The sequence below is a fragment of the Artibeus jamaicensis genome, unplaced genomic scaffold (genome assembly GCF_021234435.1).
Source record: "Artibeus jamaicensis isolate MK-2021 breed Jamaican fruit bat unplaced genomic scaffold, CSHL_Jam_final contig_402, whole genome shotgun sequence".
NCBI classification, from domain to species: domain Eukaryota; kingdom Metazoa; phylum Chordata; class Mammalia; order Chiroptera; family Phyllostomidae; genus Artibeus; species Artibeus jamaicensis.
The window spans coordinates 9,060,384-9,304,912 of record NW_026521818.1 but is presented as its reverse complement, the minus strand read 5'-3'; the positions used below and the strand labels follow the sequence as shown (position 1 = coordinate 9,304,912).

The window sequence follows — 244,529 nt, the reverse complement described above, 5'->3', positions numbered from 1 at the left end:
GGTTGATCCCTGATCAGGGCACATATGGGAAGTGACCAATTGATGTTTGTCACTCACATCTCCACCTTTCTCTCTCTCTCTCTGAAGTCATTAAACATATCCTTGGGTGAGGATTAAAAAAATAAAAAATAATATCCAGAAGAAAGGGAGAGTAAAGCAATGGAAAAGCAAACGTTTCCTCCATAAAAGCAATGTGAACACTGGAAAAATTGTCAAATTAACTATGCCAGAACTCTGGAAAGTGACCAAGTGTTTACAGCAATCCAAGGAGTGCTTGTTCAAGAATAAGAGCCAAATCTCAGTAAAACAAACAAACAAAACCACATGGAGCTTTATGGTGTTTTAAAAAATCCTCACTGAAGATATTTGTAAATTGATTTTAGAGAGAGAAGGGGAGAAAGAGGGAGAGAGAGAGAGAGAGAGAGACGTCAGTTGGTTGCATCATTTGCCTCCAATATGCACCCTGAGGGGGGAATGAAACCCACAACCTTTTGGTGTACAGGACAATGCTCCAACCAACCGAGACACCCAGCCAGTGCTGAGCTTTATGGCATTTTAATGTGCTTTATTCTCTTTGTTCTCTTTTTAGCTCTGCGATGGCCCTAAAAATCAAGAGCTTGCTAGCATGGTGAAAACCAGCAACATGGCGGCCACTGGAAAAAGCATAAAAGTGTTAAAGTCCCTTTAAAAACTCTTTCTCAGATTATTGTCATATTTTGAACCATTTGGTGATTCCCAAGAACTCCACTCTCAAGGCTCTCTTTCTATGACCTGACTGAGTTCACCAAGTGTGAATAGCCTTTCTCCAGGAGCATAGGTTGAAAACAATCATAGGCAATTGTTTAATATTGCAACTGCCTGAGGTAAACAAACAATTGAGGCAATTTCTAAGCTCATCGCAAAGCTTAACATGAAAAACTCAGGAATTACATGTCTATAGCAGGCTTTGAAAAGCTCCAACATATTCCTGAAAATCTAGAAGGACACATACATGCATAAGGTAATGCACATGATTAAGGCTATACATACCCCAGAAAAGACCCGAGAAGGCCCTAAGCTCTCACATCTAGTATTGCTCAAACCAAAAGATCTTGATAGGGGAATTCAAGAGTTAAAGATTTTACTCTCCAGTTCCATCCATGTTGTCATGAAAGGTAGGAGTTCCTTCTTTCTTTCTGCTACATAGTATTCCATTGTGTAAATGTGCCACAGTTTGTGATTTACTCATTTATTGATGGGCACTCAAGTTGTTTCCAGCCCTTGGTTATTGTGAATAATGCTGCTGTGAACATTGGGGTGCATAGGTGCTTCAGGATTCTTAGGGTATAATCCCAGCAGTGGAATCACTGAATCAAAAACAATTCCATTTTTAGTTTTTTGAGGAAATTCCATACTGTTTTCCACAGTGGTGCACCAGTCTGCATACCTACCAACAATGTACTAGGGTTCCCTTTTCTCCACTACTTCTCCAGCACCTGTTTCTTGATTTGTTAATGATGCCCATTCCGATTGGTATGAAGTGGTATCTCATTGTGGTGGAGAAAATGAGTGTGATGCTGAGCATCCTGTCAAATGCCTATGGGCCTTCTGTATGTCCTCTATGGAGAAGTGTCTGTTCAGGTCTTTTGCCCATTTTTTAAATGGGTTGTTTGTCTTCCGGGAGTGGAGTTGTATGAGTTCTTTACATATTTTGGAGCTCAAACCTTTGTCCAAGGTATCACTGGCAAATATACTTTCCCATAGAGTTATTTCCCTTTTCATTTTGCTGATGTTGTCTTTAGCTGTGCGGAAGATTTTAATTTGATGTGGTCCCATTTGTTTATTCTTTCCTTTATGTCCCTTGCCCCAGAGGACATATCAGTGAAAAATATTGCTGTGTGGAATATCTGAGATTTTCCTGCCTATGTTTTTATGTTGGACTTTAATGGTGTCATGGCTATGTTTAAGTCTTTTATCCATTTTGAGTTTATCTGGTGTATGGTATAAGTTGGTGGTCTAGTTTCATTTTTTTTGCATATACCATTCCAGTTCTCCAAACACCATTTGTTGAAGAGGCTATTTTTACTACATTTTATGCTCCTGCCCACTTTGTCAAATATTAATTGGCCACAGAGACATGGGTTTATTTCTGGGCTCTCTATTCTTTTCCATTGATCTATGCATCTGTTCTTATGCCAGTACCAGACTATTTTAATTACTGTGGCCTTATAATATAGTGTGATACCTGGCATTGTGATCCCTCCTACTTTGTTCTTCTCAAGATTGTTGAGGCTATTTGCGGTCTTTTTGTTTCTATATAATTTTTTTGAAATATTTGTTCTAAATCTGTAAAACGCCATTGGTATTTTAATAGGGATTGCATTGAATCTATAGATTGCTTTGGGTATTACGGACATTTTGATTATGTTATTCTTTTGATCCATGAACATGGTATGTGCTTTCATTTATTTGTATCTTCCTTGATTTCTTTCTTCAGTGTCCTATACTTTCTGAGTACAGGTCTTTCAATTCCTTGGTTAAGTTTATTCCTAGGTTCTTTATTTGCCATATTGCTATAGCAAGTGGGATTTTTTCCTAGTTACTGTTTCTGATATTTCATTGGTGTACAAAAATGCCTTCTATTTCTGAAATAAGCCAGTCATGAAAGACAAATACCATATGATCTCACCTATAACAGGAACCTAAACAACAAAACAAACAAGCAAGCAGAAAAAAAAAACCCAAAAAACAAAGACACTGAAATAGAGAACAAGGGGATAGTGACCAGAGAGGAGAAAGAAGGGAAGTTAAGGGGAAAATGGGGGGAGGGGAATTTGGAGGAACAAATAGGAAGGACACAGGGACGAGAACTAAGGGGGGGGAAATGGGGGGGAGGTGGGGAGCAGGGGGGGGGGGAGGCTGGGATGGGAAAAATAGACAAAAAACTGTACTTGAAAAATAACTAAATAAAATTTAAAAAAATATTTAAAAAAACAGACATATAGATCAATGGAACAGAATAGAGCCAAGAAATAAATACATATGCTTATGATCAAGTAATATTTGACAGGAGAGGCAAGAACATACAATAGGGTAAAGAGAGTCTATTCAATAAATGTTGATGGGAAAATTGGACAGACACATACAGAAAAATGAAACTAGACTACCTTCTTTCACCATGTACAAGAATAAATTCAAAATGCATTAAAAACTTAAATGTAAGATTTGAAACCCTAACATTCCTAGGAGAAAACATAGACAGTAAAATGTCAGACATTTGTCATAGCAATATTTTTTTTCTGATATATCTCCTTGGGCAAGTGAAACAAAAGAAAAAATGAAGAAATGGACTACATCAAACTGAAAATTTTTGTACAGCAAAGGAAGTCATCAACAAAATGAAGAGACAAACCACTGAACAGGAGAACATATTCACTAATGATACATCTGGCAAAAAGATAGTATCCAAAATTTATTAAGCAATTATACAGCTTGCTCTGGCTAATGTGGCTCAGTGGATTGAGCACCAAATTGCAAAAGAAAAGGTGGCTTGTTTGATTCCCAGTTAGGGCCCATGCCTGGGTTGCAGGCCAGGTCTCAGTGCAGGCATGTGAGAGACAACCAGTCAATGTGTCTCTCATGCATCGATGTTTCTCTCCCTCTTTTTCTCCTCATCCCCTCTCTCCAAAAATAAATAAATAAAATCTTAAAAAAAAAAAAACACTTCTAAGACTTCCGCCAAGATGGAGGCATAGGTGGAAGCACTGCGTCTTCTCACACAATCAAGTTTAAAAACAACAAAGTTTTAGCAACAAAACTGCAGCCAAACACAGAAAATTGAACTACATGGAAGTCTGACAACAATGAACCTTTCAGCCAAACCGGTAAGAGGGGCAGAGCAAGCAGCAGGTGGGTCGGGCAGGAAAGATCCGCTAGACCTACCCAGGTGTGAGACTTGGACCCAATGAGGGCGGACCGTGGTCACACATTCCTGTGCAGATAAACCGGTGAAGGGGCTAGTGGTGGTGAGACGGACCCCACAGGCCCCAGCGGTGGGAAGTGGCAGAGGGAACCGCCATTGTCCCTCTCTGACCCCACCCCCACAGACAGCGTCACAAACCAGCAACCTGGGTGGCCCCGCCCTGGTGAACAACTAAGGCTCCGCTCCTCATACATAACAGGTGCAAACAGATCAAAACATGGCTCAAGAACAACTCAGAGCCCCAGAGCCCATAAATCTAAGCAATGAAGAAATAGCCAAACTTTCAGATGCACAGTTCAAAACACTGGTGATCAGGATGCTCACAGAACTGGTTGATTTTAGTCACAAATTAGAGGAACATATGAAGGTTAAACTAATTGAAATGAATGGAAATGCACAGGAAACCAATAGTAATGGAAAGGAAACTGGGACTCAAATCAAAGGAGTGGAGCAGGAAGAGGAAAAAAATGACCAAACAGAAAAGGATGAAGAAACAAGAATTCAAAAAAATTAGGAGAGGCTTAGGAACCTTCAGGACATCCTTTAACATTCCCACATCCGAATTATAGGGGTACCAGAAGGGGAAGAGGAACAGCCACGAGTGGAAAACTTATTTGAACAAATAATACAGGAGAACTTCCACAATCTGGCAAAGGAAATAGACTTCCAGGAAATCCAGGAAGCTCAGACAGTCCCAAAGAAGTTGGACCCAAGGAGGAACACACCAAGGCACATCATAATTATATTAGCCAAGATTAAAATGAAGGAGAAAATCCTAGAAGCAGCAAGAGCTAAGGGGACAGTCACCTACAAAGGAGTCCCCATCAGACTGTCAGTGGATTTCTCAAAAGAGACCTTACAGGCAAGAAGGGGTTGGAAAGAAGTATTTCAAGTCATGAAATCCAAAGACCTACACCCAAGATTGCTCTATCCAGCAAAACTTTCATTTAGAATGGAAGGACAGATAAAGTGCTTCTCAGATAAGATCAAATTCAAGGAGTTCATCATCACCAAGCTCTTATTATATGAAATGTTAAAGGGAGTTACCTAAGAAAAAGAAGATAACAAAGATGAACAGTGAAAGGACAGCAAACTCACAGTTATTAACAACCACACCTAAAACAAAAGCAAACTAAGAGGACGGCTAGATCAGGAGCAGAACCATAGAAATGAAGATCACATGGAGGGTTAGCAACAGGGGAGTGGGAGAAGGGGGAGAAGGTACAGAAAATAAGTAGCATAGATGATAGATAGAAAATAGATGGGGGAGGGCAAGAATAGTATGGGAAATATAGAATCTAAAGAACTTGAGACACATGGTCATAAACTAAAGGAGGGGGGAATGGTGGGGGAAGGGGTGTACAGGATGGAGGGGAATGAAGGGGGGAAATAGAAAAACTGTAATGGCACAATTAATACAATATATTTTTAAAAAGAATAAATTCAAACATAAAAAAATTAGGCATTAAAAAACACTTATAAAACTCAACACCAAAAAGACAAAACAATCCAATTAAAAAATGGACAAAGAACTTGAATAGAGAGTTCTCCAAACAAGACATACAGCTGGCCAATAGACATGTGAAAAGATGCTCAGTGTCACTAATCATCAGAGAAATGTAAGTTAAAACCACAAAATTGGCCATTGGGAGGCCAATGCCTGTCAGAATGGTTCATACCTACCAGAATGGCTATCATTAATTAGTCAATAAAGAAGAAGTAGTAGTGAGGATGTGGAATTCCCTTTTGAACTGCTTGTGGGATTTTACCATACAAATCTCAACATAAGATTTGATAGAGATTTGTTGTTCTACTCACTCGGTCATTTTGAATATGACAGCCACACAGTACACACGTTCACTTTTTGGCATCTACCACCCCCACTGATTAGCACAGTGAAGTCACCATTGTTCACACATGTGCATTCCAGAGCACTCTCCTTGGCTGGCAGGTTACATTGATGTCATACAAACCATTCTCATTATAGCTGGACTTCTCCCAGACAGACCTTGTATTATAGAATTGTACATCTGAAAGCTATATAATTTTATTAACCATTGTCACTCCCATAAATTAAGTAAAAATGAAAAATTAAAAAGGGTTTTAAAAGATTTAACTGATTCAGATACAAAAAGTGTTACTATAAATACTCTTATGTATGTGTCTTCTGGTATACATTTTTGTTGAATAATCTAGGAATTTTGTTAAAAATTTAGGAGTTAAATTATTAAGGAATAGGATGTTTGTGCTCCTTTAAATTAAGTAGATGATGCAAAGCTGTCAGCAGTACCAATTTGCACTCCTACAAGCTCTGTATGAGTTCCCACTGCTCCATAACTCTGCCAATACTCAATATTAGCAATATGTTAAATTTTAGCCATTTTGGTATGCTCATGGTTTTAATGTTCACTTCCTTGATTTACAGAGAGGCTAAGGGCTTTTGCACATAATCACTAGATCTTTGGATTTCTTAATTTGTGAAGTGTTTATTCCGGGTTTTGTACATTTTTCCACTGGTTGTCTGTCTTTTTATTTTTAGTCTTGTATATTTTCTAGATATGAGTCCTTTGTTGGATATATATGTTGGAAATATCATTATTTTGCTGTGTATGATGTGTACTTTTTTTGCCACATTTTTGAGGGAGAAATGAGGATGCCCATTATACATGGATGTAATGATTACATACCATGGGTGTGATAATGGGGCATAATAATCTCATGTATAATGCACACAAAAACTTGATGCACATTATACATAGCAAAATATGATAGCTTTTCTGATATTAAAGCAGGATAGAGACAGCTTAAAAGGGAGTGGTAGTAGCCTTCCAGGAAGAGAAAGTTTTCCTTCAAATATTTTATTTTGAAATTCCAAAATGTAGTCTTCCCTTCTAGACCTTGGTTAGAAAAGCAGTCTCCTGACAACCTTTTTAGTTTTTTTGTTTTTTTTTTTGCTTTCCTCTACTAATCATTTATTAGAGTTGATACTTATCTTTTATGGAACTCAAGTGTATGGGTTTGGCTGATTGCATGTGGTGCCCATGAAAATGTATCATTCAGATCTCCTGCTGGAGTGAATACCACTGAGAGCCTGTATGAGTTCTACTCTGAGTGCCCCACCCTGTTCACGCGGACGCCCTGCCCTCCGTGCGCTGCTTCAGCCAATGAATGACTGAGTGTGGCAGAAGTCTTAATCCAGGCCCTGGGAAAGGATTCCGCTGATAGACAACTTTGGCTGGAAGACTTTGCACTGGTCTGCCAGAAACTTTCTTAATACTGGACCGCAGGCGGACTCTTCTAGTTCAGCTCCCCTCTCTACCCTCCCTCCTACGTAAGGGCCAGACCAGCATCACAGTGTGATGGTGTTCCCCACCTCGTCCAGGTCCCTGCCCTTTTCCTCCCAGTCATTACCTCACAGTACATCCTTTCCACATCTAATCCCATCTTGGAGTTGCTTCCTGGAAGACCCAAACTATCATGCTACAGAAAAAGTACTGTTTTAAAGTTACACTTCAGTCAGGATACATAAATAAGTTTTTCTTTACCTCATAATTCAAAAACTATTGCTAGGATATATTTACAAGCAAGCCTCATTCACTGATTTTTTAAATTAGAACATATGTTGTTTTGAGATTTGTAATCAGTTTTTTTCCAATTTAAGAATTTTTTTAGACTTATGTTTTTAATTATTGCTTCTGTTTCAATTGTTCTTGTTCCTTCATTAGATATAGCCATAATTCTTAGACTGAATCTCTGTCATTTGTCTTCATTATCATGCTCATTCTCTTTCAATTTTTAATTGAATTTATTGGGGTGACATTGGTTAATCAAATTATATAGGTTTCAGGTATACAATTCTATAATACATGATCTGTATATTGTGTTGTGTGTTCACCACCCCAAGTCAGGTCTCCTTCCATCACCATGTATCTCCTCTTTGCCCTCTTCTACCTCCTCCAACCCTTCCCCTCTAGTAATCTGTGTCTGTGGGTTTTTTTCTTGCTTAATCCATTCACCTTTTTACCTAGCTCCCAGCCCCCTTCCCCTCGACGGCTGCCAGTCTGTTCTCTGTATCTATGAATTTTATTTTTTTAAATTGGATTCTTAATTAATTTTATTTTTTTACTTTTTATTTATTGATGAGAGAGAAAACTCGGTTTGTTTTTCCACTTTTTTATGCATTCCTTGTTTGTTTGCCTGTATGAGCCCTGACCAAGGAGCAAACCCGTAATCTTGGCATATGTGGGATGATGCTCTGATGCTCTAACCAACTGAGTTACTCAGCCAGGGCTCTTCGTTTTTTATCTTAAGTCATTTTTCTCTGTAGTTCTTGAAGAATTTATCAAGTGTTTTTTTCCTCACAATATAGCTGCGCAAAAGGAAAAATGTATTCAGTATTGTGACTTGGGCAAGGACAGTAACCAGGTTGAGTACTGACAAAAATATTTGACCAAGTGGGTAGAGAATGAAATCAAGAGTCCAGCAGAGCTGTGGATGGTGAGCGTGGGTCTAATATAAGGCTGTATTGCATGAGTCCAAAATGATGTCTCTACCCACTGAGCGCACCACCACCAGCATCTGACACTGAGTAGACAGATTATAAGGAAACTCTAACGCCCAGAGGCTCTGCTGTCTTTTGTTTCCATCCCCACTTAAAATAATTTATTTGGAGAAATAATACAACCTTGGGTGCAACATATCATTCCCTGATACGCTCCCTCCTAACCATCTCAGAGTTGTAATTATTTATTGGGTATAATGCAAGAGGGGAAGGAAAGAAGTGAGGTGCAAAGCCATAGCACTATGGCTGCACCCAAAAGCCATACTTGTAAAGCAAGTGACACTAGTCATCTCTAGTCAGTACAATGCTCCTGTTTCTAATCTAGGGAGTGGACAGTTGGAGTTCCACGCTGAGGAAGGGTGCGTCAAGAGCTCTCATGAGATGCTGTTTTACAGAAACCTCTACCCCATCATTTACCCCATGTAAGATATATGCGAATTGCTCTCTTCCCTTCTGTATATTGAAGGTATTTGTCACAGAAATCGTGGCTTCGGTGTTAATGAAGCACTGAGCACAGCACACTCACAGCATATTATATTCAATAAATGTTTGCAGAATGAATAATGGGATTCAAATGATTAGTTCCCAAAGATTTTATTTCTTCAACTCTGTCATATTACATATAATATTTTAGTCACTTTCACTAAGTGAATGTGTTTAAAATGAAGATCAACTGTGTATTAATCGGCCCTCTTTCCTAAATTAGAAAGCACACTGCCTGACTTTGGCAGTTCACATTTAGTAATTGAAAACAAACCTTAGAGAGAGGAGGATAGTCTTGGTTTCTTCTCCACAGTATCTTGCAACAATCTGATGTGGGAACCATAAGTATGAAAAACAGTATTGAAAAAAGGAGAGGAATAAAACCTTGTAGAGGAGAAACCCATCCTAGATATAATGCTAAAAAATATAGTAAGATATATCCTTATTTCTTTTTTCAGGTCTTCATTTAATTACATAAAGTTGAATTTAAAAACCTGATGTTCAACAAAATATGTTGTTTGGTCAGTTGTTTGGTAGGAAGTTTGGAATTATAGGATAACCTCAGACAAATTTGAACAAAATGGTCAGTTGGCATGTTACTTCCAAATGAGCCTTGATGTAGTAGTTAGAGTTTAGGCTTAACTGTTGTAACAGAGGGATCTAAAAAAAGCAGTGGCTCCAGCAAGACAGACGTTCATTTTTTTTTTTTTACACGATAGTCCACAGGCAAATGGAGGATCCAAGATGCGCAGGTGACTTTTCAGTGACATCATCCATACTCCAAGGGGGGTGTTCTTGTCCATATGCTCAACACTCACTCCCACCACATCCACATCACTTTTTCCAACTCATGGGAAGGTTGTTGAAGGCAACAACCAGAGGGGAGGGACATAAGAGATAAGGGGAAAAGAAAGGGAAGGGTCTAATCAAGAAACGGCTATAAGTGAGCCATGGACAAGGACAACAGGGTGGGAATTGACTGTGGGAGCTGGGGTAGGAGGGGTGGAGAGAGCAATGGGGGAATTGGGACAACTGTAGTAGAACAACAATTTTTAAAAACCGATGCATATGTGTTGCACATGTCTTTTTTTGTCCATATTCCAATGGTAAGGAAATCACATAGCCATATCTAGATCTAAGGAAAACATGATTTGTCTCTAAATTTCTTTTTTTAATTATTTTTTTTAAAATTTCATTGTTGTTCAAGTACAGTCATCTGCCTTTTTCCCTCACCAGTCCTCCCCACCCCAGCCATCCCCGCCTCCCTCCCCTGATCCCACTGCTCCTTGGTTTTGTCCATGTGTCCTTTATAGATGTTCCTGAAAAGCCTTCCCCCATGTCCCCCATTATCACCTCCCACCTCCCCTCTGGTTACTGTCAGTTTGTTCTTAATTTCAATGTCTCTGGTTATATTTTGTTTGCTTGTTTTGTTTTGTTGATTAGGTTCCACTTAAAGGTGAGATCATATAGTATTTGTCTTTTACCAATTGGCATATTTCACTTAGCATAATGTTCTCCAGGTCCATCCATGCTGTCACAAATATAGAGGGATTTCTATTACTGAAAGTAGGAGAGAATGAAAAGACCTCGGAAAATAATTAGCAGTCAGTCTTTGCTACCCTTGGGGGAAAAATGTTTGGTACAGTCATTCTTGCCTCAGGATGTAAATAAAACACATACAAATGAGGAAGCTCAAAGCTAAACCTCAGGGAAAATGGGTAGTGCCAAATATTATTTTAATCTAAGAATGTAGAGAAAGCATTCTCAGTGTGGTATCATTTGTCACACAGTTTATGAGCCACAGAAAATAAATGAAGTATACCCCAAAATGGAGCTCAGACCTCCCAACTGCACCTTCACTTCTCTGGTGTTTTCTCTAAAATTACCACTCTACCCCATTTCCTATAGCTTCAGGAGGTGGGAGTTTCACTGAGCACTTCCCTATAATTGGCATCTCACTCAGCCTGTTCAGAGGCCAAAAGGCCTTCAGTGGGTATCACGTGAGGCATCGGCACTTGTGTAAATCGGGATCACTACACAAAGGCAAGACAGAAACTTCTGGAGTTCAGGCAGGGGACTGAACAGCAAACTAAGAGTTGCAGAATTTCATTTCCCTTCAGGGTTCTCATACTGCCTCACTAAAAAGCTTTTCCCATGGACTGACAGTATCAAAATGTGGTCAAGAATAATATATTAAAAAAAATTCCCATTTCCTGGGAGCATCCATCAGTGGCCAAAGATAACTTCATAGGGAGCAAATGCCAAGATCAACAGAGATTTCATAAGGATCCCTGCTGCTCCTGTAGCAGCTTTTGAAAAAGAGATTGATATCTTGGGCTAATTATTCTCAGTTCCCCATCCCCTAATTCAGTCTTTGCTCTTTTCAATGGTCTGAGAGGCTGACCCCTATTAACTCCATCAACCAGCCCTCTCTTGACCTCTGAGTCCAGGTAGGTTTGATCAATGGAAGGCATGGGCAAGAGATCACAAGGCAGAGATAGGGAAAAGTTGAGGTATTTCTCCTTCCTGGCTTCATCTGTACTTCAGACCTCGGAAAATAATTAGCAGTCAGTCTTTGCTACCCTTGGGGGAAAAAAATGTTTGGTACAGTCATTCTTGCCTCAGGATGTAAATAAAACACATACAAATGAGGAAGCTCAAAGCTGGAACTATGGTTCCAGCAAGGGCTGAGCTTGTTTATGCCACAGCTCCTGCTGATGGCTCTCTTTCACAGTCCCACTTTCTCCAGGTTTTGCTAAAACCATTTCCTCTTGCCCCATACAGGTCTAAGTGTGGTAAGGATTTCCCACTGTTGCTAGTCTCCGGGTATATAACAATTCCTTGCTGCCTCCCTTAATCCTACTATCAGAAACACCCTCTTTGTTGAATTCTCTCCAGTTAAACACATGTATTGTGTGAGCTAGTTTTTGTTAGGACCTGATTCAATAATTTTATTAGGAATTGTCATAGGAAATAGATGCTCAAAATGTGACCATGGTTTGGGCAGCTCACGTATCTGAAGAGCACACGGATATCACCTTGCTGGAGCAGTTCTCACCCATTTTTTAATTGGGTTGTTTTTGCTTTGGTGTAGAGCTGTGTAAGTTCTTTATAGATCTTGTATATTAGCCCCTTATCAGATGTACCATTGGCAAATATGTCCTCCCATTTAGCAGGTTGTCTTTTCATTTTGTTGACAGTTTCCTTTGCTGTGCAAAAGGTTTTTAATTTGATGTAGTCCCATTTATTTCTTTTTTCTTTTGTTTCCTTTACCCAAGGACATATATCAGAAAAAAATATTATTACAACAAATGTTCAAGATGCTACTGACTGTGCTTTCTTCTATGATTTTATGGCTTTGAGTCATATATTTAAGTCTTTTATGCATTTTGAGTTTATCTTGTATATGGTGTAAGAAGGTAGTCTAGTTTCATTTTTCTGCATATATTTGTCCAATTTTCCCACAAACATTTGAATAGATTCTCTTTAACCCATTGTGTGTTCTTGCCTCCTTTCTCAAATATTGAGTACAAAGGTGCGGTTTTATTTGGGGGCTCCCTTTTCTGTTCCATTGATCTGTGTGTCTGTTTTTAAGCCAGTACCATGCTATCTTGATTACTGTGACCTTGTAGTGTAGTGTAGTTTGATGTCAGGTAGCATGATTCCTTCACCTTTGTTTTCCTTTCTCTAGATTGCTGTGGCAATTCTGAATCTTTAGAAGTTTCCTATAAATTTTTGTATTATTTATTCTAGTTCTGTGAAATACATTATTGGTATTTTGATAAGAATTACATTGAATATGTAGATTGCTTTGGGTGGTATGGATATTTTAACAATGTTAATTCCTCCTCTTCCTAAGCACGGTGTGTGCTTTCATTGATTTGTACTTTCTCTAATTCCCTGCTTCAGTGTCTTGTAATTTTCCACTTAGGGATGGAGATTTTGGACACAAATAGACAAAGTTGAGAATTTCACACTATCAGCTCCCTCTGACCCTTTTTTTTTTTAACTTTGGCAGGAGCTTGCTATTCTGTTTACATCTCTTCTTGCAGAAAAAAACCTTTCTACCTCTTCTGGAGAAGTTGCTTTGAAAAAGGGATTCTTATTCTCAGGTCTCACCCACCCACTACTCATTGCCTCCAGGCTCAAAATGAGATCCCCAAATAGATCTCCTCCAGGACTAAAGCCTACACACCTACACTCTTTGGATGTTGTAGCAGCAGAAGTCTGGAAAGCATAGAGAGGAATAGATTCGAGGATGTTAGACTACATATAAGATCAAGCCATGCCAATTTTTTTTTATTTTGATGCTCTAATCAAGCCTCCATATTTAATATGTTAGCTTGAAGACCTGGATTGAAATTCATCAGAACCTAAACTCGGTAGTATCCTATAGTCAATAAGCCTGATATACCAGAATGAGAACCGTGGTTTCAACTTGGGCTGCACATTAGAATCACCTCCGTTTTCAACATGATGATGCAGCTTCCTCTCTCCACCACATGCATCACAGTTAACCACTCTGGGACCCACCTCTTCTTGGTTTTTTCCTCTCTGGCTCATCTTTTCAGACACCTTTGCTCAGTGTTCTCTGCTACCTGAATATTAAGTGTAGATTTCCTCAAGCATGGTTTTGAGCCCTGTTCTATTCTGATTCTGTGCTCCCTCTCTTCTGTGATGTTGCCCCGTCCCATAGGTCCAAATATCACACATGTGCTGACGAATCCTACATGTGTGTTCCCAATCTCTACCCAGGTGCTCACCTGGTCCTTGATATGCTTGTTGACTGTCTTACAGTTCCTGGGCGTGAACTGGACTCACTCTTTGTCCTGCCACCACATCTGCTCCTCTTCTAGTGCCTTCTGTCCTAGGAAATGGCATCACTACTCCCACCCCCAGCCGCTCAAACCAGAAAATTGGGGGTTAGCCACGCTTCCTCCCTCTTCCTCATTCCTCACATTCAATCAATCACTCAGTTTGGGGAGTTACCCAGGCTTCCCCTTCTCTGCATTCCTCACATCCAATCAGTTGCCAAGTTTGATCAGTTTTGCCTCCAAAATATCTCTGTGTTTTTTCTCTCCTCAGTGCCTGTCTCTGCCCCCAGGCCAGACTGAGGTCATCCCCGACCTGCAGCATTGCGAAAGCCTCCTAACTGGCCTTCCGGCCTGCTGTTGCCTGTTTGAAGCCTGTTTTATCACCAAACTGTTTACTCCTTGACAGCAGAGATAAGGGCTGTTTTAGTCACCTCTTTTTTATAGTTTCTGGTAGGCTGCTTGGCATAGCATATACCCAATAAATCTTCTATAAAATTAATGAATGTAAGATTCCTGAATTCCAATCAACTACTATATCACTTCAAGTAAACAAATCTTTCACTCATCCCAAAATCTGAAAGTAAGGGAAAAAAACCCCTTCCCAGTAGTGAGAAACGTAGGTGTCACAAATGTACTCTGCTCTCCATCAGCTGTGTGAGGCATCTTCAGGTCAGAGGAGAGGATGGGAAGTATTGTGACTCTGCCAGAACACACGGCTGGTTGGTTAAAAAGTAATAACCAGAAATCCAAGCTTCTGGCTCCCATTCAGGCCTCTTCTTTCGACAAACAGAAATTATTAGTGCAGCATTAGACATAAAATTAATCTCACTGTCCTGACAAGTTTATTTGCCTAGCCCTTGGAAACACTGGAATTTTTTGTAGGTTATAACCACAGTTCAGGAACAGATTGTAAAAAGGTGGGAGTAGGAGTAGAAGCTAGCACAATGAGAAGTAAGGAGATTGTCAAACATTATGCTCACAAGCATTCTGGGACAAAATAAGTTAGATGCGAACAGTTCAATACCTTCCTAATGCATTTAACAAACGTACATGGAGCTCCTACTTAACAGCAGGCAATGTGAAAGTGCTGGAGATATAGTAGTGAACAAAACAGCCAAGTCCCTGCCCTCATGAAGATGACACTCTAGTCAGGAGAAACAGACAGTATACCCACAAGCGGGTCAATAGTACTGGGTAGAAATAAATGTTTTAAAGAAATAAAAAGTCAGCAAAGAAAGAGAATGGTGCAACTGCATCAGCTGCAACTTTAGACAGAATGGCTAGAGATCTCTCTGAAGAAGTGCCATTTAAACAAGTGAGGAAGCAAACCATGCAAAGATCTAGAGAGAAAGGCAGAAGGAAGAACAAGGAGTATGCTTACTCAATTAAAGAAGCAGCAAAGAAGTGAGTGTGGCTGGAGAGGAGTGAGAGATGAGGGAAGGTGGAGCCAAGTGCTGAATCATCTTGGGCCAGGCAAAGATTTAGGATGCTCCTCTTTGTTGCAGGGAGCTATTGGAAGGTTGTGAGCAGGGAAAGATATAATGAGGTTTTTATTTTGAAAGGCTCACTCTTGTGGATGGAGACTAGTTAGGAGACCATCTCAAGGAAAAAGATGATGATATCTTGGGCTAGGGTCATGTCACTTAAAACTGTTGAGAAGTGATTGGATTTTGGATATGCAATATTTTGAAAGTGGAGTCAAGAGGATCTGCTAATGGGGGACTTGTAGAATGTGAATGAAGGAGAGGAGCTGACACTGACTCCAAATCTCTCACCTGAGAAACAGGATAAAAGAAAGTGCCATTTACTGACATCTAGAATTCCTGGTAAGAATTAGGTATGTGAAGGAAAATCACAAGTTCTATTTAGATCATTAGTTTTGATATGCCTAGTATGGGGCCGACCAAAAAAATCCGTTTAGTTTTTTTCCATAAAATAAAAGACATTTTTCATTTTTACCAATAACTTTATTGATTTGAATATTTTGAGTATGTTGGCTATCTCCTGCATGGTGTAACATTGATTGTTCTCTATTAATGTCTTGATTTGATCACTATCAACTTCAACAGGTCTACCCAACTGTGGAGCATGATCCAGTGAGAAATCTCCAGCCTGAAACTTTGCAAACCACTTTTGACATGTTTAATCAGTCATAGCACCTTCTTCATACACTGCACAAATCTTTTTTTGTGTTTCAGTTGTGTTTTTACCTTTCTTGGAATAATAAACCATAATATAATGTCTATATGGAAAAAGTCCAACCATTGTTAACAAGATTGATTTGTGAAAAATCTATATAACCTGGGAGCCAAGGAGAGTGGACTGGAATGGACATGCATGAACAATGACAACATCACTGTACTAGTCAGTGAGGGCAATAGACGCCCTTGAGTGAGTATGTGTATTGTATGGCTGTCACATTCAAAATAACTGAGCAAGTAGAGCAACAAATCTGCAAATTTTGTGTTAAGCTTAAACTTTCCTCCATGGAAAGTATGCAGATGATTCAGAAAGCTGCAGCTGTGGGCAACTGGTGACTGGCAGCTTCATTATGACAACATGCCTGCTCAGGCATCACATCTCGTGCAGAGTTGTTTGGTGAAATATCAAATCACCCAGGTGACTCAGCCACCATGCAACCCAGATTTGGTGCCCTGCAACATCTGGCTTTTCCCAAAACTGAAAATATCTTTGAAAGGGAAGAGATTTCAGACCGTTAACAAGATTCAAGAAAAGATGATGGGGAAGCTGATGGTGACTGGGAGAAGTGTGTGAGGTCCCAAGGTGCCTCATTTGAGGGGGACTGAGGTGTCATTATCCTATGTACTATGTTTCTTGTATTTTGTATTTTCTTCAAGAAATGTTTCCATTTTTTATATTATATGACTGGATACTTTCTAGACAGACTTCAGTATGCCCCAAAGATGTGCATTTTTTTCTATCTTCAATATTAAAATGGCGACACAAAAATTCACTACTTTTGATAAGTTTTTAAAAAATACATGCTGATATGACAGTTGTCACAGTAAAATCTAACAAAATTGTTTCAAAAGAAGTTAAAAAACAAGTTAGTTCTGCCACAGCCCTCTTATGGGAGAAATCAAATGAACTTTTTGGCTAACCTAATAGATACTCAAGTGGAAATGTTGAGTAGGTTGTCTGGAAAACCAGGGAGACTCTAGGACTATACATAGCAATATGGGAGTTACCAACAGTTGGGATATTTTCATGGCTTTAGCCATAGAACTAGGTGAAATAAGCTAGGAAAATGTGTGCACTCCAATATTTAGATTTTGGAAGAAGAGGAGGATTCAAAAAAAAAAAAAAACCCAGAAAAGGAGAGGCCAGCCTAGTTAAGAAGAAAACCTGATGTGTATAGAGTCCTGGAACCTACATGAGGAAGTGTTTCGAGGGAGAGAGAGTGATAAATTTATTTACATGCTGCTGATGAGTAAGTAAAATGAGGACATGGGTTTCACTACAGCATGAAACTTCAGCACATAATCTTGTAATTGATCTCAGAAGTAAAGTTTTTCAGATCTTGACAGACCTTAGAAAGCAACTCCTAAGTTTAAATGTGAGAAAACCAAGACCCAGATGATTGAGTCGTCTAAGTTTACAGATTTAGTTATTTACAACTCTGTCTCCTGATCTTATGCTTTTTCTAATGTATCACTTCTCTGCTTTCTAGATATTCAAAATGATTACTCTGAGTCATCCAGGTCAAACTCAACAAATGTAACAGATTTGTTCAATAAGTAGTTAAGTTAAAAAAAAAAACTGTTTTGGTTCTTGCCAGCAAAATGTACTTAGGTGAAGCAGCTCATTCTGTGGCAATACCTGGTAAACTACACAAGGGGGAACTCCCTCCAAAAACAGAATTTATTTATAAAAATTGTGTTTTTATTCTTACATGTTTAAACTTCAATCACCTTCAAAGTCCATTTGATACAATACATCTATTGAGATGTTTTTCCACTGCTCAAAACAGTTTTTGAACTTGTCTATTTTAATGCCTTTTAGTGCTCCTGCTGTTTTTTCGTTTTACCTCGTCCATATCAGCAAAACGTTTCCCTTTGAGGACTTTTTTTTTCATCAGCCGAAGTAAAAAAGTTGGTTGGGTCAAGATCAGGGGAATAGGGGGGTAGGGCTTAGGGTTCCTGCCATTTTTGGTCAAAAACCACTGAACACTCAGCACGGGTTGGGCAGGTACACACATAAATCACCCCGCGGGCAAACACATTGAAAAAGTCTTTTTAAAAAATTCACTGAAGCCAAACGCAGCCTCTCTCAACAATGCCAGCTAGTACACTGACTGATACAGACGGGTTCCTGGAACACTCGCCTACTAAGGGAAGCCTGTACTAAAGGGGCCTGCCCTCCAGAAGATAATTCTGGGTTTTTTGGATCCCCCCCATAAATGATCATGTAAAAAAAGTTGCCAATTTGATAAACAATTTTAAAGAATACTGTTTCTTCCTCTATATTTCATCTCTATTTGTTTCCATGGAAGTTATATTTATTGGCATAAAATCAGCTGTAAGAATGCTATTACTAAAGCCAAGAATAATTTTCAAACACTAGAGAGCCGGAGAAGATGAAATGATTGCATATAATTTAAATGTTCAAATCCAAATTAAATCTGTCTTTTAAGATAATATCAAAGGTCTATTTTTTCCTATGATTTTTGGCTCTGCCTATGTAACCAGCTTTCCAATTATTATCTAGTGGCTTCATAACTCATATTACAAGGTTGATTGTTGATTTATATTGCAGATTATTAAAGAGCTTTGGTTTAGATAATAAGGTTCAGTTTACCCTGCCCCTTTTATTTTCAGCTTAACATAAACTCACCCCTGCTTCAAACATTCTTTTTCTTTCTGGGATGACAGTTGGCTTTCCTGAGTATCAGATATCTCAAGTTAGCAAGAATGAACATTGTTAGAACTGTACTGAGGTCATATATACCTACAAACTGGGCCTCATCCACGCTTTCTGATGTGCTTGGTCTGTAATTGTGTCTAAAAGGTATATTAGTTACATCACACCTTAGAAAAGAGATGTTCAGTTACTTTTGTAGTGCCATGAATACTTTACATTAGAGAAATATATTGTCTTTTTTAAAAAATGTTCTTTATCATAGAAGCCTTTTACCTAATCTTTTAACTTCCTCTGCCATCTCTCTTCCCATCAGACATGCTTACTCGATCATGCTCACTTCATTAATCATGAAGGAGAGGCCGGCGACCAAGTCAGCACCGTGGTGGTAGAAGACACGCATGTTGCTATCATATGTTGAGCAGCTACTAAGTGCTGCTCACTGAAGGAAGTTCTCCGGGTACACGCGATTTATTACCCCTTACGATAGCCCTGCAGGCAGCTGTTTCTGTCTCTGTTGTATAACAAACAAAAGCAATTGGCTCAAGAACACCGAATTAAGTACCGAATTAAGCACCGAATCCAGATCTTTGTGTCCTGAAGCCCATATTTCTGCATGCCTCTCTTAAGAACTACTCTGCTTATACTAGAGTGGAGAAAGGATTTTCAATGAACCAAAAAAACTTTTCCAGTTTATGGAATATATTCACTTTTTGAAATGAAGGATAATTCCTGCTGTCTTCAATTCTTTAGTTCTCCTCATTTTTTAAAAGATGTTATTTATTTTTAGAGAAGGGAAGGGAGGGAGAAAGAGAGGGAGAGAAACGTCAATGTGTGGTTGCCTCTTGAGTACCCCCTACTAGGGACCTGGGTTGCAACCCAGGCATGTGTCCTGACTGGGAATTGAACCAGCAAACCTTTGGTTCTTAGGCCAGCAATCACTCCACTGAGCCACACCAGCCAAGGCTTTAGTTCTTGTTGATCTTTAACTCACTGCAGCTTCCCTTGAAGTTACCGGATTCCATGGTCTGCCTCAACCTTTTGTCTCCAACTCTGTCCCCAGTTACAGGATCGCTTCCACTTTACCATCTCTGTAGAATTCTCATTGGTTTTCTATTGCATAGTTAATCTGACAGGGGTATCTTAAAGCATTCCATGTTCCCAGAGGAGATCTTAAACTTGCAAAGGTGTCCCGGGGCCTTAGAGGAAGAGGGTAAAAATCCTAGACCATCGAAGCCTGGAGAATGAATAGTAGCAGTTGGGGATATTTAAAAGGAAAAGTTAGATTTTACATCTTTTCCATAGACATTTTTTAAAAAATAACTCCATTAGACAACTCACACAATTTGTGGGAACAGTACAAGGTCACTACTAACATATTCGTGCTGGCCTATGCCACCTGCTTAATTCTACCTGGGATCAGCCAGCCAGTCTGGCATCAATCAGCCTGTGCAATTGGGCCACTCCCCACCCTCCATTCTTATTCTCATCAAATAGTCATTACTTAGGGGAATGTTTCTCCTTCAGTTCTCTCCAGGATGTAATGTTAGGGTTACAAGGAGAGAGGCAATTTGTTCAGCTCTGGGAGAAGAAAGATGAACAGGAAGAAAATATTTTTAAAGGAGAAAATACCTCAGCATAGAGACCCTGGTAAAAAAAAGTCTGCTCCACTGGACAATTATATAACTTGGAAGAAATTTTGCCACAAGTATTTGCTAACACCTGAATTTAATTAAAATAACCTTGGTGACCAAAACAACAATCCACTATTAAAATTTTTTGTGTGAAGTACTGGAAAAGAGATCAGTATTTTGTAATAATATGTCAAACTTTTTAAAGAAAAAATTATAAATATGTTCATGGAAAAAGGGCAGCTGCCCTCACCTTTGCCAGGATGTGGTCCCTGTCCTTGCTCCGCTAAAGCATTTACTACGTCAATTAAAATTGGAAATTTCATTTGGTCTTCTATAGATACAACTGTGTATTTATTCATTCATAAATATTTATTATTTACCTCTAATATACACTAGCTTCTGGGCTAAGGAAGTTAAGACACAGACATACACAGATAATTATAATACAAGATAGAGCTCGATTAAGTGCCATCAGAACACTGGGCACTACCCTCAATACCAAAGAGTGCGTAAGGCGCTCGGTGGAGAAGAGCCCTCACTGGCTGCTGGGCAGATGCCACAGGCAGCCTAACTGCATGATAGCTCGGGGCACATACCTGGGAACTGAGCATCGACCTATATTCTGATAAGCTGTGTCACCTGGGACAGGTTTCTGGCCTCCTCAATGATAGTTTCTGTAGGCATAAAAGGGAGGCACAATGCTTCTTACTTCAGAGGGTGATCATGAAGAGTACTCCCACAGTACTGAACCATAGCCAATGCTGAAGAAACTTTTCATACTAGTATCATTGTGCTTGATGTATCTTTTAGGATGATCAGGTTTAATCAAAAAAGGCTGACTTTGACTAATATAAGCAAATGAATAAAAGGGAACAAATTGGTAATTTAAGGGGATTGATTATAGACTCAAGAAAAGAGGTAAAGGATCAGGTCATGGAAGGGCCAGGCTTTCAATTCAAGGCTGACTCAGGGATCTGCATAAAAGAAATGAAAAAAAACCTCTTTTCAGAAGGCCACTGGTATCATTTTTCAATCCTACTATTGCTGGGCTCAGATGTTCATTCCAGGGAGAAGGTATAGGAGGGGCCAACGTCTTGGACACGCAATTGGCCACACCCACCTCTGGGACAGGGGAAAGAACCAGTAAAGATTCAGAGAAATGATCTTGGAAGCTCTGGTGGTTTTTGGTCAAAGAAAAGAGAAAAAGGGACATTCACATGAGAAGCCTAAGGCTGAGGAGGCAAACTGAGCAGGCAGCAGCACTCCTAGGAGGAGAGTAAGAGCTGCCTGAGAATTTGGTCGAGAGAGTCAGGAAGGGGGTGAGGTGGGTGGGCAGGGCCAGACTTTCCACAGGTAGCTGGACAGCCAACAAGAGGTTTCCAGAGTTGGTGTGAGTGGAACAGAAGCCACTAAAGGAACCTGAGGAATATTAAACAGAGATGAATGCACACTTCCCATATAGAGCTTGGCAGGACTGGGCAGTGTGATTTGAATAGGGGAGGAATAAAAATCAGTTTAGATTCCAGAATTCTGCATGAGCAGATGAAGTGCTAGTCTGAGATGGCAACATTGGGAAAGAATAAAAAGGTTGAGGTAAGGGAGATATTCTCTAGGTTAGAGAACAAGAATACTTTGGAAGTAAACAGGATAGACAGAATAAAAATATCAGACAGTCACAGGGGCTGGAGAGGAGGTGGAGAAAATGGAATCCTCATACACTGCTGGTGGGAATGGAAGATGGTGCAGCTGCTTTGGAAAACAGCCTTGCAGTTGCTAAGACAATTAAATGTAGAGTTGCCACAGGACCCAGCAATCTGCCTGAGAAAAGTGAAAGTCTATGCCCACACAAACACTCGCACACGAATGCTTATGATAGCATTGTTCCTGACCAAGAAGAAGGGGAAACATACTGAATGTCCATCAACTCATGAATGAAACAGAAGGTGGTATATTATTTGGCCATAAAAAGGAATGAAATACTGACACATGTTATATCATGACACAACCTTGAAAACATTAAGTTAGTTGAAAGAGGCCAGCCCCCACCCCAAATACAAATTACATGATTTTATTCATATGAAAGTCTAGAATAAACAACTTCACTAGAGACACAAAGTAGAGTAGTGGTTGCTTAGAGCTGGAGGGTGGGGGCGGGTGGGGAAGAGGGGGGCATGGGAGAGTACAGGGGTAATAGCTAGACAGAAACTGTTTCTTTTTGAGATGATGAAAAAATGTTTTAAAGTTGGCTGTGTTGATGGTCAAACATATCTGCGGCTATCCTAAAAGCCATCAAATTGTACACCTTAAATAGGCAAGTCTTATATGTGAATTATAACTCAATAATTTTTTTAAGTCAACAGGATGTGGCAATTTAGCATCATGGGAAATGAAGCAGAGAAATAAGTCCAAGATAATTCTAAGGCAACCTCCTGGGATCAGAAGGAGGGGGTAGCATAATGACAAAGAGAAGGAAGACAGAAGGAACCTAGCCGGGTAGCAGAAAGAAGTATTACATTGCCTGGTACGTGCGCAGTGACCGTAAAAGAGCCGAATACTGTAGGTAATCAAAGTAACCAAGAAACAGAGGCTGTGAGAACGCTTTGGGGCCACTAAGGTCCCTTTTCCTGGGGGCCTGGGCTTGTTTTACAATGACAGAGAAATGCACCAGGACCAGCTGTTGAAAAGGCTGCCAATGCACACAAGCTTAGAAGTAGAAGGAAAATTTTCCTTTTCCTTATAGAGCTAGATGGCAGGTTAGTCGTAATATAGTGTTGCTTTTATTACAAGACTTTCTTGAATTCTGTCTGTTGACTGCAGATCCTGACTGGCTCATCTCAATGTCTGAATTCCCCTCCCTCACTTTCTCACTGTCCTGCACTTAAGGACTGCTCAGTATTTCTTGTAATAATTCCCAACTTAGATTTTAACTTTCACTAGCCTACCAGTGTTTAAGACACAGAGACAGGCCACAGCATCAGCCTATACCGCCCGCTGCCTCACTCCACCTGTGTCTCCCCACAGCTCGGCAGACACATTGGAAGCCTTTTTGTGATTTTACAGCGCTATGAGATTGTTCTTGCTTATTCTGAGATATTTGTATTTGTGGAACAATATCACATGTTTTAGGTGACTTTGTCTCTGGTGTTTGTGGCGTTTTTGCTTTCCTTATTTCTGGTTTGTCTTTTTGTATGTGACAAAGATCTAAGGAAAACATGTAATTGACAATAATAACTAAACAAACATCAAAAAATGAAAATAAAATTTGCTTAGCTTGAAAAAACAACCTGATGGTCTAAAGATGCTTGTTATATCAGACTGCTCACCAGCCCCTACACATTGTGTAAAACTTGGAAGCATACACTACATCAGATTGGGTCTGATACAGGAAATGCTGTAATCATTGTTCTTGCGATAGTGACAAAAACTCACTTTTTCCTCTATTGAGGATCAAATAACTATGCAGAGTAATGAACGTTTGATGGTCTAAACCTGGCACTTTATGTACATTGTCTTATTTAACGCTCAGACTGGGGAGGACACAGGCCCAGAAAAGAAAAGGGATTTGCTCAAAGTTGCTTAACTAGGGTTTGAAACCAGACCTTTCTGTTTACCAAGACTGGGCTGGTAACTGATCATTATAATGGCTTCAAATGTTTAATACCTCCATTAGTGTTATGTCTTGCATTTACAAACCCCGTATTTATGAGTGTTAAATGCATCTGAGTGATGAGCCATCATCACTCATAATGCCTCTGGACAGTGACGGTCTTCCGGCCCGTGCCAGCACTTGGGCTGCGTGACAGGTCTCACAGCTCGGAAGTGGCCTTACCAGAACCATGACTGCGACTCCTTGCTTCTCAGGGATGGAAAATCCTGAAAGTAGGCTAGGCCTGGTTCTCCACCTCGCTTTTCAACTACTTTAATATTGACCACCTCTACACTGGATATTGCCAAATAATTAATTTATTCCCTTCATTTTGAAAACCAGGCTCATTTAAAAGGAAATGTAATCCATATGTTTCTGGTTCCCTTACACTTAAATCACCAACAATATATTCTTTAGCAATAGCTACTAGGTGTCCAAATGTCTTTGGAGACAATGTTTTTTTTTTTCTTTTTCATGAGGGCAGGAAGCTGCATTTGGAAAAGAGTAATCACTAAAAGGTTTGGGTTCACAACTTGAAAATTCAATCCCATAAGGTTTAACTTGTAAACTTGCCCACTCCTTATTCAGAAAGGACCTCAAAGAACAATAATAACAAAGATCTGGCAAGTGGTAATTCATGAACAGCTGGAAAAAGGGGGAAGGGTTGGAATGAGAGGAGAAGACAATGACCAATGTGGATGCCATCAGGAAGCCAGGCCAGGCAAGGTCCCTTGACAAATCAAGGAGACACAGTGTCCTTGGAATCCTGATGTTCCTGTTGTGAAGTTAGCAATGGTAGTAGCAGCCAGAAGAACACACCAGGAACCATGAGGGAATTCATGGTTGAAAACAGAGCCAGGACTTAGATCCATATTTTATATAAAACCAGAAATCTGCAGCTGGGCCCGGAAGCTCCTGTTTGTTCAAATGTCGTATGAAAAGTTCTCTACTTCTGCTGGGCTACGGCAGAATCTCAGTCTGGGAGAGTAAGAGAGTGTAGAAGACTAATTTTCGTAATCAGTGGATTAAACAATAATTCTTTTGATGAAACCTATATTATGTAATACTTTATTATATATTTATTTTGACTTTGACTTAGAAAGGGCTAAGGATTTTCTCAGTTGTAAATAAACATCAGAAAAATGAAAATGATATTTAATTAGCTTGAAAAAAACAAAGGCAAGTAAGTTATTTTAAATATATCGAAATATAAATATTTTCTATCATTAACTGTAGATAATGGAGGACAAAGACTTAGTACTGTATGAAATCTGATTAGATGGGCATTCCCTTGGAGGCGAATTAAAATTACATTATTTCTAGTTAAAGGACTAGTTGTGAAAGTAATAGAAAAGGCATAACAGTGTCCTCTGTGTCAGCATGGGACTCACAGAGACACAGAAAACATGGGAAAACCTGACATTATGTCTCAGAGACAAATTCTACATTGATTGGTTTGTCTGTGTCTCACATCACTTACACATAAGTGCATCTCTCTTGACTGCTAGCCTCCTTGACAAGGAAAGGCGTAATGTAAAGAATGGGGGCAGGAGGGTAGGGAGCCCAGAAAGCCCAAGAGGCTCTAGGAACCAAGGAACACAAGAGGAGAAAAGATGTCTACTGTGGCTTGAGTGGAGTTTATTTTGTTGCTTCACCACTTGGAAGCTGTGGTCTTCAAGTTCACTGTAGTAGAGAGAAATTATGATTGGATGCCTATCAACTCTTAACTAACTCAACGCATATATACCTTCTGCACATAGTCTATAGGGAAGAACTAGTCACGTGACCTCACTTGACTGCAAAGAAGACTGGGAGATGCAGAGAAGTACATGGACAGTTGGTGAGTCCCAATTGTTTCTGCTATAGCACCTCACTTACCTGTGCCAGTTCTTTGACTTCCTTTGGGCCTCTTTGGCCTAGTTTCTTGGTAATTCACTGAGTTACACTGGTGATCTCCCCCAAATTCCCAACTCCAAAAAGTGAATCATCAGTTAGGGCAGGACACAGAAGGAATACACACATTGCACCAGGACTGAGCTATGTCACATGGAGCAAACAGGGAGCTTCCTGTCAGTGTCTCTGCATCATTTACACTAAGTCTGAATCGAGAAACATGGAAATTGAGAAGAGATGGTTCCAAAAGATGCTCAATTCTCAACTACCTTTTCCATTTTTCTTTAAAGCAGAATACTATTTTTATTGGGAGAGAAGACTTACAAAAAGACTTCATGTACAACTTGATGGAAGGAAGGATCCTCCTAAGGAGGGTGTGTGGAGTGTATGGGTGCTGGAGCATGTAAGTATGCCCTACATGTTCTGTGTGAGTTTCATTCAGGGAGGAGGTAGGCTATAATGCCACATAAGGTATGCCCCCTATGATGCCACCCCACAGTGTCCAATGTGGGCAAACAGAATGATGAATCATCGGCACCAATGTTCTATTACTGTCCATCATCTTGATGTGTACTAAAAAAGCTTCCCACTACTCCCTAAGCCAAGGTAATGCTAAATGTGGCCACCACGAGAAAGCAGAGATGGGGGAGAAAAGAAGGATATAGGGCTCTGATAAACATATTAGACCATGTTTATTGATCTAATAAACATGGGATCCAGGACAGTTGTAAACAATCTGGAGAGAAAAAAATGAGGGCTCAGATATGCTACAGTCACCAACTACTGAACATAATTGCACCTATACGTCCTTGCCTTTGAATATACCTAACCTTTGAATACACATGACATCACAGGTATGGTGATGCCTCAAAGACACTGCTTTGTGAATTTAGTAGCAGAACTATCTGGGGTTCTCTGGCCTCACATATCTCCATGTGGTGCTACCAATGGGAATTAGAAATGCACTGCTGTCACTGAAACCACTGCTCCTGGAAGAAATTTGGGACTATTTCCCTCGAGGAAAATGGGGGCCAGGGTTGGGATGTAGAAGCCAAGTAGTAGATTTTTGAACGGCCTAACTTTTTAATTTATTATACAAATTTGACACATTCTGGGCATGCAATGCTGTAAGCTGATTATGGCAGGGTGGGTTCTCCAGAAATAGATGCTAAAATAACATTTTGGGCACAAAGATGTTTATTAAAATCAACACCTGTGACAGAAAGGCGGGGTGAAGCATGTTAGGCAGCAGAAGTCAAACTGCAACATAGGTCAACCCAGTGAGGAGCTCAGGAGTAAATAATGTCCTTCGGAGTTGTCTCAAAACAACTGCCTGGGACTCAATATCCCTGAAATCAATGGCCAGCCCAATTAAGTTACCAGATGCAGACTGCTCTGAGATGGGTATGGCTTCGGGCAAAGAGATTGTCTACAGCTGAGGCAGACCCTGAAGGAGTTTGACAGCTGGAGACTATCTATTGGCTGTGCTTTCTACTGCTGGTCTGCCAATCTTCCCTTGAAGAGGGATCTCCATGATGTATATCAGTGCCTACCACTCTAATGGGTTAGCACAAACCAGAGACCAGGGGAAATAGATGAGAAAATAAAAAGATGAGAATGGGCAAGTAGTGAAGAAGCTGGAGCCACCTAGAGTGTGAAGTCAAATTCCACTTTCGGCCCTGGCTGGTGTGGCTCAGTGAATTGAGCACCGGTCTGCGAACCAAAGGGTCACTTGTTCAATTCCCGGTCTAGCATATGCCTGGGTTGTGGGCCAGGTCCCCAGTAGGGGGCACATGACAGGCAACCACACATTAATGTTTCTCTCCCTTCCTTTCTCCCTCCCTTCCCCTCTCCCTAGAATAAAATAAATAAAATCTTTTTTAAAAGCTCATAAAAGCCAGCGATAACAACATATCCCACTTTCGGTCTAAGGCCTGGGAAGACACTGGAGTCAGCAGTGTCTCCACAGCTTACAGCCTCCACTACTATGACCAACTCCATGGAGTCCCCAACAACCTAACAACTTGCCTATTTCACCTTGATTCCTCTTGGTCTGGGCCTCAACTTCCTCAATGTTGATGGGGCATAGGGCGACTCAGTGTTCACACTTACACAATCCAGAATGTGGGTGTTAAGGGTCTAGGCAGTTAATGTCCTATTTGACAACCCACTGAACAATAGGAGGCAGAATATAAATTTTGTCTTTCTGACTTCTGGCCAAGATGGAGGTGTGAGTAGATATAATTTGCCTCCTCACACAATCAAAAGAATGACAACAACTAATTTAAAAACAAAAAACAATGAGAACTGCCAAAAATCTGAACTGTATGGAAGTCTGACAACCAAGAAGTTAAAGAAAAAACATTCATTCTGACCGGTAGGAGGGGTGGAGACAGGCAGCCAGGCAGAGAGGACTTGCAGCAAGGCAGCAGCTGGAGGACCAGGGTGGGCAAGGTGGCAGCTCACAGACTGGGCGAGGTGGCGGCTGGTAGAGCAAGCAGTCCCACATTTACGTGCAGATAAACTGGGAGGAACAACTGGGGAGTGAGACAGACTATGCAACCCAGGGCTCCAGTGCAGGGAAATAAAGCCTCAAAACCTCTGACTGAAAAAACCTGTGTGGGTTGCAGCAGCAGCAGGGGAAACTCCCAGCCTCACAGGAGAGTTTGTTGGAGAGACCCACAGGGTCCTAGAACATACACTAACCCACCCACCTGGGAATCAGCACCAGAAGGGCCCAATTTGATTGTGGGTAATGGGGGAAGTCACTGAAAGCCAGAGGACAGCCCAGCAAGTGGCATTGTTCCCTTTTGGACCCCTCACTCACATACAGTACCACAACACAGCAACTTGGGTTGCCCAGTCCTCGTGAATATCTAAGTCTCTACCCCATACTATATAACAGGTGCAGAGACAAAAAAAAAAAGGCCCAAATGAAAGAACAGATCAAAGCTCTAGAAAAAATACAACTAAGTGCTGAAGAGATAGCCAACCTATCAGATGCACAGTTCAAAACACTGGTAATCAGGATGCTCACAGTAATAGTTGAATATGGTCGCAATTTACAGGAAAGAGTGAAAGCCATGAAAAGTGAATTAAAGAAAAATGCACAGGGAACCAACAGTGATGGGAAGGAAACTGGGTCAAATCTATGATTTGGACCAGAAAGAAGAAATAAACATTTAACCAGAACAGAATGAAGAAAGACAAATTCAAAAATATGAGGAGAGACTTAGGGACCTCTGGGATAACTTAAAATGTTCCAACATCTGAATCATAGGGGTGCCAAAAGGAGAAGAGGAAGAACAAGAAATTGAACACTTATTTGAACAAATAATGAAGGAGAACTTCCCCAACATGGCAAAAGAAAAACAACTTTCAGGAAGTCCAGGAAGCTCAGAGAGTCCCAAAGAAGTTGGACCCAAGGAAGCATACACCACGGCACAATATAATTACATTACCCAAGATTAAAGAGGAGAGAATCCTAAAAGGAGCAAGAGAAAAGGAGACAGTTACCTACAACTGAGTTCCCCAAAGACTGTCAGCTGACTTCTCAAAAGAAACCTTACAGGCAAGAAGGAGCTGGAAAGAAGTATCCAAAGTCATGAAAGGCAAGGACCTCCATCCAAGATTACTATATCCAGAAAAGCTATCATTTAGAATGGAAGGGCAGATAAAGTGCTTCTCAGATAAGGTCAAGTTAAAGGAGTTCATCAACACAAAGCCCTTATTATATGAAATGTTAAAAGGACTTACTTAAGGAAAAGAAGATCAAAAACTATGAACAGTAAAATAACAAGAAACTCACAACTATCAAAAACCAAACCAGAAAAAAACAAAAACTAAGCAAATGACTGGAACAGAAATAAAAATCACAAAAATGGAGATCACATGAAGAGTTATCAGTGGGGAGGGGAGAGAATGGGGGGAAAGGTACAGGGAATAAGAAGCATAAACAGTAGGTAGAAAATAGACAGGGGAGGTTAAGAATAGTATAGGAAATGTAGGAGTCAAAGAACTTATATGTATGACCTATGAACATGAACTAAGAGGGGGGATGGTGGTGGGAAGGGGGTGCAAGGTGGATAGGAATAAAGGGGGAAAATGGGACACCTGTAATGGCATAATCAAAATATATTTAAAAAATAAATTTTTTCTTTCTCTTAGAAGACAGTTCTATGAGATTGAGCAATCAGTTGTGTTTGACACCTGCTGTGGAGTGGGTAATACACTATTGTGTTGGCTCTCCTACTTTTCCATCCCAGTCTTTTCTCCCATCTTTCCCTAGGATTGCACTGTCTAACAAAGCTGTAGCACATAAACTTCCGCCTCGGGCTCTGCTCTTTGAAGAACCCATGCTAAGCTAGTTTGTTTCTTAAATTAGGGCAAATGTCTCAGGATGAAAATTTCTCTCTCAGCAAAACTAGCTATTCATGTGCAAATGGGTGGGTGGTCCAGGATCTGATACTGTTGCTGTGTAGAAAGAAACTCCTAACCAATACCCCCTCCACCCATCAAGGGGAAAATCTAGATTCTCATCTTGTTCTTTCCCCACTTCCCCTTGTAATCAGAGCTTTAATGCATGCAAATCTGCCCCAATCCCTTGCCTTTCACTATGACCAAAAAATTTAACATTCAGGCCAAATACTTACATCATTCCCCCCCCACTCAGGATGCAGGGATTATTAAGTATGCTTATGTTTCTTCTTTTAAGATGGGAAACTCAAGAACATAGAGAGCAAAAAACATTTCTACATCTCGAACCTTCATCTACTATTTGGTGTTCAATATAGAAACATTCCTCTCATTGTTCAGCCAAACGTTTGGCGTCTGACACACCTACGAGAGCACTTTCAGATGTTTCTTTATGAAGAATTCCTCTGGGCCAGGGGGGATATGGGCCAAATGAAAACTGAAATCCATTATATCAACCAGTACAGTTTACAATCCCAAATAGATTATTCCCAGATCAATGTGATGCACCTAGTGGAGCCTCTTGGCAATGGGGTTTATTTTCAAGTGTCACTCATAGTTCAGCAGTTGAGTTGCACATAAATGTACAAGAATGTAGCTGATGTACAAGATGTACAAGAATCTTGTAGATGTACAAGAATGTACAAGAATCTCCTTTTGGAGATTAAGTGTATATTTTTCTCCCTCTTTAGGACACCGACAGCCATTCCATCAGAAGAGGGAAGTGTTCAGGTGACTATTCTTGAAATAGGGCTAGAGTCCCATTGTGAGAAAAGAGCAGGATCAGCCTTTTAATGCCCAAGGTTGTTATACCCCCAGAACACTCCAGACCACCTCCAGATGTTATGAGCTCTTGAGGAACATGGACACATTGGCATTGGTTAGAACCTGATGCTACACTCAGGCAAAAAGTGAGAAGCCCATACTCTAGGGATGAGCTAGGGCCCCAGAGACAGAGGGCAGGGCTTATCAGGAAAGCCTAAAGTTATGGAAGCCTTAAACTGTTATCTCCTTGTCTCCTTCTCTTTTCCTCCCAGTCTCCAACATTAGAGAAACAGATGCTTCACCAAATAATCCAGCATGTGGCTCACAGGAAATAATAAGAGATCAAGAGAGTTTGTCAAAGTTTCATACTGCCATTGCACTGAGGCAGAGGCCCGAGACAGCTATCCAGATGTTTGCACTTAGATGTCTCCTTACTTCAGGCGCCATAGGCTCTCTCCTTCTGTAGCCACAGCTTCTTTCAGGATTCTTTGAACAGTGACCTTATTTTGAAAGGACTTTTCCAAATGGATAAGAGAAACAGAACAAAAGGATGACCAGATACACTGGACTTAAATATCAAAGGCTGGGAGTAGAGACAGAGTGATGCGGAAGCGAGAGCACTGGTCTGAGAAAAGGGCCACTTGAATCCACTCCATTGCTTCCCGAGGAAAGACATGAGCTCGCAACAAGGCCCAAACTCTCAGAACAGCAGAATTCTCATCTCCAAGAATGAAGCTGTTCACCTATATCATAGATTTTCATACTTGTTAGCTGTGAAGAATAACACTAGCCAAAATACTTTTTTTAAAAAAAAAGAACTGCTCTTACTACACTTGGAAAGAAAACAACCGAAAACTATTTGTCTACAGAATTGCTAATGTGTATGCCATCTCTTAAGCCCTGCAATCTCCCCCACAAGCAGATGATATCTTATCCTCCAGATACATGCAACAGAGATCCAATCATAGTGAGTTTTAAAGTTGCAAATTGATATTAAAATATTAGAACTTATTCTTTTCTGGGAAAAAAGGAGATAGATGAAAAATTATGTGTATCACCCTTGGTGACAGTTAGTAGATGCAGCCACAATGGGAACAATCCTTGATATACACGAGAACATGTTTTGAGAAAATTTGTCCTAGCTGGTATATCCTGAATTTGCATAGGAGGATATGGGAACCTTATATATGTCTCTTTAATTGAGATCCTTAGTTTGCTGAAGGTTTAGAGAGTTAACAAGGCATCCTCTGCTCTGCAAGAAAGTTCTTATCCTCTTGCAGGTCTTCTTTCTACCAGTAAAGACAACTTCATTCTACCTTTGCTCATCCCAATAGATCAAGAATTCAGAGACTCACATGGATGAATGTCAAAAGTCCCTGGCCTTTAGTAGCTGTTACTAGCTTTTGTTTCTCCTTACACACTGGGAGGGGGTTAGGCATATCTATTTGGTAAAGTATAAACATGGGATTGTAAGAATGCAGCTGGCTCAGAATCTCTAGTACACTAATCTGTAGTATTCCTAGTATTATCCAAATGTGGAACAAAAAGGTTTTAAATATACCACTTGGAAATCAATCAATTAGCACTGAATGAACTTGTTTGGAGCAAGGTAATAGTCAAAATATTTACTAAGTACTCTATCACATGAATGGATAAATCAGAATGGATGAGGAACTGCATGAATTCTAGAGACCTCTTGTGCCAAGTGTTGACTTTTAGTTGACAGATGATGTTAAAAGTTGAATTGTACCTATCCCACCCTACACCTAAATTAATGTATTAAAGTCCTAACTCCCAGTACCACAGAATGTCTCCTTATTTGGAAATAGGTCTTTGTAGACCTAATTAGTTAAGAGGAGATCATAATGGAGCAAGTTGGGCCTCTGTCCAATATGACTGGTATGCTTATAAATAGGAGAATTTTAGACACAGATATTCACACAAGGAGAGCACCACTTGAACATAAAGGCAGAGATCAGGGTGATGTTGTCTACAACACCAACAATTGTCAGCAAATGACCAGGACCTAGGGAAGAGGCCTGGAATACATCCTTCCCTGAGTCCCTTCAGAGTGAGCATGACCCTGTTAATACCTTGATCTCAGACTTCTAGCTTCCAGAACTGCAAGACAATAACTTTTTGTTGTATGAACCATCTAGTCTGTGGTGCTTAGTTATAATAGTCCTATTAAATTAATATGGATAGTGAGGAGGTCTGGGAGTCTAAAGGCTGCAGTCTAGGTAGCAGTGGGAGAATATCTGGAGGCTTGGTCAGTGCCTATTTTCATATCAACAGGTATGAAAGCATTTCAGTATTTTACCAATCACTTTGGTCATACCATTCATTGCATACAAGCTGATTATTGGCCTGACTGGAAGATATTAGGGTGCTCACAGTCTCTCATTTCCAGAAATGTATAAGAAGAGGAGAAAAAACCTTTTCTGGAGAGTTGAAGAATGCAGCTACTCCAATTGGGGATTGGAGAAGAATGCTTTTATTTAGGGCTATTTTAGTTTCATGACTCACTGTGTTTTGCACCTACTACTAGTTGCTTAAGTGGCTTTGGCACTGACAGAGGAAATGGGAGTCTAAGACTCAGTCTCTGATCTCCTGCAGTTTACAATCTAGTTGAAAAGACAAGATTACATCACTTGAAGGAAAGCTTATATAAGCAATTGAAACTTAAGTGCAATATTCTTCATAGAAGTCATTATTGTTATTATTGTTATTTTAAGAACTAGCTCAGAGGACTAACTTGAATTGAAGGTTCCTATCAGTCCAGAAGCTCTTCTGTGAGATGAATGGCTATGAAATGCTCGGGCTGGCAATTCATGTCCTTCTGCTCCTCCTCGCCCTGCCCCAGGATGCAAGTTGCTGAGAACATTGGGAGGTGAGCATCTCTCTGATTGTGGGCTCTTTCTCAAGAATGAGAACAGATCCCTATGCTTTCTACATATGATGTCAGTGTTCTCAAAATTTTTTTTTGGTCTCAATTTTGACATTTTAATTCATTTTACATTTGGTTTCTATGAGTCCCTTCCTGGTTGTGAAATGTTAGGGTGGTTAGTTTGTATTTCATTAACTTCCCCTCAAGCCTGTCAAGATTTGTAGTTTCCTTAGAGCATGTGGATGTGGGCCAGACCCATAAATGTTAGCTGTGCACTGACCCTTTCTAGCAAAAGCCAAGGGGGAGTTCTCTGCATGGTAAGGAGAGCAGGTCTGACTAACAAGAAGAGGGAAGGAATGGGCAAGGCTAAAACATGAGCAGCAACAGGTCTTCCCAGAAGTGCTGGAATTTGCCAAGGGACACACTGGGACACGGGGCCTGCCAGGAACATGGTGCAATTTTTAGCCCCAATGAACAGAACCTCAGCATTATCACCTCTGAATGAAAATGTTCATAAAAGTGAGAGGACATGGACAAATTCCGAGCTCTCAGAGAATTATGTTTAGGGGACTCTACGGGATGTAAGTCTGGCCACACAATCCAGGAAGAAGCTCCAACATCTGTTCCCTCTGTCTCTGGGCCCAGCCTTGGATCCCATGAAGCCATCTGGCAAATGTTTTATTTCCTCTAGTCAGAAACATAGCATATTGAGAAACCTAAATTCACCTTGACTTTTCTCTCCCTTTCACAAGTTGTTTGTTATTGGGTTTTGTTTTTTTAGTCAGAGTCCCTTCATAATCACTTCGAACCTCAAACTTGGACACACACTCAAAACAATAAACACTGCCACTGCAGACTCTGTGAGCCTAGAAGACACAAGCTTCGGAAAGAGAACTGGAAACAAATTTTGAACATTGACTATTTAGAAATAGAGCTAGGTGCTTTATATACATTTGAATTTAATTTCCATGAACCTCCTTTTGGATCTGTCCCGACCCTTCAGTTACCATATTGCTTCAGGGGCAACAGTGGTGTGGTAGAAGTAACACTTGACTTTCTTCAGCTCTATCCCAGTTATCAACCTCTCACAAATAATCACCTTGACTTGCAAATAACTGCTTTGCTGATATAAATGAAGGATCAAACATGTTACTTTTTATTTTATTCCTAAATCTTGGAGTTGGTCTATTGGTTTGACAAATTCTCCGAAAATTTGACAGCCTCTAATTGTCTATAGCCAGATGCCTTCTTTGGGGTAGAGCTTTCAGAAGAGTGTGTTGACGACACTCAGGCCTTAACACTCCCCTTCCTCGTAAAATCTGAGCAGAGTCCTTCCAAAGAGACAAAATAAATATATAAAGAGTATGATTTCCTAACACACCCATCATAAAATAGAAGACAAAATGAAGGCCAATTGAAAGCCAATTGAAAAAATAAAGGATTTAGGAGAATTTTAATGTTTTCTCCTTCTTAGTTCATTTCTGTTTTGGTTGGCTTGTTTTTGTGGGGATCTACATATGTGAACACTTGACTTGTTTAAGTCAGATGTTTTTGGGCTCTTGGCCTGATACACACAGGAGCAATGATGGGAAGACAGATGGGGGGGGGGGAGATGAAGGCACCAGGAAATGGGAGTGAAACTCAGACCCAGTGGTTTTTGTTGCTTGTCACTGGACTCCGATGATTTCTGAAAACTGTTACAGCCTGTCTTGTATGTTTACCGAGAAATGTCAGTTTCCAGGATAAATGAAGTTTTCTTTAAATTTACATGTTACTTCACAGCCATGCTGGGGACCATTTCTACTTGCACACAGAAAACATTCCAGGAATGTGTATTTGCTAAATTTAGATGAATTCCTAAAGCTTGTGCGTGACTTCCATTTTTATAAGTTAAATCATACTTTTAAAGCATATGGGGTGCATATTTAAAGAAATACTGCATTGGGACATTTTGTAATATTGATACCCACCTCCTGACATATCTGTTTTGTAAGCAGAATTGGGTTCACTGGGTTTTCTTACAACTGAGCACATAGATCTTCTGTTTTTCATCTGTAACATGAGGGGAGAGGATTCAGTAATTTTTGGATATTTCTTTCAATGTTAAAATAACAAAGTTTTAGGACTGACTTCTAACATGTTAAAGTTTAGAAACTGAGAAATTTGGGCACTTTTTCTGCCTTGAGAAATAAGGAGAATAAGAATAGTGATTCTGCTTGTTTTGTCTTCTTTTATTCACAACTAACTCCTTATAGCAATTATATTTACTTGAAATAGCAAGTATTTGAATTAAGCCAGACTCACTTCTCATGTTTGGCAGAGCTCTACCATGGACTGGATGCATTGTTTGCTTGTAGATATGCTTTACTGCCTGGCTGCAAATGAACTGAGCTCTGCTAAGTTGAGGTGGGAACACTTGAACATTCCCCCTCCCTGCAGTGGCTAACTGTAAAGGATGTTTTGTGTCTTAACAGCAAAATCAAGGTCCATGTTTTTGGGGTGGGAGTTTTCACAGGAAAAAAATAAGAACATCCTTTCATTTTCTTTGTTTTTGGTTATATAATGAGTTGTATTTAAATATACTGAACAATAAAAAAATTAATATACTGGTGGATTATGGTAATTTAGCAAACCCTCTCTTGGACCAAATTTTATCCCACAAATCCTTACAAATTGAAACAGTATGTTGGTTCCTGTCATAACTAGAAATTATCAAGATAAAAAGTTCTTGCTGGTTAGCATTTTTCTCATCCAACTTCATGTTAAAAACATAGTGACTTGATACTTTGTTAGAAATAACATGGTTATTAAAAATAATAAAGCAGTATAGAAAATTACCATAAATTCCACTAGTCAGATATGGTAGTCCTTAAAATGTAGGCAGCATTACAGGCAGCTGTCTATGTATATATATACAGAGAGAAGTAATGGAAGAACAGATAAATGTATGGATAGGTGGAAAGAAAAAAGGAAAGGGAGGGAGGAAGGAAGGAAGGGAAGATAATCATACTATACATGCTTTTGGATTTTTAAAATGTGCTTTTAAATATTTTTATATTTACAGAAAAATTGCAAGAGTAGTACAAAGGGCTCCCATACGCCCATGGCCCAGCTGTCCCAACCGTTACTCTTACATTAGTGTGCTACATTTGTCAAAACAAATGAACCAATACATTATTATTAACTGAAGTCCGTACTTTATTTGAATTTCCTGCTGTCCTTTTTATCTGCTGTCCTTTTTCTGCCCCAAGATCTCACCTGAAATACCACATTATATTCTCATCATTTCTCCTTAGGCTCATCCAGACTTGGACAGTTTCTCAGATGTTTTGTTTTTGTTCTTGATGACTGGCACTTTTGAGGAGTACAGGTCAGGAAACTTTGAGACAGGTCCTCATTTTGAGTTTATCTGATTTTTTTCTCACGATTGGGGTGAGAGTTCACGGGAGGAAGGCCACAAAGGTAAGGTGCCGTTCTCACAACACAGCCAGGCACATGCCATTGACATGACTTATCCCTGATGATGTCCAGCTTGGCTGCACGGCTGAGGCACTGTTTGTCACTTTCCCACTCCTGTCCCTCTTTCCACGTAGTATTGTTTGGATGGAAGTAGCTATGCATGGCCCATACTAAGGGATGAAGAGTTAGGTTCTATTAATTTGAGAATATAGTACTTCATAAATTATTTGAAATTCTTTTGTACAGTTTTCTCTTATTTACTTACCCATTCATTTATTTGTGTCAGTATGGACTCGAAGATATTGACTTTAAACTTTGGGTTATAACCCAATGCTATGTTATTTATTTTGTTCAAATTATTTCAGCTGTGGTCACTGAGAGCTCTTTCAGGTGGCTCTTGGGTCATTTGGACAAACACCCATTGCCTTGTGTTTTGAGCACTTCCTTACTTTCTGACACTGTAAGATGCTCTGGGCTCGTCTTGTATATTCCCTGCCCCTACCCTCAAATCACACATTTCTCCGAGGAGCCCTTTTTCTTTTTACCGAAAAATGGTATTTAGAATCCAAGTTCTGGGTGCTGAGTGTGCTCATTGCCACTAGGGGCTGGCACTTCTTTCCTTTTTCTTCTTCTAGACCCTCTCGGCTGACAGAGTAAAGAGATACATGTGTGTATACTAACTACTGTATGTATACATATTTTTAATATTTCTATGTCTGTTCATCTATATCTGTATTAAGGTAAACATGATTTCATATTAATGTCTCCAATTATAATGCATTACCATATATTTTGTAGATATTGCAACTTGGAGAAGTATAAGCTAACCCGATTTCCCCCTCTTCTACATAACTCACTTTTCCTAACAATTTTGCTTGTCTTTGAGATTCAGTAACTTCACCAGGCCATAGACTGAAGTCGATCATTTTAAGTGGACCCTGACTCCATAAGGGGAACAGAAGTGTTCAGAAGACAATAGGAGGAAGCCACCTTCTCCACAATTCCCAGGCTAAGCCCTATGGTGGTGACCCCAGTCCCGGGACAAGGAGTTCTCTCCAGCCTCTCCTGTTGTCCAGACTCATGGGGAGAACTTTCCTCAGGGCAAGGAATGCCAAGTCAAGGATTCACAATTTTATCAAAAATTGCCCAATGTTAAACTTGTTTAAATTTGTACAGAGTAAATGTCACTGTCTTTGTTGAGCAGTGTATCTACCACCACAGTCACGACACAGAACAGTTCACTCGCCCCACCCCGGCTCCCTCCCGGTGCTCTCTGCAGTCAACCCCTCCCTCTGTTTCTAACCGCTGTTATCCACTCACCTGCTCCGCGTCCCTAAAGTTTGGTCTTCTCCAAAATGTCATATAAATGGAATCATATAGTAAGCAGCCTTTTGGGTCTAACTTATTTCACTTAGCAAAAATGCACTTGAGATTCTTCCATGTTATTACATAAAATCACTTAATTTTAATATTAATATAAATATTAAATCAGCATAGTTTAGATTTTTGCTCTAGAATACCTATATTCAAGAGCAAAAATGAATGCTTGTATTAGTTTCCTACCTTTTAAAAGATTTTATTTTTAGAAAGAAGGGAAGGGAGGGGGAAAGAGAGGAGAGAAACATCAATTGGTTGCCTCTCATCCATGCCCCAACTGGGGACCGAACCCACCACCCAGGCAGGTGCCCTGACCAGGAACCAAACCAACGACATTTTGCTCTGCAGGACAATGTCCAAACAAATGAGCCACACCAGTCAGGGCTGTATTAGTTTTCTATTGCAGTATAACAAATTACCACAGTCTTAGGAACTTAACACCTGCTTATTACCTGATAATTTCAATTGGTCTGGAGTTCAGGGAAAGCTTGGCTGAGTCCTCTGTTCAGGGTCTCACAAGGCTGCGCTCAACATGTCAGCATAGGCTGCTAGCTCATCTGAGATTCACGGTCCTCTTCTAAGCTCACTGGTTGTGGGTAGAATTGTTTCTTGCAGCTATAGGACTGAGATCCTTGTCATGTCAACACCTTGACTTCTGTGCAGTGAAACCGATTTTACGTTTCTCACCTCCAGAACTGTAAGAGAATAAACTGACATATTTAAGTGTAAAGCCACTAAGTTTGTGGTAATTTGTTACAGCATCAATGAGAAACTAGTAAGGAGAAAAGTGTTAATCCAGGGGATACATTAAAATACAACAGGGATTCCCAAAGTCTATTAATAGTCAACTCTTGGTAAGTAATACATTTTATATCAATAGCCAAGATGAACAAGCATACACAGTTGTATACACACAAACACACACTCAAAAGTTTAACAAGTCATTATTTACTCTACCCAGTATACTCTGGTATTTTCTGGACTATTTATTCACCCTCATTATTTTGTTTTTTAGAAAATGCTGGTTAGGACCCACTAAATTGATTTCCTAATCACTTGAGTATCTTGAAAAACAACTGGAGTTCAGGGAAGAGACTTGGTCCCAAGAAAGGTAGATTTAGGACCAACTGAGATACACTTTAAATGCCAACTTAAAAAATATTCTATTTATTTACTTTTAGAGAGAGGAGAAGGGAGGGAGAAAGAGAGAGAGAAAAACATCATTGTGTGGTTGCCTCTCATGTGCCCACTACTGGGGACCTGACCTGCCACCCAGGCATTTGCTCTGGCTGGGAATCCAGTGACCCTTTGGTTTTGCAGGCCAGCACTTAATCCACTGAGCCATACCAGCCAGGGCTAAATGTCAACTTCTTGACAGCATGTGATAAATGCTTCTTAGTAGCTCATAGGTGGTATCACTGCCATCTAGGGTGTAAACAAAATATAGACAGTGCCAAGTTTTCCCCCAGAATTCTTCATTCCAATGGTTGTGCACTGAGGGTGATTTTGCAGTCCAAGGAACATTAGCCAATGTCTACATTTTTGCTGTCATAACTGGGAGAGAGGCCACTACTGGCATCAAGTGGGTAAAGGCCAGTGATGCTACTGCTAATCATTCTACAATGCAGAGCACAGCCCCCACAACGATGAATTATCCAGCCCCAAATGTCGATAGTGCCAAGGCTGAGAAACCAAGCTTTAGCTGCTGCTTCTCTTAGTCAACTGCATCCAAAACGACTGTGTCAATCTCTTTTGAAGCCCTTCTCCAGGCTTGTCCTTCTTTATGATGTCATATGGTCCAACATTATGCCTTTCCTACCCAGCATAAAATATTCACAGGCTTTTGTGAGTTGAGTTTGTGCTTTAGTCTATTTAGGCTGTGATAACAAATACACAGACTGAGTAGCTTATAAACAACAGTAGTTTATTTCTCACAGTTCTGGAGGCTGGAAGTCCACATCAGGGTGCCAGCATGGTCGAGTGAGGGCCCTCTTCCAGACTGCACACTTCTTTGCTGTATCCCCACATAGTGGAAGAGACATGTAAGCTCTAGGGAGCCTCTTTTAGCGACACATTCATGAGGGTCCACCCTCACAACCAAATCACTTCTCAAAGGCCCCACCTTCTAATAACATTACCTTGGGGGTTAGATTTCAACATGAATTTTGGAGGGATACAAACATTCAGACCATAGCCGCTGTGATAAGTGACAGCTACATTTTAAAAAATTATTAATAAATCTGAAAGCAGTAATTGGTGAAATGTGCAAGAGCTCTCCTTGGCACACAATGGCTTAGTTCACACTGCTGCTCCCACTGAACAAAATCAGCACACCTGCTAATTGTTTCAGACTTCCAACCTGCAATGTATGTAGCTCATCTAGTCGTCTAAAGTCAGATGCAAAATTAGATTTTACTACGATCAGTTTTAAAGTACATTCGAAAGTCATTTGAATGGAACACGGGTAGCATTGTCTCATTAAAAACTGAAAAGATAATGACTTCCACATTATAAAGCTGTTTAGTAGGAGTTTGGGTTCTTTTTTCACTCTAAACCTAATTTTACCAGTCTCTAATTCTAAATATGCTATTTTGGGGCACTGGAAAACATTCTAAGGGTATAAGGAAAAGTCAGAAATCAGATTTTGTTGTTTCCAAAAATAACTAACATAAAATATACCATGTGTTTAGGAAATGACACCTAATTAAAGCCAACATGGGACAACTCTCTGAAGAAGGCCAGGCTGCGGTCACAAGGCCAGGTCATGGGGGCAGGGGGGACAGTGGTACCCACTGATCAAGCAGTGGTGCTTAGTGTTAGGGGGTGAACTGTTGAAGTAACTCACTCTGTCTTTCACAATTGGAGAGGGGATTAGCAAAAAATATCACATCTATTGTCAACTACAGAATGAATGGTTTTGTGGTTTGGGTATTATTGTCTCTTCTAGTTTCACAGGAACATGAAAGCACCTATAAAAATAAACTCCAGGAAGTGAAAGCTACATTACAAAGAAGGTTTTAAACATAATTAGAATTCCTGCCTTCTGAAACTAAGATAGCTTTATTGTGGAAAATACTCTGATCTTAATTTCTGTGTTATAGTATGTACCGCAACCCTTGGGGATGTCGGAGTCCTGGTGAGAGAAAAGGTCTTAGGAAACCAAACTTCAAGAGCTTGAATAGTTAAGGAAGGTGTCTGAAAGAGAAATTTTCAGAAAGGCATTGTTCCAAGAAGGATCATTCTGTGTTTATATGTATTTCCCTATGCAGCAAAGTCACATACATTTGTTGTTTAAAAAAGTAACCATTTTATTAAATGCTGACCTTGTGTTTGGCACTATGCTAGGCACCTTATGCTGATTAGTTCAGGTGGTCATCACAGTAATTCTATGAGGTGAGTGTACCACTGGTATTCTGACTTACACATTAGAAAACCGAGGCTTAGAGGGATTTAGTGTTTGGCTCAAAAAAGGAACCAAGCTAGGATTAGCAATCAAGCAATTTGACCCTAGAGGTCATACATATCACCATCTGGATCATGCGGTCATGGGATTCTTTCAAGCCCTGCCATACATTTATTTTATCATGGGCTCAAAGTGAAAGGAATTGTTAAGGCATAGATGATTGAAATAGGAAAGGTCTCTGAGTTTCTTTTTCCATTTTCCAGTCATGTCAACTTTTTAAATTTTATTTATTTATTTTTAGGGAGAGGGTAAGGGAGAGAGAAAGAAAGGGAGAGCAATATCAGTGTGAGAGAGATAAATTGACTGGCTGCCTCTCACACACACTCTGACCAGGGACTGAACCCACAACCCAGGCATACGCTCTGAGCAGATGACACCCAGTGAACTGAGCCACACTGGTCAGGGCTCAATTTTATTTTTTAATTAAAATATTTTTGACATACAACATCATCTAAGTTTAAGGTGTACATCGTGTTGATTTGATACATTTGTATATTGCAGTATGATTACCATTATAGCTAGCACTTCTATCACAACACACAATTCTCATTTCATTTTTGTGATGGGAATAATTAAGATGCAGTCTTTTAGCAAGTTTGCTGTTTATAATACTATATTGTTGTCTGTAATCACCATATTGTACATTACATCTCCAGGACTTATTTACCTGCTAGCTGCAGGTTCGCACTTTTAAACATCTCTCCTATTTCTCCACCCTCCGGCCACTAGTAATCACCATTTCACTTTCATTTTTTATGAGTTTGGCATTTTAAAGATTCCATATATGTGATATCACACAATATTTTGTCTTTATCTGACTACTACACTTGGCATAATGTCCTCAAAGTCCATCCATGTTGTCACAAATGGCAGGATTTCCTTCTTTTACGTGGCTGAATAATATTCCATTATATATATATATATAATATTCCACATATATATGTGTGTGTGTTTCTGTGTGTATAATCACATCTTTACTGATTCATCCATTGATACTGATGTATACTTTGGTCGTTTCCATATCTTTGCTACTATGAATATGCTATGATAAATATGGAAGTGCATATGTCTCTTCAACATCTTGTCTTCATTTCTTTTGGGTGCATACCTAGATGTGGAATTGCTGGATCATATAGTTCTAATTTAATTTTTTTGAGGAATCTCCATACTGTCTTTCATACTGGCTGGTCTAATTTATATTTCCACCAACAGTTTATGAGTTTTCTCTTTTCTCCACATCCTTGCCAACACTGTTACCTCTTACCATCTTGGAGAAAGCCCCCAGGTCTGACATATCTCATTATGGTTTTTATTTGCACTATCCTGATGATTAGTACTGTTGAACACCTTTTCATGTACCTGTTGGCCATTTTGATGTCTTCTGTGGAAAAATGTCCATTTAGTTCTACTGCCCATTTTTAAATTGGATTGTTTTGTTATTGTTGTTGGGTTGTATGAGTTCTTTATATATTCTGGATATGTACTCCTTATCCAATATAAGGTTTGCAAATCTTTTCTCTTACTCTGTAGAATGCCTTTTCACTTTGTTGCTTCTTTTGCTCTGCAAAGCTTTTTAAGTTTGATGTCGTCCCATTTGTTGATTTTTACTTTTGTGGTTTTGCTTTATATCCAAAAATCATTGCGAAGACCACTATTGAGGAAATTCTTCCTTGTGTTTTCTAGTAGGAGTTTTACAGTATCAAGTCTTATGTCTTATGTTGAAGTCTCTGAGCCATTTTTGTGAGTTAATTTTTGTGAATGGTGTAATAAAGGAGTCCAATTTCATCTTTCTGCATGTGCTTATCCAGTTTTCCCAACATCATTTGTTGAAGAGACTATCCTTTCCCCATTAGGTGCTCTTGGCTCCCTTTTCAAATATTAGTTGACTAAATTATGTGGGGGGGGTTATTTTGGGCTTTCTATTCTGTTCCACTGATCAATATGTCTATTTTTATGCCAGTAGCATACTGTTTTAATAACTATAGTTTTTGTAATATAGTTTGAAATCTGGACATGTGATGCCTCTGAGTCCATTCTTTCCCATGGTTGCTTTGGCTTTTGGTCTTTTGTGGTTCCATACAAATTTCAGAACTTTTTTTTTTAATCTATGAAAAATGCCATTGGAGTTTTGATAGGGATTGTGTGGAATCTATAGCTGGCTTTGCAGGGAGAGTGACGTCAACACAGTCAGAAATTCTGGAGCTGAAGAATTCAATAATTCTGATGAAGAATAAGCTTAGGAATAGGGCAGATCAGAATTTGCAACCTGGAGAATGGAAATCTAGAAATAACTCATAAGAAGATAACTATGATTTTTAAAAGCAAAGAGACCCTACTGGGGTATAAGATGTGATGACACAAGCAAATACAAGAATAATTGGTCTAGACCTGACTGGTATGGCTCAGTTGGTTGAGCGTCATCCCACAAAGTGAAAGGTCACCAGTTTGATTCTTCGTCAGTGCACATGTCTAGGTTGTGAGTTCAGTCCCCAACTGGGCAACTGTTTGATATTTCCCTCCTATGTTGATGTATCTCTTCCTCTCTTTTTCTTCCCTTTCTGTTCTCTAAAAATAATAATAACATATTTAAAAATTATTTTATTGTTGTTCAATTACAGTTGTCTGTGTTTACTCCCAAGCACTCCTCCCCACCCCAACCAAACCCTCTTCCCTCCCTTGCTTCCTCCCCCACTTGGTTTTGTGCATGTGTCCTTTACGGTTGTTCCTGAAAACCCTTTCCATCTTCTCCCCGTTATCTCCTCCCATCTCCCCTCTGGTTACTGTCAGATTGTTCTTAATTTCAACAACTCTGGTTAAATTTGCTTGCTTTTTTCTTTTGTTGATTAGGTTCCATTTAAAGGTGAGATCATATGGTATTGTCCCTCACTACCTGTCTTATTTCACATAACATAATGCTCCAGAGTTCCATCCATGCTGTCACAAAGGGCAGGAGCTCCTTCTTTCTCTCTCTGCTGTGTAGTTTCCACTGTGTAAATGTACCATAGTTTTTTGATCCATTCATTTACTGATAGGCACTTAGGTTGCTTCCAGCACTCGGCTATTGGAAATTGTGCTGCTATAAACATTGGAGTGCATAGGTTCTTTTGGATTGGTGTTTCAGGGTTCTTAGGATATAATCCCAGCAGTGGAACTGCCAGGTCAAAAGGGAGTTCCATTTTTAGCTTTCTGAGGAAATTCCATACTGTTTTCCACAGTGGCTGTACCAGTCTGCATTTCCACCAACAATGCAAAAGGTTCCCTTTTCTCCACATCCTCTCCAACACTTGTTTATTGATTTGTTTACAATTTTTACCAGTGTGAAGTGATATCTCATTGTAGTTTCGACTTGCATCTCTCTGATGGCTAGTGATGCTGAGCATCTTTTCATGTCTCTGGGCTCTCTGTATGTCCTCCTTGGAAAAGTGTCTGTTCAAGTCTTTTGCCCATTTTTTAATTGGGTTGTTTGTGTTCCTGGAGTGGAGTCATGTGAGTTCTTTATATATTTTTGAGATCAAACCCTTGTCCAAGGTATCATTGGCAAATATGTTTTCCCACATAGTTGGTTCTCTTTTGATTTTAATGCTGTTTTCTTTAGCCATGCAAAAGCTTTTTAATTTGATGATGTCCCATTTGTTTTTTCTTTTCTTTATGTCCCTTGCTTTACAGCACATGTCAGTGAAGAAATTGCTCTGTGGAATGTCTGAGGTTTTCCTGCCAATGTTTTCCTCTAGGACTTTTATGGTGTCATAACTTATATTTAAGTCTTTTATCCACCTTGAATTTATTTTGTGTATGGTGTAAGTTGGTGATTGAGTTTCCTTTTCTTACATGTAGCTGTCCAGATCTCCCAACACCATTTGTTGAAGAGCCTATTTTTACTCCATTTTATGCTGCTTTCCCCTTTGTTAAATATTAATTGACCATAGGAACTTGGGTTTATTTCTGGGCTCTCTGTTCTGTTCCATTGGTCTATGTGTCTGTTCTTATGTCAATACCAGGCTGTTTTGATTACAGTGCTCTTGTAATAGAGTTTGATATCAGATATTGTGATTCCTCCTACTTTGTTCTTCTTTCTCAAAATTGCTGCAGCTACTTGGGGTAATTTATGGTTCCATATAAATTTTTGAATAAAATAAAATCTTTAAAAAATAAATAATAATAATAAATAGATTATTTGGTCTATCAGAAAGAAAAGAGAGGGAGAAGAAAGCAAAAAGTATAGTTAGAAAATAAGAGCAGAGAACTAACTTCCCAACCCAGGAAAAATTTGATATACAAATCCAAAAAGCCAATAGAACTCTTTTATCTCAATGGAAAAAGACCTTCACCAAAACACATTATAATTAAACTGTCCAAAATCACCGAAAAAAAAAAAATCTTCAAGACAGCCAGAGAAAAAAGTAACCTAAAAAGAGCCCCAATTAGGCTATCAGCAGATTTCTCGCCAGACTCTCTATAGTCCAGAAGAGAGTATGTGAAATAATATATTCAAATTGTTGAAAAATCAACATTACCAGGCAATAGTACTTTATCTGGCAAAGTTATCCTTCAGATATGAAGAAGAAACAAGGACTTTCCCAAACAAAAGTGAGAGTGTTCACCACTACTATGCCCGCCCTACAAGAAATGCTGAAGAGTACTTGTAAGATGCTAATTAGTGACATAAAAATAAATGAAAGTATATAATACCCCAGCAAAGGTAAAAAACAAAATATAGATGGTTTGGGGTAGTATGTACATTTTACAATTCATAAACACAGAATATCTTTCAATTTGTTTGTGTCTTCATTGACTTCTTTCAACCAAGTCCTGTATTGGGTTGGCCAAAATGTATGTTCAGTTTTTAAGTAAAAATAAGACACTTTTCATTTTCACCAATAACTTTATTGGACAATGTATTCACCATTTTGTTCCACTTTGTTCTGCTCTCTTTCAGGCAACTTCCTAATTCCATCTTCCAAAACTTTTTATCTTTTTGAGCAAAGAATTGTTCCAGGCATCTTTTGAAGTCTTTCAAAGAATTGAAAATTTTTCCATTAAGAGAATTTTGTAAAGACCAAAATAAATGGAAATTGAAGTTGCAATATCTGGTGAGTATGGCAGATTAATCAGAACTTCCCAGCCAAGCTGTAACACTTTCTGCCTAGTCAGCAAAGAAACATGTGGTCTTGCATTATCCTGATGGAAGATTGTGCGTTTTCTGTTGACTAGTTCCAGATGCTTTTCATGGACTCTTGCTTTCAGTCGGTCTAATTGGGAGCAGTACTTGTTGGAATTAATTGTTTGGTTTTCTTGAAGGAGCTCACAATAGAGGACTCCCTTCAAATCCCATCATATACACAACATCATTCCTTGGATGAAGACCAGCCTTTGGTGTGGCTCATTTCACTTGCCTCACAATGTCTTCTTCCATTCCACGTTATTGTAAAAATCCACTTTTCATTGACTATCACAATTTGTTTTCAAAATGGAACATTTTCATTATGTTTAAGTAGAAAATCACATGCAGAAATATAGTCAAAAAGGTTTTTTACACAACTTATGTGGAATCCAAATATCAAAATGATTAACATAATTAAGCTGGTACAAATGATTTTTAATGCTTTATTAGAATATTTTTAATATGTCGGTTATCTCCTGCATACTATAAGTTGATTGTTCTCACTTAATGTCTTCGATTTGATCACTATCAACCTCATATGGTCTGACTGTGGAGCATCGTCCAGCAAATTGCCCGCACAAAACTTCTCAAACCACTTTTGACACATCCAGTCAGTCACAGCACCTTCTGCACAAATCCTTTTTTTTTGTTGTTTTGCATTTTAGTTGTGCTTTTACCTTTCTTGAAATAATAAAGCATAATATGCTAAAAATGTTGCTTGTTTTCTTCTATCTTCAATATTAAATGGCTACAAAAATTCACCAATTTTGATGTTTTTTTAAATGCAGGCTGATATGACAGCTGTCACAATGCAATCCAAAAAAATTATTTTGAATGAAGTTAAAGACTTCATTCATTGTTTGAATGAAGTTAAAGACTAAGTGCTACTAGAGCCATTTTACAGGGGAAAAAAACCTTTCTGGCCAACCCAATTGTTTTCATTTACTGGAAGTTTCTTTTAGTTCCCTGTGGAGGTTGCAGCTGATCTAAAAGATACAAACTCTTTTTAAAAAATCTTTATTGAATTTTTTCTCATTATCATATAGACCCTTATGCCCCCCAGCAATCACCACACTGTTGTCCATAAGCCCTTTTTCCTTCTTGCTCAATCCTGCCACCCCTTAAATTCGCCCCACCCCCAGCCACTAGCTGTCATCTGCTCTCCATCTATGAGTCTGTTTCTGTTTTGCTTGGTGGTTCAGTTTGTTCATTAGATCCCACATATGAGTGAAATCATATGGTATTTGTCTTTCTCTGGCTGGCTTCTTTCACTTAGCATAATGTTCTCCAGGTCCATCCAAATGGTAAATTTTCCTCTTTTTTATGGCAAAGTAGTATTCCATTCTATAAGTGTCCCAAGTTGTTTTAACCACTCATCTACTGATGGGCCATTATATTGGGAAATAATGTTGCAATGAACATAGGAGTGCTTATGCTTTTTTGAATTAGTGTTTTGGGTGTCTTTGGATATATTCCCAGAAGTAGGATCACTGGGTCAAAAAACAAATCCAGTTTTAATTTTTTGTGGTATCTCCTTACTGCTTTCCAGAGTGGCTGCACCAGTCTGCATTCCCACCAACAGTGCAAAAGGGTTCCCCTTTCTCAACATCCTCACCAGCACTTGTTGTTCATTGGATTTACTGATGACAGCCATTCTGACAGGTGTGATATGGTATCTTATTATGATTCTAATTTGCATTTCTCTGATTAGTTGAGCCTCTTTTCATATGTTTATTGGCCATCTGTATGTCTTCTTTGGCGAAGTGTCTATTCAGATTCTTTACCCATTTTTAATTGACTTGTGTTTTAGGTTTTGTAAGTACTTTTAAAATTTTGGATATTAACCTCTTATCAGATAGATTGGTGAATATGTTCTCTCATTTTGTGTTGTCTTTTTATTTTATCAATGATTTCCTTTGCTGTGCAAAAACTTTTTAGTTTAATGTAGGCCATCTGTTTATTTTTTCTTTTGCCTTCCTTGCATAGGGACATACATCCTATATAAAATCGCTATGAGCGATGTCTGAGATTTTGCTGTTTTCTTTTCTTAAAAAAGTTTATTGTTGTTCTGTTACAGTTGTCCCAATTTTTCTCCTTTGCCCTCCTCCATCCAGCCCACACCCCTCTCACAGCCACTCCTCACCTTGTTGTCCATGTCCCTGGGTCATTCATACATGTTTCTTGGCTAGTCTCTTCCCCTTATTTCTACCCTTATCCCCCTTCCCTCTACCTTCTGGTTGCTGCCAGTCTGTTCCTTGTTTCCATGCCTCTGGTACTATTTTGCTCATTAATTTTGTTCATTAGCTTCCTCTTATAGGTGAGATCATATAGTATTTGTCTTTCACCCCTTGGCTTATTTCACTTATCAAATATTTTCCAGTTCCCTCATGCTGTCATGAAAGGTAGTTCTTTCTTTCTGCTGCGTAGTATTCCATTGTGTAACTATACCACAGTTTTTTGATCCTCTCCTTTACTGATGGGCACTTAGGCTGTTTCCAGCACTTGGCTATTGTAAATAGTGCTGCCATGAACATAGGGGTGCATAACAGAGTTTCAGGATTCTTAGGTTATACTCCCAGCAGTGAAATGACTGAGTCAAATGCTACCTATAATTTCTTCTAGGATTTTTATGGTTTGGGGTCAAACATTTAAGTCTTTGATCCATTGAGAATTTATTCTTGTGTGTGGTGTAAGAAGGTAGTCTAATTTCATTTTTCTGCATGTATGTGTCCAATTTTCCCAACACCATTTATTGAATAAAATATCTTTAGCCTGTTGTATGTGCTTGTTTCCTCTGTCAAATATTAACTATAAAGGTGTGGGTTTATTTCTGGGCTCTGTCTTCTGTTCCATTGACCTATGTGTCTGTTTTTATGCCAGTACCAGACTGTTTTGAGTACTATGTCCTTATAGTATAATTTGACTTTAGGTAGGGTGCTTCCTCCAACTTTGTTCTTCTTTCTCAGGATTGCTGTTGCTATGCGGGGCCTTTTGTGGTTCCATATAAATTTTTGAAATATTTGTTCTAGTTCTGTAAAATATACCACTAGAACCTTGAAAGAAATTGCATTGAATCTATAGATTGCTTTGGGTAGTATGGACATTTTAATGTTGTTAATTTTTCATATCCATCGACACAATATGTGCTTCCACGTATTTGTATCTTCTTCAATTTCTAATGTCAGTGTCATATAATTTTCCATGTACATGTCTTTTATATCCCTGGTTAGGTTTATTCCTAGGTATTTTATTCCTTTTGAAGAAATTATGAATGGGATTGTTTTCTTAATTTCCCTTTTGATTAGTTTGTTATTGGCATATAAAAATGACACTGATTTCTGTTTATTAATTTTGTATCCTGCTACTTTGATGGATTCATTTATCAGTCCTAATAGTTTCTTGGTGGAATCTTTGGGGTTCTCTAGGTACAGTATTATGTCATCTGCAAATAATGACAGTTTTATTTCTTCCTTTCCAATGTGGATGCCTTTTATTTCTTCTTGTCTGCTTGCTGTGGCTAGGACTTGCATAATATGCTGAATAAAAGGTGAAAGTCGACATCCCTGTCTTGTTCCTGATATTAAGGAGAACACTTGTAGTTTTTGCCCATTGAGTATGATGCTGGTAGGGGGGTTGTCATATATGGTCTTTATTATTTTTTAAATATATTTGATTGATTATACTGTTACAGTTGTCCTGTTCCCCCCTTCATTCCCCTCCACCCTGCACACCCCTCCCTCCCACATTCCCCCCTTTAGTTCATGTCCATGTGTCATAAGTTCTTTAGCTTCTACACTTCCCATACTATTCTTGCCCTCCCCCTGTCTATTTTCTACCTACCATGTATGCTACTTATTCTCTGTACCTTTTCCCCCTTTCTCCTCCTCCCATTCCCCTGTTGCTAACCCTCCATGTGATTTCCATTTCTGTGGTTCTGTTCCTGTTCTAGTTGTTTGCTAAGTTTGCTTTTGTTTTAGGTGTGGTTGTTAATATCTGAGTTTTCTGTGTTCTTACTGTTCATATTTTTTATCTTTTTCTTAGGTAAGTCCCTTTAACATTTCATACAGTAAGGGCTTGGTGATGATGAACTCCTTTTACCTTATCTGGGAAGCATTTTATCTGCCCATCCATTATAGATGAAGGCTTTGCTGGATAGAGCAATCTTGAATGAAGGTCCTTGCCTTTCATGACTTGGAATACTTCTTTCCAGCCCCTTCTTGACTGTAAGGTCTCTTTTGAGAAATCGGCTCACAGTCTGATGGGAACTTCTTTGTAGGTAACTGTCCCCTTATCTCTTGCTGCTTCTAGAATTCTCTCCTTCATTTTAATCTTGGCTAATGTAATTATGATGTGCCTTGGTGTGCTCCTTCTTGGGTCCAACTTCTTTGGGACTCTCTAAGCTTCCTGGACTTCCTGGAAGTCTATTTCCTTCGGCAGATTGGGGAAGTTCTCCTTTATTATTTGTTCAAACAAGTTTTCCACTTGTTGCTCCTCTTCCCCTTCTGGTACCCCTATAATTCGGATGTTGGAATGTTTAAAAACGTCCTGGAGGTTCCTAAGCCTCTCCTCATTTTTCTGAATTCTTGTTTCTTCCTTCTTTTCTGTTTGGTTGTTTCTTTCTTCCTTCTGGTCCACTCCACTGATTTGAGTCCCAGTTTCCTTCCCATCACTATTAGTTCCTTGTGCATTTTCCTTCCTTTCACTTAGTGTAGTCTTCATCTTTTCCTCTAATTTGTGAATAAATTCAACCAATTCTGTGCGCATCCTGATCACCAGTACTTTGAACTGTGCATTGATAGGCTGGCTATTTCTTGGTTGCTTAGATGTATTGGCTCTGGGGCTTTGATCTTTTCTTCCGTTTGAGCCATTTATTTTTTTGGTCTGGTCGTACCTGTTTTGTATGAGGGGTGGAGCCTTAGGTGTTCACCAGCGTGGGGCAACCAAGTAGCTGGGTTGTGATGCTGAATGTGGGGGTGGGGTCAGAGAAGGAGCAATGGTGCTTGTTCCATTCTCTTAAATTTTGGTCCTCTCTGTTTCTTCCCACAAGCAAACTGGGCCCTTCTGGTGCTGGTTCCCAGGTGGGTGCACTTCTGTACATTCTAGGAACCTGTGGGTCTCTCCCCTGGTGGGGCTGGCAGTCTCTCCCAGCACCTCAACCCCCACAAGTATTTTCAATCAGTGCTTTTAGGCTTTATTTCCTAGTGCTAGAACCCCGGGTTGCGTGGTCTGTCTACCTGCCCATTTTTATCTGCGCATGAATGTGTGTCCTCAGTCAGCCAGCAGCCTTGTGCCCTCACAGGGTCTGCCCGTTGACACACCACGCCTGGGATCTGCCAACTGCCACCTGTGTGCCTGGGTTGGTCTGCCAGCCACCGCTTTTTTCTGCCATGACCCCTCTCCACCCGCCGACTCCGGCTCTCTTACTGGTCTGAATGAACAGTTGTTGGACTTCTGTACAGTTCAATTTTCTGCCAGTTCTGGTTCTTTTATTTTTTCTAAATTTTTGTGGTCCTTAACCTTGGTTGTGAGAGGAGACACAGTGTGTCTACCTATGCCTCCATCTTGGACGGAAGTTCAGTCTTTATTATTTTTAAGTATATCCCCTCTACTCCCACTTTGTTAAAAAATTTGATGACCAAAATTCTCATAAATGGGTGCTGAATTTTATCAAGTGCTTTTCCATTGATATGATCATCTGGTTTTACCTTCATTTTTCTTAAATGTTGTGAATCATATTTATTGATTAGCAAATGTTGTACCAACCTTGCATATCCAGAATAAATCCCAGCTGATCAGGGTGCATGATCTTTTTGATGCACTGCTATATTTGGTTTGCTAATATTTTCTTTAGGATTTTAGCATCTACGTTTGTCAGGTATATTGGTCTACAATTTTCTTTGTAGTGTCTTTGTCTGGTTTTAGAATTAGGATAATGCTGGCCTTGTAAAATGAGGTTGGGATCCTTCCCTCCTCTTGAATTTTATGAAATAGTTTAAGAAGAGGTGTTAGTCCTTCTTGGAATGTTTGGTAAAATTTATCTGTGAGGCAATCTGGTCCAGGGCTTTTGTTAGTTGGGAGTTTTTTTTTATTACTACTTCAATTTCATTAAGGGTAGTCTGTCTATTCAAATACCTTGATTTTTCCTGATTTAGTTTTTCTAGGAATTTATCCATTTCATCCAGGTTGTCTTGTTTGTTGACATGTAATTGTTCATGTTTTCTTACAATCCTTTGTGTATCTATGGTGTTGTTTCTCCTCTTTCATTCCTGATTTTATTTGGGTCCTTTTTCTTTTTTACTGGGTGAATCTGGTAAAGGTCTGTCAACCTTGTTTATTTTTCCAAAGAACAAGCTCTTGGACTCACTGCTCTTTTGTATCATGTTTTTAGACTCTGTTTCGTTTATTTCTGCTCTGATCTTTATTATTTCCTTCCTTCTACTTATTTTGGGCTTTGTTTGTTATTCTTTTTCAAGTTCTTTTAAGTGTGAAGTTAGATTGTTTATTTGAGCTTTTTCTTTTTTTATTTTGTTTTTTGAGATAGGCCTGTAATGCCATGAATTTTCCTCTTAGGATTGTTTTCCCAGTGTTCCACAGATTTTGGATTGTTGTGTCCTCATTTTCATCTGTTTTCAAGGTATCTTTTGACTTCTCCCTTGATCTTGTGTTGGCCCACTCATTGGTTAGTAACATGTTATTTAATTTCCATGTCTTTGCATGTTTTTCAGTGTTCTTATGATTAATTTCTAGATTCATAGCATTGTTGTCAATGAAGATGCTTGATATGATTTCAATCTTCTTACATTTATTGGGACTTATTTTATTTCCTAACATATTGTCTATTCTAGAAAACATTCCACATGCACCTGAAAAGTATGTATATTCTGCTGCTTTGGGGTAAAATGCTCTGAAGGTATGAACTATATCCATTAGATTTAGTGTGTCATTTAAGGCTGCAGTCTCCTTGTTGATTTTCTGCCTGGAAGATCTACCTATTGAAATCAATGGGGTGTTAAAATTGACAACTCTGACTATTTCTGTTGATCTCTCCCTTTATGACCATCAAGATTTACTTTATATATTTCGATGCTCCAATGTTGGGTGTATAAATGGGTGTCTACGGTCATATTCTCTTGTTGGATTGTTCCAACAAGTGTCCATCTTTGTCTCTTACTACAACCTTGGTTTTAAAGTTTATTTTGGAAGATGGCAGCGTAGACAGACATGACTAACCTCTTTGCACAACCACATCAAAATTACAACTAAAATACAGAACTACTATCACTTAGAACCATCAGAAATTGAGTTGAATGGAAGTCTGATAACTATGGAATTAAAGAAACCACATCCACCCATACTGGTAAAAGGGACCCAGATGTGGAATGGGCTGATTCCACACACACATGTAATGGATACAAATTCAGGAGGGATACGTGGAGAGTGAGGAGTCCCAGCCACACACCAAGCCCCCCAGTCCAGGGTTTCAGTGCTAGGAAAATAAGTCCCCACAACTTCTGGCTGCAAGAACCAGTGGGGTTAGAGGCAATGAAAGACACTTCTGGAGCCCCAAGCAGTTCCTCTTAAAGAATACACACAGGGATTCATCTACTCAAACTCATTCCCTCTGAGCTCTAGCCCTGAGGTCACAGCTTGAAAAGCACTGGTGGCAAACTGGAAGAAACTGAAGTGTCTGGCACCAATGTGAGCAGAGGCCATTGTCCCTTTTCTAAACCTTACCCCCACAGAGTCACAGAGCCACAAAGCCATATCTCAGATTCCATCAAGACTCCATCAAATTGGCTAACACTATTTGACACACCTTGGAGATCACCAGAGGCTCTGCCAAGTTGCTTTTCCATATAAATAGCTGGTCTTGGCTCATGCTGCACAACTTCCTAAAATCCTCTCAGACAAGCAATAGCTAGCTTTGGTGAGCCCTAGGCCTGGCACTTTCAGTAGCCAGCCTATATAAAAAGCTTGGCTTTCCCTGGGAATCTCCAAGCCCAGCACAAGTAGTAGCCATCTCAGACTGCTTTATAGTTCAGGCAGGGTGGCCCCGGGCAAAACGCAGCTGAGGGATGACCTTGGTCTGCACTGCCCCAGAAACCCCAGGACCAAAGCACCCAGTGGACAGGTACAGACCATGTCACAGCACCACCAACCTGCCCCTTCACAGCTGATCTGCCACGGATGTTAGAGGTTGGGAGTAAATGTTCACTGTCAATCACTGCAATTAACTTCCCTGGGTAAATCCCTCCCATTGATCTGCCACCAGCAACCAAGGCTCAACTACAAGTAGAGGGTGTACTCATCCCACAAGAAGGGTGGACCTCAACCATGCAGCTTGGGTGGTAGGGGAGGCTGTGCCACTGGACCCTATAGGACATATACTATATTAGGCTGTACTACCAAGACATGGAGTCAAAGCAGCTGTATGTAATACATAGAAACAAACATGGGGAGGCTGCCAAAATGAGGAGACAAAGAAATATGGCCCAAATGAAAGAAGAGATTGAAACTCCAGAAAAAAGCTACACTAAATGGAGATAAACAATCTATCAGATGTATAGTTGAAAACACTGGTTATTAAGGATGCTCAAGGAATTCAGTGAGGACCTCAGTAGCATAAAAAAAAAGATCTAGTCATAAATGAAGGATACACTAACTGATATGAAGAACAATCTATGGGGAAACAATAGTAGAGTGAATGAAGCTGAGAATCAAATCAATGAATTGGAATATAAGGAAGCAAAAAACAACATATCAAAACAACAAGAAAAAAAATCCCCCCATGAGAAAGAGGTATTCCAACTCATGAAATCCAAAGACCTACAACCAAGATTGCTCTATCCAGCAAAACTTTCATTTAGAATGGAAGGACAGATAAAGTGCTTCTCAGATAAGATCAAATTCAAGGAATTCATCATCACCAAGCCCTTATTATATGAAATGTTAAAGGGACTTATCTAAGAAAAAGAAGTTAAAAAAACATGAACAGTGAAAAGGACAACAAACTCACAGTTATTAACAACTACACCTAAAACAAAAGCAAACTAAAAGGACAGCTAGATCAGGAGTGGAAACATAGAAATGAAGATCTCAAGGAGGGTTAGCAACAGGGGAGTGGGAGGAGGAGAAGGGGGGCGAAGGTCAGAAAATAAGTAGCATAGACAGTAGATAGAAAATAGATGGGGGGGCAAGAATAGTATGGGAAATATAAAATCTAAAGAACTTGAGACACATGGACATAAACTAAAGGGGGGGTAATGGTGGGGATGGGGGGGTAGGGTGGAGAGGAATAAAGGGGGGAATAGAACAACTGTAACAGCATAATCAATAAAAAAATAAATTTAACAAACAACAACAAAAGAATCTCCCCAAATGGGACAGTATAAGCAGCCTCTGGGGACAACTTCAAGAGACCCCACATTTGCATCCATGGGCTGCCAGAAGGAAAACAGAAAGAACATGAAACTGGAAATCTGTTCAAAAAAATAAAGCAAAAAACTTCCCTATTGGTGAAGGAAATAGACATGCAAGTCCAGAAAGCAGTTAGTCCCAAACAAGATAGATGCAAAAAGGACCATATCAAGACACATCATAATTAAAATGTCAAAGGTAAAAGATAAATATAAAGAGAAAATCTTAAAAGCAGCCAGAGAAAAGTTATTTACCTACAAAGAAGTTCCCATAAGACTGTCAGCTGATTTCTCAAAAGAAACTTTGCAGGCTAAAAGAGATTGTCAAAACATATTCAAAGTCATGAAAAGCAGAGACCTACAGCCAATATTGCTCTCCCCAGCAAAGCTATCATTTAGAATTGAAAGAGCAAATAAAGAGCTTCCCAGAAAACAAAAAACTAAGAGTTCATCATCACCAAACCATTATTACATGAAATGTTAAAAAGACTTAAGAAAAAGAAGATCAAAACCATGAACAATAAAATGGCAAAAATACATACTTATGGACAACTGAATCTAAAGAACAAACTAGGTAAACAAGAATGGAGACAGAATCACGGATACGGGGAGTGTTCTGATGGTTGCCAGATAGGAAGGAGGTTTGAGGGAATTAGTGAAGGGGTGAGGGGATTAAGAAGTACAATTTGGTAGTTACACAATAGCCACCAGGATGTAAAGTACAGTACAGGAAATGGAGCAGCCAAAGAACTTATATGTATGACCCATGGATATGAACAATGGTGTGGGGATTTCCTGAGGCAGTGGGAGTCGCTGGGTTGATGGGGGGCCAAGAGAGAAAAATTAGGACAACTGTAATAGCATAATCAATAATATATAATTTAAAAAATAGTCTATTTTGTCAGATATAAGTACTGCTACACCAATTTTTTCTTTCCATTTGCATAAAATATCTTTTCCCACACCTTTACTTTTAGTCTGTATCTTTCATTCTGAGACAGGTCTCTTGCAGGCAGCATGTATATGGGTCTTATTTTCTTATCCATTCAGCTATCCTATGTCTTTTGGTAGTGGCATTTAAGCCATTTACATTTAAGGTGATTACTAATAGATACATATGTAGTATGTATCCATTTTATTGTTAGACTGTTTTCTTCTGCTCTTTTTTTTTTCTGTCTCTTTTTCTTCTTAAAGTAAGACCTTTAACATTTGTTGACGTACTGGTTTAGTGTTAGCAAAGTCCTTTAGCTTTTTCTTATCTGGGAAGCTCCTTATCTCTCCTTTAATGTTAAATGATAGCCTTGCTGGGTAAAGTAGCCTTGGAAGTAGGTCCTGGCTTTCCATCACCTTGAATATTTCAAGACTTGACACTCCCTTTTGGACCCCTTCCCCACATATAGTATCACAACCCAACAACATGGGTTGCCCCGCCCTGGTGAATACATAAGGTTCTGCCCTTCAGTACATAACAGGAGCATCAAGACAAAAAAAAATGGCCCAAATGAAAGAACAGATCAAAGTTCCAGAAAAAATAGAACTAAGTGATGGAAGAGATAGCCAACCTATCAGATGCACAGTTCAAAACACTGGTAATCAGGACGCTCACAGAATTGGTTGATTTTGATCGCAAATTAGAAGAAAAAATAAAGGCTATGCTAAGTAAAATAAAGGAAAATGTACATGGAACCAACAGTGATGGAAAGAAAACTGGGACTCAAATCAATGGTGTGGACCAGAAGGAAGAAAGAAACATCCAACCAGAAAAGAATGAAGAAACAAGAATTCAGAAAAATGAGGAGAGGCTTAGGAACCTCCAGGACATCTTTAAACGTTCCAACATCCGAATTATAGGGGTACCAGAAGGGGAACAGGAACAGCCACCAGTGAAACACTTATTTGAACAAATAATAAAGGAGAATTTCCCCAATCTGGTAAAGGAAATAGACTTCCAGGAAATCCAGGAAGCTCAGAGAGTCCCAAAGAAGTTGGACCCAAGAAGGAACACACCAAGGCACATCATAATTACATTAAACAAGGTTAAAGATAAGGAGAGAATCTTAAAAGCAGTAAGAGTAAAGGGGACAATCACCTACAAAGGAGTTCCCATCAGACTGTCAGCTGATTTCTCAAAAGAAACTACAGGCAAGAAGGGGCTGGAAAGAAGTATTCCAAGTCATGAAAGGCAAAGACCTCCATCCAAGATTGCTCTATCCAGCAAAGCTTTCATTTAGAATGGAAGGACAGATAAAGTGCTTCCTAGATAAGGTCAAGTTAAAGGAGTTCATCATCACCAAGCCCTTATTATATCAAGTGTTAAAGGGATTTGTCTAAGAAAAGGAAGATAAAAATATGAACAGTAAAATGACAGCAAAGTCACAATCATTAACAACAAAATCAAAAGCCAACTAATCAAACAACTAGAACAGGAACAGAAACACAGAAATAGAGATCACATGGCGTGTTATCAACAGGGGAATTGGAGAGAGAGAGTGGGGAAAAGGTACAGAGAATAAGTAGCATAAATGGTAGGTAGAAAATAGAAAGGGGAGGGTAAGAATTGTATAGGAAATGTAGAAGCCAAAGAACTTATATGTATGACCCATGGATATGAACTAAATGGGGGGGGGGGAATGTGGGTGGGAGGGGGTGTGCAGAGGGGAGTAAAGGGGGGGTAAATGGGACAACTGTAATAGCATAATCAATAAAATATATTTTTAAAAATAAGTATAAATATATTCCTACATAGTTGGGATCCAAGATGGTGGCAGAGTATGTGGAAGTAACACTCACCTCCTCCCGGGACCAAACTGGAATTACAACTAGAATACAGAATCATCAACCTGAATAACCAATCAAAGACCAGCTGAACAGAAGTCTTATAATCCAGGATTTACAGAGGAGGCCACACGGAAACTGGAAGAAAGGATAGCGGTATGAGAAGGGCTAGCCCTGCTCCTGTTCCTGAGATTCTAGAGGAATACCTCAGCTGCATAGGCGCTCCCTGAGGAGTAAGGAGTTTCAAACCCACACTGGACTCCCCAGACCCGAGCACCAAAGCTGAAAAGAAGTGCCCACAGAGTATCTGCCTATGAAAATCAGTAGGGATTCTCTCTACCAGGGATAGACAAGAGTCTGCTAAGGACCGAGGTGCCCTCTTAAAGGGCCAACATACAAAATCTTGTTTGTAGCCACTCACCCTGGGCTCTGACAAAGAGAGGGCAGAACAGATAGTCCTGTGATAAAAGAATAGGGTTTGTGGTTCTGGGAAGAGGGCTAAAGGACAGCTTCTAGGTTCCCAGTGCTGAGTCCCTATCCCACACTGCAGACACTATCCTTCTTCGGTGGAGTGTTCCCCTCCATATGGAAGCAGCCTGGGGGAATGCAATAGCCACACCCTCTGGACTCCCTGTCACCCCATCCTGCAGAGTTGAGCCCTGCAGGGGAGTCAGCTTCCTGGGCCCAGAGTGTAGAGGTCTCAGTAGATGTAGTGGGTGTCAATGACTGAGTCGTGTGGCTCTGGGGTCAAGGCCATTCCCTGCACCTTCGTGGGAGCCTGGCTGGTGCCTACCCCTCTTGAAAGATGCACTATCCCCATCCTCCCCTCCAGATTCCTTGCATCATCTCTGCCAAACTTGGGCTCTCCAAGAGGTTGATGCAGAATCTGGGACAGACTGAGTTGTATAGCCATTTTTCACTTGTGCATCCAGCTGGTGGAGAGCCCTTCCTTCACACAGCCAAATCTTGGTTTCAAAGAGAACATCTGAGGGGGGAAGACTACAACTGTAAGGAAAACCTCAGTCTAACTGGAAGAGGAATCCTACTCGTGGTTCCCAAAGTAAGACCAAATAAGAAAATGTGGCTGATTATGAGAAATAAGAATATAAGTGTTAGGACTTAAGAAAATAGTATAGCTTTGAGTTTGGGATGGAACAGTCTTTGGGTTCAGTTCTTTGAACCAAAAGAATTTTGTGTTCAAAAGCAGCCAGGTATTTACTGAAATTATTTTTCAATATCTGAGCAAGAAAGAAACAGATTCAAGGTTTAAACCTATGTACATAAAATAAATTCTGCAAGGAATCTGCAAGGAAATTTTTAGAAAAAGATTTGTCATCTCCACTCCAGAACTCATCCTATATGATGTGTTATAAGATACATTATTTTTATTGTGAAATAACTGATCTTTAGATAATTCAGTGAGTTTCTGAATATTAAAAACATAAGTATAAATTAAGTAAATCATCATTAACAGCTGCTAAACAGTGATAAAATATACTTTTATTTACTTAGTTGGGTCAAAGGGTTGTAAAAAAATTATTGCTAAAGTAGATATCAGGCAAACAGAAAGGTGCTTTAGAAGTCCAGTTACCTTGGAGTTTATTTAAACTAATATGAAAGGTCATAATGTTTTCATGCAATACATACTTGGTTCTTTAAATAACAATTGTGACAAATAACAGAAAGAATTAAGGAATGTTGCACTTGTGATTTATACAAAACACCAACATTTGGGGTTGTACATAATTTAAGGAAATATTCTGAACACTTTTGAAATACTGTTGTAGCCAATACATAGAGGCATGCCTTATGTGGGCATAAAAATGCAGTTTAGAAAAGAAAGAAAAAAATCATATTGGAACTACTCAATTTCTTCAAAAATCACTGAGCAAGAAAAACAACATTGAACCATACTGATTTTATACAACTTCTATACAGTACCTTGACTTAAATCCAAGAGCAAAAGTTAAGACTCTCCTCTATTTTTGGTAAACAACTGCATGGTAAACTTAGATGACTTTCCCCCTGGATTTTACCTGGGAGTGGCCTTTTAAATTTTTTTTATTTAAAAGAGGGCAGGTTTGGCACTTTTATACTGATGTCACCAATGTTAATATTTCTTGGGATCTCAGGAAGATTCATATTCTTTACAGCTGATACAGCACGGGCTGGAGCTCCCGCTAAGCCAGCCTGTATACAGAAGCAAATAAAAAAAAGAAAATGTACAACTCAGGTGTAGTTCATAAAAAAAAAAAACAACACTAAAAATGGAGGACAATAATAAAAGATTTTCATATAACAAGCTTAAGAGACCACATGGTAAGTCTGAACTGATATGAGATGGTTACTCTGAAATACTAATCTATAAAGAAAAAACAGTTGACAAGAAATACAGTAAATACATGCAATGGTAACAATGAAAAGATTTAAATACAAATTAAACTGTACTAATTAAATAGTATACACAATATTCAAATGACAAAAGCTAGATTTTCACCTATATCTTGATATAACTGACATATAAGGTTATGAACCTTATTTTACACATATTTTACATATTAGCTTCCTTATTAAACATCTCTTACAATAATCATGATATGTTTTGTGGATTTTTTGGCTTTAAAATGCCATTTATTATCAATATATGCTGTGAAATAAAAACTAAAAGTAATAGATCATGCTTGTTTAGCTTCTTTACTTAGGGCTAATACCTTAAAACATTTCAAGACAATAATATTTTTAAATTATTATTTTTTAATTATAAAGGCTATTCTAAACTTTAAAGGACATTCTAGAACACTGAAAAAAATCAGGCTTTTAAAGTAAAGTCTCAATTCAAATAGAACAGTTCTGCATAAAACTGCAGCAAGAGGATCATTCTACTCCACAATGCATTAGTAAACACAGAATAACTTTTAAAAATCTATCATATCAAGTAGGTCCAACAGCATATATTTTATAAAATACATATTTTAAAAAGTAGCATAAATGCAAAGATAGTAAATAAAAATAGTAAATTTTATTTTATTTATATTTATAAATAAATCTTAAAGTTTCTAGTACCATTAGTGTACAACACTTGGCTTTTATTTTAGTAGGAAAATTCATAATTTTATAAAGTAATTTTGAAAGAAAATAAGCTTAAAAATAAAAGAAGAATGAATATATATCACTTTTTCTCAAATATCTACATCAACAGTCTTCATATTTTTAAGGTTTAATTTATATATCAATTAGATGTCAGCAGTTTTATTCACGCTATATAATAAAGCCAACAAACACATTCAATTCATGACATACATCATCTTGCACAAAAGCAGACACTTAAGTAACAAAAACAAATCTTCCACTTTGATTAGATTACATATATGCAGGGGTAGGCAAATGTAGGTTTACAGTTGTTTGTATGAAAAATACAATAATTAAAAAATAATAACAGAAAAATGAACTATTTTGCTTACTCACAACTATAAACCTACTATTCACTCCACCCTGTATAAGAAACAATGTTTATGTAATTAGAGACACTAGTTTTAAAGTCCCTTTTTGTAATGTTTTTTTCTTTCATGTAATCCTACCTTTCTTGTTAATTTAAAAAATAATAATAAAGCTGTTACCTGAGAAAAATCTTGACTGATACAAAATAGGCCAGTGTAAACTATTTGCTGAATAAAGGATACAAACATTGTTAAGCAATGAATAAAAGCCATGGATTATCAAGTCAGAATTGGAAATAATAGAAGAATCTGTAAAATAGTATTAATAATAGATATGGTCCACACAGATAATGATAAGAGTGATATGGATGAAACACTCCATACCCAATTAAAGACTTAATAGGGCTGGGACTTCAATTTTTATATTGGATAGGGATTAGTTGTTTTTGATGTATAACTAAAAATTTGACTGACCTCTGCATTTATACCTACCTGAAGTAATGCAGTTTTAGTTATACCCCACTTCCCTCTCACTGCCCCAAAAGATGAAGATACACATGAATATTACTTAGGATAGCATAAATTATATGGAAGAGGTCTTTAAGTTGATCATTTCAAGTTCAATGTCTAGCTATGAAAATTTAGAATGGTTAAGGATCAAAGAAGTATTCAGTTCAAATAGCTTTATCATCTTGTAGATTCTCTTCCTTTTACCAGGAAATATATTGTTTACCAAGGGGGAGAATTATTTTATAAAATGACAGACATCCTGGAACCACTATCACTTTTTTCTAAGAAAAATAATTTTGTAATTTTTTGAAATAGCAAACCAATTTGCCACTATTTTTACTTTGAAATTTCTAGACAGGGTACAAATGATGAGTAGGTTATAGAAAAAGTATTGATGAGTATATAAATATTTTAAAAGGCATAAATTATTAGAGGATTTTGTGAAAGAGAAAGGGTAGATACGTGTGTGTTTTATTGGATGCTATGATTTATATTTATAAATATTTAAAATAATAGTTTTTAAATACTAAAATATTAGTATTTTCAATATTAAACTAAATGTAATTGTCAAGAAGCCTTCTTTTCCATAATACCCTATACCTTGAATGGCTAAACTAAACTTAAGAAAGAAAATGAGAATAAAATGCATTCTGTTTAAATTTCATTAGATTAACTCATTTCTTTGTGACCAAAGATGGTGTCAACTGTTGGCTACTAATGAGAACATATAAAGTCAATAGCATCTATGTGCTAAATTCTTATTATGAAAAAAAACAAAATAAGTTTTTAAGTACAACACATTACAATTTTTCTAAACATAAGCAGCAAGCTATAGACATGCAAAGGATGGTAACTATTCAGAACACACAAATGAATTAAAAGAATCAAATTATTTCTCAAGCATGTTCAATACTTTTGTGTAGAATGTCATGAGTTTAAGTGGTATACAATCTTAACATTGTAATGTGTATGTCAATTAAATTTTAACAAAACCAACATTTTAAGAAATCAGATTCTACTGAATATAAAATGGAAGAAAAAATACAAGGACTGTTGATAAGTGTTTAAATGAACTATCCATATTTATATATAAAAACTTAGAGATTAAAAAAAACTTCACATACCAGGTAGTCAACACACAAACTGCTATAAAATCAATTTCATCTCTAGACTTCCATGAAAGTGAAGTCTAAAACATTTTTATTAAAGAATAAAACGTAGAAGAGGTAACTTGCCACTAGGAAATCAAGTTGCCAACACAAAGGTATAATTTTTATCTTAGTTTTGTTTCCAGTAAGATATATTCAAAGCTACAAGATAACTTTCACTAACACTTGAATTTATAAAAATTAAGTTTACCTGACTTGTTAGTAGTTTATACATTTTAAAATGTAAAAGTAAGGTATTTCTGACAGTACAACATAGTTCTTAAAGATTTAAGAGTACATAGTTGACACAAGCAGAAATAAAAAGAATGAAACCCTACTGGAGAAATAACTTGTTTCCATCTATGTTATTTTACTCGAGCGCCACCATGGCAGGTAAACTGCAACAACTCCACTAACAAAAGCAGATACATGAATCCAAAGCCATTAAGAGTATGAGTTTGATGAAAGAATGAAGTACAGTATATATAAAGAATGGTCATGTTTTCTCTCCCATGATATTAAATAAATTAACAGAATTAAGAGAAAGAAAACAAAATGAAGTCTGCAAGTATACCAAAATGAGGCCAAACAGATAGAAGACTTATACAGACATACTCTTGGAAATTTCAAGCACTAAAATCACAAAGATAGTAATGGATGGATATGATTTTTTTTATTTTGTTTTTAAATTGCCAGACCCAAAAATAAACAAAATATGTGCAAGCAAAACCGAAAAAGCAGCGTTACTAAAATATATTTCAAAAAGTCTGAAAGCTCCCTTTTCCTCATGCAACTGCAATTAACTTTCTCAAAGGGAAAAGGAATCTAAAGTTTATTTCATCTAAGACATTAAATACCAACCTACCATCTTAACATATTTTGTCAAGCTTGAAATATAGCATAAGAAGATGGTAGCTGGAATAATCTGTACATACTAAAGCCTTTACCCACCCTTCCTGCTGGAAGTTGGTATATGCACATTCAAAATTTTGACCTAACAGCAAAGTGAAAGAACATCAACATTAATAAACACAGTATTAAATGGTTTCAGACTCAAATCATCAACAAAATAATGGCAGATTTTTTTAATGTTTTGAATGAAATAGAAAATGTCACTATTTAAATTTCTGAATGTAAGACAGAATAACATTTAATCTAGAAACTAATAATAGGCTTGTTCTTTGCTTCAAAGACAGTGCTTTAATATTGCAATTCTAAACAAAGAGATTAGAAATACTCATGACAATACTCTAGTGAGGAAAAACATGGCATCTTATAAAAATTTGTCACTATAAGAATATTTGAAAATCTTAAAACCTTCCAAATTACTACTCAGTTTATGTAATATTCATTTATAGTTTTCATTTCTAACACAGAATTTGTCTGTGTGAAATAAATATAGCAGACAAAAGCCATTCATGGATTTAACTGTAACTAGTTTTGACCATTACAAGTGACTTCAGGGGTCTTCACCAGCACAGAGAGGCAGAACCAGCTCACACACTCACTCTCCAACATCTGTTACTTAGGCCCGCTTTTCTTATTCTATACTCTTTAAAAAATAGCAATTTAACATAAATTAAAGAGTAGAACATGGAAACTGGCAGTGATTTGGCTCAAGAGATTGAATGACACCATTATTTTCTTCCTATGGCAGGGATAAAGTAATATGGGTACAGGGACCAAACACGGTACTCTCAGCTCCATGATCTTGGGGCAAGAAATTATGAAGCTACCTATTTGCTGCTTCTCAAACACATCCAGAAAGCAGTAATTCGATGGCTAAAAACTATACCAAATTCTCAGTGACATCTTCCTAATCAGTAAGGTAGGTAATCTAACTTGTTAAATTTATAGGGTTTTTTTTCCCTCCATAAGACTCACTCAAGTATTTTTATTTTGAATTTTTAAATAGGGTCCTATAAACATTTTCATTTTTCCTGAAATGGCTTTGTACAAAAAAGTTGTTCATTGTCTACATGGAAATGCATACAAAGAAATTCACACAGTTAAGAGTGTGAAAACCTGTACAGAAAATACCAGAGAAAATTTAGTTTTTTAAAGCTAGAAGTCTATTGAAAACACGTCTAATATTTACCCATGTTTTGCAAAAACATTCAAGGTTTATAATACTTTGCTGAGTCTTACTATAATATGTTTGGATGTCAGAATGTTGCTACAGTGGAAATCTATTTTATTTTGATAAATATAATTAATTCCATCTTTTACAGCATTTAATTCAAATTTAAAATATCTGATCTTTCTTTTTTATTGGCCATTTTTAATAAATACCTGTTAGTTAAATTAGTAGAAGCAATGCTGTTAGGACTCTAAAAATGAAAACCATTAGGGGGTAGAGGGAGTACTATTTAACAGTCACTGTGCTAAGCTTTCATTGATTCCTACTTTGTATGGAAAACTCTGAAGGTTTAGCTTTTGATTTTTAAATTTATAGCCTCTAAAACCTAGCAGGCAATTTTATGTTAGAATCCTAATTTAGAAAAATGAGGGGAAAATCTGTGAGAGTTAAAGATTGGTTCTGCCATATGAAGCTCAAAATAAACTCTAAATTTAATATACAAAGTAAATTGTCATTTTTACAAAATGTAATTTGTCAGGATAAAATGACAATGTTTAAAAAAAAAAGAACAAAAAATTTAAACTTTCCTTTCACAATGCAGGCAGACAAAACATAACAAACATGACATCAATGATATACTAGTAAAGTACACTAAGTCCAATAAAAGATGAAAAATTACAAAGAGAAACTGAATGAAAAATAGGCTACAAGGGACTATATGGGTTCATTAACACAAAGAATTTTTGAGTCTGGCCTAAATAATTGATTGCCTTTGACATCATTTTGCTTTCCCTTTTGTTAAAGTACATTTTTCCCAAAGTCAGCAATACCTTGTCTACCTGTCCTGTCTGGGAGATTGAAAGATAAAGGTCTGCAAGAGAGAAGAATGGAAAGAGCTAGAAAGATCAGGATGTTCCGAAAAAAAGAGGACTGACTTAAAAAAGTAGTGACTAAATTCAGAGCCATTTATTCATCTTATAAATAACATGAAATACATAAAAACTAACACGTCTCCCCACCCCACCCATCTACCTCCATCCCCAGGGAGTCCTAGGCGGATTCCTGGGTGCCTCTCAGACTTTCCCAAATCCCACCACTTCTCAACTTAAAATCTCCTTTCCCAAGATCCCAGTGTTAGAGCAAACCATTTTTCTATCAAAGCAGGATCTATGAAAACACATTTACAGCATATCTTTGCTTCTTCTCTGTTTAAAGATCTGGGTAATTTTTGGTCCTGTCTAACTGGTTCACTTTTGACTGTCACTGAAAATATACTATCATTAACCAAAAATAATAAAATCTTCAGTATCTGACAAAATAAAGGCACCTAGATAGATTCATATTACGCCTTAAAAGCTGAATCTTAATTAAGCTCAGGATGATTTTTAAAAGATAATGCTATTCTAAATATTACTTAGTTAATTTTAAAACTATGATAACCAGGTCTTGTCATTAAACATGATACTCTGGATTGTAATTAAGTCTTTCTTGCTAAGTTTTTGCTTACATAATAAATTTTAACTAAAATTCAACAAGAGGCAGATTAATAAAAGTTTACAGTTTGCTTTCAAGTAATCTTGGATTATTCTATAGTCATAGGTTTGGTAGATATAACCAATTTAAGTAACATGGAAATGGAACCAATGTGAAAAATTTTGACATTTCAGTGTCTGGAATATAACTGGTAGTAGCCTCCAAACATGTTTAAAATATATGAAACTTATTAACAAATTTAAAAAATTAAACATTATTCTACAATACAACTTCTTAAAATATGATCAGGACTACACTTTGAGTCAAAATCCTATTTTTTAACTAAATATTATCAGACATCACATATAAACACTTGATAAACATATATTGTGGTGTGTCCCCAGTCAGATTTAAAACATACTTTCTTGTAAAGGAGAAAAAGAGAAACTAATCTGGTAGCAGATAAGAAATGCCTGTATGTTAAAAGATGATCAGTGTATGTTACATATGAGAGTACTCACTAACATTCAAAACCATTTTAAATAGCACTACCTCTGTAAAAGAATTTTTAAGTTATAGTTTTCTTATAACCATCTCATCAAAAATGTAAATTCTGTATTTTACTGCTCTTTATAGAGTAACAAACTGCTCACTAACAAAATTTTACTGGATAATCAAAAAGGAAATATCCATTATATGGTTATTATAGGTCCTTTATGACTTGTCAATATTACATATATTACACTAGGGAGAAAAAAAAGGACACCACCAATAGAAAGAAGTTAAATACTTGGAAATGTAAAAATTCCAGACAAGAAGTCAATATATTTTTACAGCTGATTCCACAGAATTTAAAAATTACCACATCCATTCATTTTAGAGTGATTAAATGGATTGTATCACTGTCTGTATCTTGGCATTTAAAACCTATATCCGCAGTTTTGTAACACAAGGTGTAACAGAATATATAAATTTCAAATTATCATTTTAAGACTTACAGTTTATAGCAAATCTTTTACTATACTTTATTAATATATTGCAAACTAACCACATTAAATAATATATCAGTTGTTTTCCTTTTCCTAGTCTAATGTAGTTTATGTTTTCCCCTTTCAAAAACCAGTATTTTAAAAATTGGCTATAGAACACACAAAATATATAGTTACTTAAAAGAGTCATAATGTTAGCTCTTCACTATTATAAGTCTCTTTTTTTGAAAACCAATAGGGATGGTAAATTGAGATAAGAAATGCAGGAGTAGATTAATTTTAAATAAAACATTGGAAAATGTTTTTATACAAAGTTCGACTATTTCTAACCCTCAGATTTCAGATTTATCCATCATTCATCCTGTGTTTTATTCAATTCCAGTGAGTATAGTAGTGTATTAACCTGATCCTTGCAGGGCTGTCCAACCTTTTGCTGTCTCTGGGCCACACTGGAAAAAGAGGAGTCTTGGGCCTCACATTAAATACACAAAAACTAATGAAAACTGATGAGCAAAAAAGAAAAAAAAGGTTTTAAGTAAATTTAGTTTTGTGTTGGGTTGCATTCATAGCCATCCTGGGCCATGGGTTGGACACCCTTGTAGGGGTCAACGGATAATAATTCTTCAGAACTCACCTGCTGTAAATTAATGCTAGCATATTTTAATATCTTGCTGCTTTTACAGTAATATTAACTTTATATCAACCAAACACATGAATTTATACTAATAATTATAAATATATTTTCCTAATCTATGACTATAATACTAAGAGTATCCTCAAATAAGCATAGCACTGAATGAGATACAAAACTATTATCTCTCTAAACCTATTATAGTAAAAATAAAACAACCAAAATGATGTTAACCTGAGTGTCTTTGCTACAGTACCTGTTAGTAATATTCAGCGTAGTGCATGAGGAAAGAGTTATTAAAATTCTAAAGTATGGTTTTATACAATACTAAAGTGCTAGTTGGTCCTCATTCTAACAGCATAAAGTTAGCAGTGTATAACTAGCCAAATCTATCTCTTACAGAATGCAATAAAAGACATGAATACATCTATCAGTGAATGTACGGGAAGATTAAGGCATTGAATTTCCTTTTTCAATATGTATTCAGGCTTGCTAAGCCCCTATTATAATTTATTACCTCCTCATGAGAATTCCATTGCCTTCTCTTTCCTCTTCCAGAAACAGTTTCATAATGCTAAATTTATATACCTTTTAAAATGTAAGTTCTAAGATTTCCTTGATGATTACTGCCTAATGTTTTATAATACAAATATTTATTCCATTTTCAAATAAATAATTTCTTTTTTAAGCAATAAGAATTTGGTATTGTGTTAATTACCCAAGGCAGTTGACTGTGGCTAAAAGTTAAATGCACAAAACTGTTTGGTGGATAGTAGTCACAGAACATTTGGCATACTAAAATTTGTATATTCCCTTTTTAAAATGGAGTAAGCATACCAGCTGTACCTAAAGGGTGATACTGAAGGACAAACAGTGAAAGCTACAAATCATACATGATTATCATGCTTACTACCTTCATTAGCCAAAGCACATTCCATTCTTACCTCAGATTTCTCCAGTTTATTTTGTGCATCAATTTGTGTAACAATCTCATTCATGTTGGTCTCCAATACCATCCCCCCCATCACCATTTCTGCAAGAATATTGTGAACCTAAAGAAAAAAATAATACACATCCATAAAGAAAACTTACTATAAAACATTTCATAATTCCAGTAGCTTTTGGTTTAAATACTGCAGTGTCTACTTTATAAGTATGAACTATAAAATAAAATAATTTGGAGTAAGGCTCATCATAATCTACTTTTGTCACTACTGTGAACCCTTAGGCAATTGTATAACCTCTTTAAGTCTTAATGTAATGGGCTGTAAAACAAATATAATAATAATACCTCCTCCATAGATTGCTGAAAAGATTAAATGAGATCATTCATGGAAGTGCCTCAAACAAAGTAAATGACCATTAAACATTAGTTATCCTTTTATTATATTAACTTTAATGCTGTCCAGTTCTCCCAACACCATTTGTTGAAGAGGCTATTTTTACTTCACTTTACGTTGCTGCCCCCTTTGTCAAATATTAATTAACCATAGAGACTTGGGTTTATTTCTGTGCTCTCTGTTCCATGGTCCATGTATCTGTTTTTATGCCAGTACCAGGCTGTTTTGATTCCAGTGGCTTTGTAATACTGTTTGGTATCAGGTATTGTGACCCCTCCTACTTTGCTCTTCTTTCTCAAAACAGTATAGAATTTTCTCAGAAAACTAAAAATGGATCTGCTTTGACCCAGCAATTCCACTGCTAGGATTATACCCTAAGAACCCTGAATCACCAATGCAAAAGAACCTGTGCACCCCAATGTTCACAGCAGCACAATTTACAATAGCCAAGTGCTAGAAGCAACCTAGGTGCCCATCAGTAAACGAATGGATCCAAAAACTATGGACCATTTACACAATGCAATTCTATGCAGCAGAAAGAAAGAAGGAGCTCCTACCCTTTGCAACAGCATGGATGGAACTGGAAAGCATTACGCTAAGCAAAATAAACCAGGTGGTGAAAGACAAATACCATAGGATCTCACCTTTAAGTGGAACCTAAACAAAAAAACAAATAAACAAGCAAAATATAACCAAAGACACTGAAATAGAGAATAGGCTGACAAGTGTCCAGAGAGGAGAGGGGAGGGAACTTCAGGAGGAAAGGAGATGGGTTTACAGGAACAAGTATAAAAGACACATGGACAAAAACTGGGGGGTGGAAATGAGAAGGAGGGGGGAAGTATGGGTAGGTGGGCTGGGCTGGGAGTAAAAGACAGAAAATTATATTTGAACAACAATTAAAATTTTTTAAAAATTAAAAAAAAAACTTTAATGCTAAAAAATGACCCACAAGGGCCTTTGATAGATTCTTAGCCGATAATTATTAAGTTGTTTTATGCTCAAGGTATTCAATAAAGCTATGTGGCATCATTACAAGCTCTAGACTGAAAAAATAAAATAAAACTTTCTTTTTATTGTAGGCACTTTTTAATATGATTTTATCCCAAAGCTCTCTCTATATAACACACTGAAATTTTTTATCAAATACATCTTATGACTAAAAATAGTATCTTCCATTTATTCTCCCTCCTAGGGAGAATAAATTTAACCCAGGTGTTTTTTCATAAGGTATTAGATCAAAAATCACTAATTCAAAGTGAATTAAGTTTCACTGAATAATTATACTCTGCTATACTTTTTACAAAATAATGAGGCATTTAAGAATGGAGACTCTGAAATTAGATAGATACAAACCTGACTCTACCACTAACTAGTCACATGCCCTTCAGCAGTTATGTGACCTTTCTGAGTCTGTTACTTTATCTGTGAATTAGAAATAGAATAGGCATTTCATAGGATTATCGTAAAAATAATTTATGTAAAGTGCTAAGCAGAGTATGTATAGGTATTACAGAGCAATTCCAATTAAAAAATTTTTTTTATTAGTCCTGACTGGTATGACACAGCAGGTTCAGTGTAGTTCTGCAAATTGAAAGGTTGCTGGTTCGATTCCTGGTCAGGGCACATGCCTGGACCCCAGGTCCCCAGTCAGAAGTGTATGAGAGACAACTGACTGAAGTTTCTCTTGCACACGGATGTTTCTCTCCCTCTCATTCTCTCTCTCTTCCCCTCTCTCTAAAAATAAATAAATAAAATCTATAAAGAAAAAACCCAAAACCAAAACTTTCTTTCATTAAGATATCATTTAATCAAATAATTATATCATTTGATTTTCATTTCGTTTATAATGGCTCATGTAAATGTATTCATGATTTAAAAAATATCATATTGTTATTTACTAATTTTTTCATTATGGCAAGAGGGATACCTCATGTACAAATTTTGAATAAATTATAGAAATTACTTTTTCTAGCAAACAATACAAAACCAGAAGCCATAATTTGTGGGGAAAACTTTGTGCACAAGTCCCCCCATACGCCACAAATGAAAATAAAATTACCAAGATACGATCTGCTTGGGGAGAAGAGGTGATCAATCTCTCAAAGGAGAAGGACCAAGAGCCTCTTCCTCAACAGCTTTTATTAGGGTCATAATACACAGGAATACAGGTAAAGCTCATCAATCAATGTCAGGCGGCAAGGATCAAACAACAGATTACATTTGAAAGAAATCTGAGGGCTTAATCTGAGTCAGTGTCTACCAAGTAAGAGGGTCGCAAAAACTCTGGGAGACATACTCATTTTCTGCTCAGACCCTTATCATATGAATGAAAGCACTCTTAGCAAAGCAGGCTTCACAGGACTTTACAAATTCTTTCTTATGCCTGATCACCCCAGATCCCACTTTAGCTGGCAAAGGGATGCACTGCCTTCCCCATAGTAGGTTTTTAGGCTTAAGTGGATTAGAGCCAGAAATCGCTTCTCCCAGATGGAAATGGGGACTCAGGCTATGTCAGAAGAGCCAGGGGGTGAGGGTCCATCACCCACTCTTTGCTGCAGCCCCCGAGTCCTTCCTTGAGGGCCTCCCAAGTGACTGTGTCTGGCTCAGGTTGCCTCCTGCTCTGAGGGGTCTTACCTGTCATTTACTAAGTGACTAAGTGACTAAGCACTGGGGACCACAGATGGATGGAGCAGAAGCAGTGCTGCTGCCAGGGAGATAAGCTTTGTCTCCTTAGTGGCTCACAGTCCAAAGGTAGCTCACTCAGCCTTATCCATGGGGGGCAGTTACAACTCCTGAAACCAGGCACAGCGGTTCCCAACATCAATTGTTCTTAAAAAAATCTGTGCTAAAAATCATCACTTATACTACTATCCTTTCTGTTGCTAGATACCATTTATTAAAACTATATTTTGGTGCTGTATTATGGTATCTCATTTATTTCTCACATTAGCCTTTGTTAAAGTTGAGAGAATAAATCAGGTTACTCAAGACACATAAACTAATATGTGGCAAATTAACAATTCAAACCTAAATCTGAGTAATCCAAACCCAACTCCTTGCTTTCTTCTGTTAGCAATAAATGAAATTAACAGTTAATTTTTAGTCATAATCTATGAAAACTCAATTAAAGGTCAAGAAGGTGATTAGGTGATGCAATAAAATTATCTTATAATAGCTAGTAGGTACTACATGCAGGAAAAGTGTTCAGATAGAAAGGCCATGGTCAGCCAGCATATTTATTAAAACTTCTGTTTTAGCAGTAGCACTTACTCTTTCCTTTTTAAAACAAATTCTCATGAAAAGTGCAATCTGTAAAGTTGATAGAAGGACATCAACTCTGCCATCACTTTGGTCAGGCTTTCTTGTGGGTTCATCATTATATACACTGTACTACTGCCTTTCCAGGAGCATCTCAGAACACAAGCACTGGAGTAGTGAAAACCATGAATTTCAACTACAGAAACATCTTCCAGTTTAGAGGTACCAAAATATGAGCACCCCGCAAATATGGGTCATACCCAAGAAATTCTAAGGATGTATATCAATTTACTAGATAAGGACTAGGATGTACATTTGCCCTCAAAGTAAAAATAATTCCTATGAAGGCAAATTCAGAAATTCAGAAGTACAGACAAAAAATACAAATGAAGAGCCTGTGAGCTAAATCCTTAAAGAAACATAATCACATTTATTATAAAGATAATATACGCTTAAAGACTGTGTTCTTGGTGAGGAAGTCATATATATTACATAGAAATTCAAGGAGAGAAAGTGTGGGAATAAGAATTATTCATCGGGAGGACACCCCAATATTATCAAGGTTATGGTAACCAAAAAAAGGTATGTCACATGAGATGGGGAAATTTAGGAGCTGAACACAGCATGTCCAGTGACAAAAAACTCATGTTCTAAGAGTTAGAAAGAATTTTTGACAAACTTAATATGAGAAAGAGGATGAGAAAAGCTCTGCTTTTAATATAACACTAACTCATATTTAACATGTTCTATTATTTTGTTTTATAAATTTTACTTAAAGCACATTTTTATAGAAATAAGAGTGATAATATCCTTGTAATACAACTCATCTACTAAATTCTTTGATGTTCACCTAAATAAGAGTTCAATGAGTTTTTAACCTCTTTTTAAAATTTTCTAGGAAGTGTTTTAAAAAGTAGCAAATGCCACATTAACAATTTACTTTTTCATTAAAAAAAGCACATAGCTTCTTCTGGAAGACCATACTTCTTTCAAAATCACAATATAAGCAAATAATTAAAAGTTCAAGCCATACAGAGACTTATGTACAAGCAATAAGTGTCCACTGCCTTCTGCTTCTGTTATTAGGTCCCTCTATCCAAAGATAATTACAGTTAATTATATTTTATATACCCTTCCAGAAAACTTGTTATACACATACTTATTGTGTTTGTATGGGTATAGCTAATTTATACAAATTAAGTCACACTATATAGATTTATTTCACAATTCTGTATTAAAAATATGAGGCAGCTGAGAAGGATGTGAATTTAAAAAATAATAAAAATTGCTGGTGCCAGACATATGTACAAGGATACTCAATGACACTGCTAGTTAAAAGCAAAGACACAAAAGTGCAAAACTGGAAAATGGTGAATCCACACTATTATCACACATCTAAAAATGAGAAAAATCACTGATTGCTTAGAAATATAAACAGGTTATTAAATGAAAAACTGAGTAGGAAAGAACAATACACAGAGACAAAGTAGCAAGACAGAGAAATATGTGCCAAATGAAAGAACAAGAGAAATCCCAGAAAAAGAATTAAATAAAATGGAAACAACTAAAATATCAGATGCAGGGTTTAAAACAAGGGAAGGGTGCTCAAGGACCTTAGAGAAAGAATGTATCATTTCAGCAAGAACTTAAAGAGAGAGTAAAAAAAAAAAAGGACACAGAAAACATAAAAAAAGGAGAGAAATGAAGAATATAATATCGAAAATGAAGAATATACTAGAAGAAATCAACAGCTAGTTAAATGAAGCAGAGGTTTAGAGGACGACATAACAGAAAGCACAAGCATTAAAAAGAAAAGAGAATTTTAAAATTGAGGAAAATCTAAGGGAACTCTGAGACATTATCAAGCATAACATCTGCAACATAGTGGGACCAGAAGGAGAAGAGTATAAGCAAGGGATAGAGAACCTGTTTGAAAAAAAGTAATGGCTTAAAATTTCCTTAACCTGGTGAAGAAAGAAAAAGTCATGCAAATTCAGAAAGAGCAGAGTCTCAATAAAGAGGAACTCAAAAAGGCCCACACCAAGACGAATTATGATTAAATTGCCAAAGATTAAAGACAAAGAGAGATTCTTAAAAGCAATAAGAGAAAAGCACCTAGTTGCCTACAAATGAGCTCCCATAAGGCTGATTTCTCAACAGAAACACTTCAGGCCAGAAGGGACTGGCATGAAATATTCAAAGTGATGAAAAGCCATAACCTACAATGAAGAAAACTCTATCCAGCAAGGTTATCATTTAAAATTGAAAGCAAAATAGCTTCCTAGACAAAAACAACCAAAAACACAAAAACCAAAAAACCTGACGGATATCTTTCCCACCAAACCAGTATTGCACAAAATGTTAGAGCCTGCTTTAACAAGGAGGAAAGAAACCGAGAGAACGTAAGTATAAAGAATAAAATGGCAATAAATAAGTACTTATCAATAACCTTAAATGTAAATGGATTAAATGCTCCAATCAAAAAAATATAGGATAGGCCCTGGCTGGTATAGCTCAGTGGATTAAGCACAGGTCTGCGAACCAGAGAATCGCAGTTCAATTCCCAGTCAGGGCACATGCCTGGGTTGCAGGCTGGTTCCCTGCAGGCCAGTTCCCAGCAGGGGATGCGTGAAAGGCAACCATACATTGATGTTTCTCTCATTCTCTCCTTCCCCTCTAAAGATAAATAAATAAAATCTTTAAAAAATATATAGGATAGCTGAATGGATAAGAAAACATATATATGCTGTCTACAAGAGACCCACCTCTGAACAAAAGATATATACAGACTGAAAGTGAAGGGATGAAAAAATATTCCACAAAAACTGAAACAAAAACAATAGCTGCAACAAGATCGATCTAACAAGAGGATATAACCCTTGTAAACATATATGCATCCAACATAACAGCACCAAAATATGTAAAGAAAATCTTGCCGGACATTAAGGGAGAAATTGGCAGCAATAGTCATAGTAGGGGTTTATAACATCTCGATGACATTAAAGAATAGATCTTCCAGAAAAAAATATCAACAAGGCAAACACAACCTTAAATGACATACAATATTTACAGACTATTTCATCACTAAAGAGCAGAAATGTATGTTCTTCTCAAGTGCACATGGAACATTCTCAAAGATAGGCCACATGTTAGACACAAAATATGTTTTAACAAATTCAAGAATTGAAATCATATAATCTTCTCTGACCACAATGGCATGAAACTAGAAATCAACTACAATAAAAAAAAACACTGAAAAACATTCAAACACATGGAGGCTAAATGACATGTTATTAAACAATAAATGGGTTAACAATGAGATCAAGGAAGAAATCAAAAGATACCTGAAAACAAATAAAAAGAACATACAACAATCAAAATCTATGCAACACGAGAAAGCAGTCCTGAAATGGAAGTTCATACCACTGAAGGCCTAGCTCAAGAAGCAAGAAAAATCTCAAATAAATGATCCAACCCTAAACAAAAAAGAACTAGAAGAAAAAACAACAAATAAATCCCAGAGTAAGTAGAAGGAAGAAAATAATGAAGATGAGAGTGGAAATAAATGACATAGAGATTAAAAAAATACATAAGACTAATAGAACCAGGAGCTGGTTCTTTGTTTTTCAAAAGTAAACTAGAATGATGAACCTTTAACCAGTCTCATCAAGAAAAAAACGATACAAAAGATCAATGAATCCAAGAGCTGGTTCTTTGAAAAGATAAACAAGACTGACAAACCTTTAAACAGACTCACTAAGAACAAAGAGAGAAAGGACCCAAATAAATAAAATCAGAAATGGGAGAGAAGTAACAACTGTCACCAAAGAAATACAAAGGGTTGTTAGAAAATATTATGAACAACTATATGCCAACAAATTAGATAAGCTGGGAAAAAAATGGATAAATTCCTAGAAACATAAAGTCTTCCAAAACTGAATCAGGAAGAATCAGAACACCTAATCACAACTAGTGATATTAAAGCTGTAATTTTAAAAATCCCAGCAAACAAAAGTCTTGGACCTTATGACTTCACAAGCAAATGTTACCAGGCATTCAAGGAAAAACTAACACTTATCCTTCTCAAACTATTCTATAAATATCGAGAGGTGGGAACTTCCAAGCTCTTTTTAAGGAGGACAGCATTATCCTACATATAAAACCATATAAAGACATTACAAAGAAAGGAAATTATAGGCCAATATCCCTGATTAACATGAGAGCTAAAATCCTCAACAAAATATTAGCAAACCAGATCCATCAATACATTAAAAAGATCATACACCAGCCTGACTGGGTAGCTCAGTTTCTTAGAGCAGTGGTCCCCGACCATTTGGGCACCAGGGACTAGTTTTGTCAAAGACAATTTTTCCATGGACCAGGTATGCAGTGATGGTTTTGGGGTGATTCAAGCACATTATGTTTATTGCACAATTTATTTCTGTTAGTACTACATCATAATACATAATGAAATATATATTTCATATTATACAACTCACCATAATGCAGAATCACTGGGGGCCCTGAGACTGGTTTCGTGCAACTAGACACTCCCATCTGGTGGTGATGGGAGACAGTGACACCAAAATGTATTGCTTATGTCCAGTCTACTCTGTAATCTTATTTTGGTTGCTTTCACTGCAGAAAACCCTGCTTCACGAAGATAGGAGGTTGGAAATGGAAGCAGGCTTTTCAGTGCTTTTGTGGCAACCTCAGGATATCCTGCCTTGACTTTAATCCAGAAGGTATGAGATTTGAAGTTGTCTCAAACATACTTTTAAAGCCACCGTCATTTGTGATCTCCAGCAGTTGATCCTCTTCTAGCACAGAGTCGATTTACCTGGCTTATTCACGTATGGGCCACAGATCCATTCCTTCCCAGTTCGGGGGTCTTTTGTGGTTGGGAAGTAATGTTCAAACTCTTCTGAAAGCTGAGATAGGTGAACATGCACCAGCTGGGAGAAAGAAGGCCCCGGCTCAGTCTCTTTCAAAATCTCTACTACTGATTGAAACGTGTCAGAAATCCCAATATTCATCCATTGCCCCTATGATTCCAGTTTAGCTTTGAATGCAGCCACTTTCTGTGCCAACTTGAACGCAGCTGTTTTCCTCTCCTAAAGTGACAGACTGAGTCCATCGAGCAGGTTGAATAGGTCACACAAGTAGGGAAGTTCTGCAACCCATTTTGTGTCACTGAAATGTGCTGCCAGTGGTGACTGTTTCTCTAACAGAAATCTCTGGAGCGGCTTTCATAACTCAGAAACTCTGGCCAGTGATCCACCTTTAGAAAGCCATCCCACCTCTGTGTATAAGAGAGGACGTGTGTGCTCTGCGTCCATCTCCTCACAGAGTTATGTGAACAGACGTGCATTAAAGGCGTCACGTACTTTAATGTGGTTGGTAATTTTAATCACATCCTGTAAAACCTTGTTAAGTTCAGGTGACATTTTTTGGCCAGACAAGCATTTCTCTATGGATGACACAGTGCGGAGACTCACATTCAGAAGCGACCTCTTTGACTCCAGTGGTGAACCCAGCAAGCCATCCTGTCATGGCAGCCGCTCTGTCTGTGCATATACTGACAAAATGACCACTTCTGTTTTCCTGATACGTAATCATTCAAAGGCTTGAATAGCCCTGCAGCTGTGGTGTTGGTATACAACAAACACACTCATAGCATATCCTCACGCACATCCTCCTGAAAAATGCGTCACATAAAAACAAGCATGACTGCCTTGTCAACATTGGTAAACTCAGCAAACTGGATGGCGTACCACGGTGACTCCTTAATCCTCTCTAACAGTTGTGCCTTGATATCCTCTCCTATTCCATCAATTCGTCTAGTTATGGTGCTAATTGAAAGAGGAACGCGTGCCACTTTTTGAACTGTAGTCTCTCCTAAAACTTCATGACAAATGTCCTTAGCAGCAAGCAGGATCAACTCTCCACCAATAGTAAAGGGCTTCTTAGCTTTAGCAATGTGGTTAGCCACTAAAAATGATGCTCTCAGTACAGACACATTTGATGAAGTGGTGGCCCTTAATAATTGCTTCCATTCTTCATGTACACATTTTTTTTCTTCTGGAAAGTTCCAAAGGTTTGTCTTTTAATGCAGGGTGCTTGGTTTCCATGTGGCAAAACAGCTCTGAAGGTTTCATGGCTTCACTGGATAGCTGGTCACCACACATTCTACCAAGTGGGCTTGAAGAATGTGAATCACCTGTTGCAATGAACCCATAATTTAAGTAGGACTCTTGGTATTTTCTTTTAAATGCAGCTTTCCTTTTGTTGGCAGTCTTAGAGTTTTCTGCTGTTTCATCATTGGGTCTTCCCCCTTTTCAAAGAAACTCTCCAGCAATGCTTGTTTTTACTCATTTTGGCTATGGTTAGCATGTGGGCTTACCAAAACTGTGACTGAGACAAGTGTGTGGTGCGGAAAAGAGGCACAGACAGAATTGGTAAATAAAATAATGGGTAATGGGCAGGCCATGTGCAGACTAAAATAAGTGTTGGACTCTGACTTAAAGCCTGCTACCAGATTCAACTGTACAACTGAAGTACACCAACTCACTTGCCACTATAAAGCCTGCCACCAGATGCAGCTCCATTGTCACTTGCCACTCACTGATAGAGTTTTGACATGAGTCCACAATCAGCTGATTTATTATGGTCTATGTGAAGTCAAACCTCTCTGCTAATGATAATCCACATTTGCAGCCACGCCCCAGGACTAACATCATAGTCTCAGCTCCACGTTAGATCAGGAGGCATTAGATTCTCATAAGGAGTGTGCAACCTAGATCCCTCACATGTGCAGTTAACCGTAGGGTTCGTGCTCCTATGAGAATCTAATGCCACCGCTGATCTGACATGCTGTGGAGCTCAGGTGGTAATGAAAGTGATGGGGACAGGGTGTAAACACAAATGAAGCCTCACATAATTGCCTGCTGCTCACCTACTGCTGAACAGCCTGGTTCCTAACAGGCTACAGACTGATAGCAGTCTGTGGCCTGAAGGTTGGGAGACCTCTGTGTTAGAGTATCATCCAAGACTGTGAGTTTGATCTCTGGTCAATAAACATACAAGAAGCAACTAATGATTGCACAAATAAGTGGGACAACAAATCAATGTCTGTCTGTCTGTCTGTCTCTCTCCACCCCCATCTCAAATCAATAAATAAAAACAAAAAAAAAAAGATTATACACCATGATCAAGTATGATTTATTTTGAGAATGCAAGGTTGGTACAATATTTGCAAATAAACATGATGCATCACATAAACAAAATAAAGAAATAAAAAACACATAATAATATCAATAGATGCAGAAAAAGTATTTGATAAAACCCAGCACCCACTTATGATTTTAAAAAAAGCCTATCAGCAAGCCCTGGTGGGGTTTTCCTCTTTTCTCTTCCCTTCCCGAATGAAATATTTAAAAAAAGAAAAAAAAAAAGCCTATCAGCATAATGGGAATAGAGGGATCAGACCTTAACATAATAAAGGCTATATATGACAAGCCCACAGCCAACATCATACTCAACAGGCAAAAACTAAAAGCATCTCCCTTAAGATCAGGAACAAGACAGGGATGTCTGCTTTCACCACTCTTATTCAACATAGTACTGGAAGTACTAGCCACAGCAATCAGACAAGAAGAACAATAAAAGGCAACAAAATTGGAAAGGAGGAAGTAAAACTGTCATTATTCACACATGGTATCATATTGTGCATAGAAAACCCAAAAAGACTCCACACACAAAAAAACTATTAGCTCTAATCAAAGAATTCAGTAAAATAGCAGGAAACAAAATTAATATTAATAAATTTGTGGCATTTTTATGTACCCTTAATGTAATACCAGAAAGAGAAATTAAGAAAAACAATCACATTTACTACTGTACCCCCCCCCAAAAAAATAAGGTACCTAGGAATAAATTCAACCAATGAGGTAAAAGATCTGCATTTGGAAAATTACAGGATACTAAAGAAAAAAACTGAGAAAAGACATAAATAAGTGGAAGTATATACTGTGTTCATGGAATGGAAGAATAAACATAATTAAAATATCCATACTACCCAAAGCTATCTATAGACTCAACACTATTCCTATTAAAATACCAATAGTGCAGTTCACAGATCTAGAACAAATATTCCAAAAATTTATATTGAATTAAAAAAGATCCTGAATAGCCACAGCAATCTTGAGAAAGAAGAACAAAGTTGGAGGTATCACACTACCTGATATCAAATTATACTACCAGGCCACTGTAATCAAAACAGCCTTGTACTGCCTAAGAATAGGCAGCTAGATCAATGCAACAGAACAGAGTGCCCAGAAATAAACACATACCTTTACTGTCAATTAATATTTGACAAAGGAGGCAAGATCATACAATGGAGTAAAGATAATCTCTTCAATAAATGATGTTGGGAAAATTAAACAGGTACATGAAAAAAATGAAACTAGACCACCAACTTTCATCATACACAAGAATTAACTCAAAAAGGATAAAATACTTAAATGTATGTTGCAAGACCATTAAACTCTTAGAAGAAAATACAAACAGTAAAATCTCATATATGTCTCATACCAATATCTTTGCCAATATATCTCCTTTTGAAAGTAAAATAAATAAATAAATAAATAAATAAACAAACAGGACCACATCAAACTAAAAAGCTTTGCGCAGCTAAAGAAATCATCAACAAAATGAAAAGTTGAACCCATTGAATGGGGGAACATATTTGCCAATGACACACCTGATAACGGGTTAATTTCCAACATATATAAAGAATTTACACAACTAAATACGAAGAAGACAAACAACCCTATTTAAAAATGGGCAAAGAGGACACAGAGATGGCCAATAGACATATGAAAAGATACCCAACATAACTAATATCAGAAAGATGCAAATTATAACCACAATGAGTTATCACCTAACACCTGCAACAGTGGCTGTCATCAATTAATCAACAAAGAACAAGTGCTGGCAAAAATGTGGAGAAAAGGGAACCCTTGTGCACCACTGGTAGAAATGCAGACTGGAACAGCCACTGACAGTGTGGAGTTTCCTCAAAAAAATTAAAAATGGAACTGCCTTTAGACCTGGTGATCCCATTTCAGAGAATATACCCAAAGGAACCTGAAACACTAATGCAAAAGGATATTTGCACCCCTGTGTTAATTGCAGCATTATTTACAATAGCTAAGATGTGGAAACAGCACAAGTGCCCATCATTAGATAAGTGCATTAAAAAAAACAACAGTGGTAAGACTATACTTTCAGGGATCATTTCTGTAGTTCGTTAAAAAACAAACAAACAGTGGTACATTTACACAGTGGCATACTACTCAGCTGTGAAAAAAAGGAAATGTTTTTACAACAGCATGTATAGACTTGAAGGCTGTTATGCTAAGTGAAATAGCCCATCAGAAGGACAAATACCATATGATCTCACTTACGTGTGGAATCTAATGAATAAAATAAAAGTGATGAATGAAATAGAAACAGGCATGGATACATGGAACAGTCTGACAGCTGTCAGAAGGGAGGAGGTTTAGGGGACTGATGAAAGAAGGTGAAGGGATTAACCAAAAAACACATATACATAGCACATACACACAGACAACAATGTGGTGACAGCCAGAGGGAAAGGGGGCTAGGGAGTAAGAGAATGTGGGCAAAGGTGAGGGAAATAGGAATGGAGAGAGACTGCTTGGGGTGGCAGGCACAGGATACAGTGTGCAGATGACCTTTTTTTTAGTTTTACTCTTGAAATCTGTATGGTTTTGCAAACCAACATCACACCAATAAATCTGATTAAAAACCAATTTGAAAAAATCTTAAAAGAAGCAAAAGCAACACAAATATTCCTTGACAGATGAATGGAGAAACAAAATATGGTATATTCATAGAGTGGAATATTATTCGACCTTACAACATGTGCTACAAAATGGACATTAATCTTCAGAACATTATGCTAAGTGTGTCAAGCCAGACACAAAAAGACAAATGCTGTGTGATTCTCCTTATACCAGATATCTAGAGTAGTCAAACTTACAGAAATGAAAAGTAGAATAGTGGTTGCCAGGGCTGAGGGGAGGTGGAGTGGTAGTTGTTTAATGGGCATGAAAAGTTGGAGACTGTGTGCACAACAATGTAAATATATTTACACTATTAAACTGTATACCTATAAATGATTAAAATTTAAACATAAATTTTTAAAAAAGGTATGAAGATTTTGAAAATAATATTGAAATCAATTTGGAATGTATTTTGTTAGCCTATCAAAATTTTGGTTAAATTTTCAAGATACAAATAGGAAAGTGAGGTATGTAAGTAACATATTACATAATAACAATGAAGACATTTGCTAATTGCTGACTAATATAAAACAACAGGGGTATAGTAACTCAAAGTCATAGATATGATGAACTTCAGGTCAAGATGATGGTATAGGTAGATACACATTGTCTCTTCACACAACCAAAAGAAGGACAAGACATTTAAAAACAAAAAAACAACCAGAGCTGCCAGAAAATCACACTGTATGGAAGTCTGACAACCAAAGAGTTAAAGAAACATTCATCCAGACTGGTATGCCGAAACAAAAGAATATGGCCCCAATGAAAAAACAGATCAAAACTCCAGGAAAAGAACTAAGTGACTAAGAGATAGTCAAACTATCAGATGCAGAGTTCAAAATACTGGTAATAAAGGTGCTCACAGAAATGGCTGAGTATGGTCGTAAATAGAGGAAAAAGTGAAGGCTATGCAAAGTGAAATAAAGAAAAATGTTTAGGGAACCAATAGTGAATGGAAGGAAACTGGGACTCAAATCAATGATTTGAAGCAGAAGGAATAAACATCCAAATGGAACAGAATGAAGAAACAAGAATTGGAAAAAATGAAGAGAGGCTTAGGGACATCTGGGACAATTTTAAACATTCCAACATCTGAGTCATAGGGTTGCCAGAAGGAGAAGAGCATGAGCAAGAAATTAAAAACTTATTTGAAAACATAATGAAGTAGAACTGCCCCAATCTGGCAAAGGAAACAGAATTCCAGGAAATCCACAAAGCTTAGAGTCCCAAACAAGATAGACCCAAGAAAGTACACACCAAGGGACATCATAATTACATTAAGCCAAGATTAAAGAGAAGGAGAGAATATGAAAAGCAGCAAGAGAAAAGGAGACAGTTACCTACAAAGGAGTACCCATAAGACTATCAGCTGACTATCAAAAGAAACCTTACAGGTAAGAAGGGACTGGAATGAAAGGCAAGGGCCTACATCCAAGATTACCCTATCCAGCAAAGCCATAATTTAGAATGTAAGGGCAGATAAAGTGCTTCCCAGATAAGGTCAAGTTAAAGGAGTTCATCATCACAAGCCCTTATTATATGAAGTGTTAAAGGGACTTATCTAAGAAATAGAAGATAAAAAACTATGAACAGTACAATGACAAGAAACTCACAACTACCAACAACCAAACCTAAAATACAAAAACAAACTAAGCAAACAAGTAGAACAGGAACAGAATCACAGAAATGGAGATCACATGGAGGGTCATCAGTGGGGAGGAGGAGGAGGAAGTGGAGAATGTGGGTGGAAATTACAAGGAATAAGAAGCATAAGAGGCCCAAAATAGACTGGGGGGGGGATTAATAGTATAGGAAATGGAGAAGCCAAAGAATTTATATGTACAACTGATCAACATGAACTATGGTGGAGTGGAATGCTGGAGGAGGGGGTACCGGCAGGAAAGGAATAAAGGAAAGAAAAAAATTGGGACAACCGTAATAGTGTAGTCAATAAAATGTACTTTAAAAAATCCTTTTTAAAAGCTACTAATTATAAAAGTAAGAGCTGCTCAGTAAAAGACTTTAGAATACTGAAACTCTGATTTATCCTTCCTGGTTTATGTGTTATTGTTGATTTTATTTTAATGCTATAATTTTCCTGTCCTAAACCCACAAGTACTGTAACAATCAGTGTTCTTCTATCTTTATCCACAAATTTACTATTTTCTTAGCTCTTACTTCTCTCCACCTCATTCCTTCCTAGGTCTCGGGCTTCCTTCTATATAAAGTACTCTCTTTAGCATTTCCTTTAGTGAAGGCTTGGTGGTGGTGAATTCTCTCATTATTTGTTTCTGTGACAATGCCTTTATTTCACTCATATTCTTGAAAGATATTTTTTCTGATTTTAGAATACAGTTTGGCAGTTATTTTTTTTCAACACATTGTCTTCTGAATTCCATGGTAGCTGTTGAGAAATCAGTCTCCAATTTCCATTGCTCCTGTTAAGTTAATGTGTCTTTTATTTCTGGAGGATAGGAAGAGCTCAGATGTAGATATCTTTTTTTTATTCTGCCTTGATTCTTTTATCTGTGGATTTGTATCTTATAATAATTCTGGAAAATCCTCAGCTATCAGATATTGAATATGCCTTATTCTTTCTCTCTTCTTCTGCTGAGACTAAGAATAAAGGTTCCATTAGACTTTTCTCATTCTATCCTCCCCAATCTGTAAACTATCTTTCATATTTTCAATTTTTGTCTAATATACATTTAAACCCACCCAGTGAAAATTTTGACATTTTTTCTCTTCTAGAAATTCCACCAAGTTCTTTTCAAAATCATATAGGTTTTTAAAAATACTTCACTCACTGCAATTTTTATCAGAATTGACTTAACAGTTGCTGAGTAGATGGGGCAGGGGCTGATGTATCTGGGGCCAATCTTTTGACTAGTGCTGGCAGGGGAGGGTGGTGACTGGCATGTCTGGAGATTAGCTTTTGAATGTCTGAGCCAGAAGTTTGGTTACAAAAAAGAAGTATTGAACAAACAAGTAAATGCATCTAGAACAATGACAATAATAAGAATATAAATAATCAAAATCTCTTGTCAGAGAAGCAATTTGCAAATATGAAAAAGGAGAAGAGTAGAATAACTTCTATAGTATTACACTAGACTCTGAGATATTAAAAAGAATTCAATGATGTTTAATATATATCAAGATATAGAAATAGGTGTGCATGTGTGTATTTATCTCCCAGCCTATTTCACACAGAACCAGGAGTAATATCACCCCTTTATCAATGAGCATACAAGGTGCTCAGACTGTCATTTCTAAACATCATTATCCACTACAAGCAACTAGAGTTGCTTAGAGAAATAGCTGTCTCGAGGGCTGGAGCAGAAAATATATGAGATCCTCTGTCCATAGAAAAGACCTAGAAACAATAATCAGCTTCATAAAGCACCTCCAGACTGTGGTCTCTATTTACCACTGTCCTCTAAAAGGAATCAGGCTCCTCAAAGGAATGGCTGATAACATGTCTTGAGCAGGAAATGAACAAAATGAGTCTAGAACACCTAGTTGTACCAGAACACAAAGCAGCTATTAAAGTCCATGGGGAGAGAGATCATGTCAAAAGGACTCTGAAGACAACCTGAAGGGGTTCCCACTGGCCAAAGATGAAACAATCTGAGCTTCAAAACAACAACAACAACAACAACAACAAAACAGTATCTGCAGTGACTTAAAACAAATTATGTTAAAATTCAAAAGCCACAAGGATACTAAAAAAATTCAAAGATCATTTTTGGAGGGTTTTAGAGAAGTGTTGTAAAAACTGGTAAAGAAAGAAAATATTCTTTCATATATACACTGTGACTTTAAAACCCATCACTTATCTTCTAATGAATTTTCCCTTCAATTCACACTTAGTATATTGAATAATGTTTAAATTGCTACTTCTTTTCCCCCACAGTGTTGGCTGATTTGATCAAATTTTATTTATATTATTTCCCCTTCTTTTAAATCAGATAATTTGTTAATCTGTTTATAATTTTCATTAATGAATAGTGTCTCTTTTCTTGCTGTTTTAGTCAAACAAATATGACATTATTGTTATTATTATTTTTAATTCTCACCTGAGAATATATTTATTGATTTTATAGAGAAAATGAGGGAAGAAGAAAGAAAGGTAGGGAAGGGGCAGAGGATGGAGGGAGAGAGGGAGAGAGGGAGAGAGGGGGGCGGGGGAGAGAGAGAGAGAGAAACACCCAGCAGTTGCCTCCCCTATGCACCCTGACTGGGGATCAAACCTGCAACCTTGGTATGTGCCTTGATCAGGGATTGAACCAGCAACCTTTTTGGTGTATGGACAACTTCTCCACCCTGACCACTCAGCCAGAGCACATATGACTTTATTATTATTTGCAAACCAAATATCAAGTCTTTCTACCATGGGGACGCCCTGTTTTCTTACTAAAACGCTCTCGTTACGCCTTATTCTTCTTCTCCCCAATTAAATAAGATAATCAAAATTCTATAATACATGTAAAATGTACCCTTTAAAGTCTCTTTGCCCCCCTGACTGGTTTGGCTCCGTGGATTAAGCACTGGCCTGTGTACTGAAAGGCTGCCAGTTCAATTCCCAGTCAGGGCACATGCCTGGGTTGTGGCCCAGATCCCCAGATGGGTCCTGAGAGAGGCAACTGACTACTGCTTCTCTCACACATTATGTTTCTCGCCCTCTCTTTCCTGTCATTTCCCCTCTCTCTCTAAAAATAAACAAATGTATTTTTTAAAAGTCTCTTTTTTTCATGTTTTCTCTCTCTTTAATCTTTCCATCCTGGGCTTTGAGATTATTTCCTACCCTTACACCTATAATTCAACACTCAACTATGACCATCCTCTCCTTTTAAATAGTACAATTTGAAAAACATGTTTTTTTAAGCCCCCAGAAGGCTTCAAAATTGCATCTCTGTTAAGTACTTTTTATAATTTTAAAATTTCAAGTGTTCATCTATCTTCCGTAGTAGTTCTTTTTCATGCAGGATATATGTTCGGATTATTGAAACTGTTCCTTATCTCTTGTTGAAATGGTAGTCTTTTTCTCTGTTGGTTCAGTGGTACTTAGGTCTGGTTACTGGGGTATTTTATGGCTAGACATTTTCAGTTAGAGAAAGGAAAAGGAGTCTCTTACTGTAGGTGCACTGCAATTTAAGGATAGGCTGTCAAACTCCTAAAGAGGGAGTGGACTGGGAAACCACTCTGCTCATAACCATTCATTCTCCTAGCCTGAGGGTAGGAAAGACACTTAGGCCTCCAATCAGATATCCCTTACCTGAGAGGTAGACAGCACATTCACAGCTGTCAATATCAAAGTCATATACGCCCCAAACCAAGCTCTTCATTCATCTTTAGCTTTTTCATCTTTGCCTGGGAATTTGACATTGTATTGCAGTAGTGGCAACTTGGGGCTGCCCAATTAAAATTACAGTGTTTGGGAAATGGGCAGGTAATCCAGTTAAGCAAAGAAGCAGACCATTTCAGTAGACCCAAAATGGACATGTAGTATAAATAAGAAATGAACCAAGTCACTGGTATTTTATGAGTCATTACTACCATATAACGTAGCTATAATAAAGAGTTTGACTCAATTTTTGATGTTTGGTTATTGACAGTTTTTAATTCCTACAACTCCCCCTTCCTTTTTTTTTGTCCCATAGCAGGGCAAGCTGATAAGAAAGTCCAGTTGCTTCTCCCTTTTTGCACTGGTGGGAAGTTCAAACTACTTAAGACCTGGCTTGAGTGTGGAAACCCATCCCAACCTCATCCCATAACCACGTTAAGACCCTAAGTTAACTGCTGTTCCTTGCTCGCCCCAGAAAATTTTATTATGTGAATGATAAACCTTTTTCAGATCAGGTCCTCCTGGTGTATATGTGGCACCTTCAGTCTCTATACTGAAACCAATTTTGGGTAGGGTGGGCTATCCCACTGCTTCAGGGTGACAACAATTAGCCTATGTGACAGATACAGAAATCAGTAAAGATTTATAAGAAATTGGAAAAGACACCAGCTTAGGGACTGACTAGGCAGGAGGCCACATGGAGACTTTCACAGAAGGACTGAAAACAAGGTTAGCATTGTTTTAGACAGAGAATATAGGGGGGACAGGAAATGCTTGGTCTCTGACTCCTGGTATCCTGGCTCTTTTGTTTCATTGCATTGAAAAAATCAAAATAAAAGCTTAGCTCGAAAGAAGAAATATAGCTAACTTTGACAAGTACTAAAAGTAACACACTGGTGTGTGAATTGAAAAGGCTATACATACTACATATCCTATAATCCTACTTTTAAAGATATATTTCTGTGCTTATTTGTACAAAAAATCTAGAAATATACATACTCTAAGTGTTAATGCCAGCATTAAGTTAAGGAGGCAATTAGACTGAGGTGGTTCTAATACCTCAGCACCTTATCTAAGCAAACCAAAACCTAAGCCTGCAAATGCCTAAGGTTAAGAAATCGAAACCTAAGGACAACCAATCATAAACAGCCAACTCAGATTTCACAAATAATGTAACTGCCAAAGCTAGAGCCAATCAGATAATTTCCTTGCTTTGCTTCTGTCTCTTCTCTATAATAAGTCTTTTGCCTGGCTCCTGTCAGTAGAGTACTCCTAACTCTTCTGGTTTGGTGCTGCCCAACTTCAAACAATTTTGCTCAAATTAACTCTGAAAATTTTTATTTTATTTTTTTCAAATCCCCATCCAAAGATTTGTTTATTGATATAGAAAGAATGAGGGGAAGGGGGAGAGGAGAGACAAAGAGCAAGAGAGAGAGAGAGAGGAATATGGATGTGAGAGAGAAACATTGACTCATTGCCTCTCATATGCAACCTCACCAGGGATTGAACTCATAACCTGAAAATGTGCCCTGACTGGAAATCAAACCAGCAACCTTTTGGTGCATGGGACCATGCTCCAACCCACTGAGCAACCCAGTCAGGGCTTAAAATTTTTAATATGCCTCAGTTTATCTTTTAACACTGGTCAATCTCTGAAACTTAGATGGCTTCTATTAATTTTCCTCTTCTCTGTACTTTCTAATAATGAATATACATTTACAAAATAGAAGTTTAAAAATCATTGTATGTCATGAATAGAAGAGCTTTATTTCCCCACTGAGGAAAACCTTTATCCTCTTGTAAAAATGTGAGAACTTTACTCACAACAATATTTTATTAAGAATTGTTAATTTTCTTAAAAAATGTTAAATGTATCATACAAGCTATTGATATTTGAGCAGTCATTTTAAAAATAGAGCTTTTTGCCCTGGCTGGTGTAGCTCAGTGGATTGAGCTCAGGCCTGCGAACCAGACAATCACAGTTCGATTCCCAGTCAGGGCACATGCCTGGGTTGCAGGCCAGTTCCCAGCAGGGGATGCGCAAAGGGCAACCATACATTGATGTTTCTCTCCCTCTGTCTTTCCCTTCCCCTCTAAAGATAAATAAATAATTTTTTAAAAAAATAGAGCTTTTTATAGCATTTTAATCATGTACCAAAACATAATTTTGAATATTGTGAACCCTAATAACTAAAAGTAACAGAAGTCTTTGTAAATGTGGAAAAACATAAGATATATTAGTTAGAGAAAAGCAGCAAAAAACTAAAAATAAACTCTTAAAAATGTCAAATTTAAGTTCTCTGTTCAAATGAATTTATTCCTGAAATCAAAACACTTAATAAATGAGAAAAATGATGTAGAAAGGTGGTTAATGATAAATGTATCCTTTTGATGTTTGCAAATATTAAAATACATTCCTTGTACTATAGCTTGACTGTGGTAGTGGTTACACACCTATGTACATTTGCCAAAACTTATACCAATAGATTTAATAGTAAACCTATTATCATACTTTTCTTAATTAACTGTATACATGTAAATTACACCTCAATTAAGCTAATTTTTTTTACTTTAAAAAAAAATTTATTTAGTTATTTTTCAAGTACAGTTTTTTTTTTGTCATTTTCTCCCATCCCAGCCCCCCCCGCCCCGTCTCCCCACCTCCCTCCCATCCCCCCCCCCCCCCAGTCCTCATCTCTGCGTCCCTCATACTTGTTCTTCAAAATCCCTCCCCGTTTTTCCCCTTAAATTCCCTTCCCTCTCCCCTCTGGTCGCTGCCCACTTGTTCTCTATTTTAGTGTCTTTGTTTTTATTCTGTTTGCTTGTTTATTTTGTTATTTAGCTTCCTGTTAAAGGTGAGATCATATGGTATTTGTCCTTCAATGCCTGGCCTATTTCACTCAGCATAATGCTTTCCAGTTCCATCCATGTTGTTGCAAAGGGTAGTAGCTCCTTCTTTCTCTATGCTGCATAGAATTCCATTGTGTATATGTACCACAATTTTTTGATCCATTCATTTACTGACGGGCACCTTGGTTGCTTCCAACTCTTGGCTATTGTAAATTGTGCTGCTATGAACATTGTGGTGCATAGGTTCTTTGAAATTGATGTTTTAGGATTCTTGGGATATAATCCTAGCAGTGGAATTGCTGGGTCAAAAGGCAGGTCGATTTTTATTTTTCTGAGAAAATTCCATACTGTTTTCCATAATGGTTGTACCAGTCTGCAATCCCACCAACAGTGAACTAAGGACCCCTTTTCCCCACAACCTCTCCAACATTTGTTGTTGGTTGCTTTGTTTATGATAGCCATCCTGACTGGTGTAAAGTGGTATCTCATTGTGGTTTTAATTTGCATCTCTCTGATAGCTAACGATATTGAGCATCTCTTCATGTGTCTCTGGATGTTCTGTATGTCCTCCTTGGAGAAGTGTCTGTTCAAGTCCTTTTCCCATTTTTTAATTGGGTTGGGTGTCTTCTTAGAGTGGAGTTGTGTAAGTTCTTTGTATATTTTGGAGATTAAACCTTTGTCTGAGGTATCATTGGCAAATATGTTTTCCCATACAGTTGGTTGTCTTTTTAATTTAATACTGTTTTCTTTGGCCATGCAGAAGCTTTTTATTTTGATGAGATCCCATTTGTTTATTCTTTCCTGTATATTCCTTGCTCTAGGGGACATATTGGTAAAAATGTTGCTGCGTGGAATATCTGAGATTTTCTTGCTAATGTTCTCCTCTAGGACTTTAATGGTGTCACGGCTTATATTTAAGTCTTTTATCCACCTTGAATTTATTTTGGTGTATGGTGTAAGCTGGTGCTCAAGTTTCATTTTTTTGCACGTAGCTGTCCAGTTCTCCCAACACCATTTGTTGAAGAGGCTATCTTTACTCCATTTGATGTTACTGCCCCCTTCGTCAAATATTAATTGACTGTAGAGAGTTGGGTTGATTTCTGGGCTCTCTGTTCTGTTCCATTGGTCTATGTGCCTGTTTTTATGCCAGTACCAGGCTGTTTTGATTACAGTGACTTTGTAATACAGTTTTTAAAAATCACATTTTTGCTAAAATTTTCTGAAGCTTATTTTCAGATTCTTTTATTTGATGGCTTAATCATTCAAAACAATGTTACATTACATTAATTTGATACAGGAAAAAAATCTGTATATATATAGTAAAAGTGGAATCTCCTCCTTCTAAATCCCATATCACTAATACCCAGTAATACTAATTAGAAAACTCAGTTATTCTTTCCTTCCCTTATCTCCAGCTTTCAATAGGCTGTCAGGTTCTGTCAATTCTTTCCTTCATCCCTACTATACTGCTTTAATTCATTTCTATTTAGATCACTGCAACAAATTTCTAAATTGATTCCCCTGTCTTTAATCTTCCATCTACCAATGCAACTTCCATAAAGTAGAAAAAAGTAATCTTGCCCACAAAATGTATAAACAAGCAAAAATAATGCTAATAAAAGCTTGTTTAAAAAGCTGAAATTGCTTCAGAATAAAGTCTAAAATCCATGGCACTAAAGGCACTTCAAAATCAGGCCTCTCGATCAAAATAATTCCCCCTCACAAGAGGCTGGTATTTTACATCTTTCCCTGTAGGGCCATCTCTCATTTTCTGTCTGAGAAAATATCTACTAATCCTTAAATCCAGTTTAAATATAATGTCCTCCATTCGTACAATCCTCAGCTGAGGTAGGTGGTTCAGGTGTGTTCCCCTTAACACTCTGAACACACAGTTACTTGTTAATGCCACTGTTTTTTCCTTTAGACATGAATTCCTCTAGCACAGTGTCTGAACCTTCTTCTCTAAGCACAATGTCTTACTCATAGTAAAAATAATTTAAAATTGATTATAAAGAAATAAAATAGTATTATTCACTAAATCCATTTTTACTTTGGCAAATAAAAACTAATATTTTTCTTAGATTAAAAACCTTAAAAGATTTGACAGTACAGTAGTACCTTGTCTACATGGAAAATTAAATCCAGTTCACAGACATTTTCAAAACACTTGTCTAATGTTTCCACAAACACCTAAAAAAAAAAAAGAGAGAGAGAGAAAGGGTTAAAAGCTTTTGAGAACTAAGTAAATTCATTCAAATCTACTATCTACAAGGCAGACAATTCTTAGTTGTGAACAAAAACTTTTGTAAATCTATTATCAAACTTTTCTTTTTTAATTAAAAAAGTTGTATTAAGTGCAAAAGGAGTAATTATAGACTATTTTTCATGCAAGCTACTTTTCAATACATTAATATATAAAACACATCTTGCTGAAAATAGAACTAAGAAATAGAAATTCTTAGCACTGTTACTTACAAAAGCACTAAAAAAATACTCCCTATCCGAGCTCCCGATCCTCAAGTAAAAAAAAAAAAAAAAAGAAAGAAAGAAAGCTCATTAGAAGTATTTTCAGGATAGATGGGCATAGTTCACGTCTCTTTCACATCTAACATAGCCAGTAATTTCTAATTAGCAAATCAGTATAAAAGATGACTAAAAACTACTTATGGAAAGAACACAGACTTTGGAATTAGACTTACTGGGTTCCATCTCTGGCTTGAATACCTTGTATGACCTTGTATGGAAAAGGATTAACTCAGCAAACCTGGGTTTCTCAAACCCTACACCTTCCCCAAAATGGCCTGTTTTCAGACTAGCCTTTGGCTAGCCTCTGGGAACTGAGCCCTTGGAAAGCTGTCTGAAAAGAGTGTTTACATGCCTGAATCCTTGGGCCACAGTATGAACAGGCAGTTTATGCTATCAATGTGACATATAGCAAACATCTTTTCTCTGAGGTCCTGGAATTTAAGTACCAGGGTAGCCACACATGGGCAACATACCTATGTGATTGACTTCCAGTGAAAATCCTGGACACCCAGGCCAAGATGTGCTTCCCTGGTTGGGAACACTTCTCACATATCATCATGAAATCATTTCTGGGGGAGTTAAGCACATCTTGTGTGACTCCAGGGTGGGACATCTGGAAGCTTGCACATGGTTTCCTCCAGACTTCCCCCATGTACACGGATGATTGTACTCTGTTATCCTTTCACAATGAACCCTCACCATGAGCAGCAACTCTTGTCCTGTGAATGCTAGCAAATCATTCAGATGGTCTTGGAGACCTCTGATATAAACTATCAAAAATGAATCTCTAAAATGCCACCTTGCATAGTTGGCAATATCTATTCTATTCATATTTCTATTCCCACTACCCTTCTCAACAGTAGCTTTCACAAAGTAACCATTCTACCACCCAAACATGGGGGGTATTAAAAGAGAGCAGCTACTAATTACAATAATACTAATAGATACAATATTACAATAATATAATAGCCTTGAACAAGAGATGTAAACAAGGACTGTTCCAAGCAAACTGAAATGTATTGTTGTCCTATTCATAAGTAATCCAGTGGAACAAACAGTAAATTCTAAACAGCAGGTGTCTTGCTGTAACTGCTCTGACCTCAGGTCACTTTACACAGATCCACAATCCGAGGTTCCTTCCTGGCATCAATGAAGGTAAATAAGACAGATGAAACAATGTAGATACATAACTAGATGGCTATAATCAACATTGTCTTAGACCAAGGATACACAAACTTCTTTACAAGGAGCAGAAAAGTAAATATTTTAAGAGTTTTTTTGTTATACAGTGTAGCATAAAAGCAGCCATCGATAATACCTAAACAAATAAGCATGGATAGTGCTGTTCCAAAAAACTTTATTTACAAAAACAGGTGGCAGGGTGGATTTGATATGCAGGCTGTAGTTTGTTGACCCTTGACTTAGACCCGAGTCACTACGAAAAATAAGCAGTCTATAGTAACCAAGAATATACATTTTATTCATAATTTCATTTAAGAAAAGAAGACAGCTATTAAGATGACCAAGTGTGGAACATACACGGGTCAGCCTCAATTAAATTTCTACTTTATTTCAATTTTTTGAGGTAGGTAGAAAATAAATATCATTGAGTATCTACCCAAACTCCCAACTTTATTAATTTTCCCTCAAGGACTTGGTGACATGGCCCCTGAAATGACTTTATTCATTCTATTTTCAGCTAATTTAGATTCATTTTCCTTCTTGTTATAACGGATTCTTGTTATAAAGACTAAATGAGATAATGCTACTTGAACACAGAGTAAGCACTTCACACATATTAACTTTTTGGGGAAAGTAAGAATGGGATCAAAAAACAGAAAACTTCTCCCATTGAGAAAGAGGAAAATACTTACTTTGGAAACAGTGTCTTTAAATTGGAAATGGTCTTAATACTAATTTATGAAATCATAGTTAAATAAGTTACGGGAAATAAAGCTATTTAATGGTAAATTTTCACTGGAGTATGACATACAAAGAGAAAAATGCACAAATTGTAATAATGTACAACCTGATGAATTTTCACAAAGTAAACATATTTCTGTAACCAACACCCAAACCAAGTGTTAGAATATTACCAACACTGCAGAAGCCCCCTTATATTCTATCAGTTGCTACCACCATCAAAGGTAACATTACCCTAACACTATAATGTTTTGCCTGTTTCTGAACTATTTAAATGGGATCATGCAGTACATAATCTTTGAGATTGGATTCTTTATCATTATGTTAATACGATAGCTCACTCCTCCTTGTTGCGCAGTATACCATTGCATTAATATACCACAATGTATTTATCTATTCCACCATCATCAGAAATTTGAGGTGTTTCCAGAACTGGGCTGTTAGAATTATTACTGCTAAGAACATCCTTTTATGTATTTTTTAGTAAATTTATGCACACATATCTACTGAATGTATAGCTAGAGTAGAATTGCCAGGTCACAGAGTGGCATACATTCAGCTTTGTAAACAGTGCCATGTAGATTTTCAAATCTATAATAAAATTAAAATTTATACCCCAAATAGCAATACATGATAGTTCCCACAGTTCCATATCCTAACAATCTGTGTTATCAATATTTTAATTTTAGCCATTCTTATGGGTGTGTGGTGGTATGTGATTGTGATTATTAATTTCTACTTCCCTGATGGCTAAAGAGACTGAGCACAATTTCCTATTTATTGGCCATTTAGATATGCTTTTTGTGATGTCTGTTCAAGATTCCTGCTCCTTTTTTCTACTGGCCTTTTTCTTTTTCTTTCCTTTAATCTTCACCTGAAGATACATTCACTAATTTAGAGAGAGAGAAGGGTGGGGGAAAGAGAAAAACATCAATGTGAAAGAGAAACATCAATTGGTCGCCTCCAGTATGGTTCCTGACTGAGGTCTATTCTGCAACCTTTGGAGTACTGGACGATGCTCCAACCAGCTGAGTGACCCTGCCAGAGCTATAACTAATCTTTGTTATACCCAGTTTAAAGTAATCTTTGCCTACAACATGGTCAAGAAGATATTCTAAGAAGAAAACAAAAGCTTTAAGTTTTATTTTTCATGTTTGGACTGATCTGTCCAGAACTGATTTTTGTGTATGGTATGAGGTGGTCCTCCTAAATTTAAAACCGTTATTAGAGTTATTAATCAGAATAAAGTTGCCAGTATACCTTTTACTTTTTCATGCTTAGTTTTTTCAATTTCAGTGGTTTGACTGCCCATATGTTAGTATAGGCAGCTAAGTTAGTCCAGGAAGGGAGCAAATGGAATTGGACATTAAGACTGACTCACTAGGAAGCCACAGCATTCACGGTCCCCAAGGGACAGTAGCATCTTCTAACAAGCAATTTAATTCCTGAAGCAGGCAGGAAGAATTGGCTACCAGCCATTCGCTGGGATTACTGATGAAGGAATAAAAACAGCAGGGCAAATTCCTTAGCTAGACCACAAGTAGTAGAAGCTAAAATGACAGGGGCCTGCGGGGGGGTGGCGTCAGTGCATGCACAATGGGAACTAGATGGTGAGACAAAACTTTGAGGCATGCGCAGTAGGAGCCAAAATGGCGACATAGAGGGGTGGGGTTTAGCCTGAAAAACCTGGGATAGAGAGAAGTTTGGTTAGGGGAAGAGCTCAGCACAAGCCCTCCAAAGAATTAGGAAAGGAACTGATTAGTATGAAAAGCCTGCTCTCTCCCAAGCCCCAGATGATATAGTCAAAGCTTAACAAAGGCCTGGCTTGGTAGCATGAACACACGTTCGCTCCTCCATTCTTGCACTGTCTCTCTGGAGCTCAGCATTGGTTGCAGGCCAAGCACAGCCTTCGCAGCAATGTGCAGATGGAGAAATGAGACACAGAAGTTCTGCAACTCTGGGATACGGTCTTTCTCGGCCTACTTAGGGCAAGTGTAGGCCCGAGGCCGCAAAAGCTGGACTTTTCTCACAGTGGTTCGGAGGTGAACTATGTGACCACGGATGAGGCACGGGCAGCTAAAAAGTCCTTTAATTTTGCTCTAATAGATCTTACCACTACACCTGATCCTCCTGTGTGGGTCCCTGAAGTGCTTTTCTTGTGACTCTGTGGGAGAACCCTATTTCCACTGGCAACACATATATTGTAGCCATCCTTTTTTAACCATCAGAAGATGATTATCTTGGTGAAAATACTGTCTAAATAGTTTCACTTCATTTACTTTTATCTTAACAATTTAGTTAAATTATTTAAAGTGATCAGCATAATGCTTGTAACACATCTAATAAATGGAAGCCAGTATTATTTATTTGTATGTTCAAAACATGTGTTTACAAAATGAAAATAAAAAGAGAATTCTAATACAGCTGATAAATACAGATATAAAAGCAAGGTAAGTACACACTGAGACTGTCAAGGCTTTGTGATTTGCTTTTTAACTTAGAAAAAATGTTGTCAATATTTAAAACTGAACAATACCACCTATGAAAAATGTGAATACTCAAAAAAATAGTCATAATTGACTAAAAGCAAAATGTCATAATTATTGAAGTACATGTTCTTAATTTAGGAAAATAATTACAAAGAATTAATGCACTCAAATGTGAAATTTGGTTTAAAAAAAATAAAAGACCCTCTTCAAAAAACTTTCCATTACTTTTCTTTAGCTTTAGCAAAATTATTTAATATAATTAGAAATGTAGTGCCCATAAGATACACTCTGCCCATCTGGTACATAGACAACACCAATACAAAACTAATAATCTATAAACTGAAGTAAAAAAAAAACAAAACAAATTAATGGGCCTTGGGAATTCTAGCTTAACAACAAAATAATAAAGTTGCTGTTGCACTATATTTCACAAGATTTTTTAAAAAGAAAAAAAAAGTAGTGAATGGTAAATAGCACCCTCTTGTGTTTCATTTTAAAAGTAATACAAAGTTTAAAGTTAATTGTAATATAATGTTACCTACTAAATAGCTAGTCATTAATCTCTGGACTCAAGGAATTCAAAAGCTAGTGGGAGAAAAACTCATTTTTATTTACTAAGAAAACTATCTTAAATTTTCCTTAAATAATATATAGTTTTCCAAAAATACATAGCGATTTAACTCTTAAGTTTCAGTTTCTTCATTTGGGCATAATCATAGCACTTATACTATAGAGTTGTTTTAGTGATTAAATGAATATAAAGCGCTAAGAACAGTGTCTCACCAAAAAAAGGTACTCCATATGTGTTAGCTAGGAGTATAATACTACACATATATAAGGAAATAAAAATTTGCATTGGGTTAAAAAAAAAAGATGCCATAAAGTAATATCGCTTAAAAGATTCTATATAAAATATGCAATTCCTTTCAGAATGAATCAATCCTACTGTTTCTAATCTATTAAATGAAGTACATAAATGTTAAATTGACATGTTATGGGAAAGAAAAAGTCTTAAGCCCAAGACAGTAGGCATAAATTCAAGAATACTAAAAATATGCTAAATGATCCAAAAAATGTTTTCTTAGTCAGCAGCATGATGTTCTAAAGACATCACTGGTTTAGCTCAAACCAGGAATAAAAAAAAAAAAACACTAAAAATGTGCCAATAAAGCTGGGGAAGACAGACTCCACTTAAAATCAGACCAATTACACTTTTGAGGAAAAACTATGAATACAGCCTAGGTACATTCTCCAATATATACCAATAATTGTAATATTCAGAGCCTTTAATGTATAGTGTTTAAGGTGTATATATAACACTCAACTCAGCATGTGACTGGATTCTGGACTAGATTTGCAATAAACCTGATGTGGACACTAATGTGCCAATGATGATAATCTTAGTAAAAATAGAAATAGTTACTGTCCATTTACAGATATTAAACTTTGAATTTTAATATGAAGAAATTGAGTTGATGAAAGGACTTCCTGTCTTCTATATTTATATCATAATGATTCTGAAAGAGATTATATCAATGATTCTTTTTGTGTGACTTAGTTCTCTTAATTAATGCATTGTTATTATTCCAAGTGCTTTTTTTGTTTTTTTAAATAATTTTTTAAAAGATTTTATTTATTTATCTTTAGAGGGGAAGGGAAGGAGAGAAGGAGAGAAATATTAATGTATGGTTGCCTCTCATGGGTACCCCACTGGGAACTGGCCTGCAACCCAGGCATGTGCCCTAAGAATTGAACTGTGATCCTTTGATTCGCAGGTCCATGCTCAATCCACTGAGCTACACCAGCCAGGGCTGTTCCAAGCGCTTTAAATAAATTATTTTATTTAACCTTTCACAGTAACCCCATAAAGCAGGTACTTTTATTAGCAACCATTTGCAGAAGAGTAATCTAAAGCAAAAAGTTAACTACTGACACAGTTATGTAGTAGGGCTTTTATTAAATTCCAGAAAGTCTTATTGCAGAACTCACATTCTTATTTACTAGGAATAATCCTTCCAACAACAATAAAAAAAATGTACTTCATTTTTAATGTAGTAAAAAGAGACTATTTAGAAAATATGGAAAATATGAAAAAGTTAAAGCAAATTTTTAACTTCTAATATTTCTACCACCCACATTAACAAAGTATTGTACAAAACAAAGACTGTACTATAGGGTATTTAATTACATTGTAACCTGGCCATTAAAGTGACTTAATACGACTTGTGTACTGGATTTAGAAGTCTAAGAAGAACAGGATCTTTAAGTTTCTAAGGCTAATATATCAAATATTAATTTAAAAAATGAGCCCTGGCTGGTGTAGCTCAGTGGATTGAGCATGGGCCTGCGAACCAGACAATCGCGGTTCGATTCCCAGTCAGGGCACATGCCTGGGTTGCAGACCAGTTCCCTGCAGGCCAGTTCCCAGCAGGGGACACACGAAAGGCAACCATACATTGATGTTTCTCTCCCTCTCTCCTTCCCTTCCCCTCTAAAGATAAATAAATAAAAATATTTTAAAAATGAAAGTAGCCTCTATTTCTTTCTCTGCATAAAAGCTAATCTTGAGAATATTTTCTAAAATATACTTACATAAATTATTAGAACTATATTTAAACTTCCAAGCAAAAGTTGATTTTAAAAATGGTATTTGGCCTTGAAAGACATTCTATCTTTAATTAAACATGGTACACTTGATGTTTTGAACAGTGAATTAAAACAAAGTTTTCCCTCATAGAATTTCAACTAATAAATATAGAAGTCATAATGGAAAAATATCACCATTTGGCAAATAACACCATAATAATTCTTTCAGGCAAGAATTATCAATAGATGTTAAAATTAATGGCCCAAAAAAAAAGACTAGAAAAAGGATATTTATATAGTTTCAAGTTTATTGCTCACAAAACTTTAAGCACAAAGGGAAAATAGAAGTTACAATAAACCTGACAGGCATCATTTTTACCAAGAAATCAGAATAAATATTGTTAAGTAATGGGACAAAATGACACCATACCTCCTGATATGATGCATTAAAAGGGAAGTAACATTGCTTCTGGGGTATTTCTTGCCAAAAATACAAAAATATGATTTAATTATTAAGAAACACCAAACTAATCCAAACTGAGAAATATTCTACACAATAACTATCCAGTACTCATAAAAGAATCAAGGTATAAAAGACAGGAATAAAAGACAAAAACAAAGAACTATTGCAGAGTAAAAAAAAGACTTAGAAGATAGAAAAATGAATGCACTATGTGAACTGAATTGAGCTCTGAATGAAAACAATGACATTAATGGAACCATTGGCAAATTTTGTGTATAGTCTGTAGATTAGATGATATAGTACTGTATCAACATTAATTTCCTTTAGTTATATGGAAGATGTTAAATTTGGGGAATCTAGGTGAATACAGGATAGGGAGAAGAATTCTTTGTATTGTATTTGCCATTATTTTGTTAATCTGAAATAATTTCAACATGAAAATTAAAAAAATAATTTTTAAAGAACCAAAAAACTGAATATGCAAGTTCAAAGGGCACGCTCCTCTTCTACATCCAATTCCTTCCTGAAAACCTACCATTCTACACTGAAAATAAAGAATTCACCTTAAGGAGAAACACCATAACTGAGTTGTTTCCTCTCTTTCAAACCTACTTTTAAGGGGAAAAATTAAATTTTAAGTTGCTTCTGGCTCCAAAATTCTAACTTTAAGCACCTGAGTCCCAAAATACTTCCTTTACCACTATGAAGTAAATAATAACAATGTCATTCTAGGCCCTATGCTAACTGCTTTACATACTTTAGTTCTAATTCTTACAACAATGTTGGCAAGGTAGGTAAAAACATCAGCATTTACAAACAAGAAAATTGAGGATGGATAAGGCTAAGTAATTCACTCAAAGTTATGCCACCGTTAGATGACAGACCCAACATTTAACCATCTGACTCCAAACACCAATTCGATACTATGATGCCTCCCAAGACGACTGCCAAGAGGTCAACAAACATGTAAACTAGAATAATAAGTGCCACCAAATTTAATACCAGGATTTATCATAAAGAAACAGTACTTTAAATAACAGAAAAGTAATTTTTATATTTCTAATTATTGGAAATTAGACTTCTCAACAAGAAAATAAAATAGGAAAAAAATCTTAAAAATACTGAGTCAGCCTAGGAGTGTTTAATTCAATTGTTTACAGAAAAATTTTTTTGCTTTCCACACAAATATAAGAAACAACTCACTGAAAACTAAAAGTTTTAATATTCTGATAATACAGCATAGTATAGCAAGTAGAATTTTCTTAAAAGGATCCTAGTCACTCACTCTGGATTGCCTGGAAAATAAGACAACTGGGCCAGGGCTTTAGCAGGAGGAACTGTGCTACAAGTTATGTTCCCCCATGGGATCAGGGGTTTATTGCCTCTCACAAACTCCCAATAAGTGAGTGGCAACCTCCCACAATCCCCCAAGTTCTAGTCAGCTGAGTTTCCCAGATAATTCTTAAAAACAAGTGGCACATAAACCTATATAGGCTGAAACTTAACTAGTGTATATGTCACCCCACTGACAAGGGTGCTTTCATGCCTACCCGTATAGTAAAAGAGAGCAATAATGTGGGGTGGGATGGGGTGAGGCCTCCCTTGGCACATAATTCCATTACGTAGCACCTACCTCACATAATTTCCTATGTAATACTAGGAAGATCAGGGAATCTTTCTTCACCTAAGTATTCCTGGCTTACAAGAATTCCCAATTAAATCTATTCCTTATCACATAACTTGGCCACCATACAGAATTCATCCTAAGCCATCATACATATACAAAATAAAAAGATCCACAAATTCTTATAAAAGTGAAAAAGTTAAAAGAACTTCTTTATCTAATTCAGTTTGTATACTAATAATACTTTATATGCCTTCCTCATAAACATAGGCCTTAATGATGTTAGCTAAGACCACTAATTACTATTATGTCAGTCATTTAGCCATGAGCTTCATGTATAATATCTTTTTTAATGTCTGCGCCTATTGTTCTAGGAGTTAGTATTATTATTATCCCCATTTTTCAGACGAAATTACTAGGGTCAAAGAGATTGAACTTGCCCAGCCAGTACAAAGCAGAGCTAGCTCTCTTTTATTCACTGACCTTTCAAACAACCTGATGGGGTCTGTAGGCAGCATATTAACACAGTCATACTTTACAAGTGAAAAAAAATTGAAGGTCTATAGAGATTAAGAGATATGGTCAACCACATACTAAATTAGCATTAACAGCCATAAGTAAAATAATTTCATAAAAGCTAGCCAAACACTTGTAACATGATAATGACAAATGCTATACATGTAACCCTAGTTTTTACGTGTATTCTAACAACATGGCAAAAACACACCTTACTATACCTAAAGAAAAGTTTAGCTGTTAGTTCTCAACTATTTCTAAACTACAACTGATGGTGATATAATTGCTCTATGTGGTACAGAAAACAATGACAGAATTAGGAATTATCTAGTGAACTTCTATGTCTCCATTATCAGCTTGACATAACAAATTAATTGAGGACAATACGACTGCTTATAAATAACTCAAACAACTAACATTAATATTTAATGAACTTCTATTCTCACTCTGTAAATATTTTAACAGTCTCAGTGAAGATATGCTACAACAGAAAAGACTCTTAAAAAAGCTTTGAGTCCTGGCTGGTGTGGCTCAGTGGCTTGAGTGCCAGCCTGACAACCAAAAGGTCACCAGTTCGATTCACAAACAGGGCACACTCCTGGGTTGCTGCCAGGTCCCCAGATGGGGGGTGTAAGAGGCAACCAACTGAAGTTTCTCTCACATATTGATGTTTTTCTCCCTCTCTTTCTCCCTCCTTCCCCCTTTCTCTAAAGATGAATAAAATGTTTTTTAAAAAGTGCTTCGATCACTGCCCTGGCTGGTGTAGCTCAGTGGATTGAGCACGGGCCTGCGAACCAGACAATCGTGGTTCAATCCCCAGTCAGGGCACATGCCGGGGTTGCAGGCCAGTTCCCTACAGGCCACTTCCCAGCAGGGGATACATGAAAGGCAACCATACATTGATGTTTCTCTCCCTCTCTCCTTCCCTTCCCCTCTAAAGATAAATAAATAAAATCTTTAAAAAAAAAGAAAAAGAAAAAGTGCTTCGATCGACTCTGAAATTTTCTTATATGGCAGTCAACATCACACTAAAATAGTATACATCAGAAACAAAAAAGAATCACCTTTTTGCCCCAACTTATAGAAATTTTAAAAAGGAACATAAGAGAAGCTGATTATTCAATTGGGTGACGTAAGGAATTTACTAACAATGACTTATCTCAGATTTTATAAAATATATAGTCAAATCCAAACAACACTCATGTCTTATAAACATGAAATCTTTGCATAAAAATATGCTTCTGTGATCATTTCAATGGTAATTTTTAATATTCAAAATGCCACAGCATATATTTAGTAATTATATGTTGATGCTTGTTAAGCTTTCTCAATCTGTTCTCTAAAGAATATGCAAAACCAAGAGGTTATGATCCAAACTCTCTTGGTTTATAACTTTCCACATTTACTTTTTACATTACACTTGCCTATTTCAAAAGTACAGTCTGGACAACATAAGAAAATCAGTTATAAATAAGTTCTGAATAGCTGTTTTATGAAAGAAGCAGAAACAATAAGCTATTTCTTTCCATATTAGTTCACTCGATGTTTTTAAAGTGACTGATTCATGCATGAGCATTCCCTCGTGATAATCTTAATGCAATACAATTATGTGAAGTACATTTTTTTATTCTCAGTTATTTTTTAATTTTAATGGAGTATCACAAATGGAAAGTACAAAACATTAAGTGTATACAAAGCTTAATGATTTTCACAAATTAAATACATCAATGCAACCAGCACTAAGATAAAAAAAATTGTTCTTGCATAGCAACCACTATATTTTATTTTTCTAGCTAACTCTTCTCTTTCTAATTAACCTTTGGATTTTTGTTGTCATTTATTTTACAAACAATGCTAAATGTTAGGCATTAAATATTCATTCATTCAACAATTATCTGCCGAGGACCTACTATGTTGCCTGTACCTTTGTATACACTGGAAACAAGTAAGTGAACAAAATAAACAAAAATCCTAACCCACATGCAGCTTGTATTCTTGTAAGGCTCAATGATAATAAACTATATAAAATCAGTTAAATATATGGTATATTAAATGATGATAAGTACTAAGAAAAAGGGTAATAAGCAGGAAAGGAATTAGAAAATATCAAAGAGAAGGACTAAAAAATATTGTATCAATAAAGTGACATCTGGGTCAAGACCTGAAAGAATAATGGAGTTAGCCATGGAAATATCAAATGGAAAAACAAGCTAAGTAGAAGATTAGCAAATACAAAGGATCTGAGGTAGAAGCATGCCTAATATGTTTGAGGAACAGCAAGGATGGCCAGTGTGGGTAGAACAAAAGGGAAAGAAGTAGAAAACAAAATAAGATAAATAGTAGGGTATGGGGAGGGGAGTCAAATTATGTGGGGCTTCATGGGTCATCTGTAAGGAATTCCGCCTTTACTCTGAGTGAGATGAAAAGCCACTGAAGCATTCAGAATGGAAGAGTGTAAGACTTGACATATTTCAATATCACTTTGGTTGCTTTACTGAGATAAGACCAAAGGGAAAGACAGTGGAAGCAGAAACATCAGTCAGGAAACTAATGTAAGAACCCAGACAAGAGCTGGTGGTGGCTTGGATCAATATACTAGCAATGCAGAGAGTGGTAAGTGGTCATACTCTGTATATCCAACAGGATTTGCCAAAGAAAAAGAGGTAGGAAAGGTTAGGAAACTGAAATAAATCAACTACAGAAGTAGACAAGTAAGGTGTTCTAAAAGGCAAGTGAAGAAAATATTTCATGAAGAACAGACTGGTAAACATTCTTAATCAAATAAAGGAGGACTGAAAAGAACCTTTGGATCAGTAACCGTGGAGCTGAAAACCTGATGGGAATGTGTTCAAGACAAAATAGGAAAAGAAAAAACTGAGACATTGTATACAGATATCTTAAAAGTTTTTGCAGTAAATAGGGGGAAGAAATGAGAGAGTGGCTGGAGAAGGAAATAGAGACAGGACCTTTTTTTTTAAGATGGGAAAAGTATTACAGATTAGTGGAAATGATCTAGCAAGAAAGAAAAAATGGGAGCGATTTCAATTGCACCAACACCAGTATATAGGCATGGATCAGTGTGTCCTTTGACTTAGAGCAGGATGTCCAGCTTTTGAGCTGGAACCTGTGTCATGGGCAATAAGAGTGACTTAAACATGGGTGATGCTGAGAAAGGCAAGATTTTTGTTTAGAAGTGTGCCCAGTGCCATCATGTGAAAAAGAGAGGCAAGCACAAGAATGGGCCAAATCACCAAGGTTTATTTGTGAGAAAGACAGGTTGCGCGCCCCTGGATTTTCTTACATGGACGCCTACAAAAACAAATGTATCACCTGGGGAGGGCTTACACTGATGGAGCATTTGGAGAATCCCAAGAAACACATCTCTAGAACAAAAATGATCTCTGATGCATTAAGAAAGAGTGCAGAAAGGGAAGACTTGATAACTTATCTCAAAAAAGCTACTTATCAGTAACAGGCACTGACTTATTACAACAAATATCTCATGACCTTTTTATGCGTATCACATTTAAATTGATCTCACACCATAATTCAGATCATGAACAGCTAACAGAACATTTCTTTTGAGTAGTCCTGATTAAAATAAGATTGGCTTATAGTTAAATGAATATGATCAGCTTTTTGAACTTTGATGGTAATTTCTGTTAAGCAAGTGCTATCACTGTTTTCCCCTTCCAAAAATATGATTGGACTTGATTTGTAACATTTAACTTTTCACAAAGATGGTGAATACCATCTCAATACCAATACGAGACTGGTTTTATATTTAAATTTATATAACTGGTTATACCAATATATTTAAATACTGAGGAAATCCTTTCACTGTCTCTTAAAACAGCAAGACTCGCTTGTGGTTCAAGTTGTGTTCATTAGCCTGTTACAAGACACTGTTACAAGACAAGGGCTAATGATAAGCTGGAAGAGTCCATTTTATCTTTTTGTCCCTAATGATGCCAATTTAATTAAAATTCCCTGTAGCTAAACTGTTGCCTTTTACTTAATCAAAGACATTTCAGTGTGGTTTATATATAATATGAAAGTAAGAATATTTAACACTTCTCACATTTTATAGGTGATCTATAGGATCAGATGCTTTTAAAAATTCAGCATGACTATACATAGTAGCAAACTTTGCTTGTGAATTCTTTAAGTCAGATTAAGTTACAATTCAGGATTCTCTTGAACAAGCTATTCAAAAACAACTAGAATTACTGTATATATGTGGTAATGGTACTTTCCCAACTCACTAGAAGGATTAAAGTAGAAGAGACTAGATCAACACAAAATTGCAAATTAATGTGTGTATAGGACATAAGATAATTAAAAATGCAATCACAGATAGATAAATAAATAAATAAAAACAGGAAAAATAACACGGGGAGAGCTGATTGGAAATTAAGAGAAAACTAACATATAAGTGGGCAAACTGGCCTTAGCTAGGAGTATAGTGAGTTCACCTTTCGTAGAAGACAGAGTAGATACAGTACGTGGACACAGATGTATAGTCTTTAGAAGCTTTCTGATCAATTTTCTCAGTGAACTGAGAAGCAAAATGCTAGAAATGCTAGAGACTTAAAGAGAGAGGAGAATGTATCAGTAGTTGTCTAGAGTATGGAACAGTGAATAGACCAGGGAATTATTGTAATATTACTGGGTAGTATTAAGGACTCACTGAGACTAGGGATCATGAGTTTAGAGTGAAGCCAGTAAGTATGGTTATAGTTTTTTCCCCAAGTATGTTCAGATATATAGGTACAGGGAAGGAGCTGAGTATATATAAGGTAATGATTATCATAACTGACCACAGAATTTAAGCTGGGTAAGGAAAGTAAAGACATCAGGGAGATCAGGAACAGTGAAAAAAAATTTAAGACTTAAGATCACAACAGGCTCAAAGAACTGTTGGTGTAACAGAAATTGTGTTATGAAAGATAAAAAGTGGCAAAGAGTATAAATTGTGAAATTGAAATGATGGAGAAATTGAAGTTTGAACAAAGACAAGATCTAGAAATGAGTAGTGAGGTGGGGTAAAGGGCAAAATTCATTGAAGAGGAATTCCACATCTGATGACACCAGTGTACTAGAAAAATTGTCCACATGAACACTGAAATCACAAGCAGTACTGAAGTGAAGGCAGTGAATAACTCTAAATGAGTCTCCCGTTTCTGTACATGTGAGCAGACTTACTGGCTGCCTTTATTGTGGACTGTCTTCTCAAGCAAGCTTGTCTAGCAAACGACCTTGGAAAATAGAGTGTCTCCTTCCACAGCAAAGGATAGGTTTACCCTTAGAAAATATACTCATCCTCCACTTCAAGGGCAGACATGCTTAGTGCCCATTAAAAAAGATTCCAGTTCACTAAGCTTGTGGTTCCTCTGCTATTACTTAATCTGCTGTGTATAAAGGTACTGCATGGCCCTTTTCAAGTCACACTTTGGAAATTGTAACTTGAGGACCCAGTGTAAGCAAAGGCTGTTCTTCAGCAACTGCTTTTGCTGTTAAGAATGAAGTCCTTTGTTTCTGGCCCAGAAATCTCTTGTTTTCTGCAAGGATCCATGAAATTGTGGTAGTTAACTTATTAGTTTGCAGGCATGGTAATATCTCAGACCCTTGAAAGTTTTTCACAGAATCTCCAATTAATGAAAGGTGGGAATAAAAGATTACTGCAATGGGATGGGTAGAAGGTGGTATAGTTTGATAACCTGAGATAAAGCTTGGAGATGTTCTTAACAAGAAAGAAAAAAAAGGAGATAATGGTCTAGAAAAAGCAAGGAAAACACCTCCAGGCTCAATGGTGTAAAGAAAGCATGACAGAAATCTGCTACCACTGGAGAGGGTTGCATGTAATGTCATCAGGGAAACCAGAGCAAAAAGGTGACAGTTATATTAGGAAAAGAGGTTGAAGAATAAGAGGAATTTGCTGATGAGTGACCCTGAGCTCCAGGGACATTATGAAACATCATCAGAAGACAGAGAGGAGTGGGTTTTGAGGTCAAATTTGAATATACCCAGTAAGAGATCCATTAAGTCTTGGGCTTCTTGTGGTGACTTATGTGAACAAGAATAAAGGAGCATGATGAAATTAGCTTTGATTAGTCTTCATCAGAGTAAGCTAGTCTACGTGTGTTTTCATCCCTCCTCCCTCTTTACCCACCCAATATCTACTATGGAACACTTCATTTCTTACAAAATAAAAAATCATTTTAGAAAATTTACAACATGCAAGTTTTTAAAAATATAAATGCCAAAATTGTTATTTAAGATAGAGGCAAATGTTAACTTACTTGAATTAGATCTAAAATGCCAAGTTCACTTTCTGAAGAATCCACACAGAAGACAAAATATAATGTTGCATAATGTCTATAAATCAGTTTGTTGTCAGATCCTCCAATTAATCTAAATGACAAAACAAACAATTGGAACATTATAAGAACAAAATAAAAAACATTTTCATTAGCTAAAGCAAACTGATAATTGGCTTAAAACCTTTTTATAAAATGAAAGGTAATATTTAATGGCATTGCATTCAAGCAAACTTGTATCAGAGACTAAGTAAATTAAGATGGTTGTTTTCTTCAAAAATGTTAAGTAAAAGATGCTGGTGCTTAATTTTAATTCATTCTTTTATTAAACTATTGACTGAGTACCTACTATGTGTCAGGCACTGATAGTAAATAAGGAGCAATAAACAAATAAGGAAAAATTATCAGAGTGGAAAGCACTAGAAAGATAATCAAAATGGGACAATACCACATTGGTAGATTTGTTACTTCAGATTAGATGTTAAGAGTGACATTTAGGCCAAGATCTAATGATAATGAGCCAGCCGGGACAAAATTTACAGAAGAGCATTTCAGGCAGAGGTAACAACTATAACAGAAAGGCCATTTCATCAGGAATAAAACATGGATGCTAAGGGAAGAAAAAGACAGCCTGCACACAAAGAAAGATTAGTAAGCAATGTAGTCAGGCTTTACTTCATCTAAAATCAGCAATTTAGCAGTTGTCTTAAACTTTTGCTTGTCTCTGTTTTAAAAGAAGATGATCAAACTTATAAAAAATTTTAAATGGCTATTAACATTATTAAAAGAAAATAAAGATGTTAATATGGCAAAAATGTATTTTGCCTTTAAGCTATAATTTCATCTTTAAACTATAGTACAATAATGACAAATACTGATACAAATTCTTGTATGGAATGTAATACACAATACAAAACCACAGAATTTTGGAAATCCTCTTAGTTCAAATACATCATTTTACATAGGTTAAAAACTGAGGTATTAATACAAAAATTTAAGTTACCTGTTCAGGAAAACCAACATGTTAGTGACAAAACTAGGACAAAACCAGATGTGCAGCCTCATCTCTGGTGCAATATTTGCCTTCCACTTCTTATAAGATTGGAAAAGAATGATCACAAAGTCAACCCATAATTTCTAGTTTAAACAGTGCCCCAGTTAGATCAATCGAGTTCTTGCACATCTATCACATGCAGTGCACTATGCTGGCTGGTAAGTTTCTTACGAGATAAAAGATTAAGAGGCTGATAGGAAGGGAAGTAATAGTAATGGCAAAGACAACTAAACTATAAATGTTTAAGAGAAATAAGAAAAATACAATTAAAATATAAAAACAGAAAGCAGGTACACCTGTCTCAACTATAAATTGGAAGCCCTGATTAATGGAAAAATTAACAAACATTTTATCAATTTAAGTGCAGCATGATATAACCTTTTGTGAAGTGAAAGTAAACTTTCTACCTGATAAAAAGTAATTTATGTTCAGTAAAAATAACTTTGCTACTTTCTATTTTTCACACTATGCATCGTACACCTTAAAATACAAAAGTGTAGTTTCTCTAACCTGTGATTATTCATGAGATTCAGTTATAGTTTAGTTTTTGAATTATCATTGAGAAAATATCTTGCTAAGAAAATTAATTATATAAATGTGGGAACATTTATAAAACAGTGCAAATTATTTTCGTGAAACCCATTAATTTAAAAGTATTTATAATAGTTGGCAAGTTAATTATAAGTAGTTTTATTTTTGAAATTATTTTCATTGAAACATATTTGACACATAATACTATATGAATTGTAGGTAATTATTAATCATTTAAAATAGAAAATTAGCTCACTTCTAACCTATCTATATACAACATGTCTATACATATACATGTACACACACACAAGACACATATTTGAAAAGCAGACTTCGGTCTTGTTTATAATGACAAAATAAAGAATGTAATCTAACATTTAACAAACAGATCTATTCACTCTACACGCAAGGAATAACATGTAGTCATTATAAAGAATAAGTTGCTCTAGATATGTTTATATGCAAAGCTTTTCAAAACACTAAGTGAAAACAAACAACATGCAAACTAGCATACAGAGTTTGATACCATAGGTAAAATATAATGTTACCTATGTTAAGACTGTGATCTTAAAATATAATTTTAAGATCATACTTTTATATGCCAGTCAAAGCAAAATTAATTTTCTAGAAGGATACATAAGAAACTGGGAAGAAGGTCTAAAGTTGGAAGACAGAGACTCTTGATTTACATTTTATATTTCCTTGTAATGTTTGAATTTTTTCCACACGAACATATTACCTTTGCATGAAATACTGTTATAAAATTCTTTTAAAAACTGCTTATCTTTAAAAATTTCTTTAAATTAGAGACTTCTGCCAAGATGGAGGCGTAGGTGGAAGCACTGCACCTTCTCACACAACCAAGTTTAAAAACAACAAAGTTTTAGCAACAAAACGCAGCCAAACCACAGAAAATTGAACGACACAGAAGTCTGACAACAACGAAACCTTCAGCCAAACCGGTAAGAGGGGTAGAGCCAGGAGCAGAGAGGGTCAGGCGGGAAGGATCCACCGGACCTACCAGGGCACATGACCGGGGTGTGCCAGCAGCTGTGGGCGGATCCCAGGTGTGGAGAGGCGGGCGGACCCACCGAGGGCCCAAGGCCATGGACTTACTGAGGGCTGACCACAGTCGCACATTCAAGCGCAGATAAACCAGTGAAGGAGTGAAGCAGTGACAGACTGTGCAGGCCCCAGTGGCGGAAAGTGGCAGAGGGGACTGCCATTGTCCCTCTCTGAGCCCGCCCCCACATACAACGTCACAACCCAGCAACCTGGGTGGCCTTTCTCTGACCCGCCCCCACATATAGTGTCACAAACCAGCGACCTGGGTGGCCCCGCCCTGGTGAACACCTCCTCGTTTGTAACAGGCACGAACAGATCAAAACATGGCTCAAGAACAACTCAGAGCCCCAGAGCCGATAAATCTAAGCAATGAAGAAATAGCCAAACTTTCAGATGCACAGTTCAAAACACTGGTGATCAGGATGCTCATAGAACTGGTTGAATTTAGTCACAAATTAGAGGAACAAATGAAGGCTAAACTAAGTGAAATGAAGGGAAATGCACAGGAAACCGATAGTAATGGAAAGGAAACTGGAACTCAGTTTCCTAAATCAAGGGAGTGGACCAGAAGGAAGAAAAAAATGATCAAACAGAAAAGGATGAAGAAAGAAGAATTCAGAAAAATGAGGAGAGACTTAGGAACCTCCAGGACATCTTTAAACGCTCCAACATTCGAATTATAGGGGTACCAGAAGGGGAAGAAAAACAGCCACGAGTGGAACACTTATTTGAACAAATAATAAAGGAGAATTTCACCCAATCTGGCAAAGGAAATAGACTTCCAGGAAATCCAGGAAGCTCAGAGAGACCCAAAGAAGTTGGACCCAAGAAGGAACACACCAAGGTACATAATTACATTAGCCAAGATTAAAATGAAGGAGAGAATCCTAGAAGCAGCAAGAGATAAGGGGACAGTTACCTACAAAGGAGTTCCCATCAGACTGTCAGCTGATTTCTCAAAAGAGATCTTACAGGCAAGAAGGGGCTGGAAAGAAGTATTCCAAGTCATGAAATCTAAATACCTATATCCAAGATTGATCTATCCAGCAAAGCTTTCATTTAGAATGGAAGGGAAGATAAAGTGCTTCTCAGATAAGATCAAATTCAAGGAGTTCATCATCACCAAGCCCTTATTATATGAAATATTAAAGGGACTTACCTAAGAAAAAGAAGATAAAAAAGATGAACAGTGAAAGGACAGCAAACTCACAGTTATTAACAACCACACCTAAAACAAAAACAAACTAAGAGGACAGCTAGATCAGGAGCAGAACCATAGAAATGAAGATCACATGGAGGGTTAGCAACAGGGGAGTGGGAGAAGGAGAAGGGGGGAGAAGGTACAGAAAATAAGTAGCACAGATGGTAGGTAGAAAATAGATAGGGGAGAGGGCAAGAATAGTATGGGAAATACAGAATCTAAAGAACTTGAGACACGTGGTCATAAACTAAAGGGGAGGACTGGGGGAGGGGTGCGCAGGGTGGAGGGGAATGAAAGGGGGAAATAGAACTGTAATGGCATAATCAATAAAATATATTTAAAAAATTTCTTTAAATTAGATTTATAGCTAATATACGTATCACTTAATTTACCTAATGCAATTAATTAAAATTAGGAAAATTTTATCATAAACAGATTTAACAGTACATACTTTAATCATAGTCAAAGATTAGAATTGTGTATTAAATGCTTTACTTACAATCCTCCTTCTAGGAAATTACAAACGTTTTCATCTCTCTTAGATACCAAGTGGAATGTCTCCCTGATGATTTGCTGTTGCGTATCTTCACTCTGAGAAAGAACAATTCACATATGTTAGGATCAAGTTTACAGGTTTAACAGCATTTTAAACTTTTAAAACAGGCTTCTGGTCAAGAAGGTAGAGTAGGTAAATGCTGTGCTCATGTCCTCCTATGACCATAACAAAATTACAACTAAACTACAGAACAACCCTCACTGAGAACCTCCTGAAGACGAGGTGAACAGAAGTCCTATAACTAAGAATATACCAAAGAAGCCAGTTGGAGGCAGGTAGGGGGGGTGAAAATCAGAAGGTATTGTGGCTGAGTGAGATGGAGGGCTTCTGGAGTCCTATGCATTCCTTTTAAAGGGCCTGTAGTGCAAAGACTTACTTGCTGACAGATTTACTCACTCTGGGGAGGCAGCTCAAAGGGTGCTAAAGAGAAACAGAATAGTCTGGCTTCTGGGTAAGGGCTGGAGGGGCAGCTTTCTACCAGACAAAAGTACTAGCAGAGGCCATTGTTCCTTTGTTGATCCCTTTCCCAACCCATCCAGCACTCACAGGTGGGTGCCATACCTGGACCTCCAACCAACCTTGCTAACACAGTTTGGCTAATTATGATGATTCCCTGAGATCCCACACCACCCAACTTGCAGGCCCACCCAAGCTGCTTCCAGTGGCCTTTCTATAAAAATGGCCTGTCTTGGCTCATGCTTCAGACTTTCCCAAAATCTCTTGAAGGTTCGAAAACCAAAAATAAACAGTGTCTGGCCTCATACTGCCCCATATACTAAGGAGTCCCACGCCTGGCACTGGCAGTGGCCAGCCTCAATTCTCCTTTGCCTCTCCCAGGCACCTCTGAGCCCAGCCTAAGTGGCAACCATTTGAAGATCAACTCTGTAGCCCAATGTTCATACTCAGTAGCCCAGAACAGGGCCCAGGCAGCAGCTGACTTTGGCTTGCACTAAAGTCCCTCCCAAACACTTCCACAAATGACACACTCTTAAGGGCAGACTCAGCAGGCACCAGTCCTGCTCTGTAGGGTTGACCCCTGCACAAACATCTCCTCAGCTATAATCATAGCCAGTTCTCATGACCAATCAGACTGAGGGTCAATACGTCCAAATGACATGCCAACAACAATTAAGGCTCAACTACAACAGGAGGGCATACACAACACACAAGGGACACTCCTAGAGCATCCAGATTAAGTTACCATGGAGATCGCAGCACTGGATCCCCCACAACATCTATTCCAAAGGCCACTCTACCAAGACCAGGAGACACAGCAACTCTTCCTAATATATAGAAACAAATGCAGAGAGGCAGCCAAAATGAGGAGACAGAAATATGTTCCAAATGAAAGAAAGATCATGCTCCAGAAAGAAAGCTAAACAATATGGAGAAAAGCAATCTACCAGATACAGTGTTCTAATCTCTAGTTATAAGGATGCTCAATTATCTATCTCAGTGAGAACATCAACAAAGAGAAAGGAAACATAAAAAGAACCAGTCAGAAATGACCAATACAATAACTGAAATGGGCCCTGCCTGGTGTAGCTCAGTGGATTGGGCACAGGCCTGTGAAGCAAAGGGCCGCTGGTTCGGTTCCCAGTCAGGGCACATGCCTGGGTTGCAGGTCGAGTCCCCAGTAGGGAACACATGAGAGGCAACCACACATTGATGTTTCTCTCCCACTCCTTCTTCTTCCCTTCCCCTCTCTGTAAAAATAAATAAGTAAAATATCTTTAAAAAATAACTGAAATGAAGAATACATCAGAAGTAATCCAAAGCAGATTAGATGAAACATATGATTGAATCAGCAATTTGGAAGATAAGGTAGCAGAAAATGCCCAATCAAAACAGCAAAAAGAAAAAAGTACTCAGAAAAATGAGTATCATTTCAGGGGCCTCTGGGCCAACTTTAAGCATAACATGATTCACATCATAGGAGTAACAGAAGGAAAAGAAGGGAACAAGGGAATAAAAACCCATTTGAAGAACTCAAAACATCTCTAACCTGGCAAAGGAATAAACATATAAGCCCAGCAAGTTCAGAGTCCTAAGTAAGATGAACTTGAAGGTCCACAACAAGACACGTCATAATTAAAAAGCCCAAGGCTATAGACAAAGAAAGACTCTAAACAGCAGCAAAAGAGACCCAAGATGGTAGAGCAGTAAGGGGAAGCTATAATAACCTCCTAGGACCAAACTGGAATTACAATTAAAGAAAAATCATTTTGAACAACCAACTGAACAGTAGCTGGAGAGAAGCCTCATAATCAGTGACATACAAAGAAACCGCTTCACCACAACAAGACTGGTAGGCAGTGCAGAGGCGTGAGAGGGCTGAGCTCCCATAGATTGCGACTGAAGTCAGAGGTACATTAAGTGGTAAAGGGGATTCCCCCTCAGAAGTGAGATCTAAATCCCAAGTTGGGCTCCCTGGTCTAAAGCACCAGAACCAGGAAAGGAACCCAAATAACACCCAGCTGTAAAAGCAGCAAGGTTTCTGTCTGCCAGAGAGAGACTCAGGGAGCCTCTTAAAGGGCCAATGCACAAAATTTCACTTGCAGCCACTTAACCCTGGGCTGTAATAAAGGAAAGGCAGAGTGGCCTAGAGACTCATGAGAAGAGTCTGGGGCTGGTGGCTCTGGGGAGAGAGCTGAGAAATCAACTACCAGGATCCCTACACTGAGTCATTCCACATACTGCAGGAGCCATCTTTCTTGGGCACAGCAATTCCTCCATGTGGCATCAGCCTGAGGAGGAACAACAGCCCCACCCTGTGGAGTTTAAGCCAGGCTGCTGAGTATAGATGGAGGCTATATCAGTGATTAAACCTAACAGTGAAGGCAGATCTCTAGGAGCTCTGAGACTTTAGCTGACCCTCCCTGGGGAACTGCTGGTAAAAGCTGGGCTTATTGCACAGCCTGGCTCTTTCTAGATACAACCAGACCTAGCAGAGGGAGCCACAACCTGTGAATCACTGATAGCTCCTAATAGGTTGCCCAGGGCCAGTCATGGGCAGCATCTCACATAAGCCTGTCCTAGAGTCTTTGCAGAACTACCTAATACATAGAAACAAATACAAAGAAGCAGCCAAAATGAAAATCCAAAGAAACAGGTCCCAACATAAAAACAAGAGAATTCTCCAGAAGAACTAAATGAAATGAAGTCAAGTAATTTTCTAGATATAGAGTTTAGAGTAATGATTTCAAGGATACTGAAAAGCATAAAAAAAAGACTACATAACCATAAAAGAGCCTGTCAGAAATACAGGATGCAATACCTAAAATAAATAATGCACTGGAAGGAATAAACAGTAGGTTAGATGAAGCAGAGAATTGAATCAGTGATTCAGAAGACAAGGTGGAAAAAAAACACCCAAGCAGAGCAGCAAAAAGAAAAAAGAATTTAAAAAACTGAGGAGAGCTTAAGAAACCTTTGGGACACACAACAACATCTGAATCATGGGAATATCAGGAGAAGAGAGTGAGCAAGGGATCAAGAGCCTATTTGAAGAAACAATGACTGAAAACGTCCCTAATCTGGGAAAGAAAATCACACAAGTCTTATTTGTACAGACAGTCCCAAACAAGATGGACTCAAAGAGGCCTACAAGGCCTACAACAAGACATATCATAATTAAAATGACAAAACCTAAAAACAAGGAGAGAATCCTAAAAGCCAGAAGAGAAAAAGCAATTAGTTACCCACAAGGGAGCTCACATAAAACTGTTATCTAATTTCTCAACAGAAACATTTCAGGCCAGAAGGGATTAGCATGAAATATTCAAGGTGAAGAAAAAGCGAGGACCTACAACCAAGGCTACTTTACCCAGTAAGGCTATCATTTAAATTGAAGGAGAAATAAAGAGCTTCCCAGACAAGAAAAAGCTGAAGGAATTCATCAATACCAAACCAGTATTACAAGAAAAGTTGGGGGGCTTCCTTAAGAAAGGAAAAATTAAAATGATGAATAATGAAATGGCAACAACTACATATCTATCAACTATTACTTTAAATGTCAATAGATTAAATGCCCCAATCAAAAGACAAGTAGTGGCTGAATGAATAAGAAACTAAGACCTTTACAGATGCTGCTTACAAGGGATTCACATCAGATGGATAGACACGCACAGACTGAAAGTCAGGGGAAGGAAAACAATATTTCCTAAAAATGGAAATTAAAGAAAAAGCTGGGGGGAGGCAATACTTATACCAGATAAAACAGACTTTAAAACAAAGGCTATAACATGAGACAAAGAAAGACCCAGCAATTTCACTTCTGGGTATTTATCTGAAGAAACCCAAAACATTCATTCAAATAGACATATAAATCCATATGTTCACTGCAGCATTATTTACAATAGCCAATATACGGAAGCAGCTTAAGTGTTCATCAACAGATAAATGGATAAAGAAGAAGTGGTATATACATACAATGGAATATTACTTGGCCATAGAAAGAATTAAAGTTTGCCACCTGCAACAACATGATTGGACCCAGAGGGTATTATGTTAAGTAAAATAAGTAGGCACAGAAAGACAAATACTATATTATTTCACTGATGTGTGAAATTAAAAAAAAAACAAAATAAATGAACAAACAAAGCAAATAAATTCATAGGTAGAAAATTTTTATGGCTGCCAGGTAGCAAGGAAGTTAGGGGAATAGGTGAAAAAGGGGAAGGGATTCAGAAGTACAAATTCATAGTACAAAAGAGTCATGGGGATGTGAAGTATTGCATAGGGAATACAGTCCATAATACTGTAATAACTATGTATGACACCATATGGGTACTAGATTTATCGAGTGACCACTTCATAAATTATATAAATATCTAGTCACTATGTTGTACACCTGAAACTAATATAATATTGTATGCCAACTCTGATTGAAAAATAAAAAATTATTTTAAAAGAATTTTTAAAATAAAATTAGTGAATATCTGCCTAGAAAATTCATCTGAGAGCTCCTTGGAGAGCTAACATAGCATATCTTACACAAACAAAGCCCAACATTTTCTTATGAAAAACAAAAATAAACAAAAACAAAAATCAATGTTTTATAGTGTACCACTACAATATAACTTATTTCTAAATTTCAAGACCAACAAGAAAATATTAGACAGATGAATTATAGACACTAGTAAAAAGGACATGAGAAATTAATTAGCCTCTTTACTTACATATAAGTAAAATTAAACAGAGAAGTAAAGGTAGAACTAATTCACATAGTTAATCTATATGGAATAAAGTCTGGAGCTTCCAATTAAGTAAGCTTAACTAAATGCAAATTGAGGTTAAGAGTCCATCCATTTTACTTGTCTTTGTATGTTATCAGAAAATGGAAAACAGAATGGTAATAAACCAAGAAAGATATTTATGTTCTCATAAGAACAGAAGAAAAGAGGGGGGGAAATGCCCTAATTAAAACTATGATCAGAACATTAAGTGCCCATATACTATTGATGAAGACATACAAACACATATAATAATATCAAGTATTGTCAAGAATAGAACAATAAATCACTTATATAATACTAGGACAGTACATTGGAACAACCACTTCTGAAAACAGAACCAGCATTACCTAGTAGAACTGAACATGCCAGTAAACAGTTGACGATGCTATTCAAATATTAAGCCCTAGATAGATCTAAATAGATGTTTGCAAGACTGCTTATAGCAGCACTGTTTGTAGCAGCAAAAAAACCTACAACGTAAATGTCATTTAATCTTAGAATGCATAAATAAACTGTGGTTTATTCATGTATGGAATATTACACAGCAATGAAAAATAATGACTACAATAGATATAATGCCAATGATGATCTTAGAAATTATGAGTTTAAAAAAATTAAATAACAGAATGCTGAGAATATACTCTAAGACTCCTGAAACACCAACTGAAAAGAATTTATGCATCCCTATGTTCATAATATTATTTATAATATCAAGGATTTTGAAACATACTAAGTGCCGATCAGTAGATTAAGTGGATTAAAAAACTTTGGTACATTTACAAATGGAATATTATGCAGCAGAAAGAAAGAAGAAATATCTACCTTCTGTGACAGGATGGATGGAAGGGGAGACTATTATGCGAAGTGAAATAAGCCAGCTGGTGAAAGACAAGTACCATATGGGCTTACTCATAAGAGGAATCTAATGAACAAAATAAACTAATGAGCAAAAAAGAACCAGAGGATAGAATCATGGAATACAGTAGACTGACAGCTGTAAGAGGGGAGGAAATAGATAGGGACTCTTTGAAAGAAGGTGAAGCAATGAGTCAAAAAACATATATGAAGGACCCATGAATATGGACAATTATGTGAGGACTGACTACAAAAGTAGGAGGTAGGGTGGGTGGAGGGTGACAAAAGGGGAAAAATCAGGATAAGTAATAAAACATTAAAAAAATAAAAAATTAAGTCATAGAAGACTGTAAACATGATTCTAGTTTTTATGTTCAGAAACATGCAAAACTAAACAACTGTGTATGAAAATATGTGGCAACACACAAAAAAATATATATTAAAAATTAAAAATGGTAGCCCTGGCTGGTGTGGCTCAGGGGACTGAGTGCCAGCCTTCCACCAAAGGGTTGCCAGTTTGATTGCCAAGCTAGGGCACATATCTGTGTTGTGGGCAGGTCCCCAGCAGCAGGTGCATGACATGCAACCATACACTGATGTCTTTCTCTTCCTCTCTTTATCCCCCATTTCCCCTCTCTAAAAATAAATAAATAAATACATTCATTCATTCAAAATTGTGGTAAAAGGGAGAAAACAGCTTGAAATATAAGAGGGAGACAGAAAAACTTCAGAGATATCGCTACTTTTTCTTAAAACAGGGTGGTGAACACACAGCAGTCAGGGCATTATTTATTGTATCTTATAGACACTTAATATGTAAATATTCCTTTGTACCTATTCAATATTTCATTTAAAAATTGAAAAGAAATAGCCCTGGCTGGTGTAGCTCAGTGGACTAAGCATGGGCTGCAAACCAAAGGGTTGCCAGTTCAATTTCCAGTCAAGGTACATGCCTGGGTTGTGGGCCAGGTCCCCAATGAGGGCCACATGAGAGGAAACCACACACTGATGTTTCTCTCTCTCTCTTTCTCTCTCTTTTTCCCTCTCTCTAAAAATAAATAAATAAAATCTTTAAAATTTTTTGAAAAAAATAAGGAGGAAGTGGGAAAAAACTACTGTATAAGACAGTTGCCCTTTTCTCTCCTGTTTGCTTTATTGCTTCTATCACTTCCTTTTAGTCTTCATCTAGAGATAAAGTGTTCCTTGAATAACCTTACCTACTCTTGGGGCTTCGACCACATTATCTTTCTAATCTTCAAATCTCCCATATGTCTAATGCCTAAAAGGAGGCTGCCTTCTTTTCTGAGTTGGGATAGATATTTCCAGCTTCCAAGTATATATGAGGTCAGCCCCCCAAAAGTTCAACCATTGTTAATATAACAAGAATGGTTTGAAGGACATCAATATAAACTGGCAGCTAAAAAGACTGCACTGGAATGTGCATGCTTGAACCATGACACCTTCACTGTACTATTAAGTGGAGGTGGTAGAGTAAGCACATGTACTGTGTGGGTAAGTGGAGGCAGAAGATGCCATTGAGTGAGCATATATACTGTGTGGATGTCACATTCAAAATGACTGACTGAGTAGAGCAACAAATCTGCATCAAATTTTGCATTATGCTTGAACATTCCTCCATGGAAAGTATTCAGATGATTCAGAAAGCTGCAGCTATGGGCAACTGATGAAAAGCAATGTACCTGCTCATGCATCATGTCTCATAGTTTTTTGGCAAAATATCAAATTACCCAAGTGACTCAGCCCTGCCACAGGCCAGATTTGAAGCCCTGTGACTTCTGGCTTTGCCCAAAACTACAATCATCTTTGAAAGAGAAGAGATTTCAGACTGTTGATAAGATTCCAGAAAATATGATGGGGCAGCTAATGGCAATGGGGAGAACTGTGTGTGGTCCCAAGGTGCCTACTTGGAATGGAACTGAGGTGTCATTGTCCTGTGTACAATGTTTCTTGTATCTGGTATCTTCTTCAATAAATGTCTCTATTTTTCATGCTGCATGGCTGGATACTTTCTGAACAGTTGTATCTCCACTTGTAACCCATAAATTTAAATTAAAACTTAAATGCTGAAGATTAGAAACATTACATTTTTTTCTAAAACTTATTTTTACTATATTCTAATCTTAGTTAATAATATCATCATTCCATAGACTCTTAAGCCAAAATTCTTGATGGTTCCTTTTCTTTCACTTCCCATATCTATTCAGTCACCAAGTCCTGTTAATTTTATTTCAGCAACAGTAAAGTTGGATTCAAAGACATTATCTGAACTCAGATTCTTATTCTTACTCAGAACATTTAAGAACCAATTGTTTATTTTGCCACTTGTCTCTCTACTTCATCCCACGCATCACCAATTACTTGCTTAAAAAATAGTATTTGTTTTTTCCCTTCTTAAAGCCCTTCAAATGATTTCCATCTGATCTAAAATAAAATCCAAACTCCCTACCCTGCCATAAAACTCCCTCCAAAATTTAACTCAGACCTAAGTCTCAAATTTCATCATTTATTTCTTTCCTATACAATCTGCTCCAGACACATTGAACTTTTCACCATTTGCTCCCTTTATATTTTCCCACTTCCTCACCAAATTCTCCAACAACATCCTTTTAAGACTCAGCTCAAGACCTGACTGGTGTAGCTCAGGGGACTGAGTGTGGGCCTGTGAACCACAAGTTGCTATTCGATTCCCAGTCAGGACACATGCTTGGGTTGCAGGCCAGGTACCCAGCAAGGGGCGTGCAAGAGGCAACCATACATCGATGTTCCTCTCCCTCTCTTTCTCCTTCCCTTCCCCTCTCTCTAAAAATAAATAAAATCTAATAACACTAATAATAAAAAGACTCAGCTCAAACATAACTTCTATGAAGTCCTTTTTACATTTTCCCAGGAAAAATTAGTTCCTTCTTCTTCAGTGATTCCTTGGTACTGTTTCTATTCCTGTTATACATTTATAACAAAGTACTCAAATTTCCTTTGTAGACATCTGAATTCTACCAGACTCTGAGCTCCTCCAGGTGTTCTTTGAATTAGAAATTCTCAACAAGTGGCTAGCATAAAGTAGCCAATAAAAGGGTACTGAATAAATAAATGTGTAATCTAAAAGGTAGAATCCACATTCCTTTATCTTATTGAATATCTAGGTTATTTTCCACACATACATAAAAAGATGCAATGAAGTAAAGACCATATAGTATAGTAATTAAAAGTGTAAGCCCTGTTCTAATTAAGATGGTAGATTAAGTGTACATCTACTTTTGTTGCCTTCTTACTCAGCTAAAGATAAAAATAAAGGGTTGGTTTTCTTCTTTTTTTGAAGGCATAAACCCACAAGGATGAGAGGAAAGTAGAAAAGGACAACAAGGGCAACAAAATTTGGCAAGTGGTTGAATGAGAGGAAAAGTATTAAGTTAACCTCAGAAAATGTAATCCTAAATTGGTGACCAGGACACCCAAGAAATGACCTAATTTGTATTACAAACACCCAAAGACTCAGGAATTGGTGCTTTTAGGTGCTTCTGGAAGTGAAGATGTAGAGAAGAATGTAAAATAAGGAGAGCTACTGAAGCAGAAAGACCGCTTAATTCCCTCTACCATCCCCAAGAAAAGTCTGTAGGCCTATTCCCAGGAGTAGAAAAAACAAGGTCTTTGGACAGCAAGGAGTATATGGTAAGGTGAATAATGGCCCACCAAAGACGACAATATTCTGATTCCTGGAACCAGTGAATACACACCCTCTTACTAGAGTAAGAGGCTTTGTAGATGTGATTAAATTAATGACCTTATAATGGGAAGATTACCCCATATTATCTAAATGGGCCTAATCCAATCACATGATTCTTTAAAATCAAGAAATCTTTCCTGGGCTGTGGTCAGAGGGAGATGTGACCAGAGAAGACATCAGAGAAATGTTATACAACTAGCTATAAGAATAAGAAAGGGGGTCATAAGCCAAGGACTACCAGTGGCCTCTAGGAGCTGGAAAAGAAAAGGAAATTGATTCTTTCTCACAGCCTCCAGAAAGATTAAGCTGTTCTGACAATATTTTTATTTTAGCCCAGTAAAACCCATATTAGACTTCTAAATCACAGAACTGTGATTAAGTTTGCATTGGTTTAAGCTACTAAGTTTGTGGCCATTTGGTAAAGTAGCAGTAAAAACTACACACAAGGACCATATTGAAAACATTGTGGGGAGTGGGGTAAAAAAAATATATACATATTAGATACTGCAACCCCTAGCCCTTTTCTTTCATCAGTTTTCAAAATCCTACAGCCAGGTCTTCTTTGTCCTCCAGGCAAGAGTCTAGAACAAACTTCTCCTAGGAATTCTACTTAGATCTAAATGCCATTAAAGGTTCCAACTATGGTAGAAACTATGTTATTTGTTCACCGAAATCTAGTTGCTTTACCTACCAGACATACAATTCAACAATATTTTCCATTCTCCCTTGAATTTAGGGGAAGCCATACAACTCATTTCTGGCCAATGGAATGTGGCTGGTGGATGCAGTATGCCATAGCTGAAGGCCAATTGTGCATTCAAAGCCGTCACAGCCATCAATGTTGATAACCTGAAACTGGCCATCACTGTAGCAAACACTACAAATTAGAGCTTTTTTCTCCCTGGTAAGCCAGTTGTTAAAAATATGTTTATCATCTAAGCCTCACCCATAAAAATTTCTGCTCAATCTTTTGTATTAGTTAGATGCAGAAGTTCCTTTGATCCTTATCAAGAATGACCAAAAAAAAAAAAAAATGCCCACAGAGAAGGTTCTAGCTGATCAAGACCACCAAAATTAGACTTTACATGCGTGAGTAATAAGCTTTTATTGTGTTAAGCCACTAAGATTTGGGAGATTGTTGTTATACCAATTGTAATTCTTAAATTATCTAAACTGCCTGATCATCTCAAGTAAAGCTCATGTAGACAACCTCTAATCACAAATGCAGAGCTTCCAGTTAGTATTCAGTATCCTAGCCTTAGACAGGAGCAGTCAACCAAGGACATTGGACATTTAACATAAAAGCTAAAAATGAAATGTGGGAAAAGCAACTCAGAGAAAACAAAGTAAGTAGGGAGAAGAAAATTTTAAAATTCATACCATTAATATCAGAGAGGTAAGAAAGATAATGCAACTATGAAATAAGAAAGGAATATTAGAAAACAGTAACACTTGGAGATTAAAAGGGAACTCATGGAAATTGAAAATAAAAGAATAAATTTTAAGACACATAAGAAAAACTGAAATATAAACTTGAGAAAATCATCCCAAAAATGGAGTCAAGGGCAAAAAAGTAGAAAACAGAAGAGAAAGGGTAAGACAGCAGAACAATCCAGAGAAATTCTGAATAAAAGATTCATAAAGAGAACACAGAAACAGAAAATTTTCAACCAGAGAGGACAAGAGTTTTCAGAATAAAAATGCCCATCTAGTAGCCATCACAATGAATGGAAACTGACTCATAGCAAGGATCTGTGAAACTTTAGAAACTACAAACAAGAGTCTATGTACTTTCTGGACAGTAAAACATCATACACAAAGAGTTATCAGAATTGTTACAGGTTTTTGACAAGTAATAGTGGAAACTAAAAGGCATGGAGCAATGCCTTCAAAACTGAAGATCAAAATGCAGTCTGATCAGATTCCTAATACTACAGTTTCACCACTGAAGTCAAGAGGTACATTCCATTAGTCACAACTCCTAAATTACGTTAGTCTAAAGACAACTAGAGTTACAAACTCTAAATATTTCTCAATGCATTAATGGAAAATAAATTGTAAAATTCAGTAACCCACTAGTAAAACTTTCTCTTTTCCTACGTTCCTTTCCTGTCCTTATATATGTCATAAAAGTGATTTTCAAAACCAAAATTTCCCTCTTAATCCAATAATAAATACATCATTATCCTTAGCCCGCCCTCCCACATACATTCAAAGGAGAATTTTTTCCTAAATGTATTCATTCACTCCACTAGATGTTAGAAGGTTGAGGATTACCAAGATGAAAAAGAAACAGATCTTTTCTCAGAGCTTCACACATGAAATAAAATATGAATATAACTACTTTAAACCTTTATTTAGTGTTTTATATCTTGTTCTTTTAATATTCAGAAAAAGAAATAAATCTTTTTTTGGACTCCCAACTAAGATAGAGGCATAGGTAGATATACTTTGCCTCTTTGTACAACCAATAGAAGGGCAAAAACAAATTTAAAAACAAAGAATAACCAGAACTGCCAGAAAGCCAAACTGTATGAAAGTCTGACAACCAAGGAGTTAAAGAAGAAACCTATACTCAGACTGGTAGGAGGGGTGGATACAGGCAGCAAGGGTGGAGAGGACTCCAGGCTAGGCAGCAGCTGAATTGAGAAGGGCAAGGTGGCAGACCAGGTGGTCCTACGTTTGCATGCAGATAAACTGGGAGGGACAACTGGGGAGCAAGACAGACTACGTAACACAGTCTTCCAGCACCATTGAAATAATACCTCAAAACCTCTGGCTATAAAAACCAGTGGGGGTTGATGCTGCAGAAGAAACTCAGAGCCTCACAAGAGAATTTGTTGGAGAGACCCACAGGGTCTTAGAATGTACACAAGCCCACTCACTGGGAATCAGCACCAGAAGGGCCCAATTTGCTTGTGGGTAACAGGGGAAGTGACCAAGCCAGGTGAGAGCCAAGCAAGTGGCACTGTTCCCTCTTGGACCCCTCCCCCACAGACAGCACCACAAAGCAGCAAAGTCGGTTGCCCCATCCTGGCAAATACCTAAGGCTCTACTGCTTACAATGTAACAGGTGCATGGAGACAAAGAAATATGGCCCAAATGAAAGAAAAGATGAAAACTCCAAAAATAGAACTAAGCGATACCAACCTACCAGATACAGAGTTCAAAATACTGGTACTCAGGAAGCTCATAGAAATGATTTAGTATGGCTGCGAAATGGAGGAAGAAGTGAAGGCAATGCAAAGTGAAATAAAGAAAAATGTACAGTGAATCAACAGTGACAGGAAGGAAACAGGGATTCAAATCAATGACTTGGAGCAGAAGCAAGAAATAAACATTCAACCAGAACAGAATGAAGAAACAAGAATTCGAAAAAATGAGGAGAGGCTTAGAGACATCTGGGACAACTTTAAATGTTCTAACATTTGAATCATAGGGGTGCCAGAGGGAGAAAGGAAGAACAAGACATTGAAAACTTATTTGAAAACATAGTGCAGAACTTTTCCAATCTGGCAAAGGAAACAGATTTCTAGGAAGTCCAGGAAGCTCAGAGAGTCCCAAAGAAGTTGGACCCAAGGAAGCACACACCAAGGCACATCATAATTCCATTATCCAAGATTAAAGAGAAGGAGAGAATCTGAAAAGCAGCAAGAGAAAAGGAGACAGCTACCTACAAAGGATTTCCCATAAGACTATCAAGCTGATTTCTCAAAAGAAAACTTGCAGGCAAGAAGGGGCTGGAAAGAAGTATTCCAAGTCATGAAGGGCAAGGACCTACATCTAAGATTACTCTATCCAGCAAAGCTATCATTTCGAATGCAAGGGCAGATAAAGTACTTCCCAGATAAAGTCAAATTAAATCACCAAGCCCTAATTATATGAAAAGTTAAAGGTACTTATCAAAGAAATAGAATATCAAAGATACAAACAGTAAAATGACAACAAACTCACAACTATAAACAACCAAACTTAAAAACCAAAAACAAACTAAGCAAACAACTAGAACAGGAATAGAATCACAGAAATGGAGATCACATGGAGGGTCATCAGTGGGGAGGAGGAAGTGGAGAATGTGGGTGGAAATTACAAGGAATAAGAAGCATAAATGGTAGATACAAAATAGATGGGGGAAGTTAAGAATAATATGGGAAATGGAGAAGTCAAAGAACTTATATGTATGATCCACAGACATGAACTAAGGTGGGGGAATGCTGGTGGGAAGGTGGGTACAGGGCACAGGGGAATAAAGGGGAGAAAAATTAGGAAAATTGTAATAGCACAATCAATAAAATATATTTGAAAACAAAGAAACAGATATCTTTATAATTAAAATTAGAGGGTAATCCTTGATATATTAGTACAAATAATACATAATAGTATAAATAGTAAGGAGGAATAATGACTTTCAGCAGCAAGAAAGTGACAGACATTTAGGAAGGTCCATAAAGAGTAGGTGATTTCTGGCCAGGTGGCTCAGTTGATTAGATTATTGTCCCTTGCACCAAAGGTTTTGGGTTTGATCCCCCATCAGGGCACATACCTGGGTTGAGGGTTCGATCCCCAATTAGGATGCTTACTGGAGGCAACCAATTGATGTTTCTCTCTCACACAAATGTTCCTGTCTCTCCCTCTCTCTCTTTCTAAAAATCAGTGAACGTATCCTCAGATGAAGATTAAAAAATAGGTATTGATGTAATTAAAAAATGCAGACAATAGGCAGGTTAAAGTTGCCCACTGGAAGCAGAAAAAAATTTGGACAAAAGAATGAAATCAGGAAAACAAAGAGCATGTGGGAAATAATTACTTCTTTGCACATTAAAATGAAGCAAAGTCTAAAGACTAAGCTACACAGCACTCCAACAATTAGTAATCAGGACAAAGAGAAGGCTCCAGCAAAAAAAATTCCATGAGCGTGATTTTTTTTGTGGGAGGCAGGCATCTCCCAAGCAGTAAGTACTGCTAGAAACTCTGTGTATGTGCCTAGGCCTCACTTCAGCATGAGTGCATAAAGAACAAGTGATCAGGATGCAAGGAGCTTTATATCCCAAACAAGGGAAGAAGGCACCTACAACAGAAACTGTATTAGCACTTTCATTAAATTTCTTTAAAGGATGCTATGCTATTTCCCCTTAGAGTATAAAAAATGTATTTGAGGCCCTGGCTGGTGTAGCTCAGTGGATTGAGTGCAGGCCTGTGAACCAGACAATCGCGGTTCAATTCCCAGTCAGGGCACATGCATGGGTTGCAGGTCGGATCCCTGCAGGCCAGTTCCCAGCAGGGGACCCATGAAAGGCAACCATACATTGATGTTTCTCCTCCTCTCTCATTCCCTTCCCCTCTAAAGATAAATAAATAAAAATCTTTAAAAAAGTGTATTTGAAATGCTTAGCACAACAAAGAAGGCACTTAATAAATGGAAACTATTATCATTCTAAAACTATCATCTCCAATACTAAGATGTTTTCAGTATCAGGGGCAAGACCCTATTATTTAAATTAAATAAAAAATAGCTGAGATGATAATATATTGTATTTGAATATTAAAGAGAGACACTGAGTCATGGTAGCAAATGAAAAGGCCCGAGAACTCAAAAACAAGGTAAAATTTTAGATTAAAAAGTTGGAGTTAAAGTTTCGAGACAATTCAATGGCAAAAAAAATAGTCTTTTCAACAAATGGTGCTGGAAAAACTGAATATCCATATACGAAAAAAATGAATTTATATCCCTACCTCATACCATACATAAACTAACTCAAAATGGATCTTAGACATAAATATAAGAACTAAAACTAATAGTTATTAATCTTTATGACCCTGGATTAGACATAGCTTTCTTAGATATAACAACACCAAAAAGCAAAATCAAATAAAAAATTAACAAACTGGATGACATCAAAATTTGAAACCACAACTACAAATGACAGCAACAGGAAAGTGAAAACAACCAATATAATAGAAAATATCTGCAAGTCATGTATCTGATATGGAATTTGCATCCATAATATATAAAGAACCCACATAGTTCAAAAATAAAACAACAAAAACACAACTTAAAGATGGGCAAAGATCCTAACAGATTTTTTAAAGACATGTAAATAGCCAATAATCACTTGAAAAGATGATCAAAATTATCTGACACTAAGAAAATATGAATCAAATTCATAATGGCATGTTACTTGACATCCACCAGGATGACCAGAATAAAAAAAAAAACAGACCATAGCAAAAGTTAATGAGAACATGGAGAAATTGAAACCCTCATACATAGCAGATGGCAATATAAAATGGTACAGTCACTTTGGAAAACAGTGTGATCTTCAAACAAGTAAGCACAGAGTTACCATAAAACCTAGCAATTTCACTTCTAGATCACACCCAAGAAAAATGAAAACAAATGTTCACACAAAAAGTTCATATGAATTCACATGAATGTCATAGCAGAATTACTCCTAGTAGCCAAAAAGTTGAAACAACTCAAACATCCATCAACTGATAGAGGGGTAAACAAAATGTGGTGCAACTACATAATGAAATATTACATAGCCATAAAAATAAACAAAGTGTAACATGGGTGAATCAATAAAGTTATCATGCTAAGTGAAAGAAGCCAGTCACAAAAGACTACATATTTCATGTTCCATTCATCTGAAATGTCTAGAATAAGCAAATCTGTAGACACAAAATAGATTAACAGTTGTCAGCAGCTGGAAGGGATTGGGGATTAACTGTTAATGAGTATTAGGTTTCACCTGGTTTGATGAAAATATTCTAAACTTAGGTAATGATAATGGCTACACAATGGTGAAAACAATAAAGACTATTGAATTATATACTTTTGGTGGGCAAATTGTATAGTATGTGAATTACATCTTAATAAAGATTTTTTAAGGTTAGATAATTCTTTTTTAAAAAGCTGAGGCCAGTTTTATCACAATACTTTTTCCTTAAAAAGTCTCCTTATAGATATATTCTCAGAAAGAATACTGAAGGATATTATATTTTGTAGTTAGGAAGTTCGTTCCCAAATAAGGCTCACATAATTTAAACACTGCAGTCTTTGAAAATAAAAATAAAAGAAGCAATTCAGTCTGAAGAAATACAAAGAGTAACTGAAAACAATCTTTGGAATGTTCTACAGTTCCCTTAGATACATAATCTTCCAAATTTTTGTTTGGGGAAAATGAAAAAGTTCTGGAGATAAATGATGGCGATGCTGCACACAATGTGAGTGTACTTACTGCCATGGGACTGTACATTTAAAATGATAAATTTTATTATGTATATTTTATTACTGTAAAAAATTAGTTTAAACAATCACACTAAGCTATATTAATGACAGGAAATAGTAAGATATATAATTTAGTGGGATGAACTCCAGACCTTTCCCACTTAGCACACAGGAATCGAAATAATCAATGGATCTGGCACACTGACAAAGAGTCCTTTACTCCAGGACAACAAAGAGAACAATGACTGACAGCTAGTGATTCTTGTAATTACACCAGATTTCAACCAAGGAAGGAAAGATGTAAATGCTTCTCAGCACAATAATAAAAGTAGTTTAGTGAACTTCACATTAACTTTGCAGCCATCCCTACAGTTAAGGCTGTGAGATGTCTGAGAAAAAGAAATGTTTTTTTTTTTCTTCTCACGTTGTTTTACTTCTCAGGTATCTTAGGAAACAGAACCAGCTTGATTGATCCTTGGTCTAATTCGTATAGAGGCTGCAGAGAACTGCAGCACTCACTTTGCTTTTATTCATTGGTTAAGTACTCCAACCTTTCCACAGCCTAAGATAACTGGCTGGAAAAGAAAATCACTGAGCAGAAGAGAGCATCTCTACCTCTCCTGCAGAGGCCAGAGGCATTGTTCACTTGTGTAAATTACAAGGAAGATCCAAGGAGAAATATTTCTTGTAGAAAGCAGGTTGGGAATAATGTAATCAGACTGAAAGGTTTAAAGAAGGGGCTGCATGATTTGCATGCAGGCCCGATCTGGCCCTATCTTTCTCCCCCACCCTATCTTTTGCCACCCTTTCCTGTAATCACTCAGCTTGCCTTCTTGTTCTTCCTCAATAGGTCATGTTTGGTTCCATATGAGGAATCCTGGATCTCTGTCAGATACATTCTTTCCTCAAGTGTTTTCACACACTCCCTTACCTCATTCTTTTTTTTTTAAGAATATTTTATTTATTATGCTATTACAGTTGTCCCATTTTTTTCTCCCCTTTATTTCCCTCTGCCCTGCACCCTCCCTTCCACCAGCACTGTCCACCTTAGTTCATGTCCATGGGTTGTACATATAAGCTCTTTGGCTTCTACATTTCCTATACTATTCTTAACCTCCCCCTCTCTATTTTGTACCTACCAATTATGTTTCTTATTCCTTGTACCTTTTCCTCCATTCTTTTTTCAAATGTCAGGTCCACAAAGAGGCTTTCCTTGATTATCTTATCTAATATAGACCCTCCCCCATACTATATCCCTTTACACCATTTCATTTTTCTTCATAGACTAATCACAATCTTACATAACTTATTGTCTGTCTCCTATCGCTAGAATGTAAACTCACATTACTCAGCACAATGTTACCAGTGTTTGAAAAAGGGTCATACAAAAATAGATATTTGTTGAAAAAATATGGGCAGAGAAAAGAGAATGTAATGCTCAGGTCAGGTAATATGCAAAAAGGCTACTTCTCAAGGGACTGTCTAGAAGTGACTGCCCTAGGAGTCTTAAGAACTAAACACCTGTTAGCTAATGATGGCCTTTATTCTTCCTATCCTGCAACATCCTTTCTGAGGGTTGCCTGATCCTTCAGTGAAGAAAGTTTTGCACTTATGTTGCAGTATAAAGAATTTGGTAAGGGGAAAACTGAAAGGAGAGAATGGGCAAGGATGTGAGAGTTTTATATAACAATATTCTTGAAGGGGTCTGGCTTCTCTAGCTGGTCTACAACTCAGAATCACCTTGGCTTATTAGTAGCAGTTAAGAGATTCCTAACCCACAAGTACAAAGTCAACTCCAAGTGCTAAAGACGAGAATAAATTCTGATTTTCCAACACAACTTAGCAAATAGTTCCCTCCAGAATCAGAAAAGGGAAGAGCCCTGATACACTCAGTTTATATAGGAGTTCAATTTTGTAAAAGAAAAAGAGCTACAAAGAGAAAAATATGTGCAAATTATTAAAGGGCTATTAGTATATATTAAGGTATTTTTAAACAATTTAACAGAGAAGCCAGACATTAACATATTTGGTTATCTTAAAGCCAGAAATGTTCAATAAATCCACCTACAGCTTTGATGCATTCATTCGGTGTTATCAATGTCTAAAAAGTGTTTACTTTTCACTGGGGCATTCTGAAAAGGTATATGAAGACTGGAAGAACTACATCTATATATTAATAGTTATCTGTGGATAATGAAATCAAGGGTGACCTTATGGATCTAAATACTTAAATATTTTCCACATAATCACAAAAAAGAAACACATTTAAAAATTAAAACAATAATGTAACTATCAACGACTTTGCTAAAGAAACAAATAGAGCCACTCTAAAGAAGGCCTTCCTCTGCGTAGAAAGGCAGAGGAACTATCTGTAACACTGCCCAATTTATAACCCTTCCCCTAAAGCCAAGAATCATTGTATGTTCAATATTTTATTTCCTCCTTTAATTTTCAACAGGTTAAACTTAAATGTCTTTAAAAGCAAGTCTTCAAGCATACCACGTACAAAAACTGTGATCATTAGCAGAATAGAAATTTTCACTGATCCTTTGATGTAAGAAATACCTCAAACTAATATCTTTTGTGTGACATATTCAGAATCACATATTTTCAAGAACCATTCCTGATATTAACAGTCTCAGAAGCAATCTAAAATTACAGAGAAGAAGAAAGTAGTATCTATTCAAAAGAAGTAACATGAACTAATACAGGGGGACTAGTGGAAATTTGCTTTTCTACCTAACATCTACTCCTCTCTTCCACAATACCAATTTTATTCATGTTTCTATCCTCATCCTCAGCTCCATGGGTAGATCCTAATTAGTGTAAGCTATTATTGGCCCTGGGTAGGACTAATCAGACTGAAGAGAAAGATATATTCTTGGACTGGAGGAACAGATCACTCTTATGGATTGAACTGATTACTGCTGATTTCAAGGAGGAAATCAGCCTTTGGACATCAACTTTGTGAAGAGCCAGGTAAAGAAAGAAACTGGATCTAGAATGAAGTCATTGACTTGCTGAATCAAATAATTTTGGAACCTATCTATTGCTCTTGTACCACCTATGATGTGTACTAACAGTTCCTTTTAAGTAAAAGACTCAGGCTACATAAAACCCAATTTATGTACCTAATAGCATCTTAACTAATGTGAAAAAAAAAAACAAATCACTTGGAATTATCTTCTTAATAAAACAGCCTAAATACTATGTGTTAATATAATATGTATTAACACCTTAATTAATACTTAGAACTGCTGACACTTCTATCTTCATCATAAAATAAGTTTAACTATCCCATCTGCCATCGTCTTAACAGTCACTAAAAAAGACATCAACAAACATGGATGCATCTTTCTTAAGGATTTTTTAAAAAGGAAAACAAAGTTATACTTTCAATATTTTATATCTGTCACGTAAACAAATTGAAAAAAGAAAATTAATCTTAGAGTTTCTTCTAGGATTTTCATTTCATTGACAAATAACTGGATACAGTTTATAAGTATAAGAAAATTGAGTCCTATATGTAACAGTTTGAAAACTTCCCTGTTTGTATATGTGTGTGTGAACGCTCCCACAAGTATACATATACAATCTTTTAAATCAGTGGAAACAGATAATTCATATAAAAGAGAAACACTTTTTACTTCATTAAAGTGATTCACCAAAGGATATATCATGGTTCATTAATAACACAGAAATCATAACCCAAGGTTTTTTTTCTTGTTTGATGACTAGGTAAGAATATATCTGGTTTAAGAAATATTAGTTTTATTAGTTATTTATAGTAATACACAACTATTGCCAGGCAAATATTAAAAGACTAAAGTTTACTGCTGCCAAGTCACTGTGGCCAAGCTTTAATTTAAAGAGACAAACCAAGAAAAACATCTGAACTTATGCAGACATAGTTCAAGGATATAGAAGGCAAAAACAAAAGAGAATGTATTATTCTGAGTCTACTCTTGAATTCTTAATGTCAAATTCTAGCAGAATGAACCAAAAACTTCAGTTTAGCCAAATATGTGGTGACTTCATGTGCCTCACACATAATAGCAGCTTGGAGACACAATCAAATCTAAAACTTAATTACAGCAGGAAATGGAAATCTGCACTATAAAAGGGTAACACTGAAATAATGAACCAAAAACCAATGCAGGAGGGGAAGCTGGCTGGCTAATGTTTAAGCATTTTTCAAACTGCTTAGTGTTAAACCATTATTACATTTAACCCAACAACATCTCTAAATACTGCTTAATAAATTAAACTCAAAAGTGTCAATCTTACTGAATATATAGTTAAGAGATTTCTTTCAATTTAAAATAGAAACAGTTGAAGTAATGGCTATTCTATCATTACATTTATCCTAAAGGCATGGATTCTGAAAACCTACTGTCAATGAAGGACTAAATCTTAAGAATTGGAAGGAAACTTAGAAGGTCACTTATAATCCAAACTTTATCGCAAGCTAGGAGACTCTAACAAATACATTAGCACAGATTTATTGAGAGTTCTCTATATTCAAGACTCAATTTGATTGCTGGTGGTGACACAAATAAATCTTAAACCTGATACCTTACTTCAAGGAATCTATAGAATGCCCCAAAGGAATTATACACTGTGAAACAGAATATTATACTCTAATACAGATAAAGGTAAAATCCTAAGAACCAAGAGGAGTCTTTCAGCAAGATAAAAGGCTTCAGGGAATGGTTAAGTGATGTCTGAGTTAGGCCTGGAACTAGGGGTGGAATTTAAATATTTGGCAATGGAAGGAAAGGACATTTCAAGCAATGAGAATAAACTCAAATGCCCTTTACCAGAGGTGTCAAACTCATTTTCACTAGGGGCCACATCAGCCTCGAGGCTGCCTTCAAAGGGCCAAATATAATTTGAGGACTGTATAAATGTAACTACTCCTTCACAGTTAGGTGAGAGCTCAGTGCTGCTGCCGGGTAGTAACAAGGTGCCAAGCCTGATAAAATGAGGTTGAGGGTCGAATTTGGCCTGCGGGCCTTATGTTTGCCACCTGTGCCCTGTACAAATACATCCCAGTTCCAACTGCTCTTCCCTTACATATTCTGCTCTTGCCATGCCAATTTTCTTGGTGTTCCTTAACATTTAGGGCAAGTTCTTCAAACAGGCATTGCCACCTCAGGGGCATTGCATTTCCTGCTTCCTCTGCTTGGACTGACCTGCCCCCAGATATCTGCTAGGTGGGCCTTCCCACCTCCTGCAAGTCTTTGATGAAATGCCACCTTCTCAGTGAGAATTTACCTGCCTATATTATTTTAAATTATCATCCTTGCACTCCATCACACTCCCCTGCTTTTTTCCCACAGTACTTATAACTACCTGACACACTACATATTCTATTATACTTATTAGCTTTGTGTTCCCTCCCCACTGAAAAAAATAGAAGTTATGTTTGTTCACCTTCAGATTTTATTTATTTAAAGACTGTATTTGGCCAAGCTCCTAGCACAATACTCTTTTCTGGTTGCCTGCACAGCTCCCGTGCCTACCATGGCCACCATTCAGTGACTGGTAGGAAAATGGCACTTAGTGGAGAGCAAAGGTTTCGATGAGTACATGAAAGAACTAGATGTGGGAATGGCTCTGTGGAAAATGGGTGTCATGGCCAAACCAGACTGTACCATTACTTTTGATGGCAAAAACTTCACCGTAAAAACTGAGAGCACATTGAAAACGACACAGTTCTCATGTAACCTGGGAGAAAAGTTTGAAGAAACTACAACTGATAGCAGAAAAACTCAGACCATCTGCAGCTTCATAGATGGTGCATTTGTTCAACATCAGGAGTGGGATGGGAAGGAAAACAATCACAAGAAAACTGGGAGGTGGGAAAATAGTGGTGGAATGTGTCATGAACTATGTTATCTATATTTGGATCTATGAAAAAGTTGAGTGAAAATTCCATCATCCTTCTGGACAAGAATTAGCTGGGGGGATAAACAAGCTCAGTTCAATGTGCAAATCTCTGCATGCTTTTTTCCCCATTACTGTTCTGTTATCTTCATCACAAACATTTTACATGCAACTATGTCCAAGCATTAGTTTAATTAAGACCAACCCTTTGGTTAGTAAATAAATGTGTTTATGCCCCCCAAAAAGATTTTATTTATTTATTTTTAGAGAGAGGGGAAGGGAAGGAGAAAGAGGAGAGAAATATCAATAAGTGATACATTGACAGGTTGCCTCTAATAGGCCCCCAACTGGGGACCTGGCTTGAAACCCAGGGATGTGCTCTGACTGGGAATCGAGCTGGTGACCTTTCAGTCCCCAGGCCAATGCTCAGTTCCCTGAGTCACACCAGCCAAGACTTATCCCCAGATTTTAAAACACTGCCTGAACCTGGTAGGCATGAAATAAATATTTGTTGACAAACTGACTGAAATAAATGAGTGAAAAGAGATTTCTGCCCCAAACAGCTTATGGTCTGGTAAAGGAAGCAAATATATAAACAAAAGAAATAACCTTACATTATTCCTGAATGACAAAAATACAATTGGCAAAACCCAGTTTATAAAACTAATTACATAAAAACAGCTTCTGGCATCCCTACTTCTACATGACCAGTGACCACTAGATTTGTCTTTATATACCTCTTAGCCTCCTGCCCCCAGTAACAATGTCACTTATGCAAAGGCCAAAAATGACACCAGAGCTGCCCCTGCTGCTAGAACTGCCTCTTTCCACATTAACCTTCACTGCTACCTACTGAGTAAAGGTAAAACATATTCTGCTCCATTGTTAAACAAGAGAAAGATTCCTGGATTCCCAGATTACACTCATTTTTCTGTAGATGGTTAAATTCTAAACTACAGGAATGGTTACACTGATATTATGGATTAGGCAAGAAACCTATTTTTAATATTGCCTAATTATTGAGTGTAGACATGGAAAAGCAAATTTTTTAATTGTTTCATTATCAGACCATACTTTTCTGTATTGCAAATGGATGACACAAGCAAAATGGTTAAGAGAAAGCTCCCTCAATAAAGGCTAGTACTATATTTTAAATAAATGGGTAACAATGTAAAGTGAGAGGCATTTTTTTTTCATCCAGAAGGATCAACTAGAATTCTGTCCTGGATTAATGAATGTATGTAGAACTCTTAAATAAAGAATTAGCATTTAAATTACATTATACTCAAGCCAAATAGTAGTAGAAAATATTCTTTATCACTAGCAAAACCAAAACTACTTAAGGAAACGAGGAATAAGCTCAAGATTTCTCACTTCAACTAACACCTTCACAGACTGAATTATCATTTTAGGCAAAATGACATCTTCACATTTAATTTCTAATGGCAGGAATGATTTCGATCTAGGATTAATTTGCATAAAAGCATTAGCCTTGGCACAATTTAAATATTTAATTGAAAGTTCATTTCTGACTGTAAGCAAATGTCCCAATCACTATGCAATAGTTATATCTCTAAATTAACCCTACTGATGATAGCCCAACTTTTAAGTGTTTTACCTAATGGAGAATTTGGCCTCAGATGGGCACATAATTCTCCATTAACCATTACCAAATTACTTATCTTTACCACCTTAAGATCTCCTGCATTTTTAAACAACATTTACACCTCTAAAATAATTTTACAAATATTACTATTCTTCATACATAGAAAAAAACTATAAATTAGGACAAATTCCCTTACGTAGAAAGATGCCAAATCATAACTTTTAAGTATAGAATCACAGTTATAGCTGGTCAACTACAAAAGTCGCCAGTTATAACAGGAGGAAATAATTTACAGCCACTAAGGAAAAAGTCCAATAAAAATGTAAGCTCCTCACTTATCTTTTTCTTTAACAAGGAGACACGTGAAGTCAAACAGCGCAGTCGATCCCGTATCACAACATACAAGAGACTATACAAAGCGTGCAAATATCAAAAGGCAGGAAGCTGAAGTTCCTGCTCAGTGAGAGGATTACAGTGAACAACAGTAGCCCATCTGTCCATAGAAGAGAAAGAAGTCCACCAAGAAAGGCTGGGAGTCAGAAAGGTGGGGCTACGAGACCAACTAGCTCCGCTGTCTTTCTCAAAAGCTAACAGAAGTCGGCGGTGTCAGGAAGGCGAGAGCGCTCGTGGGCTAGCGGGCGCAGGTGGGCTGAGGCTGCCCGCCCGGGAGGGCCCCGCACCGGAAAGTCTCCAGGGCCTCGACCGCGCAGCCGGGAAACCATCCAGGCAACAGACTGGTGGAGGAGCCGCCTAAGCAAAGCCACGTCGGAGGACAGGGAGCGCAAAGGGTGGTTGGCACCTCGCTCACACCCACCCGGAGGCTGACAGCCCCGCAAGGCAAGGCTGCCAGGGCGCGAGAAGGGCCGCGGCCGCCTGAGGGAGTCGCACTGAGGGCGCTGCCAGCTGCCAACGACTCCCGCTCGCCCATTTCGGCGGCGGCGGGATACTCACGTAAGGCTGGTAGAACTTGGACAGCCTCGGCTTCCCGTGGTTGTTGAAGATGAGGATCGCCTTAATCATGGCTAAGCCGGGCGGATCAGGTGGGCTCTGGAGGCCAGGACGGGGGCGGGTGCGCTATCCCAGCCTCGGGATCTCGCCGCTGATCCTTCCCCACCCGCCCCCTCCGGCACGCGCGCGCGCCCCCGAGTCGTGGGGCGGGGACTTGGAGGGGCGGGGCCCAGGCGGGGCCAGAGCGGGGCTGGCTTGGAGGGAAGCGGAAACACTCCAGGCTGTTACCCTTTTGCCAGAGGGTCACCTGCGAGCTGAGTGGTCCAGGGCGATGCAAGCCACCTTCTCTTTCCCGAGCTGTGTTGCTGTGGGAAAACAGTAGTCACTGTATTAAGGGTTAGGGATCTGCCGCAGGATCGACATAGAGGACCAGCCGACTCCCCCAGCTGTCGCTGCTGGGTTGGGTCCCCTCACTTTGGTGCTCGCTTTTCCACACTCCGGGTCGCAAAGCCCGCCCACTGCACTCGCTGACTCCCCACTTCCGCTCTCGACTCCCGCGGAACAAAATGGCTGAGGAGTCGGAGACTGTGCTGCAGCTCCCTCCCTCAGGCGCAGCTGACAGCGAAGGAGCTGCGGACGTCTCCCCAGGAACAGCCACTCCGGAGCCTCCTTCTTCCGCTGCAGTCTCCCCGGGTACAGAGGAACCTGCCGGCGACACCAAGAAAAAAAGTAATTTTGAAAGTAGTTTCTTTCTGGGCAGAGGTGGAAGGTTTAGATGGCTTCACGGTAGGGATGGCGGCCAGTAAAGAAGCAAAATTTAGAGAGCACGTCCCAGACGTGGTTTTTGACCAGTCAGGATAGAGGAAACGTACTTTTCGGCTTTGAAGACTTTTGAATATCGTCCCTCTTAAAGCCGTTACTGGAGGTACCTTGGCAGTGTGGTGTCCAGTACTTAAATTAACTTGCCACAGTATTTACGACACTGCACTCTAACTTGCAGTTGGCCGGACGTCGAACTGAGTGGGATCTCGGTAGCTCTAGGTACTTTACACGATACCTAATTATTAGAATAATGATTTAAGATCATAGGGATGGTGGGTGGCACGTGTGGATTAGAATCCCCGCCTTCCTACTAGTTGCAGTTTTTTATACAAATTGCGTGTGAATTCACTTCTTGAACCAAAAAACTGAAATTTTGCCCAGAATGAAGAAATGCTAAGGGAAAACTAGTGGCATAGGAATCGCCTTTAAAAACAAAAATTTTTGGAGCCTTTGTGAATCATTTCATTGCTTGAACTAGCAGTCATCAACCCTGTATTGCTTGAGAATTAGTTTGCCATTGTAAAATACAGAAATTCCTAAATTTACTTGTTCTGGGGTGCTTTGTGTACAGTTGCTTATGAGAAAATCAGCAAATCAACACCTATAATTCAGAGGTTGACCCTGGGACTCAGACAAGTTTTCTCAGTCCAGAGTCTTAGTGTAGATATTGGCATATTTTCTGCTTAGTGATCTCAAGGCCTCTCCTCAGAATTCAGTTTCTTCTGCCATGAAGGATAGTTGTCTCTCTCAGCACTGTCCCCCTTTAAAGTTACACTGCTTCTACATTTGGGGGAAATCTGATCTATCATTTCCAAATGATGCATTACTAGAGAAACAAGCCCTTGATTCTTTTTATAGATAACCACTACAGTCTTTCTTCAGAAGAATTCCATGAGTTTTATAGATTTTATTCCCCCCACCCCGCTTTTTTTTTTCCATTTTGCTGTGAGCAGTAACGTACTTTCAGATGGCTTGTTTTCATCTCTGACAGTCTTAGTCAAGAGTTTCCTACTTAATGCTGAAGATAGCATTCTAAAACTGGCTAAAAAATAATGACCTGTAACTGGGATATGGCTTGAGGTTATATAGCATGTTTTCTTTGGTTTGCACAGTGTATGTATGTGTGTCTGTATGTGTGTTTGTGTATATACACCATCATTTAAAAAATGGCTCTTTTTCTGACTTCCATGAGCTTTGTGTTTGCCTCTCTCAAGTTTATTTAGTTTCCTTGGTAGAAACTAAGTTTCTAGTTTCTAGCTATTGAATTTCTACCCTGAAAGTGTCATCCTTTTTTGAGGATGCCTTCTGATGAAAGGAGCTTAGCCAATGCATTCATATGCTCCACATCTGGTTTAATCTATGGAACAAAAATTAAAACAAAACGAGGTTCTTGGTCTTGGCTTCACATTAGGATCACCTGGGAGAGCTTTTGAACATACCTATGCCCAAGACCCTGCTTTAAACATACTCTAATTTAAGTCATGTGGACACCTGTATTCTTGTAAATTAAATTGTTACCTCAGTTGATTCCAGTGCTTACTAGAGTTGAGAACTACAAGCAAATCACCTTTAGAGTTAAAAAAAGTTATAATTAAAATAAATGTGTCCTCCTTTAGCTCCTTGCCCTTAAATTTTTTTTCATTCAATAGTAAAATTCACAGTATTTTCTGCTTCACTTTCTTGAAATGCCCAGTTGCATCTGAGTTGTTGGTAGCCTCAGGGGATTGAGGGAGTATGGAAGTGAGTTATTCAAAATTCCTTCATTTATCTTCCAATTTATTCCTCTTCTCTAAATAACTGAAGCTAGAATTTTTAAGCAGAAAAAGGAATACAAAATTTAGCAGGGAAAAATACTGTGTGTATTTTGTGCTCTAAGTGCCTTCATTATAAGGGGTAAACTTGAATATATTTATCTCTGACTCCCTTAGGTCCCAGTTTTTTAATACTACTGAATGGGACTAGAGGGATGTATTAGAACAGAATTAACTTTAGGGGGCAGCAATACACTATTTTGCTTTCAGTGTTGCTTTTGAGTGTAGATAGACTTTTTCCTTTTTATTGAATTTACTGGGGTGACATTGTTTAATAAAATTATATAGGTTTCAAGTGTACAATTCTGTAATACATCATCTGTATATTGTATTATTTGTTCACCACCTCCCTTTTCTTTTTTAAAAGCATAGTACGTTCAGGAGACAGATTCATAGTTTGGGTTTGTATTTTGGATTATTGAAACCTTTAATTTCTCTAACTGAAACTTTTTGGCTCCTAGTTGTATTTTCTTTCTAATAATTATTGTGTTAAGGTGTTTTTTAGGAAATTTGGTGTTTGCAACAAGCACAAATAAAACAAAATAATTACCTATATTGTCATTACTGAGAAGTAGCATTTTGGTGCATATTCCCCATTCATATGAATTTGTGTTTGTGATGGTTTTAATGAAATTGAGGCTTTATTATACGTACTGGTTTATACTTAGTACATTTTGATAACTTTTTCTTAGTGTTAAATATGTTTTTGTAATATGTGTTCTTTAATGGCACCTTCTAACCTAAAGGTTCAGTGAGTATGAGTTGTGAGCTGATACTGTTCTAAACACTTTATGTATATTAATTCACTTAATCCTCAAAACAACCTTATGAGATAGGTGCTATCATCTTAATTTTACAAGTGGAGAAACTCTGGCACAGAAAGACTAAAGAGTTTATATCCCTAGCAAGTGACAGAGCTAGGATTTTGAAACCAGAGATTTTAGAGTGTGTGTTCTTTACTGAATTATATAAATTCTATCATAGACTATAATATCCTTTATTTAACTAATGCTGTCTAAGTATCCTTGTTGGCAAACCGTGGCTGGGTGGCTCAGTTGATTAGAGCATCACCCCATATACCAAGGTTGCAGGTTCAATCCTCTGTCAGGGCACATACAAGAATCAACCATGAATGGGTAAATAAGTGGAACAATGAATGTTTCTCTCTCAAGCTCCCTCCCTCCCTTCTTCCCTCTAAAAAAAATATCTATCCTTATCTTTACCTCTGTGTGTGTGTCTCTCCCCCCATATATATATACATATATATGTATGTATGTATGTGTATGTATATGTGTATACACAGATATGTATACACACACGTATATATGTATTATTGGATATTTAGGTTTACCAGTTTTTTTCCCTATAAAAATAAATGTTTCAACAAAGGTGAAGTCCTTCTAAGTGAACCTCTTTACATCTCATATTTTATTAATCTAGATTCCTAGAATTATTATTAGTAGTAGTATTGAGTCAGTGTATATTCCTCATTTAATATATTATCATATTGTTCTCAAAAAATGGTATACCATTTTGTATCCCCAACAGTTGTGTCACATACAGTATTATTCTAATCTTCACTAATTCAATAGGTGAAAAGGGCCATGACTCTATATATTTTATATGTTTATTGACCATTTATGTTCCTTTTTTTCCAGAATTCTTAAAATTACACTGAAAGATTATTTGCATGGGGAGACCTTTGTGGGATTGTAGAATCAAGGAGGAAAAAAACAAAAACACAACAAAAAAGAATCTTACCTAATACTTGTATATCTTAGACATACCTCCAGTATCATAAATGTTGGGTTGGCCAAAAGGTCCTTTTAGTTTTTTCCCTAAAATAAAGGACATGTTTTTCATTTTCACCAATAACTTAATTGATTTGGATATTTTTAGTATGCTGGCTATCTCCCACTGTTACCTTCTAATGTAGAGGCCAGGGGTGCTGCTAAACATCTTCCAATGCACGAGACAGCCCCACAGCAAAGAATTGGCCAAAATATCAGTAGTACCAAGAAACTTCACAAATCATTTTTGACATGTTCAATCAGTCACAGCACCTTCTCCATAACAGCACAATTTTTTTTTTTTGCAATTCAGTTGTGTTTTTATCTTTCTACATATGTTTTATTGATTCTGCTATTACAGTTGTCCCATTTTGGCTTCTCCATTTCCTATACTATCCTTAACTTCCCCCTATCTGTTTTTTGCCTACCATTTATGCTTCTTCTTCCCTGTACCTTCTCCCCCATTCTCATCCCTCCCTGCTGATAATCCTCCATGTGATCTCCATTTCTGTGAATCTGATCCTGTTCTAGTTGTGTGCTTGCTTAGCTTTTGATTTTGTCTTTCTTTTAGGTTTAGTTGTGAGTTGTCATTTACTGTTCATATTTTTTATCATCCTTTTCTTAGATAAGTCCCTATAGCATTTTGTATAATAAGGGCTTGGTGATGATGAACTCCTTGAACTTGACCTTATCTGAGAAGCACTTTATCTGTCCTTCCATTCTAAAGGAAAGTTTTGCTGGATAGAGTAATCTTGGTTGTAGATCTTTGGATTTCATGACTTGGAATACTTCTTTCCAGCCCCTTCTTGCCTGTAGGGTCTCTTTTGAGAAATCAGCTGACAGTCTGATGGGAACTCCTTTGTAGGTGACTCTCCCCTTATCTCTCGCTGCTTCTAGAATTCTCTCTCTCATTTTAATCTTGGCTAATGTAATGATGATGTGCCTTGGTGTGTTCCTTCTTGAACCCAACTTCTTTGGGACTCTCTGTGCTTCCTGGATTTCCCGGAAGTCTATTGCCTTTGCCAGATTGGGGAAGTTCTCTTTTATTATTTGTTAAAATAAGTTTCCCACTTGTGGCTGTTCCTCTTCCCCTTCTGGTACCCCTATAATTCGGATGTTGGAGCGTTTAAAGATGTCCTGGAGGTTCCATAGCCTCTCCTCATTTTTTTTGAATTCTTGTTTCTTCATGTTTTTCTGTTTGGTCATTTTTTTCTTCCTTCTGGTCCACTCCCTTGATTTAAGTCCCAGTTTCCTTTCTATCACTGTCGGTTTCTTGTGCATTTCCCTTCATTTCAATTAGTTTAGCCTTCATATGTTCCTCTAATTTGTGGCTAAAATCAACCAGATCTGTGAGCATCCTGATCACCAGTGTTTTGAACTGTGCATCTGATAGGTTGGCAATTTTTTGTTCACTTAGATTTATGGGCTCTGGGGCTCTGAGTTCTTCTTGAGCCATGTTTTGATCTGTTCGCACCTGTTACGTATGAGGAGAGGAGCCTTAAGTGTTCACCTGGGCAGGGCCACCTAGGTCGCTGGTTTGTGACGCTGTAAGTGGAGGCGGGGTCAGAGTGGGACAGTAGTGGTCCCCTCTGCTGCCTCCTGCCACTGGGGCCTGCGTGATCTGTTTCACCGCTAGCTCCTTCCCCCAGGTTTATCTGCATGCAAATGTGCGACCGAGATCAGCTTGCCACCCTGCGCCCTCAGTGGGTCCACCTGTTGCTACTCCACACCTGGGATTTGTCCTCCGCAGTCTGCACACCTAGGTCAGTCTGGTGGATCTTTCCTGCCCAGTCCCGTTCTGCTGCTGGCTCTGCCCCTCTTATAGGTCTGGCTGAGTGGTTCGTTGTTATTGGACTTCAATATAGTTCAATTTTCTGCTGTTTGGCTGCATTTTTGTTGCTAAAACTTTGTTGTTTTTAAACTTGGTTGTGCGAGAAGGCACAGTGTTTCCACCTATGCCTCCATCTTGGCGGAAGTCCCCCAAAATTAACCAGTTTTGATAAGTTTTTTTTATGACAGCTGTCACAGTGCAATGTAACAAAATTGTTTTGAGTGAAGTTAAAGACAACTAACAGTACTAGAGCCATTCCAGGGAAAAAAAGCAAATGAACCTCTTGGCCAACCCAATATATAAACTTAAGTGCAGATTAAAGGTTTAATTTCACTTTAGATGTTTCAATGCAATTGTCAATTTCTTTTCCTTTTACAGTTGACATCCTGCTAAAGGCTGTGGGAGACACCCCTATAATGAAAACAAAGAAGTGGGCTGTAGAGCGAACCCGAACCATCCAAGGACTCATTGACTTCATCAAAAAGTTCCTTAAACTTGTGGCTTCAGAACAGTTGGTATGAAACCAGTGGTGAATATTTTTCTGCAGTAATTTATAATAGTTACTAGGCAATAATCAATAACTTATATATAAAAATACATATGGAGCCACATATGTTACTTCAGAATGTTATTTCTTTTGTTGGTGTAATTTCTGTACTTTATTGAAGAATTCTCTGGGGAACCCTGAAATGAAATGAATTTTAGATTTACAATGGGCTTTTTTTTAATCTACTGTATTGGTGGTTTTATGTGTGTTTTTGTTTTTTGTTTTTGTTTTCGTTTTGTTTTTTCAAAAAGTCACTTGAATGCCCATGCAGAAAAGTCTATCGTAGAATATTAATATAGAAATTTTTAGGTTTTAAAATTTGTTTTGATTTAGTGTTGCTTTGTTCTCATTCATCTAGCGGTAAGCAATATATCTTTGCTATACATTATGGAAGAATTAAGAGATATTCTTATTTCATATTATAGTAGATGTTGAGCACTTTATGGTAGCAATTATAAAGATTAATATTTTAAATGCCACTGTTTTTTTCCTCACCTGAGAATGTGCCTTATTGATTTTTTTAGAGAGGAAAGGAGACAAAGTGAAAAACATTCATCGGTTGCCTCCCATACATGCTCTACCTGGGGATCAAACGTATAACCTTTTGGTGTACGGGATAATACTCCAACCAACTGAGCCGATTGGCCAGGGCTGAATGCCACTGATTTTTAACTTGGTCTTCAACTACAGAAATTTAAATGTCTATAGTTATTTGGAATGTTGTTGCATATTAATATATCAGACACCTTTATCTTGGCCAATATTAATATCAGTATAAGAGTTTACTGTACATGGCTCTCATAAAATGAACATAGGTGCAAGCACAAGGTAGATCAATCACTAGAAGTAATTTGAGGTAAAAACAGTATAGAGCCAAGGGTTCCTCCAAAAAAACTTGTTTAGGAAAAGTATTGGGGATGTTTGAGTTTTATAGTTGACCATTTTACTATGTGACCAATCAGAGTGAGAAACGCATCTGTTTTATAAGAAAGCCATATAGAATTTAATTAAATGTTAGAGATGGGCAAGAAGATTATTATATCATCCACATGCATATGGTAGTTAAATCTTCAGAAGCAGAGGGCCTTCCCTAAAGTCCAAGTCTAAATGAAAAAGTCAGCAAAATGATGACATATAGCTGAGAAAAATGAGCAGAGCTATATCTCTTCATGAAGAGCTGGGGAGGTAGGAAACTAGAGGAACACCAAATAATCAAGACACTGCTTTTACCCCTGGCTGGCGTGGCTCAGTGGATTGAGCACTGGCCTGTGAACGAAAGGGTCGCCTGTTTGATTCCCAGTCAGGGCACATGCCTGGGTTGCAGGCCAGGTGCCCAGTAGGGGGCATAAGAGAGCAAACCACACATTGATGTTTCTTTTCCTCTTTTCTTCCTGTCCCCTCTCTAAAAGTAAATAAATCTTTTTTTAAAGACACTGCTTTTAGAAATTTATAATTAGAAGAAAAGATGAAGCTATGCTATGTTATATGTTATCATTAGACTTGACCTTTTCTATTGCCTATATCCAGTAATCTGAATTTGATTAATATTCACATATGTTAGACTGAATCATGTAAAATTGTCATTAATCATTTTAAACTACAAAAACAGCAATTTTATATGTTTCTACCTTAAACCTCTACAGTGAATCTGATTATCCCTTTTATTTAATCAATAGGAAACATAAAAGTAATGTTTTGTCACCTTTTTAAACTAGAACTTACATCTTCTGACTTTCATCTAGCTGTACCCTACATTATTTTAGCAAAATGGATGTTATAGAAAAAAAATAATACTAGGGATTTAGAGAAGATAGCAGTGGTGTCAGAAGGCATAGTTGAGCCCTGGACACTGTTGCTCAATGGTTACAGCATCATCAGGTAACCGAAAGGTGTTGGGTTTGATTCCTGCTGGGTTCATCCTGATCCAGTGGCAGGCACATGTGATCCCTGGTCCCTGTGCAGATCCCCAGTCTGGGTGTGTACGGAGGCAACTGATCAGTGCTTCTCTCACATTGATGTTTCTCTCTCTCTCTCTCTCTCTCTCTCTCTCTCTCGCATTCTCGCTCGCTCTCTGTCTTTCTCTCTCTTTCTCCAAACACAAGTGAAAGTGTCCTTGGGTGAAGATTTAAAAACTTAGTTGAATCTCCAAATTCCCACAATAATGTAAACTAGATGGCAAAAGCAAATACCCATGTTCAGTATTTATAATAAAACTAGATGACAAATATCCTCATGAACCTTTAAATGCAAGTTTGTGGAGACAAATCACCAACAACTGTACCCACGTGGTATCAGCATTGTGCTGAAAGGAAAAAGCAACAGGATTGGCATCTAACAACACTGAGAAAGAGAAAACCTGGAAATAGCTAACCACCTTTTTACTGGAAAGTGCAGTAGACATTTTAAGAATAGTAGCTGAAATCGAGAGGGTTTCATTCTCTCCCATATATAGTAGGTTATTACCATATATCTTCACTGAGGTGAACTGAAAGGACTGGAGCAGTCTGCCTTGCAGGAGATCTCAAAATAAATTCAGTAAAGCTCCTTCCCTTCCAAGACAAGACTCCACACTGAGGAGGAGCTTCTAGAAGTGAATCAAAACTGAACAGAGTAGGAACATGAGAAAGAAAGGAAATAGAAGGACCAGATCAGAGTAGAGGGGAACAGAACCTGGAGTTTCAAAAAGCAGGCTTCCATACTGTTGAACACTATACCAAAAAAGGGGGAAAAAGAAAAAACAGAAGAGGGCATTCTCTAGAGTTAGAAAAACTATTCAAACCTCATTCTTTAGTGTTCAAAAATTGAAGACTAAATTCATTTAAAAACAAGCAACAGAAAAGTGTGAAGGTCAAATCTCATAAAATGTTATTGGAGGGGAAAGAAAAATAATAACATCACTGAAGACAAAGCAGGCCAGAAAAATGTGCCTACAAGTCAGTTACTATAACTTATTATTTCAGAGCAAACTAAAAGACATCAAGAAAATTATACAAGATAAAATAATGTCTATGAATTCTTATATTATTTTGAAATGATGAAAAATCAAGAACTTAAAAAGAGATTTTTTTGGGACAGAGAAGAAAAACATATAAATATATTAATTTTTTATATATACCTGAGAATGTCAGGCCAGAATAATGAGCATTAAGATTCATTCTGGTAAAATTATTGGACTTGAAAATTTTTTAATGCTTTTGGACATCTAAGGGGAAAAAGAGGAAATGACTTAGAAAACGAGGTTATTGTTAGACTTTGACAGTGAAGATACCAGGAAAGAAAATATGAAATAAGGATTTCATATACAACAAAACTGTTAATCAGGACACAATTGTTAGTAATGTGTAAGACTCGGAGAATACTATTCCCAAAAACCCTCCCTGAAAAATTTACTAGGGAAAGAGTATCTAAAATTTTTTTTAACTTTCACTTTCTTTTTATTAAATATTTAATGTTCTATTATAGTTGTCCCAATTTTTCCCCTTTGGTTCTCCTCCGTCCAGCCCACCCACTGCTCTACAGTCATTCCCCACTTTGTTGTCCATGTCTGTGGGTCTTTCATACATGTTCTGAAACTAGTCACTTCCTCCTCTTTCCACCCTTATCCCATTCTCCCATCCCTCTGGTCCCTGTCAGTCTGTTCCTTGTTTCCATGTCTCTGGTTCTACTTTGTTTTGTTCATTAGATTCCTCTTATAGGTGAAATCATATGGTATTTATCCTTCACTGCCTGGCTTATTTCACTTAGCAAAATGTTCTCCAGTTCCATCCATGCTAACACAAAAAGTAGGAGTTCCTTATTTTGTTGTGTAGTATTCCATTGTGTAAATGTACCACAGTTTTTTGATCCACTCATTCACTGATGTGCACTTAGACTGTTTCCAGCAGTTGGCTACTATAAATAGCACTGCTGTGAACACAGGGGTTCATAAGTTCTTTTGAATTGGTGATTCAGAATTCTTACAGTATAATCCCAGCAGTGGAATTGCTGGGTTAAAAGGCAGTTCATTTACAGATTTTTTAAGGAAATTCCATACTGTTTTCCACAGTAGCTGCACCAGTCTGCATTCCCACCAACAGTGCACTAGGGTTCCCTTTTCTCCACATCCTCACCAGCACTTGTTTGTTGATTTTATGATGGCCATTCTGATCTGTGTGAGGTTGTATCTCATTGTGGTTTTAATTTTCATCTCTCTGATGGCTAGTGATGCTGAGCATCCTTTCATATGCCTATAGACCCTCTGCATATCTTCCTTAGAGGAGTGTCTTTCAGGTTCTTCACCCATCTTTTTAATTGGATTGTTTGTCTTCCTGGTGTTGAGTCACAGGAGTTCTTTATATATTTTAAAGATTAGACTTCTGTGTGAGGTGTCATTGCCAAATATGTTGTCTATTACAATCAGTTCCCTTTCCAAAATATTTTGTTGATATTTTCTGTAGCCATGGAGAAGAAATTTGATGTAGTCCCGTTTGTTTATTTTTTCCTTTATTTCCCTTGCCCTGGGAGACATAACAGCAAAAATATTGCTGTGTGAGATACCTGAAATTTCCTGCCTATATTCTCCTCTAGGACTTTCATGGTGTTAGAGCTTATGTTTTAGTCTTTTATCCATTTTTATTTTATTCTGCGGTATAAGTCGGTAATCTAACTTCATTTTTTTGTATGTACCTGTCCCAACACCATTTATTGAAGATGCTATTTTTACTTCATTCTATGCTCCTGTCCTCTTTGTCAGATATTAATTGACCGTAGAGACATGGGTTTATTTCTGAGCTCTCTATTCTGTTCCATTAATCTGTGTGTCTGTTCTTATGCCAATGCCACAGTGTTTTGATTATAGTGGCCTTGTAGTATAGTTTGATATCAGACACTGTGATTCTTCCTTCTGTGTTCTAATTTCTCAAGGTTGTGAGGCTATTCAGGGTCTCTTTTGATTCCATATAAATTTTTCAAATATTTGTTCTAGATCTGTGGAACATGTCATTGATATTGTAATAGGGATTGTGTTTAATCTACAGATTGCTTTGGGTAGTATGCACATTTTAATGATGTTAATTCTTCCAATTCATGAACATGGTATATACTTCCATTTATTTATATCTTCCTTCCTTTAATTTCTTTCTTCGGTGTTCTTGTAGTTATCCAAGTATAGGTTTTGGTTAAGTTTATTCCTATGTACTTTATTTTTAACGTTTCTATAGTAAATAGGATTTTTTTCCTAGTTCCTAATTTCTTACAATCCTTTGTATTTCTATGGTATTGATTATAACTTCTTCTCTTTCATCTGTATTTGGGTCCTCTTTGCTTCTTGATGAGTCTGGTTGAAGGCTTGTTAATTTTATCTTTTCAAAGAACCATTTTACAGATTTATCGATCCTTTAAATTGTTCTTTTAGTTTCTATGTCATTTAATTCTGTTCTGATCCTTGACTATTTCTTTCCGTCTACTTCTTGTGGGCTTTGCTTATTGTTGTTCCTCTAGTTCTTGTACATGTAGGTTTAGGTTTTTTTGTTTGAGACTTTTCTGTCTTTTTTAGGTGGGCCTGTATTGCTATGAATTTCCCTCTCAGGACTGCCTTAGCTGTGTTCCATAAGTTTTGGGTTGTCATGAGTTCATTTTCATTTGTTTCCAGACACATACTGATTTATTGATCTATTTGTTAACCCATTTATTATTTAAAAGCATGTTATTCAATCTCCATGAATTTGAATGTTTTTGCTTTTTTTTTCCTTGAGATTGGTTTCTAGTTTCAAGCCATTGTGATCCAAGAAGATGCTTGATATGGTTTCAGTTTCCTTGAATTTGTTGAGGCTTGTTTTGTATCATACCATGTGGTCTCTTTTTAAAAGTATTCCATGTACACTGGAAAATAATGTATATTTTGCTTCTTTGGGATGAAAGGTTCTGTATATATCAAATAAGTCCATTTGATCTAATGTATTATTTAATGTTACAATATTATTATTGATTATTTTTCTAGTAAAATGTCAACTATTGGTAATGGGGTGTTAAAATCCCTTCCAGTGAAGGTATTGCTGTCTATATCTTTCTTGAAGTCCTCTAAGATTGTCCTTATATATTTGGGTGATTCTGTCTTGGGTACATATATGTTTACAATGGTTATTTCTTCTTGATGGATTATTACTTTTAAGTTTTATATACTGTCCTTCTTTGTTTTTTTTTTATGGCCTTTGTTTAGAAATCTATTTTGTCTGATATGAGTATTGCTACCCCAGATTTTTTTCATGTCCGTTTGCATGGAATATTTTTTTCCATCGCTTCACTTTCATTCTGTGTAGGTCTTTCATTCTGAGGTGGGTCTCTGGTAGGCAGCGTATGTGTGGGTCATGTTTTCTTATCCATTCAGCTGCCCTATGTCTTTTGATTGGAGCATTTAATCCACTCACATTTAAGGTTATTATTGATAAGTACTTACTCATTGACATTTTTTCCCTTTTTACCTGATTCTGTCTGTCTGTCTGTCTCTGTCTCTTTCATTTATCTTATTAAAATAGTCCTTTTAGCATATCTTACAGTGCTGGTTAGGTGGAGATGTGTTCTTTCAGCCTTCTTTTATCTGGGAAACTTCTTATTTTGCCTTCCATTTTAACTGAGAGCCTCGCTGGTTAGAGTAGTCTTGGTGGTTGTAGGCTTTTGCTATTCACGACTTGGAATATTTCTTGCCATTCCTTTCTGGCTTGGAGCATTTCCATTAAGAAGTCAGCTGCTAGCCTTACCTAGGGCTCCATTTTATGTTACTTGCTGTTTATTCCTTGCTGCCTTTAAAAATCTTTGTCTTTGAATTTGCCATTTTAATTATGATGTGTCTTGCAGTGGGCCTCTTTGGGTTCCTCTTGATTGGTACCCTCTGTGCTTCCTGGACTTCTGTGACTTTTTCTCATCAAATTAGGGAAGTTTTTATCATTATGTTTTCAAACAGGTTTTCTATCCCTTGCTCTTCTTCTCCTTCTGGTATCCCTATTATATGGATATTATTATGTTTCATGTTGTCCTGCAGCTCCCTTACATCTTCTTCATTCTTTTTAATCTTTTTCATTTTGTTGCTTTCTCTGGAGTTTTTCCTACCTTGTCCTCCAAATTGTTGATCCGATCCTCTGCTTCATCTAGCCTACTTTTAATAACTTCTAGTGTATTCTTCATTTCAGATATTGTATTCCTCATTTCCTGCAGCTCTTAATGGTAGAGTATCTACCATTCATGCTGATGTAGTTCTAGTAAGTTCCCTGTAGCTTCCATAGAGTACCTTGTAGTTCTCACTGAGCTCTTTGAGGACCCTTTTAACCACTTTTTTAACTTGGTGTCTGACAGATTGCTTGCTTCAATTTCATTTTGCACTTTTTCTGGGGATTCCTCCTTTTCTTTTGATTGGGTGTATTTCTTAGTCACCCCATCTTAATTTGCTCTTCTTGTTTCTTTCTGTGTATTAGATTGATCTGCTTTAACTTCCTGTCTTCATGGAATGACCTTCTGTGGTAAAAGACCTGTGGGACTCAGTGGTGCAGTCCCCATAATCTTCTGAGCTAGGTGCTGTTGGGATGCCCTTTATCCCGTTTGTATGTTCTCTCTTGTTGTAATTTGGTTTTGACTGTCAAGTCATTCTTTGGTGGGGTTTCTCCTTTGTATCCTGTCTGAGAGTCACACTTGCCCACCATGCCTTGTATGATGTCGTACAGGTGCTGCCAGAACAAAACAAAACAGCTCAGGAAACAAAACCCACTCTTGCAGTTATAACCACATCCACACTATCAACAGCAAATGAGCAAATAATAATAAAGGTGTAAGGAGATTTACTATTATAAGAAAGGAAAACAAATATGAGATGATTAACTGAAAGAAAAATAATTTTAACAGGGTAGAGGAAGGAAAAATAGTAAGAGTAAGGAATAGAAACAAGGTAAAGAAAAGAATTTACATTGTAATTAAAAGGGAGAAATAAGGCAATATGAAGTAAGAAAAGGGAAGAGTATAGTATGAGGTTCAAGAAAAAATATTTTTGAGCACTAATGAAAAAACCAGGAACCAAATTGGAGAAAAAGATCCACCACAGCAATACCAACAACAAATGAGCAAAGATTAATACTGGTGGAATGGGAATAAGAAGGGATGAAGGGAAAGAAAGGCTTATGAGGTAAGTAGAGGAAAGAAAAATGATTTTGAGAGAATAGAGAGAGAAGAAATACTAAGAGTGAGGAATGAAAATCAGGCTAAGACAGGGAAAAAGTAAAATTTAAAACAAAAAGGGCAAGGTGAAGGCAAAATGGAGTAGGAGAGGGAAACAGTACAATTCGAGATTTGAAATATGAAAGTAGTGAAGATCTAAGAATAAAATTGAAGAAATGCAATAATAACCACCTTATCAACAGCCAACTAGTGAAGATTCATAAAGGTGGAATGAGAATAACGGTATTTTAAGAATGGGAAAAAGAATATGAGATGACTAATGACAAGAAAAATGGTTCTGAGAGGCTAGAGAGGGGAGAAATAGTAAGAGTACAGAATGGAAACAAGTTGTAGCCAGAGAAAAAGTAAAATTTAAAGCAAAAATAAGAGGGAGGAAGAACATAAAACACAGTAAGAGAAGAGAGGAGCAAAATAAAGGATTTGAAGTAAAGTAAAATTAAAAAAAAGACTAGTGAAATAATAGGCACAAACTTCAAGAAAAAGAAATGAATCTTAAAAAGCTATGCAGGAGAGAAACTAATGCAAATAATGAAGAAGACCATGGTGGAATTCATCTCTGTAGAATCCAGTGTTTACCACTGTCTTCTTTTTCTGTATCCGCCCCTAGTAATGTCAGAAGGTATCCTGGTCTGTCTCTAGGCAGCCTGTTCAAGACTACAAATGATCCACACACAGTCTTTGGCTGGTCCCCTATTATTCTGTTCTGCCTGATTCCCATCAGCCGAGGGCCCAGGAATGGTTCATTTAATGACCAGAAAGGACTGCCAGTACCTTCTCCACCTGTCTTCAGAGGGGGCTTCTAGTGCTATAGCAGGGATGGGAACCCTGAGTCACTCACAGGAGATGCTCTTCAGTTTTCTGGGAAGATGGTGGGAGTGTTTCCCTGCCTCTTCACCACATGACTTGCTCTGTCCCAGATTCTTTCCAATAAACCATACATTCCATCCAATGTATGGTTTTTGGTGAATTATCTGTGTTTCCTGTGAGGAGCCAATCTGTGTAAAAGGGGCAGCTCTTTCTGCTTGGCACAGACAACAGCTCTGTCTAGGCACAGAGGCTGGGGATCCCTGAACCCCCCCTTGTTGTACCTGTCTGTAATCTCTCTCCTCTACTGGTTTCAATGGATCACAGCCTGAGGAAGAATGTTTGGTAGAAAGGGCCCCTTCAGAGCCTTTAGCTTTCTCCTGCAGATTCGCACTGAGCAGATATTCCAGAGCCTTGCAGCGCCTGTAATCTAGCTGTTGGGGGTTGGGCACACCTGCTTGTCAGGTGACATGCCTGGTTGCAGTGAATCTCAGGTGTTCAGTTCCTGGCAGGTGCACGTGAGCACCGGGTCCCTGCTGAGTCTTGAGTCTGGCCTCAGCTCCTCTTTTAAGAGGAGTTCCTGTGTTGGCTCCCTCATTGCAGCACCAAACCCTGGGGGTCCTGTTCTCATGCTCCTCTCCACAAAAAGCACAAAGTCTCTCTCCGTCAGGTCTCTCCACAGCCTGATAGAGCCTCAGGCAGTTTTAGATGAAGTTTCTCAATGGATCTCTCCTGGCTGGTGCTGGGAAGAGTCCCACAGCAATACTATAACATGGGGTGGTGGCAGGGTACTCTGCCTGCTCCCACCCAATAATCGTCAGCCTCGGACAGGCCTGCTCCTGCCATGCTATTTCTGCAGCCAGCACTGCCCTCGCTGTCTCTCTCCTCCCCCAGAGCTTGCAGCTCCTAAACCAAACTGCAGCCTCCTCAGTCAGATTCTATCTCATTTGCAGTTCCCATGATGCTTGGGGTCAAGGAGGCGATAGCCCCTTCCCCAGTAAGTACCACAGTCCCCAGACCCTGGCTCCTGGTGGCTCCTGGTGGCAGTGGACTTTCAGTTTCTGACTCCTGGTACAAATCACATCAAGTTCTGTAGTTTTACTTTCCCTATAACACTAAAACCATCTTACTTTTGCCTACAACATCCTAATTATTCTTTTCACCTAGTTAAATCTTATTTATGATCTCAAGGAGGCATTCCCTGATGCTTTAACTTAAATGCCACATCTCTGTGTACTACACACCTCGTCAGATGCACTTTTCTCATCTATAGTTTTATCTGCATGTGCCTGCCTCTCCAGTAGTCTGAAAATTCATTAATGGAACATACAATCTTCATAGTTCCGCACCTTGGGCAATTCCTATGACATAATAGACACTCAGTTTACTGAAATAAAAACTGCTACTGGGAGCCTTTCTCATGTAAAATGTGTACCAGAAGAGAAATGTACCTAACAGTTCACTCATAGTTGAACTGCCAGGAACTAAAGGCAGATTCTTTTATCTATATTCAGAAATTCACATTTAAATGCATGCTGTTCTCTGTTAAGTTTCTGAAGTTTTTGTTAGCACATTATTCAGCCTTAACCATGAATTGATACTTATTCATTAACTGTTTTAAAATAATTTAATAATTAAAACTGTCTATGGAGCACATGTACCAGCAACTGATACTGTCTCATTTTATCTCCCCCAGCAGCCCCAGTAGGTACTATTATTTTCCATACTTGTAAATAAGGAAACAGCCTGAGAAAAGTTAACTCCATTTAGAGCCATAACTCAAACCTAGATCAACCTCAGTAGAGCCTCTGTTTTTAATTACCACACTGTATCATCTAAGGGAGAAATGTAAATAATAATTGTTTTTGTTGGTGACCCAAACAGTGTCTGTCAACCATCGACTTATTCTGATACTGTTGGGTTTTAAAGAATATGGTAAGCCCAGGAAATTTTACTCTTAGAATTTGACTGTAGACAAAGAAAAATTGAATGTGGTACCTGCAAGTAATACTTTGTTTGCTAAAAAGAAAATTGTCAAAAGCTACTTTGACCCTGGGACCTTTTGTTTCAATATCTTCAGGAATTTTTTAAGGACCGCTTTCTCCTATCTGAAACAAGAGCATTCCTATAAAACCTTTCCTAAGCCAAAACAGCATGAAACAAATAAGCAATTACCATTAATTTATATGGAAAATTTTTTAGCATACCCATACTCCCCAAAAGAGCCTACCAAATCATATGAAATACACTTGATTATATCTGACTTTATGCTAAGCATAACACCTTACAAGTTTCCTTAGGCTTTCCGGTATCTTAGGAGACAGCTTGTTAATTAATGCTCAGATGCTCATAGACACAATCCAGAGCTTTGGTGGCTTATGCTGAGATGCTGAGTGCAGTTCCCCATGAAAAAGCTGGGCAGGGCCAATCTCACTGCTTCTGTAATTCACTGCAAAACATGCTGAACGCTATTTTTGCTGTCTTTGTAAAAGTGAAAATCCTCTTCAGATTTCTTCAGTTAGTGAAAACTGGTACTAATGTAGATCTTTCATAACATGAACTTTGGAAAAGCAGAGGATACCTTTGCTAGAATGTTTTAGTAAAAACAAGACTAAACTGAAACATTGAACAATGAATCCTTTAAAGAACAAGTTTATAAGGACATTAGGTTTTAGTTATATTACAGTCTTTTTTAGCCACAAATGAGTTTACAGTAGTACACCCAGCCAGGAGTTTAATACCGTTAAGAGTTTTCAATGGTAGTAAAAGTGAAAAAAAAAAATCTGACTATGTATGTCATTTACCCAAGAAGAGTGCACAGGCTATCTCAAATATTAGATCTGATTTTAAGCTGTGTCTCTGAAATTTTGTTAGGAAAAATTCTGTCCTTAATTAATGGCTGATTGAGAAAATTAATACTCTTAATAATTTATTGAATAAACCTTCAAGCTGTTTGCAAAAACAACATTTAAAAGTTTTTATTTATAATAAGAGGGAACCACTGTTCCAGGACAAAATATTCTATTTTCTACCAGGAAGGATATGATCTTCATAAAGATCTTATTAGATGATTAATTTGTGAGAATTAGAAAAAGGAATTTAGAGAAGCTTTCTTTAATTCTGAAGACAAAGAATTTAAAATAACTGGCTGATTGGACCCCAGAAAAGTACAGATTAATCAGGGTACCACTAGAAATGAATTGCCATTTTTTTTTTCTTGCAGTTTATTTATGTGAATCAGTCGTTTGCCCCTTCCCCCGACCAGGAAGTTGGAACCCTCTATGAGGTAAAACATAACCACTTTATTTTCTTAATGCAAGATGCACATCTGTGAACAGTATGATTATTAATCTCATCATTATTTTAAGAGACTCTATTCTTAATTGCCTTTAGGGGGAAAAAGATTACTTTCTTGTTTTCTGTTACTTCTCTAACACCTTAAATATAGCTGGATCTCAGTAAATTATACAGTGATTAAAGAATTAAGGAATGAATAATATAAAGGATGACTTTGAAGTATGCCCAGAAAGTAAGGTCTTCTTTTTTACCTAATTTGTTTCTCCTACATTGTTTGTATTAATCAATAATCCAGATTTGCCTCTAAGAAATTTAAAAGGAGGCTACATAAGAATGACTTCTTTTAACATTCTAATGGTTTCATGGCAGTAATTATAGTACATACACACATTAACACCACTAGTTCAAATCAGTGTATACATTACAGTTAAAGGTGTAAAGAAGGGACAAGATTAAATATGTAAGCCTGTCACCCATGCCTATGATGTTTAAAGGAGAGGTTTTATTAAGCATTGTGGTTACTAATATGTGTCCGGTAGCAACTTGCATCTCTTGAGAGAAATAGCTTTATAGATAACTTACATGTACATTGTATGAAGATATTTATGATACATATAACATTTCTTTTCTTAATTTTTGTTATTCTTAGATGAAACTAAGTTTAACTTATTGCCTTTTTTCTTTTTATAGTGTTTTGGCAGTGATGGTAAACTGGTCCTACATTACTGCAAATCTCAGGCATGGGGATGAACTACAGAAAAGATCTTGATAACTAAAATGAATCTTCAGAAAGGAAACAGCTCTGAAAAGTTTGACACTTTTGGCAAGAGACTTGTGAATATGATCTACTCAGCATGTTATCTGCTATGACCCATGTTTATGCATGTTATCCATGGAGTAGATAGACTCACAAGAATGTAATTTGTATTACAGAAATCATGATAAAAAGATTGACATGAGAGTATACCCAGTACAACTATTGCTCCATATATGCCTCCAAGATATTGATAAGGAGACTAAGATTGTAAAAGCCTCTTTGTCACCAGTTCTTAAAATTGTTTACTTGTAGAATTAACACTCTGCTGATAGTTTTTCCACTGTAAAAGTCAGTTTTGTTTACTGAAGGATTCTTTTTGTGCTTACTCTGGAAAGTTCAGTTTGTTCAATGTATGGGATATGCCTGTTCTCATTTATATTTATACCTATACAGTATTATGAAACACAATCTCATTGTCCTGCTGGTTTTATACCTTACACAGTCCAGTAGAGGGCAGCCTAGCTGGCAGAAAGAAGCAGTTTGGTTTTACATCTATGCCAAATGATATTGGAGGGAAAAAAACTGTTCCTGCTCATTTCTAGCAAACATCTACCCAAGACAACATATATATTGACACACTGAAAGACTGTTTTAAAAGAATATGCATTGTTTATATTTAATTATTTTGTTGGGAAACAGAAATTTTACGAATTTTGGACAAATTTCACTCCAATCATTTGATGACTCTTGAATCCCAATGGTTATAGCTGTGGTGATATTCTGTCTCTTATTTTTAGTGTCAAAAGTGCTCAAATGAAGGTGACAACATTCTTGAACTTTTTATAATGCATTTTTTCAACTTGAAAATGCTTAAAGAATGACTGGAAAAAAACTAGTTCCTATGTGTATTTCATGGAGTAACTAGAAAGTACCTTTTTTCTGATGCTATTAGATTGGTAATTGCTTGAAGTAAGATTTAACATTTTTCTCCATTCTATACTATATTCGTAATGCAGTATTTTAAAAGTATCATTTCACTGATGTATGGAGTCTGAAAAAATGAACAAAAACCAGACTTATAGATACAGAATAACTGATAGTTGCCACAGGGTGGGGCAGTAGGGCTGTGGCCAAAAATGGTGAAGGGGATTGAGGTACGAACTTAGAGATTAGTCACCGGGGTGTACAGTACAGCACAGGGAATGCAGTCAACAATGTCACAATAATTTTGTATGGCGACACGTGGATAGTGGACTTCTGTGATCACTTTTGTAGGGTGTATAAGTATGAAAACTCACTACATGATACACCAGAAACTAATATAATATTGTAAGTCAACTATAATTAAAAAGAGCTTTACATTCCAAAATAAAAATTAGATGTGAAGCAAAAAAAAAAAAAGTATTTCAATAAATTGAATGGAATATCCAAACAGGTCTAAAGTGTGTGCAAGAATTCTAAGTGTTTATTTTCAGAGGTAATGGGCATGGTATGGTTTTGTGAAAGGACTTTGAACTACACTTATGACCCTTAAATCCTAGAATGTACTTTATGGTTAATGATCTGCCATACATTAGCATTAAAGGATACTAAGGATACTAAAGGAACAATTGAGTTTACGGTGATCAAATCACTGCTCAGTTCTCATTTTCTGTCCTTGAGTGAATGAATGAAGTCCCCCTACACCAATGTTTCTGTGTAATAACTTAATATAGCTAGTAGTTAGCAGTGGAATAATACAAGTTAAATTGTGCAAATTTATCTTGTAAAACTGGGTCGGAAATTTATATATATGTTGAAAACCGGAATGTGTATTTTCAAGTCACGTATGTTGGATGTAGAAAAGAGCTGTTCTCTAGCTTCATCCACTTACAGTTTATTGAAGGATATAAATATATTTATATGCATATATAGTTAATGAATAGCAAAAATTATTTACCTTATATTTATTACTAAGGTTTCAGGTGTGTGGAATGTTTACTACCTCAATAAGCAAAACTCCATTTTGAATTTGTGACATCAATTGTTCATTTTTAATCTAAAGGACTTAGTAATTGATTAAATCTAAGGTTAGTTAAATATGTATATACCTTGCTTGTTTTTTCCCTAATAACTTTGAAGAACATAGTATAAGGCTTTACACTATTATAAATCATATTTATACTATTACCTCTTAATCCTTACCCAAAGAGTTAATCACTTTATGCTAACTTTGCAACATCTACTTGTAAGCCTGAATCCCATTAAGTTATTTGGTGACTAGAACCTTATACAAAATTCACAAATATTTTTGTAGTTGTCTGGTTTAAACTGGTAACTGTAATTGAACTTGGAACGGGGGAGAACTGAATCCTCAGGTCATATTTTGTTTTCCTTGTTTATGAGAAAATTGATGTCAGTTATGTCATGCTTTACATTACTGTGCAAAGATGACCTAAAACATACAGAGTGTATGTAATTATTAGAATATTGTCCTTCCATCTTTGAAGATATCTACACCAAAGACTTCATCACGAGTTTCTTACACTTAGGATATACGGTAAGCTAAATAAGATTGGATACTTTTTAGAATCTAATTTTCCAGACTTTCTAATGCTGAAGGCACCTTAAATATGATCTACTCTAATCACACTAGGAAACTGAAAGAAGTGCAGACTGTGCCTTTCATCATATAGCATTAGTCAACCAGCTGTGTACAACCCAGACTAGGGAAGTGCAGTGTTCAAGGGGTATGAAAATCACCTTTCATGCATCTTCTACCTCATTTTCCAAGGACTATTACATACTGGGTAAGCTTCTGGCACCAGGGAGGTCAGCTACAGAGCACATAATGGAAGAAAAAGTATTCAGAAAGCAGGTTTCTGTACTGCTGCAAGAGTTACAAGTACAGTTTTCCTACATTATTCAACCCACACTATTCCCTGAACCTGCCTTCTTTTTTTGTTTCTTACATCTCATATGTTTCCATTATGGAAATGCACTTACCTTCACCCCTTCAAATCCTGCCTCAACTTAATTCAGATTTTAACTTCCCTAAAGCTTGTCTGAATCAGTCAAGGGAGAGATACTGTCTGCCTCATAAAAACAGTTACAGCGAACTACTACTATTACAGCACTACTGCATCATAAGCATTGTGTCCAATACCCTTTCATGATTGTATATACATATGTCCCTAAAAATAGGACTTTTTGGGTTTTTATTTGGTACCTATATGCATAATACTTAGTATGTTTCCTTATGCATACCAAATCAGTAATCCATTATATACTGAGTGAAAAATTAAGTGTGGCTTTCAAAGTATGGTTTAACTTGGAAAAGCAACACTAGAGGTCAATTTGTGTACAAGAGTCCCCACTTACCCATGAGCTCCAATGGATTCCTAAAACCCTGGATAGGACCGAACCATATAGATGCTGTGTTTTTTAACAGTATGCGACGATAAAAGTGATGTGAATGGTGTCTGTCTTCTCATCCTCATGAAGATGTGAGATGATAGAGTACCTACATGATGAGATGGCTTCCCATATCAACAAAAGCTGAAGACTTTACAAGGTGATCTGTAGTCCCCATTTTTGCGTATCCGTGTTCATTTGTGTTCAAAAACTAAGTTTGCTCCCATCTTAGGGTGTTGCATTTACTGTTTACTCCACTTGGAAGCTTCCCCCAGAAAACCACGTCTCACTAACATCCTTCAGTTCCTGCCCAAATTTCACATCAAGAATGTTCCCCTGAACTCCCTCTAAAATAATACCACCCTCAACCTTTTTCCCCCTGCTTTAGTTTTCCTCCATTGTAAGTTGTGTACAGTATTTGTGTGTCCAGTTCACCATGTATACTGTCCGCTCTTCCCCTCCATTAGAACATAAGCCCTCTAAGGGCAGAGACTCGGTGTTGTGAGCAGTGCCAGGCATATAGTACATGGTTTCTTAAATGTGTTAAATGGATCATTAGATGTGTATTTCCAGACCTCGGATAATTCTGGTTCCCTTCGCTAATTATCCACCCCATGTCAATGACTCTTCGAATGTGTAAATCATTGCCCTGGGCAGGGCAGAGTGCAGTAGAACTACTACCTCTATGGATCTTAGGTATTCCACTTACATTACTAGAGCCTCTCCTTGCAACACACATCATTAAAGGTTGGCTTCTGGCGTGCTTCCTAACCAAAGCCCTTTCTGAACAATGGTGATCGAGTTGTCATTTGTACTTCCGCAGAACACTGTTAGCACAAGTAGATTTGCTTTATATGTACATAAAGGAATGGGCAAAAGTAGGTTAAGTTACCAGCCATCATTGCCGAAAAAATAAATCATAGATAATGACACGAAACAAAACAATACTAATAATACAAGAATAAACTTTTGTGTAATCACAGCTGTAAACCTACTTGTGCCCACCCCTGTATATACATTCAAGCGAAGTCTAGGAAAAGTCTTCCAGAAGTCTAGACCTTTTATAACCTTGAATCCAAATTATTCCAAGTCCATTAATGAGAAAGAAGGAATACTTGCGTTTTTTCTGTCCTTCATATTTTCCGTCTTGTTCTCAAGCGTGTAAGTGCTGTGCACAATGTAGAAATGTGTTTCTGTATAGGTATTACCAGTAGGCTTCTTCAAGCACAGTCCTATAAATGAGAGAGTTATATACTCTAACTAGAACCCTTTAAATTACTGAATTGGGAGAAAACACACACACAGGGTACTTGTATTCACTATGAATTGAAACATGGAGTCTTGGCACTAAATTTTTTTCATGTTTTTTTTAAATTTATTTATCTTTAGAAGGGAAGGGAAGGGGAGAAGGAGAGAAATATCAATGTATAATTGCTTCTGGTGCATCCCCTGCTGGGAACTGGCCTGCAACCCAGGCATGTGCCCTGACTGGGAATCGAACCGCAATACTCTGGTTTGCAGGCCCACGCACAATCCACTGAGCTACACCAGCCAGGGCTTTTTTTCATGTTTGATTTTAATTTGTCATGTTTCATTTTAATTGTTCATGTTTCATTTTAAAATCAATGAGGTATAACTGGCCTTCTCCGTTTTCTAGTCTTGCTCCACAGTCGAGTCTCCTTTGTCAAATGTACTTTCAGTACAGCACACAATACAACACACAGATAATGTATTATAGAATTATATATCTGAAACCTGCATTATAGAACTATATATCTGAAACCTATATAATTGTATCAACCAATATCACCCCAATAAATTTAAAAGTTTTTAAAAATTTAAAGGAGAGCACAGTTATTTCACCTCGCCTGAAGCTTATTATCTATAGTTTCAATCCACAAAAAAAATCTCCATTTTGAGAGTAGAATCCGTCCTTAGCTTTCGCAAGCTCTATTCAATTTCTCAGTTCTCTGAAAGGAAGGGTCCCCTTCCTTCCTCAACATTCACCGCCGGCAATTTTCTCCAGAACCCCCATGGTGTGCATCCTTGGTTGGGAACCTCTGCGGCCAAAAGAAGCCTCAGGGCGAGGCGGCAGGAGAGAGTAAGGAAGGGTGAAGGGAGAGGGGTGGGTAGGGATAGGCCACCAAAGTGAGCCCAGTTAAGGTAGGGGGGAAATTGCGCGCTGCCCAGTACGAGTGCTGGGATTTGGGAGGGAAGGGCTTCCGGTGAGGCTAAATTGCTCGGAGGACCTTACCCTCAAGGTCTCGTAGCTTCCACCGCCATTCTCAAGTTGCGCCCGCCTCTCCCCACCCGTCCAGGGCCTTTGGTACATTCCCGCTGCTCCGAGAGCTTAAAAAGAGCCCCGGGAGGCTAAACCTTAGCAGATTTGGTTCTCATTTGTCTCTGCTTGAGAGCTACACATTCCCACATTCTCTGCGCCCCGGGTTGGGAGAGTGTCTCTTGGTATCTTCTCGGCCAGGGATTTTAAAGCTGTGGCTCTCAAGCATTGGGGGTTTTGTGTGTGTAGCCGTGTGGCTGGGGTCCCTCGTCCCCAGTACCTAGGCTTGCTTGGCTCCTTCGCCAAAGCCCAGCAGTGAGAAAGGCGCTCAGCCGCTTCTGCAAAGGATGGAGCAGACCGAGGTGCTAAAGCCACGGACACTAGCTGATCTGATCCGCATCCTGCACCAGCTCTTCGCCGGGGAGGAGGTCAATGTGGAAGAGGTGCAGGCCGTCATGGAAGCCTACGAGAGTGACCCCGCCGAATGGGCAGCGTATGCCAAGTACGACCATTACAGGTGAGTGCGCTCTAGCCCAGCCCGCTGAGGATCTCGAGCGCGGGCCTCAAAGCCCAGCAGCGCCAACTCTCGGAGACCGAAGAGGACCGGGCTTGGGGAGGAAGGGTCGGGGTCTTGCTCGGGAAAAGCGCAGACCACATTGCGCCCATGCTTCTAGCGTCCCAGGTCCTTCGCCGCACCACAGCGCTGTTTCTCCTCCGGGGACGCCGGAGCTCACTCTCGTGCTTTGGGCGCAAGGTAGATCCTGCGGGGATTGCCCACTGGAGGGGCGGCCACCGAGGGTGGCATCATGCCACCCTCTCAGCTTCAAAACCACAACTCCTTCCTCTGTCCCTGCCCTCGGGGGCAGCGCCCTGGGGAACAGACTGCCGGGACTAATGGAGGGTGGTGTTCCCAGGAAAGAAGTATACCAGCCCTTCGGAGAAAAGGGTAAAACGGTGGAGAACACACTTCCCCAGTACTAGTTCTCCATCACTTCGACCTCGGTCGCCTGCAACCAGGCACCTGCCGACAGGCATTCTTTTGCGTCTTGGGGTTGTCAGCTGCTCGTTTTCCATTTGTGGTGCCCTTTCTCCCAAACCAGTTTAACTTCTTGGACTGCGGTTTTATTATTTAAATCCACCATCGGGTTCGAGAAATAAACGACGGTCTCTCTTTCGCCCCCAAGCAATATGCTTTCTCTTATCCGTAGTTCTGGGCATCTGGAATGTTAAGTTGAAGACCGCTGCTCTCCAGCTGTGCTGGAGTGAGACGCCCCGGGAGGCCTAGTCCTGTGCAGCGCTGACTTGGTTTTTACGTAAAAATTAATCTCTACCTATCTGTCCACTGGGGCCAGAAGCAACATTTAATCACCCCGAGGCGTGAGAGGTTGTTTTCCAAAGGGTAGGTAGAGCTTCAGTCATTAGGGTTAGTTGGACCGAGGAGGATAGTTGATATAGAAGAACAAGGAAACATTGTACTTTCCTTGGTAACAATTTGTTAGTCACTTCACTAAACCATTATTATATGAAATGTTAAAGGGATTTATTCAAGAAAAAGAAGTCAAAACTATGAACATTAACATGGCAATAAATACGTATCTATCGACAATTGAATCTAAAAAACAAACTAAGCAAACAAGAAAAACAGAATCATGGATAAGGAGAGCGGAGAGCATCTTGATGGTTGCCAGATTGGGGGGGGGTGGTACATTTAATAAATTTTTGTTGGCAAGGGGTGTCTCAGCTGTATTTAAGAAATTCCTCTGGTTCCTGTCAACTCAGTTTATGTTGCTGCTGGTCCTTCTGTGGCTGCCAGTGAGGTTTCCAGAGTTTTTAATTTTGCCACTAGTGCCACGTAATTAAGGGCTTTGTCGTGGGCCAGGTGCTCTTCCAGTCACTTGACACTTGTATTAATTCATTTGCCTCCACGACCCTTCGAGATTGGTTCCATTCTTATCCCTATTTCACAGGTGAGAAATGGTAGGCAATAAAAAGTTTGGGTACTGCACAAGGTCATACTTCCATCAAGCAGTACCAGAAATCAAATTAGCATTATTGTTCCAGAGCCCACACTCTAAACCACTATTAAACTTTTTTGCAGATGTTTGGAGCATAGTAGTGGTTTTCTTCTGCCTAGAGATATTATTTGTCAAGTGAAATCAACCAGGTAGGCTGTAAATGCTCTTAATCTTTAGAACAGGACATTTCCATGGACTTTCAATTTGTCCTGATTGACAAGCTCTAAACCATTTGAAATTCAACCACTTGGATAGATCTATTACACGGTATCTAAGATACAGCTCATTAAGATAATGGGTGCAGTCCTGGGTGGGCTTTTGGGGAGGAGAAAGGGAAGGAGAAGGGAGAGCAGAAATCAATTTGATAGTATTTTTTGCAAAAGAAGTGTCCAAGCACTGTGAGGAATTTTGATCTTTGACCTTGGGAAGGCAGTGCAGAAGAACCAAGACAAAATGTGTTCCAGTGTGGATCTGACAATGAATTCTCCGGCAGAAGCCCCAAAGAAGCAAGAGGGGTGACCCTACAACTGGTGGAAGGAGTAGTACAGGAACGAAATTTACTGTAAATCAAAGGCCATGTGTACAGCCCCTTGCTAGGTCATAAAGGGCTACAAAGTGAAGATGACTGACAGCTAAAGGGCCTCTGCTAATCACCTCCCTCGGGGATCCTGCTGTGCCACATCTGGCCTTCAGCCAGGGGGAGGAGGGGACACCTAGGACCAGATGAACAGATGACCATATGAACAAACACTACCCTGGAAATGGGGTATAGATTGCTTTCTTTAAAAGTAACAGTTTAAATGAATGTCGGAATTAGCCAACTTTGCTAATTATATAATATCACTAGTACCTCTTGAACCAATAAAAACTTTAAAGTTGATTTTTCTTCCTGATGCTATAGTCACAGTTGTTTTGTTTCAGGATTGTTTAAAATTTTTTTTGGCTTATTACTGTTTTCTCATCATTGTAAAAGTTTTAGAATATTAGTTACTTTCCTAATGTAGCCTCTTATGCTCTGATTTAAGTCAACCCCCACTGTATTTGTGGAGGACTTTTCTTTAGGAGCACTTTTGAATGTGGTTTTGGTCTGGACTATAGTAAAACTAAGGAGAATTCTAGAACAGGTATTTAATAAAACCTTGTTTTTCAAGTTCAGGTGTAGCTACCTGAGGGAAAAGACAAAAAAATGAAACAGTAGCAACATTCTTGCCCAGAGCACTAAGGCACTTTGTAAATACCTTCACGAGAAACTTTTATTCTTTTTTATCAGTTTGGGGCAGTCACATGAAGAATAAAGGAATTTGCTTTTATTCGTTTACTTTTCCCTGCCATTAATTAAAACCACAACTATAACTGTGATTCAAAATATAAAAATGTCCAAAATGAACTGGGGAAAAATATTTTTCATTTGGGCTGGATTTCTAATTAGAAAGCTACATTCAGAATTGCTTAGAGGTAGAAACAGTAACATCTGTAAATGAATGATATTTTGTGACACACTTACTTTTCCCAATGCTTGTTTTAACCAAATTCAGTCTTCCGAATATATTCTTTTCAGGTACACCCGAAATCTTGTGGATGAAGGAAACGGAAAATTTAATCTAATGATTCTGTGTTGGGGTGAAGGACATGGCAGGTAATAGAACTGTTCATTCATAGACATTTGTTAGGTATGTGTTCCAGCACAGGACGTGTACAGTGCCAGGCTGGCCACAAGTCTTGAGAGCACTAACAAATCTCGTTTTATTATTATTTTTTCCCCTAATCCCAACAAAAAAATCTCATGGGAATTAGTATGAGGGGTTTAGGCATACACCATGCATATCAAAACCAGTCCCCAGAATGAGTAATAAATTAAATAGGTGATAAACAGCTTAACTTATTTTCTCTCCAAATTTTTGTGGGATTGTGCTAAAACTTGACCTTTGTCATATTTGAAGTGTATGAACAATTATGGGAGCAAAGACTCTAACATCCAAATTTAGAGCTAGAAAAGCAATTCACAAATTCAGAACATTTCTTTCTACTTCAAATTTATTGTTTATTTTCTTAATATAGAGGGTAAAGCAACTTAATCTAATACCAATTCTTTGAAACTTGGTTCCTTATTTTTCCTCAATTTAAATATTTGTCAACATTGTTATTGAGTATTATCTTTCAAACAGGCCCTTCTCAGTCTTTTGACAGCCATGAAAATAATCATCCAGACCCATTTTTGATGGGAGAAAGGAAACAAGTTTACAAGACATTGGAAAATTAGGTCTATAGAGAATGTTTATGTACTAACAGAGTGGAATAGTTTTCACTCAGTCTCTCAGTTATTTTTCAAAGCAGATTACATATCAAGAATAGGGCGGGGCTCTATGGATTTATGAAACAAGTTCTTCCTATGGTGCGTATGAGGGCTAATAGAATTCAACATTGACATAAATGCCAAAAATGTATATAGATTCATATATTTTAATCAATCCTACAGCTAACTCTACCAAATAAACTTAAATACTATTTACTCTAAAATTACATGAATAAATTCTTAGCCCAAATCAAATTTATTTTCTTTTTTCCATGAATATTGGGATGTAATCACAGGCAGGATACTCTAAATCTATAAAATGTTAACATTGTATATACGTTACAGTATAATTTCAGGGCTGTGGTAGTAGATACACCTACCTTTTGTCCCCAAAGGAAGGATAAAAGAGAAAAGACCTGAGAAAAATTATTAAATAATGATTAAGTAATGTTCTCAGTGTAATACAATGATTATAGGTGATTATTTTTGTCCTTTCTAAAATTTCTTCATTGTAGTTTAATAATAAAGTTTTAGCTGAGTTTAAGTTGTTAAAAGCTGTATCTTGGAGAAGGTAAAAGGTTGCTCGTTTTGTGTTTCTTTTATGAAGGGCAACAAGGTCTTTAAAAAATTAACTCTTCTGTAGGATGAAAATTATACTGCTTATATGCATTGATATAGAAGACATTCTATTTATCTTGAACAATGTTGAATCATAGATTAATGATGTTTAAAAATCCAGTTGAAATGGATTTTATCCTGGGAGGTGTCCTATTGACATTGTGCATATGTAAGTTCTGGGCTGACTATCCCTGTACATCTGGTGGACTTTTTACTGAGTTCATTTGTCGCTTTGTGTATATATAGCAGTATCCATGACCACACCAACTCCCACTGCTTTCTGAAGATGCTGCAGGGAAATCTAAAGGAGACATTATTTGCCTGGCCTGACAAAAAGTCCAATGAGATGATCAAGAAGTCAGAAAGAACCTTGAGGGAAAACCAATGTGCCTACATCAATGGTAACATCCAGTATTTTTTTCTAAGGGCAAGTGGGAAAAACCTTTAACTCCCATCTGAATCATCAGTTACTTACCCATGTGCAGTAGAACTTGGATCATGGAATCACAATTTCAAGCACTTGGGAAAGGGCCAGAAAGCAGTGGTTTTGTTTTTTAAAGTTTTGCACTTGGATTAGAATCACTTATTAGAAACACATGTGTATAGATTAATGCCAACTGAAAAGTCATTTATTTACCTGCCAAGTCTTAGGACAGTTAGAATCAAATATGAATTTACATATAGAGAGTCTTTTAATAATGGAGTGAAGCCAAGGTTGAAATATTAGTCTTTACATTAGAAAATGTAAAGAGCTCTGGCTGGTGTGGCTCATTGGATTAAGCACCAGCCTGTGAAGCAAAGGGTCCCTGGTTAGATTGCCAATCAGGGCACACACCTGGGTTGCAGGCCAGGCTCTCAGTGGGGGGATGTACCAGAGGCAAACACACATTGATGTTTCTGTCCCTGTCTTTCTCCTTCCCTTCCCCTCTCTGTAAAATAAATAAATAAAATCTTTTTAAAAAATAAGGAAATGTAAAGAAACAGCCTTGGCCAGGTCGCTCTGGTAACTCAGTTGGTTAGAGCATTATCCTGATACGCCAATGTTGGGGATTCCATCCCTGGTCAGGGCACATACAAGACGCAACCAATGAATGCATGAATAGGTAGAACAACAAATCAGTGTTTCTCTCTCTCTCTCTCTCTCTCTCTGACTCCATCAAATCAATAAATTTAAAAAAAATTTTAAAGAAAGAAAATGTAAAGGAATGTTCTGGAAGTAGTTAGAAGTGCTAGCTACTCCCTATTTTTCTAAAATTTGTGTAATATACTTAAAAGAGTATTCTCAAGGGAAACTTTACATAGAGCATATCATTTAGCAGTGATATGGATCTCTCACCAAGAACACATTCTTTCCCCTAACTGTGGTTTGGGAAAGCCAGATGCTTTTTAGGAGAGGTAGTGATTAACATCTATATTCTTAAAGGGGACAGTAACTTTCCAGAGACCTTGTCAAACTTATATGAGATAATTTACTCCCATTAACAGATGAGATTCCAACACATAGGAAAATTGAATAACTTGTCCAAGTCATTCACCCTTGAAGTGGCAGCCAGAATTTGAATGTCAGTGATTGGATATGGCAATCAAAGACCCTACTCTTACCAGATGCATTCCACTTAAATACAGTAAAGTTTTACAGAGATTTTTCTGGCCAAGCAAGCTCTTATTTAAAGACAAATATTGGCCTTAATACTTGGCTTAAATTTGTTCATTCATTTCAGAATGCACTGAGAAATGTAAGATTACACAGTAGGCCCCTGTTATCTGCAGGGGATATGGTCCAAGACTCCCAGGGGATCCCTGAAACTGTGGTTTGTACTGAACCCTATGTACACCATGTTTTTTCCTACACATACATATGATCAAGTTTAATTTCTAAATAAAGAATAGTAAGAGTAAAAGTAATGATTAATGATACAATATAACAATTATAACAATATACCATAGTAAAAGTTATGGAAATGTGGTCTCAAAATACACGATAACTGACCTGTTAACTGAGATGGCTACTAAGTGACTACAGGGCAGGGAGCCGATATGTCAGGTTGGACGAAGGGATGACTCACCACTGCTGGGATGGAACGGGAGATTTTATCTCGCTGCTCAGAACAGCACACCATTTACAACTTCTGAATTGTTTATTTTTGGAATTTTTCACTCAATATACTAAGACCATGGTAAGTGAAACTGCAGATAAAGGGTAACTGTTCATGGGAAGTTTTTTCTTCCCATTCACATAACACATGCTGTTAGTTTCTCATGTAGCAGGAAACTCTTATTTGAAGGTTGCTATGTATATGAGGCACACCAGCTGTTCAAGAACAAGTTTGTTGCCCTTATAATGCATAATAAAGCAAAATATCTCTCAGGATAATCACTTTCAGCTAGTTACAGAGTCTTTGTGCAACTAGATTAGATCTTGAAGAATTAGTAGGGTCTACAATGCAGGGTATAGGAGCCAAGCAGATGAGGTAAACGGGTGCTGGCTGCAGGCTGGGCAGGAGGCTGTAGAAACGTACATGCGAGCCAAGGGCACCAGCCGCCACCCAGCTCCCACAAAATCGGCCTGACACCTCTTTCCATAGAAATGGGAAACTCTGATTTTTATGGGAAATTTTGGCAATTGGTAAAATACTGGGTGGGATATGCTTAATATACCTCTATACTAATCTTCCATGTGATCAAAAATTACAGATTCACAACTCGATTTTTACAGATGCAGGAGTAGGAGTACAGGTAGACACTAATCAGTGGGAATGCTGTTCAAGCCCAGGGAGGAGCACGAGTGAAAGCACAGTCATTGCTAACATAACAACTAGCCAGGGATGACCTACCTGGAGGGGAAAAGGGAAAAGGCACGTGGACAGGAGGAGTGGGAGAGGAAAGTGAGATCACATTCAGGGCCTCCAAGACCAGCTTGAAGTAAGTGCTTTGGTCAGCAGCCTTTTATTGGGGAATATTTTGATCGGTTTGGTAGCAGCATGCCACACAGGGTGGAGGAAAGGGAGGATTGGGGCAAGGAGACCAAGGTACCTATCCTGACAGGCAAAAGGTGGGCATGGCCAGGCTCAAACTGGCGTTCATAAGTATCACCAAGTTCAGAATTACTGTGACGGCGGGTACACCATGGGGATAGAGGAAAGGAGGCAGAGACCAAAAAATAATAACAATGTTGGAATCATTAATTTTGGGGACCAGACATGAGCCTCAGGAGCTTCTCAAAAGGGTAGGTAACTAGATTTTTCAAGGCCTTTACTTACAGAACGTCCAGCATGCATTGGGTGGTATACATACTTGCAATTGGAGAAACACATAATTAATTTGTATAAGGACAGTCAGTCCTTAAGAATATTGAACTTTAGTTTAGAATTGTGCTGAAGCCAGTATATTATTAAAGCAGTCAGCTATAGACGTAAAGAGTTTACAGACCTGAGAGTTAGGCCCCATGTACGTCAGGAGAACTGAGGATTCCAGAAGTTTTGAGTTGTTTAAATACAGTCTGGCTGGGGCTAAGTCCTCTGCTTCTAGGCTTTGCTCTTTGCCAGGCCTGCTCGTGCAGTCAGATAAGCCATAAGGCCAAATTAGGTGCTGCCCACATTAACTACACTAATTACACCGAATTCTTTCCTTGACTAAGCCTCATACTTTCTCCTAACTATAAATTTCTTCTCCGCATGTTTTTATAAAATCATGTCTTTTGTCCTTATTTCTTTATTTTAATCTTCGAAGCATTCCCGCCAGGGCCTTTCGATCAGCCTCTGTGTGGATATGTTGACCCATCTATCAAAAAACTTCTATGTTGTGCCCCTTGCAACATGTTTGATGATTAGCTGAATATGAAATCATGACCTGGCCATCATATTTCCTCAGAATTACAAAGATAATGACCTGACTTTATGCTTTCAGTCTTCTCATTGAAAGCCTGATATCATTCTGATTCATTCTGGAATCTTTCTGTAAAGCCTATTTTTTTCTTTCTAGAAACTTGTGAGATCTTTTTTGTTGTGTTTTCTCTACCTCCAGTATGACTGTGACGTACTGCTTCATACGTCTCATTCACTGTGCTGGGTCCTCAGTCTGTTCTTTCAGTCTGAAAACTGAATGTCCTTCCATTCAAGAAAATACTGTCAAGTTATTTCTTTGACTTTTTTTTTGCTATGTTCCTGTTACTCAGATATTTAACCTCCTCTGATTTATTTTATCTTTCCTATTTTCTATCTTTGTCCTTTGAGTCTTCCTCAACTTCCTCAGTTTTTCTTCTAGCCTTTTTATTCAGATTTTTATTTCAAAAAGCTCTTTTATTCTCTGGTCCTTTTATAGTATCTTCTCTTATCTTTCTATTAATGAGAGATATTAATGAGGATATTAATGATAAGTTTGTTTTTAAAGTCTTCTCCTGAATTGTGTCTGTTTCTAGTTTTTGTTTTTTTCAGGTTGCTTTGGCCTCTGTGTTTCGTACTTGAGGACTTACTCAAATGTCTGGTGACCTTGGCTGTGTGCTAATATTTAAAAATCAGGCACAGAAAAACTCAGTTGGTAGCTCTGAACACTGGACTTTAGTCTAGGATAATGTGGCAGAATTTTTTTTTTTACTGTGAACAACCAATGGCAGTATCCTTAGGGCTTTGTTCTTGAGCCAAGCAGATTCCCTGAGAAACTGCTTCTTATCTGCTGCCTGGAGAAAATATTCCTGTCCGGCAGCATTCTGGCAGCGAGGGGGTGAAGGCTGTGGGGCTCTTCCCATTCAATATGTAAGTTTTCACTTCAGTCCCCTGTTTTTCACTTGTCCTGAGTTCATCTGTTCTTTCCAGAGAATAGATCTCAGACTTCTACCAGGGGTAAGGAGTGGGAGAAGTAGTGAAAGGGATGTAAGACTCTACTGAAATAGGCTTTAACCAGTTCTTATATTTTTAGCCCTACCTTCATCCCCTTTTCCAGAAATACCCACACTGCCCATTTCTGAGGTGTTTGGGAGGGTCACAACAAAAATCATTAGCTGAGGATTCAGCTTTCTCTCTTCTGTGAAGCTCTTTGTCTGTAGTTAACTCAGAATAACCTGCATTTGAACTAGACAGGTCCACTTATATGCAGATTTTTTGCAACAAATACTTGTAATGTTTTCTGTCTGAGGCTGGTAGTCTGCGGATGCAGGGTGCTGACTGTATTCATTGACGTATCCTAATTTATACAGGGGGACTCGCATCTTTGAATTTTTGTATCCATGAAGGGTCCTGGAACCAATTCCCCATGGATTATCCCCCCAAACTGAGGGACAACTTCAGTTTTGGAGGAATCAAAAGTTACGTGTAGATTTTTGATTGTAGGAAGTGGGAGTTGGCTCCCCCAATGTCCATGTCATTCAAGAGTCATATATTTAAGCTTATAATTTATTACTGTTCTCTCTTTTCCAGTTTCTTTGTGTGTTGATGCCTTTTTTTATTCTTTTACTGAAGTTTTAGGGGGTTTTCAGGAAAGAACAGAGCCCATATGGCTTACTGTCTTTAACGAGAAGTTCAATTCTAACTTTCATTCATTCCATATGTACCCAATTGATTTATGATTTTAGGTGATGTCATCTAAAATCCTTCATCTGTTCTTCTTGGGTGTTGTTTAGATTCTATTGGCTTACATCGAGTAGAAAACGTTAGCCATACGGAACCTGCCGTGAGCCTTCACTTGTACAGCCCGCCTTTTGACTCATGCCATGCCTTTGATCAAAGAACGGGACATAAGAACAAAGTCAGCATGACATTCTACAGCAGATTCGGAACCAGGACTCCATTTGTAAGTATTTGTGGTTCGGCAGCATCGCACTGTATGCATCACTTTTTTGTTCTAGATATTATTTCAATATTTTAAATATTCTTGAAGTTTAGATGAACCTTAACTTAGGGAAGGCCCCTTATATTCTAATTTTTTTTAACTTTGGAGACTCTATTTTTAATTTATAAATAAATTTAAATTAGATACAAAGGATTATTGAGAAAGTTCAAAATGTATGTTTATTTCTAAGGTGTCTTCATTTATTAGAGAAATGAGAGTGAAAGCTACGTGATATAACTTCTGGTATGACTTACCAAATGACTTCTGTCATTTGCTGGGGCAACACAGATAACTTGCAGAGTTAACCTTTGCAAAGTTTGAGACCTACTCTGATGATACAAGGAAAGAAACTTGCCTGTTTTGATTGGCAGCTTGTTTCTTGTTCGAGTAGTGATGCTCTTCAGACCACAGGTAAATGAGAGTGGATCGTAACCACATGGTCCCCTTGAGGAACAAGTGTCCACCTAAAAATAATAAGGCAACCTGTAGTAATACCGTATGGCAATCTTCTCCCTCTGGTGACATAGATCGGCCATTTAAGGGAATGGAAAGACTGAAAACACTTCTCATGAGTCTTACAAAAAGTATGGTCCTCGAGAGAAGCTAGGGCAGAACTTTCTCAGGTGATCGCCCTGCTTTGCTTTCTGCATTTTGATCCCCCAAGAGCTATTCTTATGCCTGGAACAAAGCAGCAGGCTCTATCACTACGGGCAAGTGTTCATACACCGGTAAGAAAGAAGGACAGCTTTGAACAAGCTCAAGTGTCTGGCGTGAACATTCTTACACAGCTCTTTTTTTCTTTCTTGCAGGCAACTTCAGGATCACTGGAGAACAACTAAGGAGCACCACACCCTCTAAGGTCTGCTGAAGTGTTGCCTGGACAGGAAGGCCTCCCACCATTTGCTGTTCAGCAATACACTTTACAAAACCAATGCTTTAATGTCCTGTAAGGCAGATGCTAATTAGAAGTCATTAAGTAAGCAAATAGTGTCCTGAGCTACTACAGAAGAAAAATCCCACTAAAGAAAAAAGAAGGCTTAAGATTTTTAAAGGCCGAATAAAGTACTCCCCTGGTTTGATTCTCTAAATCCATTGGAACCATACAGGGAATGCCAGTGCAGGCTTTTATAGCTTTCGGAGACACATTGTCTCTGAACTGTAATTAGCAACAAGAAACTACAGGTATCAAATGCCTATCTTGTGACTTGGATAACTAAATGTAGATGTCTTTAGTATACTTTGTATGTCTGAATATTTGAAAAGAATTTTTTGAATCTGTGTATTTTATTTTTTCAGTCATATTTTACCCATTCCTGTTTCATAAACAATAGGGTGTTGTAGACAGAGAAACGTAAGGTATACTTTGCTGCTTGGTAATGAAATGAGGGAGGAAGGATTTGGAAAAGGACCCAAACCCGCAGCAAACCCAAAACGCAAAGTCGTGCCTGGTGTGTCCAGTGTTCACAGTCAAAGACTTTGTACTGCTCTCAGATTCCCAAATAATTTTAATAAAACTGGATTTGAACACGATTTGAAGTCGTCTTTCTCTTTAACTTCATAAGAATTCCATAAAACTCATAGTTTCTTTGATTTGGTTAGACTACCTGAAACAGTGTGAAGTATGACGTGATGTGAAAATGTGAGAGGACCAAAATACGCATTTGAAAATAGCTTACCTTTTTGGGCTTTACGTGTGTTCACTAGTTGGCTGGAGAAACTAACCTGAGGGGATATATGTAGACAACCAATTTTGCCTAAAAATCATATGCGGGTCTGTACGGGCTTACCTTGTTCTATCGTACTTCACTTTATTGCACTTTACAGACGTTTTGTTTGTTACAAATTGAAGGCAAGACCCTCCACCAGCAAAAAGATTACAACTCACTTTATAGCAGTAGTCTGGAACTGCACCTGTAGTATCTCAAATGTATGCCTGCCTGTGCTTAAATGTGAATTATTTTTCAACATTTAAAAAACTGGAGATTTTGTAGAAGATGATGTGGATTTCTGCTGCTTGAGAATCTGAAGTGTCTCATGACACTGGACCTGCAGTGCATTTTCACTGACGTCAGTACACTAGGCTGGGGTCTGTCCCTTCGATGGGACTACCTGTCCAATGGGTGGCAGCCCCCAAGTTGCCTATTTCCCTTATATGTTACCAGCAAAGCCCACGTGTGCATTTGAGTTTGCTGCCCCTCGTGTAGGCAATTTTCTTAGAAATATCTGTCATGATCTTAGAATTTATTATCTCTAGAAATAATTAGAAAGTAAAGCCCCTTGAAGATAGTTCTACATAAGTCATTGGTTATAGTGGTACCATTGCCTAGAATTATTGACATCTTTACATCTTTGTTTCCTCTCATCTTTAAAAAGGATGTTAACATTGATTGAGTGCTTACTACACACCAGGTATTGTTATAAGTTGTTTAGATGTACTGCAAAACTTAATTTTGTTAATAAAATAATCCCCCCTTATGAATTAGGTGCTGTATTGGTTTTCTAGTAACACAATGGTTTAGCTGTGACACATTATCACAAACTTAGTGGCTTAAAGCAACACAATGTGTATTTTCCTATAGCTCCACAGGTCAGCAGATGAATAATTTTACAGTGCTAAAATCAAGATTTCAGCATGGCTGCATTTTCCCCAAGATTTTATTCATTTTTAGAGAGAGGGGAACAGGAGGAAGAGAGGGAGAAGAACATCAACCAGTTGCCTCTCATACAGTGCCTGGACCAGGGACGGATCTTTCTCTAAGCTCTGGGTAGGATCTATTTCACTGGGTTTTTCTTCTAGAGGCTGCCATGGCTTTGTATCCTCTTCCTCCACTTTCAAAGCCAGCAAAAGCAGACTTAAGTTCTTCTGTTTCTTAGTACTCTTAACCTGTTCTCTCATACTTTAAGGACTAACATCTCCATCTCCAGGTTGTACCTTTAACCCTATCTGTAAAGTCTCTTTTGCCATGTCAGGTAACATTCATAGGTTCTGGGAATTAGGATGTGGACCCCTGCCAGGTCATTCCACCTACCACAGTTGGCCCTCTTCCTCCTGCCAAAGGGCCACACCTACCCCACATGCAAAGTAGGCTCACCTCATGCTAAGATCCCCAAAGTCCCATTCCATCACACTGTCAACCAAAATTCCAAAAGTCTTATTTAAGTTAGATCTCACCATTTAAATTCAGTGTGGGTAAGGCCTCGTTATAATCCATCCTGGGACACAATTCTTCCCCGTATTCAGACCTGTTTAGCCTAGTTTAGAAGCTCGCCAAAAGTTATCCAGGCAAGAAATTACAGTTAGGATTTGAATCCAAGCCACCTTCCTTTAAAACTCATTCTCTTTATACTCAAGCCTTTCAGGGTAAGAGAAACCTGGGCCACTTCCAACTTCTGTTTCCTCTTTTTAAACAACAAAATTATATTTATTTGTTTTATAGGTGTGGTATAATGAAATGTTTAATATATCGTACTTTTAACATGCACAAATGTGGTAGCGTAACCAAACAAAAGAGAGGTTTGGCTACCTGCCACAGGAAGAGCCAGACTAGTGGGGCAGGTGCAGTTTTATTCAGGTGCTGCCTGCACGACCGAGGAGAAAGGTGGGCTGCCGTTTCAAAGACCCTCTCCCCTTCCCACTCAAGCCTGAGGTTCTTATAGGGATGGGGGGGGGCGAGGGATTTTAATCTAATTATCTTTCTAGTTTTTGGCATGCCTGAGGTCCTATCTTGTCCATGTTTCTAGCTTCTGGCACACTCAGTGTGAGGCCCTCGCCCTGCTGCAGTTCTGCCCAGTGGGGAAGACTCCGTGGCATTCCCACTGACTGTCTACAGTAACAGCAGTGCCCTATGTGTGACAAGTAACGGCCATATCTGAATTTGAGGATCCTTGTGCATGTACGGCTCAACATAACTGGCTGCTCTGGTGGTCCTGGCCATCCTGACCATCCCGCCCACCCTGAGCTCTGTGATCGTCCCTGTTCTCCACTGCCCATGACAATGTTCCCACAGAAGTAGACATGCTTCCAGAGGAGCTCAGCACACACTGGGGTTGGTGAGGTGTACACACACACACACACACACACACACACACACATGGCAAGGCAGCAAAGCCAGCAAGCGCTCAAAGAGATTAGGTCGGAGGGAGAAGGAACGTTGAGGGTTGGAATCACACTGCTTGCTTAAGGAGAATGGGATGTAAAAGAAGAGGATAAAGGCCGGAGTCTAGAGGAGGAGGAAAGAGCACTGTGTGTGAGGAGACAGTGAAGGGCTGGCGGTGAGTCCGAGAACCCCTTCAGCACTCAGCACCGCCCAGCTTACCTACAGCTCAAGTTCCAGCACTTGCTCTTCCCTCTGCCTGGTTTGCTCTTCTCGAAGTTCTCTCCTTGGTCAGCTCTTCTTGCCCTTCCAATGCCAGTTCAAATGCCACCACCCGAAAGGGATCCCCCAGCTACCCTATCTGAAGGTAAAATCTCCAGGCACTCTCCTTCCAATTTCACTGACACACTTATGGTGACCTGAAAACAGTCATTCCTTCTTCACTTCTTTATCATCTACATCCCACTAAGAGAATACAAGCCCCAAAGGATAGAGACAGTGTTTCCTTTACTGCTGTATCCTGAGCACTTAGGCCATATCTCACATGAAGGAGGTACTCAATAAATATTTATGAAATGAATGGAAAAACCCTCAATCTCCTTACGTAAGAATTATAGTCACAAACCCTTAATGCTATGGGTCTCTTCTACATGCCACCAAATCATGTACCATATTATTTTTGTTAAGTATGGAAACTCTAAGGATTAGTTTTAATATATTTTATTGATTATGCTATTACAGTTGTCCCATTTTCCCCCTGAACTCCCCTCCACCTTACACACCCCCTCCCACCCACATTCCCCCCCTTTAGTTCATGTCCATGGGTTGTACATATAAGTTCTTTGGCTTCTGCATTTCCTATACAATTCTTACCCTCCCCTGTGTATTTTCTACCTACCACCTATGCTACTTATTCTCTGTACCTTTTCTCCCTCTATTCCCCTTCTACTCCCTGTTGCTAACCCTCCATGTGATCTCCATTTCTGTGTTTCTGTTCCTGTTCTAGTTGTTTGCTTAGTTTGCTTTTGTTTTTGTTCTGGTTGTTAATAATTGTGTTTGTTGTCATTTTACTGTTCATATTTTTTATCTTCTTTTTCTTAGATAAGTCCCTTTAACATGTCATATAATAAGGGCTTGGTGATGATGAACTCCTTTAATTTGACCTTATCTGGGAAGCACTTTATCTGCCCTTTCATTCTAAATGAAAGCTTTGCTGGATAGAGTAATCTTGGATGTAGGTCCTTGCCTTTCATGACTTGGAATACTTCTTTCTAGCCCCATTTTGCCTGTGAGGTCTCTTTTGAGAAATCAGCTGACAGTCTGATGGGAACTCACTTTGTAGGTGACTGTCCCCTCTTCTCTTGCTTCTTTTAAGATTCTCTCCTCCTCTTCCATCTTGTGTAATGTAACTATGATGTGCCTTGGTGGGTTCCTGCTCGGGTCCACCCTCTTCGGGACTCTCTGAGCTTCCTGGACTTTCTGAAAGTCTATTTCTGTTGCCATATTGAGGAAATACTCTTTTATTATTTTTTCAAATAACTTTTCCACTTGCTCTTCTTTTTCTCCTTCTGGTACCCCTATAATTCGGATGTTGGAACGTTTAAAGATGTCCTGGAGGTTCCTAAGCCTCTCCTCATTTTTTAAAATTCTTGTTTCTTCATTCTTTTCTGGTTGGATGTTTCTTTCTTCCTTCTGCTCCACACCTTGATTTGAGTCTCAGTTTCCTTCCCATCACTATTGGTTCCCTGTATATTTTTCTTTATTTCACTTAGCGTAGTCTTCATCTTTTCATCTAATTTGCAACCAAATTCAACCAATTGTGTGAGAATCATGATCACCAGTGCTTTGAATTGTGTATCTAATAGGCTGACTCTCTCTTTGTTGCTTAGTTGTATTTTTTCTGGAGCTTTGATCTGTTTTTTTCATTTGAACCATTTTTTTGGTCTTGACTCGCCTGTTGCATAGTGAAGGGTGGAGCCCTCAGTGTTCACCAGGTCAGGGCAACCCAAGTTGCGGCATTGTGACACCACTGTATGTGGGAAGGGGTCTGAGAGGGAAAGTGATGTTTGCTCCGCTCTCTCTGCCAGATTTCAGTCACTTCCCCTGCCTTCCACAAGCAAATTGGGCCCTTTTGGTGCTGATTCCCTGTGGGTGGGTTTGTGTATGTTCTAGAACCCTGTGGGTCTTTCCAACAAACTCTTCTGTGAGGCTGGGAGTTTCTCCCGCTGCCTCAACTCCCACAAGTGTTTTCAATCAGTGGCTTTATTTCCCTGCTCTGGGCCCTGAGTTGCACGGTCTGTCTCACTCCCCATTTGTTTCTCCCAGTTTATCTGCACACGGTGTGAAATCGCCCAATCTGCAATCCGCTGCCTGGCCAGGTCTGTCCGCCTGCTGCCGCCTTGCACTCCCCGTTCCACAATCCGCTGCCTCACTGGGTCCGCCAGCCTGCGCCTCGCCACGAGTGCTCTCCGCCCTGGCTGCCCATCTCCACCCCTCCTACCGGTCTGGATGAATGTTTCTTCTTTAACTCCTTGGTTGTCAGACTTCCATACAGTTCAGTTTTCTGTCAGTTCTGGTTGTTTTTTGTTTTTAAATTGTTGTTGCCCTTCTTTGGGTTGTTCGAGGAGGCACAGCGTGTCTACCTATGCCTCCATCTTGGCCAGAAGTCAAAAGTAAGGATTATTTTTTTAAGCCATAGATGTCTTTCTCCTCTGGCTCATGTCAGAAGCTTATTATCTCCTGGTATGGGTTCATTAGTCATATACTTAGACAAATTAATGAATAAAGGGCTTTTAGGTGTATTACAAGAAAGGGGTAGATAGCATTAATTACCCCATTTAGCAATGGTGTTTAGTCTTTCTTTATCCACAGACCATTTTGAAAATCCCTGACTGCTAAAGAACTTCTCTCCAGAAAAGCTATCACACGACAAATACATGTACAATTTCAGAAAGTATTTTCAGAGCCTCTGAAGTACCGAGGGCGCCAGTTAAAGAACCCTGTCGTAACGAGTCCAGGTGTATAGGAAGTAGTTTGTGCCTATTTCACTTCATTTTTTGAGACAGGAGGCCATTAATAAGCTCTCAACTAGTTAACCTTTTTAAAAATAGTTATTTATTTTTAAATAAATAAATAAAGAGGGGAAGGGAGAAAGAAAGAGAAGGAAAGAAACGATGTGCAGTTGCCTCTCATGCACCCCCAACTGGGAACTTGGCCTGCAACCAAGCTGTGTGCCCTGACCAAGAATCAAACCAGTGACCCTTCGGTTCACAGACCAGCACTCAATCTACTGAGCCACACCAGCCAGGACAATGACTACTTAACCTTCTAAAAGTTACAGCAGGATTTCTAGGAAACACCAGAGATCAGTGTTCATTTCTCCAAGGCACATCCATACATTTCTCAAGACGTGTTTTCTCTCATACTAAAAACATTTCAGAAATTCAGAAAACAATGTTTCACAAAGTTATCTATCCAGATAGCAGATGTTCTTTTTAAAAAGTTTATATGGGATAGTGAAATAAGCCAGACACAGAAGTCAAATATTAAATGATTCCACTTATACAAGGTACATAGAATAGGCCAATTCAGAGACAGAAAGTAGACTAGAGGTTACCAAGGGTTGAGGGGAGGGAGAAGGGGAGTTACCATTCAATGGGTACAGAGTTTCTTTTGGAGATGATGAAAATAATTTGGGTATGAATAGTGGCAATGGGTCCATAGCACTGTGAATGAACTGTATATTTATAAATGATTAAAATAATAAATATTATGTATATTTTCCTAACACAAAAAAAAACTTTCTAAAAAAAGGTGCTTGTGGGAGAAAATGTACGTGTGCAGGGGGGGTGTATGTGTTGGAATAGGTAAGACCTGCTGTCATAGAAAATACAAATGATATGAAAGGCATACGGTGAAAAGCTTCCTTTCCATTCCTCTCCTCAAGCTCTCAGTTCCCCCCCAGAGGTAACCTATATTACCAGTTACTTGCGTTACCTCATTCATTCTCCCTGTGGTTTACACACGGAGTAGCATCATAACACCCATGTTGTACACTTAAAAGGAGACCTCTCCATATCAAATACAAATAGTTCCTGCATTCTTTGTCCAGCTGGCCGTGCGGTATTCCGCACATATGGCATGTATGAACATGCCATACTTGAGTTCACCAGTCCTCTGTTGATGGACTCTGATGTGACTGCCGACCTTTTACAATGGAAAACAATTCTGCAATGAATAACCATGTATGTGATATCACAAGTATCAGCTGATTATTTCTTTATTATGAAACAACCATGATAACTAAGTTGCAGGAAATAAGGGAGCAGGAGAAGGTTATCACATGCTGCCCTGGCTGAAGAGTACCCCTTCTAGGCAGAACTTATCACCTGATGTCATCGTTATTCACTTTAGCCACTTCCACTCTGCTCCTTGGTCAAGTGTGTTGATGTGAACCCTCCAATAATGTTGGAAGGTTAAGACTCTCAGAGATTACTTATCACGAGCAAGAAAGCCTAGGGAAAGCCCATGTGTTTGTGAGAAATCTAATGATCTCGTCATGGTCAGTTTACAATTCTGGCGGTGCTCAGTAGGGAAGCTGATCAGTTCCTGTCCTGAGTTTTTGTTTTTTTCTCTGACCTTTCAGATTGGTTAAAAAAGATGTCATAGATAGCTTCTTGTGCTGTTTGAAAACATGCCTCACAAGTTGCTTGATGAGGGGCATTTTGTTTATTTTTCAAGTAATTCACAGGGAGATGTAAAGAAGCTGTGAGACAGTGTGATCTACCGAATATGGTTCCGAGGACTGATTTCAACCTATACCAGTCTGAGAGACTTCCATATACAAGCTCAAGGACATGGTCATCTCCCTAAAATAGTTATAAGCTATATCTTATAGTGATAAATACAGAGTTTCCCTAAAAGCACAACCAGAACAATTCCTTGCACATGAGGTATAGAAAGAGTACATAACTAGAAAGTAATCTCATGCAACTAAAGATTGATTAGCCTTCAGTACCAAGAGTCCTCTTTGGCTTGTCATAGCAAGAAGAAGTGTCACTATAACAATAGATCACTGAAGATGCACCTTTCAGCATCAGCTGTATGATTACCATGTCTATGCAGGATTCGTCTAACTGATAAATATAAAGCAATCATATTATGGAATCATGAGGATGAAATGTGCCTGTGTGAGTCCTTAGCCAAACAAGCCTTTTGGTAAATGAAGACACTGAAGCAGGTGAGGTCAAGGTAAACCAACACGCCCGAGCAATGTTGTACTAGTGCAGGTTCATACAGCCCCACGGGAGCTGATATTCAGGAATTCTGCCAGCTGATTGGTAGGTTAAAATCAGCTGTAGTGGGAGTACTCACACTGTGGAAATCTGTCAGTGCTACAAATCAGGGCAATTCTCTTCCCCCCGGGAGGGGGGGGTGATTGCTAAAGATGTGGACCATTTTATTTAAGGCTATTGAACCAATTCCAAATAAATGAAGGTTTGCCTGGACTATTGAAATATACATTTTTATCTTTTAATTTTTACTGGACTTCTACATTTTAAGTCACTTTTGCATATAGAGATATATGTTATTTTCACTTCAGAGGAATTCTTTATGGCAGGACAGCGATATTATTTCCCTTAGCCTCATTTCAGAGATGAGAACATTTCGGCACATGGAGATGAACTATTTTACCCAAGGGCACACAAGTACGTAATGGGAAAACCAAAATAAATGTTGGTTCTGCCCAAGACACTCTGTACCTTTGGCAAAAGAGAAAAACTATTAAGGAGGGTCAGAAAGTCAACAATGTGACCAGTGCAATGCAATGGCCACTCTATGGTTTTTCCACCTGAAATTGGTCATTTGGTTCCTGACTTCACAGTTAAAAAACAACAACAACAAAAAAACCAACTCACCAGGCACTCAGGTCAAATGCGACAGTGAAGAGGCTTATTTTTTCTGAGTAAACCCAATTAATTATTATGTCATAACAGAGCTTGGGACTGGGCTGGCTGTGCTTTTATTCCTACTTATTTGACCAGGCACAGGTTATAAACTTATGGACTCTGTTCATAGTTACACCCCGTGGCACCAGACCAATATGCTTTGATTAGGACTCACTCAACTGCAAGTGACAAAATGTGACCTAAACTGACTTGACCAAAACAAGTTCATGTAACTAAAAAGTTCAGGAGATACTCCGGCAATGGTGAATGGAGGGGTTCAAACATCTTTTGGGCACTCTATCTGGCTTTCCACCTTTCTTGACTCTAAAGTCTTCCTTTGTGGTGTTAAGACGACTCCCAGTATCTCCAGGCTTACAGCTTCCATATCAATTTTGGCACAAGAAAGGGCTCTTTCTGCACAGTCTTTTCAAAGAAGTTAAGGAATTTGGCGATACGGGCTCTGATTGCGTCACAGCCCGGCCCCGATGCACTCACCGTGGTCAGCAGGGTATGAGCTCTGCCCTAACCTGCGTCACATGTTTGCCTCTGGAGTAAAGAGTGGAAACAGTTCCACCAAATCAAAAGGACTGGGGTGGGGGGTGGGTCGCTGAGGAGGATAGGAATTCTCTGATGAGAAGAGAGGGGAGGGGGCAGACTAGGTGCTGGGCAGACAAAATCGGTATCTACTGCATAGGAACTGAATAGCTCAATAGATATTTGTTAAATTAACTAAGGAAGAAGTGAATCAAAGGTCATAGCAACTAAATCCCCTCATCTTCTCACTCCTGATAACACTAATTCAAACAACTCAAGGGTACTTGTTTTTCTTTCTCTTACTGATGAAACGTATAAAACAACTTATCACTCCAAAAACAGCTGTGCCCCAAGAAAACTGCTACAAGTTTCAACCCATGTCAAATATGCTCCATCGTTCTAATTCATGTCAAAGTCCTTCCACTAGAATTACAGTTCTGTGTAATAGGCGGATGGGCTTTTCCCATCATCCCAGAATCCAGCTAAATCATAAGGTTGAAAATAAAAGGTGTCAAATACTCTCGTATTCTAAAGAGAGCAGACAAAGTCAGTAAAAGGCTGGAGTAAGAATTTCTCTTCGCGGGTTTTTTAGGAGCTGGTAGACCTGCTGTTGGAGCAGCGGTGCTGCCCCGTCATCCCTCCCCGGCCTGTATAAAGTGAGGCTGAGGAGGTGGAGTTCTCACTGCCATTGTGAGTTACTCAAATTCCTCTCCTAATGTTCATTCCTAAGTCTATGCAACTGCATTAAGCCTATTAGAACTACATTCCAGTTCCTGCTCGGACCACACCTTCTACGGCTCCTGCCCACGCCCAGCCCCCCACTCTCCTCCCCACTACCTTTCTCCTTCTGAGCCAGATTTCCCTTCAGATCTTAGGCTTCCTGTGCTTTGGCCAAGTAACACTTTTGTACTTCACTGGCTTTGTTCTCCTGTCTCCTGCTTAAAATATCTTCTGCTGCAGCACCCTGCCTTCTGAGGGTAATAGCAGCTCCTCTCCCAGGCCCAGCTCAAATATCAGTTCTTTCAGAAGTTTCACCATCTTTGGGCTTCCATAGAATTTAACTTTCCTGTAGCACTTACCACATTCTGCTTTAGGTTACAGGAATTTGTCTTTGACCTACCACCGTGTAAGGGATGCCTCAGGCGCTGGACAGCCCCTCAGGCAGAGCCCATTCAGTGAGCCAAGGTAATTCTTGTTGTATTGAGTCATAGCAAGACAATTTATTTAAAGAATACTAATTTATGTCTTTTTTTTTTTTTTGCTATGTTACTTTAGAGAAATTGGAAAGAATAGGCCATTGAGATTTTTTTTCTGATTATATTTCCCTCTCTGATTTAAGGGGCTAAAGAAGTGGCTTCAGGACAATCTCTCTTACCTGCACTGCCACACCCTCCTTGATTTTTTCAAAAGCTTAAACTGAAGAGATTGTAGTGGGTGTTCAGGGTTTGGGTGGGCGTGGGGCGCTCTAGAGGCCTTTGTGGATGTTAGCTGCATGGAAAAGGACATGGCTTCTTTTCACAGGACCTGGGTCCCATGAAGTATTTTGAAAAGAGTGAACTTCTGGTGCCTCCAGACTTGGCACAAAGCAGGATCTTCCCAAGAAACATGCAGATTTATGCAACAAGGTTATCAGTGACTACAAAGTGAACTGAAGCCTAGAATTATTTACTTTCTAATCATAGCAGAAGCTTCTTGGATTCCTGTGTAATCCCGAGATGGGCAAGGAATTCCCTCCCATAAAAGCTACAATTGAATTTCCCACCAATCTGGTAGAATATTGGCCAAAAGGTGGAATTAATCTCATTCACAGAGAAATAAAAATAATACAGCTTCCAAACTGGGATAAGATGCTTGTCTGTTGTGAACTGGATGTTGAATCAATAGGGATTTTCTTTTGAGCTTAGTTCCAATTCATAGACTTGCACTCCACTGAACCACAGAGCAAGAACCTGCAGGGAGCACCTGAGTTTCTAACTCAGAGAAAGGTTCAAGTCATGAGCAAAGCACTGACAAATAGTAAGAGAGCAGAGGATGGTGTCACCCAGGAATCAGCTGAGCCCCTGAAGGCTATGAAGCTGAGAGATGCACTTTGTCTTGCCTCCTGAAAATGTGCACTTCTGCAATATGGCAGCTTATACAGTAGTTTCTTAGTCCCTGGCAGGCAGCAGACATTTAGCAGAGTTTCAAAGTTTACATCGTCAACAGTAGTTAAATACCTCCTATTAACATGTGTTGAACAGAAGCCTTCAACTCTTTGTCAGGTAGGAGATGAATACATAATATGCCTTGGGATGCCTTGGTATTTTAAGAAACTTTGATGACATTTAAAATTTGGAAAATAATATGATTTAAAAATCGCAGGCACTTTGTGAATTTATTTTTGTTAAAAACTAACTCTTTGTTTTCTGGAAAATATTTTTAGACAGACTTTTAATAACATAAGTAACAAGCAAGAAAACCCACTATCCCTTGGCTTTTGGGGAAACTGGGATGTTATCATTTATCTCTACACAGATGTAGGGATAAATAAGCTAAATGCTCTGGTGATCGTGTAAATGGAATTTATGTCTCTGCAGACTGTGTAGTTACTTTGGAAAAAAATGATCTTTTCTCCATACAGACAGTGTGCATGTTCAAACTGGGGCCCATAGGAGACTAGTTGGAGCTCACAGTCACCTCACTCTGCAGAAGAAAGGGTGGAAAGTGACTAGCCTGGCTTGAAACGACCCTGTAGGCATTCCTCTCTCAGTGTTGTTCAAGACAGAGTATGACAAACTTCTGGTAGTGCTGCTGCACTGTTTTCTCTTGTGAGCGCTATGTGTGTCCTGCTGGACGCAGAGGGCCAGCTCACATCAGGAGACAGAGTTGGGGGCTGGGGTGGGGCAGGCGGCCCCTGAAGGGAGGGTATGTTTCCTCTCAGTTGTTCTGAGAAGAGGCATATTCTGGCTGAGGTAAAGACAAAGTGGGCCACAGACTAGAAGGGGGTAAAAAATTCCCTGAGAAATTCCTTCTTCTTCCCCAGCAGAAGGCTATAAAATGTGGATTAAGTGAGCAATTTTGTAGGGGAGTGGGGCGGCTTCCTCCAGGTGGGGTCAGAAGGCAGCCCTTTAAGGGACCTTAGAGCAGGTCAGAGTTTGGGGGTATCAGAGGGGCCACATGTCACAGTGTTATGAGGCTCTGTTCTATATATAGTCCATTTCTCTGTGATGTTGTGCTCATTTCAATGTGGTCTTTGCAAGGCTGTGAGAGATCAAGGAAAGGGTTGAGTCGGCCCTACAAAAGGGCTGTGGAGTCCTCTCCCTGAGGCCAAGGTTGGGGATACAGTGATGGGGCCAAGGACCAGTGACGGCCAAGAATTGCTGGCAGTGGCATTAGGCTAGTCAGCGAAGAAGAACAAAGGGGATTTGTTGCACACACATGAGACAGCAGCCTGCATGTACTCAAAAGCACTTAGGCTTTTCTCAGCGAGGACTAGTACCCTCAATCACAATAAGTGCTGTGGGGTCTGGAAGCTTCATCACAGGGATGTTCTAAGGTTACAGTTGCAGTCTGGTGAGTTGTTTGGACTTATTATATGGGTAGCATCTTCAGGTGAGATGGCAGGCCACTAGGCCAAGCAGATCTCCTTCTGTGCCCCAAGTCCCACCTTTTCTGTGAGACTCTTCCAGCTCCACTCCCTGCTGCCGTCACCCAGCCTGGCTGCAGGAACTGCTGTTCCCCCTTCAACACTTTGGCCTAAGCGAGGATAAGGCTGCTCTCCTTAAATCTCTTGAGCATAGTTATCTCAACACTGAAAATAAGTTACTCATACTGCAAGCAAACATTGAATTCTAATTAATCATAAACAGGCTGAATCGTTTTAGGCTATATGTTTGTAATTTTTCATAATAAAATATTGGCAAAAATACATTCCTAGAAAACATAGACAATACAAAGTTTTTCAATATGCTGATCCAGATCCTATAATAACTTCAATGCTGGAGCAATTTCAGTGACGTCTCTTCTGAATTCTGTTTTCTATGTTCCAACCTGTCTCCATGACTAAGTGCCATCATATTCTCTATCACACATCCAGGCGGGTTTGCTAGTATGTCACTCCTCAATTACACACAGTCACTCACCTAGGCACTAGCCCAGGTGGATGACTTCAGGACTCCTCCTCAACCTTCTTCATGTCACCCTTCCCCAGGAGCAAGACCCTTGCTCTGAGTCAAGGAACAGTATCTAACACTGAGGAAGGGGCTAAGTGAACAGGCAGAGGTCCTTTGCCCAACTCACTAATCAGGTCACTGCCTCCTCCCCACCGTAGAGTGAGGGGTGGGGAAAGACACCAAAAGTGTTAGTGTGGCTGAGCAACGTTTACACACAAACATGATATGTTGTACTTCTCATCTTATTAGTATTAAATATTTATTATGTTTCTTTAATCTTTTCTACTTTAGCACAATGCTAAGCCAAAATTCCCATGAAATCAGGGGTTTGATTTGTTAATTATATCTATTTCCAATATTCATTATAAGTACTCAACTATTAAAAATCATATGCTATTTAAAATAATTTCCTATACATATTAGTGGATATGTATCACCCTTGAGGAACTGATGCTATAAGAAATTGGCACAGGTCACCCCACAAAATGAGTAAGTCTCAACTCAGGCAGATATATAATTCAATGGTTGGGCAAAGGCAAACTTGTGACACAAAAAATAAGTTTAAATTAAAATACTAGAGGTTATATTTTACTATTTATTGCAACAGCATAAATCCTCAGGTAGAGTGCTAGCAGAGGATTTGTAAAGCAAGAACTGGAAATCAGATGATATTGTGATGGAGTCTCCTGATTCTGCCAATAATTCCAGCATAGTGGCCATTATTCTGAATGATCCTATACTTTTTTTTCAGAAAAATTCCCTGTGGAATTCATTAAAGGTGGTTATAAGCTGCACAATAATGTAGTTTTATTTATTCTCCTGTGCTTTATCTTTCTCCAAAATATAAACTTGTCAGCATATGTTAATTCAGCCTCTGTCTGGGAAAATGTCATTTTTTCCTCCATCTATGTTATTTTAAGATCAATGCTATTGATCTACTTTTGAGTCTAATGTCCTCTGTCTTCACCTACACCAAATATTGGTAGGAATTTGCCGTGGTCCCAAATGGGAGAAATAATTTGTTTTTAATTTAAAGTTTTCACTTTGAGTCTAGGAAGGTCAAACCCAACTTCATTTTTTTAAACCTAAAAAGCTAAAATGGTTGGAAACTTAGAACTCTTTTACTTTATAATTTTCACATATTTTTTTCAGAATAGTCTTAAGATTATTTCTTTTTTGCTTCCTTTACTGTCTCCTCACTTTACAAAATGCAAAGAAGCTGATAAAGAAATTTATCTAACTATACTTCCAAGATCAAGTGAACAGGTGTCCAAGAAGTCAGTCTAGTCTACCTCCCAATGAGGTGAAATTCCAGGAAAGTCTCAGCATAAGAGGGTGGTTTGGGAATTAAAGAGCAAAGTCCCATGGGAGTAGGGGTCAGGGCATGGAAACTGAAGCCCCTGGCTAGGTAGCTGACCCTGGCTGGCCCCTGGGCTCCAGAGCTCCTGCACAGGCTAGGGTAATCCCAAGATATAATAAACAGTAATAAAAGAAAAAATTGCTTTTGTAGCACAGCTACTTAGGCCAGAAACTGCACCGCACCACATGTTCACATATTATTTCACCCCATTTCACAAAACCTAGTGAGGGTGTGTTTTTATCCTCACTTTACAAATAAAGGTATTGAAGGCTCAGAGCAAGCTGCAAAGTGGCAGGCTTCTAAATGGGATCAACTTCTGTCTGACTCCAAAGTTTGTGCGCCATGCACACTGCTCTCTGCTTTGCCAGCAAGTTTTTCTTACACTTGATCAGATAAGTATCCTGGCTTCAGGCTGAGCTATTCAGATGCTGAGAGCCAGCAAACTGAACCCTCAGGCATAAAACTGAGGCTCAAAATTCCCCTGGCAAATGGCCCTTATTTTAGAAGTTCTTACCTTTCCATTCCACTGGAGGTTATTTTCTAATTTCTCCTACCTTTAAAAAATAGATATTTCTGCATTATTATATAAAAACAGGATACTAAGAGTTTCTATTGCCTTTCTATGCAACCTCATGATGTTTTTGCTTTCTCTGTAAATAAGAGCTTTAGAATGCAATTACTTTTTTGATCTCCAACCTTCTCTCAATTCCTATTTGTTGAGATATTTTGGTACTCTTAGCTCTAAACTGTTATTAATTTTTTTGTCTTATGTGTCTTCCAATACTTCAATTTTTGAGGCTTCTTATTGATATTTACATTACAAATTCCAAATCTTTCTACTACTATTTATTTAGATTTAAAATGGAAGTATCCACCACCCAACCAGCTCAAGCCATGAAGGGAGGTGGTTTATAGCCAGTGGTCACAGCCAGTCCTACCAACTGACTGGTCTGGATAAATCCCTCCCATTGATCTGCCAATAGCAATCAAGACTCAATTATAAGAGGAGGGAATATTCAGCCCACACAGAGAGCGTACCCACAGTACCCAGCTTGGGTGATAGGGGAGGCTGTGCCACTGAACCCTACAGGACACCTACTATATAGTCCATGTTACTATGACAGGGAGTCAAAGCAGCTATACCTAATACATAGAAATAAACAGGGAGGCTGCCAAAATGAGGAGACAAAGAAATAGGCCCCATTTCTGGAGAACAAAACTCCAGAAGAACTACATGAAATGGAACTAAGCAATCTGTCAGACACAGAGTTCAAAACACTGATTATAAGAATGCTCAAGGAACTCAATGGGTATTTCAATGGCATGAAAATGACCAAATGAGAAATGAAGGCTACACTAATTCAAATGTGGAACAATTTACAGGGAGTGAACAGTAGAGTGGATGAAGCTGAGAATCAAATCAATGATTTGGAACATAAGGAAGCAAAAGGCATCCAATCAGAACAGCAGTAGGGAAAAAGAATTTTAAAAAACGAGGATAGCATAGAGAGCCTCTGGGACACCTTCAGCTTTACCAACATTCACATCACCGGCGTGCCAGAAGGATAAGAGAAAGAACAAGAAATCAGAAAACTATTTGAAAAATAATAAAAGAAAACTTCCCTAATTTGGTGAAGGAAATTGACATATAAGTCCAGGAATCACAGTTAGCCCTAAAAAAGATGGACAGAAAGAGAACCACACAAAGATACATCATAATTAAAATGTAAAAGGTTAAAAATAAAGAGAGAATCTTACAGAAAATAAGTAGCATAGACCGTAGATGGAAAATAGATAGGGGGGAGGGTAAGAATAGTAGGGGAAATATAGAATCTAAAAAACTTGAGACACGTAGTCATAAACTAAAGGGAGGTATGGTGGGGGAGGGGTGTGCAGGGTGGAGGGGAATGAAGGGGGGGGGGAAATAGAACACCCGTAATGGCATAATCAATAAAATAAAATTTAAAAAATATTAAAAATAAAAAAGAGAGAATCTTAAAAGAAGAGAAAAGAAAATAGTTACCTACAAAGGAGTTCCCATAAGATTGTCAGCTGCTTTTTCAAAAAAAACCTTGCAGGCTATGAAGGATTGGCAAGAACTATACAAAGTGAAGAAAAGCAAGGACCTACCACCGAGATTATTCTACCCAACAAAGCTGTCATTTAGAATCAAAGGGCAGACAAGGTAAAGCTAAGGGAGTTCATTATCACTAAGCCATTATTATCTAAAATGTTAAAGGGACTTATGTAAGAAAAATAAGAATATCAAAACTATGAACATTAAAATGGCACTAAATACATAACTATCAACAATTGAATTTAAAAAACAAACTAAGCAAACAAGCAGAACAGAAAAAGAATCGTAGATATGGAGAACATTTGGATGGTTGCCAGTTGGGATGGGGGTGATTTAGGGGAACGTGGGAAAAGGTGAAATGATTAAGAAATACAAATTGGTAGTTACAGAAGAGCCATGGGGATGTAAAGTGCAGTATAGGAAATAGAATTGCCAAAGAACTTATATGCATGACCCATGGACATGAACAATGGTGGGGGGGGTAGTTGGGGGAGGAAGTAGGGTTGCTGGGTGGAGGGGGCAAAGGGGAAAAATTGAGATAACCATAATAGCATAATCAAAAATATAATTTAAAAAATAAAAAAATGTGTGCTGAAGGTTCATTGCTCATCACTCTTCCATCTACTCTTAAAATTTTCTTATTTAAAAGAATTAAAAATTTTTTCAATTACTGTTGACATTTAATATTATATTAATTTTTATCTCTTGAGCTTCTTTTAGCTTGAAATGTTCTATTTTCTTCAGTGGGGATACATGCGAGGTATATGACCTAAATCATCACATATTTGTCAATAGGTTTCTTTTTACTCTGGGAGGCAAATGGCATCTTGGCCAAAAGCAGGCTTTTGTATTGCATTCCCATCTTTCAATGCCCTATAAGTGTTAATCCACTGTTTCCTGGCCTTCATGTTGCAGTTTAGTAGTAGTCTAATACCAAACTGGTATTTATCTTTTGTCTGGAAGCATGGCAGATTTCTCTTTCTCCTTGCAATTCAGAAAACCTACGAGGATAACCTACGAGGATAAACCTACGAGAAAACTCCCAAATTCTTTTTATGAAGCCAGCATCATCTTAATTCCAAAACCAGATAGAGACACAACAAAGAAAGAAAACTTCAGGCCAATATTGCTGATGAACATAGATGCTAAAATCCTCAACAAAATATTGGCAAATCGCATCCAACAATATATCAAAAAGATCATACACCATGATCAAGTGGGATTCATCCCAGGGATGCAAGGATGGTTCAATATTCGCAAATCAGTAAATGCAATACTTCACATAAACAAAAGCAAAGACAAAAATCACATGATCATATCAATAGATGCGGAAAAAGCTTTCAATAAGGTACAACACCCATTTATGATAAAAACACTCAGCAAAGTGGGAATACAGGGAGCATTTCTCAAAATAATAAAGGCCATATATAAGAGACCTACAGCCAATATCATACTCAATGGGAAAAAACTAAAAGCTTTTCCACTAAGATCAGGAACAAGACAAGGTTGTCCACTTTCACCACTTCTATTCAATATAGTATTGGAAGTTTTAGCCACAGCGATCAGGCAAGAAAAGGAAATAAAAGGCATCCAAATAGGAAAGGAGGAAGCAAAACTGTCACTGTTTGCAGATGACATGATAGTATACATGGAAAATCCTATAGACTCTACCCAAAAACTGCTCAAACTAATTAATGAGTTTGGCAAAACAGCTGGTTACAAAGTCAATATCCAGAAATCAAAGGCATTTTTGTATACCAACAGTGAATCAGCAGACGCAGAAATAAAGAAAAAAATCCCATTTGATATAGCAAAAATAAAAATAAAATATCTGGGAATAAACCTAACTAAGGAGGTAAAAAACCTGTATGCAGAAAACTACACAGCCCTGAAGAATGAAATCAAGGAAGACACAAACAAATGGAAACATATACCTTGTTCATGGATTGGAAGAATTAACATCATCAAAATGTCCATATTACCCAAAGCAATATACAGATTCAATGCAATACCTATTAAAGTACCAATGGCATATTTCACAGACATAGAACAAACACTTCGAAAATTTATATGGAACCATAAATGAGCCCGAATAGCAGCTGCTCTTTTGAGAAAGAAGAACAAAGTAGGGGGGGTCACAATACCTGATATCAAACTGTATTACAAGGCCACTGTAATCAAAACAGCCTGGTACTGGTATAAAAACAGGCACATAGACCAATGGAACAGAACAAAGAGCCCAGAAATCAACCCAGGTCTCTACAGTCAATTAATATTCGACAAAGGGGGCAGTAACATAAAATGGAGTAAAGATAGCCTCTTCAACAAATGGTGTTGGGAGAACTGGACAGCTACGTGCAAAAAAATGAAACTTGAGCACAGACTTACACCATACACCAAAATAAATTCAAGGTGGATAAAAGACTTAAATGTAAGTCATGACACCATTAAAGTCCTAGAGGAGAACATTGGCAAGAAAATCTCAGATATTTCACGCAGCAACTTCTTTACTGATATGTCCCCTAGAGCAAGGAATGTAAAGGAAAGAATAAACAAATGGGATCTCATCAAAATAAAAAGCTTCTGCATGGCCAAAGAAAACAGTATTAAATTAGCAAGACAACCAACTGTATGGGAAAACATATTTGCCAATGATACCTCAGACAAAGGTTTAATCTCCAAAATATACAAAGAACTTACAAGACTCCACTCTAAGAAGACACCCAACCCAATTAAAAAATGGGAAAAGGACTTGAACAAACACTTCTCCAAGGAGGACATACAGAACATTCAGAGACACATGAAGAGATGCTCAATATCGTTAGCTATCAGAGAGATGCAAATTAAAACCACAATGAGATACCACTTTACACCAGTCAGGATGGCTATCACAAACAAAGCAACAAACAACAAATGTTGGAGAGGTTGTGGGGAAAAGGGGTCCTTAGTTCACTGTTGGTGGGATTGCAGACTGGTACAACCATTATGGAAAACAGTATGGAATTTGCTCAGAAAAATAAAAATCGACCTGCCTTTTGACCCAGCAATTCCACTGCTAGGATTATATCCCAAGAATCCTAAAACATCAATTTCAAAGAACCTATGCACCACAATGTTCATAGCAGCACAATTTACAATAGCCAAGAGTTGGAAGCAACTTAGGTGCCCATCAGTAAATGAATGGATCAAAAAATGGTGGTACATATACACAATGGAATTCTATGCTGCAGAGAAAAAGAAGGAGCTACTACCTTTTGCAACAACATGGATGGAACTGGAAAGCATTATGCTGAGTGAAATAGGCCAGGTGCTGAAAGACAAATACCATATGATCTCACCTTTAACAGGAAGCTAAACAACAAAACAAACAAGCACGCAGAAAAAAAAAAGACACTGAAATAGAGAACAAGGGGATAGTGACCAGAGGGGAGAAGGAAGGGAAGTTAAGGGGAAAAAAGGGGAGGGATTTGGAGGAACAAATAGGAAGGACACAGGGATGAGAACTAAGGGGGTTGGAAATGGGAGGGAGGTGGGGAGCAAGGGGCAGGGGAGGCTGGGATGGGAAAAATAGACAAAAAACTGTACTTGAAAAATACCTAAATAAAATTAATTTTAAAAAAAAAGAATGAAATTGAATGCTCACCTTACACACTCTGTAAAAATTAACTCAAATGAATCAAAGATCTAAATGTAATAATTGAAAATATAATCATTTTAGAAGAAAACATAGCAGTAAATTTGTAGTTCCTTGGATTTGGCAATGGACTATTAGATATACCAAAAGCACATGCAACAAATGAAAAATATATGTTAAATTGAACCAAAATTTAAAACTTTCTACTTCTAGAAACACTATCATGAAAATGAAAAGATAACACATAATGTGGGATAAAATATTTGCAAATCATGTGTTTGATAAGGGTCTTAATTCTGGGATATACAGACATGGGCCAAAGTAGGTTTATAGTTGTACATGAAACAGTTTATTCTTATATTATTAATTATTAATTATTGTATTACCAATGCAAATCTACTTTTTCCCAGCCCCATATAAAGCACTCTTATAACTGAATAATAAAAAGACAAATAACAGAATTTTTTAAACTGAGTAAATGACCTGAATAGACATTGTTCCAGTGAAGGAATATAAGTGACCAATAACCATGAAAAGACACAGGACATCATTACTCATCAGGGAAATGCAAATATAAACCACAGTGAGATACCAGTTCACACCTACTAGGATGGCTCAAATCAAAAAGTCAGATAATAAATGCTAATGAGGATGTGGAGAAATTAGAATCTTTATACACTACCAGTAGGAATGTTAAACTGGAATGGCCACTTTAGAAAGCCATCTGGTACTTTTCCAAACAATTAAACTTAGAGTTTCCATTTGACCCAGCAATTTCACTTGTAAGTAACAATCTCAGTGGAAACAACCCACACCATCAACTTTTGGGCCCACCCAAGCTATTTCCAGTGGCTTTTCCATACAAATGGCTTTTCTTGGCCCACGCTTTAGATTTTCCTAAATTATCTCAACAAGCCAGCATCTGGCATCAATGAGCCCTGTACTTCTCACTAAGTTGCTGCAGGCTTAGCATTAACAATAGCCAGCCTTGGTTCACAGCTTGGCCTCACCTGGACACCTCCAAGCCCAGCAGAAGTATCAGCCATCTATAAATTGCTCAGTAGCTTAGGTTGTGTGACTCCAGACAGAACACAGGCAGTGGCTGACCTTGGATGTGCCAACAGAAATCAAGGATCAACTACAAGAGAAAGGTATAATAGCCCACACAGTGGGTATACCTTGAGTACCCAGCTTGGGATGCTGTGCCACTGAACACTACTGGACAACTACTACATTAGGCCAATCTACCAATTCTGGAAGACGTAGCAGCTCTACCTAATACATAGAAACAAATACAGGGAGGCTGCTAAATGAGGAGACAAAAAAACCCATGGCCCAAATGAAAGAACAGAACAAAATTCAAAAAAAAAGAACAAACAAAATGGAGACAAGCAAGCTACTACATGCAGATTTCAAACACTGGTTAAAAGGATGCTTACTGAACTTAGTGAGAACTTCAACAGCATGAAAAAGTACATGCAAACTATAAAAAAGAACCAGTCACAAATGAAGAATACACTAATTAAAATACAGAACAATTTACAGGGAATCAACAATAGAGTGGATGAAGCCAAGAATCAAACTAGCAATATGGAATATAAGAAAGAAAAAACACCCACTCAGAACAGCAAGAAAAAAAATTAATTCAAAAAATGAGGATAGTATAAAGAGCCTCTGGGAAAACTTCAAGTTTACCAGTATTTACACCATGGTGGTTCCAGACGAAAAGAGGGAGCAAGAAATTGGAAACCTATTTCAAAAAATAATGACAGAAAACTTCCCTAATTCAGTGAAGGAAGTAGACAGACAAGTCCAGGAAGTGCAGAGTCTCAAACAATATGAACCCAAAGAGGCCCTCCCCAAGACACATCACAATTGAAATGCAAAAGATTAAAGATAAAGAGAAAATCTTAAAAGCAGCAAGAGAAAAGCAGTTAGTTACCTACAAAGAGAGCCCCCCATAATATTGTCAGCTGATTTTTCAAAGGGAACTTCAGGCTGGACGAGGTTGGCAAGAAATATTCAACACAACGAAAAGCAAGGACCTAAAACCAAAATTACTTTATCCAGCAAAGCTATCATTTAGAATCAAAAGACAGATAAAGAGCTTTCCAAACAAGAAAAGGCTGAAAGAGTTCATGATCACCAAATCAGCATTATATGAAATGTTAAAGGGTCTTCTTCAAGCAACCCAATTAAAAAGTGGGCAAAGGACTTGAACAGACACTGCTCCAAGGAGGACATACAGAGGATCCAGAGACACATGAAAAGATGCTCAATATTGCTAGCCATCGGAGAGATGCAAATTAAAACTACAATGAGATACCACTTTACACCAGTCAGAATGGCCATCATAAATAAAGCAACAAATAACAAGTGTTGGAGAGGTTATGGGGAAAAGGGGACCCTAGTTCACTCTTGGTGGGATTGCAGACTGGTATAACCACTATGGAAAACAGTACGGAATTTTCTCAGAAAACTAAAAATGGATCTGCCTTTTGACCCAGCAATTTCACTGCTAGGATTATATTCTAAGAACCCTGAAACACCAATCCAAAAGAACTTATGTACCCCAATGTTCATAGCAGCACAATTTACAATAGCCAAGCAACCTAGGTGCCCATCAGTAAATGAATGGATCCAAAAACTATGGTCCATTTACACAATGGAATTCTATGCAGCAGAAAGAAAGGAGGAGCTCCTACCCTTTGCAACAGCATGGATGGAACTGGAAAGCATTGTGCTAAGTGAAATAAGCCAGGCAGTGAAAGACAAATACCATATGGTCTCACTTTTAACAGGAACTTAAACAACAAAACAAACAAGCAAGCAAAATATAACCAAACATAGTGAAATAGAGAACAGGCTGACAGGGACCAGAGGAAAGAGCAGAGGGAATTTCAGGGGGTAAGGAGGAGAAGGGTTTACAGGAACAAGTATAAAGAACACATGGACAAAAACTAAGGGGGGTGGAAATGGGAGGGGGTGGGGAGCACAAGAAAACTGTACTTGAACAACGATTAAAATAAATAAATTAAAAATAAAATACAACACAATATTTTTCTTTAAGAAAAAGATAAAAATATGAACAACAAAATGGTAACAAATACATATGTTTCAACAATTGAATATAAAAAAACAAAGTAGACAAGCATAGAAACAGAATCATAGATAGAGAAAACATTTTGATGGCTGCAGGATGGGAGAGGGGTCAGGGGAATGGGTGCAAAATGTAAAGGGATTAAGAAGTACACATTGGTAGTTACAGAATAGTCATAGGGATGTAAAGTGCAGTGTAGGAAACAGTAGCCAAAGAACATATATGCATGGCCCATGGAGATGGATAACAGTTGTGGGGATTGCCTGAGGCACTGATGGAAGGGCTGGGTGGAGGGGCGCAAAGGGAGAAAAATGGAGACAACTGTAATAGCATAATCAATAAAATTTAAAAAAATAAAGAGAAAAGAAAAAATACCTGTATACCAGTATTATCCTTAAATTCTAATAATTACTCTTTAAATTTCATTGGTTAAAATACATACCATCTTTTACTGCATAATTTGCTTTTGTATTCTGACTATTAAGTTGCATCTTTTCATCAATAACTTCTTTAATTTTTTATTTTTCAATTACAGTTTAAATTCATAATTATTTAGTATCAATTACACAGCATAGTGATTAAACATTTATATAACTTACAAAGTGATCCCCCTCAACAAGTCTAATACCCACATGACACCATACATAGTTATTATAATATTATTGACTATATTCCCTATGCTGGACTTTACATCCCCATAACTATTTTGTAACTCCCAACCTTTACTTACTAACCCCTTTTATACCCAGCCCCTGAACACCCTCCCATCTGACAACCCTCATTTTGTTCCGTGACTTTGTTTCTGTTTTGTTTATTTAGTTTTTAGATTCCACATGTAAGTCTTTCTGTGTCTGATTTTTATTTCACTTAGCATAATATCCTCTGGGTCCAACTATGTTGTCGCAAATGGTAAGATTTCATTCTTTTTTATGTCTGATAATATTTTACTAAAAATATGAGCACCCCTTCTTTATTCAGCCATCTATCTATGGGCAGTTAGGCTGCTTCCATATCTTGGCTATTGTAAATAATGCCACCTTGAACACAGAGATGCATATGTATTTTCAAATCAGTGTTTTGGATTCCTTCAGCTAAATACCCAGATATGGTATTGCTGTGTCACATGGTAGTCCTATTTTTAATTTGATCAATAATGTTAAAAAAAATGTTGTCCACTGGCATAAAAGATAATTGTTGCCCATTTTTATTTTCTTCTTTATCAATATACATGATTCCATTTTTCCCATGCTGAAAGAATATTTCTAAATCCAGTAAAAGAATCAAGTTCTTCAAAGGATAATATCAATTTCAAAACATAGTTATAACAAATATTGTAAGAAGTATCTACTTTAAAAAGGAATTTCTTTCTTATTCAAAAGTACTCTTACCCCTTTTAAGAACAGCCTTAATAATGAAAAGGATAAGTTCTTCACCAATTTTTTCTTTAATGAACTTAAGTTCCTATAAACAACGAGATACTTCAAAAACATTGTTTTCTTTTCTTTCAATTTGTATAATCCTTTGCTTAGGTGAGTGAAAACTATGAACAAGAAATAAGTAGCCTTCACTTAATAAATTATTAAAACTCAACGAGAATTTGGGGGTCCTTTTCTTCATAACTAAAGTATGATAAACTGAGGATTCCTTCAAATGTGTTTGTTAAAGAGAGCCGGTAGACTTTTTATGATTTTATTTATTTATTTTTAGAGAGAGGGCAAGGGAGGGAGAAAGTAAGAGAGAGAAACAGTGACCAGTTGCCCCCTGTATGTGCCCCGGTCCACCTGCAACCCAGGCAAGTGCCCTGACCTGGAATCAAACCAGTAACCTTTCTTTTTGCAGGACAACGCACAGCCCTCTAAGCCACACCAATCAGAGGTGTTACTGAGTATAAATGCTGAAGTAAAGGAACAATTTATACCAATGTCATGACAGCGTCAATAGAAAAGACATTGTATGCTGTTTGGACAGTATGACACAGAATATGGGCTAGACAGCCAACACTCTCTATGTAATCATTCATGCTTTGACTCAACTTTGAATAAACATTTCTGCACTTTTACGTAAACATCTGCATGGTCAAAATCAAAAGCAACACAATTCATCTCATTAACTCCTACCTCCAAAAAGATTCCTTGCTAAAACTTGATAACGTTTTCCAGGTCTCATCTCAAAAAACTTCACTCACGATGGTCTTATAAACAAGCCTTTTACATACAAAAAAAAACCCTACACAAGCAAAAGGGAAAATTTTTTCTGATGGTGAATATCTGTGTCTGTGTCTGTGATGCAAAACAGTGAGGAGGCCTTTAGGTCTCGGATAACCTGTAGTGGTGAATGCAGCTGTTACACTTTGTATTATTGCTGTAGATGTGTCCTGGCACTTGAGTATGTGCTTGCAGTTTTAGAATCATAAAATATTAATACTTCGGGTAGCAGTACATTTAAAGTCATTCGAGCTGAAAGTTTGATGCTGATACATATGTGGAAGGCCATTACAACATCTGCTGTGATGATTCTAATCTTCATCTGAATTTCTCTTAATCAAGAAAATTGTTATTGTATTATTTTTTATACTATTTGAGGAACTCATATACCTCTTTTGCTTAGGTGTTACTGTATGCTGATTTATATCTGACAATTTTTGTGTTGAAGAAACAACTGCATAGTACACAAAGAGCTTCAAAAGAACTTTTTCCTTATTTAATAAGTGTCCATTGTTCAGAAATTCATCACAAAACTACTCTTGGGTTTTGGCTTTTGGGGTTTCACATATCCACAAATAAAAAATTATGTATCTGATATTGTAAATCATGGCAAAATATAAAAAGCTGATTGAATTTGATAATCTTATGGCTACATCAGTGCTGCCAGTGGCTCACAAGTCTGAACTCCTAGCAAACTGTAAACAGGGGTTGAAGGGATGAAGGGTTGAAGGGTTGAAGGTTGCCAACTAACAATACATTGAACCCAATATCTGATGCAAAGAAGGTAAACTTCCTGTTTGCCTGCAAGGGAGTTGGATGCCTATAAGACAGTTTCCCTGAGTGAAATCATAGTCGATCTTGCATGAGGCTTTGAGAAGCTTGATCATCAGGGACTGGTGGACTTTCAGAAGCAGGAGTGTGTGAAGATGGAGGGACTTTCAGCTATGTCAGTGTGGTCACTGCAGGAAGGCTGCTGCTGACCAGTTGAGCATGACCTCAAAGAGCATGGCTACTAGAGTGAGGCACCTGTTGACTGGCTGATGGGCTGTCACAGACTGCTGACTCTCAGGACTAGAGATTTACTACTGATTGGATTTCAAAAGATTAGCGCTATTATTTACTCATTTTTAAGCTTGGAGTGAGGCTGTTGACTGGCTGGTTTCTAGAAGCAAGGCTGCAGGAGTGAGGCTATCGCTGTTTGCCTGATTTTCAGAGCATGTGTACTGTCACAAAATTAATCTTGGATTAACAATGCTTACTTGGTCACAATTTGGGAATTTGGCCAAACAATAGTCTTTTCCTTTCCTGAATATGAAAAATAAATACTTTGAATTTTCAGTTCCCCTTTTTGGTCTTTTCTCAGCCAAATCTGCAAGAGAGAGAGAGAGGCCATGAGAGACTGTCCAGGTGTTTGTCTGTGGAAGCATGGGTTTCAGCTGGTATTGTCATTTTAAGTGATTTAAACACCAATCACTGTGACAGAAAAACAGCTCTAACTAATGAGTTTCTGAAATTTCTTGAAAAACACTAAATATAGTGTTTAAGGTGTCCCAACAAAGTAAAAACAAAACACAAGACAACATAATTGAATACAGTGTGTGTATTCATACAGGATTCCTGTTAGCCCCACCTAAATACAATATTCTACTTAACAGTAAAATGATTTGCTTTCTAAAATTTTTAAGTTTTTTTAAAGGTCATTTGAATAACTTGGGTTTCTTTAAAAATGTCAAATTAAATTGAACTTTTTTCTCTCTCTTCATCTCCCCAAACTATAAAAAAATATTTTAGCTCTATTCTGTCAAAGGATGTGCTTAGTTTTTCTTTTTTTGATGATGATAATAATTTCCCACTAAGAGGTTCTTTAAATAGGTCTGAGTTTGCATTAATTCTTTTGCTTTTGCTTTTGCTTACTCCTTTGCTTTATTGAAAGCTATGATTCCACCTTCTCTCTATGAGACCAATAAATATCCCCAGAAAAGTCATTAATGGCTGGCATTGCCTTTTTTAAACAAGAAATCAAGAATTTCATATTTCTTTACAAGCCTTTTTAAATGATTTATGCAAATCACAAAGAAAAAGCATTTTTAAGGATTTCAAGAAATCTTTCATAGATCTCTTAGCCTTAGTAGAGCTGAAATCATAAACACAATACTCATACAAATGCTTTATTTTATTTTATATGTAAATTCTCTAGAATAAAAGTTGTGGTTTACAGAAAATATATTAGAAGTAAGTTTGTGAAATCCAGCTGTATTTCCAGGAAGCATTCAACAGACATGATGGAGCAGAGTAGGGGCCACAGCTATTAACTAGGGAATCACGCACAGAGAACATCGGGGCAGGCCAGCCCCTCCCCTTTTTTATATCACACAAAGCGGTGGCAGCAGCTGCTCTCCCAACTACAGTGGACTCTGGGGATGAAAGGGCATAGCAGGGCCCCCCCGAAAATAGAAAAAAAATAGCAAACATTTTTCCACAAAAGTGTCACCAAGCCACATTGTTCTGTGGGCAAATTACCCAAGACATTCAAGGAACAGACAATTCAGACTATGTTGGCGAGAACACAGAGCAAGGTGTTCTTTCGCCCTTTTGGTGAGAGTTCAAATTGATTCAGGCTTTGTTTTTTTTTTTTGTTTGTTTGTTTTGTTTTGTTTAGGGCAATTTGGCTGCAACTGTTAACAAGGCTGAAAAATGTTAAGTGGAGTATAAAGGAAATGAAGACACGGAGTTGAGGCACAGATTTCTACCCTGAACAGCTCGGGAGATGGTGGTGACAGAAATAGGAGGTAAATGTGCTGATATTTCCAGAATCCAGCACACAACTTTATAACGGTTTTTGTCCTCATTCTCTCATGAATATGCAGTGGAATTTTCCAGAGGTTTACTGATGAGTGGTATCACAACAAACTGAATACAGAAGCAGAAAGGATTCTATGAAGCTAGGCATTAAAGAGATTCTCAAAAAATGCAAAACAATGCTATTCTTCTCATTACATATATTCTGTTTTGAAAGGTATAGTTCTTTTATTCATAAAAATGACATTTATATTAACACATAATGCATCTTTTATTGCTATTTTGAAGTAAATTAATTGATAATATATTTTTTAAATTACTTAGATTTAATTTCCAATATCAGTAAATATAATTCACATAAACAAAAGCTGTTTGTGGTGTTCAGTTATTCGTAAGGCAGTAAAATTGTCCTGAGCCAAAATGTTTGAGAACTGTTGTCCCAAATTTATTTTTCCTCTATAAAAAAATCCTAGAGGATTGCAACAAAAACTCTTTCCTCTTCCTTGATCCACTGTGCATCCTGAATTCTTGTGATTTATGACCAACCAACTGTTTGACCAAGTGAACAAACATACAGTTGGGACTTTGGTAAAGCCCTTTTTCTACTCAAGAGTAAACAGTGATAGTTTCCATGAAGAGTAAGTAAAAATCTAGAAAAACAAGCTCTCAGAATTTTATTCAAGTAGCTAAGTGTAATCAACACGGAAAGAAGAGCAGATGGGATGTTATTAAAATAAAGATGTTTTAGGTATGCGTAATGGGACACAGTAAAGGCAATACTGCCCTTAAAGCAAGTGTTCTTAGAGCTAAGATTTCAGTTTCTTGCTCTCTGTTTAATATTGGGAAAATCGAAATTCTCTGGGTCTCAGTTTTCTAATCTGGGGTTTATATTGGAATCTAACAATTCATTCATTCATTTACTCATTCTTTCTTTTATTCAACAAATATTAAGCATCTCCTTAGCTTCAGACACACTAAGTACTGAAGATATAGATAGAGGTAAACAATTTAATGTCTGACATCCATGGTATTCATTAGCCTATGAGGAAGATAAATATATTTAAATTATTTGTTATTCTGACTAAAATATCTCCCCATATGACAACTTTTTAACCTCTTTACCTGCTAAGTTTTCTACACAGAAGTCGCCATTACATGATGTATTACATATTTAGGTATTTTTTTGGGGGGGTGCTTACATCTATCTTCCTCACTAAACAGTAAGTTTCAGGAGGACAGGGACTTTGTGTTGTTGACAAATGTTTTCCCTGGCACATGATTGACATTCAGTAACCACAAATTTGTTGAATGAATGAAAGAAAATGGGGGCAGGGATAAACACATATATGGAGGAAAGAAAGAGAAAAAAGAAAAAAGAGAGAAAGATAATGAATAGAGAAAAAAATCAATGTATTGAGAAAAGAAGAAAGACTTGAAGTTAGGTGAAGTATTGAAGAGACAGAAGGAATATTCCAGGCAGAAGGAAGAGCATGTGCAAAGATTCTAAAGTGTGGGATAACACTGTTGACTACGTTGAGCTGAAATGTTTGATCTGTAGGGCAGGGGAGGGGTGTGAGAGACGAGCGTGCTACAAATGTACAAAGGAATGGGTAACTTTGTGCTGCGAGGAATCAGAACCAATATGTTTCTGTGGTATGCAGATTGTTTTGAGTTAAGGGCAACTTTACCCTTGAGCTCAGAAGACACTTCTGCCCCTTCCTTGACTACCTGGGAGAACTGGAGTTGTTCATAATGGGAGATTATCAGAAATAACCTCTTTGATGTGCCTGTAGGGCAAGATAAACTATTTACTAAACATCTGCTCTTCTAATCATACTGGAATCTCCCTTTGAAGTTCCCAAGGCGCCTTACCTCATTCCTAGATCAGAATGCCTTACATATCCATGTTCCTTTTCTGCCTCTGGAACTGTTGTGCATGCGGGTCTCTGACCCTCCTGTGTGAGGAGCTCTCGTACATAGGTATGTATTAAACTTGGTTATTTTCTCTTGTTAATCTGTCTATATGATTGTCAGACCAGCAGAAAGATCCTAGGGGGTAAAGAGAAGTTTCTCCTTTCCCCACAGGGCTACCTTTCACTTTACTACTGAAACAGTGTGGACTTCTCTGTGAACTGTACTGATATACAGTGGGAATGTTTTTAGCTACTGAAAGGGGAAAACTCTACTATTTTCCACCCCTACATACATACTATACTCTCAGTACCTCACTTCTGGTCAGAAAATGTGTGGATTTTTTCTCCCACTCACCAATTCTCCAACACTAGCTGGTGTCCTACAATTTAACTCCATTCTGACACTACCTAGAGTTAGCCTCAGATCCTACAGGTAAAAGGGATCATCAGTCCTGCAAGACTGCCCCCTCATTTCACACATCAATTGGGAGTGGAGTTTGTTACCTGAGCCTCTGACTAATTGGCTATAAATTGAAGGTTCCTATGGCCCCCTCTTCAGTTTTAATAATTTCCTAGAGTGACTCATGGAACTCAGGAAAACAGTTTATTTATTAGATTAGCAATTTATTACAACAAAATGCAACTCAGAAACAGCCAGATGTAAAAGACACACAAGGCAAGGTGTGGAGAGAGGGGCACAGACTGTCCATGGCCTCTCCATGGTCGCCGTCTTTCCTGCACCTCCACCTGTTCACCAGCCCAGAAGTTCAGTGAACTCCAGGCTCCATACTATAGGGATTTTTATGGAGGCCTCATTTCAAATGTGTGATTGATTAATTCATTGGCCTTTGGTGATTCACCCTCCAGCCCCAGTCCCCTCCAGGAGGTTGGATGGAGGGTGAACCTGAGAGTTCAGACCCTCTAATTTCAGTTTGGTTTCCGAGGCAATCAATCTCCATTAGGGGCTTTCCAAAATTCACCTTATTAACATACACTGAGGTGCATTTGAAAGGATGTTTATGTAAAACAAAAGATACTCCCTTCACCTCTGGAGCTAGTTCAGGAACCAGGCCAAGTGAACAAAAGATGGTCCCTTTTTTCTTATTACTTAGGAAATTACAATGTTTGTAGGAGCTGTGTATGGGGGAGGAAGACCAAATTCACATGTGTTATTATAAATGCCAGCCATCTAACAATGTTGATGGTAGTATTATTATGATTATGGTTAACATATACAGAGTTCTTACTAAATGAAAAGCTCCGTGTATCAATTTTAATTGAGAATTGAAAGGCAGACAAAGGCTTTACTTGGAGTCTAGAATCGCAAATTCTGGAGACACAGATTTTGTGTCTTCAGAATTTAGAAATCTAACTGTATTCCAAAGTGGGGGAAAGGGACCAAGTTTACAAAGACATAAAAGGGGTGTTTCCAAAGGAATTACGTAAGTTGCTTTGAAAGAGCTGTATTTGGTGCCAGAGAGCAGACTTACACTATGCTATAACATGATTAATTGCTTATGTCCTTTGCTAGGTAAAAATTTATTTTTTGATTGAGAGCTCAGCGATGCAGGAACTGTATCAGAATGTAGCCAGTTGGTTTGGCCCATTTCAAAAGTTCAGTTTCATGTGGAGAAGGGTGAGTTAGCTTGGCTTCCCAGAGGCCTCTGAGCTCCATTTTTGCATTGCTCTATTGACAATACCAACTCCATTTATCTGTTTTTCTCCCATAGCACTTAACACATATTATCTCATCTTCAAATAACTTCATGAGTTAGAGACTATTATTGATTCCTGTTTTATACATAAGGACACTGATGCTCAGTTGGGGTTACAAAACTTTCCCAAATTAAGTGGCAGAGTAGTCTAACAAGATCCCCAGGTGTTTGGTAGGCACATTAAAGTTTGAGATGCACTGGTCTACAAAAGTGTCTTGTAATCACTAGTGCTGTTTTCCAGAATACACTGAGGAGGACACAGGAACCCTACCTATACACTACAGGGGACCCCACATACTATACACTACAGGGGACCCCACGTACTATACACTACAGGGGACCCCACATACTATACACTACAGGGGACCCCACGTACTATACACTACAGGGGACCCCACATACTATACACTACAGGGGACCCCACATACTATACACTACAGGGGACCCCACATACTATACACTACGGGGGACCCCACATACTATACACTACAGGGGACCCCACATACTATACACTACAGGGGACCCCACATACTATACACTACAGGGGACCCCACATACTATACACTACAGGGGACCCCCACGTACTATACACTACGGGGGACCCCACATACTATACACTACAGGGGACCCCACATACTATACACTACAGGGGACCCCACATACTATACACTACAAGCTCAGGGGAGGCCTGCACGATGGCCTTAGAAACCCAGAGACCTAAAGTTACCACATAGGATGGTCTGAAATCAAAAGTTTCTAACTATTGGGTTGGCAAAAAAGTTTGTTTTTTTCCTGTAAGATGACTCTAGTAGTGCCTAGTTGTCTTTAACTTCATTTGAAACAGTTTTGTTAGATTGTATTGTGACAATACAATCTAGGTATTGTATTACCTGTCAGGTAGATTGTCATGTCAGTGTGCATTAAAAAAATAAAAATTGGTGAATTTTTGGTAGCCATGTTAATATTAAAGATGGAAGAAAATACACATTTTTGGCATTATTATTTCAAGAAAGGTAAAAATGCAACTGAAATGCAAAAAAATACTTATAGAGTTTATAGGGAAGTCACTGATCAAACATGTCAAATGTGGTTTGCAAAGTTTTGTGCTGGAGAGTTCTTGCTGGATGATTCCCCATGGTCAGGTAGACCAGTTGAAGTGGGTAGCAGTCAAATCAAGACATTAAATGAGAACAATCAACAGTATACCACACAGGAGATAGCCAATATACTCAAAATATCCAAATCAATAAAGTTATTGGTGAAAATGAAAAATGTGTCTTTTATTTTACGGATAAAACCACATGGACTTTTTGACCAACCCAATAAAAGCCAGTCACGGGGGATAGCTATGTCTTGGGCCAGCATCTTTCTTGACAAAGGTCAATCTTTACCTTAACTGAGTTTGTCTATTGTCTTTCTGCATCTATAACATGTCTATGGAATGTCGGGATAATTTCCTTTTCCCGGACCCCTCAGGGCAAATTCAGTGCAGCAGAGCAGGAGACCACAGAGTCCCTCCTTGTTGTTATCTGTGTCCGCCCTTGTTAACTGTTAACTATCCTATACCCACCTATACAAATAAAGCGTGTCTGTTTGTTTTACTTTTTATTCAGTCCCAGAGATTTCCTCACTTTTTCTCCCATCTCCCTGATTTAGCATCGGTCGTTTCATGTAACCCCCTTGTGTCTTCACCTTGACTCTGGTGAATAAGTGGTGAAAATGCCATTTCCTGGAGCATTTTCTCAATCCTTTGAGATTTTGCTTCCCAGCAATTGTCATCATTTGGTTTAAATAAACTCATAAAAATTCTTTACAGGTTTGGATGTTTATTACGTCGACAACATAATTTTTACTTCTATAAAAGCTGCTTGCAATTGTTGGGGAGGAAGACACTTTATTCCACCCTCAAGGCTTTTTATGGCTGGTCTAATAATCTTGTAGACATGAGGCAGATTAGCAAGAGAAAACAACCAAATTCAATACTTGCATATGTATGGGGAACTCCACGTACCGGGGGGTCAGAGACCCCCATGCACAACAGGTTCAGAGACAGAAAGGGAACACAGACGTCCTGAGCTAGGGATGAGGTGAGATGCCTTGGGGACTTTAAAGGTCACTGAGGACCATATGAAGAGCAGGTGTTTAGTGAAAAGAAATTTGTCCTGCCCTACCCACAGTCAAAAGAGGTTATTTCTGATTATCTTTATGAGTGCGGCTTCTTTTTCTTTTTCTTTTGTTTTCCTCAGCTTAGAAGAAATGATTTATTCTACACATTACATTCAGCCACAGATGAAAACAGAACCAGTCCAGAATGTCACAGGTCCAGGGCAAAGGACCAAAAGAGACTGTTTTTGTAAGAGAGGGTGGGTCTCTCAAAAGGTGGTCACAGCAACCAGATGGCATGTATGTTCTAGATCCATCGAGAAGTTCTAGGTAGCAGGCATGCAGTCCAACAGTCTGTACCAGTGTCCCTGGCCTCTGGCTTCCCTTATTTCTGTCCCCGTAGCTTCCACAGGGGCACCAGCTAGCAGTTTACTTGAATATCTGTCTCATCTTTCTTCTTTTGTGCTTCAGCCTTAGGATTTGCTTCTCCCCTCACATGGCTCTTGTGGTGTGGAGGTCTCTAAGATGGTGCAAGGCCAAGAGTGGGCAAGGCTTCTAATTCAAGTTCTTCCAGGTAGTTGAGGGAGGGGAAGAAGTTTCTTTTGAGTCCCAAACAATCTGTGTACCACAGAGGCATATTTTGGGGTGACAGGTTCTGAACTCCCACACAATGAAGCATTCTTTGAGCCTCTGTATGATGCTATGGCAGACACTGCGCATTGCTCTTTCAAAATGAATTATTCTTTACTTTAACTCTAGAATTCCAAATTACTTTGGGTGGAACAATGTGCCCAAGTTAGAAATACTAAGCTTCTCAGACCGCCTTGCAGCTAGACCACATAACGCAGTTCAGATTCTGACCAGTGAGAGGTACCAGAAGTGGAAATTGCTGGGTGGGGTCTTTAGGAAAAATTCTTCATAAAAGGGGAAGTTGGCTTGCATATATTTTTTTGACTTTTCCCTCCAGGTCCTAACCTCTTTACTCTGGCCAGGAATGGGGACAGAAGCTGAGAAGTGAGCCATCTTGTAATCAGAAGGACTAAAACCACACAATGAAGATGGTGAAGGAAAAGTAAACACAAGCGGGTACTCCTAAAGGCACTGTTGAGCTGCCTTATCAAACTTAGGCTGCTTATACCCAAACCTTGTGCTGTGTGAGAAGAACGCAGTCTTTTCGGTCTAAGCCATTGTGGCCAGGCTTCTGTTACACGCAACTGAACGTGATCCCAAAGCAAGCCACACACACACACACACACACACACACACACACACACACACACACACATACACAAACTCACACAGCGGCAGGCCAGGCCGACGTGGTTTTTCGTTTCTTCTGTGGGTGTGTATTTTGCTCATTGCCAAAAATCTAACCACTTACTGTATTGCTTTAAAAGTAATTTTTAAAAGGCTGTTTAGAATAATGTTTACTCTCACCTGTGTGGCCACATACCCAGGAATAATGATTAAATCTATGTTGTTTTTCTCCTTTTTTTACTAAGTCCATCAGGTGACGTCTATAAGCAGCCAAAATTAGCATTGATAGAGTGCTTACCCCCAGAGTACTTTGTTTTCAAAAATGAAACAACGAAGATAGAGCCTTATAACCGAAACACTTTGTAAAATCTCAAATGTCAAACAACTTTCTCATTTCTGATACTCCTTCACTTTTATTTAGGCATCTATAGGCACCAGAATAAATGTGTGTATCCAGCATTTTGAATCTAGGTACAGAGTCAACAGTAAGCCGACTGGCATGAGAGGGCTTCTCTTCTGCTGCGCAAGGTGATTTTCCCGGGGTCAGGAATTAAAGGAAGAATGAGGAGTGGAAAGACAGTCTTGGAGTTTCAGCTCATAATCCCAATGCAGAAGCAGTTTTCTAGAGAAGCAGCAGAATTCATTTTAAGGGCACAACATCCCTAGAAAGCATGTTTTGGGGAATGATGGAGAAGAGGCTTTACCCACCTTGTGGCATCAGGAGAAGGGGACAGAAAACTACAAAGAGAATGGGAGTTTCCTCCCAGAAACTTTGGGTTTGGAGCTTCCAGAATTATATGGGGTAGGACTATAGTTTTTTATTTGGGTGTTAATGAACCGTTTGACCTAAGATATTGGAGGATTTTGGAGGGACTGGGGTTGCATCTGTAAAATCACCTAGCCCATGTGTCTGAAATACGGTAGATATGTTAGGTGGGATAGGTAGAAAACCAAGGCAGGGAGGAGGAGGGAGGCATGTCTCACCCCACAACCCAGCAGTCCTGAGCCTGGTGGGATAAGATTGGCAGGTGTTCCAAACATCTTAAGAAACACCACAACAGAACGGCGGGTGGGGAGCCCTTGAAGTTCTGTATGTATCTTTACCACTGTCTGGGAAAGAAAGCCTTTGAAACTATGTATTCATCACAAGGTATAGAAGTGGGGGGGGGTTGGGGCAGGGGGGAAGGTGGGGGTCCACAGTGCCCAAAGAAAAAGCAACTTGGTTAATTGCTTGCCTCTGGTCACTATCTGTTTTACCAGGGGATCCCTAGTACTTAAAGAGCCCATAAATAACTTTGGGCAATTGCCTCAACTTTAATTAACTGCCTTCTGTCATGTATCTGTTTTGCAAAAAGGTGACCAAATGTGTGGAGCAAGATAAAAATTTGGGGAAACGGACTCCCACACATACCCATGTTTGGGTAGTCATGTGTCCCTCCGCCTGCGCGGTGGAAAAGCTGGCAACACCTTTACTGAGCAATCAATATATAACTCCCTCCCCCATCCCATAATTCTATATAAGTCCTCAGGACGAAGGACCTGATACTTTTGCTGCCCTTGCTTGCCCTTTACTTTTATGTTTTTTTCTCACCTTGGCTAGGCCCATTCTCTTCCATAAGAATTTATCACTGCTAAGCTTTGCTTGCCATGATAGACTTGCTGATCTATAATTCTTTAGTGCATCAGCAAGAAGAACTGAGTTTTCCTCACAACATTTTTCCACTGCTGGCTTGTCAAATGTGAATATGTTCATTTGGTCTATGTCCAAGGTAAGCATACCTGTAATACAAAAGCTTACTGAGAATATAAATTAAAACAATAGTCTGTCAAGCCAAATTATTGAAATTAAAGATTCAGAATAAAGAAAGAGGCATGGAGTATCGCTTTGTGCCAGGAACTGTGCTAGCTTCTTTTACGTGCATTTGCACCTGTGCCTTGCAACAGTCCTCTCCATGGATATTTACTTTGCTCGTCTGGCCAAACTGGAAACCCCACTGCCGCTCTTTCTGAAGATCTCCATGCCAATCATGACCGGGTTGTTCTGTCCCTCTGGAGGAGCTTAAGGAAGGGACCAGTGGGCTCTGAGCACATGTTCCATTGTCTCACCCTCACCCCCACAAGGCTTCTGGGTAAGAGTGACTTTTTTCCTTATCTGTGTATGCTTTGCACTCAAGAGCTGTATTTATACCTAAAACATCTAATACCCTCCATTAAGTCTGTATCCTTCCACTTGAGAGAGCTACAGTACATTCACTCCTCCTGATCTGACATCTCATTTAAGGAAGTGGGTGGGGAGAAGCCATGCAGCAGAGAAACTGAGGTAAGGAGGAACTAATCCCAAATTATAGTCAGGTGTTGTAGTTGTTTTCAATTATGGTTGCTGTACATTAGTTTTGGATGTGCCGTATCGTGAGTAGACATTGATATGACTTCCAAACTGGTCACTCCAATGAGTCTGGGGGCCTTCTAACACCATGGTAGATGTTACAGCTTTAATTTTTTTTAATGTTCCAGACCAGTGCTTATCAAATTTGAGGGCTATATTAGCCTTTTCAAGAGAAAAATATTCTCATAGTTTCAAGAATATGTCTAATACGTCAGTGGGAGAAACACTACTTTAAGAAATAAAAGTCTTATTTTACCAAAAAAAGTGTTTTTCAGTTGTGAATTATCACTGTAAATGAATTATCTCTTCATAACAAGTAAGATGATTTTTCTACAGTATTTAAAATGAAAACTTGCCTTGATTCAGTGGGTTGGTCATTATTCCACAAACCAAAATGTTACCAGTTCCATTCCCAGTCAGGACACATGCCTGGCTCTGGGGCCAGCTCCCAGCTAGGGGTGTGCGAGAGGTGACTGATCCATGTTTCTCTCCTTCTCTTTCTCCCTCATGTCCTCTCTCTCTAAGAATGAATAAATAAAAATCTTAAAAAATCTAAAATGGACACTCAACATTTAAAATTCCTCACAAAACTTCCAAGCCCCTAAAAATGTAGCAGGTCCCTCTGACTCCCTGCCTGGTTCAAGAAAACCTATACCAACCACAATGTTATTTCTATAAAAAGCAGTTCCCAATCACACACGGAGTCTTGTGCAGCCCTGACACTGTGAAGCACCACCCCATTTCCTCTGGTGTGGGCGTCAGCGGGGAAAAGCCAGCATGATGTTTTCATCTTGTTCCTGTAAAACACAGTCGATCTGCATTCCACTGCTCTGGGTTTGCTGGGCGTATGAATGGCTGATGTCACAGCGACAGGCAAGGTGTTCAACTTTGTTTTTCACAAGTTTGAAGCCCTCCTTGCATTCACAAGCGCCAGGCATCCTCCAGGTTGGGTTCTCTGACCTGCAGATACTGCCCACAGCAACCAGTTACTTGTGTCACGAGCGCTCCAAGGTCTTAGAAGAGCTTTGTCCTCTGAGGCTGCTGGCTTCCCAAAAATCTGAGTCATGCTTCTGCGATAACTTCTGGTTGCTTGCCCTATGGTGTTTCATGGGGGCTGGGACATTTTCTGTAAGGACACAGCAGAATCATGTTACAGTGTCCAGGGTCTAAGAGTGGCACTTGGCACTGAAACAAGAAACACACTACTGTGTGACCTTCAGTACCATTATGGAAATGGACCAAACCATGCAAAGGCTTGGCTTAACCCATTCAGGAGCAAAGCAAGAAGAGGATTGGCTGGGACTCCCAAGAAAAACTTTGTAAATTAAAAGACTCATAGTGGGACTCTTCTAAAATGTTGGACAGAAGTTTCAGGGTGCTACTTATTAATTGTTCTGTTTGGTTCATATAAAAACTGTTGCTGCAAAAATACTGATCATTAAAAATCTCATTAAAATTTTTGATGTTTTTCGGTGGCAGGACAAGTAACTTTTTCCTGTTTCATATTTCTGTAATTTCCAAATGAGCTACAATGGTGCAAGGGCAGGAATTTAGACTCAGACTGACTGGCTCCACTATTTAATACCTGTATGGCCTCGGATAAGTACTAAATCTCACTCCAGTTCCATTTTCTTCTGTAAAATGGGGAGAATAATACTAATAATACCTGCCTTCATGAGGCTCTTGTGAGGATTAAATGAGACCATTCAAGTAGAGAGTTTACAGTGCCTGGCATGTAGTAACTATCCTCAAATTTTAGCTATCACTGTTACTACTATACTTCATTATTTCTAAGGCTCACTTCCCTCTCTCTTTCTCTCTCTCTCCCCCTTTCTCACTTCTCTCCCCCTCTAACTCCTTCCTAATTGGGATGTATCTTACATTAGCTAGTAGATATGACTTCATGGAGAGCCCCCTTTCTATCTTGGTAAATACATAAAACAAATGCACCTTGAGCCAATGCTATTTGTGTGGGGAGAGCAGTTCTTTCCTATCTTACATTTCCTATGGAGGATGTGAAGCAAGAGCATTGAGCCTGAATGCTGCTGGCCTCTCTACCCCTTTCTTACCCTCCCATTTAGAGGAGCGCCTCCCCAGCTGAAGAGTATCACAGGAGCTGGGCTGCAGAAACTCACTTCTCCCTCGCTTGGTCCTCTTGGGACTATGGCAGTATGGAAGAGGTGAGCTGGAACCAGGGGAGTGCGGGGCAGTGGGGCATCTGTAGCCAACCTGCGGAAATAGATGAGGAGTGGAGTTAATTTGGGTACCAAAATGGCAGTCTTAGAGAGAGTTTTAGGTGGGGCCAGGTCACTCAGACTTTTGACCGTGGAGGTTTGACACAGTCAGTCTGAATAGCTAGCTGTGCAATTAACTTTTACCTGCTGCAGTCTAGGCCAAAGTCCCTTTCCCCAGGGCCATACGGTATTTTGAACTTGCTGGTTACTACTGCTTATGCAGCTCTCTATTCACAGGCCAATGACTGTGTGCTATGGAGGAGGGCCCAGCAAATGTATGGGGTCCCTGGTTGGTCTCAGCAGACAGCCATGGGAGGCTGGTCGACAAGCAGACATTGGCATTGCTGTCTTCAGCAAAGGTACTGTTCCCAAGTGGTGGCTTTTCTCTGCAGGCTGCAGCTTGTCCTTGGATTACACAGGCAAGCATGCTCTGGCCTCCTGGGTTCTTGCAAAACCAGAGGTCCCCAGAGGATTAATAGCTGGAGGAGCTGAGGCAGTCATCCAGTCTTAGAAAAAAAAAGATTTTTTAATAGTTTATTTTTTATTGTATTATTTTCATTGCCATTTATCATACTCCCTTTCCTCTCTACCCACCACTCTCCCACTGAGAAAAGAGATTTTTTTGGACATACTTTTAAAGCAGCATTTTTTTACTTTTATAATTCAATACAACTGAGGGTGTGTGTGTGTGTGTGTGTAACAGAGGGTTCCAAATATGAGTGCCAGACCTCGGTAGGGATCAAGCTGATCTGCATTAAGGAGGAAAGAGGGAGCAGTGAAGATTCTAACCTTGGATTCATAGGGCTTGTGCACAGAGTCAACAAGCACTCCCCACCATGTGATCTTGATGTGGCTCAGATTAGAAGGCAAGGTTCTTAGTGGAGCAGTAGCAAGAGTAGTAAATATAGCCTCTATGGGTATGGAGAGCAGGACCAATAAAATGGCATTGGTGTGATCCACATAGGATAAAGCATGCAAAACAAATTAGAGTCCCTTACATCAACCAAAATGGCCACCAGTCAGCCATGACACTTTGGTTTAAGAGGGAAACTACATAAGTCATGCTAGACACATCTAGCAAGGAGACACACCTAAGATACCTGCACACATAACCAGAAGAGCCATGTCTGCAGAGTGAGACCATGCCTACATAGGCTCCTGGGCAAATTTCCCACTTGCCATCAGGGGCATCAAGGCATTTATCAAGGGGCCTAGAAAGGCAGAGAACACTCCTGTCAAGGGTATAACTGAGGCAGGCTCCAGACTGCTGCTGAGGCAGCTGAGCTCCACACACCAGACTGCTGCTCCACACCATACTGATCTCCCTTGGCGTTGGCCACTGGAGGCTCTGCCCTGCTGGACTGAGGACTTATCTGCCTCCACTGCCCACCTGGCTCTGGAGGTCCTTCCTTGGGAGATGCTTACAGCTCCCTTGCTCACCGTGCTGTCTCCCAGACCTGCAGACTGAGACCCTGGAACTCAGGTTTGTTATCCCTGAATTCTTTCACGTGATGTTATTACTGAGTGATTAGTAGTTTGAGTGATTAGTATGGTTATTAGGTTAGTGTTGATTTGCATTAAATATGCATTAATAAAATCCAAGTGAATAGCACAGTCACCTGTGTTAGCTCCCTGTTATTTCTCAGTGCTGGTGTCTCCTGTAGGACTGGTGGTCATACAGGGGGCTTGGCGCTTTTGGTTCTTAAGGCCTGGGTCAGACATCTGAGTGGGCCTGAAGACTGACTTATAGAAGAGACCTTATCACGAACATACACTCGAGACAATGGGGACAGACAGAAGAGGCCTGCTCACAGAAGAATGTGAGTGCTCTGTAACTACCTGGGGCCCACATTCAATTCAATACTGAGGTGCTAGTGAGGGAAAACGTGCACTCCTACGGAAAACTATGTGACTATATCACATCTAGACTAGCACACCCTTCATTGTTACCTGATTCTGATTCTATGGGAGCTATTTTACAACTCCGTAAGTGAAAAATAACAGCTAGCGCCCTGGCTGGTGTAGCTCAGTGGATTGAGTGTGGGCTGGGAACCAAGGTGTTGCTGGTTTGATTCCCAGTCAGGGCACAGGCCTGGGTTGCAGGCCAGTTCCCAGTGGGGGCCACGTGACAGGCCACTGCACATTGATGTTTCTCTCCCTCTCTTTCTCCTTCCCTTCCCCTCTCTCTAAAAATAAAATATAATAAAAATGAAATCTTTAAAAAAATAAATAACAGCTAGCAATGCAAAATAGCTCTTATTTACAAACATGGAAATGATTCCTTCTGTGGAGGGACAGCCCTGACACCGCTATCCTAGGCAAAACCAGTTTCCTGTCATTGGCACATTCATTTCAACATTCCTTACTCCATAAAAATCGGGCTGCTTTGACATGTCCTTTGAACCAGTTACCTGGTTCTTCCATTTAATCAATTAATTAAATAAAATCTATAATACATGTTTATTATATATATATATTATATGTGAGTCATAATGTTGTTACTTTTAAAAATATTTTTTAACACCAGGAATGTGGAGTTCAAAGGGTAGATAAAAATTTAGAAGGTTTTTAATATGCTGGATGGGAAAGAAAGGCACTTCAAACAAGACTAAGATGCCTCTAAGTTAAATTTCTAGACTTCATTCAAGCAGCAATAACTTTTTTGTTTGTTTGTTTTGAAAATGCATTAGATTTTAATCTTTCATAGCTAACATTATTGATTTAGAAGTTTTTTTTCCCTGAACAAGAAATAGAACACTTAGCCCTGGCTGGTGTAGCTCAGGGGATTGAGCACAGTCCTGTGAACCAGAGGATCGCGGTTTGACTCCCAGTCAGGGCATATTCCTGGGTTGCAGACCGGTTCCCTGCAGGCCAGTTCCCAGCAGGGGATGCACAAAAGGCAACCATACATTGATGTTTCTCTCCCTCTCTCCTTCCCCTCTAAAGATAAATAAATAAATAAAATATTTTTAAAAATTCACCAATTAAAAAAAAAGAAATAGAACACTTAATTACGTAAAAATATACATACATAAGAAGTAGTTCTCCCTATTCCCATGGGGGGAAAAATAGCTACTTTAATATTTAAGTGTTTTGTTTTTTATTATAATTAAAGTCGTGGTCATCTCATTTGTTAGCTCTGTGACTTACATATTTAAATTAAACGTCATTAGACAATGGTATGATTTCTAAATGTAAGCTGTCACTGTGAGTAAACAGAGTCTTCCATGAGTGGACTTGTCCCTTCTCCCAGTCTCTAATGAAGCAGCAGCATAGTTAAGTGCAGTTCTATGAGTAAATGATCCATTGCAGCAAATGCTAGTTCTCATCTCCACCTTGCATGTATGTGTGAGTCGGTTAAAAGGCTCAGGCAGCCTGTTTAATGACCAACAGCAAGATGAGCGAGGCTTGGGCTTTCATCGCAGATGACTGTGTCCGTCTGAATCAGGTGGTCTGACCATCCTCAGTAGCAAGCACTGTTCCAACTGCTTCCTCAAAGACCACTGCGACATTGGTGGCATCTTTTGCACTTGATTCAAAGTAAAGGTGATGCCATTGTCCCTACACCAGGCTTGGGGTTCTTCTGCAAACACTTGCAGATCACTCATGTCGATCTTGTTACTCCAAATCACAAAAGGAAAGCTTTCAGGCTCTTTAGAGCCGCATGATATAAGAATTCTTTCTTCCAGTGAACTCAAGTTCTGGAAGCTTTGAGAATCATTGACCCTGAAAGGGAGTAGGCAACAATCAGAACCTCTATAAAATGGGTCCTCAGGCTCCTGAATCACTCTTGACTGAATGTGTCCCAAATCTGCATGGTAATAAAATGCCCCCCTAACTCCAAATCTTTATTTAAAAATCCCACACCTATGGTATGGACATACATACAATATCAAACTTATCGAACTTATTAGTCACATATGTGTTTATTAGGGAACTTTTCCCAACTCCACCATCTCCGAGGAGAATTCCTTTAAAAAGTGATGATTTTCCTGCCATTCTTAATCTCAAGATCTTTGACTTCAGAACTCTTATTTCTGGGACTCTTGGGAAGATTTACTCAGATACGGAGAGCTGGGGTGGGGAATAAATGCGCCGTTGTGCCACACTTATTATAGGAGTGCAGGAAGTTTCTCTGGGCCACACAGAGGACATCTGGGAGTCCCCAGCTGGCCTGTCCAGGTGTGAAGAGGACAGCAAGAGAGTTGGGGACCCCACAGGCTGGACAAGGTGGCGATGCTGCTCAGGTCCCAACTCCAGTTGCTCCTGCCCAGCACCCAGGGAAAAACATCAGACAGCAATACCTTAAATTCCCCACTCTGAGAGGGGACAGTAGCATGGGTAGATTTCTCTCTGAATCTAGAAAATTCATAGTTCCAAAAATAATCTCTTTCCAAAAGCTATTTCCAAAATGATTCAAAGTTGATAGGTCATGGCCTCTGGACAAGTGGCATAAACTCTGGCACACAGACATGACTCAAACCAAGGCGGTGTCCCCCTTTTCACAATGCTGCTGTCTCCGCACTGGTCTTTGCCAATTCTTTTGGTTTAGACTAAATACTGAATTCTGGGAATATGACTTTTTTCTGGGCTAACTGCCCTAAGGGTTGAGAATTGAGTCTTTTTCTAAACTTGGTAGCTCTGTGGCTAATACTGTAATAATCTTGGATGTTCCACAAATAACTCTGGATATTTTTTAGGGTGGTTTGTGAAAGAGTTAGCATTAAGTAATACTGTTCTTATGAACTACATTAATTGTGGTATGAGGCAGTCTAATCTATTGCTGCTGAAATAAGCACACTTTACCCAAGATAGAGAATCCCTGTGTAAACACTGAGCAAGATAAGAAGTTGGGAAGGGTCAATTGTGAACTTTAATATCTTTGTATTTTAATCTTGAAAGGTAAGGGAAGTTGATTGTGGACTTTTCATTTCTTTGGGCCCCAATGGCTCTGGATTCACTTGGTAAGCAGGGTTTGGTTTACAGACATCAGTTGCTCCTTGAGAACTGTTAGTGGAAGAGAGTTTATATTCCTATTTCTATGTTGACCATTTTCTATTGGACTATCTTAATCTTTGTAATTGCTGTCATTCTGAACTTCTAACAAACTATGTTGGACAGTGAGGCTGCTCAGGATTTGTGATGGGAAAAGAATAGTCAACTTTTATGATTGGGTAGAAAGGGGCTCTGGCTTTAACTTACCTAATGTATTATTCTGGTGTATAAATGAGCCTTCCGGAAGCCAAATCAGAACTGCTCACCAGGGGTTCTGGGATGCTATTCATGAGGAAGCCACTGGTATTAGGAAGCATTCAAGATTGGGGGGGGGAAGAATCATGGGACTGCTAATATTTCTTCCCAAGGGGGTGGCTGAACCCCAGGATTAATGGTTAATAGAACACAAAACTGAAAACTATGTTTGAGAAACACTCCTGATGTTTCCCTCCATGTGAAGGGCTTTCATTAGATAACACTTTTTTCCACTCCCTTACTTATCAGACCACAAGTTTAGAAGGAGAAAATGGGCCTGGTAAGAAGAGACTTTTCATTTTCCCTTCTGAGAGTGAGCTGCCCAAAAGTGAACACACGCCTGCCTCCTCCACACGCAGAGGACGGCCCTGTCCAGGGCTGCAGGGGACAGGGACTGTCTAATTCCGGCTCTGATAGGAAGCTTGTTTGTGCATAGATACAAGCCTCCTCCTGCAGGATTAGTTTTATCAGTAATAAAGTTGATATTTGGATCTCACACTGCATGTCTTTTTAAATCTTTGTTTTAAAACTCAAGGAGAAGAGTATCATTTTTGGACTTTCAGTAAATTCAAACAGTATGCATTACTATTTTTAATGGTAAATGTATTTTATTTAGAGGGGGACAGCAACCAGAGGGGAGAGGGGATGGAATCTAAGGGGAAAAAATGGGAGGGATTTAGAGGAACAAGTATAAAGGACACGGACAATAACTAAGGTGGGTGGAAGTGGGAGGGAGGTGGGGTGCATGGGGGAGTGGTGGGCTGGAATGGGAGAAATAAACAGAAAAATTTATTTGAAAAATAACTAAATAAAAAGAATTAAATTTTAAAAAATAAATAAATAAATAAAAATAAAATTTAAAGTTATCTCTTAATTATTTAAAATAATCAGTCACATTCTGAATCAGTCTATCATATCTAAAATTAACCCCAGAACCAGTGTGTGTTCATAAATACAGATACACAATACCCTAGTTTTTGATATTTGAATGAGAGCTAATTTACCTAAGGAAATATTTGAATAATTTATTCAAGAAAGATCACAGCTGTGTAGAAACCTTATCTAAGGTCTCAGTGATTTAAGCAAAATTCATCTGCATTATGACAATTTTATTAGAGTCTCAGTTTCCAAAGTCATTATTTACCAAATAATTTTCCTTAGAGGTGCAAAAAACTGAATGTGTACATACAATCATGGAAATGAATGCGTAAAAAATTCATTTACAGATACAGTAACACTGTAACCAGTGTTTCAGGCAGTTACCGCTATGATTTTTGTTTCATTCGGTTATTTGCTCTACTTTTATCATCCTACATTCCCCCACATTACTTAAAGAATATACATTATATATGCATACATATATACCTGCATACACACATGTACATGCATGTACTATATGTGCACACATAGATAATATATATTTATATCTTTTTTATTCATAAAACCATTAATACTGGTTTTACCTTTCTAGCAGGTAGTTGTAGATACATATTTTTTATCATCAGAAAGAACTTTATATGTAAAGTCTTTGTTTTGCTCATGCGAAAAACAGTAGCATAGGGGAAGATCCATTTAACAGTGCCCAGTGAAAATCTCACTCAGATCTCACTCAGATCCCTAAGTAAGGCTGAGATCCATGTGTCTCAGGGCCCCCAGTCTGTGCCACCCTGAAGGTAACACATGATTTCACTGGTTCTGGGTTCTACCCACTATTGTTAACTTTCTAGTCGTTTCCAAATTCCTGGGGTGTCTCATATGTAGTTCACACACAGTGCTTTCAGCTACTACTTAATGGCTATTTGTTAGTACTCCACTCTCCAGGGCTCTTCCCAGGTCTGCAGGTGGGACAGTAGTGGAGAGGAGGACAGAGGAGCTGGATGGAGGAAGTGGACCACAGAGAGTTAAGAACGACAGTTTCTGAGAAATGCCTCTCTTTCGGTTCTGAGAAAAGATACCTTCTCTTGAAAGTTCTGCCTTTTCCTTAGGTGAGTTCTTTTCAAGGGGCCCTGTAGTCCTTCCCAAGGGTCTTCTTCTTATGATCACATGGCTCTGAGTCCTAGGCCAGGTCCAGCTGGGGTTCGAGCAAAGGTCCACACTGCATTTACTAATTGGATGAGTTTCAAATAGTTAAATATTTATTCACTGAAAAATAAAATTTCAGAAAAGTTGTAGATAGAAATGGAGTTCAGTCCTCACCCTGAATATTATAATATTACATTGTTTAAGGTGTTAAACACTGTATTGTTTTGCCAAGGTCCAGCCTCTGCAGGGTTCAGAGTCCCCGAAAGATGGACAGCACAGGCAATGAATGAAGAGTCAGACACCCAGTTGGATGCCGGAGAGCAACCAGCCTCTGTGGGACTGACCAAACTCACAGAGTTTGATTTAAGCTTTATTTTTATAGAGATTGTTACAAAACATTAAAGGAGCAGGTGCATGGCATGAAGTAAGTTATGTTCAGCAAAGGTTATTTTGACCAGGAGAGCCATTAGCCAGACGATGAGAGCCAGCTGTATGAATACAGCTTTTGATGTCCTGCTTTTCTTATCCAATTCTATTTCTGTCCAAGGTAGAGGAGGGGCTGTTACTCTAACAACTTTTAGATGTTCAGGGGCTACCTCATAAGGGGGGGAATTTGTTCTCTGGCCAAGAAATTATTTTGTACAACTTCACTGGAATTATGCAGATCATTGACCCTGAAATGCAGGTGTCTAAAAATCCCACCACCTACTAATCGCAAAAGCAGACATGCAAGGAGAGATAGACAGGAAATCCAGTCACAGCTGCCTCTGCTGTGCAGATGCATCTCATCCGCCCCGACTGTGTCAAGGGATGGCTGCTGGTCGGCTCCCAGCATTGTTTAACATAAGTCAAACTTTCCTTACTGACTTTGCTTTAGTATTATGAACATGATTGTGGGCATCATTCTATAACATGGCTATTTCCTGCCTGTTGAGGGGTGTAACTGTTCGCCCCCACTCATAAACCGAATAGTTCCAGTACCCTATGTCTTCTATTCGTGGTTGTAGTATCTCTCTTGCCACCTTTCTACTTAGTAATTAGATATAAAATAAGAGTAAATGGACTCTGCTGAGAACTACTGGAGTCTTTTGAAAAAATACAAGGCAAGACCTGAGTGAATTTGTGAGTCTTTATTATGGGGTCTTTTTTTTTTAAGATATTATTTATTTATCTGTAGAGGGGAAGGGAAGGAGAGAGGGAGAGAAATATCAATGTATGGTTGCTTCTCATGTGTCCCTTGCTGGGAACTGGCCTGCAACCTAGGTATGTACCCTGACTGGGCATTGAACTGCGATCCTTTGGTTCACAGGCCCATGCTCAATCCACTGAGCTACATCAGCCAGGCAATGGGTTCTTCATTTTAGCTGCTCTGATGCCCCTGTGAGTCAGATCTTGGGTTACAGCTGAATTTCTGATCCATGACTTTATAACCTGATTTTTCCATGACAATCCTCATGTTCTGGAGAAGTATATTAATAGTGTCCTCTTTTATTCTCAGAAGTGCTATAGGTAGGATAATAGATTAAATGGTCACTCAAAAGATGAGGGATAGCATGATTAAACACTGTAGTTATTTCTTCTCCAAATGATCTACATATCAGGATTATAGTCAGGTACACAAATTTTTTAGGATAATATAAAAATATGTACACACTCGAGCCCCATTCTAAATATTTCTAGATTTGTCTGTCCAACAGAAAACTGAGATAAGGAGGTAACTGAATTAATGTTAAGTACCTATTGTTTCCTTCATTCTATGTTAGACATATTCACATTTACCAAACTTTTAAATCCTCAAGATACATACAAGTTTCTTTTATGTAAAAAGAGTCTCCAAGGATTAACAAACCTCAGGGTTGACATAAGGAAAGAAAAGATAAATTTTATACCACAGATGGTCTTATGTCAGATTCTTTCATCCCATTTCCAACCACTTATCATGAAGAGTGGAGTACCTCTTCATCTTAACATGGTAACACTGTCTTCCTACTTGGTTAAGGGACAGAGGTACAATAGGGGGAAAAAAGCTTATTTTAATTCTGACATATCTACAAAGACTTGGCTTGGAGGAAGTGCTAAATACTATATCATAGTTTTAGGTTATTGTAAACCATCCATAACTAATTATTTCTCTAGTTTCTAAGGTTTGTGACTTTGAAGAAGATACAATTTCAAACAGATAATGAGTCAAATGAAGAGAAAACCATAGGGGAAAATGTGACCTTAACCATTCTGGTTGTATCTAAGAATGCAAGCCTTCATTTTAACAAATGAGGGTTTAAAGCAGCAGCAACAGCAACAACAACAGAATTCTAAGAAATATGGGATAGCATCCAGTCCATCCATAATCATTTTTTAAAATTTATTGATGTTAGGGAATAAGTAAGCCATTTTGTTTTTTTGTATAGTATTTTATCCCTGTGTTTTTTCATTTTTTTGTTGCCCTTTTCCTGCTTTTCTCTAGGTTACTTGAACATTTCATGAAATTCCATTTTAACTACCATTTTTTAGTATATCTTTTTCACAGTTGTTCTAGTTATTACATTATACATCCATAAATTATCAGAGTCAACTTGTGTCAACATTTTACCAGTTTAAGTGAAGTGTAGAAATTTTGTTGCTATTTAAGTCTCTTAACTCTCCTTTATTCATAATTATCTTAATTATTTCCTCTTTAAATATAAAAACCATATAAGACAATGTTATACTTTTTGCTTCAGTGGCCAAACATTATTTAGGAACTCAAGAGGAGAGTCCATTGTATTTACCCATATTTTTATTGTTCCTATTGTTGTTTTTTTCCTTCCTGGTGTTCCAAGTTTCCTTTTTCTATTATTGTCTTAATTGCTCTTTTTAATTTGTTTCAAGAACTTCCGATAGGCATTTTTAAGGATAAGTTCCACTGGTGAAAAATTCTCTGTTTTCCTTATCTGTGAATGTAGGAGACCATTCTGTGTGGTGCAGGCCCAGGACCCAGTGGCAAACATTTTCTGCAAAATAACTTCCCAAAATCCATGCTAAACCTTCCAAGGATGAGTGTAACAGGTTCAACCACCTTTGCCCTTTTCATTTGCAAATATCCCTGTTCTGTGATGTGATTAGTGGCATTGGCTCCTTTGTTTTCTATAAAAGGTAACACCTAAAGCAACCTGTGCATAGTAAATGAGGACCTTCAGGTAATGTACCAAGAAACCCAATAAAGGCTGGTCACGGCAAGGGCCAAGGCTTTTGCTCCTCTTGAGAGAAAAGCCATGCTGCCCCTTTTCCTCCACCGGACTCAGTAATCCATGTAAATGTCTCATTTCATCCATAATGACTCCGACACTGCGGGCCAGTGTCCACATCATGTGAATATCTTGCTTTACCCTTCGTTTCTGAAGGTTATTTTTACTGAATGCAGAATTCTGGGTTGACAGTTCTTCTAGCACTTGAAAAAAAATGTTAGCCACTTTGTTTTGACCTCCAAGGCTTCTGACGAGAAACCTAATATCAGTCAAATTGATTTTTTCTTATTGTGAAGTGTTGTTTCCCTCTGGTTGTTTTCAAGATTTTTCCTTGTCTTTAGCTGTTAGAAGTTTGATTAAGATATCTTGGTGAGAATTTCTTTATACTCATCTTATTTGGAGTTCATATCGCTTTTTGAATATGTAGGTTTATGTCACTCATCAAATTTGGAAAATTTTCCAGCCATTATTTCTTTAAATGCTTTCCATTGTTGTTTTCATCCTCTTTCTCCTCTTCATGTTAAAAACATTAGAAATTTAGCTATGGTCCTATAGGTTCTTGAGGCTCTGTCCATGTTTTTATATTTAGTCTATTTACTCTCTGTAGATCATAGTAGGTAAATTTTTTATGTTCTATCTTCAAGATCATTGATTCTTTCCTCTTTCTTCTTCATTATATTGTTGAATCCATCTATTGAAGGTTTTATTTTTTTGTTATTGTATATAGTGGTACCTTAGTACTTGTCATTAATTCATTCCAGAATCCATGACAAGTGCCAAAATTAAAGAGTACCAAATGAATTTTTCCCACAGGAAATAATGTAATTACAAATTATAAAGAACTTTATAATTTTATAAAGAACTACCTTGTCACCCAAGCTTTAATATTGGCCCTCCACATCACAGTTCACTTGCTTTTTTATCACATTCTCTCTCTTGAAAACTCCTGGGTTTTCACTATGATACACTCACTAGTAGAGACTTAAGCTATAAATCCCCACTAGCATTCCCCACAACAACAGAGTTAGCCTGTCCTTCACTGACCACCTTGTGCTCTAACAATGTCTTCTCCTTTTGAGTGATGTAGGTTCTGTTAGGCATTTTCTTCCAGAATAAACCAGTCTTGTTACACTTAAACATTTGTTAGGGGACAAAATTCTCAGCCTCTGCATACTCTCCAAACTTGGTGACATTGCCTTCGGCAGTGTCTTTGTCAGCACTGGCTGCCTCTCCAAGCCTCACCACACTGGGAATGCCAGTTCTCTTTTTAAATTTACTGAACCATCCATGACTGGCTCTAAACACTTCAGTACTCTCACCACTTGTTCCAGGCTTGTCTTTGAACAGATCAGCATGCAATTGCCTGGCTTTCTCGCAAATTATTGCCTCAGAAATGTTGTCAATCACTGTTTTTCATTAGTCTAGATGTAAAGCAATTTTCAATTTCTTCCAATGTCTGTGAACGTTGCTTACTCACAGACTTTACACCTCTAGCAGCACCTGCTGTTTAATCACTTTCTTATTTCTCACTATTGTCAACATCATCATTCTCAGCACCTTGAACTACAGCAGTGTCAGTCACACCTACACTGCTCTCATACTTAGCTATGACCTCTTCTTTTTTATTGTGGTTCTTCTTTAACTGCTGTTTGGTCTAAGTGGTGTCACTCTTAATCTTTTTGGGACCCATAATTAGCACTTAAAATGAACAAAAGTACAAAATAGTAACAGCGAACATGTAAGGGTTCTGCACTCTGCAAGCTACCATGTGAGGCTAACGTGTCAACCTCTGTTTCATCATGAGAGAGGGGCGCCAAGTGGCAAGCAAGTGACAACTGATGAAGAACTTTCTCTTGCTTGGTGGTGTTGTGACTCATACAAGTTATAGCAAGTGGGACAAGTCTTGAGCCAATGTAAAGTGCTGAAACATTTTTTCACGTCAAAATGTGAAAGAGTACTGAGTTTGATGAATTCTGAAGCTGACAAGTACTGAGGTATGACTGACTGTATTTCAGCTTTACAATTTCCTTTGGGTTATTCTTCACATCCTCTTCCTCTTCTTTATTCCCTCCATTTCTATCCAGCATGTTTTCAGATTTTGTCGACACAATTGCATGAGAGCTGTTTTAAAATTCTTGTCAAAATTCTTGTCAAATAATTCTAACATTTGTCATTTCAGTTTTGGCATCTCTTTACTGCCCTTTCTCATTTGAGTTGAGATTTTTTTTGGCAAAAGAAAATCCTGAGAATTCACTGCCATGTTGTTTCTAAGGTGTTGTTTGCTTCCTTTCAAGGTCACTAGCTGGTCTGTCTTCTTCTCTCAACCTTTCAGAGTGTTTCAATATTTGTTTTATAAACGGTATATAGTAGTTTGGCTATACCTAGAGGAAGGAACAAGGAGAAATGTGTTTATCTTCTAGTAACAATCTTTTAACTCTTTTAATGTACCATCGGTGTCCAAATATTTTGAAATAACTGAGCTCCTGGAAGTTCTATAACCAAGGAAGATATGGCGATTCCTGTGTCAGCTGGTTCCATCAACTATTCACATATATTTGAGTTGTCATTTGTGATTGGGGATATTAAAGAGGAAATGTACATTGACTGACTTACCTTGGTCTAATTTGCTTTTATAAGTATAGGGCCAGTGGCGCAATGGATAATTTGCTTTTATAAATTACATTCTGCCAGATTACTTTTGGCCTAATTTCTTTCTTTTTCCAAAACACATGTAACTCTTCAAGCTAGATCCCTAGTCTTTAACCTCCTGGGTAAATATTAACTTTTTTTCCTAACTGGTGAAATAATTTCAGAAAAGTTTGCTTTGGGTTTAAAAGTGAAACCAATTCATCTAATCTCAGATCTAATTTCAAATATGGGTTTCATTTATAGTTTATGTGTGAGGTGTGGTTGCTGAGTAAATTTCAGGGTGTTGCAAGTACCTTTTCCAGAGATCATAAATCTTCCTACGTGTGATGTAGGTCTTGAGATGAGGCAGCCCCAGGTCGAAAACCTAGAGTATGTGCCTTGATAAGATCTCCAGAATGATGGCTTTGGCAAAAGAGATAGGAGAAGACCCTAGGTGATGAGGATTCTAGCAGATGACAAAATAAGGGAGAGAAAGTTGTGTTGTAAGAAGTGAGAGAGCAAAGCTCATGGACAAAGCCCCAAAAGCTAGGGAAAGTAGGCAACCCAAAGTGTCATATTTCTGAAAAATAGTCAACATGACTGAGTTTGTCTATCAGGGTGGAGAAAGCCAGATATTTTGTCCTGTATTACAATATTCTGATGAACTATGACTGCAAACTATGATGTCTATAGGAACCAGGATGATGGCATGATTATTAAAAAAATTACTTTTCTTCTTAGATTTACTATGATAAAGTCAATAACTCTACCATGACTATAATTAACAAAACTTTCTAATGGCTTCCCATCTCACACACTAAATGACAAACTCCTTTTAACAGTCTATAGGACATCATACCATCTCTACCCATTATCTCTCTGATCTTGCATCTTATGTACTCTGCTCTAAACCAGAGTAACTTTTTTTAAGGTGAACTGTTTTTTATTATATTTTTTCCATTACCATTTGCTCCCCTTAAACCCCTACCCCACGATTACCACACTGTTGTCCTTGTCCATGAGACCTTTTTCCTTTTTGCTCAATCCCTCCACCCCAACTTCCCCCACCCCCACCAGCTGTCAGCCTGCTCTCTATCTGTGAGACTATCTCTGTTTTGCATTTTAGTTCAGTTGGTTTATTAGATTCTACATATGAGAGAAATCATATGGTCTTTTTCTGTCTTTTACTGGCTTATTTCACTTAGCATAATGTTCTCCAGGTCCATTCATGCTGTCATAAAAAGTAATATTTTCCTCTTATTCTTCTTTTTTTTTCTTATAGCCAAGTAGTATTCCATTGTGTAAATGTCCCATAGGTATTTTATCCACTCATCTACTGATGGACACTTCAGCAGCTTCCATATCTTGGTGATTGTAAATAATGCTACAATGAACATAGGGGTGCTTATATTCTTTCAAATTAATGTTTTCATCTCTTCAGATAAATTCTAAGAAGTGGAACTGCTGGATCATAAGATAGTTCCATTTTTATTTTTTGAGGTAACCCCATACTGCTTTCCACAGTGGCTGCACCAATTTGCATCCCCACCAATAGTGCAAAAGTGTTCCCCTTTCTCCACATCCTTACCAGTACTTGTTTGTTGATTTATTGATGATGGCCATTCTGACAGGTATGAGATGATATCTCATTGTGGTTTTAATTTGCATTTCTCTGATGATTAGTGACATGGAGCATCTTTCCATATGTCTATTGGCCATCAGTATGTCTTTTTTGGAGAACTGTCTATTCAGGCCCTTTGCTCATTTTTTAATTGGATTGATTATTTTTTTGGTGTTGAGTTTTTATAAGTTCTTTATAAATTTGGATATGAGCTCCTTATCAGATGTGTCAGTGAATTCTCCCATTCTGTGGATTGTCTTTTTATTTTGTTGATAGTTTCCTTTGCTGTGCAAAAAAAATTTTAGTTTCATGTAGTCCCATTTGTTTATTTTTTATTTTGTTTCACTTGCCTGAGGACATACATCAGATAAAAATTGCTATAAGCAATGTATGCCTATCTTTTCTTCTAGGATTTTTATTGTTTCAAGTCTAACATTTAAGTCTTTAATCCATTTTGAATTTATTCTTGTGTGTGGTGTAAGAAGGGGGCCTAGTTTCAAGTATTTGTCCAATTTTCCCAACACCATTTATTTAATAAACTATCTTTAGCCCATTGTATGTGCTTGCTTCCTCTATTGAATATTAATTGGCTATAAAGGTATGAGTTTATTTCTGAGTTCTATATTCTGTTCCATTGATCTATGCATATGTTTTTATGCCAGTACCATTCTGTTTTGATTACTATGGCTTTATAGTATAGTTTGATATTAGGTAGCATGATTCCTCCAACTTTTTTCTTCTTTCTCCAGATTGCTGTTGCTCTTCAAGGCCTTTTGTGGTTCCATATAAATTTTTGAAATATTTGTTCTAGTTCTGTGAAATATATCATTTCTCTCTTGATAGAAGTTGCATTGAGTCTGTAGATTGCTTTAGGTAGTATGGACATTTTAATGATGTTAATTCTTCCTATCCATGAACACAGTAGGTGCTTCCACTTATTTATATCTTCTTCAATTTCTTTCTTCAGTATCTTCTAATTTTCTGAGGATAGAACTTTTACATCCTTAGATTTATTCCTAGGTATTTTATTCTTTTTAAAGCAATTGTGAATGGGATTATTTATTAATTTCCCTTTTAGTTCATTGTTGGCATATAAAATACAATTGATTTTTGGATATTAGTTTTGTATCTTACTATTTCACTGAATTCATTTATCAGTTTTAGTAGTTTCTTGGTGGATTTTTTAGTGTTCTCTATGCACAGAATCATATCATCTACAAATAAAGACAGTTTTATTTCTTCCTTTCCAATTTGGATGGCTTTTATTTCTTTTTCTTGTGTGATTGCTATGGCTAGGGTTTCCAGTACTATGTTGAATAAAGGAGGTGAAAGTGGATATCCATATCTTATTCCCAAGATTAAAGAGAACACTTATAGATTTGATTGAAGATGCTAGGCAGCCTCCTTTGAGTCTTCCCTTGGCTGTTGCTTCTGGCTAGAATGCTATTCCCTTGGAGATATATACAGGTTGAGTCAAAAGTAGGTTTACAGTTCCAAGTACAGGAAACACAGAATTTATTCTTCTATTACTATTAATTAGTTACTGTATTATTTTCCATATGAACAACTGTAAACCTACTTCTGCCCCACCCTGTATACATTTTCAGAAATACATATGTATGTATTTACTCTATCACCCCTTCAGGTGAGTAGTCCAAAACAAAACATACCTGAAAGCCAGATTCAGCCTATGGCCAGCCAGTTTTTCAGAGATCCAGATTTTATGTATTCACATCCTGAGATTGTGGAAGTCCTGATAAGAGGCCATAATTTATGGCCTTGGTAGTGCTGCTCCATCCTGGATTCTCTGCAGTGGTTGACCATAAGGGGTTGACACTTTCATAAAAAGGTTGGCTTCTAGGGGTGGTAAGAGGGTATATTGGCCCATCTTCTCTGAAGGACTGGAACTGGCAGTACTATTGTCATAAGTCTACTTGGGGTGTTTGCTTGGCATTCCCCAGCACTCTGCCAAACAAGGAGACTGGGAGTCAGACAGCTTCTGCCATTTCTGTGTGGGTGGTCCAGCTGGCCTTTTGGCTGCTCCAGACAGCCTCATGACAGGGCCTTGCAGTGATAGTTCCAGGAAGGCAGGAATACAGGGATCCTTTGTTCTTGTTGACCTGAGATGGAGGGAAAACTGCAGGACCTGTTTGGACATTAAACCTTGTTTATTTTTTATCATTCTTTTCTATCAAAGGTAAAGAAAGGGGAAAAGAGTTCACTACTGGCTCTGTAAAGTAACAATGTACTCTGTGGTAGTTGCAAAAGGAAAAGTAAATAAAAAAAGGGCAATCTTGGCAGGTAGGAGATAGTAGACTTAAGAGACCTTTAGTCCCTTGCTGAGATGTTGGCAGGCCTCCACCAGGAGTAGTGCAGGGATCTTTGAGGACCATGTGAAGAGGGACGCCCTTAGGCCTACTGGCAGAGGATGTCACTGCAGAGGAGGCAGCAAATGGGAGACGAACATGGTAGCCATCACAGCTAGCTCCAGGGTGGATGTGGAATACCCACTGCAGCTTCTTAAACAATTTGGAATGAATGTGAAGACACTGGGCTTCTGCAGAGCTGGTGCAAATAGATCCAGAGAAATACTACTTTGTCATCAGTACTATGCCTCTGTCTTTAAAATGAAAATAACTCTATTTTTCTTATTATAATAGTAGTACATGCTTGTAAAATTTTCAGAAAAGTTCGAAGAAGAATGTAAAAGTCATTTGAGTTTCTGCTATGCACAGATAGCTACTGTTAATTTTGGAATAATAGATTCCTAGATTTTTAAATGTCTGGGGAGCCAGGGGATATTTTAAACACATACACATTATTGTAGATACACACATATTCATGTACATGCACATATACTTACATAATATATACATACATATACATATCTAATGATAAAGTTAAAACTGTATCCTATTATCTTTCTCTTGGGGCTAGATCTTGGCTGGCACCAAAGCTTCCCAGAATCAGACAGGATAAACTCTGAAGAGCTATTGAGGTAACAGTCCAAGTAATCACCACCACACTCAACTTACACAAGGCTTACAAGGAAATGAATTTATTGTGAAAGGACTAAGTTTTACATCTGAGTTTTAGGAGGTGAAACAAGACCAGTGCACAAGGATATAGAAGTACAGAGGTAGATGGACACATGAAGGAGTGAACTTCAGGGGAGGGAGCTGAACTTCAAAGACCTTAGAGTTGGTGTTAACCTTATTCAAAGCCACCTTAACCTTAATATGAACATATAGTATCCTATATTTATATGTACATATAAGTATACATATACATATACAACTATATAATTTTAAGTGGAAATAATATGCATTGCAATGTGCTTTTTTAAAAAAGAAATTATTATTCAAGTCATATAATGTGTTTTTTTACTTAATATATTTTAAATGATTTTCTGTGTCAACAAAAACATATCCAAATCCTGATTTTTTAGTAGCAGCATGATTTTCCACTGTATGATTAGGTCATAATATATTTAACTCTTCCGTGGTTGAACACTTAAATTGTTTCAGTTTTTCACTCTTATAAACAATGTCATAATAAATGTTTTGCATACATATTGATTTATATTTATTTAATAATTTTCTAGGATAAATTCCTAGAAGTAGTATTGCTGGGTCATAGATTATGTCCAATTTGAAGGTTTTGTGGCACAATTTAATAAAGAGTCCTTCACAATAATGGTAGCAAGTATTCTTTCACCAGTCCTGTAGGATGGCTTGTTTTCCTATATCCTTGATATTGCTGGATATGATCGTTCCTATATAGTTTCAGCAATCCATTGGCTGAGGGATTTAGGTCTTGTTAAAAATTGTTTTACTTATCTGATTATATACAGAAACTGTTTTTAAGATGAAGAAGAACAAGACGGTGTGGTGATGACATACAACTGACATGGATAGTAGGTACATGAGAGGTGGAAAAGACTGGATAGATATCGCTCGGCAGATGAGTGCTGATAGGGAGAGAAAAGGGAATGTGAGTCTTTTAAAAAGTATTATTACCAATGAAAGAGAAAGACAAAACAAAGCAAGGAGCTAAGAAATTAAGAAAAAGGAAATAGGAGATGTAGATACAAAAATGAAAATGAAAAGACAAAGAAGGAAAGAGGGAGGTGAAGAAAGGCAGGAGTTTAAGTTAGTGGGTTAGCGGAGGTATATCTGGAAATCATTAGAACATAAAAGGGTCACCAAATTGTAGCTGGAAATATGGTTAGTAGTTCTGACAGTATCTCGCCTTAGTCATTGCTGACTCCCAAGAGGCACCTTCCCGTTCCTCTGTCTTAGAGTTCAGCGATGGAAAGTGAAGGGACAGGAGGAAGCAAGGATGAATAACTCAGAAGTCGAGAGCGTGTGTGAGTGGAGTAATGATGACAGCTTTCATAGAAATAGAAAAGTTCGACATAGAAATTAGATAGGCCTCAAGTTTGGTTTAAAACGTAAGTTTCAGGGCTAAGAAGCTCGTCCAGTAGAGATAACTCATTGCTAGTTGGAAGTTGTAATGTAAATGGGAGAAAAGTTTTCTTTAGAAATACACATTTGAATAATGCCCACTGAAGCCATGAACTTGGATAATTCTTGAGGGAAAGGACAGAGGCAGGGTAAACCAAAGAGGAAATACTGACCCCGGGTGGGAACTAGGTTCCTTCGGGTGGCAAGAGGAGGAAGAGCTGCAATCAAAGGAAAGAGGCGTCGTCTGCGGAAGAGGAGCCAAAGGAGTGTGGTGTCAGGAGAGTCCCGGAGGTGTGAACTGCAGCATAGAGAATACAGTCAACAATATCCTAGTAGCTATGTGTGGGGCCAGGGAGTACTTGAAATATTGGGGGGAAACACTCCGTAAGGTACATCGCTGTCTAACCACTATGATGTACACCTGAAACTAATACAGAATAACATGTGATATAAACTGTAATTGAAAAAATTTTTAAAAATTAGAAATGAAGGGGGAAAAAAGTGTGACATTGGCCAACCCCAAGAGAAGAAAATTTCATTAATAGGGTGGTAGACTGCCAATGGTGATAAATGGTACTGTGAACAGATTAAAGAAGGTGAAAACAAGGCAAGAATCAGTGTGTTTGAGGATAAGAATCAATGCTGACATTTAGGAACCATGTCAGTGAAGTGGAAGAAATGGACATCAGCTGGCAAGGGATGAGTGAGCAAAGGTACTGATTCCAGAGCCCTCTAGCCTGGGTGTCACCTGGCTGCTCATCAGGAATGCAGATTCTCTGCCCTTAGCGAAGCAGCAGCCTAACACTGTTCCCAGGTGAGTCACATATCCAATAATGTTTGAGAAGCTGTAGAGCACTCACTCAGGGTGATTGGTAGGGAGAGAAAGTTGGCAGGAATAACTGGAGGTAAGAACAGAGTGAAGAGAAAGATTTTTCAGTACTGGGGAGATGTGCATAGGTTTTTAGTCAAAAAGAAAGAGGCAGGAAGAAGGGAAGATGTGTAAAAGAAGAAGAGAGTTGATGAAGAGAGGAAGTGTGGATGCAACCTGGAGTCAGAAGAGAGAAACTTCTTCTGCAGGAAGAAAGGAGGATGCAGGGAGTGGAGAGGAAGATGAGGTCCCAGAAAGTGGAGAATTTGTGGTTGTCTTCTAATGTTGCATAGCCTTGAGGAAGGTGGCTGTCTCGGATGGCCTATTTTTGGACCATCCTGAGACATTGCCGCACCTTAGTAATGCTCGTGGAAGGACAACAGATGAGCAGAAGCAACCACAGCAAAAGCAAAATTATCCATTGCTGTGGCTGTGATTTCTGGGGCACTGGAAAGAGACTCTTACCCAAGGTTATTTCCTCAGTCTTTTAAAAAAATTTTAAGTGGCTTTATTGCATCTTAAGTAATATTTTTACAGGTTTTTATTTTTTAATTATTTTTTTCCTCACCATGTATCCCCCCCATGTAATATTCCACCTCCACCTTAAGTAATATTTTTAAATAACATCTCTGTCATGTGTGGTTTCCTTAAAGTGGAAGGTCACACTAAAATTAAGTTTTCCCACAATTGATATAAATTTACTATGCGAACCATGTGCACAATCTAGTCATTATTTGCAAACTTGTGTTACAGGTAAAACAAAAAAGAATAAAAAATGATATAAGCTTAAAAAAATACTCTGAAGAACTTTTATGGAGAAATAGGGTTTGTTTGGTTTTTCTCTTTGCTAAGTCCAGGTCCACTATGTAATGAAAGTCTGTGTTTGTTCAGGACACCACAGTGAAACGTTTGCAAAGCGCCTCTGCTGATGCAATGACTGCGACAAGGAGGTACGAGAGTGAATAGAGCAATCTGCAGGCCAGGCGCTGCTGCTGGATGTTTGATTTCCGAATGAAAACCACAAAAATCCTTCATTGTAAAGATGACTGGCATCTTCTGAAAAATTTCCTCAAGAGAAGAAGCGTGTCTTATAAGAACCTGTGAAGGGGACAAAGTCTTTCTTCTCTCGACCTTCCTTCCCTCATGCCCTTAAAATCAGAAGCAATCTTTTGAATTAGAGCTTTTAAAAAAAGGTTCACAGCATGTTTCTTCTACCTTTCCTTTGGCCTATAGTTTGATACAGGGAGGCAGGCAAAAGTGTGAGAGAGATTATGATTTTGAGAACTGTGTGGTGAACACAGGGAGGTGAACCTGCTAAACAGGAAGGAAAAATACAGAAAAGAGAGATTTTGCACACCCAAAAGAAATTTTTTCTGTTTTACAAATTCTCTTAGGATCACCCTAAGAACTTCCCTTCAATTCATGTGAATTTAGTATTCATATATGTGAATGGCCCAGTAGTTATTTGCAAACTTGTTTGAAAAATAGTTCTAACTTTTTTACCCGCGGTTTTTATTTTTACTAACGCGAAAGTGAAGTTTTTAAATGCCCCACTTGGAGTCCAGATTGAAAATATGCTCCCCCTTCCCTTTCTCTTTTTTAAGTAATTGCAACATAAAGCAGACACGATGTACTGTGTACACTAGGCAGAGTTTGAGGGTTTTTTTTAATTCTGTGCAAATATAATGAGTTGATCGAAATATATCCAGAATCCTTCACTGTTTGTCAAACACTTAATACCATGACCACGTCAAAGTCACAGTACTTCGAGCTATTTTCATTTTACAACACAGCTGCAGTCATGCGATTTGACAGTTGAGATTTTACCAGAAGTTGAAGAAATCTTAAGTCGCTATCATCTACTTGACTCCAGTTAAAAATCTTCTTATAACTCTGGCAGCTGGTTACAGAAATAAAAATCTACCTGAGCATGGAACGTAGAAGTGATAGTGGCAATGGCATCACCCTGTTACTTCTCCAGGCTGTGTTGGGAATGCCTCTCTGTCACACAGAAGTCTCTGCCTGTGCCGTCTGCCACCACAGGTCTCTTCTTCACGATAGTTTCCATGTGCAGACAGTATGGGCATCTCATCCAAATGGAAAATTCCTGTCCTTGATAGGTGCCAGCAGGTAGGTGGGGTTTCAAAGGCCTATGACTGCTTGTTGTATTGAAATTCTGTTGAGATGGAAAATCACATCTCGTGCACCCCAGAATTTATTTGTTTTTGTTGTGCTCCAAGAAATGACTAGTTGAAAGTTATAAGATGTGTGGACTAAGATGTCAAGCAGGGTTGTAACAGAGTTCTGGTAATGTCAGTGACTGTGCGAGAGAACAGCCCAGCGGTATCTGTCTCCCTTAGCTTCCAGCGACTAAGTCAATACCACTCATCTCTGGAGTCCAGAGTTCAGGCCTTCCTTGTCCTCACTAGTGGAGTGGCTTCACTGTGGTCTGGTGAGCAGATTATGTCATTGCAATAGCCACTAAGCCTCTGAGTTACCTCTTGAGGGGAGGGTGGTAGCATTTGAGGTCACTCTTAAGGCTTTCAGCCAAAGTTTGCAAAATCAAGTATTTAGAGCATACAGACAAGTGGTGTAATTGAGCAAGACAGGCAGGTGGAAAATTAGAGAACTCTTGCCCAATACAAAGGCCCTGACTTGGTTTAAAGTGGCCAGCTCCTCTCAGCAACCTGTATCAATATTGTCATACAAGATTGTGTCTCCGTGTTGCCAGACCTGTGGATTTGTCAAAAGAAGCAAGATATATATGTGTAAACTATGCATTATAAATATTGGAAACAGATTTGTAAAATATTTTAAACACTTTGTCAAGTGTTCAAAACATTTCACCCACTTCAATTGTTTCACCCACTTCGATTGTTTCACCCACTTCGATTGTTTGCTCAAGTGACATCTTCTCAGTGAGGATTTCCCTGACCACTCTATTTTAAATGACACCCTCTTTCCTACTCTGACACTTTCTTATTCCTTTCCTCTGCTTTATCTTTCTCCAAGGCACTTATTGCTACCCAATACCGAGGTAAGAAACTTTTATTTAATTGCTCCTCTTCTAGATGTACAGCATCATGAACAGTGTTGGACTCACGGAAGGTACTTGAGAATCAACATGAACACGTGACAGTCTGATACACAGACAGGACTGGGGTAAAGTGAGTGAGGCACTGGGCTTGCATGACCACAGGAGTGAGTGCCCCCTTAAGTGTTGTGTCCTAGATGCCACACTCTGCTTGCACTGGTCACTGCCATGCTGACACAGTTGCAGTAATGGCCTAATATAATTCTGTGGGTGGGATGGAAGAAAGGGAAAGGAATTAGCATGTTTAAAATCAACATGCTACTCACAGACAACAGCATGGTGATTACCAGAGGGAAAGGGAGGTAGGGGGCAGGTAAAGGGGGGATAAATGGTGATGGAAGGAGACTTGGGGTGGTGAACACACAATACAAAATACAGGTTGTGTATTACAAAATTGTATACCTGACTCGGTATATTTTTAACCAATTTTAACCCAATAAATTCAATCTAATAGAGAAATTAACATGTTGCTGTTTTTTAAACACTTATAACTCCAACAAATCTCTAACAGGCCCATCAATAGAGCAGATGATATTGACAAAGAGCGGTGCAGTGATCCTGAGTTAGAAAGCAAATCTTCTGGGGACTGGGATTTGAGTTTACATGCTCTTCTGCAACATAGACAAACACAAAACATAATGGACTCATACAAAAATTTTTCATCAGCAAGGAGCATGAGAATTGATTTCAAGTCTAGGCACAGGATGACCAGGGTTAAGAATGCCATTTATTGAAATGCCACCAAAATGTGGGGAAAAAATTGAAAAAAAGAATTAATGTTTGTGGAGGAGGTATTATAACCCATTTTCACATTTAAGTCACCACAAAACTTTGAATGAAAAGTGATAAGTGGAATTTTCAGCTACTATAACAAGAACCAGCCAACATTATTCACACAGAGTTTTGCTGGCTTGAAAGGAACGTCATTGTGCACTCATACCTACCAAACAGACAATGAGCCATTATATATAGGGTTGGTGTAATGGCAAATGTTGAAGATTTTAAGTAGAAAATCTGTCTGAGGCCCAGAGATATGACACCTATCAGGTACTAAAGAGAATAATTGGGTAGATCAAAACACAAATTGTAAAGACTGTCAGAGAACTGGTTTCTCAAGTCAGAATGGCAACAGTAGGAACCTATCAAGGGAACTTCTATGGAAGCCACAGTTGTGTCTGCAGGAAAATCAGCTTTAAGTCTCTGACATGCTAGATAGGACAAAGCCCTTCAGAATGACACAAGTCAAAGAAGAACTTCCTGTAATCTTTTCCCACTTCCCTCCAACCACAAGGACCTAAGAGCCTTGTTTAGCAGGTTGAGAAAGAGAGAGAAAAGGCACCATTACTCTTTATTGGAACCTGTCCTGGCTAGGAAAGGGAGAAGATTAAGGACTAAATTTTAAAAAAAAAAGAGTTCTGCATATCATACAGGATTGGGCACTCTCATGTTGAATGGAGACTGTCTCGTGACATCAAGTGACCTAGGATGCTATATGTCCTAGAAGTGAGCAGAAGGGTCATGGAGCATGCTGGGTTTCATTCAGGGGAAGGGGAAACTAAACCATTTTTATTTTACTTTTAATGTATTTTTTCAATTGCAGTTGATATACAATATTATATTAGTTCCAGGTGTACAACATAGTGATTAGACTTACAAAGTGGTCATCCTGATAAGTCTAGTGCCCACCTGACACCATACAGTCACTACAGTATCACTGACTATATTCCCTATGCTGTACTTTACATCCCTGTGACTGTTTATATAACTTAATTTTGTACTTCCTAATCCCTTTTATTTTTTCCACCCATCCTCTTACTCCTCATTTCTACTGGGTAACTATAAATATATCTGTATTGATAGGTTTGGAAACTAAACAAATTTTAAAGAGATAGTGGGAGGCAAAGCTCAAGTTTCCTTATGATTACATCTCATGAATGTACTTATTCAGTGTACTAATTACTGAGAGCTAAAGCAGACCCTTCATTAATTTTATGACCAGTCTCTACAATTATTATTAAATTATCTAGAAAGCTTGAAGAATATTTTGAAGAATAATCAGAATAGTTAAATAAGAGTGAAAAGAAAAAAATGATCAGGTATAGTGACAGGTACACTTGTATGGCTGTGTAACAACTAAGAGTTAAAGATGTTACTTAGTTCTGCAGACATTTATTTCTCACAGGTCTGGAAACTGGGAAGTCCCAGATCAAGACAGTGCAGATCTGATGTCTGGTGAGGTCAGAAACAAGTTCTCTCCTGTCTCTTCTTTAAATGGCACCAACCCCATCATCGGGTTCTGCCCTCATGATCTAGTTACCTCCCAAAGGCCCCATCTCCAAATACCATTACATTGGGCATTAGGGTTTCAAAATATGAGGTTTGGGGGGAACATAAACATTCAGTCTATAGTAAGAAATGAAGGAGCTCAGAGGAAAGGTCTTGGAAGGAAGAATGGAACCAACTAGTCCTGGAGAACTTGATGGTGGGGTCTGCCCCACTTTGAGAATTTACCCCTCACCAGTTACAAAAGATGAGTTTCTCTCTTGAAAAATAGAATCCATCACTCTTAGTTCACAGCTTTTAATTAAGATATTGTAAAAGGAGGTACTGAAACACAATAAACAAATTC

At 38.1% G+C, this 244,529-nt stretch overlaps 3 protein-coding genes and 3 pseudogenes across 6 annotated transcripts; 4 read left to right on the top strand and 2 right to left on the bottom strand.

The window, feature by feature from the left end:
* Positions 1 to 61,124: 61,124 nt before the first annotated feature.
* Positions 61,125 to 141,200, bottom strand: AP3S1 (adaptor related protein complex 3 subunit sigma 1). Of its 2 annotated transcripts, none has more exons than XM_037141786.2 (6): positions 140,944 to 141,200; positions 115,376 to 115,467; positions 111,008 to 111,119; positions 94,697 to 94,768; positions 70,859 to 70,966; positions 61,125 to 61,836 (listed from the first exon to the last, which is right to left on the bottom strand). In XM_037141786.2, the coding sequence occupies exons 1-6, from the start codon at positions 141,010 to 141,012 to the stop codon at positions 61,708 to 61,710; spliced, it is 582 nt and encodes a 193-aa protein (XP_036997681.1). In that variant the 5' UTR covers positions 141,013 to 141,200; the 3' UTR covers positions 61,125 to 61,707. The 2 variants fall into 2 exon arrangements, with proteins under 2 accessions (XP_036997681.1, XP_053521252.1); XM_053665277.1 differs by lacking the exon at positions 61,125 to 61,836 and adding an exon at positions 67,642 to 67,692.
* LOC128627445 (cytochrome c-like) lies at positions 107,861 to 108,177 on the top strand (annotated as a pseudogene).
* LOC119046664 (fatty acid-binding protein 5-like) lies at positions 138,024 to 138,429 on the top strand (annotated as a pseudogene).
* Positions 141,201 to 141,246: 46 nt separating the features above from the next.
* Positions 141,247 to 162,881, top strand: ATG12 (autophagy related 12). Of its 3 annotated transcripts, XM_037141787.2 has the most exons (4): positions 141,411 to 141,669; positions 147,573 to 147,709; positions 159,968 to 160,030; positions 160,732 to 162,881. In XM_037141787.2, exons 1-4 carry the CDS (start codon positions 141,507 to 141,509, stop codon positions 160,789 to 160,791), a joined length of 423 nt encoding a protein of 140 aa, XP_036997682.1. In that variant the 5' UTR covers positions 141,411 to 141,506; the 3' UTR covers positions 160,792 to 162,881. The 3 variants fall into 3 exon arrangements, with proteins under 3 accessions (XP_036997685.1, XP_036997684.1, XP_036997682.1); XM_037141789.2 differs by lacking the exon at positions 159,968 to 160,030 and having other exon boundaries at positions 141,252 to 141,669; XM_037141790.2 differs by lacking the exons at positions 147,573 to 147,709; positions 160,732 to 162,881 and having other exon boundaries at positions 141,247 to 141,669; positions 159,968 to 160,029.
* A 3,633-nt stretch (positions 162,882 to 166,514) lies between these two features.
* On the top strand, positions 166,515 to 178,748 carry CDO1 (cysteine dioxygenase type 1). Its single transcript, XM_037141785.2, has 5 exons — positions 166,515 to 166,986; positions 170,043 to 170,120; positions 171,642 to 171,796; positions 177,010 to 177,179; positions 178,028 to 178,748. The coding sequence occupies exons 1-5, from the start codon at positions 166,817 to 166,819 to the stop codon at positions 178,055 to 178,057; spliced, it is 603 nt and encodes a 200-aa protein (XP_036997680.2). The 5' UTR covers positions 166,515 to 166,816; the 3' UTR covers positions 178,058 to 178,748.
* Positions 178,749 to 217,488: 38,740 nt separating this feature from the next.
* On the bottom strand, positions 217,489 to 222,726 carry LOC119046652 (ras-related protein Rab-9A-like; annotated as a pseudogene).
* Between the last annotated feature and the right edge of the window lie 21,803 nt (positions 222,727 to 244,529).

Bases quoted from the DNA above. Each gene is read 5' to 3' on its own strand.
- AP3S1 (XM_037141786.2), bottom strand. From the start codon at position 141,012: ATGATTAAGGCGATCCTCATCTTCAACAACCACGGGAAGCCGAGGCTG. The intron at 115,468-140,943 runs GTGAGTATCCCG...GTTCTTTCTCAG, and splicing joins CCAAGTTCTACCAGCCTTAC to AGTGAAGATACGCAACAGCA. The intron at 70,967-94,696 runs GTACTACTGTAC...TTTTTTCTTTAG, and splicing joins TAATTTTCCATGTAGACAAG to GTTCACAATATTCTTGCAGA.
- ATG12 (XM_037141787.2), top strand. From the start codon at position 141,507: ATGGCTGAGGAGTCGGAGACTGTGCTGCAGCTCCCTCCCTCAGGCGCA. The intron at 141,670-147,572 runs GTAATTTTGAAA...TTCCTTTTACAG, and splicing joins CGGCGACACCAAGAAAAAAA to TTGACATCCTGCTAAAGGCT. The intron at 147,710-159,967 runs GTATGAAACCAG...TTTTTCTTGCAG, and splicing joins TTGTGGCTTCAGAACAGTTG to TTTATTTATGTGAATCAGTC.
- CDO1 (XM_037141785.2), top strand. From the start codon at position 166,817: ATGGAGCAGACCGAGGTGCTAAAGCCACGGACACTAGCTGATCTGATC. The intron at 170,121-171,641 runs GTAATAGAACTG...GTGTATATATAG, and splicing joins TGGGGTGAAGGACATGGCAG to CAGTATCCATGACCACACCA. The intron at 171,797-177,009 runs GTAACATCCAGT...GGTGTTGTTTAG, and splicing joins CCAATGTGCCTACATCAATG to ATTCTATTGGCTTACATCGA.